At 43.1% G+C, this 288,358-nt stretch overlaps 4 protein-coding genes across 8 annotated transcripts; all 4 read right to left on the bottom strand.

The window, feature by feature from the left end:
• Positions 1-3,432: 3,432 nt before the first annotated feature.
• Positions 3,433-21,607, bottom strand: MEX3D (mex-3 RNA binding family member D). The gene is made up of 2 exons (XM_075264563.1): positions 20,917-21,607; positions 3,433-4,761 (listed from the first exon to the last, which is right to left on the bottom strand). Exons 1-2 carry the CDS (start codon positions 21,542-21,544, stop codon positions 3,491-3,493), a joined length of 1,899 nt encoding a protein of 632 aa, XP_075120664.1. The 5' UTR covers positions 21,545-21,607; the 3' UTR covers positions 3,433-3,490.
• Positions 21,608-81,009: 59,402 nt separating this feature from the next.
• MBD3 (methyl-CpG binding domain protein 3) lies at positions 81,010-90,393 on the bottom strand. 2 transcript variants are annotated; one of them, XM_075282545.1, is made up of 6 exons: positions 90,238-90,393; positions 87,645-87,804; positions 87,395-87,532; positions 87,203-87,293; positions 86,937-87,114; positions 81,010-81,773 (listed from the first exon to the last, which is right to left on the bottom strand). In XM_075282545.1, exons 1-6 carry the CDS (start codon positions 90,303-90,305, stop codon positions 81,602-81,604), a joined length of 807 nt encoding a protein of 268 aa, XP_075138646.1. In that variant the 5' UTR covers positions 90,306-90,393; the 3' UTR covers positions 81,010-81,601. The 2 variants fall into 2 exon arrangements, with proteins under 2 accessions (XP_075138646.1, XP_075138638.1); XM_075282537.1 differs by having other exon boundaries at positions 81,012-81,773; positions 90,196-90,390.
• A 30,320-nt stretch (positions 90,394-120,713) lies between these two features.
• Positions 120,714-123,070, bottom strand: UQCR11 (ubiquinol-cytochrome c reductase, complex III subunit XI). The gene is made up of 3 exons (XM_075264551.1): positions 122,961-123,070; positions 122,696-122,829; positions 120,714-120,935 (listed from the first exon to the last, which is right to left on the bottom strand). Exons 1-2 carry the CDS (start codon positions 123,008-123,010, stop codon positions 122,709-122,711), a joined length of 171 nt encoding a protein of 56 aa, XP_075120652.1. The 5' UTR covers positions 123,011-123,070; the 3' UTR covers positions 120,714-120,935; positions 122,696-122,708.
• Positions 123,071-176,844: 53,774 nt separating this feature from the next.
• TCF3 (transcription factor 3) lies at positions 176,845-281,146 on the bottom strand. 4 transcript variants are annotated; one of them, XM_075283186.1, is made up of 21 exons: positions 281,015-281,146; positions 280,344-280,586; positions 257,681-257,777; positions 242,875-242,947; positions 238,496-238,557; positions 238,082-238,175; positions 231,452-231,516; positions 224,430-224,559; positions 224,149-224,198; positions 205,718-205,817; positions 197,973-198,112; positions 196,063-196,183; positions 193,427-193,485; positions 193,159-193,237; positions 192,800-192,873; positions 192,512-192,694; positions 190,730-190,850; positions 187,389-187,548; positions 186,954-187,192; positions 178,886-179,023; positions 176,845-177,642 (listed from the first exon to the last, which is right to left on the bottom strand). In XM_075283186.1, the coding sequence occupies exons 3-20, from the start codon at positions 257,753-257,755 to the stop codon at positions 178,887-178,889; spliced, it is 1,962 nt and encodes a 653-aa protein (XP_075139287.1). In that variant the 5' UTR covers positions 257,756-257,777; positions 280,344-280,586; positions 281,015-281,146; the 3' UTR covers positions 176,845-177,642; position 178,886. The 4 variants fall into 4 exon arrangements, with proteins under 4 accessions (XP_075139287.1, XP_075139304.1, XP_075139313.1 ...); XM_075283203.1 differs by lacking the exon at positions 186,954-187,192 and adding an exon at positions 182,867-183,102; XM_075283212.1 differs by having other exon boundaries at positions 192,512-192,691.
• Between the last annotated feature and the right edge of the window lie 7,212 nt (positions 281,147-288,358).

Genomic DNA, 288,358 nt, shown 5'->3' with positions numbered 1-288,358 from the left:
TTCACTGGGAACTTTATTAATGTTTTTCCTTATCTTTTATGGGTAAAAAATTTCACAGCTAGGTATTTTTAAAATATTAAAGGGATGAAACACTGACGTAAAGTAAAGAGAAAAAAATTAAAAATAAAACATCATATAACCAAACACCCATGTATGTAGAACATGTCAGTTTTTCCACACTAAACTGGACCTAGCCTGTTTAGCATAAAGTAATCTTTCCTATGGTGCCCTTCCCTTCGGTTTCTCTTAATAAAAAGTCAAAGCTTTTAAAACCTTATATTGGCATATGCAAATTGACCTTGAATGGGAAGGAGCATCATCTAGTCAGTCAATACACTAAGGGCTAGTGGAGCCACATCACTCCCAGGTCAAAACCTGCCTGCCACAGTGGTCACGGTTTCTCCCTCCGGAGTTGGCTCAAATAAATGGGCCGACCCTGGAGGTTGCTGCTGCCATAATCCACCCGCTCTGTGCCCGTATGAACGGGCCCTAAGGCTAGAGCCACACACGCATTGAATGCTCAAAGTTCGCTGTGTTGACCTGTAACTCCTTCACTCTTGGTGGTCAATGAAGTCACAATGCAAGGGGCAAGTTTAGTGTAGAAAAACCACCAGTCAGGTTCCCTTTAACTAAAAGAAAGAGGCCTGGACAACAAAACTGAATATTCACAATGGAGAAAAGCTTAATAACAATTACATATGTGCCATTTGGAAAGAAATCAAATTAAAAAAAAAAAAACTGGGTTGAAGTAACTGCATTACAATGAAGCTTTGCTGGCAACAGCATTAAAAAAAACAAAAACAAAAAAAAACTAAAATTAGGAAAACTAAATATATAACAAAACTCTGTTCTGTTCGTCAGTTGTGCAACATTTTCTGCATGGACAAGAGTCTTGTAGAATTGTTGAAGAGAAAACAGAGGTGCTCCATATTTGGCTATACACTAAAGAGGATGGCGTTTAATTTTTTTTTTTTTTCTACTTCAGACAAATTAGAAAGGGGAGGCTCCCACTGCAGTCACTTGTCCTACAGCTAGTGACAGAACTATGAGGAATTTAAGTGGGAATATGGCTAAGTTCCTGGAACACACAAAATTTGTTTCTCTCAGTTTTAACATACTTTTTTGGTGCATTTTCTGCATTTGGTGTTTCTTTGACAGAGAATTGTAGCTACAATGAATACCTTACCATATTCATATTGATTTAAAAAAGGTAATGCTATATTCACACCTGCATTATTCTATCAGTTATTCTGGTCCGACACAGGAAAAGCTGGTAGTCAAATGACAGCAACGGACCCAGAGGGACACCATTGATTATAATAGGTTCTGTTGGGCATCTTCTTTTTGATGAATATTTGTCAAAAAAGCCAAGCCAGCAGAACGTTTTCATTCAGGATTTTTTCTATAGTAATCATTTGTATTTGGTTAATAGTTAAGTGAAAATAATCATTTCGTTTAAAGGGCTTGTGCAGGCATGTTCCCTTTGCCTAACAGAACGGTCTGGTCCGTTGCCGTCTTTCCACCCAATTAGCGGCTTCAGGGGAGGAAACCCAGGAAGTCACAGCCAGCGAAAAATTTCAGTTCAAGAAGACAGCTGAGCAGCAGGACCAGACCATGCTGGGAGGTCATCAGAGCACAGGGAACAAGAGAGTAGGATTTTTTTTTTTTTTTTTTTATTTTGCCCCACCTTCCCTGGTCTATAAAAAAATGTTTTAAAAAAAATTAAATCATTGTCCAGACAACCCATACACTTATGCAAAATACAAGGAAAGTGTTAAAATGTAAGAAAAATTCTAGTTTACTGTACCAAAAATATTCCAGTTTTTAAGTTTATATCTAAATGCCCTGTAGCATCTAAAAAGAAAGTGTGACATTCAGAAGGATTAACCATGAACATGACCTCTGTAGGTTTTTATTCTTAGCTAGTACGAGAAATTGTAAGATATTTAGCAATGGGAATTATTAGATATGACCTACAGAATAGTGAGGGTTTTTTTTTTTTTCAGGTTTCCTGTGAAGGCTAGAATATTCTGTACAAATTAGTTCAGATGAAACAAAACAAAAACACGTAAAGTAAACAGTCTATTTGAATTCCTAAAAGTATGCATATCCCATCAATGAGATAGCAGAACTGGCCTTCATCTCATTGGATATTTTAATTATATACTTTAGAAAATATGATTTCTATATAAAAAAAATAAAAAAAAAATAAAACAAGACAATCTTTTTTAAAGAATACAGTTGCACAGCAAACCTATCACTTGTTGGCGACAGGATCCTATGCTATAAAATAAAGAAAAATGATTCAACATTGTAAACTGTTTCAATATGTGTTTTTGGTTTAGAAGAATGCAATCTACATTGTTAAACAAGTGACATTTCAGTCTGGCAGTGAAGACATTTTTCAAACTACTGGACTGGCATGGTATTAAGTGTCTGAATGACAGGTAGTATCTGTGTCTGTACAGTGACATCCTCCACTAGAATGTACTGCCTATACGGTCTCATTCAAAAAAAAAAAAAAAGTCCTGTTTACACCTGGTTCACACGTGCAATCTGATTTCCGTTCCATAGACTAAAATAGAAAGGGTAAAAAATGTGGAAAGAAAAATGCTGAAAAATGCATTTTTTTAACGGTTTTGGGGATGGAAAACCCGAACGGAGTTCAAGAACTGGTTTGAACGAGACTTAGTGTGAAATATCATCTCTTTATATGTGGATTGCAATTAATAAACCAAAAACAGTACGGAAAGCGCATACAGAGTGCTGCATATTTTCTCATTAAGAATCTTCCTTAAAACAATAGCCACATACTGTAATGGAAATAAACGATCTATGAGACATCAATTTAAGAAAAAAAACTAAATGAAATGATTGCATTACTAATCCCAAAGACTAGAGGAAGAACACAACCCATAATATGTGCATTACCGCCAGGCCGAGTGTGGTTATGACTTATTTTAAAATGAAAGAATTTTAACTTCCCAATATGAATATCATACTCACAAAGGGTGAACAGACAATCCCAATTTACACGCTGAATCATGCTATAGCCATTGGATTATTTTTATAAGTGAAAACTAGGCGATGCATCAGATATTTAGTTTCACAAACGCAACATTATAGTGAAAGTTTAGAAGAGTTTGGTTCTCTTTTATATGAGATGCGCTATCTGAACAGCTAAACTAAGAATGAGGAACCTGACAATATGTTAGTCTATCACCTCAGGGTGATGTTTACTTTTTAAAACTGAATACTGTATGAGGTTGAATTGAAGATGCTTGCCTCACTTATTCACTCCAGAGGAAACATTGGGTTTAGTGTAAACATAAGAAGCATTTTCCCAACATCTCTGAACATATTAGGATTATTAAGAAAAACATTGTAAGCTTTTTTTTTTTTTTAAACAAAAAACAAAACAAAAACAAAAACAGAACACACACACATACTCAAGTTTAAAGCTTTGGCTAGTTATTGGCTAAATATGAAGTTAAGAAAAGATGCGGATTGCTTGTGTGGCAGGAGCATGGCAGGCAGGACACTCCGGTAACACCCGCTCACAGATCCGGATGGCACATTCCATGCAGAAGAGGTTATGTCCACAAGGCACTAAGGCTGCTATGACCTCACTCTCATAGCAAACTACACAGTCTCGTCCACTCTTACGTTGGCTTTCTGAGCTGCTGGAGTCTGTGGGAGAACTAGATGCCACAGATGAACTGGTAGGAAGAGAAGAAGAAGATGAATAACCAGCACTGTGAGAAAAAGAAGAAAATGAACCCCGATTTGGCAGCCATGAAATACTACTAATTGGATCACTATGTATCCTTCGAGCCAATGGATGCTCAAGCCCAATACCATTATCAGGCACAGTTGGAGAGAGCAATGGTGTTGTACATCCACTGAGCTCACTATTTCTTCTGCGAGCTGGACAACCGCTAAAGTTCTGGAGCTGTCCATCTGATGTTTCAAAGGTTGACCAAAAAGGTGCAGGTGTATTTAAATCCAGGGCAAGATGCTGAAGGCTAAATTCACACTCTTCTGACCCTTCTGCAGGCTGTCCAGTGTTGGTTTCTCCTCCCAGTGGAAAGTTTCCAGCCAAGACAGATCTAAAAGGACTCTTAGTACTTTGCTCTCTGTCTTCTTTGCCATAGAAGGGACTCTCTAACGATGTATTATGCAAAGTTTCAGTTCGTGATCCAGTGGAACCTCGACGTGGAGCTGGCACCTTAGACCATATACTGCCTGTACCTCCCCCTAGCAAGTCCATGCAAACATCTGTACCATTTGATTGGAAGTCATTATCAGGCTGGAAATCCACAAGAGAACCTGTTCTCATGGTAATGTGAGCCTCTATCTCCTCTCGTGCTCGGTCTACATTCTCAGGCATTCCAGTTACTTCAAAAACAGGTTCTTTGTCTCGGCTGGGTGTTACAATGTAAGTGTGTGTATTCTGTTGGATTCGCTTAATGGTAGCACCTTTGGGCCCCACCACAAGACCAACTACACGGTATGGGACACGAACCTGAATTGTAGTTTGCCCTAGCAAATTTGGAGGTCCCTGTGTAGAGCTCGGTATTCCATTAATTTTATTTCTTGTGGCTCTTATAGTTGAAAAATGTCCAGCTGCTGCAAGGATCTCAAGTTTTGCCATCTCTACATCCTCTTTCCTTCCAGTCACAATGAACACTGGCTCTTCTCCTCGGATAGGGGTTTTGATATATGTATTAGTCTTGGCTCGAAGAGCTTTAATCTTACATCCTATGACAAGAAGAAGGAGAGAGCATTAAAAAGCCATTTTGTACAGTGTATATTATTGGTAGTTAAGTAAACTAAATTTCCACCCTTGTTATAGATTTGGATAGATAGATAGATAGATAGATAGATGTTTGCCACATACATTGCCAGGTGTGAGAAAAGCTTAAGGGTCCATGCATACGGAATAAACGCGCATGTATTTTGGCAAAATACACATGTAAAAATAAGACTCCCATTGACTTCAATGACATTTTACACATTTTTGTACATGTTTTTTTTACACATGTAAAAAAAAAAAAAAATGTCATTGAAGTCAATGGGAGTCTTATTTTTACACGTGTATTTTGCCAAAATACACACGCATTTACTCCGTGTGAACGGGCCCTAAGAGATGCAAAAAAAACAGATAGCCACCAGTTTACATAGAGATCAATGTTAACCCAATGTCAACGCGCGAAACACATTGAAGGCAATAGGTTAAAAAAAAGCCTCCCATCGATTTCAATGGGTAGCGCGCGTATGCCGGCAACCATTGAAGTCAATGGGATCTGTTTTTTACGCCGCTCACTCTGAACGAGTTTACGTTCAGAATGAGCGGAGCGTAAACTCCGTGTGAACGCTCCCTAAGGCTAAAGCCTCACATTGCGAAAACGCAGCTTTTTTTGTTGTGTTTTTTTGAGCCAAAGCCAGGAGTGGAATGAGCAGAAATACAAGAATTCCCTATATATTTTCCATTCCTTTTGTAGCCATTCTTGGCTTTGGCTCAAAAAAAAAACCGCAGCAAAATCTGCAAAAAAAAAAAGCTGCGCTTCCGCAATGTGATTCCTCAGCCTAAAGCAAAACATTGGGCTTATCTAGGGGCTCGCACTACAATTTTTCCATAAGACTAAAAATAGTCCTCTTTATTTTCAGTTTACACTAATAAATTATATGTAGAAAAAAATAATGCTAAGTGGTGACTAATCAGAGAAACCATTACTATAACTGTCTTCCACACAAATAGCTAATTTAGGGCATTCACTTTGTGGTAAAAGCGATATGTGCCTTATATTCTATTTGTCAGGATGATCATAGCAATACCAAAGTCATATAGTTTTTGTTACCTATTAATGCCTTAACAAAAAAAATCCAAAACTTTGTGCAGAGTAGTGTAAGGATTTTTTGCAGTACATAATGTTTTTATTTATACTATTTTGGTGAATATCTGAAGTTCTGATTTTTTTTTAATAAAGTTTTTTTGGAAGGCAAAACAGCAGTTTGGGTTTTTTGTTCTTTTTTAGCATTACATTTGTAACATTTAACTTTTTTTTTTACATTGATGTCTATGTAAATGAACGGCCACCCTTCTGAAATACGGTAATTTGGGTCAGTTTCTTACATGAAAAACACTTAGTCTGATTGTTCTCTGGCATTGGAGAGGAGCAGGTAATAGTTGTACTTGTTTAGAGTAACTTTAAACAGAGTTATTGCAACCTCTGGACTCAACATAAAAGAAAAAAGGGTCTCCAACACTCTGCTTCATCTCTTTCCTGATGCTGGAAGCTGAATCAGGTAGACATACTCCAGTGACTGATTTTTCTGCCCACCCCTCCATTCACTAGACTGAGCTGACTATGAAATTAGCGATTACTATATTTTTGTACCTTGCCCATAAGTCATCCTTATACTAGAAACAAAGAAAATTTTTCTGGAAAATAATAAGCACAGCCCACACATGTGATGACCAGCATCAAAAGAGAAATGAACCCCACAAATATCGCTGCCTCCATGTGTAGCTTCATCAGGGGTACAGATTCCATATACTTCCTATATAATAAGGTATCCCCGGCTAATTAATTAAAATGAATAAACAGGTTAGTGAATATATTCTTTTCACATCTAATATGTCTACTGATTATATCTGAAAATGGATTATGACGCTCATGTCATGAGCCATGGTTAATTCCAATTCTTCCCCGCTTGCAACAAAGATGGTCCGGTATAACTGAGTAAAGCGGTCAGACGCGTATGCAAAGAAAATTGGACAACCAAAAATCAGTTTTTATGCATTTTCTTCCCCTCCCTGGATGTGCAGATGGACCAGAAACATTCCTATTGTTGGAACAGTGTACATGGTCATCAGAGGAAAGTTTAAAAAAAAAAAAAAAAAAAGATTTCTCCTCAAGGTAGGACCATCTATGTGTCGTATGACACAGTGGTGTATAGGTCTGGCGTACCAGCAGACACAATAAGTAATCTGATAATGGGTTGTTTCAACGTATATATTAGAGGTTCTCATTCCCTTTATTGTCTTGTATTTATTTTAGGAAAAAGAAGCTAAAAGCTGTTCCCTCTAAGGCCTGGGTCACATCTGTGTTCGGTATTCTGTTTGGGGAGTCCACTTAGGGAACCCCAAACAGAATAACAAAAGCATTGACAAGCAGTGAACAATGAAAGCACACGGACCCCATACACTATAATAGGGTCTGTGTGTTTTCTGCACGAGTCATGCAGAGAGGAAAGTAGTTCATGAAGTATTTTTCTCTCTCCGCATATTCTTAGGATAAGACTCTCATGCCACGCTAAAAATTTAATTAAAAGTAATGATTATGATTTTTAAAATGTGGTAAAGTTAAAAATTTTAGAGGGCACTAGAAAATAATTGATTCTCAATTTGTGCGGAAGACGAAATAAGTTTGAGAACCTCTGCTCTAAAGTACCAAAACAATGTAAATGTGCCCCCATTCCCCCAAAGGCTACCCCATTTTGGAAACTACACCGCTAACAGAATTTATCAAGGGGTATATTGAGCATTTTGACACCACAGCTGTTTCACAGATTTTATTAGTATTGGTATGTGAAAATGAAAACTTTTTTTTTCCAATAAACTATCAATTTCACCCCAAGCTTTTCATTTTTGTAAGACAAAGGAGAAAAGGTCCCTCAAAGCTTGTATTTCTCCTGAACACAGAAATACACGGTCATAAACTGCTGTATAAGTACATGGTGGGGCTGAGAATAGAAAGAGTGCTATTTGACTTTCAAAAGGCAGATTTTGCTGGAGTAGTTTTCAGGTGCCATATTGCATTTGCAGAGCCTGATGTACCAGTGCAATGGAAACCCCCCAAAAGTAACCATTTTAGAAACTACACCCTCATGAACATTATCTTTTTGAGCCCAAGAGGGTTTCCCAAATAATTATTGTTCAAAATGAAAAATTACATTTTTCTAGAAATATGTCATTTTAGTGCCCAATATGTTGTGCACTAAACCAAAAAGTTGCATTTGTGGGCATAAACCACTGCTTGGGCAAACAGCAGAGCTCAGAAGCTTCTTAGCTTTTGAAGTATAAATTTAGAGGAACTTTCAGGATGCCATGTTTTGCAGAGTCCTTGGAAGTACCAGTAAATTGAAATTCCCCAAGAAGTCCCCTATTTTGTAGGGGCACGTTTAGGTTCTCTGCAAATCTGACTTGGCGACCAAAAACCAACAACCTAAATCTGCACTCCAAAAGCACATAGCACTTCTTCACATCTGTGCCCTGCTGTGTACCCAAAGGCAGTGTATGCCCACATGTATGACACTGGTGTACTCAGGATAACTGCTATATGTGGGTATAAATTGCTGTTTGGCAAAAGCTTGGCACAGAACGGAAGGCGCTCTATTTTTGCGCACAGATTTAGATAGTTTGGTTTCTGGATATCGTGACACTTTTGCAGAGCCACTGAATTGTCAGTAAAGTGGAATCCGCAGACATGTCACCCAACTTTGGAAACTACACCTCTCAAGGGATTTATCAAGTGGCACAGAGAGCATTTTTAACCCTTGAGTGTTATAGTAATTTAATTTCCAGAAATTAATGCATAGCTAATAGTGAAAATTGCAATGTCTCCAGAGATACGCCATTTCAATTCTGATATATTGTACCAAGCTTGTATCAGCAGAGACACACAATTCAAAGACTGTTAACCGGGGATCCCGGGCACAGCAGCTTTTGAAGAGTTCATCTCTGCACTTAAATTACATATTCTTGGAAAAATTGCCATTTTCACCTTTCACCATTATCTGCGTATTCATTTCTGGAAAATAAATTATAGCAACAATTAGGCGTTAAAATGCTCACTGTACCCCCTTCAGGGGTGTAGTTTCCCAAATTGTGTTACACGTGAGGGGATTTCACTTTGTTGGCCCTTCAGGAGCTCTGCAAAACTGTAATGGCTTCCAAAAAACAAACTAGATCTGTGTGCCAAAAACCAAACAGATTACAAGCAAAAATTGCATGTACATGTATGTGGGGATGCAGGGTGACGAAGCAAGGTGCGAAACACGTGTGGGGCTCTGGGTGGAGGTCGCAGTGGTAAACATACTCCACAAGGAGTTAATTTACATACTGGTTATGCTATGTAGTCAGGCTTTGATGTGCTTTACCTGTATAAGGTACTATTTGTACAACAGTTATATGTACTCCTTCTCCCATATGATATCATCTATAAGTGATTGATATTTACCTTTTACTATACCTCATTATATTTGATTTTGCTTTAGCTGGGTGACCCCATATATTTATATGATTTTCATCACCCACACCATATCGGTTTGAAATGGATGTATACAGTCCTATGAAAAAGTTTGGGCACCCCTATTAATCTTAATCATTTTTAGTTCTAAACATTTTGGTGTTTGCAGCAGCCATTTCAGTTTGATATATCTAATAACTGATGGACACAGTAATATTTCAGGATTGAAATGAGGTTTATTGTACTAACAGAAAATGTGCAATATGCATTAACCGGTTAAGGACCAGGCCCAAAAGTATGTTAAAGACCAGGCCTTTTTTTTCAAAACTGACATGTGTCACTTTAAATGGCAATAACTTTGAGACGGTTTAACTTACACAAATGATTTTGAGATTGTTTTTTTCGTAACACATTATACTTCATGTTAGTGGTAAATATTAATCAATATTTTTGTATTTATTTATAAAAAAACTAGGAAATTTGATGAAAATTTTGAAAAAATTGCAATTTTCAAAATGTGAAATTCTCTGCTTTTCAGGCAGATAGTCATACCACCCAAATACATGAATAAATATTATCTCCCATATCTCTGCTTTATATCGGCATCATCTTTTGATTGTCTTTTAATTTATTTTGGACGTTACAAGGCTTACAAGTGTAACAGCGATTTTCTAGATTTGCAAGAAAATTCTCCAAACCAATTTTTTAGGGACCGCTTCAGTTTTGTAAGGAATTATAAAGGCCTATATAATAGAAACCCCCATAAATCACCCCATTTTCAAAACTACACCCCTCAAATTATTCAAAACAGCATTTGGGATGTTTGTTAACCCTTTAAGTTTTTCATAAGAATAAACATAATATGGAAGTGAAATTTAGACATTTCATTTTTTTTCATTAATACATTCATTTAGACCTAAAATTAACACATTCACAAAGGGTTAAAGGAGAAAATGCATCTCACATTTTGTTATGCAATTTCTCCCGTACACAGAAATACCCCACATGTGGGCGTAAACTGATTTTTGGGTACACAGCAGTGCATGGAAGGGAAGGAGCGACACTGGGTGTGTGAACAGCAGATTTTGCTGGAATAATTTTCAGGCACCATGCCTCATTTGCAGAGACCCTAGAGTACCAAAACAATGGAAACCCTCCAAAAGTGACCCCATTTTAGAATCTACACCCCTCACAGAATTCATCAAGGGGTATAGTCAGCATTTTGACCCTACAGTTATTCCACAGATTTTACTAACATTGGGATGTGTAAATGAAAAATTACTAAAATGTCACTTTATCCCCAAAGTTTTAATTTTCACAAGGGGATAAAGGAGTAAAAGCCCCCCACAGTTTGTTAAAAAATTTCTCCTGAACACGGCAATACCCCATGTGTGGCCATATTCTGCTGTATGGGTACATGGCGGGGCTCAGAATGGAAGGAGCGCTATTTGGCTTTTGGATGGCAGATTTTGCTGGAATAATTTTAGGTGCCATGTCGCATTAGCAGAGCCCCTAGAGAACCAATACAGTGGAAACCCCCTAAAAGTGACCCCATTTTGGAAACTACACCCCCCAAAGAACATATGAAAGGGTATAGTGAGCATTTTGACCCTACAGCTGTTTCACAGATTTTATTAACATTGGGGCATGAAAATGAAAAATTACTTTTTTTCCAATAAACTGTCAATTTAGCCCCAAATTTTTCATTTTCACAAGAGGATAAAGGGGAAAAAGCTCCATAAAGTTCGTTAAACAATTTCTCCTGAACACAGAAATGCCCCATATGTGGCCATAATCTGCTGTATGGGAACATGGTGGGGCTCAGAATGGAAAGCGCTATTTTAATTTTGAAGGACAGATTTTGCTGGAATATTTTTCAAGTCCCATGTCGCATTTGCAGAGCCCCTAAAGTATCAATACAGTGGAAACCCCCTATAAGTGACCCCATTTTGGAAACTACACCACTCATAGAATTTATCTAGGGGTAGAGTGAGCATTTTGGCCTCACAGCTGTTTCACAGATTTTATTAACATTGGGGCGTAAAAATGAAAAATTACTTTTTTTTCACAATAAATCGTCCATTTAGCGCCATATTTTTAATTTTGCAAGTAGTTAAAAAATTAAAAGCCCCCCACAGTTTGTTACAAAATTTCTCCTGAACACGGCAATACCCCATATGTGGCCATAATCTGCTGTATGGGTACATGGTGAGGCTCAGAATGGAAAGAGAGGTATTTGGATTTTGGAGGGCAGATGTGGCTGGAATAGTTTTGAGGTGCCATGTCACATTTGCTGAGCCCCTAAAGTACCAATACAATGGAAACCCCTCAAAAGTGACCCCATTTTATAAACTACACCTGTCATGGAATGAATCAAGGGGTATTATCATTTTGTGCCTAAAATGCTTCCAAAAAATGAATGTCCAAAATGAAAATTGAAATTTTGAAAGAAATATGCCATTTCGGTGCCCAATACGTTGCACCCATTTTGTGTTGTCAGAGACCTGCACTCCTAAAACTATTAAGGGGCCATCCCGAGGGGCAAAAAATGATATATGTGGGTGTAAACTGCTGCTTGGGCACACAGCAGGGCTCAGAAGGGAAGGAGCACTGCGCTTTTTAGCTTTTGGGGTACAGATTTAGAGGGACTTTCTGGGGGCCATGTTCCTTTTGGAGAGACCTGGAGGTAACTGTAAACCCCATTTTGTAGGGGCAAGTTTAGGGTCTCTGCAAAAGTGTCATGGCATCCAAAAACCAAACCATCTGTGCTCCATAAACCCAATAACCCTTCTGTGTCCGTCTGTGCCCTAATATCAGTTTATAACCACTTATGACATTACGTACGTTATCCCGGGTACACCAGTGTCATACATGTGCCCTAATATCAGTTTATACCCACATATGACATTACGTCTGTTATCCCGGGTACACCAGTGTCATACATGTGGCATAAACTGTAGTTTGGGTACACAGCAGGGCGCAGAAGGGAAGGAGCGCTATTTTGGTTTCTGGAGCACAGTTTGGTTTTTGGACGTCACTTTTGCAAAGCCCCTGAATTGTCAATAAAGTGGAATCCGCAGACATGTCACCCTATTTTGGACACTAGCCCACTGATGGGATTTATCAAGTGGCGTAGCGAGAATTTTTAACCCTTGAGTGTTGCATTTATTTAGTTTCCAGAAATGAAATCGCAACTGATAATGAGAAGTTAAAAATGAAAAATTTCCAGAGATTCGCCATTTCAGTGCCCGATATGTTGTGCCCAACTTATGTCATCAGAGACACTCCAAAAACTGGTAAGCGGGTATCCCGGGCACAACAGCTTTCAGAGCGTTCATCTCTGATACAAGTCAGGCACAATATATTACGCACAGAAATGATGTATTCCTGGAAAAATGGTCATTTTCACCTCTCACAATCAGCTTCGTATTCATTTATGGATAATAAGTTATAGCAAAACTTGGGGGCTAAAAATGCTCTCTGTACCCCTGGATAAATCCTTCAGGGGTGTAGTTTCCAAAATAGGGTCTCATATCAGGGGATTCCACTTTACTGGCGTTTCAGCTGTGCAAAAGTGTCATGGCATCCAAAAACCAAACCGTCTGCGCTCCAAAAACCCAATAACCCTTCTTCCCTTCTGTGTCTGGCTGTGCCCCAATATCAGTTTATACCCACATATGACATTACGTCCGTTATCCCGGGTACACCAGTGTCATACATATGTCATACATGTGGCATAAACTGCAGTTTGGGCGCACAGCAGGGCGCAGAAGGGAAGGAGCGCGATGAGGCTTTTGGAGTACAGATTCAGATGTTTGGTATCTGGACGCCATGTCATGTTTGTAGAGCCTGTAAGGTACCAGAAAAGTGGATTCCCCAAAGGAGTGACCCCATTTTGAAAACTGCACCCCTCAAAGAATTTATCAGGGGGTGTAGTGAGTATTAGTATCCGGACGTGACTGCACGGCGGATGGCGAAGAGGGAATATATAAGCGGTGCGGAGAACATTGCAGACACCAAATTCCCTACTATGTCCCAGTAGCTCCTATGATTGGGGGAGTCACTCTGGGGGTCACTTTGGGGGTCACTTCTGGTGTCTGTTCCCTCATAAGCTGTAAATCTGGGGTGTCCACTGATATTCGCTCACACTGCTTATACATTCCCTTCCTGACGCCGCCAGTTGTATTCTAATAATTTGGCGATTTTGGTTTTTTTTGTCTTCACATTACTAGATGCTATATTTTCTTTATTCTTTTGGTGACGTGGCCATATAAGGGCTTGTTGTTTGCGGGATGTGATGTATTTTGTAATGACACCATTTTTGGGTGCCTACAACATACTGAATACATTTTATTAACTCTTTCTTGCTGGATTTAAAAAAAAAAAAAAAAAATCAATCCTGGCATTGAGTTGTACCCTTTAAATTTTGCGCCATGCAGCGTACAGTATAAGTAACATGTAGCCTTTATTCTGCGGGTCGGTACGGTTACGGCGATACCTCATTTATAGTATTTTTTTATGCGATACTAATTCTGCAGAACAAAAACACATTTGGGGACATAAATCAGTGATTTTTGCATCGCCATCTTCTGAGAGGCGTAACATTTTTATTTTTCGGTTGACAGTGTTGGTTGAGGGCTTATTTTTTGCGGGACAACCTGCGCTTTTTAATGGTACTGTTGTGGGGTGCATATGATTTTTTGATCACTTTTTATAGCATATTTTGTAAGGTGATATGGTGAAAAATCATTACTTCTGGCGGGTTTTTTCCGTTTTTTTTTTCAGCTGTACACCATATACATTAAATATAATTTCAGTTTTATTGTACAGGTTGTTACGGACGCGGCGATACCAAATTTGCATTGTTTTTATTAATTTTTAGTACTTTTTTTATATAATTCATTTTGTATAGAGAAAAAGGGATTTTTGGGCTTTATAACTATTACTTTTTTCATACACTTTATTTTTTTTTAACTTTTTTTTTTTTTTAACTTTTTCATGTGTCCATTTAGGACACTTCAATCAGTTGATGCTTTGATGAAAGCATCAACTGAATCTGCACAATAGCAGACAGGACACGAGCAGGACACAAGCCTGCTCGTGTCCTGCAAGCTGCAGAGGAAGTGAGCTGCATCGCTCACTTCCTCCATCGGTCGGCAGGATCAACCAGGTATGTGGGGCTCCGGTAGTCTGGGGTCACTGGCCAGACCCCAGACTACCTTCTACTGACATCGGCACCCCCCGATCTCGCCGCGGGGGTGCCGATCAGCTTCAATCTTCGGCGGATCCCTTTCGATCGCGCCGTGATGTTTCACGGCACGATCGAAAGGGTTAAAACGTTCAGTCGGAACTGAGTCCGACTGAACGTTGTTGAGGGGGTGGTTAGGTGTTAGTAACACCTAACCCCTGCCCTCCCCCCGCCCCACCCCCTGCCTAGTGAGTCTCTGAAGACCGGCCGTAAATTTACTATCGGCTGGTCTTAGAGACCAGGACTGCTGGCCGTAAATTTACGGCCAGCGGTCCTTAACCGGTTAAACCAAAATTTGACCGGTGCAAAAGTATGGGCACCCTTATCATTTTATTGATTTGAATACTCCTAACTACTTTTTACTGACTTACTGAAGCACAAAATTGTTTTTGTAACCTCACTGAGCTTTGAACTTCATAGCCAGATCTATCCAATCATGAGAAAAGGTATTTAAGGTGGCCAATTGCAAGTTCTTCTCCTATTTGAATCTCCTCTGAAGAGTGGCATCATGGGCTACTCAAAACAACTCTCAAATGATCTGAAAACAAAGATTGTTCAACATAGTTGTTCAGGGGAAGGATACAAAAAGTTGTCTCAGAGATTTAACCTGTCAGTTTCCACTGTGAGGAACATAGTAAGGAAATGGAAGACCACAGGGACAGTTCTTGTTAAGCCAAGAAGTGGCAGGCCAAGAAAAATATCAGAAAGGCAGAGAAGAAGAATGGTGAGAACAGTCAAGGACAATCCACAGACCACCTCCAAAGAGCTGCAGCATTATCTTGCTGCAGATGGTGTCACTGTGCATCAGTCAGCAATACAGCGCACTTTGCACAAGGATAAGCTGTATGGGAGAGTGATGAGAAAGAAGCCGTTTCTGCACGTACGCCACAAATAGAGTTGCCTGAGGTATGCAAAAGCACATTTGGAGAAGGCAGCTTCATTTTGGAAACAAAGATTGAGTTGTTTGGTTATAAAAAAAGGCGTTATGCATGGCGTCCAAAAAGAAACAGCATTCCAAGAAAAACACTTGCTACCCACTGTAAAATTTGGTGGAGGTTCCATCATGCTTTGGGGCTGTGTGGCCAATGCCGGCACCGGGAATCTTGTTAAAGTTGAGGGTCACATGGATTCCACTCAGTATCAGCAGATTCTTGAGAATAATGTTCAAGAATCAGTGACGAAGTTGAAGTTACGCCTGAGATGGATATGTCAGCAAGACAATAATCCAAAACAACGCTCCAAATCGACTCAGGCATTCATGCAGAGGAACAATTACAATGTTCTGGAATGGCCATCTCAGTCCCCAGACCTGAATATCATTGAACATCTGTCGGATGATTTGAAGCGGGCTGTCCATGCTCGGCGACCATCTAACTTAACTGAACTTGAATTGTTTTGTAAAGAAGAATGGTCCAAAATCCCTTCATCCAGGAACTGATTAAAAGCTACAGGAAGCGACTAGAGGCTGTTATCTTTGCAAAAAGAGGATCTACTAAATATTAATGTCACTTTTCTGTTGAGGTGCCCATACTTTTGCACCGGTCAAATTTTGGTTTATTGCATAGTGCACATCTTCTGTTAGTACAATAAACCTCATTTCAATCCTGAAATATTACTGTGTCCATCAGTTATTAGATATATCAAACTGAAATGGCTGCTGCAAACACCAAAATATTTAGAACTAAAAATGATTAAGATTAATAGGGGTGCCCAAACTTTTTCATAGGACTGTATCTATTTAATTAACAGGCATAATACAGCAACGGTACTGACTCATATGTTGTCTATTGTGATCTACATGTGACACTGCGACCTCCACTCGCGTTTTCGATGTAATTCTTTCTTAATTGTTTTTAACAGTTTTGTCTTTTCTTTTCTTGATATGTAATATTCATAAAATTATTTTTGTATTAAGAACTGGTTTTGTTTTCTTATCTATGTTAATGCTATACGGATACCATATAGTTTTACAATACTGTTACAGAAGGCGATGGGTTTTCTAACATATGCATCCATCGAGCCAGTAAGAATTGCCTCAAGAGCAGGGGTCCTCTCAAATACAAACTGCCATGCATTATAGCTATAAATGTGGGCCAGTGACCCAATAGCTAAGGAAAAAATATGTGCTATTCCCTTCCAGGAAGCATATCTAACTTGGGACCAAAAACATATGTTACTTGAAAAATCAGTAGACAAGAAGACACTTCCAGAGACCAAACATACCAAGAAACCCCCCCCCCCAAAAAAAAAAAAAAAAAAAAAAAACCCCTGTCATTTCGAATCTACAATGCTGACTATAAAACCCAAGCGAAAATCAGGGAGTTTGAGTTACCCTAAGGGTGGGGCAGGGGTAGAGAGGAAGGAATAAATATCTTCCTTAACCTGAACCCGGGCTCATTCTACTAGAGCTGTGTCATTTTTTTGGGCCAAAAAGGATGATGACTCCTTAGATTACATTTGTAGCGCTGCTACATGGTCTTCAGTCTAATCTGTAATATCTAGAATAGATTGTAACGGATCTGGAAAGGATCCTATCATATATCAAACAAAACTAGAACAGAAAAAAAGGTCCCTATAGATGAATCCCTATGTGGGAAAAATAAAGCTTAACATTATAAATAAGTATTAAAAAACTCCCCAGAACTATGTGTGAAAAAACAATAAAAATAGTCAATGGACTATATACCAGACAGGACTCACATAAATGCTGTGGGATAAAGACACCCTCGAGGAAGCCTCAAAGACAAAGTTTCTTAGAGGATCCAGAGGGACTTTTTTTGCACTTTTATTAGACAAGGAACCATTAGCAATTTCCCTTTAGGGTTTCCCCCTTTTATACTTTGAATTTGTTGACTCATTTTCGAGTGTTCACCTCATATTAGGAGCAGACCCTCTATTGGGTACTGATGATTTATCTCAGGCTGATGCACATACTGATTGTATACTGACACTTTTTATGCTGATAGCAAACGCTGTCAGATAAGGGCTCGTTCATATCTGCACACGAATGGGTGAGAAAGCTGTCCGGCCATGAGCGGCGGTGAGCGTTTTATGCTCTCCGCCGTGAAACCGGGTTTTTTAATCCGGACACAGAGTCGGACATGCATTATCCTGTGTCCGGATTTAAAAAAAAAAAAAAACGGTTTCGCGGCGGAGAGCATAAAACGCTCACCGCTGCACCCGGTCTGTGATTTCCGTCTTCTTGCATGCAAAAGATGGAAACCACAGAACGGAGTGCCGAACACAGGTGTGAACCTAGCGTAAGGGGATTAAAAGTAGGAATTGTAAACAGTAGAGATAAGGACATATAATAAATGTTCTTATCTCTACTCTGTTTACAATTTTCTACTTTTAATCCACTTATCGGTCCTCTAGGGGACAGCATATGTAAATGCTATCAGCATAAAAAGGTGTCAGTATACACCTTTACCAGTATCAGTAGTTTTAAAGTCTTAAACTGAATTCAAACGGACGGATGGCATACTGATGTGTGAACCAAGCCTAAATTTACTTGTTTAGTCCCCTCTCATGAAGGGGGTTGTTTTACATCGGCAACCCCAACCCCTTTTGTTAGTGGATCTTTCACAAGCAGTTGATTTTCTTTGTCCTGATTCCACCCTTTTGAGGAGCCTCTAACAAACTTTATATCTATGATCCCTCCTTCAGGCTGTTTTTATCCCACAGCATTTATGTGGGTCCTGTCTGGTATATAGTCCATTGACTATTTTCTATTGTTTTTTCACACGAGCACCACTTTTCTCACATAGTTCCGGGGTGGGTTTTTTTTTTTTTAGTAGTTATTTATAATAAATGTTAAGTTTTACTTTTCTCACTTAGGGATTCATCTATAGGGACCTTTTTTCTGCTCTAGTTTTGTTAGAAACTGAATTAACAATAAGTACTAATTCTACTGTAGCCCTCCATGACAGTACCGCTTCTGATTACATGACCTGGAGTTTGGGGCTAGACTAGAACCCTCTGGTCCATCTAGAGACCGCCAGAACAGGTAAATGAATCTAAACTCCCTGGACAACCCCTTTATCAGCTTGATTATCAGCTTCTGGACTGGCAAGATCAGAAGCAGGAGCCAGCACTAACTTTCTCCTCCCACCTTCAATGATATGCATATGGGGGCTGACTTTACCATTATGATGCTAGTCCTAGTACCAGTGTATAGTGTACAGTGTGAACAGAACGGAAATCCTAATATAAATATATATATAGTTTGTGTTTACGCTGAGAAGAGTTTGCTGTGCAAAGACTGTATGAAGAAAAACACTGCAGCGAAACTGTACGTTGTATCCACTGCTGCTGTGGGATGAGCTGGGAGAGTGAACTCCCTACAGCATACGATGCTTAGTGGATGCACAGCGGGCAACTCCCAGCTCATCCTACAGCAGCAGGAACAGTGGATACAACATATCGCAGCGGCGTGAGCTGCAATGTTTTTCCTCATACAATTTTTGTGCAGAAAGATTATTATTATTGGGGGATGTCTTACTTTCGGTGGGTGCCTTATATTAGAAAATTCAACAAAACCTCTGCTATGACTTATTTTCGGGCAAACAGGATCTCTCTCTCTCGGGGTTAATATGAGGGACATGATGGGGTTAACTGCTATTAATGTGAGGCACATGGAGTTACTAAACCCCAAATGCCTGATATTAATAGGCAGAGTAACTAAAGGAAGGCCCCTGTGTGTGTCACTTTACTGTAGCTTCCTCTCCTCCATACGACAGACATCTTCCATAAGACACAATGAATCCTGGTCACTCATCTGCAGGATAGATGCTAAATCCTATTGTGCTAAAGGACTTCTGATGACGTCATGACCATGTGATCGGACTCTGGTGTGGGCGGGGCTACTAGGATTTAGACTCAACCTTATCTGCACATGTTATATACCAGTGGCTACAGGACCTTTGATGACATCACAGTCACGTGACATCACAGAGCAGTAGCACTAAAGGACCTCCCCCTTCCAGTTTTCTGTGCTCTGTGGACCCTGACTCATGTATAAGCCGAGGAGAGCTTTTTCAGCATGAAAAATGTGCTGAAAAAGCTGGCTTATACTCTAGTATACATTACAAAATACATTGTACATACCGTGTTTCCCTGAAAATAGATCATCCCCCGAAAATAAGGCATGGGGAGGTTTCTGTTTAATTGCCTAATATAAGGCACCCCCTGAAAATAAGGCATCACCCAAAAACCATTGCAGCACAACACTGTGCGAGATGTTCTGTGTGCAGAGGAAAGCCAGCTGCTGCCTCTGCTGTGATACTGTAGGTTGTATCCACTGTTCCTGCTGCTGTAGGATATGCTGGGAGATGCCCGCTGTGCATATGCTGAGGGGAGTTGGTTCTCCCAGCTCATCCCGCAGCAGCCAGAACAGTGGTATCGCAGCAGCCGGCTTTTCTGCGCACATAGAAAGTGAGGCTCTCCAGCAACTGCCGGCAGCCTCGCTAAGCCCTGCCCACCACTTCCGCGATCAACAGCAGCACCAGTGCTGCTATGAAGATAGGGAAGGTAAGTAGCCAAATCCAATAGGGAAAGGGAAATGGGAAAACACAGCCTCCAGCAAAAAGGTCACTTTGGACACAATTCTACACTTCCTGATAATTCAGTCCAGAATATACAATAAAGCAGTCAATTGGAAAAAGAAAGAAACACTCACTGTTGTGAAGGAATTCCTGCACGGAACATCCAGGTAGATTCCCCCGGCTGGGAATGTGATATCACCAAGGAATACGTAAAGGAATTGGAGTCCAGCAATCCTTCAATATGTTAAAATCCATCACATTTATTTAGTACAAAGTTAAAAATAGCAGGTTCAGTCAAAAAAACGATTTAGTGCAGTATCTGATGGAATAACGTTGAAGGGTGTATTAGCGTTTTTGTCACCGACACGTTTCGAGTGTAAGTCCTCTCTTAGTCATAAATCGTTTTTTGACTGAACCTGCTATTTTTAACTTTGTACTAAATAAATGTGACGGATTTTAACATATTGAAGGATTGCTGGACTCCAATTCCTTTACGTATTCCAAGGTAAGTAGCCTACCTCCCCCCCCCCCCCCCCCCGCATGTCTTATGGAGCAGGCTGTCCCCCGCCCCATAAGACATCTCCCCGAAAATAAGACGTCCTATATTTAGGACGAGAATTTAATATAAGATACTGTCACACTGTCTTATTTTCGGGGCGACACGGTACTAGCCATAAGAGGACAACCATAAGAAGGCAACTTTATAGAACAACTTAGATGGTCACCTAAAAGTTTCCATGGTAACTCATTCAGGAGAGCCTCCAGCCAGCTTTTGGTGCACCCCACGAATCAATAAAGAATAACCTTTATCTGTGAATTTTGGAGCATTGCAGATGTATGGTTATATTATGGTGTACTTCGAATCACTCACCTTGTCTCCCTACAATCTCTGCAACGTGCTCAGAGCTGGGCACTGGGACCCCTTCAGTCATGTTGACTCCCCTTCTGCGGGCACCTATGCCCACAAGCTGATCAGCACTAATCTCACCAAAGATATCTCCTGGGCTTGGCAGTCCTGAATCCAAAGCTTCCTCTTCAGCTGGATCATCTTGAAGTTCCAAGACTGAGAGCTGGTGCATCATTAAAGGCAACTCGTCATGTGTCTGGACGCTGCTGCGAGCGGGAAAGACAAGAGAGGGCTCCGGGATTCCTGGAGACATGGAGGGGGACTCGGCAACGTCCTCGGGTGTCCGCAGCTGCCTAGGGCTGTATTGTGTTTGTTGCAGCAGGTGTGTGCGATCGCCAGAAGTTTCTGATGGATAACCCGGGTCTTCATGGTCTATTTGTTCATTGGAAAGCTCTTCGCTAGTGTTAGAATGCTGAGGGCCAATATCCTCACAATCACAAGGGGAGGACGAGGTACCGGTTGTCTGAGATGTTTTCACCTTCCAGCAGTATTTACCTTGCCCCCGGGTGCCCGTCTTTCCTGAAGTGTCTCCCTCTTGTGGCCCCCGGGGGCCCTCTCCGCCCGGCTCCTCCTCCCCCCAGGGCTCCTCCATGCCGCTGTAGCTTGTAGTGCTCGTTCCCGATCCGTGCTCGTTCTCGCTGGTCACCCCCTTTGTTTGTTGCTCAGCGTGTATGTTCTTGTCATGAGGTAAAGCCCACAGCAGCTGCACAGGAATCTTTCCGCCTTCAGGCGCTGGGTGGGCGGTGCTTATCTCCCCTTGCATGGCTGGGATTAGACGAAGAGAACTTCCGGTGTGCTGTTAGTAAACCTGGATTGGCTGTGAGAAACCAAACACTGACAACCACCCACCAAGCGATGGCCACACCCCCTACCATTATGAGCGAAGGGGCGTGGAAAAGCCGCGCCCAAGTAAAGCCGGCCGGCGAGTGACGTCACTGGACAGAACAATTTTGGCGCGCTTTTGTGACGTATTTCTTACATAGGTAGAAAGGAGTGTGTACATGACGGGCTGGTTGATAGATGGTTTTGTTCTGTTAGCTGAGGAAAGTGGGTAGGTAGTTGTCTGTGGCCTCTAGAAATAGTACAGGTTATTACTAATACTGAACTATTGGATTTTATATACGGTATATATTGTCTGTGTGAGATATCCCCAGAATGTAGTGCGGGCAAACCACATAGATTTCCAAAAATGTGTAAATATAGCTGTAGTAGCCACGGAATTCCCTCCCTCCACTTTCTCCTTGTAAATTGTCAGCTAATCTTATGACCTTACGTATAGCCCTGTTCTTATTATTTCCTTTCTGAGTTATATACAGTTCTTGCCAAAAAAAAACCTCATTCAGAAAGTCAGCTTATGGCAGGTTCACATCTGCGCCCATGTCGGCTTTAACCTTTTCGCTGCCAAGGGTCTCTGGAAATTTTGCACCTCCAGTAGCCAGAGCAATTTTCACAGTTTTGAGATGGACAAATCAAACCTAAATTGCAACATTAAAAAAGCATCCAACCCCCCCATACCTATATATTTTCTTAAAGTAGACACCTGCAGCATTGTCAGAATGCCACTTGGTACTGTATACGAACAGGCACCTTCATGCAATTTTGATTTAAAGTGAATGTTTTATGAAAAAATGCAAATAAATGTATATTAGTTGTTAAAAGCGGAAACCAAACAAAAAATTAAATGCACCAAACCTCCTAAAGATAAGAGTTCAACATGTGCAGAGTTCATACATATCACTATGGCCTGAACCCGCATGCACGTAGAACTGGAAGGAACAAAATTCTGCTTTGAAGCTGGAAATGTTAAAAAAGTATCATCCTATAACATGTAGGGATTACACACCATGAAAAGTAAGTGAACCCCTAAACCCTATATATTTTTTGAAAGTAGACAATCTGAAGATTACAAATGTCTTAATGGGTCATCGATAGCCACATCCACCTTCATGCAACTTTGCGACCAACACAAATAATTTTTTGAAAAAATACGCTAAAACACATATTTGCACCTAAAACTCATGTTCAATCTCACATTCATATACAAAATACTTTTAAAATAATAGCTTATGGTGTATACAATGTGTAAATATACTATATGTACCGCAAACATCAACTACAACAAGAGCTCGGACTCCCAAAAACACGAATACAGAAGACAAGCAGGATTTTGCTGTTGTTCACTAATATGTTAAAAAGCTATACTGCACCTACCAAACTGTGACTGTGATACCAAAATCTAACTTTTTTCAGAGTACACAGCATACCGTATATAAAAACACAATTTAATAGTTTATATATACAACCACCTTCATTCAACTTTGCCGCAAACAGAGATTGCTAGCAAAAATTGCGCAAAAATTCAAATTTGCCACTAAAGTGCGGCTCAAGAAATCCCTTTCTGCAAACATAATGTACTGTACATAAAACTGCAATATGTGAGGAGTTCATACATACCACACATGTATATATTTACAGGGGCGGGTGTTAAAGAATCGCTGAAATGCGCCATCCCATTTTGTGCATGCAAATTAAATAGGACTTTACATAAAAAAAAATTTTTCCATCCCCCTATAATAATTTTAGCAATCTATACGTTCATCTCTAGTGATAATCGTTATTACTATTATTTTAGTTTGTAACGGATATCACTAGAGACGTATTTTACTGTAGAAAGATCAGGTATAGACAGGACAGGGATTGGGTGAAATGTAAACTTTATTTGCGACTTTATGTATATGTTGTGTAAGTGTTTGGTGCAACTTTTTTTTTTTGGCTTGCGACCTGGACAATGGTAAACGTCTGGGTCAAATGAATGGGTGAGAAAGAATCCTTCAGGTTTCCGTATCCTGCCTCTGTTTTAGGCAGGAAACGGAAACCTGCAGAACGGAGTTCACAACGCAGATGTGAACGAGCCCTTATGCAGAGAGAGAGAGAGAGATCGTTTCTGTCTCTCTCTCTCTCTCTGCTGGGCTGCTTCGTGTCCCTCTTCCTTTCTTGTTAAAGATCGCAAATTGCTTGCTTAGACGGGGGTGGGGGGGTTGGGGACACTTTGGAGCTCTATATCTTTGGACTGCATCAACATATCTTGATGCTTTCAATTGCATTTTAAAGAGGAGAATCTCATCTTTAAAATGATATCAAGAACTCGATGATTGGATGTACAGTTTTGGAGAAATTCACTGTTGAAATGCTGTCGGGAATTGAGATCTGCAGTTGGATCTCAATGCCAAATAGTGTTTTCAACAGTGAATCGTTCCAAGACTGTAAGTAAAATCATCAAGTCCCTGATATTTTAAAGATGAGAGTCTCTTCTTTAAAATGCATTTTAAAGCATCAAGATATGTTGATGCAGTCCAGAGATATCGGCATTAGTAGGGAGGACGTACTAAGTACGTCCTCCGCTACTGAAGTGCCACCTTGGGAGCACATACAGTGTACGTGCCTGGCAGCGAAAGGGTTAAACAATCCAGCTAGGTTTCCGTCTTGTGCCCTGAGAAACTGGACAGAGGAAACCCGGGAGTCAGTTTTTAAAACCCGTTCATGTGAATGAGTTTTAATAGTGAGTAGAGATGAGTGAACACTTCGGATCAGCCATTCCGAATAGCACGCTCCCATAGAAATGAATGGAAGCACCTGGCACAGCAACCGGCCCCCGGCAAAGTGTACGTGCCAGGTGCTTCCATTCATTTCTATGGGAGCGTGCTGTTCGGAATGGCTGATCCGAACAGTGTTCGCTCATCTCTAATAGTGAGCGTTTTGTACCTGTCCATGGCGAAACCGTTTTGTTTTTTTTTTTTAACTGGACGCAAAGTCCTGCATGTCCCACTTTGTGTCTAGTTAAAAAAAAAACGGTTTTGCCGCAGACAGGTATAAAACGCTCACGGGCACTCACTTTTCAAGTGAATGGGTTTGAAAACTGACTGCTGGGTTTCCGTCCCCTGTCCAGTTTCTCATGCAGGAGAAGGAAACCCAGCAGGATTGCCTAAAGCGTGCACGGGCGCAGGTGCGAACCCGCCCTTACTGCAAAACTCTTGATTATGTGAATATTTACAGGTGTGGATTGATTAGACACGGGGTCTAGCCTAAAGATGGTGTAAGCGTCCTGCGGCAAAAAAAGTGCTGTGGGAAAATCCGCGGTGGCAAGGCGTTTTGGTTTTTCCTGCAGCACTTTTCACAGAAAATCTTTTTCCTTCAATTGTTCCTATAAACAGCATTTCCGTATGTATAATTGACTTGCTGCAATTTGTAAGACCTCAACAGTTTTGGAAATCACAACTTGTTCACTGCGTATTTTTCCACAAAGTGGGCATGGGATTCATTCATCCACCTTGCTGTAAAATGCTGCAGTTTTTCAACGTTGTTTTTGCCTCAGGCAAGCTGTGACGTTTATGCAACGTGGGGCCCAGGTCTAAAAGTGTTGACTGGACCAATTCCGGCTGCTCTGCAGAAGGAAACTTGGTTTCATGGCACACATTACTTGTCTTGCCACTGACAACCAGTCACCTTCATTTCCAGTGGTGTCATGAACAATATGCCTACACTGCTACAGATTGAAAGTGTATCATCTTTAGCAAAGAATCCAGGTTCTCTTTGGGAGCCAGTATGCAGTATTCATGGTGAGCACTTCAATCCTATCTTTCTTTTGGAGCAAAAGTTCACTCCAGCTGCTGGTTTGATGTTCTGGGTAGCCATTACATATGACAGTCTGTCACTGTTAGTAGTGATACGAGGGACACTAACAGTTCAGCGATATGTGTGGGACATCCTGTGGCCTCATGTATTTCCTCTCATGTCAGGGCTTCCAAGTAGTCTTTTTACAGAAGGATAATGCTTGTCCACACATAGCAAGGGTTTCACAGGAATTTTTCTGCCATATTACAATGCTTTATTTGCCTGACCAGTCGCCAAATTTATTGCCAATCGAAAATTTATTGGATCATCTGAAACCCTAGTTCCAGCAACCTTTAGCCAGTTCCCTGCCACCCACGTCATTTGTCCAGACATTTTAGTGCTTCATTAGCTATGCAGGAACAGTAATGCTAAATAGCAGACCTAAAGATCAGTAATATAGCATGGTAACTATAGCATAACTGGGTAAAATACGAGATACGATGACTTGTATTTACTTAAATTGATATATTTATATGCCAGTTATTTGGGGAGCAGGTATGAAATCAAAATGATTTTTTTTTTTTTTTTTTTTAGATCAACACTATGGCCAAGGGCTCAAACAGTGTGCTATAGTGGATTGTTATGGTGGATCATGCCCAGGCCGCAGGACACGTCTGCTTGAGTGGTGGAAGTGGTGATGGGCGCTAGACAGCTATGGCAACATGTGTGGTCATGCAATAGGGCATAATATGGTGGACCAGGCTGCAGAAAATAGCTAAATGAGTTTTGGCAGTTATTGTAGCTGTGGCAACATTTGTAGCAGTAGAGCAGCGCATAATATGATGGTCCAGACCACTGGGGCATGTCTGACTGAGTGGTGGCAGTGATGTTAGCTTTATGGCAACATTTTGTGGCAGTGTAGTAGAGCATATAGTGATGGACCAGCCTGCATGACGTGTCTGTCTGACTTATGGCAGTAGTGGTGCACACTTAACAACAACTACTGTGGCAATATACTGTATATGATAATGCTGTAGATCATAATGTGTTGTGCCAGGACAGAGGGCATATCTGATGACTGGAGGCTATTGTAGGCACTTCGCAGCTGTGGCAACATGTGTGGCAGTGCAGCAGGGCATAACGTGATGGAGCACGACACAGGACATATCTGCCAGACTGGTGGTAAAAGGGGATATTGTCACTCCTTAGGGAGAGACCACCATATAGGTGTGTGGAGACTTATTAAGCCATTTGCGCTCCACTGTGAGGGATCATGGGAAGAATATGCAAATCTGTCTTCCATGATGTTGTTATAAGGAGACAGTGCCTCAGTCATGCAACCCACTAGGGGGCGCTCGCTTTAACATCATACCCGACCTTCCCAGAGGCCTTTGCTGCAATGATGTGGGATTTTACCAAGTCAGTCTCTCAGCTGAGGACAGCTGTTTCAATCTGATTGGATCTCTTCAGCCCGCAGATCCAATCAGATCGAAACAGCAGTGTGGCAGTGCAGCATGGTACAGTGTTGGCCAAAAGTATTGGCACCCCTGCAATTCTGTCAGATAATACTTATTTTCTTCCAGAAAATGATTGCAATGATTTGGTATTAATATCTTCATTTATTTTGCTTGCAATGAAAAACACAAAAGAGAATATAAAAAAAAAAAAAGTCAAATCATTGATCATTTTACACAAAACTCCAAAAATGGGCCATACAAAAGTATTGGCACCCTCAGCCTAATACTTGGTAGCACAACCTTTAGACAAAATAACTGCGAACAACCGCTTCCGGTAACCATCAATGAGTTTCTTACAATGCTCTGCTGGAATTTTAGACCATTTTTCTATGGCAAACTGCTCCAGGTCCCTGAGATTTGAAGGTTGCCTTCTCCAAACTGCCATTTTGAGATCTCTCCACAGGTGTTCTATGGGATTCAGGTCTGGACTCATTGCTGGCCACTTTAGAAGTCTCCAGTGTTTATCTCAAACCATTTTCTAGTGCTTTTTGAAGTGTGTTTTGGGTCATTGCCCTGCTGGAAGACCCATGACCTCTGAGGGAGACCCAGCTTTCTCACACTGGGCCCTACATTATGCTGCAAAATTTGTTGGTAGTCTTTAGACTTCATAATGCCATGCACACGGTCAAGCAGTCCAGCGCCAGAGGCAGCAAAGGAACCCCAAAACATCAGGGAACCTCCGCCATGTTTGACTGTAGGAACCGTGTTCTTTTCTTTGAAGGCCTCTTTTTTTTTTTTTTTTTTTCCCTGTAAACTCTATGTTGATGCCTTTTCCCAAAAAGCCCTACTTTTGTCTCATCTGACCAGAGAACATTCTTCCAAAACGTTTTTGGCTTTCTCAGGTAAGTTTTAGCAAACTCCAGCCTGGCTTTTTTATGTCTCTGGGTAAGAAGTGGGGTTTTCCTGGGTGTCTTACCATACAGTCCCTTTTCATTCAGATGCCGACGGATAGTATGGGTTGACACTGTTGTACCCTTGGACTGCAGGGCAGCTTGAACTTGTTTGGATGTTAGTCGAGGTTCTTTATCCACCATCCGCACAATCTTGCGTTGAAATCTCTCATCAATTTTTCTTTTCTGTCCACATCTAGGGAGGTTAGCCACAGTGCCATGGTCTTTAAACTTCTTGATGACACTGCGCATGGTAGACACAGGAACATTTAGGTCTTTGGAGATGGACTTGTAGCCTTGAGATTGCTCATGCTTCCTCACAATTTTGCTTCTCAAGTCCTCAGACAGTTCTTTGGTCTTCTTTCTTTTCTCCATGCTCAATGTGGTACACACAAGCACACAGGACAGAGGTTGAGTCAACTTTAATCCATTTCAAATGGCTGCAAGTGTGATTTAGTTATTGCCACTACCTGTTAGGTGCCTCAGGTAAGTAACAGGTGCTGCTAATTACACAAATTAGAGAAGCATCACATGATTTTTCAAACGGTGCTAATACTTTTGTCCACCCCCTTTTTTATGTTTGGTGTGGAATTATATCCGATTTGGCTTTTTGACAATTCTTTTTGTGGTTTTCCATTGAAGACCAATTAAATGAAGATAATAATACCTAAGAATTTGTCATTGCAATCATTTTCTGGAAGAAAATGAGTATTATCTGACAATTGCAGGGGTACCAATACTTTTGGCCAACACTGTATAATATGATTGAACAGGCCGCAGGACATGTCTAATTGGATGTAAATACTATGTAGTGGTGTCAACGTGTGGCAGTGCAGCAGGGCATATTGTGACAGATGAAGCTGCAGGACATATTTGCCTGACTGGTGGCAGTTGTGGTAGGCACTAGGTAGCTATGGCAACATGTGTGGCAGTGCAGTGGGGCACAATTTGAACTACATCACAGGACATTTCTGGCTGAGTGATGGCAGTGTTGATAGCTGTGGCAACATTTGTGGCAGTGTAGCAGAGCTTTATATGATTGACTAGGCTGCAGGACATGTCTGACTAAATGGTGGCAGTAGTGGTAGGCACTAGGCAGTTGTGGAAACAAGTATAGCAGTGCAGCATGGAATTTTCCGATGTAACAGGTCGTGGAACATGTCTAACCGAGGGGTGGTAGTGTTGATAGCTGAAGCAACATTTGTGCCAGTGTAGTAGGAGGTAATATGATGGAACAAACCACAGTACACTTCTGAGTGGTGGCAGTAATCGTGGGCACTAGACAGTTGTGACATTATGTATGGTAGTGAAACAGCGTAAAATGTGATGGACCAAGCTGCAGGACACATCTACCTGACTGGTGGAAGTGGTGGTAAGTACTACGTAGTTATGTCAACGTGTGTGGCAATGCAGCAGGGCATAATTTGGTAGACCAGGCCACAGTACATGTCTGACTGAGTGATGGTAGGCACAAGGCAGTTTAGGCAACATGTGGCAGTGCAGCATGGCATAATATGATGGACTGATTGGTATTAGTGGTTGTAGCTGTAGCAATATTTGTGGCAGTACAGCAGGACATAATATGATGGACAAGGCCACAGAACATGTCTGACTGTGTGGTGACAGTGGTGATTGGCACTAGACAGTTGGGGCAAGGACATGTCTGCCTTAGTGGTGATAGTTGTGCAGTGCAGCAGGGCATAATGTGACGGATCCATCTGTAGGACATATTTGCCTGACTGGTGGCAGTGGTAGTAGACACTAGGCAGCAGTGCATAATATGATGAATTGTCACAGGACATTTCTGACTGAGAAGTGACAGTGGTGATAGCTATGGCAACATTTGTGTCAGTAAAGCAGGGCATGATATGATTGCCAGGCCACAAGGCATTTTTGACTGAGCAGTGGCAGTTGAGGCAACATGTTTGGCAGTGAATCAGAGCATAATATGATGGACTGTCAAGTATTTGAAAAAAGATGGACAGTACTGTTCAAATGTGTGTAGAGGAAAAGCTTATGTTGAAAGTAATGAGGGGGTCGCAGGTACGGGACCCTGGTAGATGACCCAGTAGGGAAACGTTTAGAGTGTCCAGTATGTAAGCACTGGAGGAGGTGGATGGGCTCTGCCTGTTGTTGAAATTGTGCCTACCCTTCACCTGTGAGGAGATGTCAGTACTAGAAAGCATCGGGCCTTGCTGTGTCTGTAGTCTGTGTCCTATGATGTTCAAAACATTTACCCACTGGGCCATGAGAGCTAAGGTATTGTCCACCGCCTATAATTTATGCTGTGCACCTTTCTCCATATGGACATTTACAAGGAAAGGCCCACATGGTCAACAAGTAGAGACAACTTTCCTTGAGAAATAAAAAAAAAACTAGGCATTCTCCATGGAGACTGTGCGCTGCCATCAGCTGGTGAAATGCATTGGATTCCACTACATGGCTTGGCAGCGACTGCACCACCAATAACTCAGCCAGGAAGTAATTAAACTGAAGACCCGCTGGATAACTGGGTGCAGATTGTGTAGAGGAGGATGAGGAATTGCAGGAGGATAATGTAACATTCTAGTTGTGGAAAGGAAGTGGCCTGCCAATAAAGACGATTATGGGGCGAAGGAATGGAATGATCTTCTTGCTCAGTTGTTGCCACTGCTAATTCAACTTTGCCAAATATGCTGTTAACACCATTTCATGTGAATACGGAAAGAACTAGTTTATACATGTGTCCCTTTACACCAATGGCTAATGTGTTTGCAAATCTTCCTTTTTGCCATCAGTTTGTCATTTGGTAATGTACAAAAGAACTCCTATACAGGAGATGTCCACATGTAGCTGTTGTCACCAAAACCAGAAACGTGTCTGCCAGTGCCACCACCCATGATGGGTTTTTCATCATTTTTTTAATTTCTTTTTCCCTTTTGTTATCTCATGTTGATTCTCCTTCATACATTTGCTTGTTTGTATGGATATGTATGTGTATATTGTCTTGTTGGGTTTATTGTTTTCTAGTATTGTGCGTTTTAATGCAACGGGGGGGGGGGGGGAGAGTAGAATAGATCGGATGGGGGTTTTTTTTGGGGGGGGGTGGCAGGGGTATATATAATGACATTTTGATGTACATCAAATTTCGAATTTAACAATGGTGTTTGTTATATTTCTTTAAGGAGATTGTGACACATATACAGTGCTGACCAAAAGTATTGGCACCTCTGCAATTCTGTCAGATAATACTTATTTTCTTCCAGAAAAATGATTGCAAACACAAATTCTTTGGTATTATTATCTTCATTTAATTTGTCTTCAATGGAAAACCGCAAAGAGAATTGTCGAAAAGCCAAATTGGATATAATTCCACTGCAAACATAAAAAGGGGGTGGACAAAAGTATTGGCACTGTTTGAAAAATCATGTGATGCTTCTCTAATTTGTGTAATTAACAGCACCTGTTACTTACCCGAGGCACCTAACAGGTGGTGGCAATAACTAAATCACACTTGCAGCCAGTTGAAATGGACTAAAGTTGACTCAACCTCTGTCCTGTGTCCTTGTGTGTACCACATTGAGCATGGAGAAAAGAAAGAAGACCAAAGAACTGTCTGAGGACTTGAGAAGCAAAATTGTGAGGAAGCATGAGCAATCTCAAGGCTACAAGACCTGAATGTTCCTGTGTCTACCGTGCGCAGTGTCATCAAGTTTAAAGCCCATGGCACTGTGGCTAACCTCCCTAGATGGGGCTGTATGGTAGGATACCCAGGGAGACCCCACTTCTTACCCAGAGACATAAAAAAGCCAAACCGAAAAACATTTCTTCAATAAAGTTGATCCGCACTCCTTATGTCTCGTATTTTTTCTTTAAAATTTAACTTTTAATGATCCATAAAAAAGGGCATACAGTCCAAAAAACAAAAATACATAGTGACAAAGAGTGGAAAAATTTAGTGTCCATAGTAATAAAAAACGCCAACGCGTTTCGGGGAAGAGACCCCTTAGTCATGGCATACATCCAACATTTACAACTGCAGTTCCTTATATAGTTCTAATTATCAACATCAAATACACCTGAAGCCTCTGACGTTTTTTGTAAATCTATCAAAACAGTTTCTGCGGTTTTATAATGATACATATAGAAAAGCGTGTCTGGTATAATTATGATGAATGTTAACCCTTCTTACCATTGCAACTCACTATATAAAATTTAATTATCTATGCCAGTGTATCATAATCAAACTTCATATATATATAACATCACATTTAACGTGTGTTCCGATTAATTTCGCTGGTGCTCATTTCATTGAAATACTTCCGGGGTATAGTTGAATCCTACTAACCCCACGTGGGTATAGCTAGACACGCCTCTCGAAGGGGGAGGAGAAGAATACGTCAATCTCCCTACAACAAATCTCTACGTAGCTGGATACATCTCACTTTATACTCGAAAGAGCATTCCCATACATATAGTTGACTGTTGAATGGATGTAAATGTGAACAGTACTCTAATGTGTCCCAAAACATCTCCAACAGGTAAAGAGTAAAAAATAAGTAAGAAAATTACAAAATTGTGTGTATTACCTAGATTGTATAATAAATAATCACAGATTCTTAATATATGTAGGTTAAATCTGTCTTAATATTTAACCCATTCGGTATTCTGGAATTAAACTTCCAAATATAGAAAGCTTTCTATATTTGGAAGTTTAATTCCAGAATACCGAATGGGTTAAATATTAAGACAGATTTAACCTACATATATTAAGAATCTGTGATTATTTATTATACAATCTAGGTAATACACACAATTTTGTAATTTTCTTACTTATTTTTTACTCTTTACCTGTTGGAGATGTTTTGGGACACATTAGAGTACTGTTCACATTTACATCCATTCAACAGTCAACTATATGTATGGGAATGCTCTTTCGAGTATAAAGTGAGATGTATCCAGCTACGTAGAGATTTGTTGTAGGGAGATTGACGTATTCTTCTCCTCCCCCTTCGAGAGGCGTGTCTAGCTATACCCACGTGGGGTTAGTAGGATTCAACTATACCCCGGAAGTATTTCAATGAAATGAGCACCAGCGAAATGAATCGGAAAACACGGTAAATGTGATGTTATATATATATGAAGTTTGATTATGATACACTGGCATAGATAATTAAATTTTATATAGTGAGTTGCAATGGTAAGAAGGATTAACATTCATCATAATTATACCAGACACGCTTTTCTATATGTATCATTATAAAACCGCAGAAACTGTTTTGATAGGAGATTTACAAAAAACGTCAGAGGCTTTAGGTGTATTTGATGTTGATAATTAGAACTATATAAGGAACTGCAGTTGTAAATGTTGTATGTATGCCATGACTAAGGGGTCTCTTCCCCGAAACGCGTTGGCGTTTTTTATTACTATGGATACTTAATTTTTCCACTCTTTGTCACTGTCTATGTATTTTTGTTTTTTGGACTGTATGCCCTTTTTTTGGATCATTAAAAGTTAAATTTTAAAGAAAAAATACGAGACATAAGGAGTGCGGATCAACTTTATTGAAGAAATGTTTTTCGGTTTGGAATTTATCCCTGTGACCCAGGATATGTGATCGTGCACCCCTTTTTGGACTCAAGTACATCGGTGAGTTTAGAGCTTTACACTTTTCATGACATAAAAAAGCCAGGCTGGAGTTTGCCACAACTTACCTGAGAAAGCCAAAAACGTTTTGGAAGAATGTTCTCTGGTCAGATGAGACAAAATTAGAGCTTTTTTGGGAAAAGGCATCAACATAGAGTTTACAGGGGAAAAAAAAAAAGAGGCCTTCAAAGAAAAGAACACAGTCCCTACAGTCAAACATGGCGGAGGTTCCCTGATGTTTTGGGGTTGCTTTGCTGCCTCTGGCACTGGACTGCTTGACCGTGTGCATGGCATTATGAAGTCTGAAGACTACCAACAAATTTTGCAGCATAATGTAGGGTCCAGTGTGAGAAAGCTGGGTCTCCCTCAGAGGTCATGGGTCTTCCAGCAGGACAATGACCCAAAACACACTTCAAAAAGCACTAGAAAATGGTTTGAGAAAAAGCACTGGAGACTTCTAAAGTGGCCAGCAATGAGACCAGACCTGAATCCCATAGAACACCTGTGGAGAGATCTCTTGATGGCAGTTTGGAGAAGGCACCCTTCAAATCTCAGGGACCTGGAGCAGTTTGCCAAAGAAGAATGGTCTAAAATTCCAGCAGAGCATTGTAAGAAACTCATTGATGGTTACCGGAAGAGGTTGTTCGCAGTTATTTTGTCTAAAGGTTGTGCTACCAAGTATTAGGCTGAGGGTGCCAATACTTTTGTCCAGCCCATTTTTGGAGTTTTGAGTAAAATGATCAATGATTGGACTTTTTTTTTCATTCTCTTTTGTGTTTTTTCATTGCAAGCAAAATAAAGGAAGATATTAATACCAAAGCGTTTGTGCTTGCAATCATTTTCTGGAAGAAAATGAGTACTATCTGACAGAATTGCAGGAGTGCCAATACTTTTGGCCAACACTGTAGAATGATGGAGTGAGCCTTGCAGCACCTATAAAGTTATTGAAGAAATAAGGAAAAAAAAAATAAAAAATTGCCTGATGCACTGGAATGGACATCGGTCTGAGCGGAAGTGCACTGCCCAGGGCTAGTTATCATTAGTAGGTGGTACGTTGGAGTGGGCGTTTTTGAAGCATCGTTGTGGCTGGGTTGTCATGTATGGCTACAGTAATATTTATTAAATAGGAGAGGCTTTATTTGATTATTGTTAATGTGGCACTTTGATTACAGTGCCTTGCAAAAGTATTCAACTTTTTCACATTGTGTTACTTTACAACCTTAAAAGTATTTTGAGATTTTACGTGAAAGACCAACACAAAGTAGCACATAATTGTGAAGAGTAACGAAAATGATGCTTTTTTTAAAAAAAAAAAAAAATTTAATCAAATAAAAATCTAAAAAGTGTGAAGTGCAAAAGTATTCAGACCCCTATACTTTGTACACACACTTTTCACTGCAATTATAGCTGCAAGTCTTTTGGAGTATGTCTTTACAAGCTTTACCTATTTAGAGACTCAGATTTTTGCCCATTCTTCTTTGCAAAATGGCTCAAGCTCAGCCAGATTAGATGGAGAGCATCTGTGAACAGCAGATTTCATATCTTGCCACAGATGGTCAATGGAATTTAGGTCTGGACTATGACTGGGCCATTCTAACGCATGAATATACTTTGATCAAAATTATTCCGCTTTAGCTCTGGCTAAATGTTTAGGGCCTTGCTGGAAGGTTATCTCCTTCCCAGTCTCAAATCTTTTGCAGCCTCCAACAGGTTTTCTTCCAGGGTTGTCCTGTATTTAGCTCCATCCATCTTGCCACCAAATCTGAACAATTTCCCCGTAGTATCCCCTGAAGAAAAGTTTCACAGTAGTAGCAGCAGAACACCAGTGTTCAGGGCGATGAGCAGTGTTTCTTTTCCACGACACATTAGGTCTGCTTTGGGTTCATCTGACCAGAGCATCATCTTCCATGTTTGCTGTGTTCCCTATATGGCTTGAGGCAAATGGCAAATGGCACTTCCTACATCTTTCTTTCAACAATGATTTTCTTCTTGCCACTCTTCCATAAAGGCCAGATTTGTTGAGGGAACGACTTATAGTTCTCCTGTGGACATATCCACCTAAGCTGTGGATTTCTGAAGCTCCTCCAGAGTGACCATGGGCCTCTTGGCTGCTTCTCTGACCAGTGCTCTCCATGCTCAACTTGTCAGTTTATGTGGATTGCCATGTCTTAGTGTGTTTGCAGTTGTAGAGTATGTTTTCAATTTTTGAATGATGGATAGAACAGTGCTCCTTGGGATGCTCAAAGTTTGAGATATGTTTTTATAACCTAACTCTGCTTTAAACTTCTCCACAACTTTATCTCTGACCTGTCTGGTATGTTCCTTGGTCTTCATGATGCTGTTTGTTCACTAGTGTTCTCTAACAAACCCCTGAGGCCTTCGCAGAACAGGTGTGTTTGTACTGAGACTAAATTACACACAGCTGGACTCTATTAACGAATTAAATGACTTCTGAAGGCAATTGATTGCACTGGATTTTATTTAGGGGTATCAGAGTACAGGGGGTTGAATAATTTTGCATATCACACTTTTCAGATTTCTATTTGAGATTTCTATTCTATTTTAAACCATGTATCATTTTCGTTCCACTTCACAAATATATGCTACTTTGTGTTGGTCTATCACTTAATATCTCAATAAAATACATTTTAGTTTGTGGTTGTAAGGTGACAAAATGTGAAAAGTTCAAGGGGTATAAACACTTTTACAAAGCACTGTATTCCTCACTCATGGTGTTGGTAAAGCTCCCTCAGTCCTCACACACCTTTCCCCTTACGAATGGAACTGTTAGGGACATTAAGGGGTCCCCATGATAGAGTATGTTGCTGAGTTCCAAATTAAATATCAGGCCTGAAGTAATTACGCCCATTATCAGGTCTGGAGAAGCCACACACACACACAACTGATGGTGTATCAAGTGAGTTCTCATTTAATGGTGCACAAAGGTGGTTTAAATACAATACAGACAAGAGCAGGTTGGACTATTCTAACATAGTTGGCATAAAATAATTGGTTATAAGATAAACCTGGCACATGACTATTGGCTGAGGCCTTATGTATTTTGCATATCATTACAGCTTAATGGACTTTGTACTTTGTCCTTAAACAAAGAAAGCTTCAAAAACACTTATGTGTGAACTAACAGCTTACACTATGTCTATATGCATATATCATGGAAACAGAGATAAGATGTCATGTTGGTGCTAAATGAGTCTCAGTGACCTCCATATACCATGAAGATAAGATATACAAATAGCCAGCTGCGACTTACTTACACAGTTTATGTGTGAAAGGTTACAAGATGACTGACAAAATACAAAGATGGAGGATCTGACTCTAACATTCCCCCATTTTGAGATGGCTGAATACAGGAATTCATATTTAGGTACTTCAGTGACCTAATGTCTACTGCCGGACTTTACCAGATTCCCCTCATATGTTCCTGTATTCTAACCTAATCTCAATCATAGTTCTGGCCTTTTATATCTTGGTCTGCTCATCCTTTTGTATATGTTTTGTATTAAACAAACAAAATGAAGATAAGATTTTTACTACAACTTGCTGATATTTACTTGTTTATACTATGTATTGTTCCTAAAATATGAGGTGGTATCTTCTTAAATATATACTTCAAACATTTCCTGTTGCGTCAAAGAAACAGCTATATATGACATGACTTAGGCTAATATGGGGTTATGAGGACATATCCTACAATCTGACACATTCAGATCTTCGATCAAAATCATATGATGTTTAAGAAACTTATTGTCCCACTTCATTGTTAAATGTTCTATGCAGGCTTATCGTCAGGACCATCTGTAACAGCATTATCAGGAGAATCTTCATCGCTTTGTGTGTAGATACTTTCTTGCAATATGAAGCATGGATACAATTAGGCTCTCCTTCAAATATCACAGAAGTACTGGTTATCATCAGCATTTGGAATGGACCATCAAATCTTGGTTCCAAGGTTTTTCTCACGTGTCTCTTCATCACCATCAATCTCTTGGCTCAAATGAATAGGTCCCGCCCACTAACTTAAAATCTGAGAAGGAGAGAAAACTCAAAACTATACATTAGTCAAATGTTTTTGCCAATACATCACATAGTCAGTCAGTACACCATACCACATCTGTAGGAGTTGCCAAGAATACAACCCTAACCTAGGGGCTGACCTAAAGAAAGTTTGACATGGGCTAAAGCCAATTCTTCTGTCAGGAGGGTACCTTACAGAAAATACCAATACAAGTGACACACTATTTCTTCAGTAGCCGTCTATCTGCAGCCCCGTTTGTGATGGCTTTCTTCACCAGATATGCCTCAGACTTTTCTGAAGATAGATAACTATACACACAAGCACGTACTTATACCGTCTCACCTTTAGTAACTGCATATAGTTAACCTGCAATCTCTGGAACAGGTACAAGGGCTCTGGGCCTGGCTCTGAGAAACTTTTCACTTTTTGGCCTACTTTGCATTTAACACATGCCATGCAGTGTCTGTAGTGATGTTAAATCCTGCAGCCGCCCATCCTCTGCTCACCAGGTCACACATGGCTACTTCTAAACACTGCTTTATGCCATCAGTGGGGACAATGCACTCAGTAAATATATTCTCTTACCACCGGAGATCAGGACTTGTACATCCTCTTTTACTGTAGTCCTGGACCATTTTTGGTGCCTCAGTGTTGTAAAACCTGAAAAGAGAGCTAAAAGGGGGGTTTGGGTCGAGTATAGTGACCAATTATCAGTAAGGCATATCCCCTAGGCCTCTGCAGCTGGGTTAGCGGCAGTGTCTGCCCACAAGTTACCTCTACTTTCCTTCGTATCAGCCTTAGTGTGTGTCCTGACTTTTGACTATACCCACCTATGTGGGGGCAGCAGGGTCTATCACTACCTGAACAGCATGGAAATCCTTTTAAGCTTAACATTGACCCTACAGAAAGCTCTCGCTTTCCAGATTGGACCATAGTCCCACTATATCAAACACCTACCCTCAGACATTGTACCCTGTCTCAGTGATGGCTTCTAGTTCAACTTCATGAGCTGAGACCCATACAGTTCTATAATGGTTCTACTTGTGCTTGGTTTTACCCTTGGTTTACCTCATATTCAGTGACCATGACATATCTGGTGCAGAATCCACCATCATTCCCAAATCGAGAATCATCTAAAATAAAAGAACTCTCATCAGAGTTAACAATAGATTCATCATTTACATAACCAAATCAGCAAAAGTAAAATTAATTTTAAGTTATCTGACTCTCCTTACTCCTCCCCTGAAACTATTGTTAACAGGTTAGAAGGGACTTGTAGTGCAGCACAGAATGCAAAGCTTACATTTAGAAGACATAGATAAGACACACTGCAGCCTGAGATATCCAGCCATTGTCATCTTTGTTTCCAATGAAAGATTTATTACCCCTTTGTCTTATCATGGAAGCAGCTGCGCTGGCTCTCCCCACACTTGTCATAGCTGTAGTACTACATATCCCAGCAGACTTATTTATACAATCCCAAGTAAATTCAGTTCTTTAAAACTTCTAAACACTCCAAAAATTCATTAAGGTAAGCAAATACTCAACATATATCAGCAGAGAAGGCGGAAGCCTTAAATTACAGAGCAGATATGTGAGTGACTTCTGATCTACTTACACAGCTATCTAACACCTTGTAGCAAACAATGACCCAGAAACACCACTTTAACTTTGTAGAACTGCAATTTATCTTTACCTGCGTGTACATATTAGGGGCGTTCTGTGCCCCTTGTGGCAAGATAGTTCACATGTGTTGCCTACCCCTATGGGGCCTAATCCCATATCAGAAGGAACATCTGAATAACTTTTTCACACAATAAATCCCGATTGTTAACATTCATGGATTTATAGTATAAACCCATAACAAATATTTATGTTACAAGTGTAAAGCCCATCTGATATAATTGATACACATACGCACCAATACACACTGAGTACATAATACATGTACATGGTATATCAAGTACATCTCATTTACACCAGAACACACATATATGTATTCAACAATGGAAAGAACTTTTATGCCTCCCTCTCATATCTACTTGTCACCACCCTCTGTGGTTATCAGCATTCAATATCTGCTTGCTGTGGAGACTGAAAATGTAACAATACAGACATGGACAAACAGAACATGTACACATAGCAGACACATGTAACACGTACATATAACTGACACACATATATGGGCCCATTCACTTTTCTGAACCTTCCATACAAACATGCAACGTCACACTGGAGCTCCAGACAAAACAAAACAAATGTCAATTAAATCAAAAAGAACTTGTCTGAACTAAAATAAAAATTTTCATATATTTTGTACCGTGATATCACTTATCGTCTCGGGACGGCTTATTCCTACAAATAGGCACAGAGTTAGTTATAATTCCTGCACAGCCAAATATTGAGGAGAAAACAAACCAAAACATGTAAATAGTTGCCTTCATCTTCTTACCAATTTGCATATTACTATAAAATAAACATAATAATGTTGAGCTCATATTTATGCCATTTATCCAATTTTAAAAACATTACCATGAGAGCAGCATTCTCAAAATGGGAAACCTTTCCTGAATAAAAGGACACTATAGACATTCTAGAAATAACTTAATGTCCACCCCCAAGCCTATATACACACATATGTGTATACACATACCTACACTTAACCTGCAGTATCCTCACCACAAAACATATCATGTTTCCACTTTCCACTAACCAACAAACTAACAACACAATGCTAAGTGCCGAGCACATTAACCCTTTAGCTGGACTGTCAATGGATGCTCACTATACATTTCCTTACACTCAAAGCCTTTGTCCTTCGCTTAGGACACCAGCAATCTCTAGCCAAGTGTCCCTGGTTTCCACAATTAAAACACTTCCTGGTTACCCTCTATCCCTGTATCTGTCCTGCCTATTCTCCATTGGTAACTCCTGCTTTTTTCTTTTTTTTTTTTTTTTTATTTTTCTTGAGCGGCATCTTCTTCTCTCTCTCCCATTCCTATTAGTTCATATGGGGGTATACCCTACCTCAGAGGGTCCCTCCCCCATAATAGCTGATGGCCAGTCAGCCGTGAGCATCCCACTCCTCTAGGGCAATTAAGACAATAGAGGGTCACTTTTGACTCACCTAGTGGGACCTCCCAAACAGTCACTCTGTTTTCATTGAACTAATCTCTAATGTGCATGTTCTGGCGTAGTGCTCAGGGCAAAACCCTCATTTGGTTTCCACAGACTCCACTTTGTCTGTGTCCCTCTATCGAACACCCCTGAATCATTGCATGTACTTACTCAGATTCTACTCAGTCCTTAGTGTCCAAAACAAGGACTTTTCAATCACTCAGTACTTCCACTCTCGCAACTCTAGGGATTAAGGATGAAGAATAACTCTCTCTTCTGCACCGCTTTTTACACTCTATAACAGATGTAACAACCAAATGACAGCATGGACAGTAGACAAAGAATGAGGTATAACATTTCCCACCCCACTTCAGACAACATACTATTCAGGTTCTTGCACACTATATAATATGGCATCGATTGTTATAACATATGCAGCACTAATCTTCACTCACCGACACACAGGATCCGGGACACGTAGGAACTCAGATTAGTTATTTGGCAAGAAAAGGACTTACCGTTACAGCGCCGTTTTATTCATCTGAGGTCCTCCGGGCCCGTCTCCAAATCGGTTGGTGAGTGGATCAGTACACTATCGGCTGCACATTAAACGATTATCGATTCCCCACGATGGGCGTCAGGTTCTGTTAGGGACATTAAGGGGTCCCCATGATAGAGTATGTTGCTGAGTTCCAAATTAAATATCAGGCCTGAAGTAATTACGCCCATTATCAGGTCTGGAGAAGCCACACACACACACAACTGATGGTGTATCAAGTGAGTTCTCATTTAATGGTGCACAAAGGTGGTTTAAATACAATACAGACAAGAGCAGGTTGGACTATTCTAACATAGTTGGCATAAAATAATTGGTTATAAGATAAACCTGGCACATGACTATTGGCTGAGGCCTTATGTATTTTGCATATCATTACAGCTTAATGGACTTTGTACTTTGTCCTTAAACAAAGAAAGCTTCAAAAACACTTATGTGTGAACTAACAGCTTACACTATGTCTATATGCATATATCATGGAAACAGAGATAAGATGTCATGTTGGTGCTAAATGAGTCTCAGTGACCTCCATATACCATGAAGATAAGATATACAAATAGCCAGCTGCGACTTACTTACACAGTTTATGTGTGAAAGGTTACAAGATGACTGACAAAATACAAAGATGGAGGATCTGACTCTAACAGAACTCACCAGGGTTGCCTTGTATCCCCTCTTATTTTTGCCCTCCGTAAAGAACCTCTGGCAACCACGATACACTTACACCAAGATATTGTGGGTATCAAAATTAGAGATTTCAATATTCGCCTTTTTGCGGATTATGTTCTCCCTCACAAATGTTAATATCTCCCTTTGAAATCTACTGACAGTCCTTTGTGATTATGGCAGTATATTTGGCTATAATGTCAACCTCTCCAAGACTCTCTTCCCCTGAATATCCCGAGAGCAAGTGTTCAGCTCCTTCGGCCCAATTTTCACTGGCAAGTTCAGTCCATCAAATATCTAGACATTCACTTATTCTTTTTCTATGCAACTAAATGAACTATCCTAAATTGCTCCATGATCTCATATTGCTTCTGGACAGGCGACAAAGCTTTCCCAGGTTACTCATTCTCGCAGGTCAGGGTTTTCTCGGGGTCTCTCGGTTCCACAACTCCTCCATTATTAATGGGCTACCCACCTGCATTGAATTTCGTTTTGGGCTACATCACATGGGAGGAGATGGAGAAGCTATGGCTCGCATCCTAATTCTCTCTTGTGAAACAGGTCTCCCCTACTAGCTGGGACAGAGCTAGGGTTAGAGTTGACTGGGCCAAAGCTAGGGCTAAGTTTGGGGGGATAAAATAACACCTAGTTTAGGCTTGAGTGCTGGGATCAAACTGTATTTAACCCCTTCCCGCCAATGGCACTTTTTGACTTCCTGACCAAGCTCGATTTTTTTTTAAACTGACATGTGTCACTTTATGTGGCAATAACTTTGGAATGCTTTAACCTTTTCGCTGCCAATGGTCTCTGGAAATTTTGCACCTCCAGTAGCCAGAGCAATTTTCACAGTTTTGACATGTCTGAGTAAAACGCATATTTCTAAATTAAATGTTTGTCTAAGACCCCCATACCAATATATTTTCTGAAAGCAGGGAGCCAGGGGAATATAGCTTGAACAGTTCTATCTTGGAATGCTACATTATACTTGTATACATTTGAAAAAAATCCAAAATTCCAAATTTCTGACCTAAACTCTACCACATGCAGGGATATACTGACATAATTTCTTTAGTATACTAAAGTCTAAGGTGCCTTTAATTCATCAATACTACATACACTCACCGGCCACTTTATTAGGTACACCTGTCCAACTGCTCGTTAACACTTAATTTCTAATCAGCCAATCACATGGCGACAACTCAGTGCATTTAGGCATGTAGACATGGTCAAGACAATCTCCTGCAGTTCAAACCGAGCATCAGTATGGGGAAGAAAGGTGATTTGAGTGCCTTTGAACGTGGCATGGTTGTTGGTGCCAGAAGGGCTGGTCTGAGTATTTCAGAAACTGCTGATCTACTGGGATGTTCACACACAACCATCTCTAGGGTTTACAGAGAATGGTCCGAAAAAGAAAAAACATCCAGTGAGCGGCAGTTCTGTGGGCGGAAATGCGTTGTTGATGCCAGAGGTCAGAGGAGAATGGCCAGACTGGTTCGAGCTGATAGAAAGGCAACAGTGACTCAAATAGCCACCCGTTACAACCAAGGTAGCCAGAAGAGCATCTCTGAACGCACAGTACGTCGAACTTTGAGGCAGATGGGCTACAGCAGCAGAAGACCACACCGGGTGCCACTCCTTTCAGCTAAGAACAGGAAACTGAGGCTACAATTTGCACAAGCTCATCGAAATTGGACAATTGAAGATTGGAAAAACGTTGCCTGGTCTGATGAGTCTCGATTTCTGCTGCGACATTCGGATGGTAGGGTCAGAATTTGGCGTCAACAACATAAAAGCATGGATCCATCCTGCCTTGTATCAACGGTTCAGGCTGGTGGTGGTGGTGTCATGGTGTGGGGAATATTTTCTTGGGACTCTTTGGGCCCCTTGGTACCAATTGAGCATCGTTGCAATGCCAAAGCCTACCTGAGTATTGTTGCTGACCATGTCCATCCCTTTATGGCTACTTTCAGCAGGATAATGCGCCATGTCATAAAGCTGGAATCATCTCAGACTGGTTTCTTGAACAGGACAATGAGTTCACTGTACTCCAATGGCCTCCACAGTCACCAGATCTCAATCCAATAGAGCATCTTTGGGATGTGGTGGAACGGGAGATTCGCATCATGGATGTGCAGCTGACAAATCTGCGGCAACTGTGTGATGCCATCATGTCAATATGGACCAAAATCTCTGAGGAATGCTTCCAGCACCTTGTTGAATCTATGCCACGAAGAATTGAGGCAGTTCTGAAGGCAAAAGGGGGTCCAACCCGTTACTAGCATGGTGTACCTAATAAAGTGGCCGGTGAGTTTATATGTGACTAAACTCCCTTTAAGACCCTAAAAAAGTGCACCTCAAAATCTTGATTTTGGCCTTAAATGTGAAAAAAATAGCATGAATAAAACATGCCATAGACATTAGAATCAATGACTAAAGCCCATAAACCTATATATTTCCAAACAGCAGACACCCTGACGATCACAAAAATACCATCTAGCTTATTATACTCACAGCCACCTTCATGCAGCTTTTTTTTTTTTTTTTTTATCAAACATTGATTTTTTTGCAAAAATTACACAAAAGTTCAGCTTTGAGACTAAATCTCTGAGACAGTTTGAACTACATTCATCTAATACTTTCTAAAACTAAAAGGCCAAGGTGTGAGGAGTTTATACATACCACATATGTATACACCCGGACACTATTTATGTTCTCAAAACTTCAAAAATCACAAACACCCAAAATCTGCTTTTTATCTTCAAATTTGAAAGACGTTATAGGAAATATGGGGTTTGGATAATAGAAGGGGAGTGGGGTCGGTATATCAGGGACACTGGGTAAGGTGCTAAGAATTTTAAAAAGGGGTATGTACTTGTATAAATTTTATTCTTTTAGTGTAACTGAATGGATATGTACATGTATAAATGTTATTCTGTTAGTGTAAGTGAATGTGGTGGAAGTGCTTAGTGACACTGCTTCCTGGGCTTCTCACTTTAGACAGGTAAGGACAGTTTCTATACGGATAGGATCTATCTGGTGACCTATTGGTCACTAGATGTTACCTTACTCTGAAGCTCAGACATACATCTCATACTCAGTAGCACAGTGCCTATTCTTCAGCACCACAGATAAGAGAGGGACAGAGGCTGTCTTTTTATGTGATAGCTGTGATCAGTGACCTTTTGGTCAGCTTATCACTGGCTTAGCTGAAACCTAGGAACATGGGCTATAAAATAAGCCAGTGATAAGCTGACCAAAAGGTCACTGATCACAGCTATTGCATAAAAAAGACGCAGTATGCTCCCTCTGTCCCTCTTATCTATGGTGCTGAGATCGTGCAGTGATCGTATTCAGTGCAAATGTGATATGAATCTTGTGAATATCTGCGATATCGCTCCATCTGTCCCTCGCTTGTCTGTACTGCTGAAGAACAAGCAGCGCTCGTACATACTAATACTGTGAGATGAATATTGTGAATAGTGTCACAATTTTAACTTCATTTGGAAGCTATGAACATGAGCTAAAAAATACGCCAGTGATCAGCTGTCCAAGCGGTTGCGGATCACAGCTGTCAAATAAAGAAGTTAGCAGTACCGCACAGTGTCGGCACTATTGAAGGGGATGAGGGAGAGCTCACATTAAGTGTTACAGTTAGATGAAAACTGCAAGTAGATTCACAATTTTATCTCATTTTATAGGCCATGTTCCTAGTTTTCAGATGAGATGGAAACTGCAAATCTACTTGCAGTTTTCATCTAACTGTAACACTTTATGTGAGCTCTCCCTCATCCCCTTCAATAGTGCCGACACTGTGTGGTACCGCTGACTTCTTTAGTTGACAGCTTTTTTTTTTTTTTTTGGCGCCGCCCCCCTGAGGGGCTTGGCTGCCTTGATGCAGTGCTCCAAGCTGGGAGCAAACTTTTCTTTCCTTTTTCACTCTTTTTCTCTGTATCTTCAAGAATCCGGTAACCAAGCAATCTAGCACTATGAATTAGCAACTATAAATCGAACGGAAGACCCTGTGGAGTATTTTGTTCCTTTTGTTTTCCATTGTAAAGCATGGACAATGACAAGACCTGGTTCAGCTGGTTTCCACATGTGCCTGTTACTATCCCCCCAGCTAGGACAGCATGGCTCTCCATGCGGCATGGAGGAAAACCTACATGGAAGTGTGGACTTCTTCTTCAAGGAGATGATTTTTGGCGTCAATTGCTGATGTGTGAGGATGCTACAGCTGACTGGTATTTCTTTCTTCTACTGTGGACACGCAGGACTCTGCTACAACCTGGAAACCTACCATCACCCACCTACCCCAGGAGTTATGGAAGCTTGGCAAGAGAGCCACACCATGTATACCTGGATGGTCTCTGACTTCCTTGGGGCAGTAGAACACTGTGGTAAGGAGGAAGAAGGAGGAGGGCTTGTGACAAATGACATTTGGGGCATTTTTCTTGTGGTTAAAAGGACAATAGTGCTGATGCAAGATACCAAACTATCAGCTGTGAGCAGATCTCACTACCTACCAAGAACTACCACATGTTATCATAATAGCTGACTATGTCCCCCACCTCTGCAAAAATTTCTGCTTGTTATATCTACATGCTGTGACCCCTCCTCGTGTCCTACAACCACAGTCGGCTGTATTATTATTATTATTAACATCAATCCGCACAGAGAACTAAATGATCCTGCAGTCTGTCTGTGTTTCTTTCTTTTTTAGTTGCTCTGATTCCTAGGATTTCTCTGCCATGAGCTTGTATGTGTTTCTCTCCTGTTATATACTACTGTACCATCTATGAAACTGTATCACTGAAATTTCCCCATTGTGGGACTATTAAAGGAATATCTTATCAGCAACCCCTTGGACAGCTGGTCATTGGCTTATTTTATAGCCCATGTTCATAGCTTCCAAATGATATTAAAATTGTGACACTATTTACAATATTCATCTCACAGTATTAGTATGTACGAGCGCTGCCTGTTCTTCAGCAGTACAGACAAGCGAGGGACAGATTGAGCGATATCGCAGTCTTTTTTATGTGATAGCTGTGATCACCGACCTTTTGGACAGCTGATCGCTGGCTTATTTTGTAGCCCATGTTCTTAGTTTTCAAATGAGATGAAAATTGCAACGCTGCTTGCAATTTTCATCTCACTGTAAAGCTTTATGTGAGCGCTCCCCCCTTCCCTTCTACTGTCACGGAGCGGTACCGCCATGTTTTTTAGTTGACAGCTGCGATCAGCAACTCCCTGGTCAGCTTATCGCTAGCTTATTTTTAAGGTCAGACTCTTGTCTTTCATATAAGCTGAAAATGGCAGCTTTTTTTTTTAAGTTCACTATACTACTTTTTATAGCGCCTCCCCTACATTTCTGTAGAAAAAACAGGGAGCAGAATCTGCCTATATTCACAGTTTTGTGAGCGATCGGTGACCTCTAGGTCATCAGATCGTTATGCCATTTTAAAGTCAAGATTCTTGGCTTTAAAATGACACCAAAACTATTGAGATAATCCAATTTTTCACAGAGTTATGGGTTTCAGTAGCAAGGACGTAGTAGCTACGTCCTCCGCTACTGAAGTGCCACCTTGGGAGCACGTATAGCTACGTGCTTGGCAGCGAAAGGGTTAACTTACCAAAGTGATTTTGAGATTGTTTTCTTGTAACACATTGTACTTCATGTTAGTAGTACATTTTGGTTGATATGTTTTGTGTTTAATTATGAAAAAATAGGAAATTTGGTGGAAATTTTGAAAAATATGCATTTTATAAAGTTTGAAATGATGTGCATTGCATACAGATAGTCATACTGCCAAAATTATATCATAAATCTAATGTAACAGATCTCTGATTTATGTCGGCATCAAACTTTAGTGACCCTTTTTTTTACGGACATTATAAGGTTTTCAAGTGAAACAACAATATTCAAAATTTTCAAGAAATTTCCAAAACCCATTTTTTAAGGGACTAATCCAGTTATGAAGGGGTTTTGAAAGACCCTTGTATTAACACCCCCCCCTCATAAATCACCCCATTTTCAAAACTGCATCCCTTAAATAAGCCAAAACAACATATATCAAGTATTTCAACACTATAAGTGCTTAACAGGAATTAAGACAAAATGGAGGTGAAATTTTCAAATTTGATTTTATTTTACTAATATTTTCGTTTAGCCCTAGAATTTGCACATTCACAAGGGGTTAAAGGAGAAAACGCATCCCAGAATTTGTTATGCAAGTTCTCCCGACTACCACAGTACCCCACTTGTGGGTGTAAACTAATATATGGACGCACAGCGAGACGCAGAAGGGAAGGTGCGCCAAGAAGCTTTTAGAGGGCAGATCTGGCTGTGATCAGTTTCAGGAACCATGTCGCATTTACAAAGCCCTTGAGGTGTCAAAACAGTGGAAACCTTAATTACTTTTATTGAACATTTTGTAAGGGAAAGGTGGTGAATAATCATTATTTTGCACGGTTTTCTACTTCTTTTTTTTATGACATTTGTCATTCGGGTTAAATAATGTTTTAATTTTATTGTTCAGGTTATTACGGACGCGGTGATACCAAATATGTAATGTTTTTTGCTATTTTTCTTTATTTTGCATAGTAAAACATTTTATATGGGAAAAAAGGATTTTGGGGGCTTTATTTAGTTCTAATTTATTTTAAACTTTTTAAAACTTTATCTTTACTTTTTTAAAACTTTTTTTTTCTGTCCCCATGGGGCATTGAAGCAGTGATCTGCTGATCACTGCTTAATTAGATGTACACTGCAATACACGCAATAGATGCACGGGATGACTGCTTCCATTCCTGGCAGGATCAACCAGGTACTTGGAGGGTTAAGTGGTGTGGCAGACCCGGGGTCACTGATCAGACCCCAGGCTGCCCCCTACGAACATCGTCACCCCCCGAAACCGTCACGGGGGGTGGCGATCGGTCCGTAAAGATACCGAAACCCCCGGTCAGACATGACCGCCGGCATCTCAGGGGTTAACACCCGCGATTGGACCGATTGGTTCCGACCATGGGTGTTACAGGACATAGACAGCCGTATGTTACGGCTGACACCCGCAGCGCATGGTGTGCATACAGTGTTTGTGTGCGCACCATGTAGCTGCCGTAGTACTACGGCGGTTTGCGGGAAGTCCTTCCCAGCAGCGCCGTACCATGGATGTTGGGAAGGGGTTAATGTTGGGAGACAAAGTTAGGGTTGGGGATGGGACAAATCTAGGGTTAAGTTTGGGGGCTAGAGTAACACCTGGGTTAGGGTTGAATGCTGTGATCAAACGAAAGTTAGTGTGGGGAGCTTGGAAAAAATTTGGATTAGGGTTGAGGAGTGGGACAAAGCTAGGGTTAGGGTTGAGGACTCGGCCAAAGCTAGTGTCAAGATTGGGGCCTAGAATAACACCTGGCTTAGGGTTGAGTGCTGGGATCAAACAAATGTTAGTGTGGGGAGTTTGGAAAAAGTTTGGGTTAGCGTTGGGGCTGGGACAAAGTTAGGGTTGAGGACTGGGACAAAGCTAGGGTCAAGTTTGGGGGCTAGAATAACACATAGTTGAGTGCTGCAATTAAACTAATGTTAGTGTGAGGAGCTTGAAAAAAGTTTGGGTTAGTGTTAGGGCTAGGACAAAGCTAGAGTTAAGGTTGAGGGCTGGTTCAAAGCTAGGTTTAGGGTTGAGGACTGGGCCAAAGCTATGGTTAAGTTGGGGGGCTAGAATAACACCTAGGTAAGGGTATAGTGCTGGTATCAAACTAATGTTAGTGTGGGGAGTTTGGAAAATGTGTGGGTTAGGGTTGGGGCTGGGACAAAGCTAGGGTTAGGGTTGAGGACTGGGCCAAAGCTAGGGGTAAGTTTGGGGAGTAGAGTAACACCTGGGTTACGGTTGAATGCTGGGATCAAACTACAGTTAGTGAAGGGAGCTGGGACAATTCTAAGGTTGGGGCTGGGACAAAGCTAGGGTTAGGGTTGAGGACTTGACCAATGGGTGGTCTTGAAAAGTAAATTTCTCACAATATTTCACTGGGGACACAGCAACTTGGGTATAGACCTGGTCACTAGGAGGCGGACACTAGGGAAATTAAGGCAGTTAGCTCTGCCCACACAGGCTATATACTGACAGTGCACTCAGGCAGTTTTTAACCTAGTGTCGTAGGAGGCAGTCACGACCTCAGTCAGGTATTTCTGTCTTACACCGTTTTTATTTTTTCTTTTCTTTCAGGGGGAGGGGGTTGTCAGTGTATATGCTACACTAGTTGTACCCCCTGCGGGCGCAAGCGCTCTATTATAGAGTGCCTCGCAGTCACCCTCTTTACTTGCTGCATCGGCGGCTGGATATTCCGGCGACCCCACTATTACGTGCGAGGTATCACCGAAGGGGTGAGTCTGTGGCGCCTAAAGACTTCGAACTGGTAAGTATGAGCAGGTGAACATAGGTGAGGATGTTGTCCCCTTTTCCCCCTCTTCCCTTCCCTTTCTCCCCTCTTTACCTGGGGATTTTTTATCTTTGTTTGGTCTTCCTCCTGGTGCTTTGGGCGCCATCTGGTGTGAGAAGATGGTTTTAGTGGGGTGAGGGGGCTTCTTTCTGGGTGGGCAGCGTGGTCCACGCGGCCAACGACGGGCTCCACGACTTCCTTCTACTTGAGGCCGCGGCTTCGGCGGCGTGTAGGCCGCACTAGGCCTGCCACATCCTCGGACTTCCAGGTCGCACGGCTTGATACCACGGCTTCGCTAGCGACTGGGCCACACTAGGTCCCCCTGAGTTCCCGGGCGTGCGGCCAGTGCCAAGAACCGTGTGGCGCCCGCGGCTTCTACTTGAGGCCGCTGCTTTGCCGGCGTGTAGGCCGCACTAGGCCCTGCCTCATCCGTGGGCTTTCCTGAATCTGGAGGCTGCTCATGGGGCGGAGGGCGGGCCTGGGTGTTCCTCCCGCCTCTTTGGGCGAGAATCTTGCAGGGAGGACCTTGTTTGGTGTGTCTCTTCCTGTTCTGAAGCCTGTTTTTTCCCTTGCAGTCTCAGCTTTTGTGCAGCCTTTGTGGATCTTCTTGTGCAGCTATCCGCAGCAGTTGGGGATGGTCTCCTTCCAGGATCTGGTAGGCTACCCTTTTGGGGGTTGTTATTTTTTCTTTTATTGCCGCCATGCTTTTTCATGAGCAGTCTCCCTGGGTCCTGGCGCTCCCCGATGTTATCACGTATATGCGTGCTCTAGCTGCAAGCTAAAATGTCTTGTGGACAGGTTGTATCTATATGTTGCTCCACTCAGCCCACTTTGGAGTCCCCTGGCCCTTCTCCCCCTTGCCATTTTTGGGCGGTTTCTTTTTCCAGGATGGGTAACTTGGCCAGACTTTTGTCAGTCTTTGGCGGTATCTTGGAGCGGCTGTCCGGCCAGATTGGGGGATGCATCTGTCTGCACAGTTAGCAGCTGTGGTTAAAGCCCTAAGGGTTTTTTCCTGTTTCAGTCCTAGGGGCTGCTCTTGCAAGCAGGCTAGGAAATCCTCCTTTAGGTCATTATAGAGGATCTGCACACAGCTCCTCCAGGATCGGTAGATTTAGGTCTCCTCCTGCTTAACTGTTTATTCTGGGGACGCCTCTGACTCCGAATCGGAGTTCCAGTCAGGCACATTGGTAGCAGCTGCTACGCAGGAGCATGTCAGTGCAGTGTGTGTGTCAGGATACGGAGTCGCCGCGGTCTCCTTGCTGCGCGGCGTCTCCCTGGGAGACGTGTTAGGAGTTCTATTGGGTGTTAAGGGTTAATCTTTTCCTTGCTCTCAGTCTCCATGTCATTAGCCATCAGGTGTGTTCTCTGCTGCTATTTAAACCCCACCCAGGCATGGATCCTTGCCAGCCATTCACTTGGGTTTCCTGGTCCCCCTGCTCAGTCTGATTCCCTTTCTGTTTGTATTCCATATGTTTCTTGGTATTTAGACCCGGCTTGTATTTTTGACTATCCCTTGTCTTTTGATTTGGTACCTTTTATTATATCTCCTGGCTTGACCTCTTGCTCGTCTGACCTCACCTTCTCTTCTGTGTCTTGCTGGGACTTGTGGTCCTCCCTGGTTCCATGCTGTTTAGTCTTTTGTTTTGCGTTGCATTTACACTGTGCTTTCTGTTTAGGTGTGACCCCGTGACTCCAGTCCCTAGGACTTTCAGGGCCTCCTCTCCCCTTATCCTAGCCGCTGGATAGAAGGTTAGGAGCCGTGGTAGGCGCACTTCAATTAGGAAGTGCATTGGTCTGCCTCATCTCAGATATTACAGCATAGTTATAGCTGCAGGGCCTGCGACCCCTTTTGTCATTAGTTGCACAGTGTTGCTTTCCCAGCTGTGTCACTTTGCACTGCCTGACCCTGACTCCAATCCTTACATAATGGCTGGCCCTTACCCTAGGCAGGCCGCCCGGCGGTTTAGTGTGGATGCCGAACACTCTGTAACTGACCGTCTGGACGAACTGTCAAGGCAGGTGCAGGGCATGGCTGGGTTAATTAACCAAGTCTCGCAGCGTCTGGAGGCTTTGCCTGATCCAGCATCAGCCGCTGCAGGTTCTTCTATTCAAACACCAGTTTTTCCCATATTGAATACCCGTCAGGATCCTAAAATGCTCTTGCCTGACCGTTTTGACGGTAAACCAGACAGATTCCGAACATTTCGGGAATCTTGCCGTTTATTTTTTCGTTTTAATTTCCTTTCTTCTGAAACAGAGCAGGTGGCGCTGGTTGTGTCCCTTCTACGAGGGTCACCACAAGACTGGGCCTTGGCTCTACCTGCTGGAGCTCCTGAATGGAATTCGTTAAATAAGTTTTTTCAAACATTAGGTCAGATTTATGATGACCCTAATAGAGTTGCCTTGGCCGAGTCCCATCTGTTGTCTATTCAGCAGGGAGTTAGAACTGCCAAGGACTATTGTACGGAGTTTCATCAGTGGAGCTCTCAGTCAGGGTGGGCAGACAGACCTTTGTTAACCCTTTTTAGACAAGGCTTATCTGATTCTGTAAAAGATGCTCTAGTAAGTCATCCAGTCCCTGAAAATCTAGAAGACTTTATGTCCTTGGCTATTTCTATTGATAGGAGGCTTAGGGAAAGGTGTAGAGAGAAATTAAGCAAACCTGGGTCCTCAGCTAAATCCTGGTCTGTCCTTTCAGAACCTATACCTCCTTCTGCTGTCCCTACCTCTAGTCCTATACCTGAAGAAGAACCGATGATATTGGGGTCCACAACCGCCTCCAGGAGAAAGTATCGCCTAGAAAACGCTCTGTGTCTGTATTGCGGCAAACCTGGACATATCCTGAGAAACTGTCCAACCAGACCTAAACCACCGCCGGGAAAACGCCAGTGCCTGAGTGATTTCCGGGAGGGTCACTCAGGCACACAGGTACCTCCTAATAATATTGAGAAATGTTTACTCCCTGCTATTCTTGTTAATGGTAATAAAACTTTTGCATGTCAGGCGATGGTGGATTCAGGTGCCGCCATGAATTTCATCCATGAAGTTGTGGCACAAGCTCTAGGAATTGAATTAATTCCCTTGAAGTACCCATTTCAGGTATCTGGAGCAGATCTAACCCCTTTGTCTGAAGGGAAAATCTTAGCCCGTACTGCTGAGGTGCAGTTTTTTGTCGGCAGTTTACATGTTGAAAAAGTGTCATTTTTTGTTATGAAAAAACTTGCTGCAGACGTTATTCTTGGTTTACCCTGGTTGCGTGTACATAATCCAGTGTTTGATTGGGGAACTATGGAGTTGGTTAGATGGGGAGATTCCTGTACTTCTCATCTTAATACTGTTTGTACTATCAAAAACGATATCAAAATTCCGGAATTTATTACTGAGTTCAAAGACGTCTTTGACGAGCTCAATGCGGAGGCCTTGCCTCCACATCGACCTTATGACTGCGCAATTGATTTGGTTCCTGGAGCTAAACTACCCAAAGGTCGCATTTTTAACCTTTCAGCTCCAGAGCGCGAGTCCATGCGCCAGTACATTAAAGAGAGCCTATCTAAAGGACATATCCGACCTTCAGTTTCTCCTGTGGGGGCGGGGTTTTTCTTCGTTGAAAAAAAAGATGGTGGTCTCCGACCTTGTATTGACTACAGGGAATTGAATAAAATTACGGTCAAAGACCAACATCCTCTGCCACTCATCCCAGATCTTTTTAACCAGGTGGTGGGGGCTCGATGGTTTTCTAAAATTGACCTCCGCGGAGCTTACAACTTGATTCGGATAAGAGACAGGGATGAGTGGAAAACCGCATTTAATACCCCTGAAGGTCATTTTGAATACCTAGTTATGCCTTTTGGTTTGAGCAATGCTCCGGCGGTATTTCAACGTTTTGTGAATGACATTTTTAGGGATCTGTTAGGTAGATATCTAGTAATTTATTTAGATGACATCCTCATATTCTCACCGGACTGGGAGTCACATCAGCAACATGTAAAAGAGGTTCTTCTTAGGCTACGTCAAAACCACCTCTGTGCTAAGTTATCCAAGTGTCAATTTGGAGTCCAGGAGATAGGTTTTTTGGGATACATCCTTACTCCTGGTACCATTGGTATGGATCCCAGAAAGGTATCTGCAGTACTAGAATGGGAGAAACCTACTACCTTAAAAGAAGTTCAGAGGTTTCTAGGTTTCGCCAACTATTACCGAAAATTTATCCAAAATTTTTCTTCTATTGTTAAACCTCTCACCGATTTGACCAAAAAGGGGGCGGATCCGGCCTCCTGGACACCAGAGACGGAGGTAGCGTTCGCCACCTTGAAACAACTCTTTACTTTTGCCCCAGTCCTGGTCCATCCTGATCCTGAATTGCCCTTTATTGTAGAGGTTGACGCTTCAGAAGTAGGTATAGGAGCGGTCCTGTCTCAGGGCACTGAACCATTTACCAACCTCCAACCTATCGCCTACTTTTCCAGGAGGTTCTCCACTACCGAGGCCAATTATGATGTTGGCAATAGAGAGCTTTTGGCGATTAAGTGGGCCTTTGAAGAGTGGAGACACTTCCTGGAGGGGGCCAGACATAAAATTACTGTACTGACTGACCACAAAAACTTATATTTAGACAAGGCAAAAAGATTAAATCCCCGTCAAGCCAGGTGGGCTCTATTTTTCACTAGGTTCCACTTTGTAATTACCTACCATCCCGGCTCAAAGAATACTAAAGCAGATGCCAGAAGTTTTGGTCTTAGTGGTAGTTCTGATGGGGAACCTGAAAATATACTTGCTCCTGGGGTGGTAGTGGCAGTTTTGACCTCGGATCTTGAAACCCGTATTCTCAACACTCAGGATGCGGCCCCTAGTGCGCTACCACCAGGTAAATTGTTTGTCCCTAGCCACCTCCGCTTGGAGCTCTTAGAGGAGATCCACTCCTCTGTTCTGGGGGGTCATCCAGGCATTACTGGTACTGGGAATCTGTTATCACGTACGTATTGGTGGCCATCTTGGCAACGAGATGTTAAAAATTTTGTTCATTTTTGCGAGACCTGTGCCAGATCTAAGGTGCCCCATGAACTTCCAGCGGGTCTTTTACATCCACTCCTGTTACCCAATCGACCCTGGTCACACATCTCCATGGATTTTATTACCGATCTCCCGTCCTCTAAAGGGAAATCGGTAATTTGGGTAGTAGTAGATCGTTTTTCTAAGATGTCCCACTTTGTTGCCTTGAAAAAATTGCCTTCAGCTAAATTGTTGGCCTGGTTGTTTATCCGCCACATTTTACGTCTGCATGGTATTCCTTCAAATGTGGTGTCGGACAGGGGCGTACAGTTTGTGTCCAGGTTTTGGAAAGCCTTTTGTAACAGGTTGGGAGTCTCTTTCTTTCTCCTCAGCCTTCCACCCAGAGACTAACGGTCAAACAGAGAGATTGAATCAATCTTTGGAACAGTATTTGAGGTGCTTTGTGTCTGATTGCCAAGATAAATGGAGTGAATATTTGCCCATGGCTGAGTTTGCACTAAATAATCATGTCAACTCCTCGACTCAGTCGTCTCCTTTCCACATTAACTATGGTTTTCACCCCAGATTCTCCTCAGGAACAGGCAATGAATTCGCCTTTTCCTCAGTAGAGGACGTTGCTAAATCTCTCTGTACTGTATGGGCTGAAAGCCTGGCATCACTGAGAAAAGCCCAGGCTAATCAAGTAAATTTCGCCAACAGAAAGCGCCGCCCTGGACCTGACTTTGTGGTGGGTGACAAGGTCTGGTTATCCACTAAAAATCTCCAACTTCGTGTTCCATCTACTAAGTTTGCCCCGCGTTTTATTGGTCCGTATCCCATTTCTGAAATAATCAACCCTGTGTCATTCAAATTATCACTTCCTAGGTCCCTCCATATTCACCCAGTTTTTCATAAGTCCCTACTCAAAAAGTATGTTCCGGCAATGGTCACTCGTTCCCCACCCGAACCAGTGATCGTTCAGGGGGAACTAGAGTATGAGGTGGAACGGGTCATTGATTCACGCAGAGTGCGGAATTCCCTTCAGTTCCTCATACATTGGAAGGGGTATGGACCAGAGGAGCGTGTTTGGGTGGCAGCCAGAGACCTTCACGCTCCTAGATTGGTGGAGAGGTTTTTCCGTTCTTACCCTACTAAGCCAGGGGGTCCTCTTGAGGGTCCGGAGGCCCCTCCTCAAAGGGGGGGTACTGTCAGGATACGGAGTCGCCGCAGTCTCCTTGCTGCGCGGCGTCTTCCTCCTAGTTTTCAAAAGGGGTGGATTTTTTATTTTTGCCTAAAACCCTCTGCAATGGCTCGCCAATGCAGTGAGCCTTGCCATATTTGTAGACAAGAGTAGTGCCACATATAGGGGGTTTCCGAAATCAGGAGACAGATACAATACGGTAGTTTTCCTCCACATGTGGGGTATTTCTGTAGTCAGGACAAATTGCGTAATAAATTGTTGAATACATTTCTTCCTTTAACCCCTTGTAAAAATGAAAACTTTGTGGCTAAAGCAACTGTCAGGATACGGAGTCGCCGCGGTCTCCTTGCTGCGCGGCGTCTCCCTGGGAGACGTGTTAGGAGTTCTATTGGGTGTGCTTAGGTCATTAAGGGTTAATCTTTTCCTTGCTTTCAGTCTCCATGCCGTTAGCCATCAGGTGTGTTCTCTGCTGCTATTTAAACCCCACCCAGGCATGGATCCTTGCCAGCCATTCACTTGGGTTTCCTGGTCCCCCTGTTCAGTCTGATTCCCTGTCTGTTTGTATTCTATATGTTTCTTGGTTTATTTACCCGGCTTGTATTTTTGACTATCCCTTGTCTTTTGATTTGGTACCTTTATTATATCTCCTGGCTCAACCTCTTGCTCGTCTGACCTCTCCTTCTCTTCTGTGTCTTGCTGGGACTTGTGGTCCTCCCTGGTTCCATGCTGTTTAGTCTTTTGTTTTGCATTGCATTTACACTGTGCTTTCTGTTTAGGTGTGACCTCGTGACTCCAGTCCCTAGGACTTTCAGGGCCTCCTCTCCCCTTATCCTAGCCGCCAGATAGAAGGTTAGGAGCCGTGGTAGGCGCACTTCAATTAGGAAGTGCATTGGTCTGCCTCATCTCAGATATTACAGCATTGTTTCTAGCTGCAGGGCCTGCGACCCCTTTTGTCATTAGCTGCACAGTGTTGATTTCCCAGCTGTGTCACTTTGCGCTGCCTGACCCTGACTTCAATCCTTACAGCAACATTTTATTGCAAAAAAATTATACATTTTTCATTTTCATTGGCCAATGTTAATAAATCTATGAAACAGTTGTTGCATCAAAATGGTTAGTATAACCCTCGATAAATTCCTTGAGGGGTGTAGTTTACAAAATGGGGTCATGTTTTGGTGTTTCCATAGTTCTGGTACTTTAGGGGGTCTGCGAATGAGACATGGCACCCAAAAACTTTTCTGTCCAAATTTGCCCTCTAAAAGCCAAATAACACTCTTTCCATTCCAAGCTCCGCCATGTACCCATACAGCAGTGCCTGATCACATATGGGGTATTGCTGTGTTTTCACGTTTTGTGAAAATGATAAATTTGGGTCTCATACAAAATTTTACTGGAAAAAAGGTAATTTGTAATTTTCACATTCAATTGGTAGTAAAATTGGTGAAACAGCTGTGGGTTCCAAATGCTGACTATACCCCTCGATAAATTCCTTGAGGGATCTAGTTTCCAAAATGAAGTTATTTATTGGGACGTTTCACTGTACTGGTACCTCAGGGGCTCTGACAATGTGACATGGGGCCTGAAACCAATTCCAGTAGAATCTGCCCTCTGAAAAGCTCAGTGGTTCTCCTTCCCTGCTGTTTGCCAATACAGAAATTTATATCCACATGTGGGTAATTTCTATAGTCTGGTGAAATTGTTTAACAAATTGTGGGGTGCATTTTTCCTTTAACCCCTTGTAAAAATGAAACATTTTGGGTTAAAGCTACATTTTATAGATGAAAATGTAATTTTCCATTTTTATGGCCTAAATTCTGTGAAAGACCTGTAAGGTCAAAGTACTCACTATACTCCTGAGGCGTGTAGTTTACAAAATAGGGTTACTTTTGGGGGGTTTGTTTTGGTACCTCAATGGCACTGTGCCTGCATACCTTGTCACCTCAATGCCACCACTATTTTACAAGGGCGTAATAATTTTTTTTTTTTTTTTTTTTTAAAAAGGGGGGCGTGGCTAGGCATGCACGCGAGCGGACGCCTGTGAACCGAGCTCCGCTTCAGGCTCCGACATCCACCGGTGCAGCACCCTCCACGATGGGCAAGACGCGCTCCCAGAGACACAGGGAGACTCCTCTCACCTCCGTGCCTCCTCTCCCCTTATCCTAGCCGCCGGATAGAAGGTTAGGAGCCGTGGTAGGCGCACTTCAATTAGGAAGTGCATTGGTCTGCCTCATCTCAGATATTACAGCATAGTTATAGCTGCAGGGCCTGCGACCCCTTTTGTCATTAGTTGCACAGTGTTGCTTTCCCAGCTGTGTCACTTTGCACTGCCTGACCCTGACTCCAATCCTTACAGTGTGATACTCTTTTAATAATGGAGGACTCTAGGGCTGTTGCCTCTGACTCCGGACAGAGTTCCAGCAAGGCACATTGGTAGCATCTGCTGTGCAAGAGCCTGTTCATGCTATTTGTGATACTTTTCAGATACAGAGGGCTGTTGCTTAGAAGAATATCTCCTTCCGCATAGCCGCCGTATGCCTAGCCTTGGGGCGTTTTTACCATATTGACCAGGATTAGTGGCTTCATCCAGTCCAGCCCCTGTTTGTTTCCAGGATGTCAGATGTCCTGTTCCTTCCTGGAGTTATGCATTTCTAGGTGGACTGAATTGTATGTGGTGGTTCAGCCATTGCCAGTTTTTCTAGGGCTACCTATTTTGCCTCTAGTAACTCTGCCACTCTCAGTGATTTCTCTGCTGATTTTCTTTTTGCTGATAAGTCAGCTTCCTGGGTTAATAGTGTCACCTGAGGAAAACAGCTGAGGTCTGGTCTTGTTGATTAGTCAGCTCTGCAGGACTGCCAGCATCATTCCTTTTGCTGCATCCTGGGTTAAAGGGGTATTCCCATGTACATAATCATATCTAAATTTGTAGATGATTAAAAGAAACATTTTTGCAAATATAAGTAATTAAAAATTCTGCAGAGTTTTAAAGATTTTCTCTAACTTTCTTAGTGGTGACAGTCTGATCTTGATCGGTTGCCATGGATACGACCACTAATGCAGAAACTTTCTATGGTCTGGGACTTGTCAGGAACCCAGCTATCATTTTCTTATTGTACCTGGGTTATCAGGCAGGGACACTACATGTATCAGAAGATATCCTGGCCACAATAAACAAATCATGGCTGATTTTCTGACCTTAGAAAGTTTCTGCATTGGTGGACATATCCATGGCAACCGATCAAGATCAGACTGTCACCACTAAGAAAGTTAGAGAAAATCTTTAAAACTCTGCAGAATTTTTAATTACTTATATTTGCAAAAATGTTTCACTTTTAATCATCTACAAATTAAAAAATAATTATGTAGATGGGAATACCCCTTTAGCAGTATCACCTGAGGCAAACAGCTGAGGGCTGGTCTTGTTGATTTGTCAGCTCTACAAGACTACCAACGTGTCTTCTTTTGCTGCGTCTTGGATTACCAGTATCACCTGGGGCAAACAGCTGAGGGCTGGTCTTGCTGATGTGTCAGCTCTGCAGGACTACCAGCTTGTGGTAGAGCAGATTCTATACGCTTCTAATGTCTATGTGATGCTTCCCTTGAAACGGCTCACCAGTCTGCCAAGACCGCTGCTGATGTTGTGGCTATATGTCACACAGTTTTTCCGTTCCTGGAACGTTGAGCCTGCTTCTAAGATGATTGTGGTTGCTCTACCCCCGTTTTTTTCTCATGTGAGCAGCGCCGTCCCTTTGGAAGGGCTTGGAGTAGCGACTGGGGTTTGAAGTTCCCTGCTTTGTCAGAGACGTTCAGAGCGTTAGCTCTTATTCCTTCTTCAGGAAACAATCTCCTCGAGATTCGTCCTCCAAGAAGCCCTCCATCAAAACTAGACCTGCTGGGCATTACTGCTCTAGCCTTCCTGGTCTGCTGCTGTCTAGCCTCAATTTGCATTAAGGTCTTCCTCTACCCAGGGATCCTTAGGTGGGGGATCATAGGCTCGCCTTCTGGGAGTTTTGACTTGCCTGGTTTCGGGAAGTGATCTTGATTGGCTATTCCATAGAATTTTCCAGGAGGAAGGTTTTTCCTTCTCCCACTCGAGCAGTCTCTCTTCTCAAGGCAGTCTACATGCTTGTGCCTGTTTCCCAACATTTCCAGGGGGTCTATGCCAGCCTGTTTACTGTTCCAAAGGAAGGACAGTTCTCTCTGTTCCATTCTAGACCTGAAGTCTCTCAAGAGGTTTTTCTCAAGTTCAAATCTTTCGCATGGAGTCTCTGCTATTCGTGGTTGCCTTTATGGAACTGGGTGAATTCCTTTTGTCCATCATTATCCGGAACGCTTACTCCACATTCCTCTTGTGCATTGTGCTGGCCCTTCAGCGGTTTTCTGTTTTTGCAGTATGGTTGCGGCTTCCAATTTTTCGCACTCCTCTTGGGCCCATTGGGTTGGCCTTCACCCCCCGGGTTTTCGTTAGGGTGCTGGCCTCTCTCATGGTTATTCTCCGCTCGGAGGAATGGTTGTTGTGGCCCCGTACCTGGACTAAGGCCCCCTCCAGGACAGACTATCTCCAAATTACAGATCACTCTGGATCTTCTTTGGCGGTTCAGCTGGCTCTTCTACGAGGCGAAGTCCTGTCTTGTGCTCTATAGCGCATGGAGGTTTCTGGATATGTTTTTGGATACTTTCAGAGAGGGAGGGCCCTGCCTCACGGCAGGGTCATTGTTAGTATTATATCTACCTGTATATTCTGTGTTTTGTATGTAACCCCCAAATTGTATGTAACCCCCAAATGTAAAGCACCATGGAATTAATGGTGCTATATAAATAAATAATAATAATAATACTCATCTGGGCAAGATCCTCCCTCCAAAAACCAAGGTTCGAACTCTTCTGTCCAGTTCCAATTGCTGTCTTTCAGCTGGTAGTTTTGGCACGGTGAGGCCAGTGCCAGTCCAGCCTGGATCGCCTAACTCCTCTGTTCCTCGAGTTCATCTCGAATTTTGTGGATGGCGCTCCTCCCAGGGATTTTTTTCTAGGGAAGTCTTGTCATTACCGATGCCAGCCTTTCCGGGGGGGGGGGGGGATGCAGAGTTCCGGGTTCTGGAACGGTGGTCCGGAAGGAATCCTCTCTACAATTCAATCTGTTGGAACTGAGGGCCTTCTTCGGGCTCGGCGTACTGGACCCCTCTTCTCTGGGGTCGGCCGGCTTGCTTTCAGTCGAACAGTTCCACTGCCATCGCCTTCATGTCTCTCCAGGGCGGAACCAAGAGCCAGGCAGTGTGTTTCTGAGGCCTCCTGTTTTAACCACAAAGTTCTTCTGTAGTGGCCAGGTGCAAGGATCCTCGGGCATGTGTCTGACGCTCTTGTAATTCCCTGATGGGGGTTTTCAGTTCTGTATCTGTTCCTCCCTCTTCCCGTCCTTACTCAGTTTTTCAAGGAACTCAGGGTCGAGGGGGTTCCTGTCATCCTGGTAGCTTCAGACTGGCCTCGTCTGGCTAATACGCAGACCTCATGGTTCTGTTGGCAGACGCCCTGGCTTGCTCCTCTGTGGGAGGATCTGCTCTCTCAAGGACCTATTCCACCCCACCTTACGTTAGCTACGTTTAACAACGTGGCTGTTGAGGCCAATTTTTTTCTGAGCCTGTTTTTTTTTAGTCTATGATCAAGGCCAGGAGCCTCAGTCAGCTAAATTTTCCATCGCACTTGGTAGTCTTATGTCCACTGGTGCGGAACTGTAGATGGACGTCTTTTTCTTTGCCCAGAATCCTGGCGATTCTTCAGCCTGGGTTGGATCAGGGTCTTGGCCTCTCCTTGAAAGGTCTGATATCTGCGCTGAGCTGGCAGCTTGCGCGCTAGTCTCCCTTCTTGGTTCTTTACAGGACAAGGTGGTTCTTTGTCCTACACCATTTTTTTTTCTAAGGTGGCGTCCTCTATTCTCATCAATGAAGACATTGTCTTGCCGTCTTTTTGTCCGTAGTCTAAGGATCCTTGTGAGTACCTGGATGTTGTTCCAGGCGGCCGTTTTTTTTTTCTAGCCCACACAATACCTTTTTCGGCACTGTGATGATCTTTTTTGATCTTCCAGAGAGCTCTAGGAAGGCCTTGCCGCTTCTAGGGTGTCCATCTCTAGTTGGATTTGGTCTGTCATTAGGAAGCCTTACGGCTAAAAAATAGTGATTCACCCTTCCGTGTAGCGGCTCACGCTACCAAGGCTATCGGTGCCTCCGGGGCTGTTCGACATCAGGCTTCTGTTTTGCTGGTCTGCAAAGCTGTTTCCTGGGCTTCGGTACACATTTTCTCTAAATTTTACTGGATTTTTTGTGTCTTCTGCCAATGCCAGTTTGTTAGAGGGTTCTGCAAGCGGCAGTGCGCCAATTGTTCGCTGGACTGTTTGTTTTTTACCCTCCCTCGGAGACTGCTTTTGGACGTCCCAAGGTGCTGTGTCCCCCAGTGAAATATTACGAGAAAAAGGGATTTTTGTGTACTCACCTGTAAAATCCTTTTCTCGTTGTTTCACTGGGGGACACAGGTCCCACCCGTTGTTATTTTGTGTATGGGGTTTTATTCTTCATAAATTTAGGTTTGTTCATGGTTGTTGGTTCCATATTCGTTTTGTAGACTCTCTCCTACTGCTGTGGTACAAAACTGCCTGAGTGCACTGTCAGTGAGAGGGTATAACCTGTGTGGGCGGAGCCAACTGCCTTCATTTCCCTAGTGTCCTCCTCCTAGTGACCAGGTCTATACTCAAGGTGCTGTGTCCCCCCAGTGGAACAACGAGAAAAGGATTTTACAGGTGAGTACACAAAAATTCCTTTCATACCGCAAACAACAAGATCTCATATGGCCACATAACCAGAAAATAAAAAAAATATATAGCTTCTACAATGTGAAGACAAAACCCCCCCAAATCGCCAAATCATTAGGACATAACTGGCTGCAACTAGAAGGAAATGTATTAGCTGTGTGAGTGTATATCAGGTGACACCCCAAATTTACAGCTTATGAGAGAGAATGCACCAACGCTGATCCCCCAGAATGCCCCTCTCCCCCATCCATGTCATAGATGCTAGTGGGAAAACAGCATGGAATTTGGAGTACCCAAATTGGGGCTGGTTCACATTAGCGTTTGGCTTCCGTCCGGAAGGAGTCTGCATGAGGACTTCCCCCCGAACGGAATACCAACGCAAATGAAGCGCTGTGCAGTTAAGCACACGGACCCCATAGACTGTACGAGATTTGAGCGGGCAGTGCCTGACAAGCACACGGTTCCCATTATAGTCTATGGGGTCCTTGTGCTTAACTGCACAGCGCTTTATTTGCGTTGGTATTCCGCTAATGTGAACCGGCCCTTACTCCACACAACTAACATATTCACTTCTGGGATACTAATGCTCAATGATAAACTCTTTGAATTCACAAAGAGTTTTTTGGTCAGGAAACTGACTCAAATTCCTCCTCCAAAAAACACCTCACCATACAGTTCATTTTTTGGAGGAGGAATTTGAGTCAGTTTCCTGACCAAATTCCTGACCAAAAAACTCTGTGTGAACTCAGCCTTGGGGGGTTGCAGTTTTCAAAATGGGGTCACTTTCTGGTGGATTTCAATTTACTGGGACCTCAGGGACTCTGCAATCATGGCGTCCAAAAACCAAAAAGTCTAAATCTGCGCTCTGAAAGCTGAACAGCGCTTCTCCCCTTCTGTGCCCTGCTGTCGCCTCTGCAGCAGTGTATGCCACATATTTCACATTGTTGTACCTGGGACACCCCACATAACCAATATATGGGGGGAACACACTGCTGTTGAGCACACAGTAGGGTGCAGAAAAGAAGCAGCACTATATGGGTTTTGGGATGGTTTGGAACGTCATGCCACTTTTGCAGAGTTCCTGAATTGCCAATGAAGTGGAATCTTCTGACACGTGACCCCATTTTGGAAACTACACCCCTTAAGGAATTTATCCTGGGGTGCAGGCAGAATTCCCCCCCCCCCAAGTTTTGAATTAATGTATTCTCTAAAACTTAATGCAACATCAGCTGTGCAGAGTGAAAAGGACATTTCACTGCATAGCTGATTTCACTGCACAGTATGTTGTGTCCAGCTTGTGTCAGAGACAAATGCTCCAAAGGCTGTTGTGCCAAGGATAACCCCCTTATCAGTTTTTGGAATGTTTGTCTCTGCTGTCACAATTGGGCACAACACATCAAGCACTGAAATGGCGTATATCTGGCAATATTGCAATTTTCACTGGGCATTTATGTCTAGAAATTAAAATAATGTGATACTCAAGGGTTAAAAATGCTCACTGAGCCCCTTCATACATTCCTTGAGGGGAGTAGTTTTCAAAAGGGGTGGATTTTTTATTTTTGCCTAAAACCCTCTGCAATGCCTCGCCAATGCAGTGAGCCTTGCCATATTTGTAGACAAGAGTAGTGCCACATATAGGGGGTTTCCGAAATCAGGAGACAGATACAATACAGTAGTTTTCCTCCACATGTGGGGTATTTCTGTAGTCAGGACAAATTGCGTAATAAATTGTTGAATACATTTCCTCCTTTAACCCCTTGTAAAAATGAAAACTTTGTGGCTAAAGCAACTGTCAGGATACGGAGTCGCCGCGGTCTCCTTGCTGCGCGGCGTCTCCCTGGGAGACGTGTTAGGAGTTCTATTGGGTGTGCTTAGGTCATTAAGGGTTAATCTTTTCCTTGCTCTCAGTCTCCATGCCGTTAGCCATCAGGTGTGTTCTCTGCTGCTATTTAAACCCCACCCAGGCATGGATCCTTGCCAGCCATTCACTTGGGTTTCCTGGTCCCCCTGTTCAGTCTGATTCCCTGTCTGTTTGTATTCTATATGTTTTGTTGTTTGTTTTTTTTAATGTAGATTGTGAGCCCCACATAGAGCTCACAATGTACATTTTTTCCCTATCAGTATGTCTTTTTGGAATATGGGATGGAAATCCATGCAAACACGGGGAGAACATACAAACTCCTTGCAGATGGTTTTATGCCCTTGGCGGGATTTGAACACCAGGACTCCAGCGCTGCAAGGCTGCAGTGCTAACCACTGAGCCACCGTGTGGCCCCTATTCTATATGTTTCTTGGTTTTTAGACCCGGCTTGTATTTTTGACTATCCCTTGTCTTTTGATTTGGTACCTTTATTCTATCTCCTGGCAAAACCTCTTGCTCGTCTGACCTCGCCTTCTCTTCTGTGTCTTGCTGGGACTTGTGGTCCTCCCTGGTTCCATGCTGTTTAGTCTTTTATTTTGCATTGCATTTACACTGTGCTTTCTGTTTAGGTGTGACCCCGTGACTCCAGTCCCTAGGACTTTCAGGGCCTCCTCTCCCCTTATCCTAGCCGCCGGATAGAAGGTTAGGAGCCGTGGTAGGCGCACTTCAATTAGGAAGTGCATTGGTCTGCCTCATCTCAGATATTACAGCATTGTTTCTAGCTGCAGGGCCTGCGACCCCTTTTGTCATTAGTTGCACAGTGTTGCTTTCCCAGCTGTGTCACTTTGCACTGCCTGACCCTGACTCCAATCCTTACAGCAACATTTTATTGCAAAAAAATTATACATTTTTCATTTTCATTGGCCAATGTTAATAAATCTATGAAACAGTTGTTGGATCAAAATGGTTAGTATAACCCTCGATAAATTCCTTGAGGGGTGTAGTTTACAAAATGGGGTCATGTTTTGGTGTTTCCATAGTTCTGGTACTTTAGGGGGTCTGCAAATGAGACATGGCACCCAAAAACTTCTGTCCAAATTTGCCCTCTAAAAGCCAAATAACACTCTTTCCATTCCAAGCTCCGCCATGTACCCATACAGCAGTGCCTGATCACATATGGGGTATTGCTGTGTTTTCACGTTTTGTGAAAATGATAAATTTGGGTCTCATACAACATTTTAACCCCTTGTAAAAATGAAACATTTTGGGTTAAAGCTACATTATATAGATGAAAATGTAATTTTCCATTCTTATGGCCTAAATTCTGTGAAAGACCTGTAAGGTCAAAGTACTCACTATACTCCTGAGGCGTGTAGTTTACAAAATAGGGTTACTTTTGGGGGGTTTGTTTTGGTACCTCAATGGCACTGTGCCTGCATACCTTGTCACCTCAATGCCACCACTATTTTACAAGGGCGTAATAAAATAAAAAAAATAAAAATAATAATAATTGATTGATACATATTCCTTTTAAAACCTTCCCGCCAAAGCCACTTTTTGGCTTCCTGACAGAGCTCGATTCTTCAAATCTGACATGTGTCACTTTATGCAGTAATAATTTTGGACCGCTTTAACTCACCAAATTAATTTTCATATTGTTTTTTCGTAACACATTGTACTTCGTCTTAGTGGTAAATTTTGGTTGATATGTTTTGTGTTTAATTATGAAAAAATAGGAAATGTGGCAGAAATTTTCAAAAATATGCATTTTATAAAGTTTGCAATGATGTGCATTACGTACAGATACGTGTAGTCCTACCACCAAAATTATGTCATAAATCTAATGTACCAGATCTCTGCTTTATGTTGCCATCAAACTTTAGTCACTTTTATTTTGTATGGACATTGGAAAATGGGATTTTTGAGGCTTTATTTTTTTTTAAACATATTTAAACTTTTTTTTTTCATTAGTTTTTTTTAACTTTTTTTTTCTGTCCCCATGGGGGGAATTGAAGCAGTGATCTGTTGATCACTGCTTAAATAGATGAACGCTGCAATACACTTATATTGCAGTGTGCAGGAGCATTTTGGCATGATCAACCAAGTACATGGAGGGACAGATGTAGGGCAGACCCATGGTCACTGGTCACATCTTGGGCTGCCCATTAGAAACACACACACACCCCCGGGCCCCAAAACATATCGAAACCCCTGAGATGCCACCATGTTTGAAGGCGGCATCTCAGGGGTTAACACCGGACCCATCCGGATCGGACCCAGTTCCAACTGCAGGTGTTACAGGACAGTGTCAGCAGTAACATGCGGCTGACACCCACAGGGCACGGTGCGCACACAGTTTCTGTATGGAAGTTCTTCCCGGCAGCGCCGTACTATTACGGCGGATGTCAGGAAGGGGTTAAAGATTGAAAAAAGCCTCTTAGCAGCTAAAATTAACCTCTGACATACAAATTTTGGTTAAAGCAACTCTGCTCTATCTCTGGGGTATACCCTCTCCACAGACACTATGCTAGGCAGTTTGTGCTGCAGCAGGAGAGACACACAAAGAAAAAAAAAAGAAGAAAACGGAAACCACCACCACCACCAAGAGGAGCGACAAGAAAAGTCTGGAATCTGTGTCCCCAAATGACTACAATGAGAAAAAGATTTTACGGCAAGTACAAAAAAAAAAATCAATTTTTCTTGCTTATTTCATTGGGAGGTGAGGGAGAGGCAGCACCATGGAATGTCCTAAAGCATGACAGAAGGCAACCTGACTGGAAGAAAGATTTCACGAAATGGCTCAAAGAGGGTGAGGGACGAGGTAAGATAAGTATGAGGTCCCACACAGTAACAAAAAAAGAAAGAAGAAAAAATTCTCACTGATCAGTCCTCCAAAATATCATATAAAGGTGGTGCACGAAAGTCTCCACGGACCTCATGGCGTACAAAGGTAATTCAGTGGAATAGATGATAAAATTCCAGTAAAAAAAAAAATTTAATTCGCTATTGCTTTGACTAAGGAGTATGTTTTGCTCTGAAATGTGTAAGCTGGTGTTTCATTTTAAAATGGGGTTTCTATGTTTTACTTTTTAATGGCAAATTAAAAGTTATTTTTTACCAATAAGATGATTATGTGCTGGAATTTTTATCATCTATCCCACACAGTAACACAGGCGTGCCACTACCTGCAAGAAAATCAATCTTCCCCACCCCTGAAACTACAAAAATGCTAGTCCATGCTGTCATAATCTCCCACTTAGATTACTGTAACACCCTTCTCCATGGCCCCTCAGCAAACACTCTCGCCCCCCTCCAGTCCACTTTAAACTGTGATGCTCGCTTAATACACCTCTTCACCTGTTCTTCATCAGCCGCTCCACTCCGTTTGCTGGCTATCCATTGCCCTGCAAATGGATTTCAAAATTCTAACACTGACATACAAAGCCATCCACAACCTGCCCCCTTCATATATCTCTGACCTAATCTTCTGCTACCTGCCTGCAAGCAACCTGTGATCCTCCAAAGACCTCCTACTCTTCACATAACTGTCTCCAAGATTTTTCCCGTGTATCCACCAAATTCTAGAACTCATTACCAAGACACATAAGACTGACCCCCACAATGATTTTTGACACTATGAGGAGAAAATTGTCCTGGAGAGAACAGAGAATCATGCACAGGGAGTCCATGTGCTAAGAAGGAACAAGACCAGACTTTTCCTCATTAATGAGTCAGCCAAACTGGCGAAGGAGATCCAAGGTGGCCGTAAGCTGGTCAAATGGTCCATCTAAGAGGAGGCCTAGGCCACGAAAGGATCTAAGTATGAAAACTGAGAGGCAGAGGCTGGGTCAAAGGGGAGTGCGACAAGCTAGAAATGACACAAACCCTCTATGAAGCAAAGAAAACACTGATGACAGAACGAAGGAAATGTGGTAGGCATCATGAATGTCAAAGAATAACAGTAATCCGCTGGATTTCAAAGATGCCACCACTGACCAAAGAAAATCCATATAAAATCTGCAGACATGGACAAACTGGTTGAGTGGAGACTGCCTGCACTAATGCATTTGAGCTGAGGAAGACAGCAAGTCAGTTGAAACCACCTCTCGGTCCCAGGCATCAGACACTAAGGGCTCGTTCACACGGGTACAGAGGGGGCAGATTATGGTGCGGAATCCATGTCATAATCCGCCCCCTCACATTGGTGGTTTATGTAGACCGTTAGTTTTCTTTTTTCCACTAGCGGCATGTTGCCGCTAGTGAAAAAAAGAAACGACCTGCCCTTTCTTCAGGCGGTTTCCACAGCCTCGCGGCAGCACCCTCCCGGCTAGGCCCATTCATTTGGACCTAATCCGGAGCGGCTGCCACGACGGAATATGCACACGTGGATTTGCGTGTGAACTAAGCCTAATAAGCCAGATCTCCCAAAAGGAGAGCAACTCTCCAGTGGCGTAACTAGGAAGGGCGGGGCCCCGTGGTAAACTTTTGACATGCCCCCCCCCCCCCCGACTGACGCCAAAGACCTCGACCAACTGAGCCCTCCACCCCCCCGCATTTCTGCACACACTATAATGCCCCATAGTGGCCCCTGCACACAGTAGTATGCCCCATAGTGGCCCCTGCACACAATAGTATGCTCCATTGTGGACACCCATGAACAATTATTATACTCTGGGGTCTTTTCAGACCCCATAGCATAATATTAGGAGACCCAGGGGGGGATAAAACCATTAAAAAACCACTGTTACTTACCTATTTCCCGACTCCGCTGCATTGTCCACCGTTGTCGGCCATCGGGACGTCGTGTGACCGGGGGGGGGCCAGTGTCGCAACGCATATGGACACAGGTCCCGGTCCTGTGATGTCACGCAAGTAGGCCTGAAGAATGTCGGGAGCGTGGAGAGGTTGTTTTTTATGTTCCGTTACCTCTCCTGGGCCTCCGATCATTATACTCCGGGGTCCAAAAAGCCAGGAACGGTAAGTAATTAGGCCTATTATTAAAAAAAAACGCAGCGGTAGCGTCTGTCTCCGGGCCATGTGGCAGCTGCTACCCCGTTCGTTACGCCACTGCAACCGATCCCAACCACATGAAGAGCCCCATGTGGTAGGAAATTCCTAGGACTAGATCTAGAAGAAGATCTAGAGTACTTGGGACAGACTGCCACGCAGGCCCGGCTTTGAAGGAGGGCGTCCTGCAGCGGGAGTCTCAAAAAGACTGCCCTACAAAGGAGAGGTGGAGCCACAGAGAGCAAATGGATGAGGATGACTGGAGCTAGAGAGCGCTTTCCACCAGGAACTGCAGAGATGAACTTCTAAAAACCTTTGCACACACAAAAAAAAAAAAGCAGGGAAGAGCTTTGACCCACTCTTTTAAAGGCGGATTTTGCACTCCAAGACCATAATCAAACGGAAGAATGGATTTTTAGTTGTTGGCAGCTACTTGACAAAGTGGTAAGCTGCTTCAAGACAGGCACCACACAGTTCCTTGGTGGCATATAGAAACTGAGGGACAAGAAGCCGACAGTCCTGAAGGGGGGCTTCAGTGGAGAGATCGTTCTGAATCTGTTTAGCCCAAGAGATGTAGGCCCTGTTGTTGACCCAAGGACACCAATGTAAGGCCACAGGACGGAGCCAGCTGCTACGAAGGCTGTCTTAGAAAGGGAATCCACCCCCAGCCCGAGGGATCCCTGAGGGAGATGGAATCTGCCAGGGGCAGAGCAGTAAGCCACAGATAGCTGAGCTTTGGCGGGATCCAGCATCAGGGGGCTCCACTTCGTAGTGGAAGGTAACTGATGGTCTGGGAGGAGTCAGTCTTTCTACTAGATATGGTCAAAAGCTCCAAGGAAGGGGACAGAGGACCTAGTTGAGGCCTAGTCCCGGCAGGTTTAATAAAACAACATGATATAAATAATTAACATACCAAGTGTTCATAATCAATGATAAATCATCTCCAATAGTGGATACATCATAAAACAAATAAATAATGGCAACATAAACAATACATAATATCAATAAATAATCTACAAATAATCAAATCAATAAAAACAAATAAATAAATCATGCCCATTATCAAACAATAAATATATAAATAAATACATCATGTCCAATTATAAAAACAAATAAATCATACTATTTATAAAACCAAACCATTATATATTTATTTATCCACTATTGAAAAATTATTTATCATTGATTCTGAGCACTTGGTATGTTATTTATATCATGTTGTTTTCTTGATTTATATTGCTCACATCTCCAGTCATAACTCTGTACAGCCATAATGAAACAAGTAGCTGGGCCACCAAACTCCCGACAATCACTTGTAGTGCCTCTTGTTATGTCAGTCCAGGTAGCTGCAACGGGGCTAAGGAATAGCAGTAGGAAATCTTGCCCTGCACTACTCCCACTAGCTATCCCGGTCCCTGCCTCACGGGTGTGGGTCGGCTGTTCTCAGGCTAAGCCTGACCCCGACAGCTCCTCTCTCACTGATACCGTAGGCCTAGAGGGAAGTGGGAGAAGGAATGCCCTATAAGATCTCTAGGGACTGGAGACTAACGAACAAGTGAAGCTGCTACTGACAGGGACTGACAAGGGTGTGCGCTGACTAACAACACAAGCAGCACACAGGAAACATGTGGGAAAGGTTCGCCAAACCAATATGGGAAGGAACTTTACACTAGGAAACAAACACAGGGAAACTGAGTAGAAATCAAAGGATAAGGCAATTCACTCACACAGTCAATTATACACAGAGGGAGGATTGGTGAACACAGAAGGGAAAACACACAAACCAACTCGTTCACCCAAACCTCCCAAAAACCAACCACGGAACTTCCTCTATCCCAGATAACCACCTACTCCTCCTGCTAAGGCCTAGCTCTGTAAAAGCGACACTCAGCACAGAACCATGGGAGGCATGGGTTTAAATACAGAGTAGAGACCACTCCTCCCAGGTGCAAATGGGAGGACAGACTAATCAACCAGGAAATCAAGCTGCCTACCAGCAGTGCGCGCGTGCAAGTCAGAAGGTGTGCACCCACGACAGGACAACCCCGCAGCGCCAGGATGCCACCCCAGACACCGCGCAGCCAAAAACTCCCCAGGTAAGAAAAATAGAAAGCAATGAACCTAAATACTCCTAACACCTCTATAATATAAGATCTGCTGACATGCGCAATAGCGCATACAGAACACCGGGCTGGCATTATATCGCCTTGATAAACGAGCTGTGAGTGTACTGACGTTTACTGATAATTTTTAGCATATCTCTCAACAACTAAAAGGAGTATTAATGAACTGTACTTGTTGTGTATTTTAGCAATCAATGTTGTGTCCCTAAGGAAGACATGCCAACCTGCTAGTCGGGTGGGCGTGTTTCCTAGTTGAGTGCTTACTCAACACAGTTCTACTGTGTGAATGTTCGGTTCAGCGCTTTGTCCTTTTACACTTGATAAAGGGGTTTTGACCCCGAAAAGTACATCATGTACTGTGACATTAATGAAGAAGTATCCATTTATACTACTGCAGAGTGAAGCGCGGTCCTTTTGGGAGCTGCCAGTCGAATATTTCACGGTCTTCTTTTGGTCATCCTGCAACATCCCTGGGTGTATGGACCCTGCTGCTTCTACCAGAGAGGAACTCTCTATTGATCAGTTTTAATGTCTACAAATTAGTGGTGAACTTTTCACAACTCATCAAGGCAGCGGCGCATCTCCCATGAAGCGACCTGAAGCGACTGCCTCAGGCGGCGCTATGCCAGGGCCCCAGGGAGGGTGGCATTTTTGCTTACCTAAGCCAGTCCAGGACAAGCTGTCCTGGACTGGCTAAGCGTCACCGAGCGGTGGATTGGGGAGGCTGCTGGAGCAGCGCTGCTCCAGCGGCCTCCCCTCACGCTCAGGCAGAAAGCAGGTCCTCTCCGTGCCTGCTCACGCCGCTCCGCCATGCCCCCTTCGCTCCGCCCCGCCCCCCTTTGCTCCGCTCCGCCCCCTCCTCCCGGAGAGGGGTGCGGCTTTCTGTTGTCCGCCTCAGGCGGCGAAGGCGAAAAAGGCAGGTTCACCCCTGCATCAAGGTAAGATTTTTACTCAGTTAATTCCTGGTTATTGGAAGGAACTACACCCTATGCAGCTCAGTGCTGTTTCTGTGTTTTGTTTTTACTTCAAATGCTGATATGTCAGGATCTGTTAGGAATAGTAAGAAGATCTTGGCTTCATTATAAAGATGAAAAAAGAGCTTAATGATAGCCCTTACAGATACGGAATAATTCACTGTTGAAAACGCTTTTCATTGCACAAAAAATTTAATTTGCTGCTCAAGCAATCCCTTTATGCAAACAAAATGTACTTTCTAAAAAACTGCAATATGTGAGGAGTTCATACATACCACACATGTATATATTTACAGGGGCGGGTGTTAAAGAAACACCAACATTGCAGAAATTTGCCAATCCATTTTGTGCATGGAAATTAAATAGGAGTTTAAATAAAAATATAATTTTTAAAAACTCTAGCAATTTGTACATTTATCTCTAGTGATCGTCATTACTATTATTTTAGCATGTAACAGATATTGCTAGAGTCATATTTTACTCTAAAAAGATCAGGTATGGACAGGACAGGGATTGGGTGAAATGTAAACTTTATTCATGACTTTGCATGTATTGTGTGTTTGTTGGGACTCTTTTGGTGCTGCGACCTGGACAATGATAAATGTCTGGGTCACAGCCCCCAAAAACTTGTTTCTTATGTTCAGAGGGGTATAACATAAGAATACCTATCTAATAAGGCTCAGAGGGTTATAGGTATTCGATCGAATATCAGGCCGTTCGAGATATTCGTTCCCAATCGAATACCACACGGCATATGCAGTAAAAATTCGTATCCCCTCTTACTTTCCCTGGCGCGGTTTTTGCACCAATAACTGTGCAGGGGAGGTGGGACAGGAACTATGACAACAGAGGCAGTGAAAAAAAATTGAAAAATCCCATTGGCTGCCGAAAACATGTGACCTCCCACTTATAAGAACGGTCGCCGCCATATTCGCCATTTTTGCGGTCAGAGATAGGGAGAGAAACATATCTGCTGAGGGCTAGATATGCATTAGCTTCAGACAGGCAGGGAAAAACCGAAGAACAACAGCAGCTCTTCTCAGAGCTATACACTGCAGGGATAGGAGTCCAGCTTTCCACGGACAGTGGAAAACAGGGATACAGAACAGTTATTTGTTGCTCTATATGTGCACACCAGCTTTTGTTAGTAGGAATCCACAGCAGTTACTTCTTGCTATATACGTGACAAACAGCTTTTCTCTGGGGTGTCCCCCACAAAATAGCAAGAATCCACAGCAGTTATTTCTTGCTAAATACGTGAAAAACAGCTTTTATTAGGGGTGTCCCCCCAAAAAAAAGTAAAAAAAAAAAAATAGCAGGAATCCACAGCAGTTATTTCTTACTATATATGTCACAAACAGCTTTTCTCTGGGGTGTATAGACCATAAAAAGGGCATTAGTATACATCAAAAAATGCGTAAGGCTAGCGCAAGGGGGTGTGGAAATGCAGATGTGTAGCAAGGTTGCGCTCAACCAACAGTGTCTACTATGCCTACTGCTCTGCGGTAGCAAGCATCGTGCTTCCCCACAGTCTCCGGCTTGATGGCCACATTAAGTAGGGTGCAGGGTACAACCCTAACCAGGCCCGAGCACCAGGAACAATGTGTTACAATGGCTGGCGGACAATGCTTCCAGCAAATTCTCCACCAGCCAATCAGACTCTATTTCAACTCCTCCTCCTACCCAACAGTCTGGTCCTCCTTCCTCACAACAAGCCCAATCTGCCCAGCAACCTAATCCCACCTTTCCCACCTCCCAGGAGCTGTTTTGGGGTCCATTCACTGTCCCTCTCTCTGTCCCACCACGTCCTGAAGCACCAGAGGTAACAGGAGAGGTAAATTGCTGTGTCCTGATGCACAAACATTGGAGCATCTGTTATCTCCTGTTGTTGTTGACCAGCAATCGGCCCTCAGTGACGACGATGACGAGACACAATTACCATCAGGGATGCCTGTTGCCAAGTGCGGTGTGCAAGAGGAGGAGCCATCGGAGGAATTGGAAGAGGAGGTGGACGACGAGGACACTGACCCGACCTGGACAGGGCGGATGTCAAGCGGGGAGAGCAGTGTAGATGTGGAGGGAAGTGCAGCACCAAAGAGGGTGGCTAGAGGTAGAGGCATGTCCAGAGGCAGAGAACAGCTGCTTCACCGAAGCCAGACCACAGCCAGCAGGGCCCAAAATGTTCCCTCTTGTAGCCAGCCTAGAAAAGCTCCCACGTCGAGGCCACGGTCTTCGGTGGTGTGGAATTTTTTTAATGTATGTGCGATGGACAAATATACTGCGGTTTGCACACTCTGCAACTCAAAACTGAGTAGGGGCTCTGAAAAGAGCAACCTTACAACCAATGGCATGTGCCGTCATTTGGAAGGCAAGCACTGGGCTCAGTGGCAGAGAGCAAACACAGGACAATCATCATCCAGCGTTACCGCCACTGCCTCTCCCACTGTTGCCAGTGCTGGCGCTGCAGTCCAGACCAGCAGCCAGGAAACCTCCACATGAGCCTCCACCACTTTGGAGACTTCTCCCTTATCCTCCCCTTTTCCTGCCTCAGCTCCTTCTCCTGCCCTAGCTCCTTCTCCTGTACCTTCATGCGCCTCTTCACAGCAACCCACTATCTCCCAGACTTTTGAGCGCAGGCAAAAATACAGCGCTACCCACCCCCATGCACAAGCCTTAAACGAGCACATCTCCAAACTCCTGGCCCAGGAGATGTTGCCGTTCCGGCTTGTGGAAACTCAGGCCTTCCATGACCTGATGGCAAGTGCGGCACCTCGCACCTATGCCGTCCCCGCCTTGCACCAGCACATGTCACGCAACATCAGGCGGTCCCTAAGTTCCGCGATTTGCACAAAGGTCAACTTGACCACCGACAAGTGGACAAGTGCATGCGAACAGGGATGCTACATTTCACTGGGTGAATGTAGTTGAGGCTAGGACCGGGTCACAATCTGGAGCGCCCAACATTCCTGGCAAGGGCTCTGAACCACCACCCTCCTCTTCCATCACATCGACCCCAGCTACCTGCTGGAAACGCTGCAGCACTGGCGTGGGGAGATGTCAGCAGGCCGTGCTGAAGCTCATCAACTTGGGGAACAAACAGCACACTGCCTCCGAGGTGAGGGATGCCCTCCTCGATGAGACGGCAACATGGTTTTTGCCGCTGCACTTGGGCCCAGGCATGGTCGTGTGTGATAACGGCCGCAACGGCTAGTAGCAGCTCTGGAGCTTGCCAACCTCCAACACGTTCCATGCCTGGCCCACGTGTTCAATTTAGTGGTGCAACGTTTTTTAAAAACGTACCCAAATGTACCCGAGCTAATGGTGAAAGTGTGTGCGCCCTTTTTCTCAAATCTACAGTAGCCGCTGCTAGCCTCTGAAGCCTCCAGCAACGCCACCATCTACCAGAACACCGGCTGATGTGCGACGTCCCCACACACTGGAACTCGACGTACCACATGTTAAGCAGAGTGTGTGAGCAGCAGAGACCCTAGATGGAGTACCATCTCCAAAACCTAAGGGCTCCTCAGTTAGCTCCTGCAGTTTCTGCACCTTGAGTGGCCATGGATGGCAGACTTATGCGAGATCTTGCGTGTCTTTGAGGAGTCATCCATGAGGGTCAGCTGTGACGACGCACTTGTGAGTGTCACAATCCCGCTCCTGTGTGTGATGCGAGAATCCCTCATCGCCATCAGGGATAACGCATTGGATGCTAAGGAGTCGGGCAAAGGAGCACAACCATCCCAGCAGGATAGTAAGTGCACACTCCGATCCGCTTCACAGCGTATATTGAGGGAGGAGGATGATATGGCAGATCTCATTGTCACACAGGAGGCTAGCAGGGAAGTTCATTGCGTCCCATTGCTGCAGCGCGGTTTGGGCGAAATGGAGGAGGAAATTGAGAGTGACCATTCCGGTGGGAGCAGCCAAGTGATGCCAAGTAACACTCTGGCACACATGGCTGAATACATGTTGGCGTGCTTTTCAACTGACAAACGCATTGTCAAAATCCTGGAGAGCAATGACTACTGGATTTTTGCAATCCTCGACCCCAGTATAAAAATAATGTTTGTAATTTTATTCCGGTAGAGGGGAGGGCCGTTCGCATCAGTGATTGCCACAAACAACTGGTGCAGAATATGATGGAGATGTTTCCATCAACTCTCGTTGGCGGCACACAGGAGAGTTCCTCCAACAGGCGAACAACTGTCATCTGGTCCACACCCGGCAGGGAAACACTCTCCAAGGTCTGGGACACGTTAATGGCACCCCGCGGCCAAACTACCACCATTGAGGGGTCTAGTGTCACCAGGAGGGACAAGTATAGGCGCATGTTTCGGGAGTACCTGACCGACACCAGCCCTGTCCTCTCCAATCCCTCTGCGCCCTTTACTTATTAGGTCTCCAAGTTGGATTTGTGGCTGGAACTTGCACTGTACGCATTGGAGGTCCTTTCCTGCCCTGCCGCCAGCGTGCTTTCGGAAAGGGTCTTCTGCGCAGCTGGTGGCATAATTACGGATAAGTGCAGCCGGCTGACGCTGATAAAAATGAACAGCCACTGGATAGACCCATCATTTTCATGTCCACCAGTGTCAAGCACCCCGACATGAAGTTATGTGTGCGCTCACCCTCTACAATTCCTCCTCCGTCAGCGTTGCACAATTGTGCTCCTACTAGGCTCAACCCACCCTGATTCCCCCCCAACTCTGCTGGTTAGAGTCTCAATCCACCCTGATTCCCCCCAACTCTGCTGGTTAGAGTCTCAATCCACCCTCATTCCCCCCAACTCTGCTAGTTAGAGGCTCAACTCACTCCAAGGGCCAAAAACACTGCTGGTCCAAGGCTCTACTCACTGCAAGGGCCAAAAACACTGCTTTTTAAAGGCTGTACACACTCCAAGGGCCCAAAACTCTGATGGTGCAAGGCTCTACTCACTCTAAGGGCCTTAAACTCTGCTGGTAAGAGGCTGAACTTACCTAAAGGGCCTCAATCTCTGCTGGTAGCTCAGCTTAAGGGCCTGTAACTTAATTTTGAAGGGCTCACGTTAAGGGCCATAAAAGTGAATTTTTGAAGGTCTTACCACATCACACACACATCCACAATGACCGTTCAGGGTGGGTACTGTTGGATTTCCCATTGCCTATTCCATCTATGGTTGTCATGGGCAACGTGATTTAAAGGGGTGCTTGGTAATGTTTCTTTAGCTTGAATTTGGGTTTCTATCCATCCAATTGGGGAAGAAAGAGAATGTTTCCAGGTATTTTCCCACTTTGATAGAGGATTTTTTGAGTGTAGAAAGTGTGTAGTTGATAGGCTGTGATGATGGGGTAAAACTGTGACTTGGGTTAGTTAGATGCCCCCAGGCATGCTTCCCCTGCTGTCCCAGTTGCATTGCAGAGGTGTTGGCATCATTTGCCGAGGTGTCATACTGGACTTGGTGACCCTCTTGAGTCGAATGGTGGGTTCCTCTGAAACGAAGTAGGGTTCGATATTCGATCGAATAGTTGAATATTGAGCGGCTATTCGAAACGAATAACGAATATTTTACTGTTTGCTCATCTCTGTGCAGTCTACAAGGCTGCTCCTCGCCCCTACTCCTCCAGCAGCTCTTAACCCCTTCCCGCCGACGGCATTTTTTTTCGTTTTTGACTCTTCCCTCTTTTGAACCCCATAATTTTTTTTTATTTCTCTGCTCTCAGAGCCATATAAGGTCTTAATCTTTGGGGGACAAATTTTTGTTCATGATGCCTCCATTAATTATTCTGTACAATGTACTGGGAAGCTGGAAAAAAAATTCAGAATGGGGGGATTTGAAGAAAAAGTTCATTTCTGCGATTTTCTTACGGTCTTCGTTTTTATGGCGTTCACTATGCAGCCAAAATGACGTGTCACCTGTATTCTATGTTTCAGTACTATTCCAGGGATACCTAATTTATATGGTTTTATTTACATTTTAACCCCTTAACAAAAATCCAAAACTGTAATTTTTTATTTTTTTTCTAAAAGTCGCCATATTCTGACAGCCGTACCTTTTTTTTTTTTTTTTATACTTCCGTGTACAGGGATGCATAGGGCGTCTTTTATTGCAGAGCCAGATGTACTTTTTAGTTCTACCATTTTGGGGAATTGCTTTTGCTTTGCTCATTTTTTTATCAGGAGGTAAAACAGTGAAAAAATGGCAGTTTGGCACTGTTGACCTTTTTTTTCCCTCTACGGCGTTTATCGTACAGACAAAAATATTTTTATAGATTTGCAGAGCGGGCGTTTTTGTACACAGGGATACCGAACATGTATGTGTTTCACAGTATTTAACTACTTTTATATGTGTTCTAGGGAAAGGGGGTGATTTGAATTTTTAATACATAATATATATATATATATATATATATATATATATATATATATTTTTTTTAATGCATCTATTAGACCCCCACCTAAGGGTCTTGAACCCCAGGGGTTCTGATCACTAATGCAATGCATTACAATGCTAATGCATTGCAAAAAATCGTCATTTCTTTTACAGATTGCATAGAGCAGCCTGCTAAAGAAAGTGACTGCAGACAGGCCAGGGGAGCCTTTACAATGCTATCGGCTGTCATGGCAACGTGACGTTGGCCCTGGAGCTTGCTGTTATTTTACCGTGTAACGGATATCACTAGAGGCGTATTTTACTGTAGAAAGCTCAGATATGGACAGGGGATTGGGTGAAATATAAACTTTATTCACGACTTTGTGTATATGTTGTGTGTTTGGTACGACTTCTTTTGGCGCTGCGACCTGGACAATGGTAAACGTTTGGGTGACAGCGCCAATAAACTTCCTGGTTATGTTCAGGGGTTATTATATAAGAATACCCCACTAGGAAGACTCGGGGAAATAACATTATACCTGTATGTGACAATGAGAGCACAAAAGTATAGTATGCTCTCTGATTGATGGGGGGGGGGGGGGATGGGGACTAAAGCCCCTTCTCCCCCCTCCTGTGGTCATATACAGGTTGGGCACAGAGACAGAGAAAATGCTTCTCTGTCTGTGCACGCTGTAGGAGCCCTCCTCCTGTATCTCAGGATTCGTTTGGGCTAAAAAGATAATTTTAGATTCATTTTAAAGATGAAAAATCTCATCTTTAAAATGATACCAAGTTATTTATAATAGCCCTTACAGATTTTGAGTGAATCACTGTTAAATACGCTGTCGGGAAATGAGATCTTCAATGGGATCTCAATCCCGAATAGCGTTTTCAACAGTGAATCACTTTAGCACTGTAAAGGTTAACATGAAGTCTTTGGTATCATTTTAAAGATGAGATTCTCATCTTTAAAATGAATCTAAAATTATCTTCATAGCCCAAACGAGGCCAGAGATATGGGCATTAGAAGGAAGGACATAGTAGTTACGTCTTCGGCTAAACAAATGACATCCTGGGAGGACGTAGAGCTTACGTGCTTGGCAAAAAAGGGGTTAAGAGGTAGTTTACATCTGGGTGAAATTTTTTTTTATTAAAGCTGCAAATTGTTAACACTAGGGTCAGGGTAGACCTAGAAATGTGATATGTGAAATCTGCTCCAGGTGCAAATCTGTCAGATAACATAAAAGGTTGATGAACATGGCCAATAATAAGTATGCAAAACAATTTTTTTTTTTTTGGCAAACCTTTTGATGAATTTCACCCCTTTTTTTTTTCTACCAAATACTTGAAAACTATATGCATTATCCACTATTATGCCATTTATTACTTCCAAAGTTTACATGCTTTACACAACATTTAGTAGGTTCTAGACACATTTTCAATAAGCTCTGCCTGCTTGTTGAGCAAAGAAGGGAAGGGCTTATGATGTGGCACTGTGTACATTTATTCCTTCATTGAAGGCCAAGCCAACTAATAAGTGGGGTAAACAGACTAGACAGTGTAAAGATACACCAGAGTTAACATTCAGCTTTAGACACTTAGATAAATCTGGCGCATTTTAGTACTGTCTAACCTAAGTTTGCACTATAACTTTTAGACTGCATTAGTAAATCTGACTCACTGATTGCTTTAGGACAGGACTACACTAGCGCTATAAATTGATTTTAACTATGGAGCTACAGCTTAAGTCCAATTGAATAAACTGACTTGTATGCAATCTTGTGGCTGCAGCTGTCACTCAATAGTTATCAATTGCACTACAAAAAGTTATTTAGCCCTGGGTTTTTTTGTTTGTTTTTTGTTTTTTTAAATAAAACACAAAATCGTGAACATCTTGAATTTATACATCATCTGCTTCTTGCCCCTTGACATCATCTTCATCATCCTCATCAAGATCTTTATCAAGTGGGGCTCCGCCATCCTTTGAAATTTCCTCTACATGAGCTAGCATATCAGCCATAAGAGCTTCTTCCAGCTTTTTCCTCACCTGCTGTACAAGTTCTTCTTGTTTCCTGAAAAAAAAAAAAAAAAAAAAAGTATTAAAAACGTTATGATTACGTGTCTTTGGGTTGCAATAATAAATTTAACCAGCTTAGGCTCTATTCCCATGGAGTAACGGGCCGCTCATTCTGACACAAACACATGTCAGAGTGAGCGCTGTAAGGGCTCGTTCACATCTGCGTTGCCCTCTCCGTTGTGCAGGTTTCCGTTTCCTGCATAAAACAGAGCAGGAGACGGAATGGCATGCAGAAGACGGAAAGCACAGAACGGAAGGCTGAACGCAGGTGTGAACCTAGCGCAAGACAGAATTCTATTGACTTCAATGGGTGCCGTCTTAGGCACGCTACACATTGAGATCAATGGGAGGCTTTTTAACCCATTGATTTCAATGTGTAGTGCGCGTAAGATGGCACCCACTTAAGTCAATGGAATTCTGTTTTACACTGCTCACTTTGACACGTGTTTACGTGTCAGAATGAGTGGCGCGTTACTCTGTGGGAACGGAGCCTTAGGAAAAAAAAAAAAAACCCTACAAGGAAAAGCAAGGTTCTGTATCTAAGAAGTGAAACCTGCGAGTGTTGCCGTGTATTACATTTGCACAACATTGGCTTGGCTCTCTTAGGAAACCAGTTAACTGATGTGTTTGTCTGAAACAAGGAAGAGATGAAGGTGGGAACAGATAGGCCTGTATATCATACAAAACACTGTGGATGCCATTTTTACCTAACATCAAATTTCACATAGTCTTAAAACAGACAAGTCTGATTTCTGCACTTCCATGTTAATTTATTTTAAAAATCGCATTTAGCGTTTTAAGCACTGTTTGCTTTAGGGAATAGATTGCAGATAGCAAACTGTCAAAGAGCCACCCAGTGGCTACATATCCTGTGTGTAACCCTGAATGCTTCCCTAATTTTACAGTATTGCACTATATGGACAAATGTATTGGAATACCTATACATTATACCTACAGGAGGGATTTTATACCAATTTAAGTACATAACCATTAATATGGGGTTCAATGCCCCGATTCCTGGGAAGACGTTACAAAATTTTGGAGTGCCTCTGGAGATTTTTGCCCACTCACCCAGAAAAGCATTTGAAAGCTCCGAAGTGATATTAGAAGAGAGGGTTTGGCTTGCAATCTCCTTGTAGCTGTTAGCACAGGTGTTCAATTTGGTTGGAGTCAGGAGGTGTGTGCAGGCCAACCAGTTGCACAGTCGTAATGGAGCAGAAAAGCTCAAGCTATTGCCACAAAGTTAGCATACAATTTTCCCAAATGACTTTGTATTCTAAACCATTAAAGGGATAGTCCCAGCTATCAGGCAATTTTCATACTTATGACCTATTCTCATTCTCATGACAGTATAAAAATTGCCCAAGGATAATCCCTTTAAAAAGAACCTCTACCTCCAATAAGTCCAGCTCTTTACATCAATATCTGCTACTCCACCTACTTTTGACAGACTTGTAGTTTTTTCTGTAGCCCTCACCATTCACGAGCAATAAATGTTGTTAGGGGGATTTCTGCGATAGGCAATACTGAATACTACATATAGGTTACCACATACCATATATACTCGAGTATAAGCCGACGCCCCTAATTTTACCACAAAAAAACTGGGAGAACATATTGGCTTGAGTATAAGCCGGGGGGGAGGGAGATGCAGCAGCTACTGGTGAATTTCAAGAATTAAAATGGTTGAAGTTTTCGGGTGCAGTAGTTGCTGGGGAAGGGGAGGGGGTGATTTGGTTGTCTGTCTGCCCCTTCCCTGAGCTTGAGGACAAGGTTCCCCCCCCCACTTGGAATTCAGCCTGGCTGAATATAAGGCAGGGGTAGGGAACGTATGGCTCTCCAGCTGTTGCAAAACTACAACTCCCAGCATGCATACTTGCTCTGCTGTTCTTGGAACTCCCATGAAAGTGAATGGAGCATGTTGGGAGTTGTAGTTTCACAGCAGCTGGAGAGCCAAAGGTTCCCTACCCCTGATATAAGGTATCTGCAGTGCTCCTATTAACCCCTTCCCGACGGAACAGGAGCACTACAGATACCCTATATTCAGTAGACTGGACACTTTCAGAGACAGGGATACCTAATGTGTATGTGTTTCACAGTACCGTATTTTTCGGACTATAAGACGCACTTTTTTCCCCCCAAATTTGGGGGAAAAAGAAGGGTGCGTCTTATAGGCCGAATGTGGCGCTTGGCATCCGCTGTAATAGAGAGGCGGAAGCCGGCAAGTGATAGACGCCATTACAGGTGCCGGGGCCTGAGACATCGCTGCGCTCCTCTGCCCTACATGAAGCCAGCAGCGGGAGCTGGCTTCATGCAGGGCAGGGCAGCGATGTCTCAGGCCCCAGCGTCTATCCCTCACCGGCATCCGCCTCTCTAGTACAGCGGATGCCGGGTCAGTATCAGCGGCTCCTTCTCCCCCGAACCTGTGCCTCCCCCGTACCTGTAAAGATGCAGGCCGGCTCCTGTGCGGCGATATCGCAGGAGCCGACCTGTTCGGGTGACAGCCGGGAGCCTAATGAGGCTCCCAGGCCTGTCACTGCTGTATTAGTATTACGGCTGGTCTCTATGAAAAAAATAGTAGGGGGAATAAAATAGTAAAAAAAAAAAAAAAAAAGCTTTAAAAATATATAATAAAAATATGAAATAAATAAAAGTTCTAAATCACCTCCTGTCCCTAGAATATATATATATATATATATATATATATATATATATATATATATATATATATATATATATATATATAAAAGTAGAAGATCATATGTCATAAACCACCGGTTTTTTTTTTTCAATAAAAGGTGATCTAAGCAATAGATATTCCCCAAAATGGTAAACTAAAAAGTACTTCTGGTCCCGCAAAAAAAAAAAAACACTCTATGCGTCCCCGTACAGCTGCAGGGTCACCTGTCAATGTGGCCTTGCAGCTGTTGCAAAACTACAACTCCCATATATTAAATATTTTACCAGTTTTTGCTTCAAAATTTTTTTTCCCTATTTTCCTCCTCTAAAACCTAGGTGCGTCTTATAGTCCGTCTATGTATTCTAGGGAAAGGAGGGATTTATTTACTTTAGGTTTTTTTTTTTTTTTTCTTTCTTCACTATTTTACGGGAGATTCTATACAATACTATTGCAGCTGGTCATAGACCCCACCTCCCAAAAAAAAAAAAAAGTGCTGAAAAATTCAGCTTATACTCTAGTATATACGATAATTGAGCCATATGTCAAATGTGTTTTTTCAGGGTCCCAGAATAGCAAGCAAAGTAGTGAAGTCTGGTCTTGCTGCTCCAGTTCACTATTCCAATTGAAGTCCCTGCCACACGACCAGTGGCCAATCAGCAGCCTAATGGTCACTTATTGCCACAGATAGTGACGTCCTGTGTCCTTTGCTGGGGCCAAATAGTGGCCTAAGGAAAGATACAAGACGTCACATTGTGGCAGGGACTTCCATCACAAGAAAACATAAGAGCAGCAGGACCGAACTATGCTGAGAGACACTAGAGCACTGGGGACAGGAGTATGTTTTTTAAGTTAAGTTTTTTTTCGTTGACACACTTTAATGTCACAGATGAATCTTTCATTGACCCAAGAATGCCAACATACCAGTCAGTGCTGTAATACAAACTGCTGTTGAAGCCAAATCTATATCTATCTATAAACCTCTTATGACAAAGCTAGCTAGTAGTGGCACCCTGTAATGGCTCTGCACAGAGGCAGGAGGTACTGTCTGCTCAATCTATGTCTGCAAGATTTCTGTTAAACTACTCTGAAGCTGCAGTTTTGAAGTTAGACCTGCTGACATAGCTAGAGATTAATTATGCATATTTTTGTTTTTATTTGTGGTTTTCAGGGTTTAGTGTCCATTTAGATTCAGACTATTCACATGACCGATTTTTGAAAGACCATTTTCAAAGAGTCCTCAAGTGGACCCAAAGAATGCAAACACACACAGATGTGAACTTCGAGTAAGTTGGAAATGCACCTTAAGGCTGGGGCCCCACGGGCCGGAAACACAGCGGTAAAAATCGCGGCGTTCTACAGTACTTGCAAAGGGGATTAATGGAAAAAAACCCAAAAAACGCAGCGTGTACACACTGTGATTTCAAAAACCCTTGAGGTTTTGAAAATCGCAGCATGTCAATTATATCTACGGAAACGCCAGCAGCTTTCCCATAGATATAATTTTAACAGAAGGTCAGTGGAGGAAAACTATGTGAACTTTCTGTTGAAAGATCTGCGGGAAGAACCGCAATGCGTTCCTGTCGTGGATCTTCCCGCAGCACTTTAGTGCGGTGGTTCCAGCCCGTGGGGCCTTAGCCTTAAGCCCCACTAGGCAGAAACGCAGCAGGAAAAAAATAATAAAATAAAATAGATGTTTTACAGTACCAGTATAGTGAATGGAATTTCATCTAACCTAGCCCCACACTGTGGGAAAAAAAAAAAAAAAACCCCGCTGTGGAAAAGCTGCGTTTTTGAAAAACGCAGCATGTTAATTGTAGTTGTGGAAACGCTGAGTTTTTCCCTCCATAGATTTCTATGGAAAGAGTGAAAAACGCAGCATGATAAATGTGTTGCGGAAACTCCGCAGAAATGCCACGGAAAAGCATCAAAATCCGCAGGAAAAAAAAAAAACCCTCACTGTTTTGCTTAATTGAGGCCCCACGGGCCGGAACCGCCGCGCTAAAGCGGTGCGGGAACAACCGCGGCGTGAATGCATTGTGGTTCTTCCTGCAGCGCTTTAAACAGAAAGTTCACAGCGTTTTCCTCCGCTGACCTTCTGTTACAATTATATCTATGGAAAAAGCTGCCGGTGTTTCCGTAGATATAATTGACATGCTGCGATTTTCAAAACTTTCTGCGATTTGTTTTCTGTAAAGTGGGCATGAAAGTCGCATGAATCCCATCCACCTTGCAAGTACTAAATAGCAGAAGATCATAATTCCTTTGGATTTTCAACATAGCTTTTCAATTACCTATTTAATTAATTATTGCACATGAGAAACTTGAGCAAAAACGCAATGAAAAACTCAACAGAAAACTCATGAATTTCTTCAGCACAAAACGGAAAAAAACCGCATGTACATGCACGTTTTCTTTTTCGCAGCATGTTTAAAAACTTAACCTGGATACTTTTTGAACATCATACCGCTATACATCTACCTGATATCCTCATCTGTCACCATAAATGCTTTGCACAGTGGCTGAGAAGTGTTAAGCCACACTCCTGGGTTCTTCTCCACTGCGGCAGACAACTGCCCAGTGATCGGCATTGTACTTGTATGCAGGGCACTTGCAATAGCAGAAAGGAGAGTTTCATCAGTACACCCAGGCCCTACACCTGCAAAATCAGAAACAAAATCAGAAGTTAGATAATCTGTGGAATAACCCATTAAATAGGACTTGATAACATTTTGCAGTAAACCTACCTTGCAGCCCTTTCGGCAATTCCATAGTTTTCACAAGCTCCTCTGCTATGTCAAATGCATTTAAACCACTGAGCTTCTTTTCCCAAAAGAGCTGTTTTGAACATTTGAAACAAAACAAAACAAAAAAAAAGTACAAGATCATTCCTGGGAATATGCCACAAAAGATAAATCATACATTCTGCAGTGAGTTACCTGACGTGGCTGGTCAACTGCTTTCTGGGGATCACTTTTCACTTTGTTTGTTGGATGGTTCGTTACTTTTGTAACTGGCTGCTTGAAGATGGACGCAGTCTGTCTAACTGGAAGCGCTGTGTTAAGATCAGGCTTTCCCTACCAAACATTAATAAATAGAAGTAGTTATGTTTTACATTCAAAGCCTTTTCCAAAAATTAATTTTACTTATTTTACATTACTTTATTGTAAATTCTTTATTCTCACATACCTTGGACTGGTTTAGCCCATCATACCGCATACGTTGGCGGTTCTTGTTTATTTTGCTCATCAACATTTTCCCTGTACGAAAATCAAATGTGCTTAAATCCATCGAGTTTCCAAGATATCGTGCCAACTGTGGCTTACTACGGAACTTCTTTCCACTTGGGCTGAAAATGAAAACAACATTTTAACTTCCACAAGTCTATGCCAATAACAGATATGTATACTTTTCATTTAAATATTTAACAACTTATCAACAATAACATTTTTCATAGAAAAACAACTGACCTCACTTTACAGTCTTCTAGAAAAGACTATTGTAGCTAGAAACACACATTCAAAATCTAATGCTATAGACTGCCATTTTCTGTGTGATTGAGTGTAGCCAATAAGCAGGTGCATGCCACTAAAAATACATGTATTACTGAAATGCATGCATCAATTCACTGTCTAGCACAGAGTCTCTACAGTAGTCTATTACATGCTCTATATTGCTCTTTAAGGGAGCGTTCACACCAATGCCTGCCGTCCGCCCAGGGGTTTCCCGGAGAAACTAGATAGGGGATAGGCTGCCAGCGGTCAGTTTTAAAACCCTTTTTGAATGTCCTACTTTGTGTCCCTCCCAAAAAAAACGGTTTCCCCACGGAGAGGATGCATATGTACACCGGTGGTATGCTTTAAAAACCAATCAAATGAATGGGTTTTAAAAAGGACGACTGGAAAGCAGTCCCTTATCCAGTTTCTCAGGGAACCCCTGAGTGGACAGAAGATGCTGGTGTGAACGTCTCATCCGCCAGGGTAAATTTCCTTTTGCATAACAGGTAAACGTACTAAGGCTAGGTTCATATCTGCATTAAGAGATTCCCGTCCCGCATTCCATTTGCAAGCAGAACTTTTCCTTTTTTTCAGGTGGAAACACTGTGGAGCCCATTATAGTGTATGGGGTCCACAAGTAACTGCTTTTTAAGCGGATTGGGGGTTTCGGTTTTTCAAGTCCCCCAACTGGACCCAAGGAATGGAAGCCCCAAGGAAGGTGTTAACCTAGTGTACTATCTATGGACTTTCTCCTCAAATTCTTATCCACTTTCCGCCATGGTTTAAACTCTAAGAACGGGGCTAATGTATTAAGTGTTTTGTGGATTCTGCGTGAATATTAGCAAATAAATGTATACGTGTGAAAATATCTTAATGGTACAAACTTGGACTAAGGAGTAAAGTAGCAGTACTGCAGTATCTAGCTATAAAGGAGGAGCACAGCCCCTCAGTATAGACACTGGCAGAGCATCAGCATTGCCATTGTGCGCCATTATGCGAAAAGCACCGCCACAAAAGGAACAAGAAACCTCATCTTGATCTGCAGTACAGATAAAACAAGAAAAGAGCCTGCATAGCAAGGATGTGCAAAAGGGAAGGGGGAAAAGTGATTGAATTAGGGATGAACAAGAACAGTAAGCACCAAGTGCATTATTAGGTGATGGAAAATGCTACGATTGTGCAAGTCTGACCAACTAAATGTATTCCATTGGAAGCTCCCGACAACACCTGGTCATGAATGCCACTTTTGGGCACCTCGCCTATCAGTAGAAAATCCCCCACGCACAATCCCCACTGCATTCTCCTTGTGGCCATGCTTCCATTAAAGTATACCAAGAACTGGGAAATGACAAAGAGGGGTCAGGTAATATTTGCAGGTAGCTACAGAATGGGGCCACGAAACCTTTTACTAGTGATCCCTAGTCATACACTATGGGAGGTGATAATAATTTGGGGGTAAAACTGTAAATAGAGGCCAGAACACAAGTAGAGAACTTTTAAAAAGGTTCCATCACCAAGCACAAAAAACTAAATGACATATAGCATTTGGCTGTTGCTGTTATCTTAACCAATTTGACATTTTTGTTATTAAAAATCCCCCCATTCAAAAGATAGGACCCCTGGAAGATTGTCAGTTATCTCTGATTTATCAAGTCGAAGGAAAATTTTAGTTTTTCTCACTGAAAAATAAATGGTTATCAAACTTTGCAGTTGGTGGATCAGAGCTAGTTTACTTACAACCTTCCATGGGCAGTACCTTTTGATGGATTTTAAAGATAAAAGAGGGCATATTGATGAGTGGCACAGCAACAATCAAATGATGTATGGTATTTGGGGTTTAGGATGGGGTGACAGATCCTATTTCAGGTAAGAGGTCCTGACCATGTGCACAACAGTGGCATCAGAGGCCCATAAGTTGGCACTTTGTGATGCCATGGCTTGTGCACCTATATCACAGGACTTGCAGATAATTCCAGACTATGATAGTTGTAGAAGCCAACGAGTCGCTTTCCAAGAGGACAGGTAACAAGACAAAGCCTGGCAGACTGCACTCAACTTCTACACTCAAAACCCCAAGGTGGTCGTGTGCAAACCAGATCACAACAGCCATTGTCTCCTCCAATACCTTACTCTGTCCCACGCAGCGCCTACGGTTACCAGCTCACGACGCCCCGAGGGTCTTCCATCGCCCCGTTCCAATAGCTACCATGGGGTTTATTCCCACTAATGCAAATTAAACCAACCTATAATAGTAGACATCGCTCTTGCCAGCAGACAAGCCTGACCTGCGGGTCACCTCCTCTTTTTTCCAACCCTGGGGCAGAGCCGAGCACTCCCAACGTTTCCTCTCCATCCCGCCGTCGCCGCCGGTCACCCTCTGGTAATCCAAAGCGCGTATCCCTCCGCCGCTGACACGGACACGAACTGATTGGCTGACAACTGCACGAGACAGTAGCAGCTGATTGGAAGCCACGCGGTAGAGGCGGGGCTAAACACTAAGCCACTATTGTTACAAGAGAAAGTCTTATTAAATGGCGCACAAACCTCGCGACACTTGCAAACACGTTGGGGCTTCAGGAGTCACGTGAATGCGCGCGGTTATTTCATTGTTGAGAGAGTCAAGTGTGATTAATGACGCATTTATATGGTAGTTACAACGGAGAAATACCGCAGCAATATACACGCAGGGCTCCTGGCGACGTAAAATAACGTGCTATTCCTACGGAACCCTCACTGAGTATGAGCGTGTATGTTTAGCGTCCTCTCCTCCTTCAGAATTACCCTCATATTGTCACACATGGGAAACTGAGCATGGCAATGCCATAAGACACCATGGCAAAACTCGTTTTGTTTCACCCTCAAATCCCAAGTTGCGACAAAAGCGCAGGAGACTTCATTTAACCCTTTTACTGCCGAGGGTCTCGGATATTTTGCACCTCACAGTTATGTGATGGACAAATTGCAACATTAAAAAATTATACTAACCCCCCCCATACCTATATATTTTCCGAAAGTAGACACCTGCAGCATTGTCAGAATGGCACATGGTACTGTATACGAACAGGCACCTGAATGCAATTTTAGTTTAAACATACCTCTTAACTTTCAAAGGACAGAAAAAAAGAAGACATATTTAGCTCCACCCACTTCAGTTGACTCCACCCATTCTCATCCATTTTTCTATGTGCCCCCACACAGTGTAATGCTCCTACAGTCACCATAACATTATATCTTCCCCCCATTATAATGTTCCCCTCCAATTGCTCCACAGTGTGAAGTCCCCTATACTGGTGCCCTAGTTTAAACTCAGGGAAACTGGAGGGGGACATTAAACTATGGCGGTAGCTGGAGGGGGACATTAAACTGGGGGAAAGTAGAGGCAGACATATCCTCCTCCAGCTGCCCACAGTTTAATGTTCCTCTCCATCTTCCCTCATTTTAATATCCTCCCTTCATCTGCCACCAGTTTAACCCCTTAGCAACCCAGGGCGTAATAGTACATCCTTGGTCGCATGGGGATGTATGGAAAGAGCTCAGTAGCTGCGCTCTCTCCATACGGGGCAGATGCTGGCTGTATAATATGTTAAAAATCATAACTGCACCTAGCAAATTGAGATTTTGGTATCACAGTCAAACTTTTTTGAGATTGCACAGCATACTGTATATAAAAAACACAACTTAATATTTCATACATACAACAAGCAAAAATTGCACAAAAATTCTAATTTGCCACTAAAGTGCGTGTTCAAGCAATCACTTTCTGCAAACAAAAAGTGATTTCCAATACACTGCAAGATCTGAGGAGTTCATACATCCCATATAATTACAGGTGAATGTGTTAAAGAAACGGCAAAATCACAGAAATGCGCCATCCAATTTTGTGCATGCAAATTACATAAGAGCTTACATCATAATATAATTTTCTATCCCTCTATAAAAATTCTAGTGATGTATACATTCATCTATATTGATAATCGTTATTGTTTCTATTTTAGCATGTAATAGATATCGCTAGAGAGGCGTATTGTCTCTCTATATTATAAAAATGAATTCTTGTCTGTCTGTTCTCTATGCGCGACCAAACGACTGGACCGATCTTCACCAAATTTGGTACAGAGAGACCTTTCCTTCACCCCTCATGTTGAATCACTCGCACGTTCATGTCACCTCCACCTCAAAAACATCTCCAGAATACGCCCTTTCCTTACCAGAGATACACTAAAGACACTTATTGTCTCTCTGATTCATTCTCGCCTTGACTACTGTAACTCCTTACTAATCGGTCTTCCCCTCACTAAACGCTCCCCTCTACAATCTATTCTGAATGCAGCGGCCAGGCTCATCTATCAGTCTAGATGCTACAGCGATGCCTCTGGTCTGTGCCAGTCGCTACATTTGCTGCCTATTCATTATTGAATAAAATACAAAGTTATCACTCTCATCCACAAGGCTCTCCATAATGCTGCAGCTCCATACATTTCCTCCCTCATCTCTGTCTACCGCCCAACCCGTGTTCTCCGTTCACTCAATGACCTAACACATCCTCTATTATCAGAACCTCCCACGCTCGTATACAAGACTTCTCCCGAGCTGCACCACTTTGGAATGCTCTACCCCGGACAATCAGATTAACTCCCAATTTCTGCAGTTTCAAACGCAAACTAAAGACACATCTTTTCAGACAAGTCTATCACAATTTCTAACATAAACCCTTAACCCTCCTCTGTCCCCGCTCCCACATTTCCCCTCATGATATGATGTCATCTCATGCTAACTTTATAGGTCCAAGCTCCATCCACATATCCAAAGTTTTTCTGTTTGTCTAATGACAGTAACCTCTATTACAAAAATGTCTGACCTCTGCATAAGCAATGCCGCCTCTCTCTTGTGTCACCCCCTCTACGTCATAGATTGTAAGCTCTTGCGAGCAGGGCCCTCAGTCCCATTGTGTGAAATGACTTTCTTTGTAATGTATCTTTCTGTCTGTATTTGAACCCTACAAATTGTACAGCGCTGCCGAATATGCTGGCGCTATATAAATAAAATTTATTATTATTATTAATACCCCCTCCCCTTAGCCAATACAAACCTGCAAGTCTTTCACTCATATTCCAACTGCAATACACACGGTCACTCCACATGCACAATCCAACACTGATATCCAAACTAAGATACACGCATCAGAGGATTAGATACACATGTCTGCACACAGTACCACACGCCGAGGGATTGGATACATGCGTCTGCACACGGTACCACATGCCAGAGGATTAGATACGCGTGTCTGCACACAGTTGTACACGCCATAGGATTAGATACACGCGTCTGCACACAGTACCATATGCAGTAGGATTAGATACACGCTTCTACACACAGTTCCACACGCCGTAGAATTAGATACGCGCCTCTTTACACATTACCACACAGGGGAGGATTAGATACGTGCGTCTGCACACAGTATCACACACCAGAGAATTATATATGCGTGTCTGTACACAGTACCACAAGCCGTAGGATTAGATACGCGCCTTTTTACACAATACCACACAAGGGAGGATTAGATACATGCGTCTGCACACATTACCACACGCCAGAGAATTAGATATGTGTGTCTGCACACAGTACCACATTCCATAGGATTAGATACGCGCGTCTACACACAGTTCCACACACCGTAGGATTAGATACGCACCTCTTCACACTAACACAGGAGGATTAGATACGTGCATCTGCACACAATACCACACGACTGGGGATTCGATATGCACGTCTGCACACAGTTCCATACGCTGAAGGATTAGATATGTGTGTCTGCACAAAGTACCACATGGGAGAGAATTAGATACACACCTCTTCACACAACACCACACAGGGGAGGATTAGATACGCACATCTGCACACAGTTCAACACACCGGAGGATTACATATGCATGTCTTCACATAGTACCACCGCCAGAGGATTAGATACGCACGTCTACACACAGTACCACACGGGGAAGGATTAGATACGCGCATCTGCGCACAGTACGACACGCCAGAGGATTGGATACAAACATCTGCACACAGTTCCACACGACAGAGGATTAGAAACGCACGTGTGCATACAGTACCACATGCTGTAGTATTAGATACGCACATCTGCACACTGTTTCACACGCCGTAGGATTAGATACGCACGTCTGCACACAGTACCACATGCCAGAGAATTGGGTATGCGCATTTGCACACAGTCCCACACACCAGAGGATTAGATACGCACATCTGCACACAGTACCACATCCTGTAGGATTAGATACGCGCAACTGCACACATTTCCACACGCCAGAGGATTAGATACGCACGTCTGCACACATTACCACCCATTGGGGGATTGGATACATGCGTCTTCACACAATACCACACACCAGAGGATTAGATACACGTCACTGCACACAATACCATACAGGGGAGGATTAGAAACGTGCCTCTACACACAGTACCAAACGCCAGAGGATTAGATACACGCCTCTCCACACAATACCACATGCCGGAGAATTAGATACGAGTCACTGCACACAACACCACATAGGTGAGGATTAGATACCTGCGTCTGCACACAGTACCACACGGGGCAGGATTAGATACATGCCTCTGCACACAATACCACACACCGGAGACTTACATACGCATCTCAGCACACAGTACCACACGCCAGAGGATTAGATACGCACGTCTTCAGACAGTACCACACGCTAGAGGATTATATAGGAGCCTCTTCACACAATACCACACAGGGAGGATTAGATACGTGCCTCAGCACACAGTACCTTACGCTGGAGGATTAGATAGATGGCTCTGCACAGAGTACCACACATTAGAGTTTTACTCCAGGTTTCCATAGCAACCCATCCATTTTTCTTCACTGCTGTATGCCAGCTTTAAAGAAGCAGGGCACTGTGGATGACACTGTTACACAAGGTCACATATACCGTGTTTCCCTGAAAATAAGACAGTGTCTTATATTAAATTTTGGTCCTAAAGACATGCTATGTCTTATTTTCAGGGGATGTCTTATGTGCTTTCTGCACAAAGACTGTATTAAGAAAAACATTGCAGCCGGCTGAACGCTGTGTGGGGTTCTCAGTGTGCACAGGTATGCCGGCTGCTGCCACTGCTGTGATACCGTGCGTTGTATCCATTGTTCCTGCTGCTGTGGGATGAGTTCGGAGAGTGGACCCCCCACCACCACCGCATACGATGCTTAGTGTATGCACGATATCCTACAGCAGCAGAAACAGTGGATACAACGTATCGCAGCAGCGTCATCAGCCTGCATACCTGTGTACACAGAACATCGCGCACAGTGTTCAGCTGGTTGCAATGTTTTTCTTCATACAATCTTTGCGCAGAAAGATTATTACCGTATTATTGGGAGATGTCTTACTTTCAGGGGGTGCCTTATATTAGGCAATTCAACAAAACCTCTGCTATGTCTTACTTTCAGGCGATGGCTTATTTTCGGGAAAACAGGGTACACACAGCTTTACTACAGGTATCCATAACAACTGATCACAAGTTTTTCACTGATATCCAAAATGAGACACACAAGATCACATGATGCTTATGGACACACACAAACGACATACAAAATACACCAGTGCAAAATTGGACAATTCTTATGGGGCCACTACACAAACAAAAAATGTAATATACCCATGCGAAGCCGGGTCCTCCTGCTAGTGCTCTATAAAGATCAGGTATGGACAGGATAGGGACAGGGTCAAATGTAAACTTTATTGATGACCTTGTGCATGTGTTGTGTAGACATTTGGTGCAACTCTTTTGTCACTGCAACCTGGACCTGGTATGCTCTAATCATGGTCAGAAGGGTATTACATAAGAATACCCCCTGGGATTAGGCTCCGAGGGGTATTACATTATCTCTCTATGTGACAATCAGAGATCAAAGGTATAGTATGCGCTTTGATTGATAAGAAACAGGATAACATGGACAGAAGTCCATGCTACCCCTCCCTCTGGGATAACATACAGGTTATGCACAGAAAATTATGATTTATCATTGTCTCTACAGTCTGAAGCTCTGCTCCTTCCTCCATCTTCGTTTTACATGCAGTTCTAAGATGTTGCCTGAGGCTGGACGGTGGGAGGACACTTTAGCGCTCCATATCTCAGGATCCTTTTAGGGCTATGAAGATGAGCTTGGATTCATTTTAAAGATTATACCAAGCTCATCATAATAGCTCAGATTCAGAGCGATTTGCTGTTAAAAACGCTGTCGGGGATTGAGATCTGTATTGGGATCTCAATGTGGAATAGCTTTTTCACCAGAAAATAGCTCCAGATCTGTAAGGGCTATCATGATGGTCTTGGTATCATTTTTAAAGATTAGATTCTCTTCTTTAAAATGAATCAAATATCATCTTCATAGTCCTAAGCAATCCTGATAATATCAGCATTGGTAGTAAGGACCAAAGTGCCACCCTTGGAGGACATATAAATATGTGGGCTTCAGGGAAATGGTTAAAGTGGACCTTCCATGTCTTCAGAGATGTGCTGGGCAGTGTGGAATGCCCCCTCTGACAGTACAAGACTATGAAAGAGTACTGTTGAGAAGAGGAATGTTGCTCACAACTCAGCAATGATGTTTGGCATTAAGGCCTGCCTTTCTGACAGTGGAGAGATACTAACTAACTGCACCAATGGTAGGCTGGCAGTGACATGAAAGCTCCTCTTTTAAGATCATTTCTCGCTGGTACAGGGTCCCTGCTCTATTGTATAAAAGGTAACCATTATGCTCTGATTCATGCTGTCGCTGTGGTCATGGGAAGGTGACGATGTCTCATATTTGGTGGGGCTGCCCTGCTCCTATAGGAATTGTGGAACCAGGTAGTGTCATATACATCAATTGTTGCAGGTGCCCTGCTCCTCAACACACCAGAAGTCTTGCTCCTATTCCTGTTCCCCATATTTTTTTCTAAATATAAGAGTTCCAGGTGGCTTTTTCCTGCAGGTAGCAAAACATGTATTTTTAAGTTATTGGAAAAGCCAGTCACTGCCAATAGTAGAGGAGCGGTTTGCCGAGGTTATCTTTCTTTTCTCAAATGGAAGACCTGCTAATACGAAAGCCCAACAGGAGCATTTTATTCAGACCTGGGGTTCCTGGATTGCCCTCCCTTACTTGGATGCCTACAGTCGCGCTGGATAGACTGCCTGACAAATTGTACTTAGCATTCTCTTCATCCATACCTCATGGTTGCCACCTTGTGGACATGTGCTCTCTCTACCTCCAAATTTCTCATGGCGCTCCCTTTGTTCTGATGTCCTACCTTTCCGTCCTCCTCTACCTCACAGTCCTTTACCTGTTTGACATAGTTTATAGTTTTATTTGGGAATCTGTGGTCCTTCTTTTGTATTTCTTGTCCCGTTTATACTTGAAAACTAATAAATAAAGTGAATTTGAAAAAAAAAAATAAAGTGCTCTGTAATCTGAAATCTCCTCTACTTCATTTAATTTTGCAAGATAGCTTTTTTCCACATGTGGTTTTCCAAGTAAACCAAACTTGCTTGCCAGCTTTTGTGACATGAACATGTGTGGTGGTCAAGCTTACTTTTAGGGACGTGACTGACATAAACTGCCTACATTGCATAAACTGACGGCCTCTGAGATGCTTCTGAAGAATTGCGAAATATGGCTCCAGTGTCTGGTCCCTGTTCCTTGCTATGCGTGCACTGGCAGTGCTAGAAGTGATGTATTAGCAGTGACATCACTGTTACCCAACATATGATTGAGGCTAATGATTGGTCATCTGAGCTGCTTCACGTCTGGCCCAGCCAGTAGCACTGAGAGAAGAGTAAAGAGAGAGATATATAAAAATCAAGATGGTGTCTCATCAGAAGCTGAGAAGATGCTAGATCACAGCAATATAAGCGCAGTATACATGAAAGAAGTATGGAGAAAGGCAGACAATCAGGAGATGGGTGCAAGGGATAGAAAAAAGTATTTTTGCTGTAATGTTATATATCTAAAGTAACCCCCCAAGTTGCCCCGCCCAGTGCCATCTTTGAAGGGTCACACCAGGTCTGCCGAATGCCTCCGCCGTTGAGATCCTCTTGGAGACAGGATTATTTACACTTAACAAAAAAAAATATACCAAGAAGTTGTTGGAAATGAAAGAAAATGTATATGTATAAATGTAATGATGTTGTATCTAAATGATTACAATATTAGGGTGAAAGGATAAGATTATTGGAGAAAACTGTAAATTGAAAGGAAGCTCCAATACCCTGTTTAGACACCTCTAGCCTAGATTCAAGGTGACAGTTGGGCATAGAGTCATAGAGATATTGTGTGGTATCCTGCACCACATTTGCCTATAGATGTTGCAGTTGGGTCTGTAGATCCTACACACTTGTAGGTTATGGAAGCTAACATCCCATTGGTCCCATGTTGGTCACAAAAATGGTCACTTGATAAATCTGGCAACTAGGCTGACCAAGGTGTTGCAGTGTGCCAGACACGTTCGTGGGAAATCCTTGCTGTGTGTGGTTGAGCATGATCACACTGAAAAATGCCAGTTAGAAGCCCTGCTATGACAAGTAACACATGTGGTCGCAAAATCTGCCTCAAAAAACATCTCCCATTCATTTCAATGAGAGCCAGTACCAGATTTTTTCCACTAGCTGATTTTTTCACCTCTGCTGGGAAGTAGGGAAACTATCTGTAATATAATTCCCAGGAGGGCCAGGAGCCCACCCTAGCCCTTCTAATGTTCAAGAAACGGTTAAAACCGTTTTAACTAGAATAAAGCGCTTAAAAAAAATAGGAAATAGAGCGTTTATGAGGTCTTAATTTTGCGGGACAAATTTTTCTTCATCATGCCACCATTAATTATTCTGTACAATGTGCTGGGAAGCTGGAAAAAATTCAGAATGGGGTGAATTTGAAGAAAAAATGCATTTCTGCAACTTTCTTAGGGGCTTCGGTTTTACGGCGTTCACTGTGCAGCCAAAATGACATGTACCCTGTATTCTGTGTTTCGTTACGATTCCCGGGATACCAAATTTATATGGTTTTATTTACATTTTAACCCCTTTAAAAAATCCAAAACTGTGTTAAAAAATTTTTTTTCTAAAAGTCGCCATATTCTGACAGCCGTAACTTTTTTAAACGTCAGTGTACGGGGATGCTTAGGGCGTCTTTTTTTGCGAGGCAGGGTGTACTTTTTAGTTCTACCATTTTCGGGAAATGCTATTGCTTTGATCACTTTTTATTCAAATTTTTATCAGAATCAAAACAGTGAAAAAACGGTGGTTTGGCACTTTTGACTATTTTTCCCGCTACGGCGTTTACTGTACAGGAAAAATATTTTTTATAGATTTGTAGAGTGGGCGTTTTCAGACACAGGGATACCTAACATGTATGTGTTTCACAGTATTTAACTACTTTTATATGTGTTCTAGGGAAAGGGGGGTGATTTGAATTTTTAATACTTTTTAAAAAATTTATATTTTTTTTACATTTTTTTTTTTTTTTTTGCATTTATTAGACCCCCTAGGGGTATTGAACCCCAGGGGTTCTGATCACTAATGCATTGCATTACAATGCTAATACATTGCAATGCATTGCAAAATACCGGCACTTCTATTTCAGGCTATGTAGCATAGCCTGCAATAGAAGCAATGTAATGACAAGCCGGGGAGCCTTCACAAGGCTCCCGGCTGTCATAATAACTTGACGTCGATCCCGGAGCTTACTCCAGGTGCCGGCAATCACTAGGAAAATGGTGGCACCCACGCGCCGCCGGGAAAATGGCATCTCGGTTAGCTTTGACTGAGGTGCCGGAAGAGTTAATGCCTCCAATTGGTCCGGGGACCGATCAGAGAATAGAATTGCTGTTCTTTTTGCAATGCATTGCATTAGTGATCAGACCTAATAAATGCATTAAAGTTTAAAAATGTCAAAAAATAAATAAAAATAAATAAAAATAATAAAAGTTCAAATCACTCCCCTTTCCCTAGAACGCATGTAAAAGTACTTAAGGGGGGTTGTCCCATCTCAAGGATCCTATCTATACTGCTAGTTTATGTGGATTTAAGACTTTTCCTAAATACATTGCTTCATCAAAACTGCTTTGTTTGGCTGCTATCTTAATTTATTCACTTCATTGTTTACACTGCGTTTCCATAACCAGGGCTTGATGCTGAGCTTATCGCCTCAGTTGTAGCGGAGGAGGGGGGGCTGAGTGCTGGGAGCAGTACTGAGCTGTTTATGTCTCTGCCACAGACAAGTAACAGAGCTCCTGCTCTCAGATAGGGGAGGGGGGAGGTGAGTGCTCTGTGCTTGCATTTCTGAGCTCTTTAGCTTCTGCTCTTCCACTTATCAGTCGGTTTAATTGAATTTGGCTGATAAGGGCTGAGATAGGGAATCCGGTACCTCTTTATGTAAACACAGACCTAAACCGAGTTTATTGCAATCCAATCCAGCATTGCTACATCCAGTGCCGTACCTCCCATGAGGCGACCTGAAGCGACCGCTTCAGGCGGCGCTATGCCAGGGCCTCGGGAGGGCGGCATTTTTGCTGACCTAAGTCAGTCCAGGACAAGCTGTCCTGGACTGGCTTAGCATCACCGTGTCTGCAGCCCGACACGCGAAGCGTGCGGTGTATTGGGGCAGCCCTGCTGGACGTAGCGCTGCTCCAGCGGCCGCCCCTCACACTCAGGCAGAAGCAGGTCCTCTCCCTGCCTTCTCTCTGCTTGCGAATGCCGCTCGCTCTGCTCGGCCACGCCCCCTCTCTGCTCGACCACGCACCTTCCGCTCAGCCACACCCCCTAAGCTCCGCCCCTCCTTCGGGGGGGGGGGGGCGCTTTCTGACGCCGCTTCAGGCGGCAGAAAGCCCAGGTTCACCCCTGGCTACCTCAGCTTCATATTGTGCATCTTCCAGTGATACTGTGCTAATTTATGTACAACCATCCCTCATTACTGACTGCAAACATGTACTGCTATGAAGAAACCTAGCAGAGCAAGTGAAACCCCGCCCACCAATGTACCAAGAAAACCAGGAAGTGAACAGAGCAGACAGAATGCAGGTTGCTGAACAAGCTAGTTGGTAATACTCCTTTAAATACTGTGAAACACATACACATTAGGTATCCCTGTGTCTGAAAACACCGCTCTACAAATCTATAAAAATATTTTTACCGCACAATAATCGCTCTAGCAGGAAAAAAAAGCAAAAGTGCCAAACCGCCGTTTTTTTCACTATTTTGCCTCTGATAAAAATTTGAATAAAAAGTGATCAAAGCAAAAGCAATTCCCCAAAATGGTATAACTAAAAGGTACACATGGTCCCGCATAAAAAGACGCCCTATGCATCTCCATACATGGAAGTATAAAAAAGTTACAGGAGTCAGAATATGGCAACTTTTAGAAAAAAATAAAAATTTTGGCACAGTTTTGGATTTTTGTTAAGGGGTTAAAATGTAAATAAACCCATATAAATTTGGTATCTCCAGAATTGTACCGAAACATAGAATACAGGTGGCATGTCATTTTGGCTGCAGAGTGAACGCCGTAAAAATGAAGCCCATAGGAAAGTCGCACAAATGCAATTCAAATCCCCCCCATTTTGAATTTTTTTCCTGCTTCCCAGTACATTATATAGAATAATTAATGGTGGCATCATGAAGAAAAATTTGTCCTGCAAACATTAAGACCTCATATGGCTCTGAGAGCGGAAAAATAAATAAGTTATGGGGTTTAGAAGAGGGGGGGGGGAGTCAAAAACAAAAATCGAAAATAAAAAAAATGCCATCGGCGGGAAGGAGTTAAGGTAGGTCTTGGGCTTTATTAAATAAGTTTCCCAGCTAATTTTTATTGATGATCTATCCTCAAAATAGATCATCAACAAGAGGTAAGTGACTCCCCACTGATCAGCTGTACGAGGGGGGCCATGGTGTCTGTTTATAGTGACCATGTGATGTAATTCCAGTCTTGTCACATATACATGTATCTATGAAATGTATGACACTGTGTAAACAGAGAAAAGGTGACAGCGCTTACACAAGTACCATGGTTCATTGAAACAGCTGATCCTGGAGGTCCTGGGTGTCGGAAAGCCACTCCTTTTTTATAGATAATCTGGAAAACCTTTTAACTAGGAAACACCCGGAGTATTTTTAATAATGGGCACTATTTAAAGGGGTGGGGTACTGGTACACAGGGAAGATATTAATTTAAAGATGCACTTGGGGCATTACTCATTTTATAATTGGGGGTAGCAGCAGGATGGGTGTGCAGTTGAGGACAATGTGGGTCAGGTGCCTGGAAAAGTAAGGAGCTAAAGATATCTGTGCTGCAAACTTTACAGAGACTGGAAAAAATGGTCCTGGCCGTCCAGATGGAAGAGATGGGGAATGTGAAAGATTAGTCAGAGATGTCAGCTGTAAGTCACTAAATGTTACTGCATTGTATTCACCTAAATCGTCTGTGGAGCCATGTGTAGAGCCCTTACCTCCCGCTATACAGACACCATATAGTGATAATAATGGTATACCCAAGTTGGGGGCCTACTTGCAAGTATTTGCCCCCCATGTGCGAAATCCCTAGCTGCGCCTCTGTTCAATAATATGTAATTCCTATTGGTACATATTATTTTATATTATTATTATTCTATATAGCAAGCTCTGCGTGTCCTGACATATTCTGGACAGATTTTTAACTGTACATGGGGGGTGACAGCTGGTGACAATTTTCACCCTCATTGGCAAAACCTGCATATGGCCTGTTGGGAGGAGGTTCATCTATATATGCGACAAAACCCTCTTTATGGTAAGGGTCCCTTCCCACAATGTAACGCGGCATTGATTCTGACACGTAAACTCGCGTCACTGTCAGCGCTGCAAAACAGAATCCCATTGACTTCAATGAGTTCCGTTTAGCGCGAGTAACGCATTGAAATCAATGGGTTAAAAAGCCTCCCACTGATTTCAATGCGTTACGCGCGTTAAACGGAACCCATTGAAGTCAATGGGATTCTGTTTTGCAGCGCTAACTCTGCCACGAGTTTACATGTCAGAATCAATGCTGCGTTACATCGTGGGAACGGACCCTAACATCAACTGGTACAATCACTATATAGATGACCTCCTACTAATTTATTTTTTTTTTTTAATGCAGGTTGTGTGCCCCATATAGGGATCACAATGTACATTTGTCCCTATCAGTATGTCTTTGGAATATGGAATGGAAATCCATGCAAACATGGGGAGAACATACAAACTCCTTGCAGATTATATTTTGCCCTTGGTAGGATTTGAACCTAGGAACCTAGTGCTGCAAGGTTGCAATGCTAACTACTGAGCCACCATGTGGCCCCAACCTCCTACTAATTTGACATTAGAATATCACAATTATACCAAATTTTGTCACGTGCAATGATTTAAACCTCAGGTTTACTTCCAAATACCATGTGGGAAGCACTCCCTTCCTAGATGTTTCCCTAAGAGGTGATGTACAGAGGTCATACCAGTCTAGTTAAGAAACCTATGGCAATACCACCCTCCACATACAGTCAAAAATCTGTCCATAGGGGACAGGGCTTGCAGAGCTTGTTCCATAGCATCTATGTACCAGCATGAATACCAAATTATTGATTAATGGTCTGTCCTAAAGGAAAATTATGCACAGTGCTAAATCCATTGTAAGTTCTATGAAAGAGGCACAATACCTTTATTCTAGCCATACCAATAAGGGTAAATGTTCTACAACTTTTAATGCACAATAAAATGAGATTGGAAAATTATCTAGAAAAATATCGCAATTTTATTCCAGGATACTGCTTTGTCAGCCATTTTGGAGATAGGTGTGTGGCCCGGAAGGCTGTCTCCTTGGATAGTCCTCTGTAACTCAGTTTATAGATCAATAGGTTGTAAGCCAATGGCTGGTAAAATACTGGAAGGGATGTACATCTCACTCAGATTGCTCCGATGGGTGAGATGATGGAAATCCAGAGAGATTGTTTCTCAGCAGACAACTATGTTTGCTGAGCATTCTTTAAGTGCTATGCACTGGGCTCCTGGTTTGGAGTGAATAAGACTCAACACTAGAACTACTACCTTGGAAGCTATGTCAATGCCAAGCGCCCAGCACCCCCAGATCCTGACAAGGTGTACAAAGATTACCTAGGTAAAAACAAACCAAGTTTTACAAATATGGTTTACCAGATATAATTTATGCAGACAAAAACCCCCCCATAACTTCCATTAATAACAATGTGGTTTATCCTATCAGATTTTCTCTAACCATCTTAGTGGTGACAGTCTGTTGTCTAGATTGGTTGCCAATGGACCACGAATGGAGAAACCCAGCCATGATTTTCTTATTGTAGCTGGGTTATCAGGCAGGGACACTGCATGTATCAGAAGATATCCCGGCCACAATCAGCGCCGCACCTCCCATGAGGCGACCCGAAGCGACCGCTTCAGGCGGCGCTATGCCAGGGCCCGGGGGGGGGGGGGCATTTTTGCTTACCTAAGCCAGTCCAGGCTGGCTTAGCGTCACCGTCTCGGCAGCCTGACATGGGAAGCAAGCGGTGGATTGGGGAGGCTCTGTGGATGCAGTGCTGCTCCAGCAGCTTCCCCTCACGCTCAGACAGAGAGCAGGTATTCTCCCTGCCTGCTCTCTGCCTGCTAATGCCGCTCCACCCCGCCCCCTTCACTCCACCCTGCCGCCTTCTCTACGCCCCACCCCCTCCACTCCGCCCCCTCCGCTCCGCCCCCTCCTCCCGAGGGGGGGCTGCGGCTTTCTGTTGTCCGCCTCGGGCGGCAAAAAAGGTAGGTTCACCCCTGGCCACAATAAGGAAATCATGATTTTCTGACGTTAGAAAGTTCCTCCATCCATGGTCATATCCACTGGCAACTGAGCAAGACAACAGCTTGTGACTACAAGATATTTAGAGAATATCTTTACAACTCGGCAAATATTACTTATATTTGCAAAAATGTTTAACTTTTAATTATCTACAAATTTAAAACTAGTTATGTTTTGTGGGAATACCCCTTTATGGATCAGCCCTTATCTTTCAAAACTGACATGTATCACTTTATATGGAAGTAACTTTGAGATTGTTTTCTCATGACACATTGTACATCATGTTAGTTGTAAACAATAATCAATAGTTTTTGTATGTGGTTGTATTTATTTGTTTTTTATAATTTATTTATAGTTTTATGTTTGGGTACAGGGCAGCACGTGGGAAGGAGCACCACTGGGAGTTTGAAAAGATTCTGCTGGGGTAGTTTTCAGGTGCCAGATCTCATTTGAAGAGCCCCTACAGTACCAATACAATAGAAACTCTAAAAAAAAAACCACTTTGGGAACTACACCCCTCACAGAAATCATCAAGGGGTATATTGAGCATTTTGACCCCCACAGCTGTTTCATAGATTTTATTAACCATGGGATGTGTAAATGAAACTGCTACCCCTCCCCCTGGGGTCCCATACAGGTTATGCAGAGACAATGATGACTTATTGTCTCTACAGCTCTGCTCCTTCCCCCTCCTCCTCCTTCACACAGCTCCAAGATGCTGTCTGAGTCAGAGAGGGGTATTTACATGTTCTGTTTTCCATCTATTTTGCATCTAACACTCCATTCCTCTGTGTGTATATATATATATATATAATATATATATTGTGGGGGTCCTTTTGCCAGGACCCCCACAAAACCACAACTCATACCACCAGCTCTGCAATCCCACACACTTTTTAGCATAGCAAGCCACAAACTCCCAATTGCCCTCTCGGGCCTAGCTCCTAACCCCAGGCAGGGGAGGAGGCTGTGGTTGCGGGGGTGGGTGCAAAGGGGTCGGGGGGGGGGGGGGAGGGGTTGGGAAGGGGACGCAATGACACCTAGACGGGCGAACGGATTTGGCTGAAATTGCGCACATACATACCTTGGGTCCCGGATTGAACGATAGGCTACATGGAATTCCCATACACCACCGCAATTCACTCCCGTGACCGATGCTTTTCACTTTCGAATTCGCTGCAGGACCTGGGATGACATCATCCCAGCCCCATCAGCAGCTCACATGGATGGGTGCCGGTTCTGTATGTGGACGGAGCTATCGGCCGGCTGGCGTCCACAAGAACATGGTGGCTCTCAAAGGTCCAGAGCGTCCTGAACCAGCGCCCGTACTCTGGGGCAGCGAGAAGTGCGTACGCTGCCCCGCCTGTGTGGGCTTACCACAGGACCGCAGTGCTTGCCTGCGCCACAGTCTGAAACGTCGGTTCGGCCTGCTGTCCTGTGGCAGCTGCGGCCTCTGGACTCTGCATGTCCGTCGGGGATGTCGCCGATGTCTGCTCAGGGCTATCTACAGTGTCATTTGGCCGCGGGAGAAGGGTTGTGACGACAGGCGAGTTAGGGGACTTTGAGAAGGGAGAGGGGTGGGATGTTGGGAGTGAGGAGGTTGCCGGTCTAGTGGGGGACGCGGGAATGGGGGGGCCTGGGCAGGTAAACCTGGGGGACCCTGGAAGGGGGACGGGGACAGAGCCGCCACAGCGCCTACAGATGGAATGGGGGCACATGGCTTGCCGCGGGAGGGGGGCCCTCATAGTCACCCCTGTAACATCGGTGCATGGGGAGCCCGGGGTTTGGTGAGGCCGTGGGCACAGGTTGGTGGTGACACAGGGTCTGGGGGGGGCAGGGGTCACTTTGTAGGTAAGATAGGGAAGGGGGCATGGGGTGGTGGGAAAAAGGGGGCACGGGGTAGGTAACACGGGGAAGGGGACACAGGGCTAGGGGGAAAAGGGGCACGGGGTAGGAGAAAGAAGCGAGCACATGAGGGAGTGGGTAGGAAAAAAGGGAGTTGGTGGGCGCCAGGGGGGAGATAAGGAAAAGGGAGCCGCTGTGGACACAAGGCAAAGGAAGAAGCCTGCGCAGCGATACAGGTGGGTCGCGCAGGGGGTCAGGGTTCCGCAGACGAAGTCACGGGTACTGCTAATATATATATATATATATATATATATATATATATATATATATATATATGCCTAACCAGGGCCAGCTCCAGGTTTTTATGGGCCCTTGGGCGACAGAGCCTCAGTGGGCCCCCTTGTAAAGGAGGCGGGGGAGTCGACACACTGTGCGTCGCAGATGAAGCGAGTGACGTCACACAGGAGTGTGGCGTCACCAACGCCATACCTCCCAATTTTTAAGGAGTAGAAAGAGGGGCAAAATGTGCGGCGCCCTCTGCACGCCGTGGCAAATTTGGCTCCACCCACTTTTATGTTGACTCCGCCCATTCTCATTCATTTATCATGTGCTCCCACACAGTATAATCCTCCTACAGTCACCCGTAAATTATATGCCCCCCCTCCATCTCTCCCCCAGTTTCATATACACCCTTCCTCTTCCCCCTAGTTTCATGTCCCCCCCTCCATCTCTGTCCCCAGTTTCATCACGTTCTCCCCATTCATCTGCCCACAGTTTCATGTCCCCCATCTCTGCCCCAGTGTCATGCCGTTCCCCCCCTCCCCTTCATTTGCCCTCCCAGTTTCATTGGGCCCCCTCCATCTCTGTCTCCAGTTTCATGCTGTTCTCTCCCCACCCCCTTTATCTTCCCCAGAGTCATGCCATTCCCCCCTCCCCTTCATTTGCCCCCAGTTTCATTGGGCCCCCTCCATCTCTGTCCCCAGTTTCATGCCGTTCTCTCCCCACCCCCTTCATCTTCCCCAGTGTCATGCCGTTCCCCCCTCCCCTTCATTTTCCCCCCAGTTTCATGGGCCCCCTTCATTATGTTCCACCTTAATATTTAATACAAAACAAACACTTACACTCACCTTCCATCGCTCCCCCGACGCTCCTCTCTCCGCTCTCTCACTCCATTCACATAGGCGATTAAAGCAGGAGCTGTGAGCTCAGCTCCTGCTTTAAAGCTGCGGCCCGGCTTGTGTGTGTAGGCGCGATGTGATGACATCATCGCGCCTACACACGCAAGCCGGGCCGCAGCTTCAAAGCAGGAGCTGAGCTCACAGCTCCTGCTTTAATCGCCGATGAGCTGAAATCGGGACAGGCAAGTGCTGGGGCGGGCAAGTTCCGGGGGGCCCCCAGAGGCTCTGTGGGCCCCGGCACTTGCCCGAATATGCCGTGTGCTGACGCCGGCCCTGTGCCTAACTTCAGAAATTGTTATACCATCCTGATGAAGAGACCTCTATAGAGTCTCGAAAGCTCGATATGTCATCAAAATTTTTTTTAACTTAGCCATTAAAAAAAGTATGAACTACTGAGGACTTCTCTCAAAAAATTTCTTTCATTTCATATCCACTGGCTAACACAGTACAAAGACATTTTTTTCTTATTCAGAGAGGGGAAGATATTTTAGAGTCCCATATCTCAGAATCTGTAAGGGCTATTGTGGTGATTTTGGTCTCATGGCATCTTGGTATACTTCTTCTGCTATTGAAATGCTACCCTGGCCAGATATATAAATATATGGGGGGGCAGGGACAGGGTTAATGTTCCTTGGACATTTTCCTGATTGCACATGAGTGCCGCCAATTTGGGTAGGATTGCGGCTCCAGGGGTCTGATCCAGGTCCGGTGTTCTGTTGACATGACTGCACCAAGGCTTGTCTGGTATTCATATAGTATGACAGGCTGCTTTATACATTGATGGTATTTTGTGATGCATGGCGTTAGTGACCAGACCCCTGTTGTTCAAAACCACTAGGGATGCTAATAAAGTATAAAAAAAATTAAAGAAAAAAATTAAAATCACCGCCCCCCTTTCCTTTTCCTAGAATACATATAAAACAAAAAAGACTATGCAACATACAGTTGTGCTAAAAAGTTTACATACAGGGTAGGGTCTCCCTTGGTCCTGGTCCTTCTATACACAGTCATTATGGGTATGTGTATTTTTGAACTATTTATACTCTCCAGTTATGTCACGGTTTTGATAAGATAAGATAATCCTTTAATAGTCCCACAGTGGGGAAATTTCAGTATGTTACAGCTGCATAGTAATACAGATACATGATAATACACAGTAAATATTACAGAAGTAGTAGACACACATATGCTGAGAAAGATATACTAGGAGTCCATAGCAGCTAAGGAACAGAGAAGAAAGAAGGAGGACATTCATAGTCATTTAGTTCTCTGTGCGGAGTGACCTTCGCTTGGTCTGATGTAGATTATACAGCCTGATCGCGGTTGGAAGGAAGGACTTGCGATAGCGCTCCTTCTCACACTTGGGGTGAAGCAGACGGTCACTTACAGTGCTGCCAAGTGCCATCAAGGTCTCATACATGGGGTGGGATTTGTTCTCCCGCATGGAGGTCACCACAGACAGTATCCTTCTGTCACCCACCACCTGAACTGGATCCAAGGGGCTCCCCAGGGCAGAGCTGGCCCTCCTGATCAGCCTGTCAAGTCTATTTCTGTCCCTGGTTGATATACTGCTCCCCCAGCAGGCTACACCGAAAAAGATGGCTGAGGCAACCACAGAGTTGAAAAAGGCCCTAAGAAGTGTCGTGCAATTCCCTTTAATAGTCCTTGCAGACCGAGATGGTATGGACATTTGCATATAAGGTAAAGATTTTACTCCCTTCTTCATTCCTGCATTTCTATTTTTCCAGAGCCAGCACACAGGGGGGTCTATTAATGCGCCATCTTGTGGATGTTTTTGTGAACTACACCTGCCTATACTTTGTCATTGTAATTTGAGTTGTCAGTGTGAAGGTGTGTCCATTATAATCAGGTGGCCTTCAGGATCAATCAAGCTCCCTTGATTTGGCCTGGAGGAGGGGTCGAGTTACAACCCCCTTTAGGCTGTTATTCCGCTCCATGGCCCCCCCGGAATAGCAGCATCGCTCCTGCCGCTGCTGGCTTCATGCAGGGCAGAAGCATAGCGATGTTGCTGGCATCTGTGCTGGCGTCTAACCCTCCCCGGCATCCGCCTCTCTATTTCAGCGGTTTGTATTGGCAGCCCCTTCCCCCCAAAGGGTAAACTAACCCCCCCTCCAGGCTCGCTCCCGTGCACATAGCCCCTCCTCCCTCCCTCCTCAGAGCAGCAGATACATCACTTGACTCATGACCAGATAAGTCAAGGGATGTGTCCCAAAAAAATTAATAAAGTAAGATAGTGGACAAACAAAGCAGTTTTGCTGAAGCAGTGTATTTAGGAAAAGTCTTACATCCACATTAACAAGCAGTATAGATAGGATCCTTGTGATGGGACAACCCCTTTAACTGCACAGTGCTTGCATTAGCGTTGGTATTCCGTTTGGGGGGGGGTCTCCATGCGGACTCCTTGCGGACGGAATACAAGTGCTAGTGTGAACCAACCCTAATTGTTAAAGGGGTTGTCCCATCACAAGGATCCTATCTATACTGTTTGTTAGTGTGAATGTAAGACTTTTCCTAAATACATTGCTTCAGCAAAACTGCTTTGTTAGTCCACTATATCACCTTATTAATTTTTTTGGGACATATCCCTTGACTTATCTGGTCATAAGTCAAGTGATGTATCAGCCTACTCTCAAGGGGAGGGAGGAGGGGCTAAGTGCACGGGAGCGAGCCTGGAGGAGGGGGGGGTAGTTTACCCTTTGGGGGGAAGGGGCCGCCAATACAGACCCGGACGGTTAGACGCCAGCACAGATGCCAGCAACATCGCTATGCTTCTGCCCTGCATGAAGCCAGCAGCGGCAGGAGCGATGGGAGGTGGCAGGAGCGATGGGAGGTGGTGGTGGTGGGGGGGCGGACGAGCGGAATAACAGCATCGCTTCTGCCACTGCTGGCTTCATGCAGGGCAGAAGCATAGCGATGTTGCTGGCATCTGTGCCGGCGTCTACACTCCCCGGCATCCACCTCTCTATTACAGCGGATGCCGGGTCTGTATTCACATATGCAAAGCCAAGCGGCAAGATGCCGCTGGCCCTGCGTGCACGCTCATAAATGGTAAATTATATGCCCCCCCTCCATCTCTCCCCCAGTTTCATGTCCCCCCTCCATCTCTGTCCCCAGTTTCATGCTGTTCTCCCCCTTTCAACTGCCCACAGTTTCATGTCCCCCCATCTCTGCCCCAGTGTCATGCCGTTCCCCCCCTCATCTGCCCCAGTGTCATGTCATTCCCCCCTTCATCTGCCCCAGTGTCATGTCATTCCCCCCTTCATCTGCCCCAGTGTCATGCCATTCCCCCCCTTCATCTGCCCCAGTGTCCATGCCATTCTCTCCCCACCCCTTCATCTGCCCCAGTGTCATGCCATTCTCCCACTTCATCTGCCCCAGTGTAATGCCATTCTCCCCCCCTTCATCTGCCCCAGTGTCATGCCATTCTCCCACTTCATCTGCCCCAGTGTAATGCCATTCTCCCCCCTTCATCTGCCCCAGTGTAATGTCATCCCCCCCCTTTCATCTGCCCCAGTGTCATGCCATTCTCTCCCCACCCCCTTCATCTTCCACAGTGTCATGCCGTTCCCCCCCTCCCCTTCATTTGCCCCCCAGTTTCATGGGCCCCCTTCATTATGTTAAACACAAAACAAACACTTATTTACACTCACCCCCTTCCTTCATCGCTCCCTCGCCGCTCCTCTCTCTGACGCTCCTCTCACTCCACTGACAGGTGTAAGCGCGATGTGACGTCATCACATCGCGCCTACACACGCCGAAGCCGGGCGCAGCATTAAAGCAGGAGCTGAGCTGAGCTCCTGCTTTAATCGACTGTGTATTCAGATCATCGGCGTCCAACGGACGCTGATGAGCTGAAATCGGGACAGGCAAGTGGCGGGGGGCCCCAAGAGGCTCTGTGGGCCCCGGCACTTGCCCGACTATACTATAGTGACGCCGTCCCAGGGCACAATTGCTGCTGCGGGCGCCAACCAAATCCGGGCCCCCCCCATTTTTCAATTTGGCCGGGCCCCTGACACCAGTAGCGGTAATACTGCCCTATCGGCGGCTCTGAGTGTAGCCTTCACAATGCGAATACAGACCCGGCACCCGCTGTAATAGAGAGAGGCGGATGTCGGGTCTGTATTCGCATTGTGAAGGCTAGACTGGTTTATGAGCGTGCACGCAGGGCCAGCGGCATCTCGCCGCTGGCTTTGCATATGTGACCCCGCCCACCAATGACGCAACAAAGCCGCAAGACAGAAGATTTTACAACAACGAAGACTGGTGAGTATGCGACGTGGGACAACCCCTTTAAATCATTTACCTTTAGTGCTGCCTCACTAATTGACTGTTTTCTAACTTCATTATATGATATTTATACTTTACTCATAACTTGGATCAGTACTTGTGTAGGATTCCCCTTTTGGTCTGTTGGTGGATACCTTCCCATATATTTTTATACGTTTTCAATAATAAAGATATTTGTATTTTATTTCTAATTATGTTGAGCATTTCTTTCAGTTTTTTTTGTTTTTCAGTCATGTTCATGAGCAATTGTGGAGTGTTTTTTTTTTTTTTTATTCCCTTGTGAAAATGAAATCTTTGGGGGTACGTTTTAGTAATTTTTCATTTACACATCCCAATGTTAATAAAATCTGTGAAATGGCTATGGAGTCAAAATACTCACTATACCCCTTGATAAATTTTCTGTGGGGTGTAGTTTCCACTTTTGGGGCTTTCCATTGTATTGGTACTTCAGGGGCTTTGCAAATGAGACATGAAAACTGTCAGAAAAATCTGCTTTTCAAACACCCAGTGTCGCTCCTTCCCTTCGGTGCACTGCCATGTGCCCAAACATCAGTAAATGCGCGGTAACGCGGTTTTAACGCGACCGCAAACATGCACCGTCAACATCGCGGCACTAACGTCCCGTAAACGCAGCACATTGCGTGCCGCGTTTACTCCGTGTGAATAGGCCCTTACAGAAAACGTTTGACCTCTGTCATTGCCAACAAAGGATATATAACAAAGTACTGAGATCAACTTTTGTTATTGACCAAATACTTATTTTCCACCATAATTTGCAAATAAATTCTTTCCAAATCAGACAGTGATTTTTCTAGTTTTGTTTTCTCATTTTGTCTCATCGTTGAGGTCTCCGTATGATGTCAATTACAGACCTCTGATCTTTTTAAGTGGGAGAACTTGTACAATTGGTGGCTGACTAAATACCATTTTTCCCCACTGTATGGTAGATATTTATTAATGTATTCGGGTGGTATTTGCTTTTCAAAATTTCCATTATTAATTTTATAAATACAAAATACTGTTTGATCAATGTTTATCACTAACATGAAGTAATATAATAATAATAATAATTAGAGATGAGCGAACACTAAAATGTCCGAGGTTCGAAATTCGATTCGAACAGCCGCTCACTGTTCGAGTGTTCGAATGGGTTTCGAACCCCATTATAGTCTATGGGGAACATAAACTCGTTAAGGGGGAAACCCAAATTCGTGTCTGGAGGGTCACCAAGTCCACTATGACACCCCAGGAAATGATACCAACACCCTGGAATGACACTGGGACAGCAGGGGAAGCATGTCTGGGGGCATAAAAGTCACTTTATTTCATGGAAATCCCTGTCAGTTTGCGATTTTCGCAAGCTAACTTTTCCCCATAGAAATGCATTGGCCAGTGCTGATTGGCCAGAGTACGGAACTCGACCAATCAGCAGCAGAGCCAGCGCTGATTGGCCGAATTCCGTACTCTGGCTTAGCACACACATTCAGCTCTACTTCATCGGGCTAATAGAATGCATTGGCCAATCAGCGCTGGCCAATGCATTCTATTAGCTTGATGAAGCAGAGTGTGCACAAGGGTTCAAGCGCACCCTCGGCTCTGATGTAGCAGAGCCGAGGGTGCACAAGGGTTCAAGTGCACCCTCGGCTCTCCTACATCAGAGCCGAGGGTGCGCTTGAACCCTTGTGCAGCCTCGGCTCTGCTACATCAGAGCCGAGGGTGCGCTTGAACCCTTGTGCACACTCTGCTTCATCAAGCTAATAGAATGCATTGGCCAGCACTGATTGGCCAGAGTACGGAATTCGGCCAATCAGCGCTGGCCAATGCATCCCTATGGGAAAAAGTTTATCTCACAAAAATCACAATTACACACCCGATAGAGCCCCAAAAAGTTATTTTTAATAACATTCCCCCCTAAATAAAGGTTATCCCTAGCTATCCCTGCCTGTACAGCTATCCCTGTCTCATAGTCACAAAGTTCACATTCTCATATGACCCGGATTTGAAATCCACTATTCGTCTAAAATGGAGGTCACCTGATTTCGGCAGCCAATGACTTTTTCCAATTTTTTTCAATGCCCCCGGTGTCGTAGTTCCTGTCCCACCTCCCCTGCGCTGTTATTGGTGCAAAAAAAGCGCCAGGGAAGGTGGGAGGGGAATCGAATTTTGGCGCACTTTACCACGCGGTGTTCGATTCGATTCGAACATGGCGAACACCCTGATATCCGATCGAACATGTGTTCGATAGAACACTGTTCGCTCATCTCTAATAATAATAATAATAATAAATTTTATTTATATAGCGCCAACATATTCCGCAGCGCTGTACAATTTGTAGGGTTCAGATACGGACAGATACAAAACAAAGAACGTCATTTCACACAATGGGACTGAGGGCCCTGCTCACAAGAGCTTACAATCTATGAGGTAGAGGGAATGACACAAGAGGTAGGAGGGGCGGCATTGCTTATACAGTGTTCAGACAATTTTGTAATAGAGGTTGCAGCCATTACACAAACAAAGCTTTATGGGCCGTCACTAGTAGTGTCCTTTAACATGTGGATAGAGCATGGACAAATATGTTAGGCTGAAAAGGCATCAAGAAGGGTTTGCATTAGGAATTGTGATAGGCCTGTCTGAAAAATGCGTCTTTAGTTTGCGTTTGAAACTGTAGAAATTGGGAGTTAATCTGATTGTCCGGGGTAGAGCATTCCAGAGAAGTGGTGCAGCTCGGGAGAAGTCTTGTATACGAGCGTGGGAGGTTCTGATAATAGAGGATGTAAGTGTTAGATCATTGAGTGAGCGGAGAACACGGGTTGGGCGGTAGACAGAGATGAGGGAGGAAATGTAGGGAGGTGCGGCATTATGGAGAGCCTTGTGGATGAGAGGAATAACTTTATATTTTATTCTATATTGAATAGGCAGCCAGTGTAGTGACTGGCACAGACCAGAGGCATCGCTGTAGCGTCTAGCCTGATAGATGAGCCTGGCCGCTGCATTCAGAATAGATTGTAGAGGGGAGAGTTTAGTGAGGGGAAGACCGATTAGTAAGGAGTTACAGTAGTCAAGGCGAGAATGAATCAGAGAGACAATAAGTGTCTTTAGTGTATCTCTGGTAAGGAAAGGACGTATTCTGGAGATATTTTTGAGGTGGAGGTGATATGAACGTGCGAGTGATTCAATATGAGGGGTGAAAGAAAGGTCTGCGTCAAACATGACCCCGAGGCAGCGGGATTGCTGCCTAGGAGTTATAGTAAGGCCTGAGACTGCAATGGATATATCAGGGACAGATCTGTTAGATGGTGGAAACAGTAGTAGTTCAGTCTTAGAGAGATTTAGTTTCAGATAGAGCGAGGACATGATATTAGAGACAGCAGAGAGACAGTCACTGGTGTTCTGTATGAGTGCAGGGGTGATGTCACGGGAAGATGTGTATAATTGGGTGTCGTCAGCATAAAGATGGTACCTGAAGCCAAATCTGGCGATGGTTTGTCCAATGGGGGCTGTGTAGAGAGAAAAGAGCAGGGGGCCTAGGACCGAGCCCTGAGGAATCCCAACACTAAGGGAAAGAGGGGAGGAAACAGAGCCCGCAAATGATACGCTGTAGTACAATGTGTCATGAAAAAGAATCACAAAATCACTTGTGTAAGTTAAAGCGTCTCAAAGTTATTGCCATATAAAGTGTCATGCCAGTTTTGAAAAATTAGGCTGTGTCCTTAAGGGGTTGAACATCTGCTCCACCAAACTGTTTCAAGCCTCTAGATGCAAATGCTATACTCATGGCAATAGGGAGAACAAGAATATGTCCAAACTTGTACACCAAGAAAAAGAAAAATCATTCATAAAGAGATAACCCATGCCAATAATGTCAAAGTTACTTTAAAGGGATCCTATCACTCACACAATTTTTTTTTCTAGGTACCATGTCGGAATAGCCTTAAGAAAGGCTATTCTTCTCCTACCTTTCGTCGTCTTCTCTGCGCCACCGTTCGCCTACAATCCCGTTTTTTTCTCGGTATGCAAATTAGCTCTCTGGCAGCACTGGAGGCGGGCCCCTGCGCTCAAACAGCACTGGGGGCGTCCCCAATGCTGCCAGAGAACTCTCTTTAGCACCGTCTCCATCTTCGTCAGGAGCGCCCTCTTCAACTTCTTCTTCTGGTGCAGGTTTCCGACTTCCAGGCCTCGGGCAGAGCGGACTGCACATGCCCACAGGCCACGAGAAAATGGCCGCTTACAGTACTGTGCAAGTGGCCATTTTCTCGTGGCCTGTGGGCATGCACAGTCTGCTCTGGACAAGGCCTAGAAGTTACAAGCCACCAAGGGAAGAAGAGGACGCTGCTGACGAAGATGGAGGCGGCGCTGGAGAGAGTTCTCTGGCAGCATTGGGGACGCCCCCAGTACTGTTTGAGCGCTGGGGCCCGCCTCCAGTGCTGCCAGAGAGCTAATTTTCATACCGAGAGAAACCGGAATTTTAAGCGAATGGCGGCGCGGAGAAGACGACAAAAGGTGGGAGAATAATAGCCTTTCTTAAGGCTATTCCGATGTGGTGAAAACGAGGATGTGGGGAAAGGGAAACCACAGCCCACTTACTTGAACTATGTTCAGACGAATAAACATTGGTAGTTCATGATCTTTATGTCCCGGGACGGAGGTTGCACTCAGAAACTGCCCATCGGCTGTGGGGAAACATCCATACGAAACACACAAAGAATCCAGCTCCACTCCTTTTGTCCCTTTTGTTTTTAAAACATAGCTTTTATTTTTTCTTCACATAAAAAATCCAAGTTATGTCACAGGCATGATGGATCATATTATATTCCCATAGTGCAGGAAAAAAGAAGAAAAGCCAGCTAACGCGTTTCAAGGACCGTAGTCCCCTTAGTCATAGCTTGACTTCACTTCTGATGTGGTACCTAGAAAAAATTATGTGTGGGTGATAGGAGCCCTTTAACAGAACACATTGGGGAAGCTTTCCATAACTTTTACCACAAACTTTATAATCTAGACCAGTCCTCAGACCCTCCCACCTCCACTTCCAATATTGACAAACCAAATCTGATGAATTCCTTTCTTAACGCTATCTACCTGCTGAAACTCAGCAATGAAAATGGGCTCTTTGATGCACCCCCTTCACCGATGAGGACTCAGCATATGTGCTGTCCAGCATCCCAACAGGGCAAAGTTTGGTCCAGATGGACATCTGAACAAATATTATGAGATCTTCCAACCAGTTTTGCTTCCTCATTTCTGTGTAAACTGATAGACAGTGTCCTTATATAAAAGGTTTACCCCAAAAAACTGCGCTAGAAACGTACCAGACACGTACCAAAACAAGACTTATACTGACGTTTCCATGTATGTATTATTATTCCATGTATGTATTATTTTATTTATTGCTCTAAGAATTGTTTTTTTTCTACATACTGTGGGGGTGTGAACCTAGAGGGCGCTGTAGAGCGATCAAAAACAGGGTTAAAAAGGACTCTGACCACACCTATACTGGAGAGAGGCTGCGTTCACACAGAGTTTTTTTTGGTCAGGAAACTGACTCAAATTCCTCCTCCAAAAAACACCTCACCATACAGTCCTAACTCCGTGTGAACTTACCCAAAGAGGCTCAACTCCAGAGGGAGTGCACACAGCAGGAGAGTGCTGATGGTGACCTGCAGGAGCAGGTGCACTGTGGACTAGTCGGAGACAGACATGAGGTCTGTCCAAAGAAGACTGAAAACCAAATGGGACTTGCTTAAGCTCAGTGTGAGCCAGACTGCTGACAAGAAGCCTCAGAGAAGTATCTTGCCCTCAGGATATGTCAGGGTTCAAGAAGTGAGGTATTGCCCTGTGTGTGGGCTAGGCTGTTTGTTATGTTTGCTCTATTATAAGCTGAATAAAGCCACTTATTTTGAATTGCATCACCGGACCTGCTGTTTATTTGACACCCAGCGCCATCAACACCTGAGTGCAGGAAAATCTCTACCATTGATGCTAAACTACCCCAATTGTCACAATACATAGTGTTAATTGGATCCCTATATGTGGCTGTTTACGTGAAAAGGGCCCAGATCGATACTAATTATAGAGAAAATAGTCCAAAACATATTTGGGTAAAAAAAATCACAATTTTGTTTTATGCAAAAATTTTATTTAAAAATATGTCAATTGTGCTTTCAATAAAAAAATTTTTGCTGTTTCGGACAATGTTACACCATAACTGTTACAATGATACCAAGAACTCCATATCGACAGTGTGGGCCCTTTTCACATAAACAGCCACATATATGTTTTGTCTAGGATCTTTCTTTTTAACCATGTATCACTTGAGAAAGGCCATTGTTTTGTCCCTAAAATGCCAGTATAAGCGTTGTGTTGGTACGTGTCTCCAATAAAGCTCCAGAATTTTCATCGGTTGTTTCAGTTTTTTTTGGTAATCCTTTTATATAAGGACATCCAGCCAGTCTATCAGTTGATATTCCCTCTTCCCCAGTTGGCACTGGCAGATCCAGGGTTTGCGGGGCCCTGGGCAATTGACTTTGGCGGGGCCCTACTTACCGGGGGGCCTCGCACTTCTAACCTGTACTTCCCAACTGTTGAAGACTAGAAAGAGGGAATAAAACGTGTGGCGCGCGCAACAAATTAGGCCCCGGCCATTTTTATGTTGACTCCGCCCATTCTCATTCATTTTTTCATGTGATTCCACACAGTATAATCCTCCTACAGTCACCCGTAAATTATATGTCCCCCCTCCATCTCTCCCCCATTTTCATATACACCCTTCATCTATCTGTCCCCAGTTTCATGCCATTCTCCCTTTATCTGCCCACAGTTTCATGTCCCCCCCGTCTCTGCCCCAGTGTCATGCCGTTCTCCCCCCCTTCATCTGCCCCAGTGTCATGCCGTTCTCCCCCCCTCCATCTGCCCCAGTGTCATGCCGTTCCCCCCCCCCCCTCCGTCTGCCCCAGTGTCATGCCGTTCTCCCCCCCCCTCCATCTGCCCCAGTGTCATGCTGTTCTCCCCCCCTTAATTTGCCCCAGTGTCATGCTGTTCTCCCCCCCCCCCCATCTGCCCCAGTGTCATGCCATTCTCCCTCCGTTTATTTACCCCAGCGTCATACTGTTCTTTCCCCCTTCATCTTCCCCAGTGTCATGCTGTTCTTCCCCCCCCCCTCATCTGCCCCCAGTTTCATGGGCCCCCTACATTGTTTTCCACCTAAATGTTTAACACACACAAAAAAAAAAAACACACACACCTTCCCTCGCTCCCCCGCAGCTCTCTCCCTCATACACATATTGTATTGACGTCATCACATCGTGGCTACAAATGCCGGAGCTCAGCGTTAAAGCAGGAGCTCTCAGCCTGCGCTGTGAGCAAACAGATACCAGGGATCCCTGGGCGGCCACAGAACGCCGCTGTCTCCTGCTCTGACGATCTGTTCTGCCCCGCCCACATGCCCAGCCCCACCCACAAGCCACCCATAGGCCCGCCATAGTAGATCTTTTGCCTTGATCAGCTAACAAAGCAGCTCACACGCCGAAAAAGTGTAAGCACCCCTGGTGTAGGGTAACGTAACTTCATATCCAAAATTCCCCACTGTCAGAAGGGCATTTCTCATAGCTCAGAGATATCAGTGCCGAAACTAACGGCATTGAAATCTCCACCACTAGGGCATATACTGGGAAAGCAGACAGTATGCTGAACTCCGCACATTTCTAGCGGTATATAAATCCACACTTTTATGGGAACATGAAAGGTCCTCATTAAGGGGAGATGACTTGATAGTAGAATTGAGTAATTATGATCCAAGTCAAAGTCACAATGAACTGTCTACTACACTCAAGTTTGTAGATTTTGCTGAGAAGCAAAAGATCAATGTATAAGGTTGGGATGCACCGTCCAAGGTTTTTTTTCTCACTCTCGGAAAACTTCCAATTAATAGTACACGCTATGTATGTATCCCATGCAGAAGTCTGAATGCAAGCAAACTGCAAAGTTCAACACTTTTTATGCAATAGTTCTTTAGGAGAAAAAAAAAAAAAAAAGTCATCTTGCACATATATCATCTATGATGAACAGCTCACGCAGTCTGATTGCTGCACACTATGAGGCTGCAGGAGGGAGACTATCACTTTCTATATGGCAGTGCTAAAGCTCAGCAACACAATTGTAACTATGGCATGTAAGTGGTTAACAGCAGCAATTGGCACCAAAACAGTTTACAGAAAGTACCTGCCAATAACAGTGCCAGTATTATATGTAAGGGAGCGTTCACACTACTGTCTGTGTCCAACAGGTAGTGTCCGCTCAAAATCTCACACGGGCATTAGGAGCGGACACTTGATCACCATTTAAATAAATGACAAGTGTCACAGACACAGCTAGTGTCCGCTCCTAATGCCCGTGTGAGATTTTGAGCGGACACTACCTGTCAGACACAGACGGTAGGGTGAACGCCCCCTAAGGGAATCAGTTCCAGAACCCTTTCCTTATCACCTTACTGACATTATAATGTCATGACTTAAATAGTAAAATATATAATTTTTTTTATTTTATTATTACCGCATTCACACTGACTACAAAAGTATCATATTGTTTCTCCTTTAGTGACATTTTTTTTAATGAAGTGCTATTCATAGAATTAGGTAAAACGGTTTATTAGTAAATGTGCAACAGGAGTTTCTTCATAAATATTCTGAATTTTTTAATTGACGAAAACGGTAAAGAACCATAGACCATGGTGTCCAGCTTTCACGTATATTTGTCCATTCACATTAATCAGACATCAGCCAGTAATCTGCAAGATAAACAGGACATTGGTGATAATTTACTTTTAAAATAAAATGTTCTACACAACATAGGGTTTTTTTCTTCTTCCAGGTGGATATCTGAAATCAGTACATTGATGACCTGATCTTAGACCATCAGATTGGTGGGGGTGAAACTTTCAGCACTTTTGCTGATCAGCTGCTTGAATAGGTACAGCATTTCTACAGCAGCCCCTTTCGTTTACCTTCATGCTGTCTGAACAGCAAATATACAGTAGTATGGTGTAGGGTAACGTAACTTCATATCCAAGAGAATGATGCTACATCGCTGCAACACCCTGAACCACCACTACTCATTAGATGACGAAGGTATACGAACCAAGTTCCACATACCACATTGCAGTAGCCCCTACGAGCAGGAGGTGCCAGTAGTCAGACCAACTACTGGACAGAAATGGCCACTCCATAAAATAAGCAAAATAACTAACTAGAATTCTTAACTATATACAGAAACTGCAATCCTGGTTTTCAAAACAAATTCTGCTTTTGTGACACCAGTAACAACCCCCCCCCCACTCCCATGCAAATATGACCAAAAAAAATAAATAAAAAATTGTGATCAACCTAGCATTGCCGCTATATAGAGCCCTAACAATATTCAGCCAGGGTAAATGGCTGGCACATGATCAACGGGGTTGAGCAGAACTTGAAATTTCAGGATCGTTTTTAAAAACCGATTTCCGATCATTTTCCATTCGATCCCAATGCAAGTCAACGGGATTTTTTTAAATAATCGAAGATCGGATTTTAAAAACAATCCTATTCACTAAACAGCATGTAGTCCAAAAATTGTTTCCACGCTGTGTGGTGATTAAAAAAAAAAAAAAAACCCTGGTGTCCGCTTACCTGCACAGATCCGCTGCCAGTTCTTAAGAAGAACTGGCAGAAGCAGCGGATCTGTGCAAGTAAGCGGACACCACGGGGGATTTTTTTTTTTTTTTTTTTATCACTACACAGCATGGAGTCTAGTAGATAGACAAGTCAATGTTCAGTAGTATCCATCTACTCGCGAACTTGCCTCGCTTCCTCAAAGCAGCGCAGCACAGTGATTTACCGCAGCCCGCCACTCTTCTGCTTAGTCTGTTTTACTGTATATTCAGCTGCGTATATGGTAAACAGGGACGAAGCAGTAGAGTGGCAGGCTGCGGTAAATCCATAGGAATGAATGGTCGCAGCCGGCACTCAGGGGGTTAAGCGAATGGCCGCTTCCATTCATTCCTATGGGTGCTAAGCTTTTCCCACAATGCTTGGCCAGTAGCCAAGCATTGTGGGAAATAACCTCCGATCTCGATCCCCCCGAAAAGATCGGAATCCCGATCGCTCAACCGTAATGACAAATTGTAAAGCGCTGCGGAATATGTTGGCGCTATATAAATAAAATTTATTGATTGACCAACCTTTTAATACTCAATGCAAAACTGAGAACTGTCTGTTCTTTATAGTAGCGCAGACAGATTTTGTACACAGGACCAGCCAAGTCTGACCATTAGCCCAGAGGAGACCATATGTATTTGCATAAATTTAGGCTGCACGTTAGGGCTGCCAATGGGGAACCACTGACATACAAATGAAGATCCATTCCTTTACACATCCCACAATAAGACACTGGCACTGAATAATTCTAATGGGTGTCAGTCAGTCCAGGCATATAAGTGGCCAAGTGACTAGCAGACAGAACTGACAGAGCATACAGGACGCCAGTCATTGCTTCCATTACAGGTATACTTACTTAAATGCAATGCTCACTTCTCTTGCTTAAATTTGCCATTGATATAAGGAACATAGTCAAGGAAAAGCCGCCAGTCAGTCGCCCAGACCAGTCCCACCGCACCTACTGAACCCCATGTGAACAGCGTTGGAGCCCTGCAGAGAAGCAAGAAATGACAAGGACGTAAGTAGAAGTATATGTCCATACAGCAAGTGTGCGTCCCGCGGCCGATATGAGGTAGAAGCAGGCGCTAGAAGAGGAATACAGCGCTCTTCCACTGCCTTACCAGTTTTTGGCCAGCTGCACATAGCGAGGACCCAGAGCCTTAGAGATCATGACTCCCACTTCCCTCAATGTGACCTGGAGCTGCGGACAGACAGGAAGTGCTTATAAAGCCTGAACTCAACACGATGAGAAGGACCCTGCCTAAGCTGCCCATTACGTGCCTGTCTGCGGTCTCTGCCTATTTACAGTCGAATTTGCCATCGTTAAGTCACAATTTAGTCATCTCCAATTCGTGTCGCAATTATATGAGATTCTTTATGAAGCTCTGCTCTTTTCTATGTTTCTAAAGGAAGACAGGCAAATATTAGACAGTCTGGGCGCCTCATGAAAACGCGATACTCGGTCGTGACTAGAATGGAATTGCTCCTGGTAGGTATGATGTCACAGGAAAGGGCGTGGCCTCTCAAAGGAGGGCGGAGTTTTGGCAATCACTGCTCTGTGCTGTATAGAGGAAGCCGAGCACATGTAGATGGAGAACTGAAAGCAGAGAGGATTGTGTTGTGGTAATAGAGGATGGAAGGGGAGAGACAGGTTTGTTTTACATGACACTGCAAGTTGGATGAGGGAAGGAGTGAAATAGTTACATAGGTCTGCACGTTGGATGAGGCTCAGGGCAGCAAGTGATGTAGTTACATGGGACTGCACGTTGGATGAGGCTGAGGGAAGGCGTGATTTAGTTACATGGGACTGCGTGTTGGATGAGGCTGAGGGAAGGAGTGATGTATTTACATGGGACTGCATGTTGGATGAGGCTGACGGGAGAGAGTGATGTAGTTATACATGAGTCCCCCTTTGACAACAATAACAAAGGATTAACTCCCGCCCTTCCTATTTCCGGTCGAAGATCTCTTTCCGGTTTTGAGAGTTTGCCATGTCTAGCAGGGGTATAGGCATACTGTTTCGTGGTTACGACGAGCCTGCTGCAGAACCTCATTTGCTAAATGCTATACAGTATATATATTCATTTGCCGAATGCTATATATATGTATAGCATTCGGCAAATGAACACTGATTCTGCAGCAGGCACGTCCTTGCTTACGGGCAGGCAAGAGTTTTTCTCATTGGAATGAATAGTCCGATGTTAGACTCCGCCTCCTCAGACGAGCCTCTGGCAGAACCAGCGTTGATTGGCCAAATCACTGGCAACTGGCCAATCAACGCTGGTCTATTCATTTCAATGAGAAAAAGTCAACTGGTAACAGCATACTTACCTGCTCGTAGCAAGGACGAGCCTACTACACAATCAGCCTTCATTTGCCGAATGCTATACACTGTATAGCATTCAGAAAATGAGGTTCTGCAGCAGGCTCGTCGTAACCCGAGGACCATACCCTGAAGTACATACCCAGCCCTGGTTAATTCACTAAGGAACAGGAAGTCTTCTTGCCGCCCTTCCATTGCGCATGTGCCAACCGGAAGTTCGCAGGGGGACTCATGTATATGGGACTGCACGTTTGATGAGGCTGACGGTAGAGAGTGATGTACAGTCATGGCCAAAAGTTTTGAGAATGACACAAATCTTATATTTTCACATGATCTGCTGCCGTTTTATGTGTGTTTGTCAGATGTTTTTATTACATACAGAAATATAATTGCAATCATATTATGAGTAATAAAAGCTTATATTGACAGTTAGAATGAGTTAATGCAGCAAGTCAATATTTGCAGTGTTGACCCTTCTTCTTCAGGACCTCTGCAATTCTCCCTGGCATGCTCTCAATCAACTTCTGGACCAAATCCTGACTGATAGCAGTCCATTCTTGCACAATCAATGCTTGCATTTTGTCAGAATTTGTAGGTTTTTGTTTGTCCACCCGTCTCTTGATGATTGACCACAAGTTCTCAATGGGATTAAGATCTGGGGAGTTTCCAGGCCATGGACCCAAAATCTCTATGTTTTGTTCCCTGAGCCATTTAGTTATCACATTTGCTTTATGGCAAATCCACTCCCTGTACCTTTTGCAGAATATCAGTCTGTCCCTGATGTTTTTTCTGGAGAGAAGTGGCTTCTTTGCTGCCCTCCTTGAGACAAGGCCTTGCTCCAAGAGTCTCCGCCTCACAGTGCGTGCAGATGCACTCACACTTGCTCGCTGCTATTCCTGAGCAAGCTCTGCACTGCTGGTAGCCCGATCCCGCAGCTAAAACACTTTTAAGAGACGGTCCTGGCGCTTGCTGGTCTTTCTTTGGCGCCCTGGAGCCTTTTTGCCAACAATGGAACCTCTCTCCTTGAAGTTCTTGATGATGCGATAGATTGTTAACTGAGGTGCAATCTTTCTAGCTGCGATACTCTTCCATGTTAGGCCATTTTTGTGCAGTGCAATGATGACTGCACGCGTTTCTTTAGAGATAACCATGGTTAACAGAAGAGAAATAATGATGCCAAGCACCAGCCTCCTTTTATAGTGTCCAGTGGTGTCATTCTTACTTAATCATGACAGATTGATCTCCAGCCCTGTCCTCATCAACACCCACACCTGTGTTAATGGAGCAATCACTCAAACGATGTTAGCTGGTCCTTTTAAGGCAGGGCTGCAATGATGTTGAAATGTGTTTTGGGGGATAAAGTTCATTTTCTAGGCAAATATTGACTTTGCAAGTAATTGCTGTTAAGCTGATCACTCTTTATAACATTCTGGAGTATATGCAAATTGCCATTAGAAAAACTGAAGCAGTAGATTTTGTAGAAATTAATATTTGTATCATTCTCAAAACTTTTGGCCATGACTGTAGTTACATGGAACTGCATGTTGGATGAGGCTGAGGGAAGGTGTGATGTAGTTACATGGGACTGCATGTTGGATGAGGAGGGAGCGAGTGATGTAGTTACATGGGACTGCATGTTGGATGAGGGGAGAGAGTGATGTAGTTACATGGGACTGCATGGAGGGAGACAGTGTCCTTTGGGTGTTTCTTACATTTAAGGGGGCACAGGAGATACTGATTTGGGGGTACTGGCATCTAAGGGGGGGGAGGGGGGTAGTGGCGTACAGTATTACATGCCAAGCAGTGCCCCCCCCCCCCCCGCACAGTATTACATGCCCAGCAGTGTGTCCCCTCCACACACAGTATTACTTGTCCAGCAGTGTGTTCCTGCCCCCTCCCCCCCCACACACACAGTACTACATGCCAAGCAGTGTGTCTCTCTCCCCCCCCCCCCCTTCCCAAAGCACTATATGCTCCCAATAGCCCCCCTCTGCTCTGTTGATATTAATCTACACTGTGGTCTCTTCAGACCCCAGAGAATAGTAATCGGAGGCTCAGGGAAGGTGAGTAAAAATAACAAACACTAATCATCGCCTTTCTTGGGCATCCTGTCTATGGCTGTCTTCAGCATTTTCCCGACGTCTCTGTTGAGGCCTGTGATTGGTCCTCAGCAGTCATGTGGGGGGACACTGACGTCATTATGCCGCTGTGCTCCATCTGACTGCTGGGGCCTTATCTCAGGCTTCAGTCACATGATGGAATACACCAGAGAGGACGCAGAGCCCATGAGAGGTGAGTATATCTATTTATTATTTTAAGTAATCTCCCCTGGGTTAGTATCTATTGAAAAAGGGCCTGGCAACATGGAACCAGGCTTTCCCCGACTGCTGTCATATTGGTACTGGACCCCGGCTATCTCCAGATGGCCACTGGCCCTGTGTCTCACCGGGCCAGGTCATGATCGTTACACTCCTGGCTGTTGGTCTTTGAGGTACTGCTGGCATCTAATTGGGGGCACAGGATTTGGCGTACTGCTGGCATCTAAGGGGGGGGGGAGGTCTTTGGGGTACTGCTGGCAACTAAGAAGGGGCAGGGGGTCTTTTGGAGTTCTGCTGGAATCTGAAGGAGGGGCAGGGGCCTTTGGGGGGAGAATCTGAAGGGGAGGGCAGGGGTGCAGTTGGCATCTGAAGGAGGGCATGAGTCCCTTGGATGCTGCTAGCATCTAAGTGGGCAGGGATCCTTGGGATGCTGCTGGTATCTGATGGAGAGCAGGGGTCCTTAGGGTGCTACTGGTATCTGAAGAAAGGTAGGGGTCCTCTAGGTGCTGCTGGCATAAAGGGGGAGGTCCTTGGGGTGCTATTAGCATCTAAGGTGGATGCTGCTGGCATGGATAATAATAATAATACATTTTATTTATATAGCGCCAATATATTCCGCAACGCTGTACAATTTATAGGGTTCAGATACAGACATACATAACAAAGAATGTCATTTCACACAATGGGACTGAGGGCCCTGCTCAAAAGAGCTTACAATCTATGAGGTAGAGGGGGTGACACAAGAGGTAGCAGGGGCAGCATTGCTTATGCAGTGTTCAGACAATTTTGTGCATTAGGAATTGTGATAGGCTTGTCTGAAAAGATGCGTCTTTAGTTTGCGTTTGAAACTGTAGAAGTTGGGAGTTAATCTTATTGTCCGGGGTAGAGCATTCCAGAGAAGTGGTGCAGCTCGGGAGAAGTCTTGTATACGAGCGTGGGAGGTTCTGATAATAGAGGATGTAAGTGTTAGATCATTGAGTGAGCGGAGAACACGGGTTGGGCGGTAGACAGAGATGAGGGAAGAAATGTAGGGAGGTGCGGCTTTATGGAGAGCCTTGTGGATGAGAGTAATAACTTTATATGCATGCGTTTGTGCGGGATCCCAGGGGTATTGAATTTGTGTGTTGGGTTCCTGGCGCACTACTTGTGTGTGAGAGGGAGTTCTGAAGGTGGTCCCAGGGTGCTGCCACCTGTGTACTTGTTTGGAGGTCCCTGGGATGCTACCTGTGTGTGTGAGGTGGTGCTGGTGGTGGCCTCTTGGGTACTTCCACCTGTGGGCATGTGGCAGAGGTTCTGAGGCACTGCTTTGTAGTGTTTAGGTCACTTGGATGCTGCCTTCATATAAATTCAGTGCTGCCAGTATGTGGGCAGAGGTTGTTGATGGGCCCTGAGATGCTACCACCGGTGTGCGTTTGGGGATGCTGCCTGTGTGTTGGAGGGGTCTGGCACCTGGGGTGTTGCCACCTATGTGTTAGGGTGCTCCTGCTGTATACGGACGGGGATGGGGGGCTTCGGTCCCTGGTGGTATGCCATCTGTAACCTGAGAGGGGCATGGGGGCTGCCATCTGTATGCTAGGGGACATCCAGGACCTGGGAGCTGCCTCCTGTGTGAGCTGTATGCATAAATATTCTGCACTGCTCACTCTCCAACCCTGCAGTGATCACTAGCACCAAACTGAAGGTCATTGCTGTATAAAGAGGTTATTCACAATGCAGGGACTCCTTCAGAGCAGGAAGAGTCCCTGCACTAGATGGGGGTGAATCTTAAAACATTACTTTTCTGTGTGTCATAACCATAACCGAGTGTAAACCCTTGACTGTGACTCCTGCACTTGGGTTTAGTTGTGGTCAGGTTATAACTGCAATTAACCCTTTCTAGTGCATGAGTTAGCAATTCTAACAAATGTCAGGGTCACTTTACTCTCCCTGTATAGCAGGTGTAACCCTAAGGAAGATTAGGGCAGCTATACTTTATTTCAGGGGTCAGCAACCTTCGGCACTCCAACTGCTGTGAAACTACAACTCCCAACATGCTCCATTCACTTCCATGGGAGTTCCAAGAACAGCAGAGCAAGTATACATGCTGGGAGTTGTAGTTTTACAACAGCCGGTGTACCAGAGGTTATATAACCTCCGCTTTATTTGTATAGCAGGCTGTCTGTCCCCCCCCCCCCATATATTCATTAATACAACATGCCTCCCGAAGACCACCAAGTGTGCCTGGTGAGCTGTATTCACCACTGACTCCCCAACCTCCTGCAGTCAGTGGTTCCATCTAAGTGATTGAATTGCTGATTTCCCAAGAAGGGGTTAATCACAAGCTTGACATGACTGTGGTTAAGGCCCCACGTAGCACTTGCAGCAAAGAAATGCTATTGGAAAATCCGCAACGCATCGGGGTTCTTCCTGTAGCGCTTTGTACAGGTTTCCTCTGTGGAGTTTCTGCTTTAATTATACCAATAGGGAAGCCGGCGGTGTGTCCTGGGGTATAATAGGCATGCTCCGATTTCCAAAACCATGACAGTGCAGCATATCCGCTGCATGTATTTTACCGTAAAATGGGGATGAGATTGTTTTGTTTTTTTCTGCCACGTTTCTTCCACGGTGTTTAAGTGATGTGGGGCACCTGCCTAATGGCTATCTACTTTCTCAGGATAGGCCATCAATATTAAACCTGCAGGGGAACCCCAACACGTGAAACCCCTGCATATCTCGAGATTGTAATGGCGCATTGCTGCGGTACCTACACTCACCACTACAGTTTGTACAGCATCGGAGATCTGCAGGAGCCCCCACACATCTAATGGCTATCTTGAGGTACTATCCTTTCAGTAGGAGGAGTCCTCACTTCTGGTTCTCAATTAAATAAAAAAAAGGTTACTAGACTTAATTTGTGGCTAGATTCACATTGGCTGCAGAAATCGTCAGAGAGAAAAGTCCTGCACGGAGGATTGTTCTTTCTGCCCCTTTCAGTATGGAAACTGCTGACCCCATTAAGTCAGTGGAGTCCACTGGTGTTCATGAGCAACCAATGTTTTAGCGATCTGGCTCTTCATCATTCAGGTCACCTGACAGATTTAAAGAGGACCTTTCACTTCCTGGGGCACATGCAGTTTTATATACCGCTAGAAAGCCGACAGTGCGCTGAATTCAGCGCACTATCGGCTTTCACGTTCTGTGCCCCGGGTGAAGAGCTATCGGTGCCAGTACCGTAGACCTTCACCGTCAGAAGGGCGTTTCTGACAGTCAGGAACACCCTTCCTCAAAGTAGCGCCTATAGCGCTGTACTGTGAGAGGGGGAGGAACGTCCCCTCCCCTCCTGATAGTGCTCGTCCATAGACGTCACCGGGCAGTAAGCAACGCCCCCTGTTACAGTACAGCACAATAGATGCTACTGTGAAGAAGTGCGTTCCTGACCGACTGTCAGAAATGCCCTGCTGATAGTGAAAAGCTACGGTACCAGCACCAATAGCTCTTCACCGGGGGCACAGAACGTGAAAGCACTGAAATCAGCACACTATTGGCTTTCTAGCGGTGTATTACACTGCATGTGCCCCAGGAGGTGAAAGGTCCTCTTGAAACAATGTAGAACCTGGCGCACATGTGATCCTGTGTTTACTCTAGTAACCCCATCACATGAGATGACAGTGGCTGGTTTATTCCATGAAAACAGGTAATACTAGACCAGGACAGGTAAGTTGGTGGAGGGGGGGGGGGGTTGATAGACTACTTTGGTAACTAATGGAGGTGGGTTGTTTGTTGTTGTTTTTTTTTTTTTGGGGGGGGTGTTAAATGGTTAGTGAGGATTGTGCGGATGGTTTTATTTCAATAAAATATATATTTTTTTAAACGTATGTTTGTATTAGTAATATTACTATAAGATATAGGTCCTATACTGAATAACCTATAAAGAATATACCCAGACCATGAACCTACCTGCAGCAACTCCATTCTAGCCAGTTCTGCACTGAATGGAATTGCTGTAAGGAGGACCTACCTACAGCAACTATAGAACACACCCAGACCATGAACCTACCTATAGTAACTATATACTGATAAATCAGGCGCACAGCGATATGTCAGAATTTAGCTCTATATCAGTTATTAATTGCCATATATTTCCATTATCACTTACATCAAGAAAGTGGCGCGTAAGGCTGCAGCGTCATCGCCCTGTTCAGACCATGTATTAATACATGTAATATATATAGGTATATCTATCTATGTATATATGTAAATTTATATATATATATATATATATATATATATATATATATATATATATATGAAGAGCTCAACGGAAAAATGGCCTAAGTCCAAAAATCAATATTGTGAGAAAAACGAAATTTAAAGTTTTAGCCTAAAGCAAACGGGCATTATTGTGGAATATATCTATCCAATGTAATCAGCTAATGAACACCGTTAATCCTAATCATAAATTGTATTATTTATTAAAAAAATTGCAGCTTCATGTATAAATATTATTTATTTAATATTATTAATTAATTACTACTATTATTAAACGATGAAGAATAATAATTACCTGCCTCCCTTTTCGGCGCTAAATATGTGCAAAAGTCGATTTAGAGCCTTTTAAACAATAAGACAAAGTTTTTACACTAATATAAACAACAGACCGGAAGTCACGATTTCAATGAAAAAATGACCAACGAGAGTGAAGTAAGTAAGTTTGTATTGGACTTAGGCCATTATTCCATTGAATGTAAATTCTTCTGCATTGAAATATATGGACTTAGGTCATTAATCCTAAGTACCTTGTAAACCCAATGCATAGAACGAGGTACAAAGAAGCTTTCTAGGTAATTGAAATATGACAAAATGTGGACTTAGGCCATTTTTCCGTTGAGCTCTTCATATATATATATATATATATATATATATATATATATATATATATCTTTATATATATCAGTGCCACATGTATATATGTCCAGGAATGTGTTTTTCCTATATTCTTATCATTTATGGTATCTATCTATCTATTTATACAAATAATCAAATCAAATAGGATTTATTGGCACATCTGAATGGATGTTTGGCATTGCCAAAGCTAGTAAAGTGTGGGGGGGGAGTTGGAGTCGAGGGGGAGAGTAGGGGTGGGGTGGCTGATTTGGGGTATAATAGTCCATGGAGTCTCATCTTCCTCTTAGTTGGTGACAGCTGTATGGGGGGGGTGATTTGGGGTATAACAGTCAGTGGAGTCTCATCTTCCTCTTGTTTGGTGACAGCTAGACACATATTGAGCAGCGATCTCCACAGTGGCCGCTTCTTCTCACAGTAGGATGTAGAGTTTCCTCTTCTCATCTGCAGATGTGAAGTCTGGGATGTGGGCAGAGAGTCTTTGGTAGTAGACGGCCCTCACAGCTGAGTATTTGCTGCAGTGTAGCAGGAAATGGGCCTCGTCTTCTAGGGCCTCCTGGTCACAGTGCTGGCACAGTCTGTTCTCCCGTGGCTTGTACGTCTGCCTGTGTTGCCCCGTCTCCATCTCCAGGTTGTGGGCGCTCAGTCTATACCGGCTCAGGGTCTGTCTGTGTTTGGGGTGGCGTATTCTCTCCAGGTAGGTGGCCATGGTGTACTCCCTTTGCAGTGACTGGTACACGGTGAGTTTCTTGGCGTTGTTTATTGCGCTTCTCCATTCCTCGATGTACCGCTCTATGTCCCTCTCAATGACTCCTTTTATTTGAGCCTTGTTCAGGGCATGTTGGGGGTTTTGGCTTGGCAGATGGCTGATGCTTGGTTGTGTGTATATATATATATATATATATATATACATATGTGTGTATATATATATGTGTATATATATATATATATATATATATATATATATATATATATATATGTGTGTGTATACAGTTAGGGCCAGAAATATTTGGACAGTGACACAATTTTCGCAAGTTGGGCTCTGCATGCCACCACATTGGTTTTGAAATGAAACCTCTACAACAGAATTCAAGTGCAGATTGTAACGTTTAATTTGAAGGGTTGAACAAAAATATCTGATAGAAAATGTAGGAATTGTACACATTTCTTTACAAACACTCCACATTTTAGGAGCTCAAAAGTAATTGGACAAATAAACATAACCCAAACAAAATATTTTTATTTTCAATATTTTGTTGCGAATCCTTTGGAGGCATCACTGCCTTAAGTCTGGAACCCATGGACATCACCAAACGCTGGGTTTCCTCCTTCTTAATGCTTTGCCAGGCCTTTACAGCCGCAGCCTTCAGGTCTTGCTTGTTTGTGGGTCTTTCCGCCTTAAGTCTGGATTTGAGCAAGTGAAATGCATGCTCAATTGGGTTAAGATCTGGTGATTGACTTGGCCATTGCAGAATGTTCCACTTTTTTGCACTCATGAACTCCTGGGTAGCTTTGGCTGTATGCTTGGGGTCATTGTCCATCTGTACTATGAAGCGCCGTCCGATCAACTTGGCAGCATTTGGCTGAATCTGGGCTGAAAGTATATCCCGGTACACTTCAGAATTCATCTGGCTACTCTTGTCTGCTGTTATGTCATCAATAAACACAAGTGACCCAGTGCTATTGAAAGCCATGCATGCCCATGCCATCACGTTGCCTCCACCATGTTTTACAGAGGATGTGGTGTGCCTTGGATCATGTGCCGTTCCCTTTCTTCTCCAAACTTTTTTCTTCCCATCATTCTGGTACAGGTTGATCTTTGTCTCATCTGTCCATAGAATACTTTTCCAGAACTGAGCTGGCTTCTTGAGGTGTTTTTCAGCAAATTTAACTCTGGCCTGTCTATTTTTGGAATTGATGACTGGTTTGCATCTAGATGTGAACCCTTTGTATTTACTTTCATGGAGTCTTCTCTTTACTGTTGACTTAGAGACAGATACACCTACTTCACTGAGAGTGTTCTGGACTTCAGTTGATGTTGTGAACGGGTTGTTCTTGACCAAAGAAAGTATGCGGCGATCATCCACCACTGTTGTCATCCGTGGACGCCCAGGCCTTTTTGAGTTCCCAAGCTCACCAGTCAATTCCTTTTTTCTTAGAATGTACCCGACTGTTGATTTTGCTACTCCAAGCATGTCTGCTATCTCTCTGATGGATTTTTTCTTTTTTTTCAGCTTCAGGATGTTCTGCTTCACCTCAATTGAGAGTTCCTTTGACCGCATGTTGTCTGGTCACAGCAACAGCTTCCAAATGCAAAACCACACACCTGGAATCAACCCCAGACCTTTTAACTACTTCATTGATTACAGGTTTACGAGGGAGACGCCTTCAGAGTTAATTGCAGCCCTTAGAGTCCATTGTCCAATTACTTTTGGTCCCTTGAAAAAGAGGAGGCTATGCATTACAGAGCTATGATTCCTAAACCCTTTCTCCGAATTGGATGTGGAAACTCTCATATTGCAGCTGGGAGTGTGCACTTTCAGCCCATATTATATATATATAATTGTATTTCTGAACATGTTTTAGTAAACAGCTAAAATAACAAAACTTGTGTCACTGTCCAAATATTTCTGTCCCTAACTGTAGGTATATATATATATATATATATATATATATGTATATACACACAGTGTGTATATATATATATATATATATATATATATATATATATATATTATACACACACACAATATCTCTCTTGGCCAGTCATGGATCCTCCCTATAGACACTCCACTCTAGCTGCTCCAGTAGTGAGGTGACTGGATTGGAGTTTATGGCGATAGCTCCTCTAAGCAACTCCATTCTAGTCACCTCAGTACTGAACAGTCTACATTGGAGTTGATTCTAGCAGGTCCTCCCTCCAGCAACTCCAATCTAGTCACCTCAGTAATGAATTGCCTAGAATGGAGTTGCTCCTGGTAGATCCTCCCTCCTGCAACTCCATTCTAGACCGTTCGCTAGTGAGGTAACTAGATTGGAGTTGCTGGAGGGAGGACCTACCAGGAGCAACTCCATTCTAGATGCAACTGTAAATACTTGGTAAGAACCTGCTGATTGCAGAAGCTCACATGACATTGTCTGGGAGGGCGTGCCATGCGTGTAAGAAGGTTCTTCCACATGAAGAAAAGGTTGTGACTAATTACTATCCTCTGTAAGGACCTCGTCCTTATCACTGATAGTAAATAGCCGCCTCAGTGTGAGCTATTTCCCTTATTGGTCAGGTCTTTTTTCCCTCTAGTGGTCAGGCACTGAACTGGAGTAGTATTTAGCCAGCGCACAGTGACTTGGATAAACCCTCTACTCCATAAGGACCAGGTCCTCACCATTGACAGTATATAGCCAACTGCATGTGAGCCATCTATTTCCCATCATTTGTAGGGGTAATTTCTGCCCCCTAGTGGTGAGGTATTTGGCTGCTTCACAGTGACCTAGTTAAATCCCTCTCTTTAAAGAGGACCTTTCAGGTCCTCTGGGCACATGTGGTGTAGTACACGCTGTCGGCTTTCCCGTTCTGTGCCCCCGTTCCTTACCGCCCAGCGATGGCACTGAGCGGTAAGGAACGCCCCCTCTCATAGTACAGCACAATAGACATTACTGTGAGGAATGCCCTTCTGACACTGAAGAGCACTGTACAGAGTACAGTACCGGCACCAACAGCTCTTCAGTGGGGGCACAGAACGGGAAAGCTGATAGTGCACTGAATTCAGTCGGCTTTCCCATGATGTGCCTTGGGGGGAGAGCTATCCTGATAGTCTAACTGGGAATGCTCCTCCTGACTGTACTCTGTAACGCTATCTAGCCCTAGGGATATATCTCTTCCACCGTGGCACACAAGGGGAAAGCCAACAGTGCGCTGAATTCAGCGCACTGTTGGCTTTCTAGCAGTGTATTATACTGCAATTACCTTGTTGGGGGAACACCCCAGGTAGATGTTGCCGGTTTCCTATACTTGCCCCTCACAACCCAGAGGAAATGAAAGGTCCTCTTTAAAGAGGACCACACTGGTTTTGAAAATCACAGCATGTTCACTGCACATATTTTTCTTCAATGTGTGCCTTGGTCATAGGAGGCTGCCCAGAGATGTTACAGGCTCCATGATACAAGTCCACAGCTGCTCCTCCTCTCATGCCATTCTTCACCTGGGATATTGGGGGTAGTAGTGGAGTAAGGAGTCCTTGACAGGGATCTGGTTACCTGGAGACTAGGCTCGAATGAGTTTCTCCTGTCAGGATCGTCCATTGTTTCTACTGGCATAGCTGGTAAATGTTCTCTCAGATACGTGGAATTATTCCCTGTCTCTGGATGAGCCTGGGGCGGTAAATCTTCCTCCTAGAGGCTGTACTGGCGGCCGTTAAGCTCCAGTCTTATTCTTCATCCTGAACAGCCAAGCATGAACTGAGCAGGGTGACTGCTCTCACTAGACTGGCTTTCAATGTTCGCAGGGAAGACTATAGTTGTTATGACCTGGTCTTGTGTTCTCAGCCTGTTAGGTTCAGGTGTGGAGTATCTGAACGGCATTCGGCGCATGAATCATCTGACGCCCTGCAGGAGAATGTTCACACTGGGCATGCTGTTTCTGCAGTAGCACTCAAGCATGGATCATGTGATGAGTTGCTTTGTGGGTCAATGCCTTAGTGTGTCTTTGCCTCTGAAGGGGTTAAGTCCTCTGCAGTGCTGAGAGCTATTACAGGCTATGGGCGGTTCTGAGTTCTGCTCTTTGCTATTTAAATCTACTGTGAATGCTGTCTGATGCCGGTCTTAAACTTCAGTTTCCTGTGTTCCAGAAATGGTCTATCTGCCTGAAACTGCTTATTCATCTGTGTCTGAGTCCTGGCCCGTTCAGCTTCCTTTGCTGCCTATTGATACTATCCTAATATTTTCAAAGTATTGAGCTCAATTATCCAAACATAGTTGTTCCGAGTGCAGTGACCCCTAGCCTTCTTTTCTGTTTGGATGTTTGGACTTTTTGTAGGGTTTTTTGTGTGTGATACTAAGTTCTGTTTTTCCTATCCTTTTGCATAGTGTCAGTATTTCTGTGTTTCACATTTATTTTCTCTTCTATACTTTGTGTTCCTCATATTCACCGTTAGTCCAGTCAGACCTCTGTGGGGGGCTTTTTCTGTAACTTGTTTCTCCTTCATAAATGTGAAACTAGTCAGGGTGTTCTGTTTCACTTGTAGGTGAGCTATTTCTTTGGCTGCGTTCGCACCCTCTCAGGTTAGTTAGTCGGGCCCGCGGCTACTTCTAGTGTGCAAGGCAGGGATTAGGAGTATCAGACACGAGATATTCCAAACTTCTTTCACTCTTACTCTTCATTTTGTTTTTCCTTTTATGTTTTTCCTTACACCTGACTGAGAAGTTATCAGTCTGGGGCCAGTCCATGGTCAGAGATCACCAGACTAAAACAATAGTCTTCCTACAACCCTGCCTGTGATTAACCAGGGCTGAACCTAGGTATGAGTTTTGAATTGTGAAGGGGAAAAATTTCAGGGAAAAGCTGCAAACAGTTACACATAACTCTGAACATAGAAGATGGGACATACCAACATAACCTTGTGGCACAACAGACAAAAACAAAAAATATCAGCACTTCAGGATGTTGCATGACTGTCTGTCATATTCTCACTGACTGATCTGAGTTGTGTGATCACTTCCAGCATGGCATTTATATGCTCTTGCAAGTCTTGCTCTGTGCATGGGATCTGAAATATAAAAAACTTGAGAGTCTTCAGTAGATTATACCTTTTTTAATGGCTAACTCATAATGATGACAGAATATAACGTTTTGAAGCTCTTAGGCTTCTTCAGATATATCTGAAGAAGAAGCCAAAGAGCTTCGAAACATTATATTCATCATTATGAGTTAGCCATGGGTGCATGACACGTTCTCCTGGTTTGGACCTTGTACAATTCTCAAGATGAACATCTTTCTGTGTATTTGTGTCAGTTTCAGGCATTAACAGTACAGATACCCTAATTATTTTTATCTTATCAGTAATGATCACCAGATTTGTATGGCCCAACAAACCTGTTTGGCTGGCTAGATTGCAACTGTATTTCTCCAAACTGAGTGGAGGTATAGGCCTACCCAATGTTCAAACTGACTACCACAGTGCACACTACCTTTGTGTGGTGGACTAGTGCAGACATGGTCCCTTGAAAATGTGGACCCAGGTAGAACAAGCAACTCAATAATATCCCATTAGCTGTTCTTCCCTGGTTATCCACAACCTCTGAGGTCTCCCTTTGGGCCTACCCAATGATTGCCCCGGCTCTCAAACTTGCTAGAATCCTCTTTGCTAAAAATGATATATCTCCACCCTAGTCATATCCGGTCTTGGTTAACTTGGCCTTCCCCTCTCGTCTAAACCAGGGCCCATTAGGGAAATAGATCACACTCAACAAATATATGATGACCCTCCCCCCCCCTCCCCGCCTTCATGGTAGGGCCTGCTTGGTTGACAACGGAACACCTGGCCGACTGAACAAATTTGGGCCCCCTTCCTGCGTGGCAGACACACCAGCTCCGACATTTCTTGCTCACACCTACAACAGCTTTTGCTGGGTCACTAACACCATTTGAAATTCTTTGCACATCATCAGGACCCACTCGCAAAGGTCTTTAGGCCATAAGCTTATGTCTCCAACCATCTCCATTGTTGCAGCTTTCCGCTGCTGATTACGCCCAAACAAATGGGCCTAATCTTCAAGGCGTCCCAAGCTGCGGAATCCAAGGCAAGAACACTTATTTTCTTAAGCGGCCTGCTGCAGTCTCTGCCTCCTATTGAAAACAATGGGAGGCAGAATCTAGGCGGAATCTTCCCCCAAATCAACAGCAAATTTCTCCGTGTGACCTTACCCTTACACAGGAAGCCTGAGTACAGGTCAAATTAAGGAGCATAAACTGCAAAAAAAGTCTTTATGCTGCAGACTGAAAGTTGTAGTTTGCAAAAACTGCTTGAGCTGCTGCTATAGACTTTTATATAATCACAATTTTTCCATAATTGACGGCATCCTTATTATCACTATCATCATCATTAGTTACATATATGGCAGTAACTTGGAGTGGTATAGTTCACTTGGGAGGAAGCCGCCCAAGTTTAAAGGGGCTCTATCAGCAAAATCATGCTGCTAGAGCCCCACATATGCGTGAATAGCCTTTAAAAAAGCTATTCAGGCACTGGTAAAGTTATATTAAACTACCCCCCCATTTTAAAATAATAACCTAAAAAAGAATGTGCTCTACTTACCGAACGTGCACGCTGGGCGGGCATTCAGAGTGTGTCTTCATCCCCGCCTCTTCTTCCTCCAATGTCCTCCGGTCCCGTCCTCCGGCGCTCGCGAACGGACTTTGAAAAAAAAAAAAATGACCTGGGCGCATGCGCAGTTGCATGCGACTTCTACTACGGCTACTGCGCATGCGCCTAGGTCATTTTTTTTTTTTATCAAAGTCCGTTCGCGAGCGCCGGAGGACGGGACCGGAGGACTTCGGCGGAAGAAGAGGCATGGATGAAGATGAAGATACACCCTGAATGCCCGCCCAGCGTGCACGTTCGGTAAGTAGAGCACATTCTTTTTTAGGTATTATTTTAAAACGGGGGGTGGGGGTAGTTTAATATAATTTTACCGGTGCCTGAATAGCCTTTTTAAAGGCTATTCATGCATATGAGGGGCTCTATCAGCATGATTTTGCTGATAGAGCCCCTTTAAGTTGTAATCAGTAGCTCAGTTGGCAAATGATAGTTTGTACAAAGACTCATATGTAATGTCCTTTTGTGTTAACTGGCCAAACCTTCTTGGGTCCAATTGAGATAGGTCATGAGTGAGGGTTTAATTTCTGGAAATTTTTTGTTGCCTGATTAAATTAGTTGTTACACAAACACTTTTATTACTCAAAACCCTTCATATTATTTTACATCAACAACAAACATTTGTAATATGTTTTCTCAAATTTGACTCATAGTGCAGACCAGTAGGACAAATCCTAGTTTGGGCTTTAAGGACACAGGAGGATCTTGACTATAGCTCTAGAAATGTGCTCCCCGCAGCATCCCATTCCCTGCTGCTGTTCCAACACCATAAGAAATGGCTGTAAATCTGTAAATACTCGCTCAGGCATCACTAGTGTGAGGTGGATCAACATTAAAGGGGTATTCCCATAACTCTTATTCTGCAGCCTCCAGTCTCTGTGCTCTCTTCACTTCCTGGCTTTCTCGGCACATTGGTGGATGGGGTTTTACTTGCTCTGCTATCTGCTACGTTTGCAGTCAGTAATGATGGATTGGTTGTAAACGCATTACCACAGTATAAAGCTGATGTGGAAACTGATATAGCAGAGCTGGATTTGAGTCAGCTTGCATTACATACAGAGGTAACAGACTCCTTATCTCAGCCCTTATCAGCCAAATTCAATTAAACCGGCTGATAAGTGGAAGAGCTGAAGATAGCACAGTAATCCCGGAGCTCTCACCTCCCCCCTCCCCTATCTGAGGAGCTCCTTTGCTTGTCAGTTCCTCCCCCTGTGAGAGCAGGCAGCTACGTCACTTGGGAAATGAGCAGATAAATACAGTGGCCATAGAAATGCAGTGTCAACAATGAAGTGAATAAACTAAGATAGCAGCCAAACAAAGCAGTTTTGATAAAGCAATGTATTTAGGAAAAGTCTTAAATCCACATAAGCTAGCAGTATAGAAAGGATGCTTTTCATGGAACAACCCCTTTAATGCGAGGGATTGTCTGAGCAGGACAGAAGCAGGAAATGAATCCCAAAAGGAACTATGAATTAACACATGTGGAATTATATACGGTATTTTTCGGACTATAAGACGCACTTTTTTTCCCCAAAATTTTGGGGGAAAAGAAGGGTGCGTCATATAGTCTGAAGGTGGCGCCTGGCATCCGCTGTAATAGAGAGGCGGAAGCCGGCAAGTGATAGACGCCATTACAGGTGCCGGGGCCTGAGACATCGCTGCGCTCCTCTGCCCTGCATGAAGCCAGCAGCGGCAGGGGCTCCTCCTTTCCCCCGCCGCTGGCTTCATGCAGGGCAGAGGATCGTAGCGATTAGAGATGAGCGAACAGTGTTCTATCGAACACATGTTCGATCGGATATCAGGGTGTTCGCCATGTTCGAATCGAATCGAACACCACGTGGTAAAGTGCGCCAAAATTCGATTCCCCTCCCACCTTCCCTGGCGCCTTTTTTGCACCAATAACAGCGCAGGGGAGGTGGGACAGGAACTACGACACTGGGGGCATTGAAAAAAATTGGAAAAAGTCATTGGCTGCCGAAATCAGGTGACCTCCATTTTAGACGAATAGTGGATTTCAAATCCGGGTCATATGAGAATGTGAACTTTGTGACTATGAGACAGGGATAGCTGTACAGGCAGGGATAGCTAGGGATAACCTTTATTTAGGGGGGAATGTTATTAAAAATAACTTTTTGGGGCTCTATCGGGTGTGTAATTGTGATTTTTGTGAGATAAACTTTTTCCCATAGGGATGCATTGGCCAGCGCTGATTGGCCGAATTCCGTACTCTGGCCAATCAGTGCTGGCCAATGCATTCTATTAGCTTGATGAAGCAGAGTGTGCACAAGGGTTCAAGCGCACCCTCGGCTCTGATGTAGCAGAGCCGAGGCTGCACAAGGGTTCAAGCGCACCCTCGGCTCTGATGTAGGAGAGCCGAGGGTGCACTTGAACCCTTGTGCACCCTCAGCTCTGCTACATCAGAGCCGAGGGTGCGCTTGAACCCTTGTGCACACTCTGCTTCATCAAGCTAATAGAATGCATTGGCCAGCGCTGATTGGCCAATGTATTCTATTAGCCTGATGAAGTAGAGCTGAATGTGTGTGCTAAGCACACACATTCAGCTCTACTTCATCGGGCTAATAGAATGCATTGGCCAGCGCTGATTGGCCAGAGTACGGAACTCGACCAATCAGCGCTGGCTCTGCTGGAGGAGGCGGAGTCTAAGATCGCTCCACACCAGTCTCCATTCAGGTCCGACCTTAGACTCCGCATCCTCCGGCAGAGCCAGCGCTGATTGGCCGAAGGCTGGCCAATGCGATGTAGCAATCTGATGTAGCAGAGCCGAGGGTGCACTAGAACCCCTGTGCAAACTCAGTTCACGCTAATAGAATGCATTGGCCAGCGCTGATTGGCCAATGCATTCTATTAGCCCGATGAAGTAGAGCTGAATGTGTGTGCTAAGCACACACATTCAGCACTGCTTCATCACGCCAATACAATGCATTAGCCAGTGCTGATTGGCCAGAGTACAGAATTCGGCCAATCAGCGCTGGCTCTGCTGGAGGAGGCGGAGTCTAAGGTCGGACCTGAATGGAGACTGGTGTGGAGCGATCTTAGACTCCGCCTCCTCCAGCAGAGCCAGCGCTGATTGGTCGAGTTCCGTACTCTGGCCAATCAGCGCTGGCCAATGCATTCTATTAGCCCGATGAAGTAGAGCTGAATGTGTGTGCTTAGCACACACATTCAGCTCTACTTCATCAGGCTAATAGAATACATTGGCCAATCAGCGCTGGCCAATGCATTCTATTAGCTTGATGAAGCAGAGTGTGCACAAGGGTTCAAGCGCACCCTCGGCTCTGATGTAGCAGAGCCGAGGCAGCACAAGGGTTCAAGTGCACCCTCGGCTCTCCTACATCAGAGCCGAGGGTGCGCTTGAACCCTTGTGCAGCCTCGGCTCTGCTACATCAGAGCCGAGGGTGCGCTTGAACCCTTGTGCACACTCTGCTTCATCAAGCTAATAGAATGCATTGGCCAGCACTGATTGGCCAGAGTACGGAATTCGGCCAATCAGCGCTGGCCAATGCATTCTATTAGCCCGATGAAGTAGAGCTGAATGTGTGTGCTAAGCACACACATTCAGCACTGCTTCATCACGCCAATACAATGCATTAGCCAGTGCTGATTGGCCAGAGTACGGAATTCGGCCAATCAGCGCTGGCTCTGCTGGAGGAGGCGGAGTCTAAGATCGCTCCACACCAGTCTCCATTCAGGTCCGACCTTAGACTCCGCCTCCTCCAGCAGAGCCAGCGCTGATTGGCCGAATTCCGTACTCTGGCCAATCAGCACTGGCTAATGCATTGTATTGGCTTGATGAAGCAGTGCTGAATGTGTGTGCTTAGCACACACATTCAGCTCTACTTCATCGGGCTAATAGAATGCATTGGCCAGCGCTGATTGGCCGAATTCCGTACTCTGGCCAATCAGCACTGGCTAATGCATTGTATTGGCTTGATGAAGCAGTGCTGAATGTGTGTGCTTAGCACACACATTCAGCTCTACTTCATCGGGCTAATAGAATGCATTGGCCAATCAGCGCTGGCCAATGCATTCTATTAGCGTGAACTGAGTTTGCACAGGGGTTCTAGTGCACCCTCGGCTCTGCTACATCAGATTGCTACATCTGATGTAGCAGTGCCGAGTGTGCATCAGATGTGTAGTTGAGCAAAACTGACTCAGCACTGCTAAGTCTGCATTCGCATAGGAATGCATTGGCCAGCCTTCGGCCAATCAGCGCTGGCTCTGCCGGAGGAGGCGGAGTCTAAGGTCGGACCTGAATGGAGACTGGTGTGGAGCTATCTTAGACTCCGCCTCCTCCAGCAGAGCCAGCGCTGATTGGTCGAGTTCCGTACTCTGGCCAATCAGCACTGGCCAATGCATTTCTATGGGGAAAAGTTAGCTTGCGAAAATCGCAAACTGACAGGGATTTCCATGAAATAAAGTGACTTTTATGCCCCCAGACATGCTTCCCCTGCTGTCCCAGTGTCATTCCAGGGTGTTGGTATCATTTCCTGGGGTGTCATAGTGGACTTGGTGACCCTCCAGACACGAATTTGGGTTTCCCCCTTAACGAGTTTATGTTCCCCATAGACTATAATGGGGTTCGAAACCCATTCGAACACTCGAACAGTGAGCGGCTGTTCGAATCGAATTTCGAACCTCGAACATTTTAGTGTTCGCTCATCTCTAGTAGCGATGTCTCAGGCCCCGGCGTCTATCCCTCCCCGGCATCCGCCTCTCTAGTACAGCGGATGCCGGGTCAGTATCGGTGGCCCCTTCTCCCCCGGGGCCGGTCCCCACCGGCCCCGTACCTGTAAAGTTGCAGGCCGGCTCCTGCGCGGCGATATCGCAGGAGCCGACCTGTTCGGGTGACAGCCGGGAGCCTAATGAGGCTCCCGGGTCTGTCACTGCTATATATTAGTATTGCGGCTGGGTCTAGGACCAGCCGCCGTAACACTAATATACAGAATGTCCCATAGACGGCAATACAGTTGTATTGCCGTCTATAGGACTTGCGATCAAGTGACCGCAGGTTCAAGCCCCGGGGGGGGAATAAAATAGTAAAAAAAAAAAAAACTTTACAAATATGAAATAAATAAAAGTTCTAAATCACCTCCTGTTTTTTTTTCAATACAAGGTGATCTAAGCAATAGATATCCCCCAAAATGGTATAACTAAAAAGTACAGCTGGCCCCGCAAAAAAAACGCTCTATGCATCCCCGTACAGCTGCAGGGTCACCTGTCAATGTGGCCTTGCAGCTGTTGCAAAACTACAACTCCCATATATTAAATATTTTACCAGTTTTTGCTTCAAAATTTTTTTTCCCTATTTTCCTCCTCTAAAACCTAGGTGCGTCTTATAGTCCAGTGCGTCTTATAGTCCGAAAAATACTTAACAAAAAAGTGTGAAACAACTGAAAATCTGTCTTATAGTCTAGGTTCTTCAAAGTAGCCACCTTTTGCTTTGATTCCGCTTTGCACATTCTTGGCATTCTCTTGATGAGTTTCAAGAGGTAGTCACCTGAAATGGTCTTCCAGCAGTCTTGAAGGAGTTCCCAGAGATGCTTAGCACTTGTTGGCCCTTTTGCCTTCACTCTGCGGTCTAGCTCATCCCAAACCATCTTGATTGGGTTCAGGTCTGGTGACTGTGGAGGCCAGGTCATCTGGCGTAGCGCCCCATCACTCTCCTTCTTGGTCGAATAGCCCTTACACAGCCTGGAGGTGTGTTTGGGGTCATTGTCCTGTTGCAAAATAAATGATGGTCCAACTAAACGCAAACCTGATGGAATAGCATGCCGCTGCAAGATGCTGTGGTAGCCATGCTGGTTCAGTATGCCTTCAATTTTGAATAAATCCCCAACAGTGTCACCAGCAAAGCACCCCCACACCATGACACCACCTCCTCCATGCTTCACGGTGGGAACCAGGCATGTAGAGTCCATCCGTTCACCTTTTCTGCTTCGCACAAAGACACGGTGGTTGGAACCAAAGATCTCAAATTTGGACTCATCAGACCAAAGCACAGATTTCCACTGGTCTAATGTCCATTCCTTGTGTTCTTTAGCTCAAAGAAGTCTCTTCTACTTGTTGACTGTCCTTAGCAGTGGTTTTCTAGCAGCTATTTTACCATGAAGGCCTGCTGCACAAAGTCTCCTCTTAACAGTTGTTGTAGAGATGTGTCTGTTGCTAGAACTCTGTGTGGCATTGACCTGGTCTCTAATCTGAGCTGCTATTAACCTGCGATTTCTGAGGCTAGTGACTCGGATGAACTTATCCTCCGCAGTAGAGGTGACTCTTGGTCTTCCTTTCCTGGGGTGGTCCTCATGTGAGACAGTTTCTTTGTAGCGCTTGATGGTTTTTGCAACTGCACTTGGGGACACATTCAAAGTTTTCCCAATTTTTTGGACTGACTGACCTTCAGTTCATAAAGTAATGATGACGACTCATTTTTCTTTATTTGGCTGCTTTTTTCTTGCCATAATACAAATTCTAACAGTCTATTCAGTAGGACTATCAGCTGTGTATCCACCTGACTTCTGCACAACACAAGTGAAGGTCCCAACCCCATTTATAAGGCAAGAAATTCCACTTATTAAACCTGACAGGGCACACCAGTGAAGTGAAAACCATTTCCGGTAACTACCTCTTGAAGCTCATCAAGCTCATACTTCCAAGAGTATGCAAAGCAGGAATCAAAGCAAAAGGTGGCTACTTTGAAGAACATAGAATATAAGACAGATTTTCAGTTCTTTCACACTTTTTTGTTAAGTATATGTGGCTGTTTATGTGAAAAGGGCCCACATTGTCGATATGGAGTTCTTGGTATCATTGTAACGGTTATGGTGTAACATTGTCCGAAACAGCAAAAAATTTTTTATTGAAAGCACAATTGACATATTTTTAAATAAAATTTTTGCATAAAACAAAATTGTGATTTTTTTACCCAAATATGTTTTGGACTATTTTCTCTATAATTAGTATCGACGATCTGGGCCCTTTTCACGTAAACAGCCACATATAATTCCACATGTGTTAATTCATAGTTTTGATGCCTTCAGTGTGAATCTACAATTTTCATAGTCATGAAAATACAGAAAACTCTTTGAATGAGAAGGTGTGTCCAAACTTTTGGTCTGTACTGTATATACGCTCAATCCAGCTTTCCTGGTTGTATTCCACTCAAAAAACCAAAGTGGTATACAGCAAAATATACGCTCAAGCCAGCTTTCCTGGTTGTGTAACACTCAAAAAACAAAGTGGTGATATTGCGGGGTTTACGGTAGGTTCCATGCATGTTAAAGCTGCCCTCTACGCCGATGACCTCCTATTATACGTTGCCCAACCTCGCCTCTCTTTCCCGGCAATTTTGGACGAATTTCACTGTTTTGGTGAGGTCTCCAACTTTAAAGTTAATCTGACCAAGAGTGAGGCGCTTAACGTTTCCCTACCTCCTTCGGAAGTTGCCACCCTGTCTGCTCACTTCCCCTTCCGCTGGCAACCCCGGTCTATTAACCTCGTGGATTTGAATTATTCTGCCCTTATGGAGAGGACAATTGCTGACCTGGGCTCCTACGGGTCCCTTGGTCTCTCATGGTTTGGCCGTATTAACGTCCTGAAGATGGACGTCTTGCCCAGATTTCTCTACCTTTTCCAAGCACTCCCGATTCCTGTCCCTGGGCGTTTTTTCTCCTCCCTCAAATCCCTCTTTGAACGCTTTGTCTGGGGTTCTTCCCGCAGTAGGATCCGTTTTCACACCCTCACCAGGCGTAGGGATGGGGGGGGGGGAGCCGGTCTCCCGGACCCCCTCCTTTATTACCGTGCTTCGGTCCTTCGGACCATGTAGTGCGCAGGAGAAAAACTTTAAGATACTCTCCCGATGGTACAGATGCCCGACCCTCCTTCATAAGTTTTATCCCTCGGTCTCCGATCTGTGTTGGCGCTGTGGTTCCGCGGTAGGTAACTTTCTTCATATTTGGTGGGATTGCGGGGAGCTTCAACTGTTCTGGCAAGCGGTATTCTCCCTTTATAGTAAGGTCAGTGGCCGTTCTCTTACCCCGACCCCGCAAGTAGCTCTTTTTTCCCTTATACCTGGCTCTCTTTCCTCTGTAAAGGGCGACCTCTTGCGCCACTTCCTCACGGCCGCCAGGACGGTCATCCCTCGCCACTGGCGTAGTCCCACTCCTCCATCCCTTCTGGAATGGCTGCAGGAGTTTCTCATCATTCGCAGAATGGAGTTGCTGGTTGCTGGGGACACTCCTGACTCCTCTAAATTTGAGTCCCTCTGGCAGCCGTGGGTAGTGTTCTAAGATTCATCCAAGTTTTCCGCCCTTTTCTGCTGATCTCCCTCCCTCTGTTGGCCTCGGCCCCTCTTGCCTCCTTTGGCGTCCTCCCTGTCCCTCCCCTCCCCTGTCCTGTTCCCGGCTTGCGTCTCTGCTCTTTCCTTCCTCCTGTCCCTGTCTGGTTTGTTTTGTTTTGTCTTGTCTGTCCCCCCTCGTTTTGATTTAGGCTGGGGGCTGCGCCCCCTTGTTCCTCCTTAATTTTTCCTTCCTCAGTTCTTGCTGTACCCCATTTGGGCTCCGTATCTCCCTTGATTACTCGCCCATTTTGTGGCCCTGCGTGGCCTTTCTTGCCTTTTCTGGGGTACCCTGTTTCCCCCTTTTTTCATTGTTGCTTGTTTATATATTCTTGTTGAAAATCTTCTAATAAAAATTGATTACACCTAAGAAAACAAAGTGGTATACAGAAAAATATACACTCAATCCAGCTTTCCTGGTTGTATAACACTCAAAAAACCAAAGTGGTATACAGCAAAATATACAGTCCTATGAAAAAGTTTGGGCACCCCTATTAATTGTAATAATTTTTAGTTCTAAATATTTTGGTGTTTGCAGCAGCCATTTCAGTTTGATATATCTAATAACTGATGGACACAGTAATATTTCAGGATTGAAATGAGGTTTATTGTACTAACAGAAAATGTGCAATATGCATCAAACCAAAATTTGACCAGTGCAAAAGTATGGGCACCTCAACAGAAAAGTGACATTAATATTTAGTAGATCTTCCTTTTGCAAAGATAACAGCCTCTAGTCGCTTCCTGTAGCTTTTAATCAGTTCCTGGATCCTGGATGAAGGTATTTTGGACCATTCCTCTTTACAAAACAATTCAAGTTCAGTTAAGTTTGATGGTCACCGAGCATGGACAACCCGCTCTCAAATGATCTGAAAACAAAGATTGTTCAACATAGTTGTTCAGGGGAAGGATACAAAAAGTTGTCTCAGAGATTTAACCTGTCAGTTTCCACTGTGAGGAACATAGTAAGGAAATGGAAGACCACAGGGACAATTCTTGTTAAGCCCAGAAGTGGCAGGCCAAGAAAAATATCAGAAAGGCAGAGAAGAAGAATGGTGAGAACAGTCAAGGACAATCCACAGACCACCTCCAAAGAGCTGCAGCATCATCTTGCTGCAGATGGTGTCACTGTGCATCGGTCAACAATACAGCGCACTTTGCACAAGAAGAAGCTGTATGGGAGAGTGATGAGAAAGAAGCCGTTTCTGCAAGCACGCCACAAACAGAGTCGCCTGAGGTATGCAAAAGCACATTTGGATAAGCCAGCTTCATTTTGGAAGAAGGTCCTGTGGACTGATGAAACAAAGATTGAGTTGTTTGGTCATACAAAAATGTGTTATGCATGGTGTCCAAAAAAAAGCATTCCAAGAAAAACACTGTAAAATTTGGTGGAGGTTCCATCATGCTTTGGGGCTGTGTGGCCAATGCCGGCATCGGGAATCTTGTTAAAGTTGAGGGCCGCATGGATTCCACTCAGTATCAGCAGATTCTTGAGAATAATGTTCAAGAATCAGTGACGAAGTTGAAGTTACGCCGGGGATGGATATTTCAGCAAGGCAATGATCCAAAACACCGCTCCAAATCGACTCAGGCATTCATGCAGAGGAACAATTACAATGTTCTGGAATGGCCATCTCAGTCCCCAGACCTGAATATCATTGAACATCTGTGGGATGATTTGAAGCGGGCTGTCCATGCTCGGCGACCATCAAACTTAACTGAACTTGAATTGTTTTGTAAAGAGGAATGATCCAAAATACCTTCATCCAGGATCCAGGAACTGATTTAAAGCTACAGGAAGCGACTAGAGGCTGTTATCTGTGCAAAAGGAGGATCTACTAAATATTAATGTCACTTTTCTGTTGAGGTGCCCATACTTTTGCACCAGTCAAATTTTGGTTTAATGCATATTGCACATTTTCTGTTAGTACAATAAACCTCATTTCAATCCTGAAATATTACTGTGTCCATCAGTTATTAGATATATCAAACTGAAATGGCTGCTGCAAACACCAAAATATTTAGAACTAAAAATGATTAAGATTAATAGGGGTGCCCAAACTTTTTCATAGGACTGTACACTCAATCCAGCTTTTCTGGTTGTATAACACTCAAAAAAACCAAAGTGGTAAACGCCAAAATATATGCTCAATCCAGCTTTCCTGGTTACATTCCACTAAAAAACCAAAGTGGTATACAGCAAAATATACGCTCAATCCAGCTTTCCTGGTTGTATAACACTCAAAAAACTAAAGTGGTATACAGCAAAATATACGCTCAATCCAGCCTTCCTGGTTGTATTTCACTCAAAAAAACAAAGTGGTATACAGCAAAATATACGCTCAATCCAGCTTTCCTGGTTGTATGACACTCAAAAAACCAAAGTGGTATACAACAAAATATATGGTTAATCCAGCTTTCCTCAGTGTATACCACATAAAATTTGCATTTATATACATCTTAAAATGCGTAAGGCTAGCGCAAAGGGACGACGCTGGGGGCGTGGAAATGCAGCTGGGGAGCAGGGATGCGGTGAAGCTACAGCGCATCCCGTGCCTACTCCTCTGGGGCAGCAAGCATTGCGCTTCTCCACAGTCCCAGGCTTGATGGCCACATTAAGTAGGGTGTAGGGTACAATACTAACCAGGCCCGAGCACCAGGAACAGGTGTTACAATGGCTGGCGAATAACGCTTCCACCACATTTTCCACCAGCCAGTCAGCCCCTACCTCAACTTCTCCTCCTACCCAACAGTCTGGTCCTCCTTCCTCCCAACATGCCCAATCTTCCCAGCAGAAGAATCCCACCTTTCCCACCTCCCAGGAGCTGTTTTCGGGTCCTTCTCTCTGTCCCTCTCTCTGTCCCACCACTTCCCGACTACCAGACGAGTTTCTGTGTCCTGATGTCCAAACACTGGAGTATCCGCCATCTCCTGTTGATTTTGTTGTTGTTGACCAGCAACCCGCGCCTCAGGGCAGCCTGTTGCCATATGCGGTATGCAGGAGGAGGAGCCGAGAGAAGAATTGGAAGAGGAGGTGGTGGACAACGAAGACACTGACCCGACCTGGACAGGGGGGATGTAAAGCGGGGAAAGCAGTGTAGATGTGGAGGGAAGTGCAGCACCAAAGAGGGTGGCTAGAAGCAGAGGCATGTCCAGAGGCAGCTGCTTCACCGAAGCCAAGCCACAGCCAGCAAGGCCCAAGATGTTCCCTATTCTAGCCAGCCTAGAAAAACTCCCCCATCAAGGCCATGGTCTTTGATGGTGTGGAAATTTTTCAATGTATGCGCGGAGGACAAATATAGTGCGGTTTGCACACTTTGCAACTCAAAACTGAGTAGGGGCTCTGAAAAGAGCAACCTTACGACCACTGCCCTGCGCCGTCATTTGGAATGCAAGCACTGGGCTCAGTGGGAAAGAGCAAACGCAGGGCAATCACATCCACAAACACCTCCACATCTGCCTCCAGCACTTTGGGGACTTCTCCCTAATCCTCCCCTTTTCCTGCCTCAGCTTCTTCTCCTGCACCATCATGCGCCTCTTCCCAGCAACCCACCATCTCCCAGACGCTTGAGCGCAGGCAAAAATACAGCGCTACCCACCCACATGCACAAGCCTTAAACGCGCACATCTCCAAACTCCTAGCCCAGAAGATGTTGCCGTTCCGGCCTGGAAACTCAGGCTTTTCGTGACCTGATGGCAAGTGCGGCACCTCGCTATGCCGTCCCTAGCCGTCACTACTTCTCCCGAGGTGCCGTCCCTGCCTTGCACCAGCACATGTCACGCAACATCAGGCGGGCCCTAAGATCCACGATTTGCACAAAGGTCCACTTGACCACTGACGCGTGGCCAAGTGCATGCGGACAGGGACGCTACATTTCACTGACGGCACACTGGGTGAATGTAGTTGAGGCTGGGACCAGGTCACAAACGGGGGCGGTCTACCTCCTCTCCCCACCCAACATTCCTGGTAGGGGCTGTGAACCACCACCCTCCTCCTCCTCCACCGTTAAATTGACCCCAGCTACAAGCTGGAAACGTTGCAGCACTGGCGTGGGGAGACGTCAGCAGGCCATGCTGAAGCTGATCAGCTTGGGGGACAGATAGCACACTGCCTCCGAGGTGAGGGATGCCCTCCTCGATGAGACGGCAATATGGTTTGAGCCGCTGCACCTGGGCCCAGGCATGGTTGTGTGTGATAACGGCAGGAACCTGGTAGTGGCTCTGGAGCTTGCCAGCCTCCAACAAGTTCCATGCCTAGCCCACGTCTTTAACTTAGTGGTGCAACGTTTTTGAAAACGTACACAAATGTACACAAGCTACTGGTAAAAGTGTGGCGCTTGTGCGTCCACTTTCGCAAGTCTACAGTAGCCTCTGCTAGCCTCAAAACACTCCAGCAACGCCAACATCTGCCCGAACACCGGCTGTTGTGCGGCGTCCCCACGTGCTGGAACTCAACATATCATATGTTGAGCAGAGTGTGTGAGCCACAGAGACCTTTGATGGAGTATCATCTCCAAAACCCTAGGGTGCCACAAAGTCAGCTCCCTGTTTCTCAATCATGAGTGGCCATGGATGGGAGACCTATGTGAAATCCTACGGGTGTTTGAGGAGTCCACCAAGAGGGTCAGCTGTGACAACGCACTAGTGAGTGTAACCATCTCCTGTGTGTGATGCAAGAATCCCTCATCGCCATCAGGGATAACGCAGATCACACTGAGGAGTCAGGGATAGGAGCAGAACCATCACAGCAGGAGAGTAGGTCCACACACCTGTCTGCTTCACAGCGTATAATGACGGAGGAGGAGGAGGATGAAGACGTGGCAGATGATGTGATTGTGACACAGGAGGCTAGCGGGGAAGTTCAATGCGTTCCATTGCTGCAGCACAGATGGGGCGAAAGGGAGGAGGAGGAAATGGAGAGTGACCTTTCTGGTGGGGGCAGTGAAGTCATGCCAAGTAACACTCTGGCACACATGGCTGACTTCCACCCTAATTCCCCCAAACTCTGCTGGTTAGAGGCTCCACTCAGCATGAGGATCATCTACGTTAGGTTGTCCACACACATACACAATGAGAGTTAAGGGTAGGTACTGTTGGATTTCCCATTGCCTATTCCAGCTGTGGTTGTCATGGGCAACGTGATTTAAAGGAGTGCTTGATAATGTTTCTTTACTGTAAAATTTGGGTTTCTGTCCATATAATTGAGGAGGAAAGAAGGTTTCCAGGTATTTTTCCATTTTCCATAGAGGTTGTATTGAGTTTGAGTATCTAGTTGATAGGCTGTGATAGTGGGGTAATACTGTGACTTGGGCGTGTTAGATGCCCCCAGGCATGCTTCCCCTGCTGTCCCAGTTGCATTCCAGAGGTGTTGTCATCATTTACTGAGGTGTCATAGTAGACTTGGTGACCCTCTTTAGTCGAATAGTGGTTTCCCCTGAAACAAACTTTTTCCCCCCATAGACTATAATGGGATTCGATATTCGTTCGAATATCGAATATTTCACTGTTTGCTCATCTCTAGTGCTGGGTGTGCAAAATATCTATATAAAGGACGTGATTTATTATTGTGTTCAAATGCATGAACCTGTTCAATCTTTTTAGAGATAAAAAAAATAGAAATAAGCGAGTAGTATTCAATCGAATACCTCGCCGCCATAGGAATGCATGTAAGAGGCCGAACATCAAAAGGTTAAGGGCATCGAATATTCAAATATAATAATAGGTTACGCAGTTGAACATTCATGGCACGAACAACCCGATTGAGGTGGTCCCACAGATTCTCGATTGGGTTCAAATCCGGGTTATTAGCTGGCCAAGGGAGTATGATAAACTCATCCTGGTGCTCCTCTAACCGTACACTGTGAGCTTTATGACACGTCACATTGTCCTGCTGGTAGATACCATCATTCTGAGGAAAAACAATTCGCATGTAGGGGTAAACATGGTCTGCAAGGATAGATACATACTTGTGTTGATCCATCATGCCTTCCATCTGAGTGCACCCAGATGGCTGATGACACATGCCTTCTGTGATTGGTTATTTAAAGGGATCCTATCATTCAAACCCAATTTTATCTAGGAACCACGTCGGAACTTTAAGAACAGCTATTCTCCTACCTTTCATTGTCTTCTCCACGCCGCCGTTGGCCTGTAATCCCTGTTTTTGTCGGTATGCAAATGAGTTCTCTCGCAGCACTGGGGGCGGGCCCCAAGCGCTGCAGCAGATGCGTGTATCTAATCCTCTGGAGTGTGAAACTGTGTGTAGACGCATGTATCTAATCCTACGGCATGTGGTACTCTGTGCAGACATGTGTATCTAATCCTATGGCATGTACAAATGTGTGCAGATGCACGTATCTAATCCTCTGGAGTATGGAACTGTGTGTAGACACGCGTATTTAATCCCCCAGCATGTGGTACTGTGTGCAGACGCGTGTATCTAATCCTATGGCATGTGGTACTGTGTGTAGACACGCGTATCGAATCCTCCCCCGTGTGGTACTGTGTGCAGACGCGCGTATCTAATCCTCCCCCGTGTGATACTGTGTGCGAAGAGGCGTATCTAATTCTCCAAAGTGTGGTACTGTGTGCACACACATGTATCTAATTCTCCCCTGTGTGGTATTGTGTGAAGAGGCGCGTATCCAATCCTTCGGCGTGTGGAACTATGTGTAGACGCGCGTATCTAATCCTACTGCATGTGGTACTGTGTGCAGACGCGTGTATCTAATCCTATGGCGTGTACAACTGTGTGCAGACGCGCGTATCTAATCCTCTGGAGTGTGGAACTGTGTGTAGACGCGTGAATCTAATCCTACGGCATGTGGTACTCTGTGCAGACGTGTGTATCTAATCCTATGGCGTGTACAAATGTGTGCAGACGCGTGTATCTAATCCTCTGGAGTGTGGAACTGTGTGTAGACGCCTGTATCTAATCCTTCAGCATGTGGAACCGTGAGCAGATGCACGTATCAAATCCTTCAGTGTGTGGAACTGTGTGCAGAAGTGCGTATTTAATCCTCTGGTGTGTGGGACTGTGTGCAGACCCGTGTATCTAATCCTCTGGCGTGTGATACTGTAATATACCCGTGCGAAGCCAGGTCCTCCCTCTAGTATATATATATATATTATATATCATAGAAATTAAGTGTTAACGAGCAGTTGGACAGGTGTACCTAATAAAGTGGCCGGTTAGTGTGTGTGTATATATATATATATATATATATATATATATATATATATACTAGAGGGAGGACCCGGCTTCGCACGGGTATATTACATTTTATGTTTGTGTAGTGGCCCCATAAGAATTGTCCTATTTTGCACTGGTGTATTTTGTATGTGGTTTGTGTGTATGTCCATAAGCGTCATGTGATTATGTGTATCTCATTTTGGATGTCAGTGAAAAACCTGTGATCAGTTGTTATGGATACCTGGAGTAAAGCTGTATCTAACCCTTCCCCGTGTAGTACTGTGTTTAGATGCAAGTATCCAATCCTTGTTGGTGTGGTACTTTGTGCAGATGCACATATCTAATCCTCCGGCGTGTGGTACTGTGTGCAGGTGTGTTTATCTAATCCTCCCCCGTGTGGTATTGTGTGAAGAGGCGCGTATCTAATCCTCCAGTAAGTGAAACTGTGTGCAGACGCGCGTATCTAATGACTCTGGCATGTGGTACTGTGTGCAGATGCGCGTATCTAATACTCTGGTGTGTGGTACTGTGTGCAGATGCGCATATCTAATCCTCCCCCATGTGGAACTGTGTGCTGAGACGCGTATCTAATTCTCTGGCATGTGGTACTGTGTGCAGAGGCCTGTATCTAATCCTCCAAAGCGTGGTATTGTGTTCAGATGCATGTATCTAATCCTCCCCTGTGTGGTATTGTGTGAAGAGGCGCGTATCTAATCCTATGGCGTGTGGAACTGTGTGTAGACGCGCGTATCTAATCCTACAGCATGTGGTACTGTATGCAGACGTGTGTATCTAATCCTATGGCGTGTACAACTGTGTGAAGATGCATGTATTTATTCCTCTGGCGTGTGGATCTGTAAGCAGACGCACGTATCTAATCCTACGGCATGTGGTACTGTGTGCAGACCTGCTTATCTAATCCTCTGGCGTGTGTTACTGTGTGCAGACGCGCGTATTTAATCCTCCCCTGTGTGGTATTGTGTGAAGAGGCACGTATCTAATCCTACAGAGTGTGGAACTGTGTGTAGACGCACGTATCTAATCCTACGGCATGTGGTACTGTCTGCAGACACGCGTATCTAATCCTACGGCATGTACAACTGTGTGAAGACATGTGTATCTAATCCTCCCCTGTGTGGTATTGTGTGAAGAGGCGCGTATCTAATCCTACGGCGTGTGGAACTGTGTGTAGATGCACGTATCTAATCCTACAGTATGTGGAACTGTGTGCAGACACACGTATCTAATCCTACGGCATGTGGTACTGTGTGCAGATGCGTGTATCTAATCCTATGGCGTGTACAACAGTGTGAAGACACGTGTATCTAATCCTCCCCTGTGTGGTACTGTGTGCAGATGCACGTATCTAATCCTATGGCATGTGGTACTGTGTGTAGATGCGCGTATCTAATCCTCCCCCGTGTGGTACTGTGTGCAGACACGCGTATCTAATCCTCCCCTGTGTGGTATTGTGTGAAGAGGCGCGTATCTAATCCTCCCCCGTGTGGAACTGTGTGCAGACGTGCATATCTAATCCTCTGAGGTGTGGAACTGTGTGTAGATGCGTGTATCTAATCCTCTGGAGTGTGGAACTGTGTTTAGATGCGTGTATCTAATCCTACGGCATGTAGTACTCTGTGCAGATGTGTGTATCTAATCCTATGGCGTGTACAAATGTGTGCAGACGCGCGTATCTAATCCTCTGGAGTGTGGTACTGTGTGCAGACACGCGTATCTAATCCTACGGCATGTGGTACTGTGTGTAGATGCGAGTATCTAATCCTACGGCATGTGGTACTGTGTGCAGACGCGTGTATCTAATCCTATGGTGTGTACAACTGTGTGAAGACACGTGTATCTAATCCTCCCCTGTGTGGTATTGTGTGAAGAGGCACATATCTAATCCTACGGCGTGTGGAACTTTGTGTAGACGCGCGTATCCAATCCCCCGGCATGTGGTACTGTGTGCAGACGCGCGTATCTAATCCTATGGCATGTGGTACTGTGTAGACGCGCGTATCTAATCCTCCCCCGTGTGGTACTGTGTGCAGACGCGCATATCTAATCCTCCCCCGTGTGATACTGTGTGCTGAGACGCGTATCTAATTCTCTGGCTTGTGGTACTGTGTGCAGAGGCATGTATCTAATCCTCCAAAGTGTGGTACTGTGTGCACACACACGTATCTAATCCTCCCCTGTGTGGTATTGTGTGAAGAGACGCGTATCTAATCCTTCGGCATGTGGAACTATGTGTAGATGCGCGTATTCAATCCTACTGCATGTGGTACTGTGTGCAGACGCGTGTATCTAATCCTATGGCATGTACAACTGTGTGCAGACGCGCGTATCTAATCCTCTGGAGTGTGGAACTGTGTGTAGACGCGTGTATCTAAACCTACGGTATGTGGTACTCTGTGCAGATGCGTGTATCTAATCCTATGGCGTGTACAAATGTGTGCAGACGTGCGTATCTAATCCTCTGGAGTGTGGAAATGTGTGTAGACGCCTGTATCTAATCCTTCAGCATGTGGAACCGTGTGCAGATGCACATATCAAATCCTTTAGTGTGTGGAACTGTGTGCAGAAGTGCGTATTTAATCCTCTGGTGTGTGGGACTGTGTGCAGACCCGTGTATCTAATCCTCTGGTGTGTAATACTGTGTGCTTATCTGTGTATCTAATCCTCTGATGCGTGTATCTCAGTTTGGATATCAGTGTTGCATTGTGCATGTGGAGTGACTGTGTGTATTGCAGTTGGAATATGAGTGAAAGTCTTGCAGGTTTGTATTGGCTAAGGGGGGGGGGCACTGTGTTTGGAATGCTGTATCTCAGCAACAGTACTTCAGAGCGAGTTGGAGTCTCATCTTAAACCTTCCCTGACATCTGAAGTATCTCTGTACCAAATTTGGTGAAGATCGGTCCAGTCGTTTGGTTCGCATTAGAGTACAGACAGACAGACAGACAGACAGACGGACGGACAGACAGACAGACAGACAGACAGACAGACAGACAGACAGACAGACAGACAGACAGACAGACAGACAGACAGACAGACAAGAATTCATTTTTATAATATAGAGAGATATCTATATTATAAAAATGAATTCTTGTCTGTCTGTTCTCTAATGCGAACCAAACGACTGGACCGATTTTCACCAAATTTGGTACAGAGATACCTCAGATATCCGGGAAGGTTTAAGACGAGACTCCAACTCGCTCGGACGTACCGTTGCTGAGATACAGCATTCCAAACGCAGTGCCCCCCCCTTAGCCAATACAAACCTACAAGACTTTCATATTCCAACTGCAATACACATGGTCACTCCACATTCACAACCCAACACTGATATCCAAACTGAGATACACGCATCAGAGGATTAGATACACAGATCAGCACACAGTCCCACACACCAGAGGATTGGATATGCACATCTGCACACAGTTCCATACGCCGGAGGATTAGAAATGCATGTCTGCACACTGTACCACATACCGTAGTATTAGATACGTGCGTCTGCACACAGTACCATACGCCGGGGGATTGGATACATGCGTCTGCACACAATACCACATGCCAGAGGATTGAATACGTGCATCTGCACACAGTTCCACACATCAGAGGATTAGATAAGCAGGTCTGCACACAGTACCTCATGCCGTAGGATTAGATATGTGCGTCTGCTTACAGATCCACACGCCAGAGGAATAAATACACACATCTTCACACAGCTGTACACGCCATAGGATTAGATACACACGCCTGCATACAGTACCACATGCTGTGTCCGTTTTTCTTTTTCATTTTTTCACTGGTTTCTTGTCATTTTGGGGAATTTTAAATGCTTAAATAAAAGAAACATGTTTTAAATCGACACTAGACTGGTGCTGAACTACTACTTTTTCTGATCAGTATGGGGAAGAAAGGTGATTTGAGTGCCTTTGAACGTGGCATGGTTGTTGGTGCCAGAAGGGCTGGTCTGAGTATTTCAGAAACTGCTGATCTACTGGGATTTTCACGCACAACTATCTCTAGGGTTTACAGAGAATGGTCCGAAAAAGAAAAAACATCCAGTGAGCGGCAGTTCTGTGGGCGGAAATGCGTTGTTGATGCCAGAGGTCAGAGGAGAATGGCCAGACTGGTTCGAGCTGATAGAAAGGCAACAGTGACTCAAATAGCCACCCGTTACAACCAAGGTAGCCAGAAGAGCATCTCTGAACGCACAGTACGTCGAACTTTGAGGCAGATGGGCTACAGCAGCAGAAGACCACACCGGGTGCCACTCCTTTCAGCTAAGAACAGGAAACTGAGGCTACAATTTTCACAAGCTCATCCAAATTGGACAATTGAAGATTGGAAAAACGTTGCCTGGTCTGATGAGTCTCGATTTCTGCTGCGACATTCGGATGGTAGGGTCAGAATTTGGCGTCAACAACATGAAAGCATGGATCCATCCTGCCTTGTATCAACGGTTCAGGCTGGTGGTGGTGGTGTCATGGTGTGGGGAATATTTTCTTGGCACTCTTTGGGCCCCTTGGTACCAATTGAGCATCGTTGCAACGCCAAAGCCTACCTGAGTATTGTTGCTGACCATGTCCATCCCTTTATGACTACAATGTACCCAACATCTGATGGCTACTTTCAGCAGGATAATGCGCCATGTCATAAAGCTAGAATCATCTCAGACTGGTTTCTTGAACATGACAATGAGTTCACTGTACTCCAATGGCCTCCACAGTCACCAGATCTCAATCCAATAGAGCATCTTTGGGATGTGGTGGAACGGGAGATTCGCATCATGGATGTACAGCCGACAAATCTGCGGCAACTGTGTGATGCCATCATGTCAATATGGACCAAAATCTCTGAGGAATGCTTCCAGCACCTTGTTGAATCTATGCCACGAAGAATTGAGGCAGTTCTGAAGGCAAAAGGGGGTCCAACCCGTTACTAGCATGGTGTACCTAATAAAGTGGCCGGTGAGTGTATACACAGTTACACATGCCGCAGGATTAGATACGCACGTCTTTACAAAATACCACATACTGCAGGATTCGATACGCATGTCTGTATACTGTTCCAAATGCCACAGGATTAAATGCATGGTGTACCTAATAAAGTGGCCGGTGAGTGTGTATATATATATATATATATATATATATATATATATATATATATATATATATATATATATATAGTGAAGTCAAGGACTATGAGAAGCTGAAAGCGGTGATCATGGCCCGCCTAGGGGTGAATGTATACATATGGGCTCAAAGGGTACAGCAGTGGACTTTTTCAGAGGATTCCCCAGCGCGGTCACAAATGCACAACCTAATACTCTTAGTAAAGAAGTGGCTGCGGCCTGAAATTCACACTCCAGCTCAGATCACAGAAATCATAGTGATGGACAAGTTCATACGGTCCTTACCGCCAAAACTGCAGAGGTGGATTGGACAGGCAGACCCTGGAAATGCTGATCAGCTGGTAAGCCTTGTGGAGAGGTACCAGGCAACAGAAGACCTGTTGCAAAACTGTCCACGTGGGTCAACCACGGCGCAGCCTCAAAAAGCAGCTTGATCTCCAAGCAAGGTCGTACCTTGGGCCAGAGAGGCTCCTCCCCATAGCTGTCAACCCGAACTTAAAATGAAGGGAACCGGTAACAGAAGTTCTGGGGAGAGACTGCAGACGCGACCCATGACTCCACCAGGAAGACCTGCTGTGATCTACTGTTGGAGATGCAAAGGGCCAGGACATATTGCTGCCAACTGTCCCCTGACCCAAGAACCAATGTACTGCAGCTCAGCCAGAAGAATGTCACTCTTTGCTCGTCCAGTAGGTCTGACCGAGTCTATAGCTGACAGAGATAGGCACATTTGCTGGGTGAAGATTGCTGGCTATGCGGTGAAGGCCCTACTTGACTCTGGAAGTCTAGTGACACTAGTGCATGCTAGTCTGGTGGACTCTGACACATTCACTGGAACTCAGGTTGGCGTCGTGTGCATCCATGGAGAGACCCGTGAATATCCAAATGCCCTTATTCAGTTCAAGACTCCCTGTGGCACTCAGACCCATGAAGTAGGGGTGGTCAAGTCACTTCTTCACAGTTAGATAAGGACCGAAGTTCAAATAAGAATCACCGCGCTCGACCAATTGTTCGGACAATGCTTTAATCCAAAAAATGGAGCACAACGCGTTTCGGGCTTATGCCCTTTTTCAAGTGCAACAACTTATCTCTCGTCGGACTGGATGCTTCACCATCCAGTCCGACGAGAGATAAGTTGTTGCACTTGAAAAAGGGCATAAGCCCGAAACACGTTGTGCTCCATTTTTTTGAATTAAAGCATTGTCCGAACAATTGGTCGAGCGCGGTGATTCTTATTTGAACTTCGGTCCTTATCTAATTTTGCTGACACCAAGAGTGGTACGGATCCCGCAGCCTTAAGAACTGGGGTGAAACCCCCCCTCCATAAGTGGTTTGCAAGTCTATTAATTGGTTGTGATATACAACCATTAAAGGTGAGAAGCTCTCTTATTACGTACATTTCCGTGAACTTACGGTACCTAACTATGTGCAGCTCGGTGCTGTCTCTGTTTCTTTGTTTACTTCTTCACAGTGTGATATTGGGGAGAGACTTTCCCCTTTTTTTGAATTTGTGGAGTCACCAAGGGTCTCTTGCTGGCCGTGTTGACAACCCCATACCGAATGTGATGACAAAGACAGCGACAAGTGACTCCGTGGCCCTTGATGAGAGCCCTGAAGACCCTGACTGGAGAACTCTGTCCCCATTGCCAGTAGATCCTGGTCAAAGTGCACCAGCTGTTGCAGTGACCCCGGATGAGGAAAGTTTTCCCCTGTTGGCGATGGCAGGGGAGGCTGAAGATACAGAAAGGGAAGATGATCTACCTGTCATGGACATTACTCGGGGTGATTTTGAGTCTGCTCAACTGCAGGATCCCACCTTGGCTAAGGGGTGGGAAAATGTTAAGGTGCTTGATGGGAAGCCCAAATATGCGGGAGCTGAGAGTGAATACCCACACATGTCGGTTATAAATAATAAGTTGTACCGAGTGGAGAGAATAAGAGGTGAGGTAGTAGAACAGTTGGTAGTGCCCCTGTCACACCAGTGGAAGGCGCTAGAACTAGCTCATCAGCATCTGCTTGGGGGACATCTTGGGATGGAAAAAACCAGGGAGCGAGTGTTACAATGTTTTTTCTGGCCTGGAGTAGTGCAGGCCATAAAAGCTTTTTGTGAGTCCTGTCCTGTTTGCCAAAAGTCAGCACCCATGCCCCATTATAGAAGTCCATTAATCCCACTGCCAATAATTGAGGTTCCATTTGAGAGGTTGGCCATGGATATAGTGGGCCCGCTTCCAAAGTCCTCCCGCGGACACCAATATATTGTGGTAATTGTAGATTATGCCACCCGGTACCCGGAGGCAGTACCCCTGACAACCGCCACAGCTAAGGCGATCTCTCGGGAACTCTTTCTGATGTTCACTCGGACTGGCATCCCAAAAGAAATGTACCATTTTGCTTGAAGAAGCCCGTTACCTAGGGTACATGATTGGCAGTGGTGTGATAAAGCCATAATTCAATAAGGTGGAAGCAATCCAGAAGTGGCCCCAGCCTGTCACCAAGAAACAGGTGAGAGCCTTTCTCGGCCTCGTTGGGTACTACCGATGGTTTATCCTGAATTTTGCCAGCATTGCCACCCCACTGACTGACCTAGTAAAAGGTAGAAAATCTGGTTCCATCGTATGGACCGCTGAAGCTGAAAAGGCCTTCCAGGAACTAAAGGTTGCCCTGTGTTGCCAGCCAGTTCTGATCACTCCGGATTTCAAAAAGGAGTTCCTCGTCCAAACAGACGCCTCGGAGGTAGGACTGGGGGCAGTACTGTCACAAGAGGTCCGCGGAGAAGAACATCCGGTGAACTATTTAAGTAGAAAACTGACCCCCGCTGAGAAGAACTATAGTATCGTGGAATAAGAGTGCCTGGCAATTAAATGGGCTCTTGAAGCCCTAAGGTACTCTCTCCTGGGACGACACTTCACTTTGGTTACAGACCATTCCCCCCTAACTTGGATGGCTCACAATAAGGAAAGAAATGCCAGAGTCACACGCTGGTTTTTGACTGAACAAGAGTACAAGTTCACGATTGAGCATAGAGCCAGCCGACTCCAGGGAAATGCGGATGCATTATCCCGAACATACTGTGGCAGTGCAGAGGTAGCCACTGTTGTCCGACCCCACAGGCTCGAACAAAGGGGGGGGTATGTGAAATGGAGAGGGGAATAGTGTGGGAGAGCCGCTATTTTTCCCCAAGACTGTTGCAATATGCACAGGCTTTTAGCTTGTAGGTCCCGGACTGGAGTAAAGTTCGGGGTAATCCATTCCAGTCTTGGGAATAGACTAGCAGAGCTCTGTAAATAGCACAGGTGTGCTGGTTAGTGAGAGAGAGAGGAGAGAGACTGAAAGACTGACACAGTCAACCAGCCTGAGAAAAGCTCTGCCAAAAGGACGCTGTTAAAGTGCCGGGTATGTGTACCCCTTGTTTACTGGTAAACCCTGTTTTGTTAGGAGGTCAGCAGTAGGCTGACCCCTGGTTAGTGAGGGAAGAAATTGTTTAGTAAGCCGCTGGACAAGCGTAGGTCTTTATTTTCATTTGTTTGTTTTGACATGCTGAGCAGCACTACCTGTACCTTCAAGCTTGACTGCTGCAATAAAGACTGCTGTTCGGAAAGAAACCAGAGCTTCTGAATCCTCCATACATCACAATATATATTAGCAGGAGGCCCCGGCTTCACACGTGTATATTACATTTTATGTTTGTGTAGTGGCCCCTTAAGAATTGTCCAGTTTTGCACTGGTGCATTTTGTATGTGGTTTGTGTGTATGTCCATAAGCGTCATGTGATTATGTGTATCTCATTTTGGATATCAGTGAAAAACCGTGATCAGTTGTTATGGATACCTGGAGTAAAGCTGAATCTAATTCTTCCCCGTGTAGTACTGTGTTTAGACGCAAGTATCTAATCCTTGTTGGTGTGGTACTGTGTGCAAATGCACATATCTAATCCTCTGGCGTGTGGTACTGTGTGCAGATGCATGTATCTAATCCTCCCCCGTATGGTATTGTGTGAAGAGGCGCGTATCTAATCCTCTGGCAAGTGAAACTGTGTGCAGACATGCATATCTAATCTTACAGCATGTGGTACTCTGTGCAGACGCGCATATCTAATTCTCGGGCGTGTGGTGCTGTGTGCAGACACGCGTATCTAATCCTCCCCCGTGTGGTACTGTGTGCATATGCGTGTATCTAATCCTCTGGCGTGTGGTACTGTGTGCAGATGCGCGTATCTAATCCTCCCCCATGTGGTACTATGTGCTGAGGCGCGTATCTAATTCTCTGGCATGTGGTACTGTGTGCAGAGACATGTATCTAATCCTCCAAAGTGTGTTACTGTGTTCAGACGCACGTATCTAATCCTCCCCTGTGTGGTATTGTACGAAGAGGTGCGTATCTAATCCTACGGCATGTGGAACTGTGTGTAGACGCATGTATCTAATCCTACAGCATGAGGTACTGTGTGCAGACGCGTTTATCTAATCCTATGGCGTGTACAACTGTATGAAGACGCATGTATCTAATTCTCTGGTGTGTGGAACTGTAAGCAGACGCGCATATCCAATCCTCTGGCATGTAGTATTGTGTGCAGACGCATGTATCCAATCCCCCGGTGTATGGTACAGTGTGCAGACGTGCGTTTCTAATCCTCTGGCGTATGGAACTGTGTGCAGATGTGCATATCCAATCCTCTGGCATGTAGTCCTGTGTGCAGATGCGCGTATCGAATCCTCCCCCGTGTGGTACTGTGTGTAGATGCGCATATTTAATCCTGTGGTGGTGGTACTATGTGAAGACATGCGTATCTAATCCTCCGGCGTGTTAAACTGTGTGCAGATGTGCATATCTAATCATCCCCTGTGTGGTATTGTGTGAAGAGGTGCATATCTAATCCTCCCCCATATGGTACTTTGTGCAGACACACATATCTAATCCGTCAGCGTGTGGTACTGTGTGCAGATGAGAGTATCTAATTCTCTGGCTTGTGGTACTGTGTGCATAGGCATGTATCTAATCCTCCCCTGTGTGGTATTGTGTGAAGAGGCACGTATCTAATCCTACGGCATGTGGTACTGTGTGAAGACGTGCATTTCTTATGCTCTGGTGTGTGGAACTGTGTGCAGATGCATGTATCCAATCCTTTGGCATGTGGTACTGTGTGCAGACGCATGTATCCAATCCCCCGGCGTGTTGTACTGTGTACAGACGTGTGTATCTAATCCTTCGACATGTTTGGAATGCTGTATCTCAGCAACGGTACGTCTGAGTGAGTTGGAATCTCGTCTTAAACCTCCCCGGATACCTGAAGTGTCTCTGTACCAAATTTGGTGAAGATCGGTCCAGTCGTTTGGTTTGCATTAGAGAACAGACAGAAATTCATTTTTATAATATAGAGGAGGGGTCCTCAAACTACGGCCCGCGGGCCACATGTGGCCCGCCGAGCACATCTGTCCGGCCCGCCGGCACCACCGGCAGGCGCGCATTTATAATGAAGCTCCTGGGGAGCTCGGTCCAGGCCATGTAGCACGCTTCACTTCACCTATTGGAGGGCACCGCTCCTGATGTCTGCGCGATCTGCTCTGTCTCTGGTGTCCGCCTGTGTCCTCCTGTCACATCGCATGTATGCGATGTAAGGAGGATACCGGTGATCTGCCTCTGGTATCCTCCTTACATCGCATACTTGTGATGTGACAAAAGGACACAGGCGGACAACGGAGACATAGCAGATTACGCAGACATCAGGAGTGGTGCCCTCCAATCAGTAAAGTGAAGTGCGCTGTCTCCATGGCCTGGCCCGGTATAGTCAATTGTACCCCTCCGTGTCACTTCGTCAGTCAGGTCACCATAGAAATGTGACCTGACCTGAGGCAGCCCAAATTACAGTGGGCAAAGCCACCTCACTAGTTTGGTTTAGTGCCTGCTGACTTCCTGAATCCCAGACCCTATCTGTGCCCCCTGAAGTAAGCACTATAATATCTTACTGTAGGATTAATAACACCTCAGGCAGCATTCACACTTGTGTTTCGTGTGTGCATTCCGCTGGGTCAGCTTTAAAGGGATTCTACCATTAAAAACTGTTTTTGTCGTTGACACGTCAGAATAGCCTTAAGAAAGGCTATTAAGAAAGGCACTGGAGAGTTCTCTCGCAGCATTGGGGATGCCCCCAGTGCTGCAAGATAACTCATTTGCATACTGACAGAAAACAGAATTTTAACCAAACGGCGGAGCAAAGAAGCAATCGAAAGGTAGGAGAAGAAGAGGCTTTCTTAAGGCTATTCCTATGTGTTATCGAGAAAAAAATGTGATTTTAATGGTAGAATCCCTTTAAACTATATTCCGGCCCTCCAATGGTCCGAGGGACAGTGACCTGGCCCACCTTTTAAAAAGTTTGAGGACCCCTGATATAGAGATATATATATATGGCTGGTGTGTGTTGTTTTATTTCATCTTTCATATACATGCATCTGGTGGTGCTTTTACATTTGCGCATTATTTTGTTTATCTTATATTCTATGCCACCAATCTGTTACCTTTTCCATTATATTGGTAGCCTCCCTATATGAACTTCCCTTTCCTTTTTGGTAGCTAGATATATCCAATAGTTTATATAGATTGGTTCCTTTCCCCCTTTTCTTTTTTGCACACACTTTGATAGCTCCGCTGACTTCATATATTACTCTGTGCATGCACCATTCCAGGAATATACCATGTGACACAGCTTATTCCATCCATCGTTCTCGTGTGACTTCTTGGTTCTTGCACATGCATGGTATGACCATTTTCCGTCATTAGTGGTAGTTCTGTACTACTTTGTTTTTATTTATTTCACACAGGTGGGCAGTATTTCCCTATAAAAAAAAAGGAGTGTTTCACATTAGCTTTACCCCCTGACAAAGCCACTTCTGACGAAACGCTTGTCGAGGGGCTTTATATGTGAGGTCCCTTCCTACTGACATTTTCGGCTGTTATATCTTATTATTGTTATAGTATTTGGCTATTTCAGTGACTGACCATCCCAATCATGCCTGCATTCTTTATGATAGCATTTTTTTTTTTCATTTGGTTTATACTATTTGGAGTATCATTCCTTTATTTATGCAGTATTTTCGCTCAGCATAAGAAGAGCATTACACTCTAATTGGGTTAGTGTAGTCCTTGGTTACTTTAACATAATAACAATAGAACATTATATTATATGTTACATCTTTGCCCTATACTCAGTGAACTTTTGACATGACCCCCCCCCCCCCGACCGACACCGAAGACCTTGAGCGACCCCCTCCTACGCATTCCTGCACACTCTATTATCCCCCATAGTGGCCTCTGCACACAGTATTATCCCCCAAAGTGGCCCCTGCACACAGTATTATCCCCCATAGTGGCCCCTGCACACAGTATTATCCCCCATAGTGGCCCCTGCACACAGTATTATCCCCCATAGTGGCCCCTGCACACAGTATTATCCCCCATAGTGGCCCCTGCACACAGTATTATCCCCCATAGTGGCCCCTGCACACAGTATTATCCCCCATAGTGGCCCCTGCACACAGTATTATCCCCCATAGTGGCCCCTGCACACAGTATTATCCCCCATAGTGGCCCCTGCACACAGTATTATCACCCATAGTGGCCCCTGCACACAGTATTATGTCCATTAGTGGCCCCTGCACACAGTATTATCCCCCATAGTGGCCCCTGCACACAGTATTATCCCCCATAGTGGTTCCTGCACACAGTATTATGTCCCACTGTGGACATCCATAAACAATTATTATACTCACCTCTTACTCACCTATCTCCCGTCTCCTACGCTGTCGGCCTCCGAAGTAGTCGATCTTCAATGACGTCAGATGTCACATGACCCGGGATGCAGGCCGGGGTGATGAGACGACAGACAACTAGGCCGAAGTCTGCACGGATCGTGGAGAGGTAAATAACAGTGTTTTTTATGTTTCATACCTCTCCCGGTCTGCCAATCATTATACTCGGGGGTCCAAGTAGCAATGTCCTGGGCCTTGTGGCAGCTGCCTCTGCTGCTATGGCGGTAGTTACGCCACTGCCTATACTTATATTTACCTCCATTACCACATTATCCATCTAAAAGTGGATATATTTGTCTCCCCTTTCCTTCCTAATATATACTCTGTTTGTATTTAATAAAATGATATATTTTTAGAATTACATTGTGTGTGGATTTTTTTTTTTTTTTTTATCATTCCACCCCTCATCTTCATTAATTTGATTACTATTGCCCCAATTTCTATCCAGTTAACTAGTAGAAAAAAAAAAACTAAGAAAACAAAATCTAAAAAAACAAACAAAAAACCATACACTTTCAAACACATCAGTGTTTTTTATACTTCTGTGTAAAAACTGGACATAGACATAGAAGGATCACAATTTTTGGCAAATGTGCTATTTTTGTACAAAAAGTTTTTTTTTTTTTTTTTTCTTTTGCACCATGCTCACCAGCATTAAAAAATAAATAAATACAAGGAGCAGGACAGATATGAAACATGGATGGGAACACCTCAGCCCATTTATGAGTTATGTCTGAAATTCCTGGCACTAGTTGTAGCAGAAACTTCTATCAGAACCAGGGAGACATAGGTTTTCATTTCAGACATGCACCAGAATTATTAACAGGCTGAAGTCTCCTTATTACTCTGGTTCAAACGTATGGTCTGGGATTAAAGAGTTACATTTAGACAAGAAGGGAGGGTTAGATAATAAGAATGGATTCTACTTACCTCCCCTCTGTTCCTGTGCTGGACAGCCCTCACCTCTGTTCAATTGGTATATAGAACTGTTGCTGCAGTGACATCACATCGACATGACTTCTTCAGTCAAATACTGTGTTTAGTTGTATACTGCTGAGAGTAGTGTGCGGCTACAGTCGATACCACCACTGCCACAGTAATGTATGCGAACAGAGCAGCGAAGCTGACGACTGATCCAGCACAGAAACCAAGGGAAGGAAGCAGGTAAGCACAGTGGCTGACAGAAGTATTCACACCCCTTGAACTTTTTCTCTTTTTGTCACTTTACAACCACAAATTTAAATATATTTTATTGAGATAAGAGATATTTTAAGTGATAGACCAACCCAAAGTAGCACATAATTATGAAGTGGAGCCCTTTAATCCTTTCGAGCTGGGGAATTTTCCGATTTTCGGTTTTGACTCCCTGCCTTCCAAACCCAATACTTTTTTTTGAATTTTTCCATTCACAGAGCTTTATTTGGGCTTAATGTTTGCAGGACAAATTGTTCTAGAAATGGAAGCTGAAAAAATTTTTTAAATTCAGAATGGGGTAGAATTAGAGAGTGCGTTTATGTGACTTTCTTACAGGCTTTGTTTTTACGGCACTCACTGTGTAGCCAAAATGATATCCTATTAATATTATAAATGTGAAAGTTTGTGAGTTTGTGTGTTTGTATGTTCGGATGTTTGTTCCTCAAGCACAGCCAAACGGCTGAACGGATTGGGGGGAAATTTCACACACACCTACATAATTCCCACAAAATACGAATAGGCTACTTTAAATGTGGGTCACTCACCCCAAATCGCCACCGTCACCCTCCAAAGACCCCTCTGCCTTGGCTATAGAAGCTGGCATTCTGCCAGCCCAGGTCTTTCCACGCACCTCCTATTCCTCCTATTGGTGCATGGCAGGGTGTGGGCGGGCTATGGAGCCAGCGCTGCAGCACTATACGTTGCCAGCAAAGTGTGGGCGGGCCGATTGACCGGGAAGACCATAATCAACATGGCGGCAGCCCACATGCTCCAGCCGCCGCTGCCAGCATGCCGGCCGGCTAAACAGGACCGGCAGATGTTGCGGACTACATACCGTACACAAGGTGAGTCCAGCGGGGTGGGGGGTGGCCGGTGTCCGCAACGATCCTCTACCGGTGCGTGGGTGCTGCTCCTTCTCCGCGTCGGCACCCAGACCAAGCTCCGGGGCCGGCGTCATGTTCCTATGCCAGCCGGGAGCCTTGCGCAGGGTCCCTGTCCTGTCGGTCTTTTGCTCCTACTGCAGCCTAGGCTATGTAACCTGCAGTAGAAGTGCTGGTATAGCTTAGCATAAAACCAGCGCTTCTACTGCAGGCTACGTGCCATAGGCTGCAGTAGGAGCGAAAGACCGACAGCCCGGGGACCCTGTGCACGCCTCCCGGCTGCCATAGGAACATGACGCCGGCCCCGCAGTTTGGTCCGGCTGCCGACGCGGAGAAGGAATATAGCGGGGAAGGAGCAGCGCAGCGCCCATGCACCGGCAGAGGACATCAGGACAGGTCAGCTTGCTCCGGGTGCTGACACGGCACACAAACATAGCAGCGCCAGCAGAGGAAATGCCATCTTAATCAGCTGAGCTGCGGGAGCAGCTTGCTTAAGGGTGAGAGGGGTGGTGGGGCATGGGTGATCGGTAGGGGCCGTGGTGGTGGGGGGTTTGCTGGTTTGGGGGTGGTGCTGGTGGTAGGGGTTAGAGAGGGGGCCGGGGGGGGGGAGGGGTTCACACCAGAGGGCATAAGGCAAGTGTGTGTGGGGGGTAACCAAGGTCATGGGTGGGTGGTGCTGGGGGGAAGAGGTAGGAGGTGACTGTAACTCTAAAGGGGGAAAGGGGGCCGGGGACGCGGGTGGGGGGTAAGGGGAGAGCCGGGGGTGCAGGTGGAGGGAAAGGGGAGGGCCAGAGGTGCAGCAGCGGGGCCGTGGGGTCCTGGCCCACGACGCTGTAGGAGGTGACCGCGCTGGATGCAAGGAAAGGGCCATGGGGTGCCACGAGCCGCGCTGCAGGTGGATCGCGCAAGGGGGAGGGGACAGCGGACGATTTCACGGGCTATAGCTAGTGTCACCTATATTCTGTTTCGGTACGATTCTGGGGATACCAAATTTATATAGTTTATTTACTTTTTAACTACTTAATCTAAAACTTTGCAAAAAATATTTTTTTTCTAAAAGTCGTCATTTTAACACCTGCAACTTTTTTATATTTTAGTGTAGGGTAGAGATGAGCGAACACTGTTCGGATCAGCCGATCCGAACAGCACGCACCCATAGAAATGAATGGAAACACCTGTGACGCCGGCCAAGTCAGCATCACAGGTGCTTCCATTCATTTCTATGGGTGCGTGCTGTTCAGATCGGCTGATCAGCTCATCTCTAGTTTAGGGCATAGGGCACTTTTTTTTTGCAGGCCAGGTGTACTTTTTAGCTATACTATTTTGAGGGATGTCAATTCCTTTGATTACCTTTTATTAAAATTTTTAATCACAGGTGAAACAGAACTTAGAATATTTTTCAAGTACAGTTTACTCTGAAAAAAAAAACTTAGGGAGCCTGCACATAGAGTACACGCGTATCACATTGAAAGCAATAGGGAAAAAAGCCTCCCATTGATTTCAATGGGTAGAGCACGTATACAGGCACCCATAGAAATCAATGGGATCTGGTTTTTACACACTCATTCTGAACGAGTTTTACGTTCAGAATGAGCGGAGCGTAACTCTGTGTGCAGGCTACTTTATGATTTTTTTTTTTTTCCTGACACAGGAATATCTAATGTACCTGTGTTTCATGTGGTATAGATGCTGTGGAAGAAAACGAGTCGGCATACAATTCCAGCAAATCCCATCCACATTATTGTGGAAAAATACGCACAGTGATTTCCAAAAACGTTTTGGAAATCACAGCAGACTTCCATTGAAAAGTGCTGCTATGTGGAACCGTAACCTTACAGTAATTTTTGCTTTTATTTGTATTATAGGGAAAGTGAGGTGAACTTGACCTTTTTTTAAAAAAAAAAAAAATTATTAGCCCCCTATGGGGCTTGAACCTGCAATCATTTGATTACATGTCCCATAGACTGCAATAACAATATGTCTATCACAAGCCTAGGAACCTTTAGTCATCTGCCGTGATGTTGCCGCGCAAGAGTTGTCCTGCAATGGTAAAAGGTATGGGCCGGTGGCAAAAGCCTTTTTTTTTTTTTTTTTTTTGTTATGTGGGAGGTGGGGTGTCCTGGCCTACAATGCCCACGATCAGACTACTCTTATCACAGGCAGTAGTGCCAGGTCTCAGCTGTAGAACCCGGTAGCTATGATGGCTATCACTACCTTTAAAGACACAGTATCCACTATAACAGTACGGTGGATGTCAGGAAGGGGTTAAGACCGGGCAGTTTTTTTTCTTTTTTTAGCAGCACAGTTTGTGTTCATATAATGCACTGACTTTTGCTGCATTTTTGAGGAAATGGTTGGATAAAACGGCAAATCTGTATAGTTATCATGCATCCTGCCTGTGCGGTATAAATTCTATATTTTCTACATTACTCAATGTGTCGCAGAATCCGCTTCAAAATCTGCCTGCGAAAAAGGCTCCCATTGATTTCAATGGGAGACGCTCGCTATTTTTCCCTGCTAGTGGAAAAAGAAGTGAGATGCCCTATCTTGCTGTGGATTCCACGGCTGATTCAGCCACGGTTTCCGCGGCTTTGGGCCTTAACAGAAGTGGAATGCCACGATGGAATGTTCACAAGGCAGAAAAGGTTTCCGCGCCCATTTCCTCTGTTTGAATAGACCCTAGATGTTGAACACTGCTCAATTGTGACATTTGTGTTCATGGTTTGCAACCATGCTGTTTCACAGGGTGGGGGGTTGTTTAAGTGTCTATCAAATGTTTCTGTACTTTACCATTAATTGGTACACATCAATGCTAGTTAGTACTTCAATATTGTACATAGTTCTACTACTTCTTAGTGTGAGTGTTAAGGAACAGAGTCTCCTTGTGCAGTCTGTGGGTGACATAGCAACTATCGCCTACCCTCCAGATCAGAGACATCTGTAAATAGTCAAGCCTAGAGTGGGAAAGTATTAAAAAATGCTTAATAAAAATTAAGTAATTGGCAGAAACAGCTTTATTCTTAATGTACACAGATGGCAGCTTATCCTAAAGAACCACTTGAAAGGTTGGGCATGGTTTAAACGGAGTCTCTTCAAATGATTGCTATAATATGTTTTGATTTTCTCCTTGACATTGTGTACTACTTCAAAAGTGTTGGCTCTAATGCAGGGGTGCCCAATACGTCGATCGCGATCTACCGGTCGATCACAATGGACGTATGGGTCGATCGCGGGATGCAGCCAGGCATCCCCGCTGTCTGCTTCTTCACAGCGCAGGCTGAGAGTTATCTCTGGACACTGGCAGGCTGGGGCAGCCCCGCCTGCCAGTGTCCGTAGATGACTCTTAGCCTGTGCTGTGAACAAGCACTTGCAGGCCGCTCTTAGGGATGGAGGGGGCCGGGGTGCTGCTTGTTCACAGCGCAGGCTGAGAGTCATCTACGGACACTGGCAGGCGGGGCTGCCGCAGCCCCAGCCTGCCAGTGTCCAGACATAACTCTCAGCCTGCGCTGTGAAGAAGCAGACAGCGGGGATGCCTGGGTGGCCACCTCTCACGATCTGCCCGCCCCGCCCACATGCCCAGCTCCGCCCACAGGCTGGCCCCACCCATAAAAAGTGGGTAGTCGATCTTAGGGCTTGGTCATTTAAAGAAGTAGCTCACATGCTGACAAAGTGTGAGCACCCCTGCTCTAATGTAATCAGAAGTGCTATCTGGCTTATACTGGATTTCTGGGACTATACAGATAACCTATATTTTAGATTGACCATGAAAATTAGATGGATAAAGTTCAACAACCAGGACCACTACTGATCAGCTGTTTAAAGTGCTTGCAGCGCTTGGTTAAGCTCTGCTTCCTTCTCTCAGACCTGCAAAAATCAAATCTATTGGTAAAATAGCCTTGCTGCAATCCAATCCCATGGAAATGAATGAGCTTGAACTGCGATACCAAACACACCAGCTAAACAATTTATGAAACTATGTTTGACAAGTAGGGAGTACAAGTAGGCCTCATCACTTGTCCAAATGTTACAGCCCCTTATATCAGCTGATCAGTAAGGGGGAATCTTGGACCCCCACCGATGGGATACTGATGACATATCCGAACGACAAGTGATCAATATAGTCCCAGACAACTTCAGTGAGTGAGCAGCCAAAAATTGTTGTGAGAAAAACCACGGTGGTAACATATTGTGGATTTTTGTGAAAGCGTTGCCAGTAGAGATGAGCGAACACTAAAATGTCCGAGGTTCGAAATCCGATTCGAACAGCCGCACACTGTTCGAACGGATTTCGAACCCCATTATAGTCTACAGGGGGAAATGCTCGTTTCAGGGGTAGGCAAAATTCGATAAAATAATACTTACGAAGTCCACGAGTGACGGTCGGGCTGGATTCTCCTTGAAGTCTTTTCCTGGCGCAGCGTCCCCCCCAGTCTTCTTCCGGCTGGAATTCACTCTGCCTCGCATGCGCAGTCGGCTCTGCCCGGCTCGACACCTGAGCAGAGCCAACTGCGCATGCAAGGGCATGCCCGCGCATGTGCAGTCGGCTCTGCCTAGGCCGGATGCCAAGGCAGAGGGAATTCCAACTGGAAGACGCCGCGGGGACGCTGCACGGAGAAGACTTCTAAAGGTAAGAGAAGAACCAGCGTTGATTGGCAGAATGTATAGCATTCTGCCACTCAACGCTGGTGCTGCATCGAACCTTAAACTTCGAACAGCTAGTAGTGTTCGATCGAGTACGAGTATTTCGAATACTGTAGTATTCGATCGAACACCTACACGATCGAAGAATTCTCGCTCATCTCTAGTTGCCAGAAAAAAAAAAAAAAAGTTTTCCTCTGCGGACTTTCTGCTTCAATTACAGTTATACGGAAAAGCCAGCCACATAGGTGTAAATGATGGGCTGCAAATTACAACAATGCTGCACTGCATGCTTGCTACAGATTTTTTTTTCGGGCTAAATCCCATCCACTTTACAGGGACTGTAGAATGCTCTTGCAAAATAGCAATGTTTATGAGGGGCCCCAGTTCTCTGCAGTTCAAGCCAGGGATTCTCTTTGTGGAGCAATTTAAATAAATAAATAAAATTAAAAAAAAAAAAAAAAAAAAAATGGAAAATACACATTAATTTTAAAAATGTTAACTTTTATTACAAATTTTTAATGTATTTTTTTTATCATTCATCAGTATACAACATCTGAAAGACTGGGATTCAAGAAGTTATACAGTTATAAAAAGCGTACATATATTGCTACAACACAGGTATATTTACAGGACAGTTTTCCAAATCCATAAAAAAATGATTATTCATTAATACAAATTAAAAAAAAAAAAATTCCAGCCAGCTGATTTGACACTTGTATAAAATAAAAAAAAAAATAATTCTGAGGCACTCAAGAAACACAATTTCATGTCTGAATTACGTCTTGAATGAAACATTCTCAAAATACATTACTTTCTGGCTTTTTTTTTTATTTTTTGGAGGGGGGGAGGGGGAGTAAATAAGGCAATGACCTTACTAGCCTTTGCAGATATGGACATATGGGAAATAAATATCACATTCTGGGCTTTTAAGTAAAATGACTCCACAAGAAAGGAAAACAGATTCAATTGTTCATTCTAAAGCATAAACTGTAACAATGAGATGATTGATCTGGGGATGGGGGTCTATGTGCAATGGGGAATGCTAGGGAATCAAAAATATCATGAAACCAAGTCACTAAATGACCCAAACACATTTTTAAGATATTCAGTTAATATGCAATTTACTATCTATATTTCGAATACATTTAGTTAGCCACACACATCCGATCTAAACTCTGCATGTTAGGCCAACAGTGACTATGGGAGAGAATATCCTATCAAATCTGGTGCTTATTACCATACAGAAGAAATAGTGACAAGGACCACAGAATAATGTCCAGTACACTGTGATGGCAAACAGGGAAAATAAGTTTGTGGAACTCAAGTCTGGATCACTTGTTCAAAGACTGGACAGAGCCGCACGACTACATGGTTGGCTTTGCAATGGTGACCTTCCCAAAATAAAAAGCAGTACAGAAAAATCTGGCTGGATACCAACATGGAATGCTGTTGACTGGCAAGGTCTTCCATAATCATCATTTCCAAATACAGAAGAATTAATCAGTATGTATAAGTTATTCAAAGACTCCAGACAGATTTCTATTAAAAAAATAATAATAATCCTGATATATATCTACAAAGACAACTGGATTTGAAACTTTAATGCTACATTACCAACACCTTTCACTGACAATATAGGTGTTGAAAAAGGTTTCCTTTGTGGTTACAAGTGGTTATTCCACTGACCGTGTTTTATAAACAGTGCTCAGTTCAATGGTTTACATGAAAGAAATTGCATTTTATGTGAACATTTAAGGGAATGTATTATGTATTTAATTTATAGGATCTTAGCTTGTAGAAGAGAAACCTTATCTACTGTCCATTATTTTCCATTTAGCAAAAAAAAAAAAATCACCAGGGCCAGCAGGAACACAAGTCCCTTCTATACTGTGTGTACAGATAGTGTGGCAAAGATACTGGTAAATAAGACAATTATAGTCTCCAGGAAGTGATGAAATATAGCAGGGAAGATGCATACCAGGCTGCAATTGTTTAAAGGGTAACTATCTTGCCTCATGTAGGCCTTCCGAAATAAACAAAAAAAAAAATTCATAGAAAAAGAAAGACACAACGCACGCCATCTTAGATCACTGGCTGTGGAACAATTCTGAAAAATAAGCTGCAGAAAACTGGAGATATCAGTTGAGTGTTGCTAGTGTAAAAACTAGAATTTTGAAAGGCTATTTTAAAAAAAAAATAATTATATGTATAATAAAACACCATCAAAAATTCTTTAAAAATATGTTTATAATAAAACTGGACTTAAATAATATACCATTTACTGATTATACATTCCCTTTAAATACCAAGAGTTTACAAACAGGAAGGGGAAGAAAGGATTGTTAAGTGTTAAATGGCAGTTACATTTGTATACAATTTAGGAGTGCAATTCAGGTACAAAACCAAGACATAACACATTACAGAGAACAAAAATACCAAGATTAAATCTTGTGGGCTGGAAACATTCAGTAGATCCTACATGTCAGTGAAAATGCTTGGACAGTTAAAACTGTATAAAATATTCCATTCAATCCAGAGTTGTGCATCTTGAAGATCTCACTGATATAATTAGGGAAGCACAGGAACTACACAAGGTCAACATTGAAGGCATTTGTGTTATTAGTTAGACAGTCACTACTTCCTCTGGGAAATAAGTCTATAATATCAGGAAAGTATTAACTCACATTTTTTTTTCTTATTTTTAATTTACAGAGCCCCAAGTCTTTACCCCTAGAGCTTAAAATTTACTAGGATACCTGTGATACTTTTTAAGTCCTACCCTGAGCTGCACAAGATCCCTGAACTACACAGGAATCTTACCATTTGATTCGTTTCATCAAATTTATAATATATATATATATATATATATATATATATATATATATATATATATATACACACATGTATATATCACCGGAACTTCTGTAGGTGCTGCCATAGGTGCTACCAATTTCAGCTCCTAAAACCAGTATTACAGCTAGCAAAATTCTTCAGAATAGGGAGACTTAACCAGGTGGAAAAATAAAACATAGGAAAGGTAGACAGCACAGTGATTGAGGTATTATTGGGAGTCAAGATAAGGACAGATCACTGTAGCTCATCTATATTTGTTTAAAAAATTTGTTCTGAATTTTATTAAAAAATCCACTGCTAAAAACAGAAACCTGAAAAAATATCTATTTGTTCTAAATTAAAAAAAATACTCACATGCCTATGTTATTTTTAATTGTATTTTTTTTTATTTTGTATTTTTTTTTTTATTATTATTATTTTTTTTTTAAATTCCAGCAAAACAAAAAGTCTCTTGTTTTTGTCATAGAAGTGTAGGCACAAGGTTGGGAAAATACTTCCAGCAGAGCAGGGTGGATAACATCTGGGCGAACTTTCTACAACTTCCACCACTTAAAGTTCTTTTTTCAGTTAAGGCAAATTCCTTATGACTTCTCTCCTTTTAAGCACAAGTCCAAAGTTGAGATGTCAATCCAAGTCAGTTTATTTTCCTCTTCCACTGTAAAACTCAAGAGTCTGTTTCTCAGGAAAATATAAGTCAAGGCCACAAATAACTCCATGTCTCAAAGTTTTTTTCCAAACAAAAATTGTAAAATCTTTTTAAAAATTAGAATTGTAAATATATATATAGAGATATATATCTATATATATATAAAAATAACCCAACGCATGGTGTAAAAAAATCCAGCAAAGTTGATGAAACTGTTGAGAAATAAGAACACAACATTATACTTGGAAGATGTATACATCTGTATAAATGATACATGCTTGGACTTCATGGACTTGTGTTGCTATTCAACTTTCAAATAAGTCATCATTCATTATACTTTATGCAGACCAAGTGGAAAAAACAAACACATTTTACACCAGGTGAAATATAGTCAGCCCACGATGACATTTCACACAAGCAAAGCGGACATTGAGTTTGCCAAGACCCAGCAGCTCTGCCATTCATAGAGAAGTTATGCTAGAAACATCAGCATTGTCTGCTATACATGCACGAAGAGAGAAGGCAAAGCTGTAAAAACGTTTACATTTACTTGACTGCAGGAACGTGTCAGGAAAACCTGATGGTTTTCCTGACACGTCAGTTTCAGTAAATACTTGTATTAGTAATAAAATTGATTTGGGCAGTTTTGTTTTAGGATTCTTGCATTGGGTTGTTTCTCTGCTATTCCTCCGAGATATGTACGAATAGATTGTCAAAGGGATTTGCCCATTCCATAGTCTGGCACGGCCAGCACTGACTGGATTTTGTAGGAACATATACACAATTTATAGTTAATAAATTCCAGAATGAATAGAAGAGAAACACTAAAATGCAGAGAAGCAAAAATACTCTGGAATGGTCATTTTATGGTGGTACAATTATTTACTGAAAAAACATACTGTATACCAGTTAGGCAAATGAAGACTGTGAAGGAGATAAGTTGTGATATCATTAGTTGTCCATGATGTGTTCTTATAAGGCGGTTAGTTCAGAGACTTAATAGGGGTTGTCCAGACAAAAATGAACAATAAATTTATTTTTTCCGATCCCCGAGTCATGTGACTGAAACCAGCCCTTGCCCCTTCTCTCCTGTTCACACTGTTAATTTACCTGTACTATGGAAATTGGCTGACCTTTTTTTTTTTCTTTGCCATTGTGTCAGGATGTGCGAGGTGAACATTTTCATAATGTACTTAATTAATCTTTGTAAATGCTATACAGCTCTACACAGTGGCAATAAATTCTGTGTACTGATTTACCTGGTAACAGTATGTAGGGTTTCTAGGAAGAATTTTAGAGTCTGTTTTCTATTAAAAGGAAGTTAGATAGGTTACCTAAGGTATATTACAAAAGTGTTCACCAAACAACCCTTGACAAAATAGCAAATAAATAAATAAATAAATAAATAAGATGAGCGTTACACTTAAAAGGTTCACAGACACAATTGTTACTTACATCACATATGGCCCACTGCATTATGAGAGTCCCCAAGACCTGGCAGTCCTCCAGGCAGCCCCATCTGTGGATCCACACCTGACACTTTTTCTTCCTCGCGCCTCTTCAGACAAGCAGCCTTAGGATTTAGATTTCTCTCTATGGAACAGGGCAATTGTTAGATCGAGAGGTCTAAAATGGAGAAGTGAAAACTACACTTTTCAATAGAGTACGTTTGCACGTCAGTTACAGATTTTATGTTTGGTTTATGAAGAAAGTTAGCAAGCACTGCTGTAAAATTCAAGGTGTTATGCTTTGAAAAATATTTATAAAGGATAAACTGCTTATTGGTGGAGGTCTGACCACGGAGTCCCCCCACTGATTCTGAGAACAGGTGGTGTTTTACCCCCATTGATAGGCAGTTAAACCCCCTGGTAGATGAAGATGTGCCCCTGCTCTAATTCACTACAGTCAGAGTGCTGGAGAGTTCTGTACTTCAGCTATTTTGGGAGGTCCCAAAGAAGTGAATGGGTGTAGGGGTGCATCTGCATTAACTAAGAGTTCAGCTGCCTTCACAATAGGGGCAAAACACCACCTGATCTGAGGATCAGTGGGGTCTCAAAGGTGAGACATCCCACTGATCAGAAATTATTTCACTATCCTGTGGATAGAGCATAAATATTTTCTTTTTACCTTAACGAGGATATCCCATAAAAAATAGAAATAAATAAAAAAATCTGTCAATAAGACAAGTGCACAGCTATTGTTGATTTAAATTACAGAGAAGTTGGTAAACAGAACAATTTCTTAACAGAAAATTGCAGCAAAATAAGCACATTTATATATTTTGTCAGGAAAAGAGAAAGAACTTTATAGCAAGAAAAAAATTAGTAATAGCAGATTGTATAACTAAAGTCATGATGCAATACTAATATCCTAGGGTGGTGGGTGAACAGATGACCAAAAACACAGTAATATATAGAAAAAAAGCAAATATTTTAAGGAAAGCATGAAAAGATAAAAGGACATAAAAGGTGTACCTGCTATGTATGCAAATCTAAATATTATATTTTACTGCTGAACGGTCTCCAGATAAGAGCAGCCAAATCAAACCCTTGGGAAAAGGCTCCTAGTTTTTCTTTTCCCACCTGAAAGTTGATGTATATACTGTATGTTTCTCAGTTTAAAGCCGTATTACAAGGATATCCTCCCAGAAGATTGATACCTCCAGCTAGTCACCAGGTCAGTGCACTGGAGGAAAGAATCTACCCCATTACTCAAGGAGTCAAACTCCACTGAAGTGACAGATGAGGAGTTTGTATGAGAGACATTTTGTAGACTTGGTCCCAGATTACCTTTGTGGTGTTTCTTTCATGTGTGAAACACACATACATCTACTTTGAGTGGGAAGGGGGTTCGGGCACCCCAATACGACTTTAACCACTTCAGTACTGGGTCAATTTCTCGTTCGTTTTGGGGTTTTTTGTACGTGCGGTTTTGAGGGCTATAAAATTTTTAGCATTTGCGTTATTCAACTATTTTTGTCTTTTTTTGGTGACACACAGGGCTTTTTTTTTTAAGTCTTTATTTTTGCATGTTTTTTTCATTTCTTTTTTTTTTTTTTATATATATATATCTGGGAAAATATAAACAAAAGAGGAGGGAAAACAAATCTATATTTCACAATTTTTTTTAGTTATTTATTTTTTAATAGCACAAAGATTAAAATAGTTTTTACTTTCCATGACAGTAATTTTTATTTTGTATCATGTCATCGGGGGTGGTGATAGAATCTGTAATAAAATCGTGTTATTAACACATTTTAATTACTGTTTACTTTTCTAGTCATTTTATTTATTTTTTTTACATTGTGTCCCCATAAAGTCATAGACCTTTGGGGGACATCTGATCACAATTTTTTGGGTGGGGGAGGCCGATTTTCCCTGTAACTAGGGTTGGTACATTTAGCCCCAGTTGCAGGAGAAATACAGCCTCCTGCCGATAACTATAGAGCTGATCTTGGTCCCATTGGACCCAGCAGCTCTTACAGCCTCTGATCCCGGCGGATTATGTGACCACTAGGTCAACATGATGGCGCTCATAGCTGTGTATTCACCAGTACGTCCTTGCAGAACAAGGAAGCCACTATCCCAATGGGCAGTTCGGAAGTGGTTAACAGGTTGGCCACTTTCAGACCAATACTGAGAGACAGAGCTTTTGTATAATAAAAAGTTGTACAATTTTCCAATAGACTTGCGGTATCAATTCCTGAGTTATCTAGATCTCTGCTTGCTGTCATTGATTCTGCTTAGGAGGCGTTCACACTACCGCCGCTGTCTGCCCCGGGGTTTCTGTCTTAAACGGCTTGCCTGCCATCAGCTTTAAAACTCATTCAATTGAATGGGGTTTTAAAGGTGACCACTGGTGTCCGTATGTGGCTTTTCCACCGGGAACCTTTTTTTTTTTCTTCTTCACGGACAAAAAGTCCTGCATGTAGGCAGAAGAGCCGCATAGACACTGGCGGTCACCTTTAAAACCCCATTCAAATAAACGGGTTTTAAAGCTGACTGCAAGCAAGCCGACCCCTGTCCAATCTCCCTGGGGTTTAGGAAAGAAACCCTGGGGCAGACAGCGGCGGTAGTGTGAACCCAGCCTTGATCCAACAAGAAATTAGTCCATGGTCATGTGATATACACACAGGTGCACAGCTTGTTATAGTCACAGCACAGTAATGCCTGGTAATGAGCTGAGCACTTTTGTGTTCATCACATGACCATGGACTGATTTTTGTCCACTTGAAGTAAGCAGCATGTAGAGAACACCATGAGAAACTGATACAGAGTGTATATCGGAAAATTGCACAACTCTTTATTATACAATCCATAACGTCGGTCTCTCAATAATGGTCTGAAAGTAGACAACCCCTTTAAGCAGTGAGGTAGAATATTGTTTAGATTTACTTTTGGAATATTTCTGTGGACTTCTATACTGTTACTAGCCCTGCTGATTTCATAATTGAATGTTTTGATTTAATTCACATCATTGAGCACTTAGAGTATATACATATTAGCTCATCTCCATCAGTAGGACCCGTGACTGTAAATGTAGTTGTAAATGGTAATGGAAGATTATTTCCCTGCTGTCATAATCAAGTCTAAAGTGGACCTATGGTTAGGAAGTACAAATGCCATCTGCAGGTCCATACGTAACGTCATCTATAAAGAAAATCATCTCCAAAAATACAAACTTAGCAGTGAAAGAACTTCTTAAAGGGAAGTGTTATTACCAACAATGTTCCTAACGTGTTCATTTAAAAAAAAATCTCACATAGGAACCTTTTAAAAAATGCCTTGCTCCTCTGATAATGGCTTCCTTAAACTCCATGTGGGACTTGTTATATTTGAGTGCCGTTGGTTCTGTCCTGCTGCTGTGCAGTTAAAAAGGACAACCATGCACATACTCATCTAAACAAAGCAATGAACCAGTAGTGGCCACAGAACTATTATTTTTATTGTATGGTTTGCTATATAAACTAAACTTAGAAACTGCATAAAGTGGAACATCCCCTTTAATTCTGTTGTAGGTTTCCACCAAGTACTACAAATAGCAAGGAGGGAGGAGAGGATTGGATTGTTACAGGCAGCAGTTAGGATGTGTATGACAGCAAGAACACAAGACAAAAAAATCCCTAAAGGGATTAAGGCAAATGAAAACATGGAAGTTGAAGTGAATGGAACAAGAAAAAAGGAAGATTTCATATTCACTGTTAAGGCTGGGGTACAGGCAGTGGATCAGTTACATTAAACATTTTAATAGACTGCAGGAACCCAGACACAAAAGTGATACAAATGAAGAGAGATGCAAGTATATAAGGTTATGTCTGTGCTTGAATTTTTAAAGGAAAAGCAAGTAGGATGAGAAGAAAATAAATGTAATAAGTGCTGATGCAGGAAGAATGGAAGTTTAATTGAACACAGATACTAGGGAGGTAGTGGAGGATACCTCGCACTTGCTGCTCCAGGCTCATTATGACCTGCACGGCCTGCTGTAAGATGATGAGCTTGGTCTGGGCTTTGTCAGCTTTTAAATGCATCTGCACCATGCGGCCCAATTCCTTGAAAGCCTCATTGATGTCTCGGACACGCACTCTCTCTCGCGCGTTGTTTGACATTCTCCTCTCACGATCTCGCATGTCCTTCTCCTCCAGAGAGCTGCCCTCCTCCTTACTGCTTCCACCGCTGCTGGACCCCAGGAAAGTGAATGGTTAAATCGGGGGAGGGTTAACTCAGGGCCCCAATAAACCTTTCATTACCAGGGGTGCCAAACTGTGTGTATATATATTTATTACACACACTATATATATTTTTTAATTACTTAATATAGGCATTATCATTGGCAAGCTGTCTATACACAGGCAAGGGAAGTCACACAATAACAGAATGATTCACAAGTTTAACTCCCCTTTCATTTACTTTTAAAAATTTTCTTTTGCAATTGTGTCGGGATGTGGGGGGGCGGGGGGAGAGTTGTTGTGAACATTTGTTTAAGTTATACTTTATTAATCTACAAAACTTCCTCTTACTAGTAATCAGGCTGTTAAGTTCTCATTAGAAATGCCAGGGAGACTGTCCATATACACATACTCAATGTATTACATAGAGTTCACGTATTTGCCAAAGGGGGATGGTCACATGGTTGTATCTCCAGTTTTACATCACCTAGAAAAATGGTTTTGGTATCATAAGAAAGCTTGTATTGATGCACTAGCTGTAAAATAATTAGAGCTATAACTAGTTAAAAATATAGTCAGAAATGTGATTTTATATGCAGTATGAACTGGTATAGATGGCATAAAACCATTTGAAGTGGTCGTACCTCCCTTTGGTAAATGCTTCAGTTCTGCATATTTACAATACAACTGTGTTATGGATTTTCCAGTTAGAGGGTTGCTAAGAAGAATGTAATAGTCATATTTTATAATAAAAAGGAATTTAGATAGGGTGATAAAGTATATTACAAAAATGGTGACCAAAGACCCCCCCAACCCAATAGTGCAAAATAATAATAATAATAATAATAATAATAATAATAATAATAATAATTTTAAAAAAGTAATAACGTGTTACACTTTTAAGGGGTGTGTGGTTTTTGTAATATACCTAACTAACCTAACTTCCTCATTATAGAAAACAACCTGTAAAAAGGTTACCTAGCAACCCTTTAACTGAGCTCCTACTAAGGAAAAGCTATACACATATGTAATACCAGTATGTAGAATTGCAGAATTAAAAAAAAAAAAAAAAAAAAAAAAAAGGGGTGTGGAGAGGGGGGTTGGGGAGACGGTCATTTCAAATGGCTTTCTTTAATTTTAGAAAAATGATTTAGCTATCTATAGTGTTTACAAAAATAATTTGTGCTGCATATAAAAAAAAACACATTCCCCACTGTTTTTTAACTAGTGATATATCATTTTAACTTAAAGCTAGTACTACAATCTTGGTAGCATATGAAAGCAGAGAATGGTCAGTGTTAAAACCAAAAATTTTACACCTCTACATATTGCATTGTGTATAGGACAGACTCTCCCACGCAATGCTTGGATCATTGTTAATGGGAACTTTACAGTCTGTTTTCTATTAAATGAAAGTTAGGCGGGTTAAGTATATTACCAAACATGCCGAGACAATAGCAAAAAAAAACAAGAAATACGGGAGTTACATTTCATACTTTCACAATAACATGGTATGCTGTGTAAATTTGTCTTTATATGCAGTAAACTACACTAGACATTACTGCAAATTATAAATAATAAAGAAAAGCTATATGGCTTCTTGCAGAAAACAGCCCACAACTCATTATTTGGGCTAAGCTGATAAATTGCAAAATATGGCCTCTACGGCATTGCTTGGCAAAAGGACCAAATTTGGTTCTGAAAATGTATCTTTGTCTGAAAGGCCAATAAAAATTTTTTTGGCAACTATTAAATACCAAACTGATTTTTAGGTGACTCTTGTATTACAGTTTGTTTCTAAATTTGCTGGAGTTTATATATTATTTGTGGTCACTGTAGATACCAACATTTATGCCAGATTCTTAAAATAAAAACTCAGAACAAGACTAAAGCAACAAAACAATTGTTAGAAACTAGAGGTAGATTAACTCTGACCAATATGTAATGATATAAAAAACTAAAACCTCGCACATATAGCTGAAAAAATTATCCCTTGAAGCCAATAATGGAAACAAATGTTACTTTGCCTGTATATAGTCAGATGCCTAAAGGCCAATGAACAGCATAAAAATTGTATAGGCCTCAGAATGGCATGGTCAGAAATGCTTTAATTGAGGTTTAAGTCCTGAACCCTATATGTAATACATTTACCAGATTTCTACAGTAAAGACTGAAAATTGTAACTGAAAGTTCATGTATTCTGCATTAAAATACACGCAATGGTAAATAACTTTAGGTTATTGAGAACCATTCTCCAGGTACAAAAAGCAGGACAGGGTTATTTCCTGATGCATATCAGGAGATAAAGCAATGATCCCAGCCAGTGAAGTCAATACGGTTAGCTCAAATAGCAATGCATCCACAATGTAATTCCCATAAGTAAGCCAGATATATAGACTGTAAATTTTCTCCTTGTATTTAAATTAATATTCAAAGAAAGATCTGAAATCTGTGTACTTGTGCGATTGATTAAAATAGAAGAAATCACTTTGGTTGTAAAATTCCATCACTGGCGATCCAAGATTTAGGTTAAGCCTAATGAATCTTGGCATTTTTACTTAAATTGTAGCTACATTTTCTAAAAATTTGTCTACGTTTTACCTTTAATAGAATACAGAATTACAGTACAATCCTCAGTCTTTTACTTTCTAGTTTAGTCATCTTTGAAATATATAAGGAACACATGAACATATAAAAATCACATGGTTTACCATCTTGTACACCAATTCCAGCGCTTTTGGCTTTTTGTCAATTAAAGGTCAATCTTCCTTCCAGAGCAAAAATTAGTGACTGAGCTTTTGTTTCCCACTTCAAATATCGATTAAAAAGATTTACACACGCAGAACAGAAAAGATCTAAGAATTTGATAGTATCAATTTACTATTGAATTTAGAGCTGGTGCAGCAAGTAACAAGGGGAAGTACCTGAACTGTTGATTTAAAAGATTTCACTTGTCATCTCAAAGGAGCATTAAGTGCAAAGTCAGTGGGACAAAGTGTGTGTAGGTGGTGGGGAGAAGGGGGTTGGAGAACTGTCTGTGAAGATAGGAAGTGGTAGTTTTTGAAAAGAAAATGGTAGGAAAAAAGATGAAGTATAGAAAATGGTAAACAAATAATATCTCTCTAGGCACTTTAGAACTAATACACAGAGATAGTAACAGCCTGAATATTATACGCTAATTTAATGAAATTGTTGAAATAGCAGAGGTAGCATCCATAAACCTCACCCAGAAAAATACAGGTTTTGAAAAAAAGTTTTGCAGAGAAAGGGAAGCATGCACAGCCATTAATGCAATATATATATATATATATTTATATACACACACACTTTAAAACACATGCCAATAGTGCAGTAATAAACCGTTCTCTTGGAGAAAAAATAAAAACAAAAAAAAAATAAAAAAAATTAAAAACATCTGTAACCTCTAAAATTAATTATTTTTCCTTTGAGCTTTGTTAAGGGTAATTGATTCTTGTTATAGAATGTCACATTGCTAGAGGGAAAGATGGCATAATGTTATTAGCCATATACTTCCTGCTAACTCACCCCACCTCTAAAGAGAGGGGTAAGTGATACAACCTTTACATTTTATGCACAATTCCAGCTCTTGACAACCCAGTCCCTAACAAGTCAAAAAATTCAAAAGGGAAAACAAAAAAAACCCAAACAAAACAAATTGAAGGTCACGTTAGCAAGCAGAGAGTGGGGCGCTAGAATATACATGTACTGTTCAGAGACAACAGACTAAAGCAAAGAAGAAAATACATGTATATCTCTGGGGTGGAAGATATAAGAGGGAGGATTGAATAAGGAAAAACAGACAGGTCTGTGCCCCACCACTCTTCAAGTCCCACTCACCTCGCACTTGTTGCTCCAAACTGAGGATGACAGACACTGCCTGATGCAGTATTAAGAGCTTGGTCTGTGGCTTCTCACTGTTGAGGTGCAGCTGGCACATCCGCCCCAGCTCTTTAAATGCCTCATTAATGTCCCGAACACGAAGACGTTCTCTGGCATTATTGGCTACTCTTCTTTCCTTTTCACGCTCAGCTTTTTGCTCTGGGGGAAGGTTATCATCCTCATCATCTTCATCTTGACTAAAGGGAAGAGGCAGTCAGCATAAATCACATATTTTACTAAGGCTGGGGGCTAAACAGGAAAGTGACCCATTTACAAAATAAAGAAATAAAACTGAAATCCCATTGAAAGAGCACTATCACTCTAAACTACAGCAATATTAAATGTCACATATCAGCTACTACTAAGTCAAACCCTCCCAGAAATCAGCGAGACCTGTTAATTGAGCAGCGTGTCCGACTTCTTTGAGGTTTAGATTCCTTCTTTTCATCATCTGATAGATCGGCCACTGACCTATTTTCTTCATCCTCTTTATTTTCCCTTTTTATCTCTGGTATGCCAGATGACACAACTGTCCTGCCCAGCCCTGGGAGTCCTGGGAATGAAAATGGAATGCCAATGTCCATATTAGTATTACTGTAAATGAGTATTAACAGTAGACTGTCAGTGATTTCACACTGTTTGAAAGGCGGGTTCCCGCATATATTTCAACCCCCACCTTCCAAAAGCCTTAACTTTATATTTCTGTCATATTAGGGCTTATTTTTTGCGGGACAAATTGTACTTTGTTATGCTATTTGCTATTTCAGAGTATCACATCCAGCTGCATAACAAAGTAAACATACCCTTTAATTACCTGCAGTTCTGATTTGATTACTATTAAAATGTGGCCTCATTGTGACGTCTATAATTATGTCTAAAGCCCAGTTCACTTCTGCTTTTTGTATTCTGTTCGGGGAGTACGCTTGGGAACCCCCCAAACGAAAACCTATATGCATTAAAATGCTGTTAGCTAAGAAACCACACGGACCCCATAGACCAGGGGAGGGGCAATTAATTTTCCCATGGGGCCGCATAAGAAATTGAAACTATGCTAGAGGGTCGCGCCACGGCAAATTTAGCTCCACCCACTTCTACGTTGACTCCGCCCATTCCCAATCATCTTTTCATGTGCCCCCACAAAGTATAATCCTCCTACAGTCAGCCGTACATTATATGCCCTCACATTATAATGTTCCCTTCCAACTGCCCCACAGTATTAAGCCCCTCTCTTGGTGCCCCAGTTTAAACTTGTGGAAACTAGGGGGGACACAAAACTGGAGCAGCTGGAGGGGGACATTAAACAGTGGGGGTAGTTGGAGGGGGGCAATAAATTGACATCTGGAGCGGGACATGAAACTGGGGGCAACTAGAGCGGGACATTAAAATCAGGAAGCTGGAAGCAGACATTAAACCGTAGGGGTAGCTGGAGGGTGACATTAAACTGGCGGCAACTAGAGGTAGACAGGTCCCCCTACAGCTTCCTCCACGGTTTAATGCCCCCTCCAGTTGTCTCCAGTTTAATGTCTCCCCAGTTTAAGTGCCCTCTTCATCTACCCCCAGTTTCATGTCCCCCCTCCATTTCTCCCTCAGTTTCATATCCTCCTTTATTTGCCCCATTTCATGCCCCCCCTCGATCTCTCCCCCAGTTTCATGTCCCCCTCCATCTCTCCCCCAGTTTCATGTCCCCCCTCCATCTCCCATCTCTGCCCCAGTATAACATTCCCTTCCATCTCTGTCCCTAGGTTACTGAGACACAGACAGACAGACAGACAGATATAGACATACACACACATACAAACACATATAGACACAGACACACACATACAGACAGACACATACACTCTCCACCCTGCATCTCACCTTACATCTCTCAGTACCTTATCACACACTCACATGTCTCCATCTTCTGCTGGCACTAAGACACGCCCCCTAGACAGGCCTCCCTAGTCAAGCTGTGCGGGCCGGACTGAACCAGTCAGAGGGCCAGATATGGCCCGGGGGCCGGGCTTTGCCCAGGTCTGCCATAGACTATAATGGGGTCCGTGTAGTTTCTGTTCGGTCTTCGCACGAAACACGCAGAGAGAAAATTTCTGCTTTGCAAGTCCCCAAGCGGGCTTCCTGAACGGAATACCGAACACAGTTGTGAACCAATCAAACTAATAACAAAATTTGTTACATTGATTGTTTTATTGTGCATATTGAGTAAACATCCATACTGCTTTTCAAACAGCTGACACATGAACAGTCTTTCAATACATCTTTTTTCTGTTACCCTGCATATATGGGAGCGGATTCTTCCCCTGAATATCCATCTGAGCCTAATTAGCAGCAGAAAGCCGCATCGAAATGTCGATGCCCTGCATCAGCATCCTGTAGAAACTAGACTGCGTCCGATTACAGTGGCGGAAAATTAAAAGGAATTCCTCTTTATTTTCCACCATATGAATGTACCCTTCGATTCTCTCTCTTCCCTTTCAGGACTGCTTGTTGTGCCCACTGCTAGGAAGACTAGCAACAGTCCTTTCTTCATTGGTAGACATTTGATTAAAGAGGACCTTTCACCACTTTTGGGCACATGCAGTGTTATATACTGCTGGAAAGCTGACAGTGCGCTGAATTCAGCGCACTGTCGGCTTTCCCGATCCGTGCCCGGTGTAAAGAGCTTACGGTGCCGGTACCGTAGTGCTCTATGGTCAGAAGGGCGTTTCTGACCATTAGCCAGAGACGTCCTTCTGCCTCGCGGCGCCTATCACGCTGTGCTGTGGAGAGGGGAGGAACGCCCCCTCCCTCTGCTCACACAGCTCGTCCATAGACGAGTATTATCAGGAGAGGGAGGGGGGTGTTCCTCCCCGCTCCACAGCACAGCGCGATAGGCGCCGCGAGGCAGAAGGACGTTCCTGGCTAATGGTCAGAAACGCCCTTCTGACCATAGAGCACTACGGTACCGGCACCGTAAGCTCTTTACACCGGGCACAGATCGGGAAAGCCGAAAGTGCGCTGAATTCAGCGCACTGTCAGCTTTCCAGCAGTATATAACACTGCCTGTGCCCAAAAGTGGTGAAAGGTCCTCTTTAACCACTGAGTAGCGTACCCCCAATATTTTTGTAATTCTTTTCTAGTCTTGCTTTTCTATGATATATCTTCTGAGGGCTCCTGAAAGTTGTTTGCCTTGAGGCACATATTTCACACAAACTAATCCTTCTTTATGTGAAGAACATTAGTCAGTAACCAGGCTTTGTGTACTTTTATTTAATGGGCAAAGCACTGTTAAATCCGAGTGTTTCAATCTCTTTTTCTTAAGGCTTTATGTACAGTGATACAAAATAGTTGTGAAAAAGTGACATTTTCTAGAGTTTATTTCCATTTGTGCAGCATTGGTGTTCACAGTTCATCCAACGATTTGTGAAAAGATAAATTGGAATACCCTACATTTTGACAAAGTCACATGGTCAAAAATAAATAAATTTAAAAAATCATGTTAATAGCACTGTGGATGTTTACTCAATGCACAACAAAACAATAACAGTACCATCAATTCAGAAACCTATGTGAAACCAAAGGGTTCACATTTTCTTGTCGTGTAGTTCTTTGCAATGAGGAAGCCTGGCTGTTGCATTTTAAGCTGCCTTAGTTCAGGCAGCATGAAACAGTTACAAGTTTCCAATAAGAAATTTGAAAAAAGATACAATAAGCTTTCAGTTTCTTGTCATGTCTTTTTTCCCCCCTATGCTTACCAGTGAAGGAGTCAGTTTGCCGTGTCAAGTCAGACAAAGATCCAGGCTGTGCTGAAAGGGCAACAGGGTTGTGAAGCAAGTTTGGTGCACTTGGTAGACCATCCTCTGATTGTGATGTCACCTAAGATAAAGAGAATGCAAAATGTAGCCAATGTATAATCTTAATATTTACCCCCTGTACACAGCAATCTATATAGAAAGGACAACTAGCCTTGTTACTTACTGACACTTAGCACAATTAAAAGTCTAAAGCTAAGGCCCCACGTGGCGGACCGCAGCGAAAAAGTGCTGTGGGAAAAACCATAGTGAAAATACACAGTGAATTTTCCAGCAGCGCTTTTCACAGAAAGTCCTCAGCGTTTTCCCCTGCGGATTTTCTGCTTCAATTATACTTGTAGGGAAAAACAACAGTTTTTCTGTAGGTACAGTGGGGCAAAAAAGTATTTAGTCAGTCACCAATAGTGCAAGTTCCACCACTTAAAAAGATGAGAGGCGTCTGTAATTTACATCATAGGTAGACCTCAACTATGAGAGACAAAATGAGAAAACAAATCCAGAAAATCACATTGTCTGATTTTGTAAGAATTTATTTGCAAATTATGGTGGAAAATAAGTATTTGGTCACCTACAAACAATCAAGATTTCTGGCTCTCACAGACCTGTAACTTCTTTAAGAGTCTCCTCTTTCCTCCACTCATTACCTGTAGTAATGGCACCTGTTTAAACTTGTTATCAGTATAAAAAGACACCTGTGCACACCCTCAAACAGTCAGACTCCAAACTCCACTATGGTGAAGACCAAAGAGCTGTCAAAGGACACCAGAAACAAAATTGTAGCCCTGCACCAGGCTGGGAAGACTGTATAATTGACATGCATTTGTGATGCACATATTTTTGTGTAATCTGTGGATGAGATTCACAAGATGGGATTGCATGGACTGTAAACGCTGCAGGTTTTATGCCACGTGGGGCCTCAGCCTACAGCAGATCAATGTTTGTTTCTTTATGGAGAAGTAATGAACTACGCTGGGAGGCTGCACTAGTTAGTGTTAGTTCAGCTGCTATTGTACATAGGTTTTCTAGAAAACAGAAAGTTAAAAGGGTTTTCTGAGACTATGATATTGGTGACGTATAGTTAAGTTAGATCAACAGTAGTAGATTACTAAAAGTTCAAACACACAGGACTACCTCCAACAAGATTGTGGTAGGCCAATGACATCACATCCATTGATTTCATACCCATGCTGCAGTACAGGCCCATTCAAATGAATGGGGATAAACTGCCCAAACACTTCAGCCCCTTCAATCAGTTGATTGTTAGTGTTCATGGCTTCAGACTCCCACCGTTTTGATTTTGGTCTATCCCAAGGACAGGAGATCAATATCACAAGCCTGGAAAACCCCTTGAGGGCTAAGGCCTCAAGTTGAAGAACACAATGAAAAATACTGCGGAAAATAAAGCAACAAAAACACTGAGTTTTTTTTGTTCCACAGAGTTTTTCATTACATTTTTTTCTGATTTATCTCTGAATTTTTTTTCTTCCCTTGTTAAATCTACAGGGAAATCGTGAGCGTTTCCATAGATAAAAATGACATGTTGCAGATTTGAAAAACGTAGCTTTTCCACAGTGGTTTTCTTTATCCGTAATGTCTGGATGGGATAAGCTAGAATGTCATTCACCATGTTGGTACTGTAAAATGCAGTGTATTTTTCTTCTGCATTTCTACAACATGGGGCCTTAGCATTATTTTTTTTTTAAAGCAAAGTCTACAGATTCTAACCATTGAGTGTCGATTTGCCAAAGAAAGGACTGCAGCAGGAAAGTTAGCTCCAAGTACTCCTGCAGCTGTTCCCAACAGTGTATGCATATCTTCATGGTTTCCAGGAAGTGTGCTAGTTTGTCCTACAGCATGACTCCTTAACACATGTATGGCTTCATCAAGACGATCTTCCATTTTGTTCTGCTACAGAGAGGGCAAAAAGAAGTGAGTGAATTTTTTATTATTTTTTTTAAACTCCCTGCACTACATAAGCTGAAATTGTACAGTTGAAACTGTCAGTCTACTTACTAATGTATGCAGTGTTCCCTCATAACTAGGCGACAAGGCTCCTGGACCAGTAGCTCTAGGCCACTGTCCTGTTCCTAAAAGAGAAAAATAAAATAAATAAAATATCATTTAAACAGAAAATTTTTTACAGAACAGTTAACCGCTCATATCACAGTGGCCATGCATATGAAATCCCATAAGCAGGGCTCATTAATTGTGGAAATGAACTGAATGTGAGAAGTAAACAATTCTCTTTGCAACTAGATTTAATTTTTCCCACTTGCATCATAATCTATAGTTACCTAAAGCTTTAGTACACAATATTCAAAACTCCTATGTACCAAGAAAGAAGTTAAAAAACAAAAACATTGCCAACATACCCGTTAGACCCTGAGGTGACCCCACTGGTGTAGATGGGCTAGAGGAAAAGTTTGCACTGGAATGATCTGGAGAATAAATCTAGAAATAAACACAATTTAGAAAATATGCATCTTTTAAATATTATGCTAATAGAATACACAACAAGAATCTAAAATGTAGCCATAATTTATTGCCTATACCGGACTTAAGTTCTATAAAGACATTTAGGCACTAAATTATGAATGCATTATATTTATTTTTTCTATTTTTTCTTCTGGATAAACTTACAGAAGCTAATGCTTTTCCTAGTGCATCCCCTGAGCTCCCAGTAGCGGTGCCTCTGTTGCCTATATGGAAAAAATAAATAAATAATAAAAAAATGGTATTTGGTATTTCATCAGAAAGATTAATATGTATACTGCGTCATGGAAGCTTTCTACATGAAAAACTTCTTCTGTGTGCTCCTTTCAGATGTGTAACATAAAATGTACAGTATCTGCTCACACCCCTAGATTCATCACTATTACTATCTAATGCTAGGTTCACACCTGGGTTTCCGCTTTTTATGTGGATTTGGTTTCCATTTAACTATATGGATCACTGCTGAGGGAGTTTACACTATATGGGGCCACTGCTATAGTTATTTAACAATAAATTCGTATTATATAGAATTTGTAAGGAATCAGCCCCTCGACTTCAACCTTTTTCTATGTGCAACACACTTGCCTTTTGCCAATTTGTTTGAAGTAGATTTTTTATAAATGTATTTATTTTTTACTTGGGCCTTCCTAGTCAATCTAAAAAATTCACTGACTTACAGATATTGTGTACTTCTAATTACGAAAGTTTCCTTGAGGGGAAAAATTCCCAAAGGAGTACGAAAATAATAAAACTTCACCTTTATTGATAATGTAGATAAAAACCATAGATAAGGTAAAATCAGATATTGGAATGCGGCCGCCTGGGCAGTAGATACACCCAAGTGCAACAGGTGTGCTCTGGATCAAGACACACCAAAAGGTAAGTGGGGTATATGTAAAGGGCAAGTGTACCTGTCACAAAACTGTATCGCCCTTACCACTAATAACCTCACTCCCTATCAATATCAATTCGAATATGCCAGATATTTGATAGTACTGAATCAAATATCACTCCACTGACTGCAGATGAACATAACACGGTGAAATTTGCCTCCTCCCCCCTGAGGATACTGGCCTTATGCCACACCAACAGGGAAGGAAGTAGGACCACTATTACACCAAATAGTCAGGGAGCTTCAGAACTTCATGTACTGGCATATGACTAGTTAAACTGCAACTTCACCCACGCGTTTCATCTCGATTTGAGAATCATCAGGGGTTTAGAATGTACGAAAGTTGTTGCATTACACGTGGCAGCAGCCACTATGTACCGGTAAACAAAATAGCGGTAGGTGCACTGACCGCCGGCAGGACCACTCCACAGCAGCTACGTCACATTGCCACCCTGGTCCCCGCGCTTTTCTAAAACATGCAAAGCAGGTTGGAAAATAGAGATCGTGGTGCATTTTTGCAACAGAAAACTGAAATGCCTTTTTAGTCAATTTCCCAGTGTCCTTTGGACAGACAAAACCAGTATGGAGATGCTTGGCCATAATGCACAGTGCCAGCTTTGGCAAAAACCAAACATATAATATCTGAACAAAAACCTCATGCCAACTGTAAAGCACGGTGGTGGAAGGGTGACTATATGGGCTTGTGTCGCAGCCAAAGGACCTGGACACCTTGCAGTCATTCAGTCAACCTTGAAATCAACTGTATACCAAAGTATTCTACAATATAAACTAAACCAACACAAAAAGTCCACAGCCAATACGCCAATAACGCATATATAAAACAGATTCCAAATGCACGGATTTGGTCCCCCGGGCACAGATTTGTAAAGATGTATTCAAAAAAGTAAAAAGTATATCCAGCACTTTGAAAAAAGTTTGAATTAAAACATAACTTTTAATACGGAAACAATAAACTCCATTAAATTTTTTTTTATACAAGACACCAAGCACATAAAAAAATGAATGAAAACCACAGGGACATACCAAACTGGCGAGACTAAACGGACATACTAGAATGCCCACTGGCCACAAGAAAATGGCTGCTTACACAGTATTGTAAAGCAGCCATTTTCTTGTGGCCGGCGGGCATGCGCAGTCGGCTCTGCCCAAGGCATAGAAGTTTGAAGCCAACCCCTAGAAGAAGATGCGTCAAGACCCTGATCCTGAAGAAGATGGAGGCGGCGCTGGAGAGTTCTCTTGCAGCATTGGGGACACCCCCAGTGCTGTTTGTGCGCTGAGGCCCGCCCCCAGTCCTGCGAGAACTCATTTGCATACCGGCAAAAAACAGGATTTTAACTGAGCAGCGGGGCAGAGAAGAAAAATAAAGATAGGTTTTTAATGGTAGAATCCCTTTAACTTATACCCTGCCACCCATCATATAGATACGTCCAGCCAGCGTGGCATGTAATACATCCTTACTACTAATGCCAAATTCTCAATCACTCTATATAGCCTGCAACAGAACTGATTTTTTTTTTTTTTTTTTTGCAATCAGAATCCCCCGGAGTTCAAGACCGCTAGGGGGGGGGGGTCTAAAAAATGCATTAAAAATTAAATAAAAAAGTTCAAATCACCCCCCTTTCCCTAGAACACATAAAAGTAGAAAATGACTGTGAAACACATACATATTAGGTATTCCTGTGTTCCAAAACACCCGGTCAACAAATCTATGAAAATATTTTTCCCATACGGTAAATGCTGTGGAGGGAAAAAAAAAAAGTGCCAAAACACGTTTTTTTTTCCACTGTTTTGCCTCTGATAAAATTTTTAATAAAGAGTGATCATCCCATTTAAGCTCCATTAAGATTATTTAGATTTGGCTTATCCATACCTATGATCGTATCCCCACTACTGATTGGAGGTGTGTGACTTGAGACGCCATACTGTGCAGAAGCAGATGGAAAACTTGAGGAAACAGCAGGGTTCACCTCACTGGAATGCATCTGGAAACCCTAAGAAACAAAAAGAAATTAATAATAAAACTGCATACAGAAAATGGGTAATCTATATGCACATCATCATCTTAAAGGGGCTGTCTTGGATAAAATACAAATTAACCCCTAAACTAAACCCCCTCTCCCCGCCTTACTTCTAATTTATTTTTATTAAAAAAAAAAAAAAAAAAAAAAAAAAAAAAGAGAAGAAGAATGACTACCCATATGCGTTCTGTTTCACCACTTCTGAAACGGAACATCACCCGTAATCTTCCCCCACCCCATCAATACTTGCATGCCTTCCTGTCCGGGAACGGCTTCTCCCCTTTTTCTCTATTCAGGCGCTTGCGCAGTCTGGAGGTGGCTGCGAGACATGTGAAGTAGAGATGCGCACAGTGTAGGAGAAAGGAGGAGCCATCTCCCAGAGCAGAAGATATGCAAGTATGATGCGATGGTGGGGTGGGGTCTTAGAAGTGGGTGGGATAGCTTAGCTAGGGAGACAGAGGGGGGTGCAACAGAGTGAGTAAGGAGGGAGGAAGTAGTGACAGAGAGGTAGTGTGGAAGGTACATAGGAAATTACATAGCAGGAAGCGAACACCAATTATACAAATGCAGAAGATGCCAGAAGCTCCCACAGAAACCCAGAAATCACTAAAAACACTGCTAAAAGTATATGGGTATACTTTAAACCTATTAATAGCATTAATAGAGCTTTTTAAAAAAAAATTAAAAAAAATTTGACCGGAAAGATCCCCATATCCAGCTGATCAGTACATGACTCACAGAACAACAATAATGAAATAGCTGGATTAGTCTAAAAGATGCTGAAACTTTCCAAAATACATTGTGGACAATTTACTAATGTAGTCTAAGTTTTAGACAATGCAAATTTACTAGATTCATCAAAGTCTCAAACACCATTATATAAATCCGGTGCGTTACATTCCCTATTATTTGGCATAGTCCAGGGCACAAAATACCCCAAAATTTGGGCGCATGGCAGTACACCTTAAAGAGGACCTTTCACCACTTTTGGGCACATGCAGTGTTATATACTGCTGGAGAGCTGACAGTGCGCTGAATTCAGCGCACTGTCGGCTTTCCCGATCCGTGCCCGGTGTAAAGAGCTTATGGTGCCGGTACCGTAGTGCTCTATGGTCAGAAGGGCGTTTCTGACCATTAGCCAGAGACGTCCTTCTGCCTCGCGGCGCCTATCGCGCTGTGCTGTGGAGCGGGGAAGAACTCCCCCTTTCTCTCCTGATAATACTCGTCTATGGACGAGCTGTGTGAGCAGAGGGAGGGGGCGTTCCTCCCTGCTCCACAGCACAGCGCGATTGGCGCCGCGAGGCAGAAGGACGTCTCTGGCTAATGGTCAGAAACGCCCTTCTGACCATAGAGCACTACGGTACCGGCACCGTAAGCTCTTTACACCGGGCACAGATCGGGAAAGCCGACAGTGCGCTGAAATCAGCGCACTGTCGGCTTTCTGGCAGTATATAACACTGCATGTGCCCAAAAGTGGTGAAAGGTCCTCTTTAAGTCCCGTCTCCTTTCACTACAAGACTTTAAAGTGTCTAAAACACTTGTTAAACGTGGCACATTGGATGCTAGACAGTTTTTGATCGCACATTACACCAGAATTCGAGCACATTTTGCCACATTATGTTAATAGTCTGCAGCAAAAGAGGGCAGAAGAACAGAAATATAGCATTTATAACTTATTAATACACTACTCCTTTAATATACTGTGTGAAAGTGTTGCTTGTGGGAGTCTCAAAACCTCATGAAGTTCACCTATAACAATTACCATTCTCTCATGTGGGTGCAGACCACTGAAGCCTGCAGGCTGTGAAAGAGACGGCTGAGAGCCACCTAAAATGGAACTGTACGTGCCCTGTCCAATCCCACCAGAAGGAGTCCAGATATCTGAAGAATTATGAAGTCCATCTGTTGACACAAAGTAAAATAATGTTTATAATGTATACATGCATTATTCTCAATATAAAATTAACATAGTTGCCCCACAAACAATTCCTGTTTTTTTTTTTTTTTTAAACAAAGAAATTGGACTTTTTTTGTAAAATCACTTTCTCATTGAATTCACTGGGGGGGGGGGGGGGGGGGCTGGGGACAGCATCATGGGTATAGGCCAGTCATGGCGAACCTATGCACGCATACCAGAGAGGGCAGGCAGAGCCCAATATGCCGACACATGTGCGGTCGCCCAGATAGCTCACTGACAGAGAATCCGTAACAGGATTCCCCATTGATGAACGATCGCTGCCTTCAGTTGTGTGTGCAAATGCACATACAGCTGAAAGCTGTCAGTGTAGGCCGCAGATCGCGCGACCGCGGCCTGCACTGACTGCAGAGTTTCACCTCTAACCCTGACACAGGCGCGATGACGTCATCAGCGCCCGCAGTCAAAAAGAGGTGGATGCTGGAGGTTCTTCATGGGTAAGTATAAGAGTGTGTGTGTGTGTTTCAATCATACTGAGGAGCATATAATACTGGGGGGGGGGGGGGCGTACTAAAGAGCATATAATACTGGGGGGATGTGTACTAAAGAGCATATAATACGGGGGGGTGTACTAAAGAGCATATAATACTGGGGGAGCGTACTAAAAAGCATATAATACTGGGGGATGCGTACTGAGGAGCATATAATACTGGAGGGATGTATTAATAAGCATATAATACTGTGTGTGGGTACCACTGTGGAGCATATAATCCTGTGCGGGCTACTATGGAGCGTATAATACTGTGTGCGGGGCCTACTATGGAGCATATAACATTGTGGGGGGCTACTGTGGTACTGTGGAGAATATAATACTGTGTGGTGGGCCTACTGTGGAGCATATAATACTGTGGGGGGGGGGCACTGCGGAGCATATAATACTGTCTGGGGTCCTCACTATTTATATCACACAGTATCTGTTTTATAGCAGATGTAATATTAGTACAGGATGTAAGAACATTGAATGGTCACTATAAAACAGATCCTGTGCGATGTAAGTAGTGAATATTAATTGCTCAAAGTACTAAATCCAGAGAGCTTTACATTTCTGTACAAAGTTGTTTGTATTCTTGAAAACTCTATAAAGCACCATTCACATGACTGTAATTTGTGGGTCCATAACTGTCCTCAATTGTGGATCTGCACAGTATTAAGCTTAAATTGCCGTGTTGGCACTTCACGATAATTTAGTGGGTTTTGGGTTGCAATTTGGGCACTCGGTCTCTAAAAGGTTCGCCATCACTGGTACAGGCCGTGCCACTAATAGACTAGGAATTAAAAAAAAGTAATGGCTTTTCCTAGGTGGGCTATGCCCTATTCACAGACAGTAGGCTAATCAGTTTGTACTCACAGCAGTAGAAGGCAAAAAGCGGAGAAAACGCCGTGTCCTGAGCACAAGAGAACCCAGAGACAACAATCTAGAAATATAAGCAGAGGATGGAGTCTGTGTCCCCCAATGAATTCAACTAAAAAGTCCAATTTTCTTCTTAATATCATTGGGGGGACAATGCTACATGGGACGTCCTAATGCAGTCCCTGAGGAGCAGGGGCCTAACTTAAGATCATAGACTTTGCAAGGCAGGAAGCCCGAACCAACAGAGAGCTGGCAGGAAACCCTAGGTCAGGACCTCTTCAGGGGAGAGCTGGCCTGGAGGCTTCCAAACCCTAGCATTGGCTCAATATAGTAGGAAGAAGTTGGAGCGCAAGAGCTGTCTAACATGACTCGAATGGAACATCCCACCACATGCACAGAAAACCACTTTTGAAGAGAGGGGAACCTGAGGAAGGAAAGGAAAAAGAGGTGTCTACCTTTGGAAGATTGGGAGACAGGGGCCGTCTTAGCCCTGGATGCATGAGAAGAGAGAGCACAGCACCTTTAGGAATGACAGAAGAGCAGCCTGTACCAGTGGTACAGAAAGACCCAGACATTGACTGAGCTGCAAAAATAACTGATTGGAAAGATCAATAAGAGAAATTGATTGGAAAGATCAGTAGGAGATACTGTTGCAGAGTCACATGGGGGGGAGGGGGAACTGTGGCTCGATGAGAGCCGAATTGTTGTGTACACGGGGTTGGACCATCAGTAGTAACTTTAGTCCGATCAAAAAGAGAAAGTTCAGAGGTCTCACGAAAAAATAAAATCCTACTAATATTATAAATGTGAACATTTGTATCTTTGTTAGTTATGCAAAAACGGCTGAACGGATTTGGATGAAATTTGGCACATAGATAGATTGTAACCTATATTAACACGTAGGAATTTTTTTTTTTTTAATGTAGATTGTGAGCCCCACATAGAGCTCACAATGTACATTTTTTCCCTATCAGTATGTCTTTGGAATATGGGATGGAAATCCATGCAAACACGGGGAGAACATACAAACTCCTTGCAGATGGTTTTCTGCCCTTGGCGAGATTTGAACACCAGGACTCCAGCGCTGCAAGGCTGCAGTGCTAACCACTGAGCCACCGTGTGGCCCCAACACGTAGGAATTTCTATCCCAGTAAATGACATGGCTTCACAACTGTTATGAATTTATATTCATATACTATATTAAACTGCCCTTGCCGGCAGGACAATCAGCTAATTGCACTTTGCTGATAAAGCCTGGTTTATCTCTCTATGTAAATACACAGATAACACTGAGTCCATTCTGTACAGGCATCTGCATTTTATCTGATCTGCATAAGTGTTCTGTGTCCTGTTCAGCCAGAGGGAGGAGGGGGTAGACAAACACAGGAAGTGAGAAGCAGATACTCCAGGCAACGTGCTGAGACACGGAAATGGAAAAACCCTTTTAATTTAAATTGGCGGTCTCCCAATATTAAACATTCTGGGAAAAAAAAATAAAATCGAATGTCACAAAATTCTCAAAAAACGAGAGTTAAGAAGGTAGTCAGAAGTCAACAGACTTCTCCTCAAGCGCAGCTGAAAAGGATTGAGCAAGCTAGGAGTCAAGCGGCTCTTAGACCAGCCGAAATGCTGGAGCAGGTGGATCATCGACGCCAACAACATGCTCATTATATGGTGTCCCAGCGAGCTGCTGAGATGCCAGAACAGCATGAGGAACAAGTTCAGCGGCAGGCCAGCTTGGTAAACAGGCCAGCTGTATATACATATACAGCCCAATTGTCCAGAGTCAGGACCTGGGACAATGACAAATATGTGGGAAAAGCAGGCAAACTCAGAGAAAGGAGTATCCCCAAGTATGGGAAAGAGAGCTGTCATGCGCAAAAACAAAGTTCCCCGAGGATGAATCCATCTGCTCATCGGCAACAGACAGAGGCAGGTGACCACTTAAAGATCTCTACTTAGAGGAACCAGGAGGATCAAACTCAGTAGGATGATGAAAAATCCCTTGGTCAGTCAGTAGCTCACAAAAAAGGGGGGTTCCTCAGTGCACAAAAGCAGGGGACTGGCACAAGCATGAAGGCTACCAGGGGAAGAAAACCATACAAGAGACTGTCCAGAAAAAGTAATATGGCAAGCCACAAGGGCCTTGGTGAGAACCCTGGAAGTAACTTCAGGTGGAACCTATCAAATGGGATGCAGGGAAAGGTACCAAGGAATTGATGAGAGCAGGAGTACATCTAACTCCATGTCAAGTGCAGAGACTATCTGGCTTCTGGAGATAAGTAAGTCTTTCTGAGGTTCAGAACATATCTAAGAAAGCTTTCTCACTTGAGAGCCAAGAAAAGATATTAAACCCTCATAAATTGACACTTAGTCCCTTGTGAAGGGAGGAGTGGATGGCCTGGAAGGAGATCAATGCACAAGTCTTCCAGTCATAAAAGGATGAGAACTCCATCTAGGATTTTGTCAAGACCACCGCTTGGCCCAAGTGAAACCAAGCAGGTGAGTCAGGAGTCCAGTAACTGTCCCCTCCACCTGGTATGGAGTAAGTAAGAGAAGACCTACATGCAATGGGCAGCTTGGAAGAGGAAGGTCTGAAAGCTGAGTTCAGGAGTGCCAGAAGGAACTGAGCTTTGAGAAAGGTCTTAAGGAGTCATTGGTGCCACTAGAGCACCTGTCAAAGTAATGAGAAGGCGCTAAGTCCCCGGACAGTTGGAAGGGTCCAGGAGGCAGCTGATGGTGTCTGTGTAGGTTTTGTGGAAGAAGAGAGGCTGTTTCTGGTCTCCAAAGTCTATTGAGTACTCCAGATGTTTCCCAAGAGTCTACTACCATCAAAGGTAAGAACCCATAAGGAAACTGTGGCAGGAGCCCAGCAATGTATTCAAACTGTTATGGCATTAGTCATTCCAGAACCAGCTAGAGGACTCCAGATAAAAAACACATAGGAATTAAGACGTAAGAAAGGCTATGAAACCATAGGAATGGGAATGCTGAGTCATCCCAGAAAAGCTGACCAATGATGCAGTAAAGTAGTTGGAAGAGAAGAATCCACAGTCACATAATTGACTTGGATAACAGGTCGGGCAGCTGAGTCAGGTCATCCTGAGGAAAGCAGTGACTGAGGGACGGAGTAGTACAACAGCCATATAGATTAGGTCTCCCTGAGTAATCTTGGGGAAGATGCCCAATTGAAACCATACAGCCATTGCTGAACCATGATGCAGAAAAGCAACAAGGGCCGAATTGAGCAGGAAATCCATCTTCCACTGAGGGTAATCCCATTTTTTCCCCTTACCCTTTTTCTCTCCTGTTACCTGGGGCAAGTCAGAGAGGAGGCACTGGCTACAGTGATCCAATCCAGACGACTGATGGAGAGGGGAGAAAAAACCTCAAGCCTGGAGCTCTCTCTAATGGAGAAGGCAGACACACACTCTAAAGTGCCCAACAGAAACCTGGATAGTTCACCTATAGCCCAAGAAAGATACCCAAGCAGGGCAAGGGACCGCGATTAGGGGTACTTAAGCCAGCAACAGCCTGGGTTGGCTGATGCATGTGGATATCGTCATAGTTTTAAAGAGAAATGTGCACCAACACCACCTTTTGGAAGGTTGATTAATCCTAGATTAATGCATTGTTTTTCATAAAACCTAATAGCAGAATCTGAGGAAAATAGCCAAGCCAGAATGACTTCTCCAAAAGAAGAGGGACCCAGAGGAAAAGAGAGGGCCCACAGGGAGCCTACCTGACCTAGGAGCAGTGCCCTACTGACTGGAGAAGAACTGACACTCTGAAAGATAGAAGGTACATCTGGCAGTGTCCTGGAGGACGATTAGAGCTAGGTTCAGTTGAATGAAAGGAGGCCAAAGGTATCCTGCTGGTTTCTCTGCAGAACTTCCCTCTAGGAGCAAAGCCCGTGCTAAAGGCAATGTATCTATTTTCCTCCCAGAGGCCAATTAAAAGACTAGGAGGGGCTGAAAAAACCTGGGAAGCTGGGGGGACAGGGGATGGCTGAGGATGCAGCACCACTGCTGCAGTGAATGTGCAGGGGTACAAGAAAGGCACCGTAGGGCAGGAGTCATCTCTGGCCAGTGAGGGTAGACACCCCTCCACACCTCCCAGCAAAGGAAAAAATAAAGAAATAAAATAAATTACAGAAGACCCGCAAGCAGCTCATACCTGCCTCCTATGGAAATAGGCTAAAAATGATTAATCTATTGTCTGTGGAGGGGGTATAGTCCATCTGGGCGGCGCCTACACTTTTACTGTATTCCTAATGTCGGCCTTCTAGTGGCTGGGCTTATACCGAATGATATTAACAAGTAACTCAATTTTTATTTTAGATTAGCTTTGCTAGTTTGGGATAGAATAGATGTAGTAGTTAATAAAAAGAAACCTATATAATTCGGAAATTTAAATTATAGCCAATTAAAAATATTATGCTATACAGTGGGGCAAAAAAGTATTTAGTCAGTCACCAATAGTGCAAGTTCTACCACTTAAAAAGATGAGAGGTGTCTGTAATTTACATCATAGGTAGACCTCAACTATGAGAGACAAAATGAGAAAACAAATCCAGAAAATCACATTGTCTGATTTTGTAAGAATTTATTTGCAAATTATGCTGGAAAATAAGTATTTGGTCAGTAACAAAATTTCATCTCAATACTTTGTTATATATCCTTTGTTGGCAATGACAGAGGTCAAACGTTTTCTGTAAGTCTTCACAAGGTTGGCACACACTGTTGTTGGTATGTTGGCCCATTCGTCCATGCAGATCTCATCTAGAGCAGTGATGTTTTGGGGCTGTCGTTTGGCAACACGGACTTTCAACTCCCTCCAAAGGTTTTCTATAGGGTTGAGATCTGGAGACTGGCTAGGCCACTCCAGGACCTTGAAATGCTTCTTACAAAGCCACTCCTTCGTTGCCCTGGCGGTGGTGCTTTGGATCATTGTCATGTTGAAAGACCCAGCCACGTTTCATCTTCAATGCCCTTGCTGATGGAAGGAGGTTTGCACTCAAAATCTCACGATACATGGCCCCATTCATTCTTTCATGTACCCGGATCAGTCGTCCCGGTCCCTTTGCAGAGAAACAGCCCCAAAGCATGATGTTTCCACCCCCATGCTTTACAGTAGGTATGGTGTTTGATGGATGCAACTCAGTATTCTTTTTCCTCCAAACACGAAAAGTTGTGTTTCTACCAAACAGTTCCAGTTTGGTTTCATCAGACCATAGGACATTCTCCCAATACTCTTCTGGATCATCCAAATGCTCTCTAGCAAACTTCAGACGGGCCCGGACATGTACTGGCTTAAGCAGTGGGACACGTCTGGCACTGCAGGATCTGAGTCCCTGGCGGCGTAGTGTGTTACTGATGGTAGGCTTTGTTACATTGGTCCCAGCAGTTCATTCACTAGGTCCCCCCGCGTGGTTCTGGGATTTTTGCTCACCGTTCTTGTGATCATTTTGACCCCACGGAGTGAGATTTTGCGTGGAGCCCCAGATCGAGGGAGATTATCAGTGGTGTTGTATGTCTTCCATTTTCTAATTATTGCTCCCACAGTTGATTTCTTCAATCCAAGCTGGTTGCCTATTGCAGATTCAGTCTTCCCAGCCTGGTGCAGGGCTACAATTTTGTTTCTGGTGTCCTTTGACAGCTCTTTGGTCTTCACCATAGGGGAGTTTGGAGTCTGACTGTTTGAGGGTGTGCACAGGTGTCTTTTTATACTGATAACTTTAAACAGGTGCCATTACTACAGGTAATGAGTGGAGGAAAGAGGAGACTCTTGAAGAAGTTACAGGTCTGTGAGAGCCAGAAATCTTTGATTGTTTGTAGGTGACCAAATACTTATTTTCCACCATAATTTGCAAATAAATTCTTACAAAATCAGACAATGTGATTTTCTGGATTTGTTTTCTCATTTTGTCTCTCATAGTTGAGGTCTACCTATGATGTAAATTACAGATGCCTCATCTTTTTAAGTGGTAGAACTTGCACTATTGGTGACTGACTAAATACTTTTTTGTCCCACTGTATACTGATGTGTAAAGCCCTCAAATTGCCAAAGTTACCGAACCTTAGCTGGAAAACAGGTGATCCCTTTTGACCATTAATTTAACAACTAAATACAGAAGCATATGTGGATATCATATCCTATATATGGATATGTGGGCTTTTACCTGCCATGTAAAATGTACCAGGGTAAACAGAGTTAGATGGCTTTGAAGAGTAATTTCCACGGTCTCCACTGTATTCATCACCTGAATTGGCAGGGTATACCTGCAAACAAGCAGAAGGATATCAGGAAGAATGAAAAACTATTTTTTAATTTAATATACATTACATAATAGATTTATTAGCAAAAAAAGCTTTTGTAACTAACCAACATACTTAACTTTAACAAAATAATTTCTCTCTATATTATAAAAATAAATTTCTGTCTGTCTGTTCTTTATGCGTGACCAAACAACTAGACCGATCTTCCCCAAATTTGGCACACAGTTACTTCAGGTGTCCGGGAACATTTAAGAGGAGACCTCAACTCTCTCGGACGTACCGTTCCAGAGATACAGAATTCCCAAAACAATGACCCCCCCTACCCCCAAGCCAATACAAACTTGCAAGTCTTTCACTCATATTTCAACTGCCATAAACACGGTAACTCCACATACACAATCCAGCACTAATGTCCAAACAGATACACGCCTCGGAGGATTAGATACGTGTGTCAGCACACAGTACCACACGCTGGAGGATTAGATATGCACGTCAGCACACATTACCACACTCCAAAGGATTAGATACGCACATCAGCACACAGTACCACACGCTGGAGGATTAGATACACACATCAACACACAAAACCACATGCCGGAGGATTAGATACACGCCTCTGCACACAGTTCTACACGCTGGAGGATTAGATACGCGTGTCTGTACACGGTACCACACGCTGGAGGATTAGATATGCGCCTCACCACACATCAGAGCTTTACTCCAGGTTTCCATAGCAACCCAGCCATTTTTTTTCACTGCTGTATTTCAGCTTTAAAGGGGCAGGGCCCTGTGGATGACACTGTTACACAAGGTCACATTGACACAGCTTATCCATAGCAACCGATCGCAGGTTTTTCACTGATATCCAAACTGAGATACACATGATCGCATTACGGTTATGGACATACATGATCGCATGACGCTTATAGACACACACACAAACAACATACAAAATACACCAGTGCTAAACTGGCTAATTCTTTATGTGGCCACTACACAAACAAAAAATTAAATATACCCTTGTGAAGCCAGGTCCTCCTGCTAGTATAGGGTAAAGCCAAGTTCACATTTTAGAAAAGATATCTGTTTAATAAATAAGGTATGTAATAGTATAGACCATATTCTATATTTGCTTGCCCGTAGACTACCTACCTAAGTCCTATTAAAAATTTATTTTCAAAACTACCAGGTACAAGAAGCGACACACTTTTAAACCTAATTTTAACAAATGAACCTGACACCTTAACAAAAGTGGAGGTTGGGGGACATCTGGGTAATATTGTACATAACAGAATAAGTTTTCTTGTACACATTAAAAAGATGTTCAATACAGGAGGTTCAAAAACACTAAACTTCAGGAAGGCCGATTTTAACCAGCTAGGTTAAGAGAGGGGCTTAGCAACATAAACTGGGACAATATCCTCAAAGTGACAGGAACACAAAAAAATGGAACATTTTCAAAAACACTGTAAATAGGAGCACTAAAGAAAACATATACCCTATGGCAGCGATGGCGACCCTATGGCACGCATGCCAGAGAGGGCACGCAAAGTCCCCTCTGCTGTCACGCATGCGGTTGCCCGGATCGCTCACTAACGGGGAATCCGATACAGGATTACCCGTTAGTGAGTGATTGCTGCTTTCAGCTTTTTGTGCAAATACAAATAGTGTGACCTCTGCACTGGTGCAGGTGTGATGACGCAAGTCATCAGCACTCGATGTGAACAGGAGAGAGGACGCCCGGCGGCTTTTCAGGTAAGTATATTTGTGTGTGTACTGTGTGGGGAAGGGGGCTACTGTGACCATTTCATGCTGTGTGGGTAAGGGGGCTACTGTGGACCATTTCATGCTGTGTGGGGACGGGGGCTACTGTGGAGTATACAGGTATAAACCTTTTGCGGGGGCCACTGTGGAGCAGATTGTACTGTGTGTGGGGGCCTTTGCAGGGCAGATTGTACTGTGTGTGGGGGCCACTGCGGGGCAGATTGTACTGTGTGTGGAGGCCACTACGGGGCAGATTGTAAGGTGTGGGGTCGCTTCACTATTTATATCACACAGTATCTGTTTTATAGCAGACATGATATTAGTACAGGCTGTAATAACATTTCACAATCACTATAAAACAGATCCTGTGTGATGTAAATAGTGAACATTAATTGGTCAAAAGTACCAAATGCAGAGACCTTTACCTTTCAGTACAAGCTGTATAAAGCCCCATTCACATGACTGTAATTTGTGGGTCCGCAATTGTGGATCCACAGAGTTTTAAGGTTAAATTTCAGTGTTGGCACTCCCCGATAGTTTATTGAGTTTTGGGTTGCAGTTTGGACACTTGGTCTCAAAAAGGTTCGCCATCACTGCCAGGGGAAACTGGATAAAGGACGGCTTGTCGGCAGTCAAACCCCATTCATTTAATTTTTTTTTTTTTTTTTTTTTTTTTTTTTTTTAAAAGGTAACACCGGTGTCCGTATGCTGCCTCTCTGCCTGGAAACAGTTTTTTTTTTTTTTTTTTGCATGGACACAAAGTCATACATGCAGGACTTTGTGTTCATGCAAAAAAACAAAAACAAAAAACGGTTTCCAGGCATAGAGGCTGCATACGGACTCCAATGTCTCCTATTTAACCCAGGAAGAAGTGTGGCGCCGCCTGCAAAACACTAAAATAGACAAATCGCCAGGTCCAGATGGAATACACCCCCAAGTTCTGAGGGAATTAAGCATGTAGATAAATAGACAGATAGATAGTTAGATAGATCCTTATATCAAATATTCAAGAATTCAGTAATGACTGGGTCTGTTCCACAGGATTAGCGCATAGCAAGCATGGAGTCAATTTTCAAAAAGGGGTCTAAAAGCCTGGAAACTATAGGCTAGTAAGTTTGACATCTGTGGTGGATAAGATATTTGAGGGCTTTCTAAGAGATGCTATCCTGGAGTATCTCAATGTAAATAATCTTATGGGTTTACGAGGAATCGGTCCTATCAGACTAATCTGATCAGTTTCTATGAAGAGGTCAGTTCAAGACTGGAAATGGGTAATGCAGTGGACGCGATGTATCTGGACTTTTCAAAGGCTTTTGATTTTGTACCACATAAAATGTTGGGACTGGGGGAAAACACATGCATTTGGGTTCGCAACTGGCTCACTGATAGGAAACAGAGGGTACTTGTTAATGGTAAACATTCAAACTGGGTCACAGTCACCAGTGGGGTGCACAGGGGTCCATATTGGGTCCTCTCATGCTTAATATCCTTATTAATGACCTGGTAGAGGGTTTACAAAGCAGGGTGTCCATATTTGCAGATGATACTAAACTTTGTAGAGTAATCAAAAATGAGGAGGATATTAGAATATTACAAGGGGATCTAAGGAAACTGGAAGCATGGGCGAAGACTTGGCAAATAAAGTTCAATGTTGACAAATGTAAGGTAATGCATTTTGGTCGACAAAATAAAATGTATGATTATGTACTTAATAGGAGATTACTGGGTAAGACTGCCATTGAAAAAGACTTAAGACAAGAGAAAAAGGCAGACACTGAGTAAACTTATAGTGCAGTAGGTATGAAACTTTGATTTTAAATTTTACACACATATACAAAAGTTTGATCAGATGGCCTCTCACCTGTTGTGGTTGCGAAACAACGCTCACAACCACGTAAAAAAGCCCAAATGTAGGTGGAGGGAGCAGCACACCTATTGATCACCAAATACCAATAGATAGACAATGGAGAAGAAGATAATAGACGGCGCTCTCAGGTCAAACGAGCAACCTTTATTCGGAAGAGCGCATCATTGACCTGAGAGCGCTATTATCTTCTTCTCTATTGAAAAAGACTTAGGGATTTTGGTGGACAGCAAACTTATCTTTAGAGTAGTGTAAGAACTGAGAGACTATGGAACCCAGGTAGTGGTGATGGTGAATTCATTGAACAAGTTCAAAGAGGGCCTGGATGCCTTTAAGAGAACAATATTGCAGGTTATGGATTCTAGATTTTAAGGACCTGTTGATCCAGGGTTTTATACTGACTGCCAGATTGGACCATGGGAAAAATATGCAAATCTGTCTGGAGTCAGGAAAGAATTTTTCCTACTGAAATAGGGCAATTGGCATGAGCTTCATGTGGTTTTTTTTTTTTTTTTGCCATGCTCTGGATCAACACTGTAGGGTTATAGGTTGAACTTGATGGACTGTTGTCTTCATCCAACCTTATCTACTATTTAACTATGTAAGTGTTGAGCATCTCAAGTACTGCTTGGATCACACGTGAAGTCATAAACATTAATTTTATGCCTTATTACACATATGCTTTTATGAAAAACTGCATTCAGAAGAAGAGTTTCAGATGTGAAACTCAGCACGTGTGTTGGCTGGATTTACCGATGCACACCTCATGTCAGTAGAGACTCCTAGCAGTATAGTTATCTATGCTGCTAGGAGTCCCTGCCTCCCAGTGACATACTGTCCTCTACTGTAACCGTAAATGGACTTTCTGCCGTAAAAAGTTATAAAAAATCCACATAGATTCAGAGAGGTGCAAGTGTGTACAAGTCAACCTGCAAGTGAACAAATTTGCCTACAGTCAGCCATAAGTGCTTCAGCTCTTCTATGGAATCATCACCCAATGCTGCCCTTTTAGCAGTGATTGACATTTTCAGCCTCTGCCCATCTGTAGGCAAATCAGGTCTCAGCCCTGACACACTTGCAGGCTGATTTGAATACCCATAAAAATCATCCATTTGCGGCCACAAAGGCATGTTTCGGCTCCTATTAAAGTCCCCTGCAGAGCACCATTACTGGTTTGGAAGACATTCTAGACCCAACAGACTCTCTAAGTGAAAGGAAAATAAGTGAAGTTTTTCTGTTATAACATGCATTATATACATTCACAGGATTTTTGGAAGTGTACATAATCAGGCATCATTTTTCCCTAGCTGCAAATCAACACAATTACTCTGGGAACAACTCACAAGATCTTTAAATTTGGAGATACCCTGACCCACTCATGTAGGCAAAGTTTGTCCTTGTCACTTGTTCAGATTTTTAAGTTTGCCCATGTTCTTTAATCCTACATATCAATTTTAAGAATGGACTGTTCACTTGCTGTCCAATATAGCCCATCCCTTGATAGATGACATTGTCACAGTATGATCACCTCTCAAATAAATGTGAACAGAGAAAGAAAGATAGATTACAGACACTAAAATCTAGCATTAGACAATAATATGTTCTTTTATATGGTCTAATGTTTCAAAGTGTATGGTAAATAAATCTTAAATAATTAAACAAAAAACAAAACCTAACAATTCCATCATAATTCCTCATTGTGTAACTGTGGGTCAGTTGGTTAGCACACCCCCCCTGTACCATCTGCTCTACTATGGCACTCTGCCAAAAATTAGGGCAGCTGGGAGCAGAGGATGTTCCTCCATAATGGCAAATGGGAAAAAAATAGAAGCCAGTAACAAGAAATAAATAATGTGAACAGGGTTGCTGAAATGATAACACTCATAAGTAGTGCACACGATAAATAGACGGAATACAATACATAATACAAAAAACCTTTAACCAAAAGTAAGATTAACCAGAGTATATATTAGCATGTGATATATGGAGAAGGCATCTACTGGCACTGTGGAATTTGACTCCCCCCTCCCTATAGATATTTCCAGCTTCTGTCCCAGACTATAGCATCAAGTTTCACTGGAAACAGCTTAACCCCATGTTGTCTTTTGTACAGTTTAAACACTTAAGGATAGACTGTTACGCTAGGTTCACACTAGCGTTCAGGTTTCCGTTTTTCAGGTCCACTTGGACACTTCAAACGTCTTGTATGATGCAAGTTTCTGCTAAAAATCCATTCGCTGAACATAGTTTATCCTGATCTAGAATTCAGTAGAAAAATCAACAAATGCCTGCAAATGCAGCAATGGCTGTTTAAAATTTTAATTCAGACAGCTAACAAAAATAGCAAAAAAAAAAAAAAGTTGACAAAACTTCAGAATTCCATGCAATAAGTGTATATTTTTAGCACTGTGCTGCATAAAAAAAAAACCCATTACACATGTCTAAAGTAAGGAATACAGAGAGACCTGAAATGGTTAAGAGCTACTCAGGAAGCTGTAAATCACACAACCCCCTCCTCCCCTTCTCAGCCCCCTGTTAATGCTGGATTGGGAGGGGGTTCTCTCCCCTTTCAGTAGAGTGAAGTCATTTCCTCTGGTCTGTCTGGCTGGGAAAGTGAGGTGAGAGAGGGGGTGGGTGAGTGAATCAATAGCAGAGAGCTGAGACTGGAATCTTGACACAAACATGTATACTACTTAAACTATAGAATGCTATACACCACATGGGGTGATGTAAGGAAAACCTGCTGCCACTAGGTGTTCTTTTCCCCACATCTGAAGTTAAGCCATGTGTTTACATGTTACACAGGGAGGTGGTTGTAAAAAAAAAAAAAAAGACAAAGACTGACTTGAGTGTTGTTTTCCAAGGAGAAACCAGAATTTACGCAACTTAAATTTAGAAATAAAACTCAAAGCAACTACAGAAAAACAAAAACAACCCTTCAATTCCACACATTTCTAGAAATGCAAAATACATAAAACAATTCTTTAAAGGGAATCTGTCAGAAGGGTTTTCTATTATAAACTGGCCCCTTCATAAGCAGGATCATGTAATGACCTTTCCATTGCTTCCCTTCTGTAATCTTTTTGTTTGCAGCAATGTTAAGTTATAAATATTTGAAAACAAAGTCATACAGAAATTATCCTAAGTAGTCCCCCTGGTTGAGGAGCATCTTCAGCATAGTCACACCTCCTTGACATCTCTCTTACAGTCCAGTCACTTGATGGAGAGGTCACTCATGCTCAGGAGTAGTGATAGGCAATAAACCAACATGACTAAACTGTAGTTGCGCCCCCCCCCCCCCCCCCCTGTGACTACGAAGGTTAAATTATATATGACAGTTTTCAAAAATGTATAACTTGACTTTGCTGTGACAGAGGGATTATAAAGGAGCACCAGTGGAACGGAGATGGAGCCAATTTATGATGGGAAAACCATTTGAAAGGTTTCTTTTAAATTGTCTTTAAAGCAAGGTTTCCTGTACAGATACTGCTGCTGGATAATGCAGGTAAGAAAGAACTCAGTTATCCACAGCTTAGTGAAACTATGAATGGGTACTATGATAGAAAACTGAGTAGCTATATTGTAGTCCAAGTTCACACTGAAATCAAGAATATTTTCAGAGAGTAAGCTATTTGAGATTCACTCTGCAAATAGCAAATGGAACACTAGTAAGAGGAAAAAGCCAACAGAGTATTTAAGAGGTTGTCCCTTAAAGGGATTCTACCATTAAAAAACTTTTTTTTTTCTAGGTAACACTTCGGAATAGCCTTTAGAAAGGCTATTCGTCTCCTACCTTTGGAAGTGATCTCCGCCGCGCCGTTTGTTCAAAATACCGGTTTGTACCGATATGCTAATTAGTTCTCTCGCAGCGATGGGGGCGGGACCCAACGCAGGAGATGGGATGAGGGCGTCCCCATTGCTGCTCGAAAACTGACTCCAGCACCGCCTCTATCATCTTCTGGATCCGCCCCTTCCTTCTTCGGCTTGACGTCGGACGCCTGCGCATTACGCTCTGTTCGGCGAACTTCGACGAACGTACTGTGCATGCGCGAAATTGCGGTGTCGGCACTATGTCCGCGAGCATGCGCAGTACGTTCGGCGAAGTTCGCCGAACACAGCGTACTGCGCAAGCGTCCGACGTCAAGCCGAAGAAGGAAGGGGCGGATGCAGAAGACGGCGCTGGAGTCGGTTTTCGAGCAGCAATGCGGACGCCCCCATCGCATCTCCTGCGCTGGGGGACGCCCCCATCGCTGCGAGAGAACTAATTAGCATACCGGTACAAACCGGTATTTTGAACGAACGGCACGGTGGAGATCACTTCCAAAGGTAGGAGACGAATAGCCTTTTTAAAGGCTATTCAGACGTGTTACCTAGAAAAAAAAAAGTTTTTTAATGGTAGAATCCCTTTAAGGCCAAAGGCCATGAAGTCAATGGGAGGCTTTTTTTTTTTTTTTTTTCCAGCGTTGAAATTCCACACCAAATTCCTCACAATTTTCCTCCGTGTTAATGGACCCTTAAGCTAAAGGGGTTTTCCGGGCCAAAGACCCCCTTTTTTAGCCCTATTAATGGGTTAGTAAGTGCACCAAAATACTTTTAGCAGTGTTTTGAGCGGTTTCTGAGTTAATCTGGGAGCTAGTGGCATCCTCTGCATTTTTTTACATGGGTAGCTTCCTGCTATCTTAGCTAACAACTACCATGACAGGTGGGGAAGAGGGTTTAATTTAGAGTTTAATTTTTAATGTATCCCGAACAACCCCTCTAAATACTCTCCTCTGGTTAAACTACAGAGTTTTTCTAATTACTGGATCACCTCTTTAACCTGAATATAAACATTACATAATTTGCTAAGATGCCTATCCCAACATGATCAAAACACAATCTAATGTGTAAGGGGGCAACTAAAACAGTCCTATAGCAGGACATGTCGAATTGCACTTGATCCTTTATTACCACCGGAAATAAGCAGCTGTCCCCCTAATTAAAACAAACATGCATACATGTAACCAGTGATTAAAAAATCTGTAATGACTCCCCCAATCCCTAGGTATACAAAAATAAATACATTCAGGAACATTAAAAATTAGATTTTTTTTCTTGAAAGCACAGGGGGAGAGGAGATATTTATATTAAGTACTAGCAAGAGGACACGGCTTCGCACGGGTATATTTAATTTTTTGTTTGTGTAGTGGCCCCATAAGAATTGTCCAGTTTTGCACTGTTGTATTTTGTATATCGTTTGTGTGTTTCCATAAGCATCTGAATTCGGATATCAGTGAAAAACCTGCGATTGGTTGTTATGGAGACCTGAAATAAAGCTGTGTGTATGTGACCTTGTGTAGCAGTGTCATCCACAGCGCCCTGCCCCTTTAAAGTTGACGTAAGGCAGTGAAGAAAAATGGCTGGGTTGCTATGGAAACCTGGAGTAAAACTCTAATATGTGATGCTCTGTGCAGAGCCGTGTATCTAATCCTCCGGCGTGTGGTATTGTGTGCAGTGGTGCGTATCTAATCCTCTGGCGTGTGGAATTGTGTGAAGACGCGTGTATCTAATCCTCTGCCGCTTGGTACTGTGTGCAGACACACGCAATTAATCCTCCCACGTGTGGTACTGTGTGCTGACGCGCATATCTAATCCCCTGGTGTGTGATACTATGTACTGACTTGTGTATCTAATCCTCCAGCATGTGGTACTGTGTGCAGAAACGCGTATCTAATCCTTTGACGTGTGGTACTGTGTGCAGACGCGTGTATCTAACCCTCCCCTTGTGGTATTGTTCACAGTAGCGCGTATCTAATCCTCCAGTATGTGGTATTGTGTGCAGTGGTGTGTATCCAATCTTCTGGCGTGTGGTATTGTGTGAAGATGTGCATATCTGGTCCTCTGGCGTGTGATACTATGTGCTGACTTGTGTATCTAATCCTCTGGCATGTGGTTCTTTGTGCAGACACATGTATCTAATCCTCTAGCATGAGGAACTGTGTGCAGACGCATGTATCTAAACCTCTAGCATGTGGAACTGTGGGCAGACGCGTTTATCTAATCCTCTGGCATGTGATACTGTGTGCTGACCTGTGTATCTAATCCTCCGTAGTGTGGTACTTTGTGCAGACGCGAGTATCTAATCCTCTAGTGTGTGATAATGTGTGCTGACCTGTGTATCTAATCCTCCAACATGTGGTACTTTGTGCAGACGCATGTATCTAATCCTTCGCCTTGTGGAACTGTGTGCAGACGCGCATATCTAATCCTCTGACATGTGATACTGTGTGCTGATCTGTGTCTCTAATCCTCTGATGCTTATATCTCAGCTTGGATATCAGTGTTGGATTGTACATGTGGAGTGATCGTGTGTATGGCAGTTGGAATATTAGTGAAAGACTTGCAGGTTTGTTTTGGCTAATAGGGGGGTGGCAGGGTTTTGGGAAAGCTGTATTTCCGAAACGGTACATCCGAGTGAGTTGGGTTCTCATCTTAAACCTTCCCGGACATCTGAAGTATCTGTGTGCCAAATTTGGTGAAGATCGATCCAGTCGTTTGGTCGCGCATAAAGAACAGACAGAAATTCATTTTCATAAGATAGAGAGAAGAGACTATATGCCTGTTTTCTGTCATTAAATACACAAAGCACCGTTTGAAACTTTTTAAGGGCTACATTACATATTTTTGCAGTGATTTGCCACTCAAGCCACATTTTATACCACAAATGTGGGCATGTTTTTGCAAAGTCACAACACACTGAGCAAATTTATTTCTATTCGCGATAGAATCTCACTAAGATTATTTAATTTCCACGAGGGTCCGCCCCCAATGTAAACAACATGATGGAAGTTTTATTACATCATTTTTTTTTTTACCTTCCTGCGCATAAACATTTTTTTCTTCTGTTACAAAAGTAAACAAATATGACATTTACATTGAAGTCAATGGAAATGGACAAAGACATAAGGGTCATTACTCTTCTATAGTTGATGCCTCTTGTTCTCACTTTATGATGGATGACAACAACGGACATTAAGAAAAAAAGAGTGTGAAGTTAGCCTTAGCCAAAAACTCATGTAAATTAAGGCTGTACCTTCTATCAAGTTTTGTACATCTTGCTCCAGGGGCCTTTTTTTTCTTTTCCCAAACCAAGACCAATAAATGGAATGAGTTGAACAGAAGCGTTTCATTCAGATGAATACAAAAGTCATAGTGATCCCTAAAGTTTAACAGCCCATACACATATGCATGTCAGCTGACCATAAACTCTTCACTAAAGGCAGATTTTGGCAGTCATCTCATTTGCATGATCAGCTTTACTTTGAGCTGATATGACCACAAGGACAAACTTTTAAGGTTATGGTGGCAAAAATGCAACACATGAATATAGTTTAATTTCTATACTGTGCCTGTAAATAGGAACCTCAAGGTACTTTATGCACCAAGGTCCAGAAAGAGGACCAATTGAGGCAGAGACCCCACATTGCGGAAATGCTGCTTATTTTGTTGCAGATTTTGTTGCGGGTTTTGAGCTAAAGCCAAGAGTGGATTGAGCAGAAGGAAGAAGTATAAGAACTTACTATATATGTCCTATTCCTTTTGTAACCACTCCTGGGTTTGGCTCAAAAAATCGCAACAAAATCTGCAACTAAAAAAGCTGCATTTCCGCAGCCTAAAGGGGGTTCTCCCATCTCAGTCTTTCAGCTAGGCTGCCTGCAGTGTCTGCTTCTCACTTCCTGTATTTCTCTCCCTCCCTCCTGCTGAACAGGACAAACAACACTTCTGTAGGTCAGATAATATAGAGATTCTTGTACAGAATGGACTCAGTGTTAACTGTGTGTTTATATAAATGTGTGTATATATTACAGACCAGGCTTTATCAGCAAAACTGCAATTAACTGAACAGATTGTACTCTCTGCACTGAGTAAGTGAAGTCACTTATCCTATCTCCTAGGTCAGGGGTCGGCAACCCCTGGCACGCGTGCCAAGTCTGGCACGCGAGGCATATTTTGCTGACACGGCAGCCAGCCTGCAACTTTCATACACAAAATTGAGAGAGAGAGAGCGTCCTTTCAGTGCTCTGGTAGAGCTGAAGTATAGGACACGCCCCCTTCTCTCACTGCCCACCAATCAGAGGTGAGCCTCTCACTGCACAGGATAAGGGCTCCCTGGACTTGCTGCTACATGTGAGGAGCTCCTGCCGTCTGCAGCCCTGAAGAGGAGAGGAAGCTCCGGGGAGCAAAGTGAAAGTAAAAACACCAGGTACGTGTGTGTTACTAACTATTCTTAATACTGTCAGGCATTTGGGGTTATTACTTTAGTTTTAGTAACTCCATGTGCCTCACATTAATAGCAGTTAACCCAATCATGTTCCTCACATTAACCCCTGTGTGGCTCACATAAGGGTTACTGATATGTGAGACATGGAGGTACTAATAAGGGACCTATATAATGAAGATATTCACTTATTATCTCCATATGTCTCACATATTAGTGTCCCTTATATAAAGCACACAGGGGGTGAGGGACATGATGGGGTTCACTGCTATTAATATGAGGCACATTGAGTTGTAACCTGCAATGCACATGACCAGACTCTTTATTCACAACTGTGGATATAAGTACAGAACTATATATTTCAATTGACCCATATATACAGCCATTCTTTTTGTGGCTGTGTATCTGGGCCAAATTGAAGAGCTGAAAACTATGGAGCAGGTCCTATATCTGTCCTATACATCCACTATATCTGTCCTATACATCCCCTCTATCTGTCCTATACATCCCCTCTATCTGTCCTATACATCCCCTCTATCTGTCCTATACATCCCCTCTATCTGTCCTATACATCCCCTCTATCTGTCCTATAGCACCCCTATATCTGTCTGCATTTGCAGCCCTGTCAATTCATTTATAATGTATGTCAGTGAAAACCACATGCATGCCACTTGTAAGCAGGAGTCGTAGGGCTGAGGCCCCACGTTGCAGAAACGCAGCATTTTTGTTGCAGATTTTGCTGTGGTTTATTTCAACCAAAGCTAAAAATGGCTAAAGAAGGAATGGGAAATATATAGGAAGCTTCTTATACGTCTCCCTCCTGCTCAATCCACTCCTGGCTTAGGCTCAGAAAAACACAGCAAAATATGTAACAAAAAAAGCTGTGTTCCAACAACGTGGGGGCCTTAGGCTAAAGCCCCACGTTGCAGAAACAGCTTTTTTTTCGTTGCAGATTTTGCTGGTTTTTTCTAGCCGAAGCCAGGAGTAGATTGAGCAGGAGGGAGACATGTAAGAAGCTTCCTATATATTTCCCATTCGTTTTCTAGCCATTTTTGGCTTTGACGGAAAAAAAAATGCAGCTAAATCTGCAATAAAAAAGCTGCATTTTTGCAATGTGGGGCCTCAGCCTTAGTGTGATTCTATTGGGTGGTGACACTGTAACTAGATGCAATTATAGCCAAATCCAGTTCCTGGGCACCAGTGCGGCCAGTTTGTTGAAAGTGTGACACCCATTAATTCCTGGCTGGGGTTTTGCTGTTACTGCACCGCCAGGAACTAAAAGTGACAAATTAATCTGCGTTTCACTTAGGGGGCGTTCACACTACCGTCTGTGTCCGACAGCTAGTGTCCGCTGCTAATGTCTGTTCAGAATCTATGTGTGGCCATTAGCAGCGGACACTAGCTGTGTCTGTGACATTTTGCATTGATTTAAATGGACATCGGGTGCGTTCGTTTACTGTTCGTGGGTGTCCTTAAGTGTCCGTTCCTAAAGAGGTCCGACTTTTCAAGAAACCTACATGTCGGGTTTTGCTGTCCGCTTGAAAAGTCGGACATCTTTGAGAACGGACAGTTAAGGACACCCACAGACAGTAAAAGAACGCACCTGGTGTCCGTTTAAATCGATGCAAAATGTCACAGACACAGCTAGTGTCCGATACTAATATCTGCACAAGATTTTGAACGGACATTAGCAGCGGACACTAGCTGTCGGACACCGACGGTAGTGTGAACGCTCCCTTACAGAAAACTGAAGTTACTAACAGCCGAGGACTGGATGGAGCATACAGGTACATTGTGTGTCAGCTCTTTGCAGGTATGACCTTACTCTGCTCCCCGTCACATACATTACCACTAATTGTGGGTTACGCATGTACTTACATTGCTTCTAAAGGAAAAGAACATGTGTATCTAGGCAAATAGTGGTAAACGCATGTGGCTGGGAGCGCAGTATGACAGCACCCCTATGTTGTGGTTTGTGTTATATGACTTTAGTGTAGGTGTCGTCAGCTTTACAATTATTGCCCGGCACTCCGAGGACCTCATCTTTGATTTTTTTTTAATTTAAATCGGCACGCCAAACAGAAAAGGTTGCCTACCCCTGTCCTAGGTTATAGCAACACTGTGTAAACAATGGGAGGAATAATTCACGTTGCAGGCAAAGAAAGCAGAATTTCTAAAGCAATATATGTACAAAAGAGCTTCAATTTACATAAGCTACCAGTATAGATAGGATCCTTGAGATGGGACAACTCCTTTAACCACGCCAGATATACATATTAGTATATAATTCTGTTGTGCTGTTCCTCTATTAGTCCTCTAAAAAAGTATGAATAAATTGACAACCGAGACAATGCAGTTAGTGCCAGACTATGTAGGGACACACCTCTTTGACAACAGGAATGGCTCCTGTTAGTTAATTAATAATTTCTTGAAGGAATAATAAAATAGCACAACATACAGTTCTAAAAAGGATGCTCCAGAATTGTTATTTCATGAAGCATACTATTGGCATTTCATACAAGCATGTGAGGAATGGTGAAGGAATTGTTTTTGAAAGAAATCGATTATCTAGAATTAGAATACCAATGAAAACCAACTTTTATTTTCTAATTGTAGAAATCTTTATTTAATTTTCTGTCCATTTACACAGATATGCTATTTGCCTAATGCTGCTGCTTCGTCCAGAGCAATTCATTCATTGACTTCTATGGGATGTGGTGCAGAGGTGCTGAGAGTCATTTGCTTTTTGGCTTATTGCTGCCATGTTTACAGAAGGAAATTATTGGTGAAAATGTAGAATATTTGTTTGCTGATTATTAGCACATGTAAGAAGGCCCTTACTTCTGTTTGGTTTACTGATGTAATCACAAGAATCAAATAAAACTGGGTATAACATTCTCACCAGAAGATTATGTCATAGCCTAGAAGTTATGTTCATCTTCTACAAATCTGAATAGCACCTCCATTTTCATGCACTACAGCTCCAATGGTTCCTCACCCCTCCTCTCTCTGACATTAGCCAACATTTAGTACTTAGCGTAAATTTACACAGTAATGCAGTTGGAAAATGCACCAGTTTTATCATAGTGGTGCATGCTAGATGATGAGCATTATTCGACTGTCTAGACTAAGTTTATATCACCTATGAGCTAGCTCCAAAATTTTGAAGCAGATATGGCACTAACTTATTATATCTACGCAGATACAGATCAGTGGCCTAAAGTTAGATGTGACATTTTTCACATAAAATGTTCCTATATTAGCCTAGAATTAAGTTGCAGCTTCCACTGTAACCTCCCCTCCTCGATCCCCCCCCCTCCCTCAAACTTCAATTCCTACACGCTCCTCTATCACAAGGTGCAAGGTAGAGTTGTAATTTTGCGTTATCTTCACTATATAATCATGTGACACACAACCCCTTTAAGGCTGGTCTTACACGACCGTATTGAATGTACAGTACGCAGACGTCTGTGTCCTGCTGCACTTGCCCTAGTGCAGGCGTGGGAGCTGTGCAGTAGAGGTGGATTATTGCTACAGAACACAAAGCAGCACTGGAACTATGGAAAAGAGGGAGGAGCCGTCCTGCAGGAAGAAGCCTAGATGGAAGATAGGCAAGTATGATGGAGTTGATTGGGAAAATGGTGGCGGTGGGGGGTTAGTAGTGAGGTTCCAGAAATGGGGAAAAGGATAGTCACTAGATAACCAGAAAATGTCCCTGGTGTGGTCACGGCAGCCAGGATTCGAAGAAGCAGCCTGCCTGGCTGTCTGCCTATGCACATTCCACATAAGGGAGCCTATGTTCATGTGCTGCCATACTATTTATACCCTTTACAGTACACTGCACTAGGAATTAGAGATCCCAAGTTCAAAATCTGTAGTTGTCCGCTCTATACAAATCCACAGTTCTCGCCCGATTTGGGTGAAATTTGGCATGCCCCCTCTCCATGCACAGGAGAAGAATACTGCGCACGTTACATCTTGCTAGCGTCCCCCCGTCATGAGATTGGGGCCCCTAAATTTAGGCCCTATGCATATAATGGGAAGAAGTGAAAGTGAAAGCACTGAAGGGAAAACAACAGTTGTGACTGACAGGGATGGATTATAGCAATGGTGACAAAGAGTCGCTGCTAAAGGGGCCACACCACCACACACACAACCATTTCACACACACCATATAAACATCGCACAGACAGCACACATACACCAACCCACAAGCACACCACCACACAAATACCACCCCACAAATACCACATGCACATCACACACGCATGCACGCAAGGACCACACATGTACGCAAACACACTCAGATGGATGCACACTATGTACAAGGACGAACAAAGCACATGCGTACTCCCACACAACTACAGCACACATGGACACTAGCACTGCGCACGCACAAACATATGGATCACATGCGCACAAACACATATACACGTACCACACACTTATACATACACATTGGTCAGGTGAAAACTGCCTCACAGTAAGATTGTCATTATTGCTTTCTATACAGGGAGCTTTCATCACTGAAGCCCTACAATAGAGAGCTGTGTAACTGGAAACCAATTTAACTTTTTTGTCCGTGAACTCCTTATAGATTACACTGGAGGGAGGGGAAGGGTTGTACTATGTTGTTAATTGGGTGTAAATATTTTAGATGTTTGTGTAAGGTGCATAAATTTAAATTTTTGATAAAAAAAAAAAAAAAAAAAAAAATAGCTTACAAAATAGTTGTAATAGTTTATACTACATAATATGTATTGAATATGTAAAATCAATAAAAATATTGAAATGAAAAAAAAAAAGTTGTTGAAATTATTAAAATGCCAAAATAATAAAAATTCTAAGCATATCTAACAACAGTTCCCGATTCTGTGGGACATTCCCGGATTCGCAGTCTTATCCCACAGTCCCGGTCAGCGGGAGGTATGTCCCGGTTTTATCTCATCTGCCTCCAGAGTTGAATACATAGGTGAGTAAAGCAGGAGCTGTCACAGCTCAGCTCCTGCTTTAACGCTGCGATCTGGCTCCTGGATGTTTAGGCGCGATGTAATGAAGTCACTCACATCACGCCTACAACTCTGTAAGTGAGACTGCGGAGAGAGCTGCAGGTAGCGAGGGAAAGGTGAGTATCAGTGTTGTTTTGTATTAAACATTGAGGGAGAACATAATGAAGGACGCCCATGAAACTAGGGGCAGATGAAGGAGGGGGGAGAACGACATGAAAATGGGGGCAGAGATGTAGGGGGGGACATGAAACTGGGGACAGAGATGGAGGGGGACATGTAACTGGGGCAGAATAGGGCGAGACATGAAACTGTGGGAAGAGATGGGGGCATGAAACTGGGGGCAGAGATGGAGGGGGGACATGAAACTGGGGGAAAAGATGGAAGGGGCTACATGAAACTGTGGGAAGAGATGTGGGGACATGAAACTGGGTGCAGAGTTGGAGGGGCATGAAACTGTGGAAAGAGATGGGGGGACATGAAACTGGGGGCAGATGGATGGAGGGACATGAAACTGGGTGAAAGAGATGGAGGGGGGGCATATAATTTACGGGTGACTGTAGGAAGATTATACTGTGTAGGAGCACATGAAAAATGAATGAGAATGGGTGGAGTGAACATAAAAGTGGGCAGAGCTAAATTTGCCATGGCGCACATTTTGTCCTTCTTTCTGTTCTTCAAAAGTTGGGAGGAAGTGGAAAAAATTCACTGTATCACTCTGAAAATGTCAATTACAGTGTGACACTGAAAATTTTACTTTAACCAGCATAACTAACAATTTAAAATATTTTCCGTGAGCGAAGCCATGGGTATTCTACTAGATATAATTATACACACACAAGAATTCATTTTTATAATATATATATATATATATATATATATATATATATATATATATATATATATATATATATATACACACATATACACACACACAGACATATACATATACACACACACACACACACACACACACACATATATATGTAACTACACACACACACACTGCATTGTGCAAAATAATGCATTTTTGGTCAGTCCAAAGAATAAAAATCCCTTACATATCTCCATCAACCAAAGAGTAAAAAAAACAAAAAAACAAAACAAAGTTATAGATGTCAGAATGTGGAGATCCCAAGAAAATCATTCGCCATAATTGTAATGACCAGGTGGACGAAGTTGCCAGTTGTCATTTATACACAATAGATAGAATTATGGTATTTTTCACACGGACCCCCAAAAACATTAATAAGAACTAATCAAAACATTATAGGTACCCCCAAATGGTGCCAAAGAATAAGGGGATGTGGGGACGGTTTAGGAAAATATGGAAGGAATTAAAAAAAAAAAAGCATTAACATACAAAGTGCCCTGTGTCCTTAAAGGGTTAATAAATGATAATATCTACATAAAAAATTATAGCATATAATGAACACCACTTACAGATGAAGGAAGTCCTGGAGGCACCTTTCGAACTTTCTTGGGTTGCACATCTGCAGGATGATAAAATGATATGGTTACTAATGCAGCAATACTAATCAAAATGACAATTATTACAAGAAAGACTACAGTTAATCAGCTGACTCTCCTGCCCACACAAGCATAGAGGTTAGATATAACCCAACAAATATGGAACACAAATATATGCAGCAAGTCCACCTGGCCAGATAGAATTGGTCTGCTAACCACTTTGTTTATTACAGATAAAGATGGAAAATTTATACCAAGGGTGCCATCTCCTGGACGCCGCCTTGAGCTGGTTGGATATGAATAATATTGTGAGGCTCCTTTTCCTCCACTGGGTGAAAGTGCATTGGGGTTATTCATGCCTAAATCACCAGGCAAAAATCCAGGCTGAAAAAAATAAATAAATATATCTTAAAAAAACAAAACAAAAAAAAAACTAAAGTTACAAAAGTAACTTATAAAAGACAGACATTTAAATTTCTATTCATTTTAATATTTACTGTCATTTCAATCACAATGTGTTAGGGGAATTTTGGAGGACATTTTTGTAACAGTTTATTGGGCGATTGTGCTTTCCTTTCTTAAAAAAACAACAAAAAAAAAACAAAAAAAACATAAGCTCTAAAGTCTCCTCTTAGCAATGCTCTGAGTGTTGCTAAGGACGGTGTAAATTCACTACACATAGTATGTTCTATACACACTATACTACACATTCCTTACACTATCATATCATCTTATCTCCTTGCCATAAACAATGGATTCAAAAAGTCTAAAGACCTAAAAAAAAAAAAATATATATCTAAAATTCAGACATGTACGTGAGGACACATGACATTTAGGTTTCTCTTGATCATTTTTGGAATGTTCGTACACCTTGGTTGGTACCACCTGTGGTAAATTTAGTTGATTTAACATGACTTGGAAAGACACAGCCCTTTCCATATAAGGGGTTACAGCTGACAATACAAATCATAGTAAAAACCAAGCCACAAGTATGAAACAGAGATTCAACAGTAAGCATTCTTGAAGAGAAACAATCCAAATATGAAGCCCAAAGGTCTAACTGGAATGGGGCTTTAGAGCACCATACCAACAATTTAACTGCACAACCCGAATAAGACCTACACTTCTTGTTGGCACCAAGTTTTAATCACTGGTTTATTAATTACATACGTTATTATTTCTTATGGAGTCTAGATCACAAACTGTGGTAAAAATCCATAGAATTAAAAAAAGAAAAGTTTTAGAAACTGTCTTAAAAAAAAAAAAAAAAAAAAAAAAAAAAAAAACAGAACAAAAGAAAAACCTAACATGGATGAAGAGTGATAATAATGTGGTTCTCTACTGTACTATTATGAGCATGCTACATGAGACTTTAAAGAGTACCTGTCATACCCATTTCCCCGTTCTAACTTTATTATATCTTAGGTCAACCCATGAGATCTACTATGCAATTTTTTATATTGAATGCGACATCGAAATGTTTTACTCAATAGGCTAATGAATTCTTGTCCCTGTTTTACCTACTTGTTTACAGCCCAGTCCCTTGCCCAGCAAACAGGCAGGATGAAAATTATTAGAGTGGAGAGGTCAAGATGGGGGTGTAGAGCTTGACTTCTGACATTTGCTCACCCTCTTAACTACTAAAGATCTCATTAGAATACCCATGATTGACTCATAAAGGTTATTACATTTTTCCACTTAAAATATACAGAAAAAGGAATTTTGCTTAGAGTCACCGACCACCATTTTGTTTCCTGCACCAACATTTATAGCTGATTAATGATATCGCTGAAGGTGCTGGAGTTCAAATCCTTCTATTACAAAGCACAAAATCCCCATTTCCCTTTTCACTGCCAACTAAAAGCTGTATAAGTCTGCATGCAGTAAGCTCCTAAATCTTTTTTCCAGAAGCAGCTGCAAGCAGACAGAATTTTATATTGTAACTCTATGGCCATGGATATTGATCTATTAAGATGTTTGAATAATAAGTTTCCTTCAGATGTTTCCCTGTAGTTTAAGTCATTTAAAAGGAAAACCTTCAAGTGTGGCTTTTAATAGTTTTGCACACATTTCCCCACTGCCAATGTGAAAAGAGAGGGAAAATATAAAATAAAATACTGCAACTATTAAGCAATAGTTATCAAGCAGCATATATTATGCAGTTTTCTTCCACACCAGTGCAGGTAACCATTGGAGAAAATAAAGAAATCTTATGGCTGGTGATTATGACCTAAAATTCACTATTAAATAAAAATTACCTCAATTATGATTAACAAACCGTTATTTTAGGACAGTTTTACATGCCATGCCCCCTATTTATAGGCCATGATGTTGAATTTTTGTTTTGGTTATTCATGTATTAGCAATCATGGAACTATGACTGACAAGTTCTGAAATGTGCTGCGGTGCTATTCATGCAAGAGAAATCTTATAGTATACAGTTAGTGATATCCTTTAGCAATAGCAGTGTGAGACAGCATGGCAGGGATGCAAAATAACTGATGGGAGTAAGTTCACAACTATTGAATTGACTTTCAATTTCAGTTATTTGTCCAATCCTAATAATATATTGTGAATTTAATTAGTAAATTTGTGAAACAGGAAAATAAGATGAGGGTTCAGAGAGGGAGTACAATATGAAATGAATGCCGGTGAAGACTTGTTCTTCAGCATCCGGGGGAATACAAAGAAAATAGCTTGGAATACGTTTTAGTAAAGCAAGATGGGAACTCTAGTTTGCTACCCAACCGGACTACTGAAGCCAAGCCATCTCCTGCTGGGACTGAGGTAAAGAGCACATGCTGTTCTATGAATAATGACCCTAGAGCCTTCTCTCAAGATATGTGCCCATACACTGAAAAACGCCTTAGGAAGTCCATCTTGATGTGGATTCTTTGCTGAAATCCACCTCAAACATATACATGAGTTTTCCCGTCAGATTTTTGTCACTCATTAGGAAGGAAAGAAGGAAGGAACACACCCCACATACTCCTCTTTCCCCAGTGCGTGGTCTGGTCCATTGTTGTCTTCCAGGGAAGACCTGACCGCATGTGCCCAATAATGTCGATCAGTGACCTCAGCAAAGGGCACATGGTGTCCCGGGATCTCTTCCCTTCAATGGAACAGATCCAGTATGTCACAGCCTACAGTTTCTTTGAGAAGACACCAGAGCAGCAGAACCGGACCACGCCGAGAGGACATCAGAGCACTGGGGACAGGAGAGTATGAATTTTCTTCACCTCCCACAGACTATTTTAAAAATATTTTTTTTTGCTCAACCATATGGCCAATACTACTCCACTTCCATACTAACACTATAATATATCATTTATTAAATATAACTAATAAATTGTGCCTGAATTTAACTAAAAAATAAAAAAATAACCCTGAAACACACCTCTAACTTTCAGACTTTTTTTTTTGTTATATTCAATAAAGGTTATATTTTATAGTGTTCATGTGTGGTAGTTTTGGCAAGATGGCAAACTGTATATTGATTTTTGTCAGTGGCAGAGGAAAAAAACATTTGATGTAAAATAAGAAGAATACTTTTTATTTCCACAGATTCCAAAAGAAAAGCCAAATATCAGCCCTAATAGCAATCCTTATGTAATTCTTACACATTGCCAACATGCACGTATGAAAAAAACAAAACAAAACATACTTTTGGGATAGCGTCTTAAGACGCAACTGTAGTGAGGATCAAGTATTTAAAAGGGATTCTATCATTAGAATTCCCTTTTTTAACTAAGTACACGTAGGAAAAGCCTTTGGCTATTCTTCTGTTACATTTATTATTCTGATCCGCGCTGCCATTCCTGAGAAATATATTCCTTCTTCCTTATGTAAATAAGTTTTCAGACAGGACTGGGGGTGTTCCCCTGTGCTGTCCGAAAATTCTCCAGCAACGCTTCCATCTTCTTCTCCGGACCACCTCTTCTCCCACTTCACCGTCTAGTCTTCATCCAAAAGCGCCGACTGCGCATGTCCCTCGGCCACTTCCCTGTGGCCTCTCCCGTTCGGTCACAGGAAAATGGCCAACGGACATGCGGAGTCGGTGATTTTGACTGAAGATGTGGCTGATGACCTGGCGAAGAGGATGCAGTCCAGAAAAGAAGACAGACGCGTCGCTGGAGAGTTTTTAGATAGTACAGGGGACACCCCTGTGATGTTTGAGCGCAGGGGAAAGCCCCCAGTGCTACATGATAACTCATTTACATAAGGAAGAAAAAACATATTTCTCAGGAACTGAATAAATAATCAGAATAATAAAGGCAAGAGGAGAATATCCTTAAGGCTATTCCTACATGTACTTAGCTAAAAAAGGGAATTCTAATGCTGGAATCCCTTTAAGCGCCACGCACAAGAACCAACTCACATATTAAAGTTAAGAGGTTATCCCAGAAAAAAAAGACAAAAAAAAAAAAAAAGAAGGATATCCTGTGGATATGAGACCGCATGAAAAAGTGATCCAAGGAACTTAATTAGGTCCAGAAAAAGATGTACCGTATTTTCCGGACTATAAGGCACACATAAAAACCTACGATTTCCTCAGAAATCGTAAGTGCGGCTTATAGTCCGGTGCGCCTTATATATGGATGGAAGCGGCGGCAAAGTCTGCGTGCCGCTTACATACATACATAAAAGGCACCGTAAGGGTGCATTCACACTACGGAACGCCGGCGTGTATCACAGCCGTACACGCCGGCATTACAGCAGGGCTGCCGGACACTTCCTATTCATTTCTATGGGAGCCGGCATGCGAGCGCTCCCCATAGAAATGAATGGACAGACACTTCCCATTCATTTCTATGGGAGCCGGCATGCGAGCGCTCCCCATAGAAATGAATGGAAAAAAGCAGTCCATTCATTTCTATGGGGAGCGCTCGCATGCCGGCTCCCATAGAAATGAATGGGAAGTGTCCGGCAGCCCTGCTGTCACGTCGGCCTGAAACAGAACGTGAAACTTACCGAGCGGTGCAGGGCGGGCGGGCATTCAGGCCTCCTCTTCCTCCGATGTCCTGACCACTTCCTCCGGCGCTCGCGAACTGATAATGGCCTGGGCGCATGCGCAATATCATAATGCTTCTACTACGGCTACTGCGCCCAAGCCATTATCAGTTAGCGAGCGCCGGAGGAGGAGGACGGAACATTGGAGGAAGAGGAGGCCTGAATGCCCGCCCACCCTGCACCGCTCGGTAAGTTTCACATTCTGTTTCAGGCTTTTATTTTAAAACGGGGGGTAGTTTAATCTAACTTTTACGGTTGGGCTCTATCAGCATGATTTTGCTGATAGAGCCCCTCCTCGCCTGCCGAGCACTTCCAATAGAAGCGGCTGGCACGCGGGGGGTTAAGCGGCCGCTGGCAAAGTCTGCCTGCCGCCGCTTTCAATAACATATAATGCGCACCGGACTGCGGCTTATAGTCCGGTGCGCCTTATATATGAACCGAGACGGACTATAAGGCGCTCATGGGCAATGCGCCTTATAGTCCAGTGCGCCTTATAGTCCGTAAAATACGGTACTGATAGTCGGATTCGACTAGTTACTATGATTAATTGTAAGCTATATACTGGAGATATATTGGAGCATACTTTTATGTCAAAAAAAAGTTAGAGGATCATATTACTAAGAAACCTGCAACTAGAGCGAGAAACTTTGAGATTATATAACCAGGAGTCATTTCAGGAGACCCTCTAAAACATCACAGTCTGCCAATAAATTGAACAGGTTCACAATCTTGTAAATTCTTGTTTCGGGTCGGCTTATACTCGAGTATATATGGTAATTCTTTTTGAACACCAGTATCTATATTTTGAGCAATAATTAAATGTAATTTTTTTCTTCCATTTTAAATACCCCAGTGTTCATAACCCCTGAGGTGGCAGACGGCACACCTCATATGAAACTGTTGTAAATATCCTGCATCATTTACACCAGACTGCTGGCACAAATGATAAGTCTGGTGGGTCTAAACTAGAAAACTGATGTAAGTTATTTAGATAGGGGTTGCTCCAGGGAGTGCTTTTTTTGCATAATGCTGTATATATAGTATTGTTTAGAGTTCTCAGTGATCACAAAGGGGTTATGGGTATTCAAACACAGGGTTAAAAAAAAAAACCCCTTCTGAATAGATATCGCATGTAGCTTTCTAGTGGCATGCATTAACTGCTTATTCATGAACTGTTTTTGTTTGGTAAACTGTGCCATTCTATAATGTCTATATATACACAAATTTATATTAGTTAACATTTACCTTGGAAATGGGCCAAGCTTAGATACGGCAGGTGATGCACCTCTAGTGTGCAGATATGTACATTAGACTTGAGTATTCCTCATATTGTGCAGACAACTCTAGGGTATTTGTTCTAACTGTATGCACTAAGTATTTTTATTTATGTTTTTTGCCTTACACACACACACACACACAACCATTTTTTGTTGTTGTAGCTTCACATTCCCTTCCAAAACAGGTTGAAAACAGTGCTCAAAGTAAGCAATGTGTTCAGCAATCGGACTCCAAAGCAGGAAAGCCTACTCCCCGCAGTCTAGGTGCTTCCATGGAAACCTGTGATGGCTCGATGCTGTCATGGACTTCCAACAATTTGATGGGGGTGAGGAACAAACTAGGAGGACATGATTTGCATCCCCTTATCTAATGACCAGCAAGCATTAGATCTCTATCCTCTAATCTGCATACAGACGAATACTGGGAGAAAATAGATCAGGTGACATAGGCAGAAAAACTGTCTAGCATTAGATTTCGTCTTTCTAGCCCAACAAAGAAATAACTAAAAATAAAAAATGACCGCTCCTCTGCCTTTCCCCAGCTTCCCCTTACTGGTTAAGCGGAAATAAATGGGCCTAATTAGTGGAATGGCTCGCACCATGTGGTCTGCAGCAGAGTCATCCATGGAATCTGTGGCAAGATCGAGCAGGATGCTTATTTTATTCTGCTTCGATCTCTGCTTCCCATTGGAAAAAAAAAAAAAAAAATGGTGTGCAGATTGAGAGTGTGTGGGCACACCCTTACATGTAGGAGAATGCAGGGAGTATTTTGTGACATACATTTGTGTTCTTTAAATGAATTAAGGAAAAAGTATAAAATTAAATAAAATAAAAAATCAATCAACATTCAAATATGGCCTTTGGGCATGGGAAGTTTTGGTCTTGAAAATGTTAATATGACATGTCAGAACACTTAAAGTGGCTTGTTTTGTTGTTGATGGCTTGAGGTATATTTTCTTCTAAATACAAGCATGCACATATTCAATTACCTGGTTCATTCCAGGAATTCCAGGATCTCTCCCAAATGTCGAGTATGAGGCTCGCTCATTTTTCCCTAAAATACATAAACCAATAAACAATATATAACTAGTTTTTAAAGGTTCGCAAGATATACAGTCCTCTTATATGTGCCATGAATTATTTTATTTTTTTGCAATTCTGCAAAAAAATTAATTTTTTTGAACTTATTCAACCACACGCTAACTACTTTCTACATACTAAAACTGGGTTCACATCCGCACATTTTTACTGTCATAGGAACACTAATGAGGTCCGTTGGATATTCATTGTTTTCTTTGTCACTTTCCCAAATGAAAAAGTTGTGCTTGCAGGACTTTATCACGTGTTTTTAGGCAGACACTGTGTTGGAAGCCTTGAGCCAAACAGGTATAAAGGCAGCTGAGTAAGTTTATGACCCTTTGGTCAGGGTATCATCAGTTCTATTCACCCTGCTCCCAAGACGCTGCAGTACTGTTACCCCCTACCTCTAAGAAACCCTTTGCATTTGGGTGATATTAAATAGGACTCGCCTATTATCAGAGTTATCCTCTTTTCAAGTTAAAGGCGGTGAATTTTTAGTGACAGTGCTACGGACTACCCACTTCTAGACAGAGTCTAGGTAATAGCGCAACTACGCAATTAGCACTGTAGATCATAGACTGATTACAGTGCAAGACAGTCTGGGGTTTTTGAGTTTATCAACAGCTTTTACTGAACTGTGGCCCTTAGTCACTGCAGCATCTATATTTCAAGAAGGCCAGTTGCATAGACTGCAATGAGTTTCAGGCACTGGCCTTAACGGTTCCTTAGAATAGGTGATTGTTGGAGTGGCAGACCTCCTTTTAAAGGGGTTGTCCAATCATTCATGTTTGCTATACAAACCTGAACAAGCACCTACAGAAACAGACCAAGTGACTTCAATGGAGTGCTGATGAGAAGAAAATCATTTCAGGTTGATCTTGTCCCCATTTTAACAGGTGGTAAGAAAATGCAAAGATCTAAAGAGTTTCTGTAGGGTTAGCAAACTGAGTAGCAAAAATTTACTTAAAGATCGGTCATTGATACTAAACCAATGGCAGTATGTTGTAGGGCTGCTTCTACATTTTCCAAAGATTCTTTTCATTTCAGCTCCATTTTCATTTTTAACCCCCCCCCCCAAAAAAAAAAAACAAAAAAAAACAAAACACAAAAAACAAAACAAAACAAAAACACACCACTTTTATTTTATGCAGATTAGCTAGTAAAGGGAATTAAAGGGGCTCTATCAGCAAAATCATGCTGATAGAGAACCACATATGTGTGTATAGCCTTTAAAAAGGCTATTCAGGCACCGTAAAAGTTATATTAAACTACCCCCCCCCGTTTTAAAATAATACCCTAAAAGAATGTGATTTACTTACGCATCGTGCACGCTGGGCGGGCATTCAGGGTGCGCCGTCTTCTTCATCCACGCCTCTTCTTCCTCTGATGTCCTCGGGTCCCGTCCTCCTCTGGCACTCGCGAACTGACAGTGATTAAAAAAAAATGGCCTGGGCGCATGCGCAGTAGCATGCTGCTTCTACTACGGCTACTGCGCATGCGCCCAGGCAATTTTTTTTTTTTTTTTATCACTGGCAGTTCGCGAGCACCGGAGGAGGATGGGACCCGAAGACATCGGAGGAAGAGGAGGCGTGGATGAAGAAGACGGTGCACCCTGAATGCCCGCCCACAGTGCACAATGCGTAAGTAGATTATTTTTTTTTTAGGTTTTACTGATCGAGCCCCTTTAATGGTGTTTCCATTCCTGCTGGGACTTCACTCTCTGCTCTAGATAATAACCGCTATCTTCTGCCCAGCTCCTACCCACATAGCTTGAGTGACATCCCCCCTAAAAGCGGATTTTAATGAAAATTGGGTTGCAATGCAGAAAAAGAGAATGGTATCTTTGAAAAGTGGAGAAGTTGCCCTACAAGATACTGACATTACTTTCATTATTATTGTTTATTTATATAGCACCATTAATTCCATGGTGCTTTACATTTGGGTGTTACATACAATACACAAAATATACAGGTACATATCATACTAACAGTGATCGACTGGCACAGTGGGGTAGAGGGCCCTGCCCGCGAGGGCTTACAATCTATGAGGGAAGGGGGTAGAGACAGAAGGAGAGGGGGAGACTGTACAGATGGCGGTGCGGTGATAGTGTTATTGGAGGTTGTAGGCCTTCCTGAATAGGTGAGTCTTCAGGGCCTTCTTGAATCCTGTGATTGTGGGGGTCAGTCTTATGTGTCGTGGTAAGGAGTTCCAGAGTATGGGGGATGCACGGGAGAAGTCTTGGAGACGGTTGTGTGAGGAGCGGATGAGGGCAGAGCGGAGTAGGAGGTCATTGGAGGATCTGAGGTTACGTGTGGGCAGGTAGCGGGAGATGAGGTCAGAGATATATGGAGGGGACAGGTTGTGGATGGCTTTGTATGTTAGCGTTAGTAGCTTGAACTCAATTCGCTGGGCTATGGGTAACCAGTGGAGGGACTGGCAGAGGGGAGCAGCCGATGAAGATCGGGGGGTGAGGTGGATTAAGCGAGCAGCACAGTTTAAGGTGGACTGGAGGGGGGCGAGGGTGTTTGCCGGGAGTCCATGCAGAAGGGTGTTGCAGTAGTCTAAGCGGGAGATTATGAGGGCCTGGACGAGCATCTTGGTAGTTTCTGGGGTGAGGAGGGAGCGGATTCGGTGGATGTTCTTGAGCTGGAGGCGACAAGAGGTGTTGAGGGTTTGAATATGTGGTTTGAAGGATAGGTCAGAGTCCAGGGTAACCCCAAGGCATCGGGCCTGTGGGACAGGGGTAAGTGGGGTTCCATTAACTTTGATAGATGGGTCAGGTGGAGGGGCCATACAGGATGGGCTGAAGATGATAAACTCTGTTTTCTCCATGTTGAGTTTGAGAAAGCGGGAGGAGAGGAAGGAGGCTACGGCCGCTAGACAATTTGGAACTCTGGCCAGCAGGGAGGTAATGTCTGGTCCAGAGATGTATATTTGGGTGTCGTCGGCATAGCAGTGGTACTGAAAGCCATGAGATTCTATGAGTTGGCCCAGGCCAAGGGTGTAGATGGAGAACAGGAGGGGTCCTAGGACGGAGCCTTGGGGGACACCTACAGAGAGAGGGCGTGGTGAGGAGGTGGTGTGCGAGTGGGAGACGCTGAATGTGCGGTCAGAGAGGTATGAGGAGATCCAGGAATGGGCCAGGTCTGAGATACCAAGGGATGAGAGAATTTCTAACAGGAGGGAGTGGTCAACTGTGTCAAAGGCAGAGGAGAGGTCGAGGAGGAGGAGGACAGAGTAATGGCGCTTGGCTTTGGCGGTTAGCAGGTCGTTAGTGACTTTTGTTAGGGCAGTTTCAGTGGAGTGCCGGGGTCTGAAGCCTGACTGAAGTCTGTCAAAGAGCAGGTTGGACGAGAGATAGGAGGAGAGTTCTGAGTGGACGTGTTGCTCGAGAAGTTTTGAGGCGTACGGGAGCAGTGAGATGGGACGATAGTTGGCAGGAGAGGACGGGTCCAGGGACGGTTTCTTAAGTATAGGAGTGACAGTGGCGTGTTTGAAGGCAGAGGGGAAGGATCCATTGGTTAGGGATAGATTGAAGAGATGGATTAGGGCTGGAGTGATAACTTCAGTGAGCTTGGGGATGAGATGTGATTGAATCGGGTCGAGCGCACAGGAGGTGAGGTGGGATTTGGAGATTAGGGAGGAGAGTTTTTCCATCAGTGATGGAGGAGAAACAGGTCAGGGATGGGGAGCAGCGAGTAGTTGGGTGGATGGATTGTCGGGGGAGTAGGGTGAGACTGTCTCTGATGGTGTCAATTTTAGTTTTGAAGTAGGAGGCGAAGTCGTCAGCTGAGATAAGTGATGTCGGAGGGGGGGCGGGAGGACGGAGGAGGGAGTTGAAGGTGGAGAATAGTTGTTTGGGGTTGCGAGAGAGTGCGGATATGAGTGTGGTGAAGTAGACCTGCTTGGCGGCGGTGAGTGCGTTCTTAAATGTGAGAACTGCCTCTTTGTACCTGAGGAAGTCCTCCTGGGAGTGGCTTTTTTTCCAGAGGCGCTCTGCAACCCGCAAGGCACGTCTCAGTTTTTTAGTCTGGTCAGTGTGCCAGGGTTGTCTATTGGTTGGTCGGGCTCTGGAGTTTGTGTAGGGGGCTACAGAATCAAGGGCTGAGGTAATGGTGGTATTATAGAAGGCAGCAGTGGCATCTGTGTCCTGGATTGAGGATATGTCAGCGAGTGGTAGGAGAGAGTCTGAGAGGTGCAGGTGTCAAGGCGGTTGAGGTTCCTGCGGGGGCATGGTGGTTTAGAGAGTGGGGGGTCCGTTGGAGAAGAGAGGGCAGAGAACGTTAGCAGGTTGTGGTCAGAGAGCGTGGATGGAGAGTTAGAGAGGTTGCATATGGAACAGAGGCGGGTGAATATTAGGTCTAGTGTGCCCCCCTTTGTGTGGGTGGCAGAAGAGGACCAGAGGGAGAGACCAAAGGAGGTGGTGAGGGACAAGAGACTGGAGGCGGAAGGGTGGTCTGTGTTAATGGGGATGTTGAAATCCCCCATGATGATGGTGGGGGTGTCTGTAGATAGGAAGTGTGTGAGCCAGGGGGTGAAGTGGTCGATAAAGGCAGCGGTAGGTCCTGGCGGTCGATATATGACGGCCAGTCGGAGGTTGGCGGGTGAGTAGATACGAACAGAATGCACTTCAAAGGAGGGGGGGTTAAGGGCAGGTAGCGCCTGGATAGGGGCAAATGAACACTTGTCTGACAGGAAGATGCCTACGCCTCCGCCAGGTTTGCTGTTGGGGCGGGGAGTATGTGAGAATTGCAGACCTCCATAGGCGAGTGCAGCGGGGGAGGCTGTGTCTGAGGGGGTCAGCCATGTTTCAGTGAGACCAAGAAATGTAAAATCATTGAGAATGAAAAGGTCGTGGATGTAGGTAAGTTTATTACATACGGAGCGGGCATTCCACAGTGCACCGGGGAGGGCAGGGGGAGGGGTAGGAGTGAGTGAGATTGGTTTGAGATTTCGGGGGTTCCGTGCTCTAGCGCCAGTTGTGGGGAAACGGCTGACAGTGGAGATTTGCTGTGGAGGTCCAGGGTTAGGAGATACGTCACCAGAAGTAAGGAGGAGCAGGGAGAGGGACAGCAGGTGTAGGTAGGAGAGGCTGCGGGGGGGGTTGTATGTGTCTGGGGCGGAAAGCCTGCAGGTTTGTGAGGAGTTGTGCAGAGAAAGTTATATGGTGGGGTAGGAGAGAGGGTGAGATGAGGATTTCTTTACTGACCAGACTGGTTTGGGGTGGAAAGGTGGTTTTTACAAGGAGTGGGAGAACAACAGTGATTGAAATGAGAAACATTTCTGGTAGACAAGTGAGCAGTTTACAGCAGATGGATTATGTTACCTTCTGTTCCCTTCTGGTTCAATTCTGGTATAATTCTGAAGTCTACACTTAGATGCACTTGGATGCAGAATGACCAAGGCCAGAATGACCTAAGCTATTACATTTATACAAGCCTAGGTGTGTAAGATGTCTATCAGGTGTGAATATGGGTGGGCATATAAGCAGAGGCAATCAGGCCAGGTTCAAAGAGAGGGAAATGAGACAGGAAAGAACACAGTAGGGTTAAACAACAGGTATCACACTGATATAGTGGCTACAATGTGCTATGCATATCACGTACCAACAGAGAGATTGAATGATAGTAGCAGGCAAGGAAGCAGTTAAGCAGGATACAGGACTATATTTCATACAGACTTTCCTGCTGACAGACTCTCTTTAAGTTAGAATATGGGGATGTTTAGGTGCACCAGACCAGAGCTTCATTTTTACGTATATTATGATGCTCCCTTTTATCTATGCACACAGCACTGCCCTTTAGCTTGTAATTTAACTGGTATTCTACAATGTATCCTTAAGTTTACAAATTTACAAGCACAATAATTTTCTGGAACTTATATATAGACAGGACTTATCCTTAGTATAGGTCATCAATATGTGATCAATGCTGGTCCAACACCACTCAGGACCCCCCACAAATCAACTAGCTGAAAAGGCGGCAGCCCCTTTAATAAAGTACAGCGCCAAGCGTTTTAGAGGGGCTGTTTGTGTTATTGAATGGTATTGAGTTTCTGCTGTACCAGGTGTGTTCACACATCTACAAACAGCTGATTAGCGGCGATCTCAGGTCTCGGACCCCACAATCATGCATCGATGACCAATACTAATTAATATTTAAAGGGGTTTTCCCATTTCAGCTTTGCCTGCAGTCTCTACTTCTCACTTCATGCATTTCTGTGTGTTTACATAGAGAGATAACAGAGACTTATCAGCAAACTGCAATTAGCTGAACTGATTGTCCTGCCAGCACTGAGTAAGTGACATCAATTGTTCTATCTCACAGGTCCATGGTTATGGGAACACTGTGTAAACAATGGGAGGAATAAAGTCACATAGCAGGGAAACAAAGCAGCATTTCTAAAGCAATATATTTTAGGAAAAGTCGTTAACTTACATAAGCTACCAGTATAGATAGGATCCTTGAGATGGGACAATCCCTTTAAGTCCCAGGTTACTCCTTTCATTTATTTATTTTTTTTGCAGTTCACAAACTCACCCACAAGTCCTGATGGCAAAAAAGTTGTAGACAAGTTGCCTTCATGCGAGGGTAAATCCCTGTGTTCCCCATAATGACTGGTGTCACCATAACCCTGAGGGGACATAAACCATCAATAAGAGTTATTATCCAATTTGTTGTCTGTACAAGCTCAATTAGTTCACTGCACAGCATAAAATCAAACCAAGTACAGTTATACATGTAATGGTTTATTTACATGGTTGGGATTCATATATGTGGTGCAGTAGGCACGAACTGGACTCAGACTCTGTGAATGGGGCCATATACACTACTGTTTTCTCAAACTTACACCATGTCCTATTTGGGCAGGAACCAATTGTTTGAGGAGACACTATGAATAATTTAAGGGGAAAAAAAACATGCCTTGTGTGCATTCAGAAAATTCTTACTTACTCTGTTCTGGTCAAATGTGGACCCATCATTTGTTGCCCAAGACCCAGTTCTTTCTTCCATTCCTGTAAGCAGAAAAAATAAAACCCAGCAGTTAAAGTTTACATCAGGGTACAGAAGAATGCCTTTTTGAAAACATTTATTGACTTGACTTCTACAGTGGCATGCAGCTTACTTGTGTATTTTTTATGATCGTCAAATCGTAGCATGGCACAAGAGCAATCTTCAGTATATGAGTTGCAGCTGTGTAACCCTTGCCTTATCCATGTATTCTTCAGGTGTCTTAGATATCAATTATGCCATACATGTCTTTATTCATAAAATCCCTTTTCAAAAGCCATTTATAATGTTTAGCAGTGGGCAATATATTGAGTATGCTCCAATAATAAAAAAAAAACTGGTATAAAACATACACAAAACAAACACACACATATAATCCCTTCCTTCAATCCAAAGGCTGAAATTTCAGATTTTTCAGTAGACATTTTATACCAGAAACATGTGTAGAATGCATGATAAATGTGCACCAATGTATAAGTGTTAGGGGGTGTACACACTTCCGTTGGTGACCGGCAGTAGTGTCTGTTGCTATTGTCCATTACAAGATTTTAGCAACGGACACTAGCTGAACTGTCAAAAATCAGTTAAAATTTCCATTGGTTTCAAAAGGATTTTAAATTGTGGCCATTATACACCTAATTCGTCACATGTCCGTTTTTTTGCGGACAAAAAAGCCTACATGCAAAAAAATAAAAAAAGGAGTCATGACAGATGTCAGGCGTGCTTTATTTTTTAATATTGAAGTCTATGGGTAAGAGACTTATAACAGACATTAACTGTTAGCCATCAGTTACAGTCCGTTATTTTGTGTCCGATTTTCGAAGGACAAAAAAACAAAAACAAACATAGTATACCATACTTCTGTGTCCATGGGAAAAAAACAAAACAAAAAAACAAACCCACATCATTTCAATAGAGCCTTATCTACATTTGGTTTTACATTTTATTTTAAATTCTAGCTGCATATTCGTGTGCCCTGCAGTTTTCACACTTGCCACTTGAGCAGTTAATATAAGCTTTTACTTCTTGTTCTCTAACATTGCAGCACACTTGTCAGCCATATTTAACCCTTTACTTTCCCTTTTATCCACATTCTTTCCCCTGGATGAACCTGATTTTTGTCTTTTCAGAAATAAAAGAATTGAAACTTTCGGGCAACTTTGGATTTTCTGGCAGTATTTGTGCCATTAATACATTTTATAATACACTTTACTAACACATTTTGTCTCCGCTCAGTGAAATCCTGCATCTCTTTATTCTTTCCTTTACTTCTGTATTGAGAGTTGCTCCTGCTTCTCACTAAATTTTACTGTATATTGAGTACAGAGCTGTATAAAATGTAGAGAAAATGATGGTAGGGGAGGGTCACCTCAAACAGTTATATCTGGAAAGTTCTAACACGTAGGTTGCAGTGCTATCTATACTATTTCCAGAGAGGTCACTGGTTGAAAACACGGTTGGGATTAGAATATTTTTATCATACGTATTAGCAGCTGCATACCAATATCCTAATCCTGACTGTTTTCAAACAATGATATGTCTGGAAAAAAAAAATATAGATAAAACCGCAACCTTAGGTGTCATATGAAAGGAGATTCCTCTCTCACATACACAATGGTGCCCAGAACCAACAAAATAGTGAGGCAAAACAATACCTTTCACCCTTTTGTGCCAGCAACCCTCCCCCATTCCTCCCCTCACCCTCAAGAATTGGTTTCTAATTGCTACCTAATTTACATAATTATGCATATTAATCTAGGCTGTTCATGCATATTCATAGAGCATCCTTGATGAATTTTGTTTTTTTTTAATCAATGGCGGAGATAAAAAGACATACAGGGAGCTTGGGGGTTGTGGTGTGCATAGCAAATATGGTAGCACTGCTGTTCAGATTAATGAGCTGCCTTGTGCTCATGTGCAATAAGCTAAGGAAATAAAGTATTTAGCAATTTTACAATGTCTTTTACTACAAGTAAACAAAATCACCTCATTTCTACAGGGAAGATTCCCCAAAAAATATATGTTAGGTTCACACTAGCGTTCGGGTCTCCGTCGTTCAGGTCCACACGTCCAATTAAACCGTGGTTCCTGCAGACCCCATAGACTATAAAATTGGCAGAGAGAAAAGTCCTACAAGATTTTGAGAGGAATCTGTGATAAAGTCTCGTACAGAGACTGCAATGCAGATGTGAACATAGCCTTAATGGTAAATCATAATATACACTAATGTGCATATCCATGCAAACACACACATACAAAAAAACATACACTAAAATTTATTAACCCCTTTGCGACAGTTTACTGCCACCATCTGATGCACAGGCATGTGCCTGATTTATTACAAGACCAAAGCTTCTACATATAGCAGGCAAACCTTGCAGCTGTGGGGTCCTTTAATTAAGGATGCCATATGAAACACCAGTCTGCCCCATATTGTCTAAATCTGCCCCATATTGCTTTTCCTCATAACAGCGGCAACCAAAGTGTTATTAAAGGGTTTATCAGATAACTTATTTCCATTCGTAGAAATCCCTATAAATCAATGAAATAACCTCTATGTACCTTTTAAATGTCCAGTGCTCCAGCATGACTGGTACGGCAGTCATCATGGAGGAGCTTTACATTCAAAAGGTGACTATAGGTTATTTTATGTTCATTATTTTATAGGGTTTCCAGCACATAGCCTTAAAAAGGAGAAGAAAAAAAAAGCGTAGGACAACACTTAGGGAGCGTTCACACTACCGTCATTGTCCGACAGGTAGTGTTCGCTGCTAGTGTCCGTTCAAAATCTCGCACGGACATTAGCAGCGGACACTAGCTGTCGGACAATGACGGTAGTGTGAACGCTCCCTAACAAATTTAGATGCAGGGCTCTGTGTTTGTATTTCCATATAGAAAGTAATCAGAGTTTCATACTATACAATTTGCATGAATTAAAAAGTATCTGCAATTTGGATATGTAGGGATGCCAATTTTAACTGATTCATAACATTTTTAGGCAATGTGGGTCAAAAACCTAAATGTGACTGGTACTCTTTAGGCTTGTTTCACACATTTTGGGAAGATTTAATTATACTGAATAAGATAAAATAAGCCAAAGATTCCATTATTGGCGCATAATGACTGATCAGCCAAAAGCACATAATTACTGTACAAGGTGTAATAATACATGAAGTTTCTGACTATGCAACCAGCTCCTCCACATCCCCTGGTTCGTGTTGTCAGCTGTTTCATACAGACCAATCCCGATGAAAGATTACATATACTAATAGGAAATTTAGATTGTGAGCCTGTAATGCGCTGTGCAATATAACGGCACTATATAAGTGAATTACAATAAAATGGAAGCACACAACCAGACTTCTCAGTGTCAGCTATTGAGAAAATATAATTCCAACATGTCCAAGTCCTCTGTATCAACTGATTTTGAGAATGAACAGGTTTCCACAAAACTGAAGGCATGTTAATCCTTTCACGCAACTTGTACTAATGCCCCTCTTCCCATTCACACTCTAATATACTTTGTTGCTAGAAGCAAAATTTCAGCAATGTGCAAGCACTTTATTAACAGGAACGTCAGCAGTAAATTTGTACTAAAACTAAATCACAGAATCTTGTAGAAGGGATTCTATTAATCAGCTTTGGAGCTTCATTTTCATGTGATCACTCTTTTATTCATATGCAAATGAGAGGGATCCTCTGGCCAGGATCTAGAGTGGATGTCAAGCCCAGGGAGACTAAGCCACGCCCCTAAAGCACTTTTCCTACATAACAGTGGACATCTGTCTGGTTTCCATATATGCCGCTGACAATTCTGGGACTGAACTATTGATGTGCTATCCTTAGGACAGGTCACTAATATTTAATAGGTGGGGGTTCTGACACCCACGACCTCCACCAACCAACATCTTGAAAAGACTGCAGCATTCAGGTGAGACCGATATTTTATATTTGTACAAGGTCGTATTGCAGCTCAGCCCCATTCACTTGAATAAGCTATAGTAGCCTTTTCAAACAGCTCATCTCAAGGATCTTGGAATTTGGATCTCTACCAGATATTGATAAGCTATCCTAGGGATCAATAGTTCAGTCCCAGAAAACCCCTTTAATGCTATTAACTTTTACTTAGACAAAACAGATTGAAAAAGGGATCTTAAAAGATACAAAGAATATTCAAAATAATAAGTGTTCTTGTGTACTTAACATGAAGAACGCCATTTCAAAGATATAGTTTACTACACTGCAATGAAAATGCTGCCTTTATTTGTTTTACAAATAAAATTGACAAGTGCAGTTGGCAAGATCCAAGAAAAGGTCTTTACCTGATCCACCAAACTGAGTGCTGGCCAGTGTTGTAGGTCTGCTCTTACCATTAGCCACAGGCAACGGGAACATCTGGAAAACATGAATATATAGTCATTAGAAAGCAGCAACACAAATAATATGGACATGTGTTGCTATGTGCAAGCTCCACCCAACCGGTTTGGTCTTAAAAGGGGTTATAAACCATGTCCCACAGAAAATTAAAAAGCCAAAATAAATAAAATGCTTAAAGGGAGTGTATCATTAGCTAGATTGCTTTTTAAATAAGCATATCTTTACATAGCCTTTAGAAAGGCTATTCTATTCTAGGCATACCGGTCATAAATTGATCACAGCGTTTTTTTTTTTTAATTAACCCAGTTTTCTTGATATGCAAATTAATCTTCAGGGAGCACCTGAAGCCTTATCATTGTTCCCATAAACACCACAGCGTCATCAGCCGCCACAGTTTCTCACCACCCCCTTCTTTAGATGATCCCTCTGTCTACACCTCTTCACTGCTTCTTTCAGAGTAGCTAGTCACGTACAGCACGATTAAAATCTAACATGCGCTGTACGTGACTAGCTGCTTTGGAAGCAGTGAAGAGGTGTAGAAGGAGGGATAGTCTTTCAAGAACGGAGCAGTGAGAAACGGAGGCCGCTGATGACGCTGTGGTGCTCAGGGAACAGGGAGGCCAATAAAGTAGGGGTACCCAACTACCTTTAGTAAACGTCCTTTGACCAGAGTCCACCATCAAGTAAGGGTCCAAGCTGAACAAGTCCAGTATTTACGGTATTTTTCAAACAAAATGATATGAGACTATAAGATGCACCCCAGGAGTAGACAAAATAAATAAATTGGGTTTAGGTGGGGGGGAGGGGCGACCAATGAGGCATGCAAGGCAAGGGACAATGACGTGACATTATACTGGGTGGGTGAGGGGAGAAGGTTACTAAGTAGCTGTGAATGGGGACATTAAGGAGAATCATACTGGGGGCACTGAAACTTTAGTGCCCCCCACACAGTGTAATGCCCTATCATAGTGCCTCCAAGCAGTATGCTTCTTATAATCCCACCCTCCCATATATTTACCTATTAGTACCTCTCAAACGATTTACATTAACAGCAGTGAGGAGGAACATTCAACTCCCACCCACCGTTCCTAATCCCTTACACTAAAGGCTAGTTCACATTAGAATCCGCCTCAAAATCCATCAGCAAAAATTGCTCCCATTCAATTCATGGTTAATTGGAAAGACTGCCAAGTATACCAAATAGACTGCCACAAGATAAATCACAGAAAACCGGAAAAAGAAAAAGAGCCAAATAGAAAATAATCACATACCATATATTAAATATATATATAAATTTATTAATCAAAAATTCATGAATAGTGATTAAAGCACCATATCAAAGCAGGGCAGATGGAAATAGGCCATAAGACAAATGAGCCAACAACACCAGACTCATGGGTACATAGTATAGGTAACAAAAAATAGAGTATATAAGAAGAAGCATATATAATCCAATTTACATCAATATCTGTCAATAATATGACTAACTAACATAGATGGTATAATGCCTACTATTCCCTCTACAGCAAAAAGTATATGTACCTAACTAAAGTGACCAAGGCACTAAATTAATAACCAACATCATCTCAAATCGCAACAATAAAGTGAAAATGTGAAATACTCACGTGATCACACAAAAAAAAAAGAAAAAAAAAAAAAAAGAGAGATCCCGCGATCCAGTACCGACAGAAGCAATGCGCGTCTATCTCCGCACTAGTCAAGCCGCTCTTTTTTTATGCGATCACGTGATCAGCCCCTCTTGTGTGAATATAATGATACATCATTTAGATGCGGTCCTAATATAATTAACTGCCGCTTGTTATTTAGGCAGAGTCATGTGATACTGCTGTACACAGCAGTCACATGATTGGCCGCTTTAGTGACGTCACTGCAGATTATGCGCATGCGCAGACAGGACGCACTAATTTCTGAGCTGGTTGGTCCACTGTAAAAGAGCAATATTTTTGTTGACACCCTATACCTCCTGAGGGCACCCTGTTTTGGGGTGAAACACGTTGAGGTGGGCTCTCTTGGACTTGGCTTATTACTTTAGTGCATTGATATATTGGATTATATATGCTTCCCCCTATATATTGTTCTATTTTTTGTTACTTATACTGTGTACCCATGAGTCTGGTGTTGTTGGCTCATTTGTCTTATGGCCTATTTCCATCTGCCCTGCTGCGATATGGTGTTTTTAATCAATATATGAATTTTTGATTAATAAATTTATATATATTTTTTAATTTTTAATATATGGTATGTGATTATTTTCTATTTGGGAGCTTTTCTTTTACCGGTTTTCTCCCATTCAATTCATTTCAATGGGAGCTGCTCGCTTTTTCTCCTGCTAGCTAGTAGCGGGAAAAAAAAGCAGGACCTATCTTGCCGCAGATTCCACAGCTGATTCAGCTGCGGCATCCAGTGGCTCAAGACACACTCCTGTTTAGGCACATTCATTCAGGCCTAATCAGACACGGGATGATGCGACAGAATGCAGATGATGCATTAGTATTCCGTTGTGGCTAGTCGCGTGGAATTTTCACAAGGCAGAAAAGGTTTCCGCGACCTTTTCCACCATGTGAACATACCCTAAGTGGCAGCAGGGATCGCAAATCATTTCTGCTGCCTGCACATGAGCAAACGTGTGAAAGCAGCAGGGAATTACCTGATGATTATCGATCCCTGATTCCACTAGTGTAAGGGATCAGGGCATGAGGAGAGACAGCAGGCCCGTTGTCAAAATGAAAGTGACGGGAGGCCAGGGGTTACTTGCAGCATTTTTCCATCCAGCTCCCTTCAAAGAGGGCACTTGGGGCACATGCGGTTTTATATGCCGCTAGAAAGCAGACAGTGCGCTGCGTTCCTCCTGCTCTCACAGTACAGCGCTATAGGCGCTGCGGTGAGGAAGGGCGTTCCTGACTGACTGTTATTGTGCAGCTAAAAAGATTCCTAACAGAAAAAGAATAGAGAAGAAAAGAAGAGTTAGTCAGGAGGAGATAGACTTTCTTTACACTCATTGTGCAATATAGAGAGAGGAACACAGAGCAGAATGGCCGAGTGTAAACATACAGAAGCTTGTGAACTTAGAAATGTTGTGATTTCAAAAATTCTCCAGACTCTCTGAACAGCGCTTTTTGACAGCAGTTTGCTATATGGGTCCTTCACATAAGAGGTTTTTCAGGGTGATTCTGTCCTGTAGTCAATGTAGCATGTAGAGCTGAAGCATTTACCAAGGGGAAGGGGGCTACTACAAATGCCTGTATATTTGGTTTTATACCATGCAGATAAATAGTTTTGTTGTTATTGCAAGAAAGCAAAGATTCTTAGATTTCATAAGCTGCCAAGATTGAAATACTATAAAAGAACTAGAGATATTACTAGTTAAAAACAATCGGGAACGTGATTTTTATATACAGCATGAACTGCTGCATACAAAGTTCTCTAGTAACAGCTCAGTTAGAGGGTTGCCAGGGAGAATGTTACAGCCTGTTTTCTATTGAAAAGAAAGCTGGTGTCAGCGTCTTTTAGTAGCAAATTTTGTTAATAGTTTCTTCAGCCAAAGCCAGAACTGGATTTCCTAGAGTTGGAAAAAGGTTCAATAGAGGGCCACAAAATTGATAAAAAACATGGAGGACCTCAGTTATGAGGAGAAACTAAAGATGTTAAATCTGTTTAGTCTGGAAAAGAGGCATTTTAGAGAAGATATGATAAACCTGTATAAATATATAAATGGCCCATACAAGATGTATGGAGAAACGCTGTTCCATGTAAAATCCTTTCAAAAGACAAGGTGACACTCCCTCCTCCTGGAGAAAAAAATAGGTTTACTTTCAAAAGCAGACAAGGCTTCTTCATTGTAAGGCCTGAATCTGTGGAATAGCCTACGCCAGGAACTAGTCACGTCAATCACAGCTGGCAACTTCAAAACAGGATTAGATGCCTTTTTAGAGCATTGATGGTTCTGGAAATATATAGACTATCATGACGTTTCCCATCCCCTGGTTGAACTTGATGGCCATATGTCTTCTTTCATTCACATTAACTATGTAATTATCTCATATTCAGGTCCAGACTTGAAGACACCTCAGACTGCCTGCAGCCTCCTTTACACAGACATCGGAGGTATTCAGACATCACCTCTGTGCCTTTTCTCCTTTTTTGTGGGGCCTGTTCCTCAGAGCTCCAGTGGGTTCCTTACTGTTGAACCTGTAGTCTGGATGCTGGAGTCCCTCATAAGGCTATACTGTGTTCAACAGTCACTGCTAGACTTTTGGTGGCCATCTTGGATTAATATATTTTATACTGCTCAGTCCCCATTAAACTAAAGCTTCTATGTCCTGCCAAGATTGCAGCACACTAATATCTGCTGTCTAACTTCCGGCCTGCTCGCCACATGTATAATACGTTCAGTTAATTCCTCAGTTATCTGCCACGGCAATCCCATCAGTACCAACGGCTTACCTCTGCTTTATTTACCACCCTATCACCTGCTTGTGTCCTAAAATGACTACATGTTCTCAAAAGCCAAAAACTAGAAAACTCAGAGAGGACTCTGCTGCCTGGCATACCCTACCTGAGAAGGCGGTGGTTCCCCTCACTGTAGCACTACGTCAGACCAATAGCCCTGATCCTAATGCCCTCTTTGCAAAGCTCAAAACAGGTATTCTCCTCTGAACTCTCTAAAGGAAAGGCTGATTTCAAACAAATCCAGTACCTTAGATCCAGGGTCTCAGAGGTGGAGGATAGATTGGAAGTTGCTGACGCTTTGGAGGAGGATAAAACCTGTCTTGATGACTATGCCCTAATATTTGAGGTCACTGACCTTAAGCTGGAAGACCTGGAAAATATAGATATAGATGAGCCAACATTTGTAATAGAGGAGTGCCAGAATCGGTGACTACACTGTGGGAGATGATTACGGCTCTGCTCTCCACAATCTTACCCCACCTTGCTTTGCATAGACCGTATTCATAGAGCACTGGGTCGCCATACAAACCCAAATGTACCCAGAGACATTATAGTCAAGTCACACTACCCAGAGATCCATGATCAAATCTTGTCCGCTGCCCAAAATCTACAACCTATCAAGCTCCAGCCACCCTGGATAGGCATAGAACCATGCGCTTCATCACCCTTGCCATGCAGAAAGCCCAAGCTGGTTTCCCTTTCCACATTGAATGCTTTCTTAAGAACAAGGACTACATAATTCGCTCTCTGGAACTCCACATCCTATGAGGCAAAGGACTTTAGGTGGACGATATAGATCTAGTAGCCACGGGACCCTCCTCGTCCTTCACGTCCTACTGAGGTCCCTTGGCCTCCTTGATAAGTATATGAACACCTGCCTTGTTATATTCACATAATTCTCAGTATGGACATTTCTAATTGCTTATACTGTTATTTCTGTAGTCTCAGGTTTGAGGTTTTGGCCTCACAATATTGCCTAAATGTCTCATTGCCTTATCTTTATTGCTACTGTTCTTATTTTTGCTACTTTTCTAGGGTGATTCCTAGAATTATTAGATATACCATTTAGAAGCCGATGGTACTTCGAACATTCACTTGCACTTTACTGTGGGGTTGACTGGAGGCAGCGGTCTCCATGTCCCCCCCACATCTTTTGTGTTAAAAAGGTCTATTGCACACCCTTCCCTCCTGGTGTTTGCACCCTAGTTCAGAGATTGCTGTTATTGTTCTATGCTGTTTACGTACTTTAACATCCACAGCACATCCCAATGTTACTCTATGCCTTTGGCCAATTTGTTCCCCTGCCTCGCCCTGGCCAAGGCTACGTGAACTGTATAGCCCTATTCAGTTACAAGAAGTTTCACACTTCCTTATGTTCCCCCATGTGCAAGACTTAAAATCCCCTTACACTACGAGTCATTCTCCTCAAAAACATTGTAAGGAGTTTTCTAAAGAAACTGCAACCTGATATTCTCTGCATTCAGGAATCTCACTTCACCCCACATCGCTCCCCAAGTTTTTCCACTCCTATTATACCCCTATCAATCATGTACCTAAGAGAAGCAAATTGAGAGTATGAAGATGGATCTTCAAGGGTGATACATTATCGTTAAAGGTTGCCTTTATGGTCAACAATTATGCCTATTCAACTATTATAACCCCACTTAGTCCCTGGTAACATTTTTTATGTTATGTGATGTGTTTAGGCACCTTGATATTTCTAAACTAGGCTGATGCAGAGATTTTAATTTCACTTTCAATGCGACTTTGGACCACTCCATCCCCCTCTACTGATAAACTCTACTTCAAGGTCAAGGGAGAGTTCCATACTGCTCTCCAGTCTCTTTATGTAGCCAATGCTCGGGGAGACTTCAATGGGAATAGGAGTGGTTATACCTGCTTTCCTCCAGCTCACAACCATGACACCAGACTTACTTCCAACTCTGTTTATTCATATTACTACTAGTTTTAATCAAAACTTATACTCCACCACCAACTCAGCCAGTCACTTGGAGATTACTTCCTTTCTCCAATCCCTCTCTCTTCCTTCTGTGACAACTGGCCAAGTAACGTCATTAAATAATCCCATTACAAAGGGAAGAATTAGATTCAAATATTTGATGCCCTTAAGAATAAGCCAGATGGTTTTTCCTCCCTTTACTATACATTTTTATTTATTTCTTTTTAAATCCAACCCATTACCTTTTACAAATGTTTAACTACGACCTGCGGGGTGATAAATTTCCTAGGACATGCTCATCACATCCATAACAGTTATTTCTAAACCTGGAAAAAGACGATACTACCCCCGCCAACTATAGACCCATATCACTTTTAAATCTAGCTAGCTAGAGATTCTCCTCCATCCTTGCCACTCTTTTTAATGGCCTATTACAGTCCCTTACACTCTGACCAAGTGATTTATTCCAGGTAAACAAGCCTCAGAAAACTTTGTAACATTATTCATTGGGCTAATTCCCACCAACAGCCTGTCTCCCTTCTGGCCTTATATATCAAAAAAGCCTTCCAAGGATTGTCATGGCACACCTTGCCCTAGTTTTGAGGTTTATAGGCATTTCCAATGAGCTCTTTGAGTGGTTCTCCACTATCAAAATTTGCTGTGGCACTTGGTAAGGTTGTCCCTTCCAGTTTGTTATGCCCTCGACAGAGAACTCCCATCCCTCTACTCATTACTATCTGATCTCATTCCAATGTCGCAAGCGTACGTATTGGAAGTCATGAATATAAAACCAACCTGTTTACTCATGACATATTGCTTTAAGTCGGGCCTTAAAATTAATACCTTTAAATTGTAAGTATTTCACTGTAACGTTCATTCGCACACAGTTCCCGCCTCTCTAAGAGGTCTTCAGGACTATGACTGACTGACAGACATGATCAAGACAAAGTAAAGCTCCTCCAATTCACAAAAAAAAAAAAAATACCGTATATTTTTCGGACTATAAGACGCACTTTTTTTCCCCAAAATTTTGAGGGAAAAGAAGGGTGCGTCTTATAGTCTGAAGGTGGCGCCTGGCATCCGCTGTAATAGAGAGGCGGAAGCCGGCAAGTGATAGACGCCATTACAGGTGCCGGGGCCTGCGACATCGCTGCGCTCCTCTGCCCTGCATGAAGCCAGCAGCGGCAGGGGCTCCTCCGTGCCCCCGCCGCTGGCTTCATGCAGGGGAGAGGATCGTAGCGATGTCTCAGGCCCCGGCGTCTATCCCTCCCCGGCATCCGCCTCTCTAGTACAGCGGATGCCGGGTCAGTATCAGCGGCCCCTTCTCCCCCGGGGCCGGTCCCCACCGGCCCCGTACCTGTAAAGTTGCAGGCCGGCTCCTGCGCGGCGATATCGCAGGAGCCGACCTGTTCAGGTGACAGCCGGGAGCCTAATGAGGCTCCCAGGCCTGTCACTGCTATATATTAGTATTGCGGCTGGGTCTATGACCAGCCGTAATACTAATACACAGAATGTCCCATAGACGGCAATACAGTTGTATTGCCGTCTATGGGACTTGCGATCAAGTGATCGCAGGTTCAAGCCCCCGGGGGGGAATAAAATAGTAAAAAAAAAAAAAAAAAAAAAGCTTTAAAAATTATGAAATAAAAGTTCTAAATCACCTCCTCTTTTTTTTTCAATACAAGGTGATCTAAGCAATAGATATCCCCCCAAATGGTATAACTAAAAAGTACAGCTGGCCCCGCAAAAAAAACGCTCTATGCATCCCCGTACAGCTGCAGGGTCACCTGTCAGTGTGGCCTTGCAGCTGTTGCAAAACTACAACTCCCATATATTAAATATTTTACCAGTTTTTGCTTCAAAAATTTTTTTCCCTATTTTCCTCCTCTAAAACCTAGGTGCGTCTTATAGTCCGAAAAATACGGTACAATCGTTGTTAATGACTTTCATAAGAATTAAAATATGCAACAAATTATACATCTAATTATACAATATCAATAATTGTATAATATAATTAAAGTGTTAATTTCATAGGAGGAGTGAAAAGAAGAAATGCTAATCCTGGAGGTACTCTCGAGGTATAACATCGGTGCCATGTTATCAATCTATGTGAAGGCAAAACTATTTCTATATTAATACTAAATAGTAAAATACTAATACTAAAACTTCTATATTAAACTAGTTTCAGTTGTCTTATTGTACCTGAAGTGATATTTATAGCAATTAAAAGTTTAACAAAAAATGAAAAAGTCATTTAGATTTTATTAACTAAAACATGCACTTATATGCTGTTGCATGAATAAGGCTTTATTCTAATGGTAGTTAGATTTTGTAAAATAATATATTTTTAGCACTCGAGGAAAAAGAATTTCCATACATTTCTAGGTACAGTACATTGCCTACCTAGTTATTGTATTATCACTAGGCTTGAGAAATTACAGTATCATTTCAATTACAAGTCAATAGAATAAAACTTGTCACACAAGGAATCTTTGAATGCAATAAAATAAAAAATAAAAAATCCTCGAATGGACAATTAATTGAGATCTGGGTCAACTTTAAGGACTTGATTTAAACATCAAAGTCTCTTTAAGGAGGTCCTGTAGTTCGTTCCACATCCTGGTTGTCACCTCTTTAAAGATGTGTTAGCAGCCTGTCCTTTAGAGAAGTGAACTTCTCACTTCTCTGCAAGTTATTTACTAACGAGATAGGATTCCTAGTATGAAGGTGTGAGTGTTCACCTACTTAACTAAAAAGGAAATGGAGGGGCCCCCACGTACCTTTTCACAACCTCTCACCAGCAGTGGGAAACTTCTATTTGCAGGGACTCCCTGCTGCAAGAACTGCAGCTGTTTTACTGAGCGTGATGCTGGGTTTGTTGGCTGAGCAAACTATTCTTTTTTTTTTTTAATCCCTTTGTGAAACACCCACTACCACTATTTCAGCATGTAATCATCTATGTCCCTGGTCAAAAGCTCAGAGACAAATTATTTCAGATCTGATAAAAGAATAGTTTATCAGTGTCTAGCCCAAGGGAACGAATATAAAGCAATGACTCATATCTCCCTTCTACTGGATGCATTTATGAGTCTTGCTTGGGAAGGGGAGGGGGAGCGGGACAAAAAAAAAAAACCCAAAAAAAACATAGTTAAAAACATCCTTGGCGTGCCCAAAAAACTGTGTGAAAGTACATCAAACCCGGGGCCCCATGGAGCATAAACCGCAACATTTTACAGTCCCTGCAAGGTGGATGGGATTCTGGCTAATATCCCATCCACACATTGCAGAAGTTAATCCGCACTGGAAATGCTGCAATTTTAAAAACTCTTGCGTTTTTTTTGCAAATTGCAGCATGTCAATTATACATAAAGATCATTTTAATGTTTTTGGTTGTCATTATGATTTAAAAAGGAAAAAACACAAATTTGACAATCATTCATATTCTCTGAAATTCTGCCGGGGTATGTAAACTTTTTAGCACAACTGTATGCAATAACTTTGAGAAACTAACTTATACAAGTGATTTTGAGATTGATTTTTTGTGACACATAGTACTTCATGCTAGTTGTAAACATTGAATAATATTTTTCTATTTATACAAAAAACCCTGAAATTTGTAAAAGTTTGCTAAATTTCAAAATAATAGATATACAATCCATACACTAATATATATTATATATGGTATCTTGAGACCAAGAGAGTTTCCCAAAAATTAATGTATAAATAGAAAATTTTAATTTTGAAAGAAATATGCCATGTCAAAATATGTTGCGTCTCGTTTGGGTCATCATAGGCAGGCATTCCTAAAACTTTTAAGTGGGTTATCCTAGGTACCGTATTTTGCGGACTATAAGGCGCACCGGACTATAAGGCGCATTGCCCATGAGCGCCTTATAGTCCTGCCTAGGTCCATATATAAGGCGCACTGGACTATAAGGCGCACCGAACTATAAGGCGCACCGGACAGCGCTGCGCCTTATATGTGATGGAAAGCAGCGGCACGCCGATTTTGCAGGCGGCCGCTTAACCCCCACGTGCCAGCCGCTTCTATTCATTTCAATGGCATGCTTCCATTGAAATGAATGGAAGCGCTCGGCACGCGAGGAGTTAAAGAGATTATACCATTAAAAAGTTCTGTCCTCTTAACCACGTCAGAATAGCCTTAAAGGCTATTCGTCTCCTACCTTTAGCCAGCGCCGCCTTCTTCCTGAGCTGCGTCCGCCCCTTCTGTGTTGTTTTCTTTGGGCCTCATGGATGATGCATGCGCAGTCGGCTCTAACAGGCTCTCGCAGCCAGAGCCGACTGCGCATGCGTCATCCATGAGGCCCATAGAAGACGACACAGAAGGGGAGGACGCAGCTAGGTAGGAGACGAATAGCCTTTAAGGCTATTCCGACGTGGTCAGAGGAAAGAACTTATTTTAATGGTAGAATCGTTTGAAGCGGCAGGCAGACTTTGCCGGCGGCGGTCGCTTCCATACATTGCAATGGGAGCGTGCTATTCAAATAGTATTCGCGCATCTCTAACTTCAATTGTAAGAAGTTACAATTGAAGTTAGAGATGAACGAATACTATTTGAATAGCGCGCTCCCATTGCAATGCATGGAAGCGGCAGGCAGACTTTGCCGGCGGCCGCCGCTTAACTCCTCGTGTGCCACCGCTTCCATATATAAGGCGCACTTACGATTTCTGAGGAAATCATAGGATTTTATGTGCGCCTTATAGTCCGGAAAATACGGTACTAAAAAGTTATGTATGTGGGTGCACACTGCTGTTTGGACACACAGCAGAGCAAGTGAAGGAGCACTGCGCTTCTCCGTTTTTGGAGTATAGATTTAAAAAGACGTTTATGTACACCATATTTTTGTAGAGCCTTGAAGGCACCAGTAAATTGGAATTCCCCAAGAAGCGACTCCATTTTATACAGGTAGGGTCTTTGCAATGTGACGGTGTCCAAAAACCGACTAAAACAAACTGTGCTCCAAAAGCACGCTCCTTCGCATATGCAGCCTGCCATTTGTCAAAACTATAGTTTATGCCCACACATATGATAATGTTGTACTCAGGATAAAATGCTTAATCCCACATGTGAGTATAAAGTGCTGTTTCGGCACAGCCAGGCACAGAAGGGAAGGAGCGCTATTTTGGACGTCATGCCACTTTTGCAGAGCCACTGAATTGCCAGTAGAGTGGAATCCGCAGACACGTGACCTTATTTTTGAATCTACACCCCTCAAGACATTTATCAAGTGGCAAAGCAACCATTTTATCCCTTGCATTAACTTAAAGAAATTAATGTGCAGCTAACGGTGAAAGGTGAAAATTGCAATTTTGCAGGAGATGCAACATTTTAGTGCCCAGCTTGTGACAGCAAAGAGACACTCCAAAAAGTGGGTCTCTCAGGCACAGCAGCTTTTGGAGCGCTCATCTCGGATACAAGCCGGACACAACATAATGCACACTGAAATTACGTATTGCTATAAAAATTAAAGGGATTTTACCATTAAAAAACTTTTTTTTCTAGGTAACACGTCAGAATAGCCTTTAGAAAGGAACTTCACCGAACAGAGCGTACTGCGCAGGCGTCCGACGTCCAGCCGAAGAAGGAAGGGAGAATGCAGAATAAGACAGAGGCGACGCTAGAGTTGGTTTTCGAGCAGCAATGGGGACGCCCCCATCGAATCTCCTGCGCTGGGGGATGCCCCCATTGCTGCGAGAGAACTAATTAGCATACCGCTACAAACCGGTATTTCGAACGAACGGCGCGGCAGAGATCACTTCCAAAGGTAGGAGACCAATATCCTTTCTAAAGGCTATTCCGACGTGTTACCTAGAAAAAAAAGTTTTTTAATGGTAGAATCCCTTTAATTTTTATAGCAAGATGTGAAGCAGCACTATGTAGTGCAGATTTAGAAGTTTGGTATTTGGATGCCATGTCATATTTGCAGACCCTCTAAAAGGTATCCGTAAAATGGAATTCCTTTGTGAGTGACCCAGTTCTGAAAACTACACTCCTCAAAGAATTTATCAATGGGTGTACTGAGCATTAGTTTCCCAGATGTAAATGCACAGAGGAAGGTAAAAAGTGAATATGTAAACTGTGGAGTACATTGGAAACCCCAAATTCCCTACTTTTTCCTTGTAGCACCTATGTTTTATGACACCACTTTGGGGTGCTCATAGCGAATTGACTTAAATTTGACTTCACTTAAATTTTTAAACTCTGGTAGATTAAAATTACTCCAATTCTGGCATTGCTTTATACGTTTGTTTTTTTTTTCCTGCCATGCAGCATAAGCAACATATTACCTTTATTCTATGGGTCAGTACAATTATGGTGATATCCAACAATTTATATATATATTTTTTATGTGTTACTATTTTTTGCAGGGCAAAGATCCATTTAATGATATATATCAATTGTTTTTGCATCGCCATCTTCTGAGAGGCTTAACAGTTTAAGTTTTCATTTGAGAGAGATTGCTAAGGGCATATTTTTTGCGGAGGACGCTGTGCTTTATAATAGTACAGATCTAGGGAACATATGATTTTTGATCACTTTTTATAGCATATTTTGTGGTAAATGGTGAAAAATCATCACTTTCCCCACACCCTCTCTTCAGAAAAGTGGTAAATGTTGCAAAAAGTTGCATCTGACAAACAGGCAATAATAAATTTGGGCCACAGTTCATGTTGGGAATATGCTGCCGGCCTGAGCTTGAAACCAAGAACTAGAGGTAAGTGGAAACAAGTGAAGACCTGAGATGGGAAAACGCCGTTAATACAAAATAGCATACAATAAACCACTATTTAATTTTTTTAATCTTAATCAACAAATCTAGCTGCAGTAGTATTATCTTTTCATCTTTCAGAGAAGAAAGCTAAAAACACCAAGTGTGAACATGATCTAATAGTTTATTTAAGTTTTGGAATGGGGGGGTGTTCACAGTTTCCACAAAGACATGAATAAATGTGGCTCTGGAAAATCCTTCTGTAACTGAAGCATTTTTTCTATAATAGTTACTATAATCAGAGTCTGTGCCGGGGTCTCCATCATTCTGGTCTATCAGAAGACAGGAACAACAGTCACAGGGACCATTAAAATAGCAGACACAAACATACACCCGTTTACTAGAATAGTGTGTATAACTGTGTTGAGCTGCAGCATATGTCTCTGCAATGTGGATACACGACACAGGTTCTGTAATTCACACCCAGCGATTCCACCATGGCTAACTCATAGCTTGTGACCTTAGGGCAATAGAACATTTTCAGATATAGCATTTCAACGCCTTTTCCCTTCTTCAATAAACACTGCAGCTAGATATTAGCTGTAAGGAAGTAGCAAAATAAATTAGATCTAATTCGCCAAGTGGGTGGAAACCTTTTGTTTTATAAGCAGTTACCGACCACTTGAGGAATAAGAGATAGTTTATATCTTCCAGGGGCAGCCTCTTTTGAATGGATGGATATATTTGGATATAAAATTCAGCAAAATGATCTGAAGACTAATTAGTTATAGAGAATAAGTCGCAAAAACAAAAAGTGCATAAAATGCAAAAGCACACCACTTGCTTTTTAATACTGTTATATCAAATCCATCCCAGGCTGGGTTCACACCAGCGTTGGCCCTCCGTATGGGGATTCCGTTCCCCTCTTCACTTGAAAAACATGGAGAGAAAATTTTTCACCCTTTTCGGGCAGAAACCGAGCGGAAACCACACGGAACCCATTATAGTCTATGGGGTCACCACTTTTTTAAGCAGATTAGGTTTTTCCATTTGGGAGTCCCCAAGCAGAAACCCAAACGCTGATGTGAACCTATTCTGACATTGGCCTTCAAATAGTCAACCATGTAATATTTTTGTTACCAAACAGTTTTGTTACTTATCCACTGAAGACAGCTACCAATGCATACAATATAAGTACAAAAGAAAAACCATACACGACAACAATAATCTTTGCACTGAACAAACAAGATCCATATTAAATTCATGTTATACAAGTGCGAATGACAAGACCAACTCTTAAATTGATTTATATCTCCCAAATGTGCATGATATAAACATAACATACTTGAAACCAATATGGATAGCTTTTAATTATGTTACTACTATACCTCCATCTAGGATGGTGGAGGGGTGGGGATGGGGGGGGGGTGTCACCTGTGGGAACCTGCAGCCCAGATGATCCATCGCCCAGTACTGGGCTGCAGCTTGATGGTTGTGGATCTCTGACCTATACTAAAGTAATAAAAAAATATAGCAAGAGAACACATGGTTTGTTAAGAGGGGTATTGGAGTTTATATTTAACAGCTTACCATGCTAAAATCCAGAAGGTCACTTAATTCCTTGTCTGTGCCCACTGCCATTCTCTGCTGTGAATTCATACTCATCCAGTTTTTAAAATGGGGTACCCTATAAATGAAAAAGCAAAATTACTGATCTAAAAGCAAGAAATGTGAAAATCTCAGTCACAAACCAGCTACTTATTCCCTAGGAGGAAAAAAAATTGTGAAAGATCCAACCATGTCAACACCCACTGGGAATAAACAACACAGAGATTTTTGGTTGGGACTCCCAGCTGAAATCTAAAGCTGACAACTAGTGCAGGCTCAGCTCCTGAGTCCATGCCATTGCAATGCCATGCACATATGCTGAATTGCACCAAGAAGTTAATCCCTTGAAGAACATGCTCAAGAGGATGACCTCCATATTCCCCAAGATTTCATGAAGGCCCTACCTTGTAACTTGCAGGCCACATACTGTGGAAAATCTGTGTTTTAGAATTTGCTGCAGTTTTGTAACAAAGCCAATAGTGGCTATTAATGGTTAGACTTTTCAAACAATTAAGTCTCATTTCAAAGAACATGTGATTCTGGACCAAATTACAATGCACGTAAATGTGGCTAATTTCTGCCTGAAAAATCCTCTCTAATGTTACTGCCACTAGGCGTCTCCCTTCTAGTTAATTTGCAGTTCACTCCCTGTTCCTAGCCAAGATCTGTCCACAGATCTATTAGATAAGCAGGACATCTTCACACTGAGTGGAGGAGGAAGTTCTGTTTTCAAATAATGAACAGACATAGGAATGGCAGATTCTCCTCATGTCTGAAAACTGCTTGCTCTAAAAGGACTAAACACACTGCAAATCTCAGAAAAAAAAAAAAAAAAAAAAGGTCTTTATATGTTTGTATCCACTTCTAGCTGCTTGTGTGATTACAGTTTACCTAACAGTGCTTGTATTGCAGTCTATGGGACTTGCAATCAAATGACTGCGGGTTCAAGCCACCTAGGTGGGGGCTAATAAAATAGTTAAAAAAAAAAAATTAAGGTTCTAAAGCACAAACTTTCCCTAGAATAAATATAAAAGTAGAAAATTAATGTGAAACACATACACATTAGGTATTCCTGTGTCCGAAAATACGGAAGGACCTATATATAAATAACTAAAAAAATTGTTCTAAAAATATAAATATATAATATATAGAAATATGAACACATTTTGGACCAGAAGACGCACTTTATTCCCCCCAAATTTGGGAGGAAAATGAGGGTGCGTCTTATAGTCCGAATGTGGACGGAAGGGGGGGGCGGAATTGCAGCATCGCCACGCTCCTGCTGCAGCTGGCAACCTGTTCTGGTGACAGCCAGGAGCCTACTAAAATCTCCCAGGGCTGTCATAGGAATATTACTATGGCGGCTGGTCTAATATAGTAATATACAGAATCTCCCGTAGACGGCAAAACACTTGTATTGCCGTCTATGGGACTTGCAATCAGATAATTGCAGGTTCAAGCTCCCTAGGGGGGAGCTAATAAAATGGTTAAAAAAAAATTGCTTTAAAAAAAATATAATAAAAAAATAAATAAAAAGTTCTAAATCAGTTCTCCTTTCCTTAGAATACATTTAAAGTAGAAAATTACTGTGAAACAAACACATTAGGAATGGCTGTGCCTGAAAATGCCCGGTCTACTAAAATTTTTCCTGTACAGTGAACATTAAAATCAAAAGTGCCAAAATCGCCGTTTTTTTTTTTTCATGTGTTGCCTCTGATTTAAATAAAATGGTATATACTTGAGTATAAGCCAAACTTTTCAGCAGTTTTTGTGCTGAAAAAGCCCGCCTCTGCTTATACTCGAGTCAGCAAAAAATAAATAAAAATATATATATATATATATATATATATATATATATATATATATTATTTTATTTTTTTTGGGGGGGGGGGGGTCTATGATCAGCCACAATGTCAATGTATAGAATCTCCCATAAAATAGTGGGGAAAATTCCAAGTGGGGGAAAAACCCAGTCCTCAAGCTCAGGGAAGGGGCAGACAGGCAACCAAAACACCCCCTCCCCTTCCCCAGCACCCAGCAACTACTGCACCCAAAAACTCCGACCATTTTAGTTTTTGAAATTTTCCAGTAGCTGCTGCATTTCCCCACAAAGTTTATACTCGAGTCAATAAATTTTCCCAGTTTTTTGTGGTAAAATTAGAGGCCTCTGCTTATATTTGGGTCAGCTTATACTCGAGTATATACGGTAACTAAAAAGTACACCAGACACCGCAAAAAAATGCTCTGTGCAATGTGGCCTTGCAGCTGTTGCAAAACTACAACTCCCATATATGAAATATTTTACCATTTTTTGCTTCAAAATTTTTTTTGCCCTATTTTCCTCCTTTAAAACCTAGGTGCATCTTATAGTCTGAAAAATACGGTATACCAAATAACTTTGGTATTGCTGTGTAATTCCCTAAATTTACCACATTATGAAATATATATAGTGAGAAGGTGAAAGGCAGACTGCTGGAATCATGCTATATCTTGCCTAGGTTTTTAACTTATGTGTGTTCCAGTGAGGGTCTTGAGTAGGCCTCAGCTCGAATTGTGAGTCCCTGGCTCACTACTGAGCCAGAAAAGTTTGCAGATCCTGTACTCCAGGGCAGATCCAGAGAGTGAGAGGAAGCGGCTGGGTCTGTCCTGTAACCCTGAGTCCACTGAGACAATATCATGCTTGTTTTGTTTGTGTGGCTAGCAGTAAGTCACATGTAGTTAAGTTATCAATTCTGTTTAGTTAGTCGCTCAGACGAGCAGGATTTTGTTTTGTTTTTGCCTGAAGTTAAGGCTGTATTTTATTTTGCTAATATTGTGCCAGAAGTCAAGGTTTGTTTTCCTGTTTTTTTCTAAATAAACCTGCTTTGCTGCATATTTCATGTCCCTGTCCTTGACTGTTTGGGTCCTTTCCTTTGCTGATACCGAGCTATGTCCCCCACAAGATTATATCTAGTATATTATTCGGGAACTTTATTATCCCTTTAAGCATTTCACTGGAATTAAAACATGGAGGTAATATTTATGACACTCCCCCCCCCCCCCTTCCCCAAGGATATGTTCATTTAGCAGTAAAATTTACACATTCACAAGAGGTTGAACGAGAAAATGCATCTCACAATTTATTACGCAATTTCTCCTGAGCATGCAAATACCCCACATGTAGAAGACACATGGTAGCATGTCAAAAGGAAGGAGTGCCACTGGGCATTTGAAAAGCAGGTTTTGCTGGAGTAGTTTCAGGCGCCAAGTTTCACTTGCAGAGCCCCTACAGTACCAGCACAATGGAAACCTTCCAAAAGTGACCCCATTCTGGAAACTACCACTTGATAAATTCATTGAGGGGTTGTAATGTGGGCATTTTGACCACACAGCTGTTTACTAGGGAATGAAAATGAAAAGTTATTTTTTCTCAATAAAAAGTCTCGGGCAAGTTTTTCATTTTCACAAGGCATTAAAGTAGAAAATGTGCCCCATAGTTTCAATTAAAAGAGAAATACCCCCTCCTTTGGTTGAAAACTTCTGTTTGGGCAATCAGTATTATTTTCAGTTTCCTTCATGAATTTGAAAATTCCCTTAGTTGCCAGTGAAAGGGAAAATATCAAGAAGTGATCTCATTTTCGAAAATTCACTATATCCATTTTAATTAATGATTTTGAGGGGTGATCATTTTGATCCCAGAAATGCTTTCCGAACAGAAATGTGCAGCAGATAGAGAAAAATGAAAATTTTCCCAATTACATGCTATCTCAATGCAAGTCAGCTGTTTATAAATGTTACATTTCCTGATTTTAGAAACACCCTGCAAGTGGTCCTAATCTTTCGCCTGTAACGCTGAGTTCACACCAGCGCCTGAACTCCGTTTTCAGGTTTCCGTCTTCTGCATGCAGAAGACGGAAATCTGTCATGCCGAGTCCGGCCGTGAGCACCGGTGAGCATTTTATGCGCTCCGCGGCAAAACCGTTTATTTTTAAAACCAGACACAGAGTACTGTATGTCCGACTCTGTGTCCGGTTAAAAAAAAAAATATGGTTTCGCCGCGGAGTGCATAAAACGCTCACCGCCACTCACAGCCGGAGACTTTTCAAGCCCATTCAAATGAACGGGATTGAAACATGCTGGCAGGTTTGTCTCCTGCCCCTGTTTTGTGCAGGAAATGGAAACCTGCAGAACAGAGTACGGGCGCAGATGTGAACAAGCCCTAAATATGACAGGGCCCAAAATTCAAAGAGCACTGAGTGAGTTTGTTTTTTAATTTTACACTGCAATAGCAGGCATTTTTCAAAGGCTCTGAGGTCAAATTTAAAAAAGTAGACGAAAATACAAGCTACACCCTTCAAAGAATTTATTTAGTATTTTGAGACAAAGAGTGTCTCCCAAGAATTATGTGCAAAGTATAAATTTAAATTTTTAAAGAAATATGACATTTCATGTGCCCAATACGTTGTGCTCACTATACTGTATGTCAGATACTCACTTCTAAAACTTTTAAAAGGAGGTTGGCCTGTGGACAAAAAAGTTGTATATGTGGGCATCGACCGCAACATGGGTACACAGAAGGGCTCAGAAAGGAAGAAGTGCCATGTTATTTGGCTTTTGGAGTGTAGATTTACAGCGACCAATATTTGGATGCAAAGTCCATTTTTACAGAGTCCTGGAGATACCCTTCACCCCTCAAAAAAAAAAGTATCATGGGGCATAACAAGCATTTTTAAACCTTACAGTAATTTAGTTTCTTAAGAAATAAAAGTGCAGTTGAAAAGTTAGGGAGCGTTCACTACAGTTGCTAGTTTCCATCATAGGATGACGGCATCGGCCATTAAACTGTTACAGACTGATTCTGTGTCCGCTCCCACTGACACTAATGTGAACATCATGACCAAAGCTCATCATGTTTGTTTAACTTTGTACAGAAAGATAAAAGTGTGCATGCAGGACTTTATCTTTTGTTACAAATCTAAACAAATAAACAATAGCAAGGGTAGTGTGAACACCCCCTTAAAGAGGACCTTTCACCACTTTTGGGCACATGCAGTGTTTTATACTGCCAGAAAGCCGACAGTGCGCTGAATTCAGCGCACTGTCGACTTTCCCGATCTTTGCCCGGTGTAAAGAGCTTACGGTGCCGGTACCGTAGTGCTCTATGGTCAGAAGGGCGTTTCTGACCATTAGCCAGGAACGTCCTTCAGCCTCGCGGCGCCTATCGCGCTGTGCTGTGGAGCCGGGAGGAACTCCCCCCTCCCTCTGCTCACACAGCTCGTCCATAGATGAGCATTATCAGGGAGGGGAGGGGCTGAATTCAGCGCACTGTCGGCTTTCTGGCAGTATATAACACTGCCTGTGCCCAAAAGTGGTGAAAGGTCCTCTTTAAACTGAAAATTTAAAATTGCAGTTTTTCCAAAGATACACCATTTCAGTACCCAATATTTTGTGTCCAGCTTGAGTAAGCAGAGAGCCACACTCTAAACAGTTAAGTAATAATAATAATAATAATAATAATAATAATAATATTTATATAGCACCAACATTTCTATCAGCAACAAATTACAAATCAGAAAGTACATGAAAAGACAGTATATGACATTACAACGTGAAAAAACTAACATATCAAAAAGGGCCCTGATCACGAGAACTTAAAATCTGAGGATATAGGGAGACACATGAGGTAAGAGGACTTATTTGGTACAATGGCCCAGCCATCTTTTAATAAATAAGGTCATATGACAAGCTGAATGAGCCAGAAAATATACAGATAGTGCAGGCTAATTTGTAGATGGAGGGGTAAGGTAAAAAGGATAGCTTATAATAAAGGTTAGTTTATGCTAGGTTCACACTAGCACTTGACCACTCAGTTCAAGATTCCGCTTAAAATGGTTGCAGAGGAAAGTCCTGCAAAGAGAGAAAAAGGCCTAGGACTCAGCCCTAAGGAACGCCAACAGGAAGAGGAACACCAGTGAATGATACACTAAGCCAGGTTTCCACAAACTACAGCCCGCGGAGCATATAATACAGTGAGGTGGGGGGGCATACTGAGGAGCATATCATACAGTGGGGGGGGGGGGGGGGTGTACTGAGGAGCATATAATACAGTGTGGGTGTACTGAAGAGCAGATTATACTGCGTGGGGGGAGCGTAATAAGGAGCAGATAATACTGTGTGTGGGGGCGTACTGTGGAGCATATAATACTGTATGTGGGGGGGGGGGCGGGGGGTGTCTGCTTTGGAGCATATAATACCGTGTGTGTGTGGGGGGGAATACTGTGGAGCATATAATCTTAATTTTTTTAAGCCATATTTCGGCCCTCCAGTGGTTTGAGGGACAGTGAACCGGCCCCCTGTTTGAAAAGGTTGAGGACTCCTGCACTAAGCGGTCAGAAAGATAGGAAGAAAACCAAGACAGCGGTGTCCTTGGGGAAAATTGTGTGGAGCATAGTGTGCAGGAGTTGGTGGTCTATGGTGTCGAATGCTGCTGAGAGATCCAGAAGTGAATACTATAATTTGTATGCGATACTCGGTAATAGAGGTTGTGCTGATAATATTAAAGAATTCAAGCACTTCGGTGATATATGTAAAGAAGTGATGTAATTATAGGTAGTAATTCACAGATAATCCTTACAGAGTGAATGTTTTCTGCTAAAAATCCTCCTGATACTGCTACTACAAGACAACTTTAGAAATACGGCGGACGCCACCACAACATTCACTTTCGTGAGAAACATCACCACCTGTTAGTCTGTCACTATACCTCCAGACTCGTTTCTCCCAAAGACAAATAGTTCATCATGGGACAATATGTGTTGGAAGGGCAATCACACTATCGTTGGTGACCGCCAGCAGTGTCCGTAGCTATTGGCAGTTACAAGACATTTGCAACGGACACTAGCTGAAATATCAGAATTTCCATTCATTTCAATGGGATTTTATCTTGTGTCCGTTTACACCCAAGTCTTTTTTTCCAGCAGACAAAAAAATCCTACATGCAAGACTTTTCTGTCCATTAGAAAAAATGGACGGCAAGTGTCCATTATTTATTTATTTTCTTACATTGAAGTCTATGGGCAACGGACTTATAACTCACAGTAACTGATAACCATCAGTTACTGTCCATTTGTGTCCGTTATGACAGGTGTCCGTTTTTTTGATTTGATTTTTTTTTTTTAAACGGACACCTTCATAATGGAATCCAACGGCAGTGTAAACCCTGCCTTAGATAGTATCAAACTAGTTCACAATGAACCTCATAAAGGGACAAATTCAATAACCACGATCACAAAAAAAAGCCACACAAACACACATAAGTGCATAGTAATTGTTTTCAAGACTTGAAACGATGTAGTCCAATAAATAATATAAATTGAAACTAAACTAAACTCCTTTCCCCCACCTAACTTCTAATTTGCTTCAATTAAAAAAAAAACAAAAAAAAACCCCAAACTATAAATCACCCATATGTGACTGCTCCAGGGACACTTTCTGAAAATCCGATGACGTTCCGTTCACCATTATTGTTCCTCCTCCCCTATACCCATCCTAACTTACCAAGCCTTCCTGTATACAGGATGGCTCCTCCTCTATTTCAGTTTTTCAGGTTTCAATGCATAGTAGATGGTGAAAAAGTGAATATGTAAGCCGTGGGTACACCAAATTGTCCACCATTTTCTCAGGCTTGAGGAGATATCCTGGGAGGTCCATTCTGGAATGGATTCTTTTTGCACATAATCTTTAAAATTTGCTATGTCCCTCGATATACACCCCCCAAGGCTTAAACATTTCCCTTCCTGCCGCAGCCAGTTTTGCCACAAAGATCTGAGAACTGTGGAGGCTTTTGTTGTTGCATTGTACATTTTTTTCTTCTTCAATCTTTCTATCGATGTAGCCATATGTGGGCTTGTCTTTTTTGCAAGATTTTTGGGGTGCCTATAACTTATTGTTATAGGCACCCCTGTTTCTAGGTGAATCGAAAAAAACAAGCACACACACACACACAAAAAACATTTTAAATCTTTAGCATACAGAGTAAGTAACATGCAGCAATACCTAGTATATACATTACTAATTTTACATAAAAACCCACATTGGAAAAAAAAAATAAAAATATTTCAGTCATCTTCAAATATAACATTTTCATATTTTTCTATTGACTGGGATGTTTGAGGGCTTATTTGTTGGACGAGCTGTACTTTTTATAGGTATGGTTTTTAATTGCTTTTTATAGATGGCGAAAACTCATGACATCATACTTCCAGTGGGTTTATTTTTATGCAGCTTATTTTATTTATTTTATTTTTTTTGATACTTCATGAATTGGTGGCTTTATTCAGAACTAGCTGCTACACGCGACTTCGTCTGCGGCGATTGTAGAAATGTGTAAATCGAGTCGCGGGTGAAATTTTACGATCGGGTTTACACGGCGTTAACGCCGCGTACACACGACTGTAAACGTGCACCGTAAATAGCGCGGCGCAAACACTCCCATAACGCGGCGTAAAAATAAACACCAAATGAGCACCGCGTTATGCTGTGTGAATGGACCCTTACACGTGTATTTTCAGCAAATACATGGGCGTTTAGTGGGTGTGAAGGAGAGCAGGGGGTGCGCTGAATAATGCAATGCATTGCAATAGTAATGTATTGAAATGCATTTCCTAATAGTGTGAGTGTATGCAGGCGTAATGTTTAGTTTAGTTAGTAGAGTGGGGGATTTCGGAGGCGGGGATAGGTAATGTGTGTGTGTTTCACAGTATTGTTTTTTTGTTTTTTTATTTTAATGCTAATGAGGTTTGCAGGCTGCATCCAGCAGCTTGCAAAACAATACCATTGTACACCAGCAGGGGGTGTCCTGAACAATGCAATGCATTGCAATCGTAATGTATTGCTATGTATTGCATAATCGTGCCAGTGCTATTGCAGGCTACGTAGCATAGCCTGCAGCAGCCTGGACACACTGAGCTGTGTGGGAGAGCTAGCGGCTGCTATAGTAACCTTCGCAGCGGCAGCCGAGCCCAGGGTAGACGGCGGAGATGAGCAGGAGGATGTCTCCGCGCAGCGAGGGACAGACGGGAGCCGCGGGACAGGTAAGAGAAGGCGGCGGAAAACGCAAAGTTGGCAGGAACCGGAGACATGACGGGGGTAGCGCAGTGTATGCGTGACTGTGTAAGGGAAGGGCTATGGTGTACGTGAACTTACCAGTGTCGAGCTGGTGGATGGATCGTGCAGAGGAAACAGCAAGGAGGTCATAGCAGCGTTGGGTACTGTTGCGGACTGGAGGCAGGATTTCATGTGCTGCGGCCTAAGGCGGAGGCGCAAAATGGTGGTGTGCTAGTAACGCGTTGTTTATGTGTGCAAAGTGCACATGCTGCTGTGAAGCTGGTGGAGTAGTGTGGTGGGCGGTGGCGCGGATCCTCCCAGCGGTGGGGGTTGGCAAACATGGCTGGTCCGGAGAGTGACAGAGGTAGGCTCCTACAGGATGGTGAAGGTGAGGGTGAAAGTGGGAAAGTATTATGTGAATGTGAGTGTGTGGGGTTAGGGGCTAGACTGTAGAAGGTAATGTGAAGTTTAGGGGCTTGCTATGGTCCAAAGTGTGTGAGATTGCAGAGATGGTGATGTGAGTTTGATTTTTGTGGGGTTCGTGTGGAAAACGTATGTGGGTTATTGTGTTCAAAAGTAGCCTATTGCACAATCGTGTGTATTAACTATGTTTGTGGAAAATTTCAGCCAAATCGGTGGAGCGGGTTTTGCGTGATTGACCGCCAAACATCCGAACATCCAAAGTCACAAACCCACAAACATTTCACATTTATAATATTAATAGGATGGCTTGGTTTAGTAGTATACACTGCAATATATGGCTGATTGGGGTGATTTATATATACACATAAAAACTCCTTAAATGCCACATTCCTGTTTTATGAGAGTGAGTAGTGTGCTAAAGCTAACAAATGCTCTAGAAGCTGCCAGCTCAGTGTCACAATATTATAGAGGTTTTCCTTAGTGCCTTGGTGGCAGCGCGGCACTGCACTGAGGGTTATAGGGAGTCTTATCACTTCCCCAAGCACATTTAACTATCACTACTGTGTTACAGAGGACATTACCGTATTAAACACCATACCTTTGTTGTTCATGTGATTTTGGATAACAACACCTCTGAAGTGTTATGAGGCAGTTGGGGCAATTGCTTTCAGCTCCTAGAGACTGCTCTTGCCACTCAGACCCCTACTATCTCCTGCCTGTACCATCCTGTGCAGTGAGGGTTGGTCTTCTCAATGCGATGACATCACATATCCTACTTAAAGGAGTATTCCCACCTCACATACTCATCAGACTTTATTGCTGTAAAATCTTCTTTCTTCCTGGTTTCTTGCATCATTTGGTGGGCGGGGTTTCACATGCAACCTGACGTTTAGCTCCGCCCCCAAAATTCTGTGCAGCTCCGCCCACCCATATTGGACTATGAAGTACAGGCAGCAGCAACTCCATTCTGTGTTACATACAGACATTGCCTGTTTCTGCCATAATGAACACAATTGAATTAGCTAGCCTGATAACTGGGAGAACAGAAGAAATGAAAGCAGCTCCTCTCCCCTATCTGAGTGCAGGAAGCTAGGTCACGTGGTGTAGACACAGGAATAGCTAGATACACAGGCTCGCTCCCATGCACTTAGCCCCTCCTCCCTCCCCCCTGAGAGCAGGCAGATACATCACTTGACTCATGAGCAGCTAAGTCAGGGCTGTGGCCACAAAGAACTGAATAAAGTAAGCTAGTGGACAAACAAAGTAGCTTTGCTGAAGCAGTGTATTTAGGAAAAGTCTTACATCCACGTTAAGAAGCAGTATAGATAGGATCCTTGTGATGGGACAACCCCTTTAAGCAGCAAAAGTACAGTGCCAGAAAGCTGAAGTCCCACCTACTGTGCACCAACTGCACAAAAGACTTTTTTTCTCCAAATCCACAAAACTGACACACTTAAGGCTGGGTTCAAATCTGCGCTTGTTGTCCCCATTCTGCTTGAAAAATGCAGAGAGTAAAGCCATACAAGCAGGAACTTTTCTCTCTGCATTTTTCAAGTGGAAACCCGGTGGACCCCATTATAGTCTACCTTTTTAAGCGCAAGCGAGAACCTGCAAAATCTTGCACGGACATTAGCAGCGGACACTAGCTGTGTCTGTGACATTTTTTCATTCATTTAAATGGCGATCGGGTGCGTTCTTTTGCACTCCGTGCCTGTCCTTAACTGTCCGTTCGTAAAGATGTCCGACTTTTCAAGCGGACAGAAAAAACCTACATGTCGGGTTTTTCTTTCCGCTTGAAAAGTCGGACATCTTTAGGAACGGACAGTTAAGGACAGGCACGGAGTGCAAAAGAACGCACCCGATCGCCATTTAAATGAATGAAAAAATGTCACGGACACAGCTAGTGTCCGCTGCTAATGTCCGTGCAAGATTTTGAATGGACACTAGCAGCGAACACTACCTGTCGGACACTGACGGTAGCGTGAACGCCCCCTAACTGATGGCTGTCAGTTACTGTCCGTTATAAGTCCGTTGCCCATAGACTTCAATGTTAAAAAAAAAAAAAAAAAAAAAAAAAAAAAAAAAAAACACCACGACACTTTCCATCCGTTTTTTTTTCTCTTTAACGTACAGAAAAGTCCTGCATATAGGATTGTTTGTCTGCTGGAAAAAAAAAAGAAAAAAAAAACATGGACGTCTGACGAATCGGGTGTGAACAGAAACAAGATAAAATCCCGTTGACATGAATGGAAATTTTAATGGATTTCTAACGGTTTAGCCAGTGTCCGTTGCTAAAATCTTGTAACGGACAATAGCTATGGACACTGCTGACGGTCACCAACGGAAGTGTGAACACCCCCTAATATATGGAACGGTGTATGCATACATCTGGATACACTCTAGTTTGCATGAAAAACTAACAAAACAAAACAGAAAAACACCCCTGCTTTCCCAACAGAAGGGTTTCTCTTTTCCCCAGGAGTTATTGGGGAAATAGTGTGGGATTTGGTGTACTCAAATGTACCCCCTCCACAGATTATATATTCACTTTACGCCATCCTGTGAGTTCACATTTGGAAAAAACACAGCATGCCTTGAGGGGTGTAGTTTCCAAAATAGTGTCATGTATTCCTTCGGTGATACTTCAGGGGCTCCACAAAAGCAAGTATGGCATCCAAAAACTAACGTGCCTAAATTTGTGCTCCAAAAGCCAAGCTTCTTCTGTTCAGCATCCTGCTGTGTAATCAAACAGCAGTTAATACTCAGATGACAAAGCCCCAAGATGCCAGTAAAGTTGAATCCTCAGTACACTGGGTACACCAATCCCTACAATTTTCCCACCAATTCCTAGGAGAGTAAGGGGGAGGGGGGGGGGGGGGGGGAGTGTCACTTCTGCTGATTTTTCTCTGGCAAACTCTACATCTGGAATGAACCCTGATGAACACTTGCACAGCTTATTCATTGCTGGATGAGGTGCACTTTCAAGCACACCATTTTTGGGTGGATATAATTTACCCATTTAATTCGAAAAAGGGTGCCCCCCCCCACCCTTTTTCGAATTAAATTGTTTTGGGGTCGCCCTAGATCCTTTGGGTTACTGATATAATTTACCCAGTTTTATTAAAGGGGGTGGTCTTAGAGCTTCATGATCTCCCCTTAGAATAGGAAATCAATATCAGATCAGACAAACATCTGGTACCCCCACTACTCAGCTGCAGCAGGATCTGGACAGCTTCAGATATGGTGTAATGGCCTAACTAAAGAACCGTAGCAGCTCACATTCACTTGAAGTACCCTTAAAGATCAGTCACCAATAACTAGCCTTGAAAACCCCTTTAAAAAGGAGCACTAATGCCAGAGTCAAGAAGTTTAGGAGTAAAGGGAAGGGTTTCGGCTGTACACTTTGTCTATACAGCGAGTGTGGCGATTTTGTTGAAAGGAATAGTAACAGACAGTGATACTATTGTTCCTATGTATTTCACACTAACACCAACAGTAGGGTACACACAGTGACAATACAACCCAGTACAGCAAGGAAAGTCATCCCAAATTTCCCAAATTTATGAATGGCAGATTTGTAGTTAAGCTATGATAATTCGCCTTTCACATATTCCTGCAATTGAAGAGCTTTGGAAAGTTGAGCAACAACCAAAGGATATGTATTCTGAATACTAGACCTCACTACTGCCCTGGCACTATATGTATACATACTAAATAACATTGGCATACCATGTCATATTTGCTATTCAAGGTCCTGGGAAAGCCAAGTAGCATTCCAGATAATGCTATAATATAATATACAATGCTATATAATATAACCGCTGAATAGTAAATTAAGTCATAATATAATATAAATCACCTTAATTCAAAGCTTACCAGTTTTGCCTTTCAGACTTTTGGGGAAGCTAGGTAACATAGCAAGTGGAGCTGTAATAAGGAATACTGGATACTAAATTTACCTTCATAAATATACCTCCTTATGCTAGGATTATACTATAGCATTCCAGGATTCTGGGAAAGCTACAAACCAAGTAATGTAGTAATTGTGACTGCTGAATACTGAATATACCTTAATAATATCTCCCCTGATGGATTCCAAATCATGCCAAAATTTCCTTGGTTTGCATTTCAGGGTTCTGGCAAACCTTGGTAACATAGCATGCGGAGCTGTGATATATAAATGTAATATTTATTATTCCCTAAAAATATTGCACTTCTTGCAAACTAACTTCACCATATCATTTCAGATGTGATTTTCATAGTCCCGGGATATTGGGTAGCATAGCTGGTAATGCTATGTTAGGGAATGCTAAGTATTACAGAAACCTAAACTAATATCTCCTCTAAGCTCTGTAATTGTTCCTTAACATCACATATTTTTCCCCAAGAAAGCTGAGTAACATAAACCAGTGGTGATAACAGATAGCTACGGTAGTTTTGCTATTTTTCAAGAATATACATGTTCTGTAGCTACTTTGCCTCCATTACACTCAATAACACTCCACTGCATCGTAAATCGAAATGGGAGCTAAACCCCATCCCCTCCATGAGAAGACGTACCTCCTTCCAAACTTCCAGTGATGTCATGCTAATGCTTATATCAGATCTTTAGCATTGTACAGAGGCAGGGAGTAGTGTCTGTCCAATCTATGTCTGCTAAGTTAAAGAGGACCTTTCACCATTTTGCCCACAGGCAGTTCTGTATACTGCCGGAAAGCTGACAGTGCGCTGAATTCAGCACACTGTCGGCTTTCCCGATCTGGGCCCGGTGTGAAGAGCTTACGGTCCGGTACCGTAGCTCTTCTATGGTCAGAAGGGCGTTTCTGACTGTTAGCCAGAGACGTCCTTCTTCACAGCACAGCCTATCGCGCTGTACTGTGAGAGCCGGGAGAAACGCCCCCTCCCTCTACTCACACAGCTCGTCCATAGACGAGCATTATCAGGGAGGGAGGGGGCGTTCCTCCCCGCTCACACTCTACAGCGCGATTGGCTGTGCTGTGAAGAAGGACATCTCTGGCTAACTGTCAGAAACGCCCTCCTGACCATAGAAGAGCTACGGTACCGGGACCGTAAGCTCTTCACACCGGGCCCACATCGGGAAAGCCGACAGTGCGCTGAACTCAGCGCGCTGTCAGCTTTCCGGCAGTATATAGAACTGCCTGTGGGCAAAATGGTGAAAGGTCCTCTTTAATGCTAAACTACTCAGACCCCTATTGTTCAAGTTGTTTTTATATGGTAATGGAGTGTTTTTGGTTTTATTTGTGTACACACCATAATAGCCATGTTTGTGCTAACCCATTGGCAGCTGCTCTGTACTATTATGGCAAATGCCAAGCCTGAATGTTAATACGGTAGCTTAAGTAGGTTTATTTATTTTATTTTTTGGCTGTATTATATATTTTATTTTTTGCAAGGCTTTTTACTGCAATTTTTGGGTGGAGATAAGTGACAAACATTATTTTGCACACAGGTTTTTTTTTTGTTTTTTTTTTACAGTGTTCTCTGTACAGGATAAAAATCAGCAGGGGGGGGGAGGGATTATGCCAGATGTCGATAACAACCCATTCAATCAACACAGGCAAACTAATCAAACCATAGATGTCCATAAATTAAGTTAGATTTAATAATTTGAAATGACAGAGGGAAAAAGTAAGGATGTTTACTGAACTTATGTAAAAGCATAACTAAATTTTCGGCCAACTTTTGATTTCTGGCGGTATTTGTGTCATTAATACATTTTGTAATATACTTTATTAACATATTATGGATCATTTATGTGAAATTCTGAATTTTTTTCCTCTGTTTCCTTTGCTTCTGCATTGAGGGCTGTTCCTGCCACTCACTGAATGTTACTGTGTATGGAGTACAGAAGTACGGGAGTGCAGGTCTATGTATAATATAGGGGGAAAAAAATGGGAAAACCTGGAAAAACCTGTAACATTATAAAATGTTCAAACTTAGACAAGATTCTCTTTTTTCGTGTGACATTTAGGTTACAGAGCTAAATTATTTCCAAAAACTAATATATATGATAAAGCTATCAATCCTGACTGCTTTCAACCAGTGATATCTTTGGAAATAATTTAGATAGAACTGCAATTTTAGTGTCACATGAAGAAGAGCATCTTTCATAAGTCACAAAAAGTTTGTACCTTTTATAAGATCCACCATATGTCCCCATCTGTCTACCTCTTACACAGTCCCCTACACAGTAACAGTCAAGTAAAGTGTAGTCTTGGTACATTCGTCCCTTCATCCTTCTTTCAATCATATGAAGTTTGACAGCACCCTATTGCTGGAAAAACAGCCCCACACCATGATGTTCCCATCCCCAAAATTCACTGCTGGTATTGTGTTTTTGGGGTGACATGCAATGGTCCAGACTATATTATCCTAGTACAGGGGTCCACAAACTTTGCCACTACAGCTCTGTGAAACTACAACTCCCAATATGCTCCATTCACTTCTATAGGAGTTCCAAGAACAGCAGAGACAAGAAGACATCCTGGGAGTTATAGTTTTACAACAGCTGGCGTGCCAAAGGCTGCCTACCCCTGTCATAGTATTTCACAGGCTTGTCTAAATGTTGTTGCTCAAATTTTAAGTGTGCATGAACATGTTTTTTGTTCAGCAATGGAATCATTCGTGGGGAGTGAATACAGGCCACGGAAGTAGAGTGCATTACTTATTGTTTTCTTTAACACAATTCCACCTGTTGACCAGGTGGTTATTGACTCTTGGACAACTCTTTTGATAATTCTTTTCACTCCCATCTGAAATCTTGCAGGGAGTACCAGGTCATGGACGATTTATAGTAAGCTGATGTTCTTTCAAACTTCTGGCTCAAAATGTTCTCACTGGAACTTTCAGTGGTTTAGAAATTCTTCTGTAACCAATGCCATCAGTATGCTTGCAACAATAAGGTTGCAAAGGTCTTGAGACAGCTCACTGGTTTCACCCATCAAGGTCTTGTGTGGCACCGTAGTAATGAGACACCTTTTTATAGCCTATCAGTTGAACCAGCTGTCAGGATTGCTTTCTATTTACTGATAGATTTCAGTTGGTGTCAGGGCTTTCCAATTACTTTTTGTACTGGTCTTTCTTCATGTGTTCAATACTTTTTCCCTGTGTCATTTCTCATTATTACACAGCAGTTCATTTATGAATATCTATGGTATCATTTCTTTGCCTGTGGGTATTGGCTGGGTTGTTACTTCTGGTGAGAAATTCATGTCACTAAAACTTGTAGAAATATACTGTATGTACTTAGGTTAGGTTCACACTTGCACTGGGCTCTCCATCATTCAGGTCCACCAGGGGACACAAACAACAAAGAGACTGACTCCTAAAACAGCTCTTTCCCACAGACCCCATAGACTTTAATGGGGGTCTGCTGGGTGTCTGTCTGGTTTCCTCCATTTTTATACTGAAACCATCCTCTGTGCAGATGGAGTCTCCGGAATAAATGTAAACACAGCCTTAGAAAATTTTACCCGCTGTAAATACTAGCATACAATATAATAGTCTTAATCCCCTTCCTCACATACACGTTTGGTTAATTTGCATTTATAAATACACAGCTATTTTTTTTTTTAATTGGAAAGGGTCTTTTAACTATTTTTTATACTAAAAAAAAAAATGCAAAAATAACACAGAAACCTTTAAACACCCAGATTTCTTGATAAATACTGATTACTGCATCTGATGGGTTAATCATCTGGAGTCAGTATTTTCTGACTCCAGCAGTTAGTCCTGGCTCTCTTATACAACCAGAGCTTGGAAATAATCTAACAGGCAACAAGCAAGAATCATTTTCAGGTCAGAATTGCTGATGAATTGAGCCTCACCCCAGACATTGCCCAAGATTGGGGACTAATCCAGAATGTTCTGGTGGACTCAACACCTACTGCCGCCATGGCCCAAAAGACCTGTGTGACTCTGGACTCCCTGCAGCTGCAAGGTGCCAATCTGCTAGAATAATATTTCCCTACATAAACAGCAGGTGAGCCTACTTTAAAAGATGTTTTTACTGCTATATTGCAATATAATTCAGCTCTATCCTTGCTCACCTCCTTAGTGGGCAACCTTTGTGAGGATGTCAACCTCATCTGCCATGATCTGCAGAAAGAGTGCACTGGACGGACATGTGTATGAACTGGTGGACTATATACTCCCTCTGTGAAAAGATGACAGATACCCCACTAATGCCCAAGATGTCAAACGCCATCTGAAAGCTTTGAATATTCCTTACTCCATGTCCTACCCGCCAAGGCTGCAGGAGGTTGCAAACAGCACTACTCATTTCTTGGACTCCTTTTATAGGATACAGCGACTATTCAGATACCTGGTATGGAATAGAAAGATTGGTTCTTTGTAGGGTCTCAAGACGGATACAACAGAGGCCTTGCAATCCCAAACCCATGGCTATATTTCTTAGCAGTGCAGGCACAACAGATCACAGGGAGGGGTGGGGAGTGTAGCAAACACATTGCTGAAAGACTTCTGGTCTTTCACGGCAGAAGACCATCTTTGTATTTGCTGGAAATTGGGGCACTGGGATGACTGCCTAACCACATCCAAACATTGCAGCTAATGGTCAAAGTCTGGTCTAAGATCAAACATATGCTGAGGAAAGAGGGTTGTAGCAAAATCACGCCTTCATGGTGTAATCCCAATCTAAGGAAACTCCCCAAACTAGATGACAGTCATACATTTGAACGATACGCAGTTCATGCTGTGCCTCAACTTTATTCAGACTATACTATATACTCAAAAGCTTTAATTAACTGAGGGAAGAATTCGCTCTACCCTACCAGATGTTTTACAGATTAAGGTTGCGGCATGCCCTGGAGTCACAGGTGAAGGATACTATCTATTAGTACATAATTCTGTTTTGGAATTGTTACTTTCAAATGGGTACACAGGAGGCATGATATCAGTGGTCTATACATATCGGCTGAGTTCTTATCACATAAAACATCAATGTGGGCCCACTCACGGAAGAGCAGTGGACTACAGTATTGGAATACACACCCAGTATCTACTGGGGTATGGCCCACTGCTCCTGATTCACAGGGAATATAAGACTCCGGTATCGCTGCAAGAGGTGAGGTTTATGGACAATGATAAATGCCCTAGGTGTGGTGAGGATGGTGCTCATTTAAACCACATGATGTGGAATTGGGATTCTTCTAGCCAGAGGTGCTATCCTTGAATTGCTAGGTCTACGGTATCCCAGCAAAGGCAGGAGGGTTTGATTTTTGTTTCTTAGGAAGGTGGTGGTCTTGGATTGCTTAATTGTACAGTTGTATTAACTGTATATGTGAAAAAACATTCAATAAAAATATCCATCATTTTTAAACTGAAACCAGCGGTGGAAAAAGTCCTTCGTGTAGGACTTTTTTAATCCACGTACTCTACAACGGAGACTCACATGAGGTGATCTTTTATTGACATTGTTGCTAAATCATAGCAGTATGCTGCGAGTTTTGCTAAATCTTGTGTTAACTGTTGTAATTTCCCAAAGATTTGCGGAACCGAAAAAACATCCAAACCAAAACTTTTATGATGATATTTAGCGTAGGCCCAGGGGAGGTGATCAAACAAGGAGGGAAAAAAAAAAAAAAATGAAAAGCCTCGTCCACCTCTGTGCCAGAGTCTCCATTATAGAGTATGCGAGGTAAAAAAGTCCTACACGAAGGACTTTTTCCTCCGTTGGTTTCAGTTTAAAAATGATGGATGGGGCCACATGGGACATTTTTGGAGGGGGGTTTTATCTGAGAAAATTTACAAAATGTTTCTCCATAATCTGCTATGGCAAAATTTACCCATACTTGCAAGTCTTTGCCTAGGCTCTCCCCTGGATTTCTTGGCAAACACCCAGCAGCTATAACTTACATACTGCAGTTTTATAAGCCATTACACAGGTCAGTGTGCACTGCAGGTTTTACAATACATGGGTTGGAATGCAACTATTACTGCCCCTTGATGTATTTCGTGGTACATTGTAGTTTCTATTCTAAGGAGAGATGTGAAAAATGCTTAACGGCTATAGAAGAGGGGTTATTAAAAGGGTTTTCCCTATAGAGGAAGGATGAGTGAAAAATGTTGGGACCAAGCTATCATGAATGGCGCACTGCAAGGCCACCATTCATTTCTACAGTACTTCCATCCCCAGAAATCCCATTGAAGTGAAAGGCATAGTGACCTTGCAATTCAAACTCCAGTGATTAGGCACTTTGATAGGGGATAAATGGCTATAGTGGCAAAGATAAGGCTGTAGAAGACCCCTTAAAATACTACCCGTGTAGATAACCGCAAAACCAGGGTAGTTCCTCCCCCCTTATTAAATCTATACACTTGTGTTTCAGCAGCTAGAACTGATATTCTCCATTCTCCACAGTGTGGATGAGAGTAACCAGAATCTCATTCACTTTGCTGGTACTATAACTCGCAGCATTTTTTTCTGCTGTGTTTTCGCAGCAGCAAAAACGCTATGTTTTCACAACATGAGACCTGAGCCTTAAAGACGTTTTCCGTGCAAACAATACTTACAACCTTCTCTTAAGATAGGTCTTCTATATCAGTTTGATGTGGGGGTCTGACACCTAGAACCCCTAACAATCAGCTGTTATACAGAGAACAGAATCTGAAGTAAGACAGCTCTGTTCTCTGTGTATTGGGTTGCTGAGTTACTGCAGCTCAGATCCTATACAACCTAATGCGAGATATGTTGCAGTAGTTCTCTACAGCCACTACACAAAGAAAAACAGCCCTCTACACTTAAACTCTGTGGGGGTCCTGATCATCACACCACCCATGATCGGAGTCTAATGACCTATGTAAAGAATAGGTCAAATATTTTTTTGCCCAGAAAACCCTAATAATAATAATCTACTTATTGATAATATATCCTAGAACTATACTGTAACTGTCTGATGGGTTAACCTGTTAGTGTCGACGGGGGTCTGGGGGGGATGAGGACTGCAGAAGGTAGTCAACAAAAATTAAAGAAAACTAACGAAACTTAAAACTCTGCTGAGAAACAAAGCACAACCTACAGCATTCGCATGTAGGTAGCAACAAAAATTTTGAGATGTGATACTCAAAATTTGTATATACTCTCTGTAGAGCCTGAGTAATATTTTCAAGTATTTAAATTTTATAGTTTTTTTTCTGCTCTTGACAAAAGTCTATAACGCCCCATCAGATAAGTCTATTGAGCAAGCAAGAAAGTGGTTCATACTATGCCATTTTGTTGTGGTTTACTCATGTGTACATTTACTTTACTATCTTCATTCTTTACAATTTTGGCTAAAGTATAACCGAAGGTTTAAAATAATATCTCCTGTATAAATTCCGTTTGATGGTCTAGATCTCTGCTTGCTGTCATTCATTGACAGTCACTTCAGGATAATCAGCCATGTCTTGTAATGAGCTGTGCATCAATGGACTCATTTTTACCAAATAGAAGTAAGCAGAATGAAGGAAAGCAAGCTGAAATCTAGAAAGCCTTGAGGAATTGATGCATTAAGTATACAAACAATAACTTTTTTTTTTTTTTTTTGCTGAAACTAGACAACCCTTTTAAGGATACATACATGTATGCATTACATGCATGCATACTTTGACTTCAAGGGGAGATGAGTTGCAGTAGCAGTGGCCGGCCACTGTACAGGGCATGGAACCATCTGCTTCCGGCTCCAAGCACTGTATAATACAGGCTGCAGAAGTGGCTGTATCCATGCGGGGGATGCCTGTTGGCTCCCCAGCAATCAGATATTTATGGCCTATCCTAAATATAGGCTTTAAAGAAAAACTCCTGGCCAATGCCTTTAAGACTAAGAGGACACAGCAAATTTGGTCCAGTAATGTCACACTGACTCCTTGATTAAGGTAATGTGTTACATGGGGATGCTAGCATTTGTGCACTAACACCCTTATATTATTTTTATTGAAATCCTTACGCAGCTTGAGAAAACGTATCAAATATCAGCAATCGCATGCTAGCTATAGCTGTTAAACTTTTGCAAGACAAAATTCTGCTTTGATACATATGTTGCACAGCTGCGACTACCAAGCCCCGCTCCCCTCTACAACCCCCACCCCCAAGACACAATTCTGGAATGTCAAGTGATATAAGAAGTCTGGAGAAAAAAAAAGAAAACCCTTCTACAGCTGTTTGATAAATGTGGTTTACTACTCAGTTTTCAGAGCTCTGAACACACTCATGAACCTGCCCAGTCTCACTTTGTGTGGAAACTGGAACACACAAGCACAAAGCGACTGTCAGTCATGAAATATAAAACATTCTCTACATTATCTGTGGATATGTATAAGAGTACAGTAATCAATAGTTCCCTGAATCAGAAATATATTAAATACATTGAAGTTTCTTTTTGCCTGTCAAGATGAATGCGCGAGTCCATGTTCTACCCAGTTAACACATAGCAGATGTTTCTGCAGCTCACAGAAAGATACCCCCTCCTCTCTACAACCACCACCTCCCTCTCATCCCTCCCCTCCTTCAACAAACTGAGCCTGCCAAACTCACTCAGGAAGAACCAATTCCTTATGGACAAAAGGTTCTCATCCACCATTACACCCCTGCCATGCGTCTTAGGAGAGCACAACCCACAATACCAAACATTAAGTTTGTGTATCCCCAGACACATATACAAGCTACTAAGAGTTACAACCATTTCATGAAGAGGAAAATTAGAAAGCCGTACAGATCACAGCAACCGGGATTATTGGGTAGGGGGGTGTTAAACTTAAGTTTACACTTTATATGAAAGAATAAGGCATTAAACCATTAAGAAGAATTAACTCCGTGTGAAAAACATATGCTGAAAGACAAACAGAAATATTAAAGCTTACAAAAATAGTATAAAAGCTTAAAAGATAAAGAAACCCACAGATCTCCTTTGTAACAAACAGAAAAAGCATTGTACACCGAGGGACCTTTACGGATACATATATTACAAATATTATCGATTGAGATTAGAAAATTTACCAAGGCCCAAAGCAGAAAGAACTGGTATTTAAAGCACCTTAAAGGAATCACACAAAACACTGAGAAGCAAAAAGCAGAAAAATGATGCAGCAGCAGATCTGTAACAGGAGGAAATAGATTTACCTCTCTACAAAGTCAACACCATCCAGGAGGATTTCAGGATTTCATGGAGCTGCCAATGAATTATTCGGCCCCCAGAAGAAGCAGGATGAATGTATTCCAGAAAAAACAAAGGTGCAGCGATGGAGTTGCTAAGACTTCAGGGGTCCCTCCAGTGACTGCCCCTTCCAGACTGGATTTTAGGGGGCGGGGGATACAGATGTCTGTTTCAAGACTGGAAAACGGCAACTGTAACTACTTCTAATGCTACAATGTAACGAGAGAGAGAGACAGAGTAAGAGAGAGGGGGAGGGGAAAACGGAGAAATTTACACCTCCCCCTCTAGAAAGCTCACCCCTCCCCCATCCCACTCCCCTCCATTCTCACTCCGTCTGCCACTAACCTCCCGCTCGTGCACCTTCTCCCAGGCTCGGCCCGCACATTCTACGTTAGCTCTCGTCACTCTTCTCTTCGCTACTTTAAATACGGCCACCCCTCAGCCTGTATTACCAATAACGAGCCATGCTTTTCAATACGCATGTTTTACAGTAACCTTCACTTCTCTGAGGAACCGGTTTCATAATAACTTCTACCTGAAATGCACTCCCCCACCCCACCTTTTCTTTATCAGTCCTTGCCCACACTTCGTTTCCTATTATCTACAAGGTGACAAACACCCCCAAACCAGTACTCACACTTCGCTGTCCGCGTACTGCCCCCAGCCCAAGGCAACAGAGGGCGGGAGAGATGGACTATTTCTCCTTTCGCCTCACGCGAAAGGATACTAAAATGATTGCTAGCACAACGAAGTTGTCTATGTGTGTGTGGTGTTTTTTTTTTTCTTTTTTTTTTCCTCCCAGTCTCTGTGACTGTGTGCTCCGCCGCCTCCTCACATTGAACCAATCATAAGCCGAGGAAGAGATGACTGACATCCGGGTCGTCCAATCAGGAGTGGGAAGATCTCTTCGTCTTGTGTGTTTGCGCCCGGCTCATGCGCCGAACCTTTTGTAGTGAGGCCGCGGTGTACTAGTTGTCGCTGGCGGTCGTTGCTCGTCCACGGCGTGTTGTACTTGTGGGTTTACGGTTTCACGGTGCTAGGAGCCTTTACCTCATCACATAATTCACGAAACGACGTGTTTTCGGCTTTCCCGGATTTCCGTTATGCTGAAAGTAGCTTTTCGCTTTTTTCAGGCAACCGATTTAAGATGGCTGCCCGGGTCTTAATGAATCTCGAGCAGTGCTCCCCCCTCCCACACAGTTGCTTTTGAGCTCAGACTATAGCTAGTCTACCAGCAGAAGTTAATGCATGCTTTGTTTGTCTACCACACAGTGTGGTATCTCGGCTTATTGCTGCCATCCGGTGATTCCTTTTGTTAATGGCGTAAATTTCCGATCTGGGTTCCCTTGAGCCATGATCAGAAGTTCCCCAAAACAGCAATAACAAAACCTGTCACTTCCAATAGAGATGAATAACTGATTCCAGCCTGTGAGAGGATCCTTTGCTAAGCAGTAACCTTATTAGTAACCAAATGATAGCAGGGGATGAGAGTTATACATTAGTTATTACTACACTAGGCTTCCTTGAGGTAGGAAGGTTAGGGTCATCTCAATCAATCTGTGGCCTGGGCTGAAATGCTAGGCTCTTGTGACAGACTCCCTGGAAGACTAAAAGCTGGAATGTATATATCTTAATAGTTATTAAGTCAGCTATGGCATAGATTCAACACAATTACCGCAGGGTAACCCCTGAAAAATATTTAATTTTGTGGAGACCCTAAAGCCATTCTTACGTAAAGGAGCAGCCAAAGCATTCTATTGAAAGCTGCACAAAATACACTAACAACACTAAACTGCCCCGTTCACACAGGGCACGGGGATGGCGTATTTTGGTCCAGATTTTGACGTGAAAAGCCGCCTCAGAATAGATACAAAATGCGCCTGTCACAGCTTCTTGCTCCAGAGTAGGCCCAAATGAATAGGTCTACACCGGAGGGTGCTGCCGTGAGGCGGACGCCGTGGCTGGATCAGCTGTGGAATCCACCTGAAGAAAGGGCAGCTCCCTTCTTTTTTCGATGAGCAGGAACATACTGCTCACGGAAAAAAGGAAGCTAGCAGTCTGCATAGACCTCTATTGTGAGGGGGTGGATTCAGCGTCAAAATCCGCCCCCTCTTGCCCCGTGTGAATGAGCCCTAACAATATATAAATTAAAGGGATTCCATCAGTAGAATACCCTTTTTAAACTAAATACACATAGGAATAGCCTTAACTGGGGATGCCCCCAGTGCTGCAAGAAAACTCATTTGCATTAGGAAGAAAGAATCCTATTCCTAATGGGAATAGGATTCAGCTTTAGCCTCATTTCCGGAACCATGCCTGTCACCACCTTTAGTATGCAGGGGTTGTCCTAGATAACTTTTTTTTTTTATTTATTTGATGAGGCCAGGGAAGGTGGAAAAAAAAATTACAGAAAAAAAGAAAACTTTACTCTCCTGTTCCTGATATCTCCCTGCACGGTCTGGTCCTGCTGCAGCTCTGATGTCTACTTCCAGGGAAAGTCCCTGCCGAACGTGAGGTCCCATGCCATTTTCTTAGGCCTCTGTTTGGCCTCAGCAGTCACATGCGGCAGGGACTTCCGCTGGAAGAATACACCGAAGCAGCAGCAAGATCGGACCACTGAGAGACATCAGGGACAGGTGAGTATGTTTTGGTTTTTTTTGTAAATGTAAACTGAAAACCTCTTGTTTAGGCCAAGTTCATACTATGGAAAATGAAGAGGAATTTACGGTGTACTTCCACCTCAAAGTCCTCTTCATTTTTCTACACAGCTTTCACTGCTGTTTAAGCCCAAATGAATGGTCCTAATCAACAGAGGGTCTTGAGTTGTAGCAAAATTGCAGGGAATCTGCAACAAATACAAGCAAAACACTTAATTTTTCAAGGTCTTTCTCATATTCTTGTCTCCCACTGAAAACAAAGGCAGAATCAGGATATGTGAACAGGCCCTTACTGGCATAGTAAAAATGTACTTCTCATAACTGAAATTAACCCCGTCTCAACATATGCCATAATAGTACAGTGGGTGCTGGGTATTTAAATATGGCGACCACTCAGAAGCTGAGTGGCTGCTGTAGCTGCCAGGACTGCTGTATTATATGGGCGCTGATCGTGGGCATTAACCCTTTCACTTTTAGGGGTTTTGGTCATTTTGTGCCTTTGGTAGCCAAGGCAATTTTTACAGTTTTGAGACGTACAAAACCCCCCCTAAGTTACGTTAAAAAAAAAAAAATCATACTCAGGGCTCGGTCTCCGTTTATACAGGTTTCCATTTCCTGCCCAAAATAAAATAAAACCTGCAGGCAGGGGCGTAACTACCGTAGAGGCAGCGGAGGCGGCTGCCACAGGGCCCGGGCCATTAGGGGGCCTGGTGACAGCCGCTACTGTTGCAGTTTTTTTTTTTTTTTTTAATAGGCCGTTACGGGCCCTATTTACTTGCCGATCCTGGCAGGGCCAGGATCGGCAAGTGACACTGCGGGCCCCACAAATACTATCATTATACTCAGGGGGGTCTTTGCAGACCCCCGAGTATAATCATCGGCGGACCGGGAGAGGTAAGGGAACATAACAAACACTGTTACCTCTCCACGATCCTGCCAGGCCTCCGTCCTACTTGTCTGACATCACATGAACCCGGCCTGCTTCCCGGGTCATGTGACGTCTGACGTCATTCAAGAAGGAAGAGAGCGGCGGCCGACAGCATAGGAGCCGGGGACAGGTAAGCAACTGTTTTTTTAATGTTTTTATTCCCCCCGGGTCTCCGATTATTATACAATGGGGTCTGAAAAGACCCCAGAGTATAATAATTATTTATGGGTGTCCACAGTGGGACATAATACTGTGTGCAGGGGACACTATTGGGATAATACTGTGTGCAGGAGCCATTAAGGGACATAATACTGTGTGCAGGGGCCACTATGGGGTATAATACTGTGTGCAGGGGCCACTATTGGGGATAATACTGTGGGCAGGGGCCACTATTGGGGATCATACTGTGTGCAGGGGCCACTAAGGGACATAATGCTGTGTTCAGGAACCACTAAGGGACATACTACTGTGTGCAGGGACCACTAAGGGACATAATACTGTGTGCAGGGGTCACTAAGAGACATAATACTGTGTACAGGGGCCACTAATGGACATAATACTGTGTGCAGGGGCCACTAATGGACGTAATACTGTGTGCAGGGCTTACTAAGGGACATAATAGAGTGCAGAGGAGGGGGTCGGTCGAGGTCTTCGGTGTCGGTTGGGGGCCCATGTCAAAAGTTCGCCACGGGGCCCCGCCATTCCTAGTTACGCCACTGCCTGCAGGCATTTTTCAAACCCATTCATTTGAATGGGACCCAAGGACATTGCTGGAAGAGGAGGTGTGGCTGAAGATGGCGTCGGACCCTGAATACTACGGAGTCTAATAAATAAAGTATACAAAAAATTAAAAGAAGAAATAAAGATTCAAATCACCGCCCCCCTTCCTTTCCGTAGAATACACATAAAACTAAAAAAATTACTATTCAATATAAAGTTTGCTAAAAAGTTTACATACCCTGGCAGATTTTGGGTTTTTTTTGGCCTTTCTTTTCGAGAATATGAATGATAACACAAAAACTTTTCCTCCACTCATGGTTAGTGGTTGGTTGAAGCCATTTATTGTCAAAACTTCTGTGTTTTCTATTTTTAAATTAGAATGACCCTGTTCAAAAGTTCACATACCCTGGTGTTTTTGGCCTGATAACATGCCCAGAAGTTGACACAGTTGTCCACGGATCTACGGGAAAAGGTAGCTGAACTGTATAAAACAGGAAAGGGATACGAAAAGATATTGGAATTGATAACGCCAGTCAGCAGTGTTCACACTGTGATTAACTAATGTAAACTCAGGGGCTCTATAAAAACCAAACCATGGTCAGGTAGACCAACCAAAATGTCCAACCATAACTGCCTAGAAAAATTGTTCGGGGTGCAAAGAAAAACACACACATAACATCAGCTGAAATACAGGACTCTCTGAAAACTATTGATGTGGTTGTTTCAAGATGCACTATAAGGAGGCATTTGAAGAAAAATGGGCAGCATGGTCGAGTTGCCAGAAGAAAGAAATTACTGCACAATTGCCACAAAGAATCTTGCCTTCAATACACTCAAAACCTCTGGAACAAGGTAATTTGGAGTGATGAGACAAAAATCTAACTTTTTGGCCACAACCATAAACAATACATTGGGAGAGGTGTCAACTAAGGCCTATGATGAAAGGAACACAATTCCTACTGTGAAGCATGGAGGTGGATCACTGGTGATGTGGGGGGGGGGGTGAGCTTCAGTTTGGTCAAAGTTAAAGGAAAGATGAATGCAGCATGTTATCAGCAAATACTGGAGGCAAATTTGCACTCATCAGCCAGGAAGCTGCGCATGGGACGTACTTGGACATTCCAACATGACAACGATCCAAGACACAAGGACAAGTCGACCTGTTATTGGCTACAGCAGAAAAAAGTGAAGGTTCTGGAGTGGACATCTCAGTCTCCTGACCTCAATATCATTTAGCCAATCTGGAGAGATCTCAAGCGCACAGTACATGCAAGACAGCCCAGGAATTTACAGGAAATGGAGACTTTTTGCCAAGGAGAATGGGCAGCTTTACCATTAGGTATCCCTGTGTCTGCAATCACCTGGTCTACAAACTTAAAAATACTGCCATTTTTTTGCAGTTTGCCTCTGATAAATATTTGACTAAAAAGTGATTGAAGCAATAGACATTTTCCAAAATGGCATAACTAAAAATTACACCAGGCCCCATATTCCCTATTTATCTCTGTATATGGAAATATAATATAGTTATGGGTGTCAGAATATGGAATCTTTAAAATAGATTTTTTGTTAAGGGGCTAAAATGTTAAAACTGTGTAGATTTAGTATTCCCAGAACCATACCAAATCATCGAATACAGGTGACATGTCATTTTGGCAGCACAGTTAATGCCTTAAAGGGATCCTATCATTAAAACTCAATTTTTTCTGCCTACCACGTACCAATTCTCATATCTCTAGATGTCTTCTCCGCACCACCGTTCGGTATATAATCCGGTTTTCGGCGGTATGCAAATGAGTTCTCTCGCAGCTCTGGGGCCCTCCCCCAGTGCTTTAGTAAAACTAGGTTTGCAGTAAAAAGAAAAAAAAAGCACCCTAAAGCTGTTTTATATAAAATCTGGAGGCCTTACTCTGCCGAAATGCAGCTTCTTTTGTTGTTGCAGATTTTGCTGCAGTTTTTTGAGTCAAATCCAAAAATGTCTAGAAAAGCAATGGGAATATATAGGAAGTACTTATATTTCTACCTTCTGCTCAATCCGCTCCTTTTTTTCTCCCCTATTCCAAAATCTGTAACTTTTTTGTTTACCCACTCCCAAAGTTATATCAAGGTCTATTTTTCGTTGGACAACTGTAGATCATAGTTTCACCATTTAAATGTGATCATGGTGATACAAAACTTAAAGAGGACCTTTCACCACTTTTGGGCACATGCAGTGTTATATACTGCTGGAAAGCTGACAGTGCACTGAATTCAGCGCACTGTCGGCTTTCCCGATCTGTGCCCGGTGTGAAGAGCTTACGGCCCGGTACCGTAGCTCTTCTATGGTCAGAAGGGCGTTTCTGACCATTAGCCACAGACGTCCTTCTGCCTCGCGGCGCCAATCGCGCTGTGCTGTGGAGCCGGGAGGAACGCCCCCTCCCTCTGCTCACACAGCTTGTCCGTAGACTAGCATTATCAGGAGAGGGAGGGGGCGTTCCTCCCGGCTCCACAGCACAGCGCGATTGGCGCCGCGAGGCAGAAGGACGTCTCTGGCTAATGGTCAGAAACGCCCTTCTGACTGTAAAGCGCTACGGTACCGGGACCGATAGCGCTTTACACCGGGCACGGATCGGGAAAGCCGACAGTGCGCTGAACTCAGCGCACTGTCAGCTTTCTGGCAGTATATAACACTGCCTGTGCCCAGATATGGTGAAAGGTCCTCTTTAAATGGGTTGTCAAGGCAAAAAACACAACCCTTTTAACTCTTAATTCAGCCTAGGGCAGTGAAAAAAATACTCACCTGTCCCTGATGTTTCGGTGTTCTCATGGCATATTTTAGTTCTGCTCAATGAGTCTCTTCTGGAGTTCAGCGGAAGTCGCTGGTTAGCCTCAGTGGTCACACTGTGGCCACTTAAAGGGGCTCTATCAGCAAAATGCTCTAAGAGCCCCACATATGCGTGAATAGCCTTTATAAAGGCTATTCAGGCACCGCAAAGGTTATTTTAAACCATAAAAACATATATGTAAATCATACCTATCATGCATGGTGGGCGGTCCTCCACGGTCCGACTTCATCTTGCTGTCACGCCTTCCTCTTCTTTCTTCTTCCAGTGACGTCCTCCTGTCCTGGCTCTTCCCTGGCCTTGATCTTCTGTTCTTCCGGCGGGTTGTGTTCAAATCCCGCGTGTGCGCAGTATCACTCCCTCCGGAGTGCTACTGCGCACGCGCCAGCGCCATTTTTGTTGTAGTTCTATGTACCCCTTAGAACTACGCGAGCGTACTGTGCATGTACAGTACGCTCGCGAACTTCTTCATTCCGGAAGAAAAGAAGATGAAGGCGGGGAAGAGCGAGGACAGTAGGGCGTCGCTGGAAGAAGAAAGATGAAGGCAGGACAGCAAGATGACGTCGGACTGTGGAGGACCGCCCAAATATGTTTTTATGGTTTTATTTTTTGGGGGGGGGGAGGTTTAAAATAACATTTGCGGTGCCTGAATAGCCTAGTCACGCATATGTGGGGCTCATACAGCATAATTTTGCTGATAGAGCTCCTTTAAAGGGATTCTATCACTAGAATCCCGTTTTAAACTAAATACACACAGGAATAGCCTTAAGAAAGGCTATTCTTCTTTTACCTTTATTATTCTGATCCGCGCCGCCGTTCCTTAGAAATATCTTCTTTTTTCCTTATGTAAATGA

This window comes from Leptodactylus fuscus, chromosome 1 (assembly GCF_031893055.1).
Source record: "Leptodactylus fuscus isolate aLepFus1 chromosome 1, aLepFus1.hap2, whole genome shotgun sequence".
NCBI lineage: Eukaryota > Metazoa > Chordata > Amphibia > Anura > Leptodactylidae > Leptodactylus > Leptodactylus fuscus.
This window is presented reverse-complemented; position numbering and strand designations above follow the sequence as displayed.

What these genes read in the sequence shown, in the direction of transcription:
- TCF3 (XM_075283186.1), bottom strand. Translation starts at nt 257,755, where the DNA reads ATGAGTATGAATTCACAGCAGAGAATGGCAGTGGGCACAGACAAGGAA. An exon ending in ACCTTCTGGATTTTAGCATG is followed by an intron (nt 242,948 to 257,680) that starts GTAAGCTGTTAA and finishes CATGTTTTCCAG; the next exon opens with ATGTTCCCGTTGCCTGTGGC. An exon ending in AGGGAACACTGCATACATTA is followed by an intron (nt 192,695 to 192,799) that starts GTAAGTAGACTG and finishes CCCTCTCTGTAG; the next exon opens with CAGAACAAAATGGAAGATCG.
- MBD3 (XM_075282537.1), bottom strand. Translation starts at nt 90,305, where the DNA reads ATGGAGAGGAAACGTTGGGAGTGCTCGGCTCTGCCCCAGGGTTGGAAA. An exon ending in CAGTTGACCAGCCACGTCAG is followed by an intron (nt 87,294 to 87,394) that starts GTAACTCACTGC and finishes TGTTCAAAACAG; the next exon opens with CTCTTTTGGGAAAAGAAGCT. An exon ending in GTGACAGATGAGGATATCAG is followed by an intron (nt 81,774 to 86,936) that starts GTAGATGTATAG and finishes TTTTTTTTTCAG; the next exon opens with GAAACAAGAAGAACTTGTAC.
- UQCR11 (XM_075264551.1), bottom strand. Translation starts at nt 123,010, where the DNA reads ATGATCTCTAAGGCTCTGGGTCCTCGCTATGTGCAGCTGGCCAAAAAC. An exon ending in GTGCAGCTGGCCAAAAACTG is followed by an intron (nt 122,830 to 122,960) that starts GTAAGGCAGTGG and finishes GCTTCTCTGCAG; the next exon opens with GGCTCCAACGCTGTTCACAT.
- MEX3D (XM_075264563.1), bottom strand. Translation starts at nt 21,544, where the DNA reads ATGGAGGAGCCCTGGGGGGAGGAGGAGCCGGGCGGAGAGGGCCCCCGG. An exon ending in AGAGATTGTAGGGAGACAAG is followed by an intron (nt 4,762 to 20,916) that starts GTGAGTGATTCG and finishes TTCTTGTCATAG; the next exon opens with GATGTAAGATTAAAGCTCTT.